The 233,077-nt window shown below is 37.0% G+C and overlaps 6 protein-coding genes across 7 annotated transcripts; 4 read left to right on the top strand and 2 right to left on the bottom strand.

Annotated features, from left to right (window-relative positions):
• The first annotated feature begins 9,368 nt into the window (after nucleotides 1-9,368).
• On the top strand, nucleotides 9,369-28,658 carry LOC100889261. Its single transcript, XM_003728037.3, has 6 exons — nucleotides 9,369-9,632; nucleotides 13,769-14,666; nucleotides 18,095-18,136; nucleotides 19,296-19,413; nucleotides 19,750-20,044; nucleotides 20,725-28,658. The coding sequence occupies exons 1-6, from the start codon at nucleotides 9,539-9,541 to the stop codon at nucleotides 22,398-22,400; spliced, it is 3,123 nt and encodes a 1,040-aa protein (XP_003728085.2). The 5' UTR covers nucleotides 9,369-9,538; the 3' UTR covers nucleotides 22,401-28,658.
• A 7,600-nt stretch (nucleotides 28,659-36,258) lies between these two features.
• Nucleotides 36,259-126,970, bottom strand: LOC583524 (small G protein signaling modulator 2). The gene is made up of 24 exons (XM_030991489.1): nucleotides 126,727-126,970; nucleotides 126,521-126,564; nucleotides 122,755-122,830; nucleotides 93,883-94,051; nucleotides 83,101-83,247; nucleotides 82,467-82,534; nucleotides 80,362-80,516; nucleotides 78,626-78,763; nucleotides 71,193-71,326; nucleotides 63,221-63,268; nucleotides 56,299-56,366; nucleotides 54,879-55,190; nucleotides 53,972-54,215; nucleotides 50,725-50,789; nucleotides 49,405-49,619; nucleotides 47,309-47,513; nucleotides 46,152-46,305; nucleotides 44,598-44,841; nucleotides 43,613-43,996; nucleotides 42,442-42,649; nucleotides 41,605-41,714; nucleotides 41,033-41,129; nucleotides 40,102-40,269; nucleotides 36,259-39,017 (listed from the first exon to the last, which is right to left on the bottom strand). The coding sequence occupies exons 1-24, from the start codon at nucleotides 126,740-126,742 to the stop codon at nucleotides 38,929-38,931; spliced, it is 3,558 nt and encodes a 1,185-aa protein (XP_030847349.1). The 5' UTR covers nucleotides 126,743-126,970; the 3' UTR covers nucleotides 36,259-38,928.
• LOC105441676 lies at nucleotides 116,173-120,475 on the bottom strand. The gene is made up of 2 exons (XM_011673044.2): nucleotides 119,444-120,475; nucleotides 116,173-118,778 (listed from the first exon to the last, which is right to left on the bottom strand). Exons 1-2 carry the CDS (start codon nucleotides 119,772-119,774, stop codon nucleotides 116,623-116,625), a joined length of 2,487 nt encoding a protein of 828 aa, XP_011671346.2. The 5' UTR covers nucleotides 119,775-120,475; the 3' UTR covers nucleotides 116,173-116,622.
• A 3,962-nt stretch (nucleotides 126,971-130,932) lies between the features above and the next one.
• On the top strand, nucleotides 130,933-167,280 carry LOC105441887 (tripartite motif-containing protein 5-like). 2 transcript variants are annotated; one of them, XR_004065166.1, is made up of 3 exons: nucleotides 130,933-131,050; nucleotides 142,841-144,906; nucleotides 166,335-167,280. XR_004065166.1 is itself a non-coding variant. In XM_030991488.1 (2 exons), exon 2 carries the CDS (start codon nucleotides 142,864-142,866, stop codon nucleotides 144,547-144,549), a length of 1,686 nt encoding a protein of 561 aa, XP_030847348.1. In that variant the 5' UTR covers nucleotides 130,933-131,050; nucleotides 142,841-142,863; the 3' UTR covers nucleotides 144,550-145,763. The 2 variants fall into 2 exon arrangements, 1 of the variants encoding a protein (XP_030847348.1); XM_030991488.1 differs by lacking the exon at nucleotides 166,335-167,280 and having other exon boundaries at nucleotides 142,841-145,763.
• A 17,849-nt stretch (nucleotides 167,281-185,129) lies between these two features.
• Nucleotides 185,130-208,325, top strand: LOC105441679 (tripartite motif-containing protein 3-like). Its single transcript, XM_030992534.1, has 2 exons — nucleotides 185,130-186,395; nucleotides 207,813-208,325. The coding sequence occupies exons 1-2, from the start codon at nucleotides 185,130-185,132 to the stop codon at nucleotides 208,230-208,232; spliced, it is 1,686 nt and encodes a 561-aa protein (XP_030848394.1). The 3' UTR covers nucleotides 208,233-208,325.
• Nucleotides 208,326-219,312: 10,987 nt separating this feature from the next.
• On the top strand, nucleotides 219,313-220,273 carry LOC115926914 (tripartite motif containing 13-like). Its single transcript, XM_030992533.1, has 2 exons — nucleotides 219,313-219,989; nucleotides 220,061-220,273. The coding sequence occupies exons 1-2, from the start codon at nucleotides 219,330-219,332 to the stop codon at nucleotides 220,271-220,273; spliced, it is 873 nt and encodes a 290-aa protein (XP_030848393.1). The 5' UTR covers nucleotides 219,313-219,329.
• The last annotated feature ends 12,804 nt before the right edge of the window (nucleotides 220,274-233,077 follow it).

The following is a 233,077-nucleotide window of genomic DNA, read 5'->3' as shown; positions in this document are numbered from 1 at the left end:
TGTTATTATTTGCCAAATCATGATACCATCAACCTGCCAAGCCTCAGTATGCGTTTAATGGTGCTTCCTTTTATTCTTCTGATGTTGTGCTAACTATATTGAATGGACCTTGTATTTTACCTTTAAAATGGTTTAAGATTGAATGACACACGTACGTCTTGGTCTTGGTGACGCCGCAATAAAGTTTTTGTTTCCCCACGACAGCTATAAATGAAGTCTTCTTTTTGTTTTCACTATTTTAAACTTTATATTATATAATACTGCTTTTCGGTCCGTTACCTGTATGGCTGTACGGACCTATCGAGAGTGCCAAGAGATAATCTGCCCATTCAAATTCTGCCTTCTCCAATAAACAATGAACCCTAAAAAATTGCTTCAGCATTGTACCATTTAGCTAATGATGAGCCCGATCATCTAAACATTATAGTAGGCCTATCAAAGTCACCATTATGAAGCTTTGATCTTTCCGGTTATCGGCACCCTTTGGTTGGCACGCCGGAAAAGCTATACGGATTAGCGAAGGTTTAGGGTATTGTTCTTCTCTCACACCGGAAGATAATCCGAGAGCGATCTGCTGGATGGATGAAAGGTGAAAGAAACGCCATTGTCTTGGAACATCCGCCATGATCATGTGACTTCGATAATTGACCAATCGGGTGAGACTGTTTCGCAGCCATCCAATGAGTACTCACGCTGAGGCCCTTTTTGGGTATCTTTGTGCGTTGTGTTTAAGCGGGTTTCGCGTGCGCGCGTGCCATCGGCTTTTACGGTTCATGATCTCGGATTATAAGAATGTTGATTTCGAGAGGGTAATCAGATCTGCGATTATCTTCTTCACTGAGAACAGAACTATTAATTCCTTAGTCTAATTACATCATGGCATCCGTGTCCCAAGAACTTTTGATATCGACTTGCTCTGCCACCGTTCCCAATGATCTCTGCTGCGATGGGGCGTGTGGGTCTGAAGGCTTATGCTATGATTGGACTGAAGGTCTCGATTGGCTCTTCGAGATGGTTTCCGACGTTTTAGGCGACACGGCACACTCAACTGCCATCGATGACAAACTTCAAGTTTATGACAACGAAGAGGGGGCTGACCAAATAACAACCGCTGATCCTGTCCCGATGGACTATGATCATCACACTGTGATTGACGTCAATGGCAATGTGTACCCTTCTGTGCTACCAGCTTCGTCACCAAGTCATGGTCCGTCCTCTATAGCGTCGCCAATAGCCGATATCGTCCCCGTCTTGTCGCCATTTAGCGACTCGCCGAGTTCCAATCACCGTTTGGTATCTACCCAGAAGACAGCTGACATTAATGACAACTGCATCACTGTTCCAGTACCATTGCCTACCCACCAATCATTGGCAACAGAACTCCCCGACAATCAGCCAATCTTGACTCGTGTCGAGCACATCCCAGCAGCATCAATTCCTCATCGCTTCAACAACGTCCTCGAGACGGAGAACTACAGCCCCCCTCGCACTAGAAGCATACGAAAGCACCCCAACGCCAGATTCGACTACAGAGCCAATAGCCATTCTCTTCGCCTACAGTTCCCCGACCTCAAAGCCTCCTTGATGGACTTCATCGCTAAGCTCATCCGGGACGCCAAATTTGGGAACGATGAGATCCAAAGCGTCGCTCAGAAGGACCTCCAGTTCATTACAACGAGTGTGATCCAGAGACGACTCATGGAGATCGTGCCAGGTTTGGCCGCCCGGGGTATCAGTCATACCAGCATCTATCGTTTTCTTCGGCCCCTTACCATCAGGAAAATTAGGAAATGCTTAAAGGACAGTTCAGCGTGGTGCGCAGTCAACGACGTACTTACCATCTAATTTGACATTCTGCTGTGCAACGTCGACGGCGAACTGATTTGGACTTTCAGACTTGCATAAACAATTGTTTTCTTGCAAAAACATTATCTTCAAATGCCTTCATTGCCTTCTATGTCAGATTTATGATGCTAAAACTTGTTTGATAAGGATCATGTGTTTGTAATGCATCATTTTTCAGTTTTTACCATTGACACGACTTCGTTTTCTTGCCATCACGTTATGATACACCAAGGGAGCAATACCTTTCTTCCTCTTTACTTTCATTGATAGTGCACTTTGTCTAGTATGTTTTGAATGTTATACAAGTCATGTACTCGATTGTGTAGTACTTATTATCTTTTTATAATTTGTTTTTATACTTGTATTTGTAATCTTTACTTTACATTGATACAACAAAATTAAGACTTTTGGTTGTACATGTATTTGAAGGTTTTTCTAAATATTTTATTACACCATCATTATAATTTTTCATCCTCTTGCCAATTCATTCAAATCGTCATTTTGTTCAGCTCTATATAGTTTACACCTTGCCTTCAAAAGCCTAAACCTAATGATTAGGTAAAACCAATAATCTTGAAGTTGAAGCAGACAAATATTTTCAGAGAAATATCCGTATCATACTTCAAATTTCAGTTTTGAATATCGTCAGGCTTTGTTCATTATACTTAGCCATTTCTCAAAGACTTGATTGATTTTTACGGAAATTATTATTTTAGTTTTTATGCATTATTTGAGTCATCGCTATTTTCTTTAAAAATATTTGTGTCTTGTGGCGTCTTACTTTGGATGGTTAACACGTATAGGCCTTTTTAAATGATCTTGTATTGTGTAGCATGATGTTTCATTTTTTATGGCTACATGTATCTGAAAACTGTTGTAAATATTGTTGTGGTATATAAATTATTTTTTAAATGACATCGGTTAGTACTTCGTGCATTCCTGTATTGTGTGACGACTTATAGATCTAGAGCGAGAAGGATATAATTTGAGAGGGAAAGGATTTATGTTATAAGAGAGAGAGAGAGAGAGAGAGAGAGAGAGAGAAAGAGAGAAGGCTGGGGGGGGGGGGGGGGGTTGCGGAAGAGAAGAGTGAGATAAGAGTAAGTGATATAAATAATTTATGAGTTATTAATTTTGTTCTCGTCCAATAATAAAATAATACGGTACATAATCAAGACAGAACAAGAGTAGGCCTAGGCCTAAAGACAAAGTTCTAATGAAATACTATAGGTCAAAGAGAGTTAGAAAGTGGCAGAGAGTGAGAATTAAAAATAGAAATACAGATAGGAAGGGAAAGTGATTTTAAAAAAGGAGGAAGAGACAGAGAGCGAGAAAGAGAAAGAGAGTAAGGGAGATAGAGAGAGTGTGAGAAGAGCGCCAGTGAGAGAGAGAGAGAGAAAGAGATCGTGATTCAGCAAATCCATCTTACTTTCGGTATAAACAGCGCCATCTCTAAACCAATATTTGAATGCTTCTCTTCCTGTTTTTTTTTTCATGTACAAATATCTACGAAAGAGAATAGAGATCAGTGGTTATAAATCGATCCACCCCCATAACTGACCCCCTCCCTCTTTTACCCAAGGGCGTCGATCCATTCTCCTCTTTCTTTTTTTGTGTTGGTGCGGGGGGGGGGGGGTAGGGGTGTACATTGATTCAAATTCAAATTCAAACTTTATTGATTTCAATCCAAACAGATATTTTATCACATGCAGGCGCGCCGGAAGCAGTTTGGGATGATGGGGGGGGGGGGGGGGGGGGGGGGGGGGGGGGACATTCCTGGGGCAATGGCGTAATGAGCAAAAAGCTTTTTTTGGGGGGGGGGCAGAAGAAAAATCTGAATCACCACCACTCTTACATGTAGGTCCCGCGGAATGTTTTTCAAAGTGGAGTAGTAACGATAACGATAACAGGTAGAGCGTATAACAAGCGTAAATTGCCGTAGGGTCCAGGGGCTGAGCCCCCCGAAGCTCAGGGTTTTTAGGCATTGAATTACGGTCAGATAAGCATATTTAGATACTTTAATAATTGTGACACTGGCAGGTCACTAATTTGCGTGGGGTTCAGGGGACAGACCCCCGGAAGCTCAGGGGATTTAGGCATTTAATTACGGCCAGATGAGCATATTTTGAGACCTCATTAATGTAACATTGGCCGAGGTCACTCATTTTTTTGCTCTCTCTCTCTTTTTCTTTTGCTCTTTAACATCCTTTTTCAAAAACGTGTGTGTGTGTGTGGGGGGGGGGGGGGGGGGGGCGCTGGAGCCCCTCCGAGTCCCGACGTTCTGCAGGCCATAACATGAAGGCTTCTATATTTTTTCGCCCGACTGTAAATTTGGGAATTTGTAATTTTCCAACAAACGCATAAAAAGGTATGATTTACAAAAAATTGAGAAAAAATACCGTTATTTAAAGCAACATTTGTATATCACTGGTATCGAATTAGAAAAACACCCCATCAGTAGGCCTATGCCAGTGTTCAAGGGCTCATCCCTGCTCACCTCTATGATAAAAAAACACACACGCTTTCCCATCCTCTCCCAATATTTCCACGATATGCGCGTATCGCTATTATAGGGCTAAAATAAAAACTTGTTGTATTGCCCTTTGGGTGCCAAAACATGGGTCGGTCGGCCGGTTTTTTTTTTTAAACTTTTTTTTGTAGCCCTCTTTGGCCGATATTTTTCAGATTTGAATGTTTTTTTGTTTTATCTTTTTCCCGCCCTCTTGGCTGATATGTCTCAGTTGTTAATGCTTTAAGACATGTGTTTCAACGTCATCATTCCATTGATATCTTTTTTCACCTAATAATCATCCGTGGTTTGCACGAGTAAGAATTTTGGAATAATTTAATTTTATGCATTTATATCCCATTTAAACAAACAAAATACATATTTTTTTATTCATTAATAACAAAAAATCTGATAAACGGTTAACAAAAAAAAAACTTTTTTAAAATGCCGACCGTAGATTTTCAGATTTTTGGGTCGGTCGCAAAGGGCAATACAACAAAATTTTATGTTAGGCCTTATAAAAAAACCTTATTAATACAGGGGCATGCGGAGTGAATAGGATTTTAATTCCTGTTAACTTTCCTTTTCTTTGAATGGAATATAAATGATTCAATTCAGGTTTTTATAATTTGTATGTTCTTTTTGGTTAAAAAATAAAAACCACCGTTACTCCTTTACTTTTTTTATTTTTAGGACGGGGGGGGGGGGGGCTTCTGGGGGCGAAATTGCGTTTTGCCCCTCCCCCCCCCCCCCACTTCCGGCGCCTATGTTCATGTATACACGTAAACCATTATGTAGTTATAATCCATTTGTTTTAAGAAATCAACTCTCCTTAATTCACCATGGATGCCTAAATGCAGGGACACAAACAAAACAAAAAACGCGCAAAGGGTAGGCCTTCTATAGCTGACATAGGCCAATCATTTTTACAAACGCACACAAGCCTTTACTAATCACAACAAGTTACCCTACAATATTTTAGATTTACATAAAATAATGAGGCATGTAACAAACATGAAGGTGCAACAGTTTCTTAACATCTGCTTAAATTGGACCGCTGGGGTTGCCGCGATCCCAAGTCACGGGCCTCTGGATCTATAGCAAGTTAGTATTATTTGCTAACAAAACTGACAAATTCGATAAAAAATGGATAAATTTTGAGAGGATTTTGATCCTTTAATAGGAGTATATTGAATTTCCCACATCATTTTCAGTCATGACGTTGCATTATTATTTAATTTTTGTTTTTCTTTCCCTAATCTACATGACTTATGGTTGATTCGTTATATATCTTATTATGAAATATTATATGATATTCATTGGAACATGTGTTCAAATATGTTATCTTGAGATTGATTTTCAATAAATGGCCTGTTGGAGGGTCCAAAAAATGGGGGAAAAAAATAACTATAGCCCCTATAATAATGCAGTACTTATTTAGGTATGCATATACATCTACTATTTGGGAATTAGGCTGGCCGAAAAATGGGATATATAGGCCTATCGTAATAGTCCACAGCAACGCTAGGCAAATTATATAAGAGAATGGTTTTTAGTGTGGAAGTCAATGGTCACAGAGGAAATGCAAAATCCGGATACAATTCCTAGAATTGTATAGAAATACTGAATGGGGCCGGCAAACGTATGATATGCATTAACACGTTAGTAGAGTGGAGTATCAAAGAGTGGGGCCGGCGTATTCCTTTGGAAAGCGGTAATATAGTTGGAGTGAAAATCTATATTTTAGGGGTCCCCCCTCCCCAGCTCTCCACGCCCCCGCTCAATTACGGGGTCTGGGAAAGGAATACTGTGCTACCCCTTGTTTATCAATATCTGAATAAATCCCTACATGACGGTATGTATAGGATGAGTCAGAAATATGGGACAACTACCCCACCCCAATATCACCGCCCAATATAATTGCCCATATTATGAATTCAGACAACTTTCCCAATATGTATCAACTTTAACTTCAACTTCTGATTAATCAACAACAAATATTATCCCTATAAACGAGACCTAAATATGAATAACTATTCATGGCAGTATGAAATGATAATATGAATACAAATGCAGTATATTATGACATGTGAGTATAAATGCAAAAGAGACTTTTCATTTCATTTTAGAAGAGATATCTATGATTATAAGAAATTAAATGTAATTGTCCTATAATAACTTTTTTGATTATTTCCTACAAATGAATATGAAAGGATATTATGAAAATCATACATTTTACATTTCATTCAACAGACGAATAGAGTACCGTTACGAAAAAAAGGGATATAGGCGGATCCAGACTGTCAAAAAGGGAGAGAGACAAATATGTTTGAAGAATTACGATCCCGAAGAAAACACGTAGACTACATACAAACTTGAATTGTTCTCTTATTTTGCCCCCTCCTGGGACCGGGAAGCTATGTCAAAAAAAAAAAAAAAATTTGCTCATTCGGACAAACGGATTCTCTCTGACCCCCTCCCCATCTCTCTCTCTCTCTCTCTCTCTCTCTCTCTCTCTCTCTCTCTCTCATTCACTTCTAGCAGGAGTCACCTCCCTGCTCCAAGTCAATCCCACCATGATTTCTTTTACCCCTATCCTTCTCTTATGAGGCAGTTCTTCCCTATCCTACTTCTCCTGTTACCCCCCCCCCCCCGCACTAATCAGAAATAGACGCGGATGTCATAACTCGATATGCAAATTAGTACAAATGATTACAAAAATACACCTTACACGTGTTTCCCCAATCACGTGTTGCATGACGCCAGGTCAAACTCATGTTTATTCATATGTACATTCATCCGACACGCCCCACCTCTTCTCTACTATAGAGCGCAATGCAGATAATGGTGACGGCATTGCTCGTGTCAAAAGCGCGCGGCCTGTCAGAATGATTGACAGGAAGCAAATTTGATTTTAGACTTTTCCCAAGTCGTTTTTTCTATAATCTTCGAACTATGCTTTGAAAAATTAGTTTAATTGGGGAAGGGGGAGGAGGGGATAATAGGGGGCTACATCTTCCCTACAAAGCCAAAGGAAAACAAAAACTATAGTGTTAACACACAAGATTTCCAATATTGGCAGATCCAGCTGGGGAAAACTTGATAAACATAATGCACCTTGTGGCTTTATTGTTCCCTATGAAAGGCACTTATTTATTAGGCTCATCTGTTTTGCTCCTTTGTTTTATTTTATTGTGTTAAATTGTATTTTGTTTGTTTATTCATTTGATGATAACGGTAGTAATTTCTACTTTCATATAGTGATTTACGTCTACTTAGCACTTTACAGTATACCTCAGTCATTGAGTTCACTTGCTTTTCTACACATGATATGGCACACGTTCCGTTCTCTGGGGAGTATTCCAACCAAGCATCATTTTACAAGCCCGCTCCCGGGTTAGAGAGAGAAGCCATGCCTTGCCTGAGGACAGTAAGTGTCGGCCAGGGATTGAACCCACAATCTTCACATCTCTGACCCATTCAAGTGTTTAAACCATTTTACTAACTTTACTGACTTGACTATACGACACCAATTTGTTTGTTTGTTTGCCATTGTTATTTTTATTTCTAAATGTTTGTTTTTATTTTTATTTTTATTATTATCATTATCAATATCCTGTGACCTTTCCTTCCACGGCAATTTTGGGGTATCTTGTAGGTTTCATTCTTAGGACGTGGCCGAAATATTTGAGTCTTTCAGTAGTGGAGACTTTGTCCATAGCATCTTGATCGAGGTTGAGGGATTCTTGATGTGTGTGTTACGGATCTTATCTAGTCTTGTCAGTTGTCACCCCCATTATGCGACGAAGGAAATCGACCCAGAGGCCGTCCACCCAAAAGATGGCTTGACTGCATCTCAGAGGACTGCAAAGCAAGATCCATACCAAGGCTGACAGATGCATCAAGACTGGCTGCGGACAGAAAAACTTGGCATACCATCACCATACAGAAGCCATCACGAGGCCCCTGGCCTGCGTGGACGGCATAAGTCAAGCCAGTCATTATCAATATTATCATTATCATTATCATTTGGGTTACTATTAGTATTAGTATTATTGTTGTTATTGCCTATAATTGTTATTATTATCATATTTATTATCATTATTATTATGAATATTATTATTTCTATTATAATTGTCTACTGGTTTAATGTAGTATGCCTACTCAGGAAGAAAAAGAGGAGGAGGTCGGGACTCTTGATGACGGACTTTATTAATCTCTTTACTTAGAAGACTTTGACTTCGTTATATACTGCCAACAAAATATTAATAATATGAAATAATTAGTCCGTTCAGATGTACGATTTCATGCAAATACTACTATTTACGATGATGTATAATCAAACGACTGGGAAAAAGACAAAGAGTTCGGGTATATGCAAATGAACAACGTGTTCGTCTAAACTCCAGAAAAAAATAAGCCCCCATGTGATTCTGTTTGCTAGTAAATATATTGGCTGTTCTGTCTATAAAAGATACTATATTTGTTCTGCAACTCAGTTCGTAATAGATCAATTTGCTTTCTTGATGAATCTTACTTTCAAATAAAAATTATTGAAAATGTATGATAATAACTCATTAGTATTTTTAACTAGATAAACTTAATAAAAACTTTGATATTAAATAAATAAAATGAAATAGGTTTTTTCCTACCTATTGTACAGAGGGGTGAGTAGAGTAATCTCAATCAGCTATGGAAAGCCGTAATGCACCACGTGATTATGCATGTGGCATAAACAAGCTGACATTTCTATCTTGATTGGTCAATTCTATTTCATATGTAAATTAGATAGAAAAGTCCATTATTTGTAGGGTGTGTATGAGATTAAATAGGTTTCTATTTCGTATTTTGATATAAATTATTATACTATACTAATAAATCAAGGAGAAAATATTTTTATAAATGTAATATTTGTGAAATTATGTATCACAAAGGTGCTTTAAAGTAACCTAAAAATGATCTGTATATGTCTCTACCCCTCATATATAATATGTAAATTAGTAATACGCCCGTCCTGAGTTTATGTTATTATAATCGTAGTGGGAAGATATGACGTACGTGAAAGATTCTCTCCTCGAATATGGTGTTATATCCCAGGAAAACAACGAGTTGTGATCTTTAAAAGGATATTACAGTTGCTTTGCTTTATTCTGTGTTGTGCTTTTCATATGTACATGAAAAATCATGAACATCGAAACCCTCTTAGAGGCTGCTAAATATGTGGAATCGGGTGGAGCACTGGCAATCGCTACCGCAGCAGAGCATTCATTTACACGTGGTAAGTATGCACATGTAGTTGGCCTTTGCAATGCGCTACGGGAATATGAATAGATGACGTACCTGTCTATGTATTGTTGTTTGTGTATAGAACACTACTCTGTGTGCGGTGTCGTTGTGTATTATTATGTGTGTATGTGTGTGCAGAAATGACTACACGCCTCGGCTTCAGTAAAGAAATTTCCTGAACATCCTGTATGATGGACCTCTTTTCCCCACATTTTTCGTGTTGTACATTATACCATCATATGAGGCATATGGAAATTTAGTATCAAGGCTTATACTTTCACAAGTTTGGCTGTATGTTATCTGTATATCATATGATTTTTTGTGAAAACAAGATGAAGAAGTGACAGATTTCCGTAATGATCGCCGCCTTACGCCCCGGCTTGACGGCGGCGGGGTTATGTTTGTCAGTGTTGTAACATCATGCATATTCAAATTAGCCGGCTAGCCGCCCCCGGGTCAACAAAATAGTGTCAGAGAACGTCGGTCTTATTCATTGTATCGTGCCGTGTGTATGGCTGGTATTGAGTGGTATGCACTGGCCGTAATATGCTTTTGTTGGGAATGAATGGGTAATCTTTGGTCAGTTTGGAAATTTGGATGAGTTCCAACTGCTGGATTTTCTCCTGTAACATCCTTGTGTTTGAGTGGGTTCTTATTTTGTGTAGGCCTAGAAAATATTATTGATCTTCTCCAGCTCCAGTGACCAGTGTAGATCTAGAATCTTCATTTGTGGAAGTCGTTATTTTTCAATGTGATCAATTTGCATATGATTTAGGGTTCAAATCAGATTCTGAAACATTTCTTCTAGAAGTGTAACACAGTAACAGACTAACGGAACAACGTCTGGTAATGTACATTGTAGTCTGTACATACATGTATGATATAGACCCAAGTCTTGAGAAATATCCATTAAAGGTGAAATTCAAAGAAAATCACAAATATGTCAACTAATGTGTGACTTGAAACTGGTTAGCTAACAGATGGCCATCGTACAAGCTTTAGGTCAACTACATATTGGGTGGTTTATAAAAAATACAAATACAACTACCTGCATTGCAGCTGGGATATACGAGAGATTCGCCGGAAAAATAACGATGTTTTAATGACGTCACTATATGGACCAATACTGCCTAAGCAGACGACATCCCATAAAGAATGAGCATAATTGCAAAGCTTTTATTTGTAAAATTATGAGTTTAGTGTATATAAATGTGATGGCATGTCTAACCATTCAAAAGGGGATAATGACCTGATTCCGATAACTAAAATCTTTTGCTTGTAAATACACAGGATAGGGGTTAAGTAACAATCAAAGAAACCAGACTTTCGAATTGAAACCCCCTGAATGATATTAAGGATGGCATTTGTTCCCTCTTGAAACGCCGAACAGGAATCTGTCGCTTGTAAACAAAATAAGACGCCGGTATTACCGGCGTCTCATTTTGTTTACAAGCGACAGATTCCTTTATTTTTGTATCGCTGCATTTGTCATCAAAATAAAACCATGTGTGGGGCTTAGAGAGAGGCAAAAGATTATACATTTAGCCTGACGGTAGTGAAGTAAGAGAAAGAACCCAAGAGAAGATGAAAACACAGGCACTGGAAATCTGTGAGATGTCATGGGACATCGTCAGTCATCGTCGTCATGTCCATACTGTGATCTCACACATCTCAGCAGCGTTCAGAGAGCTCTTCAGGTGCTATGCCGGGCTGTATTTAAGCGTTTTATAATTTATAATAATCATTACTTCGAATGTTTCCAAGCATTGAATTTTGATAACCTTGTCGAATCAAAGTTTCAACTTTGCAATAATGAAATGAAGTTAGTTTTTAAAATCAATGAATATCTACTTTAAAAAAAAACCTTCTGCAATTCTGCCAATATCTTGACTAGGGTCTTCGCATTTACATGTACAACTTTCATCAATAAATCAGAGAGTGACAGAAGAATTTATTAGGAGATTTATCAAGAGTAGAAAATTCAAATAAGTTAAAATCTGCTGTTTTGAAAAGTATTAATAACCTATTTGCTAATGCTAGGTAATCACATACACATGCTCTGCAGGTAGTGACCTCCCATTTAAATGTACAATCCAATCAAACAAATTACCATTGTGCCACCCAGTTGTAAAATTCATTTAGGATTTCTCAAGTCAATTGTAGATTCAAAGTTTTCCTTTCCAAAGAAAAAGTATTTGAAAAAGAAAAGTAAATTAGATAAATGGTCCAGTTGAGCCTAGATCTACCCCCCCCCCCATTAAAAAAAAAAAAAACCAGCAGAATAAGTTGTGGCTGACATTGAATTCAATTTAAGAATTTAAATTTCTTGTTGTTAAAGTACTATACCTTTAAAAAATGTTGCACACTTAACAAAAAAGACACTGAATCTTACAGATAATCATATTTCACGAAATATTTGTTTTATTTTTCGTTTGGAAAGTCTTGAGCACATACATTGCTTTGGTAGTGAGTTCACATTCATGAAACATTTTTGGAATAAAGTGGGGATGAATACTGTAAATTATAAAGTACTGTTAATTATAAATTAATTTGTGGAAATAAATGTAACATTAAACAAAGGTCATTATTAATTTACCTCATAACTGCTTTGTAGAACTTAACTGAAACTTATAAGAACACGAAGAGTCATATTATAACTGCGATATGATTGAATACATACAGTAATATTCTACAGCACATTGCACGACCTTGTGATTTTTTTCCTGCCTTTGCTGCAAAATTGTTGGATATTATTATCCTAATTTCAAATTTTCAGTTTTTGTGTAGGTGGCAGCACTAATAAGGCATTTCCTTTGTAGCTGTCTCCTCATTCTCATAAAAACTCACTTTTCCCGATATTTTGTCCAGATTACCTTTATTGTACGATTGTCTTTTGTAATGTATATTTATTTTGACTATATATCTTTGTGATTTTATATGTTATTGTATCTAAATGTTTTTTATTATGAATGAAATAAATTTGATTATCTATCTATTTATCTATCTATTATTAACTTTCACATTTTGTTTTACTATTAAAAATGGAGATGAGATGGGCAATGTCGTGCATATTGATATTGATCTAGAGGCATTTACGTGGGCGCCTTAATTTATGCAGATAGCCTTGGTAGCCTTTGTGGTGTGTGTTTCTTGTGCACGTGGACACTGACTTGTGGGTCGATGCCGAGGCAAGGGGAATATTTGCTCATATTGACGCAAGTTGTGATAAAAAGTATTCATATAAATATGGTTCATGTAAGCCAGGATTTGAGCATATATCCCAGTGATAAAGGGAAAGTTAAGTATTGGAATTAATTGTTTTTTGTGTGTTTGATCGAACTTGGTTTCTAAATGTTAATTGCTTGTTTTTACATGAAATAATTATACTTTGGAATCACAATTTCTTTTTTTTATAAATCTTTTAAAGAAGTTTTGCTGTTGTCATGTGAATATTTTCAGGATAATGTGTGTGTGTGTGTGTGTGTGTGTGTGTGTGTGTGTATTCTGGTTTTTACAGACGTGTATCAATCAGATATGATTATTTTAGTCTGGGAACCGACCCTTAACGATACAAAGATGTTGAGTGTAGACCTGTTTTAATTTAAATGATTTCTGAAGATGCTGTACAATTAAAAATGTTGTTAAATTATGAATAATAATAATTTAAAAAAAGAATCAGAGGGCCTTTATTTATTATTAATCAATATGATTTGATTGTTGTGTCTTGTTCATTCAATGTTTTCAGTGTACAGGGAACCACCAACAAAATATTACCATGCTCAATTTTACAGATTTATCACAATTGCTTTTGAAATTTTAACAAGATGATAACTCAATGTCATCGCTGATCTGTGATTCAAACGGAAGTATACCATTAACCCCCAAAATACGCCAAAAGGGAAGTGGGATATGACAGACAAGAAACACTGTCTTCTTTAATAGCAAATCTGTTTTTTTAGAAAGTCAAATAATTTCAATTTGTGCACAAAAAAAATATATATGTCAGACCTTTTAGTCATGTTAACCATAACCATCCAGTTTTATCTAAGATGTTACACAGCCATGATTCCATAAGGATGTTCTTTGTGTATATTTATTTACTTTTTTTCCTTTAATTTTCATTTATAGGGAAAGATGAGGTTGATAATGGAGATCCAAAGGGTGCCAGTTCTTACACACCATCTATTCTCGAGAAGCAATTGACCGGCTCGCCACCACCCCCTAAACGTGCTCGGACCAAGTCTCCAGGTCCAAGATACAGTGAGACACAGCATCTTCTACCACCGGCGTCACAACATGTGATACCACCACCAACCTCCCAAGCACCCATAACCATAGCTACTAGCATCCCGGTATCCTCCTCCTCTTCCATCATCCAGCATGCTCCACGTTATCCTGCCACAACCCCTCCAGTGTCCTACCACCTCTATACTCACATACCCCCGCAACACCTGCAGCAACACCATCCTGTTCACCAGCAGCAACAGCAACAGCAACACCATCCTCGTCCATCGCAGCAGCACCCGCAACTTTTGCCACAACATGTCCAACAGCATCATTTCCAAGCGCTGACTCACCACCAGCAAGCTGAGAACCAACAACCACAACGCTATGTTGCGGCCTCCGTGGCTAACGCCGTGCTCTCAACGCAGCCTCCTGCCCCTCCACCGACACATCCCCCACCAGTGCCACCTCATCCACTTCTATCACCACCACCGGCATCATCTGCAGGAACCTCCCCACGTGTGGTGGGGCCTAGTCAGGCTATGGACCTTCTCCAGCTGGCTGAATCCCAAGGACACAAGTACACAACACTTAACAACGTCACTAGCCCCAGGGCGAGGAGTAGCCCTGGAAGTCATCATGATAACATTAGCCCTAGACTAGTCCATCAAATCGTCAGTCATAACCAGTGGGTTGCTGGGGAGAGACCAGGTTCACCAAAGCAGTCACCGGGTCATCCAAAGGCATCTGGGGAAAGTGACTCAAACGATTCTGCAAATGATGGCAGTGGCAAAGATAAAAGGTTTGTAACGTTTTCGATTACTTCTCTGTTTTTTCACACACCATTTCATTTCATTCGTACCAAAATTAACAGGGTTGTTCTCAGATTTATGTTAAGTTACAGATGTACAGTAGCTCATTCTTGGGAAATATGTACCATTGTTTAAGCTGGCTCTTTTCTTCATTTTTTGTGTGTTAATGAAAAGTGGCAATGTTTTTTGTGTTAATTGAGAAGGTTTCTACACTGGAGAAAGTTCAGATACATGTACAATGATCTGATCATATCATACATGTACTTTGCAATTCCTGTAAGAAAACCCAAATTAGTACATTTCCTGTCAGTTAATATGTACACTGTAGGTTTATATACAATGCATATACATCTATTTCAAATATGACCCCCCCCAAAAAAAAAAAAAATAAAAAAAAAAAAAAAAAAATATATATATAATACAAACAAAATGAGAAAAGCTACATGTATGCGAACAGAAACAAACTGGACTTGGTGCATGAATCGGGCTTGGCCTAGCCTAATGGTGCAATTCCCGGTAGTATGCAGGTTTGTGGTTGCAGTGAATAATCAGAGGAAGTCACATTTCCTGTCAAGATCTATTCTCTCTGATGATGGAACTTCTGTTCGTTAGCTGCATGCACCTACACAATGTACCTATTAATAATCCTTGTCTCACCGAAGTCACCCAAGACCCTAGGTGCTTCGTCCGCTAATGTCGCAATATGTCAACGTTGGGACACAAGACGTGCGGTGCAGGACAGGAGGATGCTGAATGAATCCTATTCAGTGATTCGTTCACATCCTGTCTGTCATGATTACGGAAGGTAGCTTCTAGTAGCTTCTCATTGTAGAGTGGACATTGACCTTGCACAAATGTTAGCCATACAGTATGGCATATCCGTCCTCTACGTTTTAAGATTTACACAGGATTCACGACAGTCGACACTTCTCGATAATCAAGGGCATGCTATTAAGTTGTTTGTATAAAGTTCATTTTGTAATTCAAGGATATAATGCAATTCAAACTAAGGAACTTAGACATCAAACGGAGGGAGAGTTTTTTTTATATGTAGTGCATATGTAAAGTATGGTCAATTATGTTGCATAATGTTACATATTCTGTGACTTTGAAATTTATTCCCCCCCCCCATTGTTTACTTTACTATCATGGATGATTGAGCAACAGATTTTTCAAAATTGTTTATGGTACACTGATAAAAATGAATATGAGTCATATCAAAGCTATGTGCATGTTTCGTCAGTCTGATTTTTTTTACAGCTGTCAATTACCAGATTTATGGTTAATAAATACATTTTATGAAGTAACTCAGTTTAACTGAGCTTTCACAGGGCCATGGTTGATTTTGTTGGCTAATCTTAATATATTTCTAGCCACCAACGAACTCTTGTCTCATATTATTTTACCACAAAAACTCCCTTTTTGAGTTGTCAGTTGCACCATCTTGCTTACTCATGGTATTCATCTTGCGAAGCATGTGAACTTGATCCTGTAGTCAAACATTTAAATGTCCGGTACTCGACAGTCCATGGCACTATCCGTTTTCAATTGGACGGTTTTATTTTCCTGTTTTTTATAAATATTTTTTAAAAATAATTTTATTTTTCATAATAATTTTTTGTTTTATAGGAAAATCACAAGAAATCACATTATCAACAAATGTACATAAATTAGAAACAAAATCACTGAACAAAAACAAGTTTGGTCGACATTATAGTCATCATAGGTCAGCCCTGACTGAATTGCAGAGCAACGATCTACACTGTACATGTATTCTACATGATAACAATCAATTGCAAGATTGTAGATTGAGAAGTTGAGAAGTCTCTGTTTTTTTTTGTTCAGTGATTTTGTTTCTAATTATGTACATTATTTGTTGATAATGTGATTTCTTTTGATTTTCCAGTTAAAACACAAATTAAAAAATAAAAAATAAAATAAAATAAAATAAAATAAAATAAAATAGGTCTATTACCTATTTGCTAATGCTAGTCAATCATTTTTTTTTTTAAATTGTTTAACCGAAAACCGTCCAGTTTTGACTGGCAGTTAAACGGAATTGGAGATATCCGTGATGTCACTACACAGAAAGATAAACTTGATTAATGCACAAAATCATCAAGGGTAGACGTTTATGAAGAGGGTACATGTAGATTTACAAATAATTTTGACCATTGTGAATGACCCTGTGAAGAAAGATTTTCTGTCAATATGGGTTGCAGAGGAATCAAAAGTTGTTTCTTGAGATGAGACAGTTTTGTACATTTTGCTTCTATATTAAATATTTTCTTGAGATGGAATTGGCACTTTTGGTACTCAAATGGGCTAAAACAACTTTGCCATTTCATACTGAAATAAATCATGTATCTATGATTTTTGACACACAATTGTAATATTGTAATATTACAATTCCTCATATCCGATTCATATTATTTAATGAAGTGTACACATGTACGCTCACTTTGATCAAAACTACTTTTCTTATAAAAAAGGTAGACCTGTGAACAATTTTGAAAGAAAATGAACAACCATGATATACATCTATCCAGACAAAATAATGTTATGAAAATTAGACAGCTTGGAGGATTTATGAAAGCATACCATTAAATGTTTTATCAAGCCTACTTGTACCACAAGTACATTCATTTATGTCCTCTTTTAAAAAAACACATCATAATTATAAGAGTGAGTTTACCACTCAAAATTACATTAATTGAAGAATTTTTTTTTTTTTTTTACTGTCGGTCAAATGTCAGGAACAATTAGGTCAATCTCTTTCCATCTGACAAGAATACTAATCTTGGTTAGATTTGCTGTAGGCTTTATATAAATGAATTATGCAGCCCCCGAGATTTGCCTGTAAGACATTGTATGCCTCAAAGAATTATCCATGGATTTACTATGTAATTTAATAATTTGAATTTACATCTGAGACTCTCTCCATATTGTTATTTAATGGTAATTGCCAGTTATGACACCGTCTGAAAATTTTAGTTGCTTTTGTAAGCAACCAATTTTGACAGACTTTGATTTTTTATTGACCCATATAAAGATTTTGTTTCTGATTTTGTATTTGTTGATGTCAAAACTAAAAACTTTTGCTGATTGTTGCATAAATATCTCAAATATATTCTTTCTCTTTAACTTCACTCTCCTTTTCTCTCTTACAATCTCATTTTGTCTTTATATCTTTCTCTTTTTGTTGATTATTGCATAAATATTTCAAATATCTTCTTTCTCTTTATTAAATTAAACTTCACTCTTCTTTCTCTTTAACTTGATTCTTCTTTTCTCTCTCACAATATCACTTTGTCTTTCTATCTTTCTCTTCTTATACCCTCTCTGCTGTTTAGGCATGTCAACTTTAAAACTTAAATAAGTTTGCATTACTATTTTTTTCCCTCTTATATCTCTTCAGGGCTGGAATCAGAGAAGTACATAATAAACTGGAGAAAAACAGGTAAGTTATATACCGTATCTTTGCCGGTTCTTGTTCTGGACCTTTAATTTACACATGTATGTCATCAAGCATGATAACATTAAAGGTATTACAAAGTTTTGGTATGGGGTCATGAATTTGGTTCAAATGAACATATTTGAAGCATATGCGATCCTACAATATTCAGTGATCATTTTCGCGGTTGAAATCGAGTCTAAAGTGATGAAATTGTAAATAATAAACTCTTCATGTTGTATAGCTCCCTCTCAAGGTCAAAATATTAATTAAGCTATAAAACAATGTTTCTTGACTAAAATCGACCGATTAGCTATTCCCATTCGGAAATTATATATCACAACCTTATATCCTGAGATTTTCATGGTCGCAGCTACCATTGTACGGCCGTAGGTGCTTTTAGAAATGTATCAAAATTTACCGGGAGCACCGGTAAATTTTTAAATTCAATTTTTTTTTTAAAGCAGAAGTGTTTTAGGGGCCAAATGTTCTAGTGCTCGTAATACATCCACAGAGGCATTCAAAATTGGGTGGATAGTGATTCTTTACAGGTTTGATATATTTGAATTTCAAATATATCAAACCTGTAAAGAATCACTATCCACCCAATTTTCAAGATTTCCCAAAACTTTGTATTACCTTTAAAAGAGAATGCTGTAATTGATGCGGGACTTCTCTTTGATATTTCTTACCAAATAGTAATATTTGAATATTTTATCTCAGATATATTATACCGGTATCTAATGATTTACTATTTAAAATTTCAGATCGATAAATTATTTTGATTGGAAGAATGTTACTATTATTGAACATGAAACAATATGCAAACATGCATCATGGTTTAGGGTGAGATTTTCATGGACTAATTAAATGCCAGGACATGCTGGACTTCTCTGTTTTGCAGTTATATGCAAGGCAATGTATCACCTGTAAATGTTTTAGTATCTTTGTTTATTTCTTTGTATGTTGTTGTTATGTTTTTTAATTTTTTTTTAGAAGAGCGTCTTTTAAAAAAAACTGTAAAGTTTGAATGCATCATGCAATAGTGTGGCCAATTTGAAGGCAGAAAATACGATTAATTTAATGCATGTAAAAAGTTTTTTTCTTTTCTCTTTATTGGATTAATCTCTGACATGTTTTCCTTTCTGTGTTTGTCCATTTCCAGACGGGCGCATCTGAAGGATTGCTTCGAAAACTTAAGAAATACTGTTCCTAACATGGAGGATAAGAAGGCAAAGACATCCAACCTTAGCATCCTACGGGGCGCCCTCAGGTTCATCCAGGTATATAGTCTTTTGGCCCGTCTTATATTTGTTGCCTATTTATCTTATCGAGTTAGTTGAAATATACATTGTATTCCAGTTCATATTTGTTCTTTTAGCCTCTTATATATCTCTCTCACTCTGTAAGACTAAGCCCATGAGATTCGACCCCATCAATTCACCATCTGCAACATCATCACAATTTGTTGTCATTTTGCCTGAAGAAGTTACAGGTGTACATGTATGTGTAGACCTAAGACCCCCCTCCCCCCCCCCCCCCCTACTAAGAGACCCGCACTATGGGTTGATTTCATCCCGTTCTAGCTCATCCAATTTATGATATGTTTCCTGCTTCAGGTCTTGACACGCAAAGAGCGAGAGCTTGAACACGAGCTTGACCGACTGGTACGCCAGAAGATTGAGGCTCAGCAGAGACTGGACCTTCTCAAGATCAAGAACGGCTTGACCATCGGCAAACCCATCAAGCTACCAACACTTACAGGCAGGGAGGAGGAGGAGATTGAAGAGGATGATGATGACGATGAGGAGGAGAGACTGGTCGTTGTCGAGGATAAGGATGTGGATGTGACGGTGGATGATGAGATCAAGAATGAAGTTGAAGATGACCAAGTATCAACATCAACTGCGTCAGGTAGGATTCTACTTTGTCTTTATGTGGTATCCTTTAGTAGGAGTGCATGGCAACAGTAAAGCTCTGTCAGTAGTGTATATGGTCTTAGAGGGTGGTTTAAAAGGCATCCACATTACATTGACTTGCAATCTATGAGAGTGTTTCTGTTTCTTTAAACTTCATATTAATAACATTCAAATAACTGATATGAACAAATGAAAATATTACATCTGATAGGCTTTAATCATATTGTTAGCAAATTCTGTCAGTTGCTACTACTTACAAGTCTCTATGAAACTAAGTGTTGGTTGAAACATGAAAGAACTTGCTGTTCTTAGAGTCAGATCTTATAACAATATTTAATGATGTTGGGACAAAAACAAAAGATGTCCATACAGTGTCTGTTTTTTACTACAGCTTGTCACCATTACAAGACAAAACCCTACACATTTGCTCAATACTTGCTAGTAGAGTATAGATTCTCTTGGCTCTGTCGAAAGAACATTGGTAACTTTTTTGTAAATCTACAAAACTAAACTGGAAAAAGTATTTTAGAATAGGGAGATGATGATACCAAGCTTTCTGGATGATTTGACGTGTATAGAGGTTTTCTGATATTTTTGTTTTTTGGTAGAGGTTGCTAATTTGAAGATATGATCACAGTCTTATTTTTCAATGCTTTTATTCTGTTACTCTTGCAGAAGCGGAAGAAGAGGAGAGGAAATCTCGTGCTCAGTCCCGATCTCAGTCTCCTCTTCACCAACCTGTGTCATCATCTCATCTCTCTTACTCTCTTCCTGGAGTCTCCTATCAGCAAGCCTTCGCCAGCTTTCAAGGAGCCATAAAGGAGACCCCTCCGTACACCCACGCTGCCTCCCGTCCGGTGGGTCTCAGCCGCTCGGCCAACGAAGCCATGTTGAGGTTCACCACCATGAGAGACGCGCAACCCCCTCAGGGTTCGGATCCGTTAAGGCCGAAACAGAAACTCCCTGAGGCCATCCTGCCCAGGCATGGGTCAGCCCCATCCTTAGGAACCAGTGCCATTCCACCACAAAGGACCACATACATGCAAATGACTCAAGACAACGTATCCTCAGTGCTTCATAGTGTTGCCAATCAGATATCACCTGTCACAAGGATAGAGACACCCATTGTTGTCAGCCAGTCCTCTGGAGCACTGGCTGGAAGTGTGACTAGGCAGACAGTTAGCCAGCTCTTAGGGAAGCAGCCAGTGGTCAGGCAACCTGTTAGACGGCAGCTATCAGTGTCTCAGCTTCCTGTCATCCAGCATCCGCTTCAGACTCCTCATCATCTCCTTCCTCGGATCATGAACACCAACCCTTCACTCAGGTTAGGATTCAACCCAACCACTCAAGGTGTGATAGGACCTGCCAAGCCAGTAGTTACAGTGGGAATCAACTCGCTGCTTGCACAACCTTCAGTCATTCAAACAACCAGCACCCACAGGACTGTCATATCAAACGGATCAGGGACAACAGTTCCTGATCCAAGCACAGTGACATTCACTGCCAAGCCAACTACTCCATCAGTCATCACTGCCTCTCCCTTCACAACCCCTATTGATACTAGTCCTCTCATAACAAGTGTTCTGGGTACATCAACTGCAGGAGTGTCAAGGTCTACAAGTCTGATGACAGCGTCAGTCATCACTCAGACTCTCCCAGTCATGTCCCATACTGGACACAACCAGTTTATCCCTCCTATTGCCCTTCAGTCTCCTGCTAATGCCGGGGCTTCTCTTCTCTTTCACCCATCTAGCTACATTGGCCTGCCTCACTCCATGTTACCCCAGCCCTTCCTTGGATCCTTCGCAGCCACCAGACCATCTCACATACAACTAGCCACCTCTACACAGGTTAGCCCATCCTTTGCAGCGTCACAACCTCTTGTCCATCCGTCCACGCAACCCATTGATTCAGCCAATCTATTAGCTCTGGCACAAGCGCTCCCTAAACAAATGCCCCCTGCACAGTTTCCAAGTGCCCTGAGCATCGGTAGTCTTGCTTCTCCAGGAACTCTGCTCTCAACAAACCTATCAGCTGTCAATCATGGTTCCTTCACAACTGTGTCATCAACCCCAATAAGTGCAGCCCCTGCTGTCAAAAACGCAATGTCCGCAGCAGCCCCTGCGAGTAAAAAATCCAAATCCTCGGCCTCTGGTTCATCTGGGGGCAAGGGGTCAAGGAGCAAACATGGCAAAAGCCTTAACGGTAAGACTGAAATCCAGATTACAACCTCTAAGATTGCAGAGACAATGGCCACTCTGGCCAATACGCAGGTCATTGCCAACAATGGACATTCCACGTCAACGGTCAATAACAGGAGTAGCCAGCAGTCTGTGGTCGTCAAATTATAGCGCCTATATATGGGAAAGTGTCTCTGGTGTATACATGTAAACTGCCTTATGACTGTAGTTGTTGTGAGTTGGTGAGACTTCAGTGAAAGATACAATTTGCTGATAGCTACACACTGTGAGCTTGCTGCATGGTTAAGTCTTTGTTTGGGAAGCTCATGCTGTCACAGACTTGCAGCATGTCCAGATGACAAGATGTTTGTCCAAGATTTTGATTATAAGTGGGATGCTTTACATGAATTTTTTGAAAGGCCTGAGCTTGCAATGCAGAGTTACACACACACACAATTATTTTATTATCATGCATCTAATTCTTTCTTGTAAATCCACTCCAAATTAGCAATGTGTTGAGTTTGTGTAAGCCTCTACTCAAACAAGGCAGTAACTAATATTATTTTATGTTATGCTTAATAGTTCAAAGATGTAATAATTAACACTGATGATATTTTCACCTTATTCAATTGCAATGTATTTTCAAAGTGGTACTGTTTTAGTTTTTTCCCCATTTTTTCAAATATTTTCAAATATTGGCCATTGTAGGAAGATTCCTGGTAAATTGAAAACAAATCGTTAACTAAATTATCAAACACTTTCCAGAGTCTAAAACATATTCTGCGTTTACAAGCAGAAAAGATGTAATGTTTGACATGTTGATATTTATATTGTTTATTAACGAAGGGGTCAAACAAAGGGAAAGGTTTCACCAGAAAAAAAGTAGCTTACATTGATCCCAAAGTTCCTAATTTAATTCAAGTTTCCAAGCAGTCCACTTTTCACCTGATTTTTCATCAAGTTCAAAACACAAAGGCATTCATCTTAATGACTCTCTGTGGGCTTTTTTTATTAGTATATTGTTCTGTTTAACTATAACTATCATCACTATCTTTGTCATATTAGGACATTTCTGAAAATCTGATTTACATGAAATATCATGTCATTTTATTTTTATGCTTCCAGAGTCCTTTCATGGTCCATAAATGTTATGATGGGGTGCAAAATCTCTGCACATTCTTATTTAATATGGTTTGGTTCTCCTACAAATACTGTTGATGCAAATGTAGATATGTAAGAATACTTTCATACAATAGAGATATATATATATATTTAAAAAAAATTCTGTACATAGTGGATATATAAATGTGTAAATGGCATGTAAATTGGTCAGTGGAGTATGGCTCCATTCTATTGTGTGAATGAAACACTTATTTGTGTGTGAGAATTAATTTGCCAGAAACGATTGAATGCCTTGTGATCATAATGCACTGTGTAGATGAAATTCAACTTGAGACTTTCAATTCTTATTAGCTTCTTGAAATTCATATCTTTCATCTTGTCAAGAGTTTATTCAAATTAGTCAGGGACAGAAAGAGTAACACTCGCTAGAGTATGCATCAACTAAAAAAGACTTCATGGTCCAATTTATTATTTAATAAAAATACCTGAACATTTCCTTATGTTAAGGTGCTCTCTGATCCTTCTTATTTTTTACACACATTTTTTCCTTCTTTGATATGGTAAATGTCATTTGATCTACTCCAAGCCAAAAAGGTTTAAGGTCATGCCATTAAGACAGGGTTTCTGGCTCTCAATAGACAATTTAAATGGGTATGAATTATAATGACATGCATCTAATTGTCTACTAGAGCAAGAGCTAAAATAAAATAAAATAAACAGTACTCAAACTAATTTCTGCTGCCCTCTTAGAATCATCCCCTATTGTTTGTTACACAATGGCCCTTTCAAACTATGTAAACTCACTATGTAACACATGTTCTTGGTATCTGATTTGTTTACTACTTTGTTTTCCTATTAGCCTCTCTAGGAATTTCTTGGATGGTGTGGGGGCAAAATTAGTGTACTTTGTATTATTTTTTTTTTTGCGGAGGAATTTTCAGATTTCCCTTTTTTAAATCACTCTCACTGTTGGTATCAACTCTGTGTAACCATAGATTTTCCAGGTACTGTCAAACTATACTGATTATGCACACCATCTCATGGGTTAAAAGAAAATGGTGCCAGAGGGAGATTGAAAGCAGACATTGGAACTATAAAGGCTCGTTCAGATATGATAGGGTAACCGCACACAGACACCACTAAGTTTTTTTTCTTGGTGTAAGCGTAAATGAATAGTTACTGCGCGCAACAACGGTCTTGTGCCATGTCCACTGAGCTCCGTGTTATAAGATACAGATATATGACACGTATTACACTTAATGTCATCTTGAAAAGAAAACGCTTGGGTTTTGCTGGGTCATATCTGAATGAGGCCTGAGAAAGCATGTGGAAAGTCTTGTATTACTAAGGGTTCAGTTACTGGGCACGTGGTTACAGGCATGAGTTATGTTGGATAGTATGATCATGAATTAAATTCAAATATGTTTAATTTCCAGTTTGAATCTTATGAATAATTATTACCATGATTCTTTTTTGAAGATCGCATTATGTGACGCATCTGTATCAGAGAGATACATTGACCTGGCTAGTGGTAAAGGATATGCTAAGGTATGCTCATGATAATAAATCCCTTGATGTAGATTGCAATTAATTGCAATTTTGACATATGGTATATAGTTTTGTTTAGCAGAGATGATTTTAGAGGATTACCCATCCTGCCCACACCACCCACCTTTGTCTATGTTAATCTTATACCCTTTTCTACGACTAGCGTTTGTTTGCATTAAGGCTATACACTTTCTGTGACAATGTAAAACAAACGGCCATTTTTAACCTGTACATAGACATATGGTATACCACTGTGAAAGTTGACCTTCCACATGCCTTACAAGTCTAGAAGAGTATCTGCCTCATTCAAACTATTGATATGAAATAGTTCATTCTATTATTGTGTTATTTATTGGTTTCATTGCACACTTCATCCAAATGTTGAAATATCTAAACAATTTTATTGATAAGGCATTGCAATGGGATAGTCAGGAGAAACATAATGAATATGCCCAAACCAAAAAAAAAAAAAGGTAAAAGGAAAAATGGAACTCCAATTTCTTACTTGTAATCATGATTTTGTAATAAAAATGTGACTGAAGTTTGGTTTCAAGTTCATAGATATATGTATTTTCATCATGAGAGGAAGATTCAACCCTGATAGCTAATTGTTTTGAGTTACAACAGAGTATACCTAGGGAAACAGCTAAGAGAAATCCATAAATAATTATGAAATTGCGAAGCTTTAGATCCCTGGCATGGGAATTTCAATGAGGTAAATCTGTGATGTCAGGATTATGAAATGTAGGATAACTCTCCCATATCTTTCTGTTATTTTGTTGGCTAGAAATATAATTGTTCTCAATTTTATAACTGAGTAGGTTTTTGTATTTGAGAACATGTTAATACTAATGGATTTTTATAATATATTTTCGAGCCTGTCCCAAGGCATAATATAGTTTCAGATTACTTGTATTTCACTTTACTTTACAAACTAATGCAATAGTTAAACTATTGTCGAACAGGGTGAATTGGAATGAAATTGAATTCATGTTTTGACATTTTTCTGTTCATACCTTTTTGACCTTTTTTGTGTAATATTCCTGGGGAAAAGCAATGTCACAATCCCAAATTTGTTCCATTTACACAGGTGTTCCCATGAACCTCATTTTATAGTACATGTGTATTACCTCACAATAGCATGACAAATGGACTTGTTTAAGAGTCTCGTACATTCAAACTCATTTGTTGAACTTTCTTTTCGAATTTCAATCTTTTACTCTTATATGCTTTCATTTATCCAAATCAACTTATGATGAAAGATGGTTTCCCTTAAAGTTCCATATTGACCTTCTCTAAATTGTGTCTTGTATAATACTAACAAATTACTGGAAGTGTGGTATTTTGATGATAAGATGATGTAAAAGTAAAAAGAAGTTAGTATGCCGGACAATGCTTGAAATCTTCACAATTTTGCCAAAGAAAAGATTAATGAGTTGTTATGCACTTTAAGTAAAAACTAATCTTATGGCTTATCATTACGTTTATGAAGTTTTGCTAGAATTGAATTTATTTTTGAAAATTTAACAGGTAATGATGTAATGCCATTTACCTACCTCTCTTAAATGCGAGCAAGATACACAATGAATCATTTAGAGCAAATATTCTCTAACAAGAAGGAAAATTGAATGTATTGTGTGGTATAATACAGCTTGTTAGGATTAATACATTTTAAATGCGTGGACGTTCTGTAACTAGATCACCATTTTAGTACTGCCGAAAGATGTTTACACAAGTGTATAGATGTTTGGAAAAAAGCGTGTTGCGCATAAGGGTTAGCTAAGAATGAGGACAGCTAGTACACACTTGATCACACATATTATTCCTGAATTCTAGAAAGTTGAACAGAAATTGGGAAGCATATAGATCCTTTTTTGTGTAATGGGTGATATAGTCCATGATTTCCTTGTTATGCTGCAAATTGCACACTTATTCAAAATATCAATCTTTTAAAACAACAAAATGTTCTGTCTAGATGTTGGGGACAAAATCTGAAAGGTTTATTCAAGTCAAAACTAAATGAGTGGTGACACAAATGGGTTTTATTTATTTAGATTCTTAAAAAAAAAATATTAATCCTCTTGTTGAGCTGAAAACAATGATTTTGGAGTTATCTGTAATATGCAGGGCAAACAGAAGTCTCAATGATCATGTTTGGAAAATCATGGATCATTCTCATGATGCCAAATTTAAGTATTTTTTGTTTAATAGTTGGGATGTTTTCCTGTGAAGATATGTAAAATAATCCCACTTCTAGTACAATTTCATAGACATATGATGTTTGGAGAAAAAAAAAGATCTATTAACAGCTGGATTGCCTTTTTGAAGAGCGTCCTGCATGATCATATTTTGAGAACCATTGTTGCGAATGAGTTAAGGACCTTACATGTTAATTTAATGTGAAGGAGACCAAATAATAGGCATTATAGGCTGCGTATTAAAAAGAAATTCTGTACGGTTTCATATTGGGTAAATGTGCTATATACAATCTTAAATTTGATTCTGTAAGGTGGATTATTATTGTCCCTTTTATGAATAATATAGAATATTTAGAATTCATTCGGAACTGGTTTGCCACTCATATATTTCATTCAATTTGCTTTTCCTAATACAACTATACGTAATCTACAATTCTTCATTTCTCAAATGCTATTGAAAATTTAATGACACAATTTACTCTGAATATCTTCACTCATAAACTGGATTTCAGTAACATTTTAAAGTTTCTAGGTGTCAGATTTTCGTTAAATTACTGAATTTAATGTTTCCTCATTTAAAATTCATTATTTGTAAATCTCTTCCTGAAAAGATGGTTATTTTTAAATCTTGTAGGAGGTAAATCATGCTCTGTAAAATTCAACAAAGTTGTTTTCATTTTCTTATTACTTCATCACGATGATAATCATAGGAAATCACTACTTATTACCTTCCATACTTTTTTGTGTAAATTGGAAGAAATAGAATTGGATTGTGTAGGAGGTTTAATGAAGAAAGAGAATATTAACAGGGTTACTGAGTGCTTGCTGCAGTTTGTAAAGAAAGAATAAACAGAATATATACTTATAAAAATAGTCTTACATTACTTTTTTTTTTACCTAAATGTTATATACATTTTATTTCCAAGAGATGTTTTTTATAATGTAGTTTCTCTTTCAGTATAAAATCAAAGTCTTTGATTTTAATAACAACATTGTTGATCCTAACATCTTATTAATCCATTGTTTTATTTGCTGTACCACATTTCCCAAGCTCGCTCAAAATAGTTGCCATATTTCCTTATTTAAATACAATCTACAATTGTGATGATAGATAATAGAGTTGTCCAGCACTGGGAATTAATGTGCATAATAATTCAAGCCTTTACTGAGTTATAAACCATTTAGACAATTATTATCTCTTTGATTATAGTTGTATTTGGGAGTCTGAAAGACTGTCTGAGGTAAGCTTGACTATGTACCCAGCTTGCATCCTGTCAATTCGAATCCAATTAACTTGTTCAAAGAAATTAATGTAATATTTCATCATAAGTAATCTAGGGAAGCATCCATACATTTAAGGTCAAGTGAGAATACATATGTGAAGAGCTATTCTCTATTCAAGGATTTGTTATAAGAATGAAGTAGTCTCATTCCAGACTGATATGTACATTGCTGCATGATGATTACAGAGTGTAAGATTATCTTGTACAGTATCTATATTATGTGTATGTAATACACACATGAAAATAAAGAAAAAGATGTAATTTTTCTATCAAACAGAGACACTGTGTCGGGTATCATTTTTTTTTTTTTGTAGTTGGATATTTTCTGTTTTCCTTATTTAATTTGTAATACTTTTTTAAATGGACATATTCCCTCTGATACAAGTATTCAGAATTAGCAGGATAGAACAAGAAAATCAGAGAAACATACATGTGTAATATGGAATTTTTTAGAAAATCAGACAAAACAATATATGAATATAAGAAGGTCACAACAGTGTTTGCCAATGGCAGGCTTCCTGTTATTAGTGATCACAACAACTTACATTTTTTTTTACTTTCTCCTCCTTCCATTTATTTCTCTGATTTTTCTACTTAAGGTCGATTCCTGTGTAATTGCAAAATCTTCCTTCAAACAGAATTCCACCTTAAATCCTCATCATAAAATGTACTTTCCACATGCTCATCACAATATCATACTTATGGAACATTAGAAAAAAGTACAAGTCAAGTAGATACAAAAACAAACAGGACCTTCATTTTTTTTTGTCCACACAAATGGATTTTAATAGTATTGCACAAATTCACAGTCCATTTCAAACATATAATGGACGATAAAGTCTTCATTTTCATTCTGAAATCATATACACTACATGACTGTTTACAATGGAGACAGGCTCTGTTGTACACACGTACTATGGGTAGTTTTAGATACCAAATTGATTATATCAAGACAATTATGTACATTCCTCAAAAATATGAATCCGGTATTCTGATTGTGTGCATGGCTGTGTCTGTGGAAGTATGTAACATGGAATAAATTATTAATTGGGAAGAGCATCGAAATAGCTCAATGTATCGCTTAAGCTTCAAAATCTGTCGGGCTGCGATTAAGAAAGCCATGTTGGGAGATGAACTGAATATAAATGAGCTCCTTTTTCTTGGAGTAGATACAAGTTTAAAGAGAATAAAACTAATTTATTCCAGTTGAACTGAAGCCAAGCAACACCCAACTTTCAGAGAAAACCAATTAATGATAGTTCTACACATTGAACTAATTATTTTTACGCCCTTTCTGTTATTTTGAGAAGTGAAAGTTGTTGCATCATTACAGCACATGAAAGATATCGCATCAAGACTTGATTACATATTCACAAAATATGGGCAGAACAGATATGCCACATAAGGACTTGATTTCTATACTTCTTTAGAATAAAATCCTACACTTCTTAGTATTTTATTCTTTACAAACAGAAGCAACCATCCAAATACAGTAAATTTCATATATGTCATTAGAAAACACCCAAAATATATCCAACAACTTGATGCATTCTTTTAGTGTTCAACATAGACAGGCTTCTCTGAGAAAATGTCATTTTAGTTTTCTTAGCCATAGGTGAATTTGTAAATTGGTTTACAAACTGATCATCTTACACAGATATCATATTTCTTAATTTCCTGAAGTAGGGCATAAATGTTGAAAACCTGATGCTGGAGGGATAAGAATACAATGGATATTCAAACATTTGTAGTGCAGCAATTGAAATAATAATCACAAACCTACACAATTTGGTGATGTAAGTTTTTTTAATCTTTCGGGAATAGATGGTCTCCAATAATTCATCTCTGAATTGTAAGAATTTTATAATTTCACGTAAAAGTGGCTTCCTTTTGTAGAAGTAGGGCAGAAAGGTTAAAAACAGGAAACTGGCTAGATAAGAATAGAATTGAGTAATCATTGCAAACCTACAAAATTTAGTGATGTAAGCCTGTTTTTGAGTACACAGGTTCTCCACATATCGATGAATAATTCCATCTTACCAATTTTCCATTAGCGCCAAAGGGCGTGAAAACAATCAGTCATGACAAACGGGACCTTTCCTAGCTAATAATACAAGCTGTCTGATACCCATTGATTAATGGAGTATGGCTACAGCTGTTGCTATGGCAATTCATCAATCAAGGGAGGGGGAAGGGGGAAGGGGGTGAAATGACTTCCCCGTCCTTTTTTGTTACCAGTAAGTAACCTTTTGCTTGATTTGCACATTTTTTTCCTTCTCATTCCTGATATTTTCTTTGCAAAAAACCTCCTATTCTCTTTAAAACAAAATGACGAGATTTTTGTGTTTAAAGTGCATGGGGAAGGAGGGGGCAGGAAATATTTTCATGCACCTCCCCCCTGCCTTCACACCCCTTATAATCAGACCTGTGTACATATATACATGTACTCACCATTATTTGGCTTTATTGAAGCCTTATTTCAGAGAGGGGACAAATTCAGAAGGAAAAAAAGTGTGAGGGGGGGGGGGGGGGGGGGAGAGGAGAAAGATGATGTCGAAGATGAAATTATTATCATTTGCTTCTCCTTTACTACTTAAAGATGGGAAAAAGTGAAATTAATCATTTGGAGACCGATTGAACAATGTGCTTATGTTCAATATGGTGCGAGCATCATCCATACTATTAACACGCTGTCTGACAGGAATTCACAATGATTAATTACTTTGTTAACAAACAAAAATATTTGTCTCAACAAAACATTTATATGAGTACCATTTCAAATTCAATTTTAACAACAGTTTAGATAATACATTCATACTAAAGTGTAACATTTTCTTTGCACAGTGTCGACAAAATAATTTACTTCTTTATTGATATCATATAAATAAATGGAATAAAACTTAATTATGAACAAAAGGTGATGTCACGATACACTATCTTACACATATATATATTAATGGTATTCACATCAGATGAGAAGGTGATATTAATAAAAATGTTTATTGGTTGTAGTCTGATGACAACATTCCTGAATCGTGATTAAACTTCATTTCATTTTATTTCATTTTATTTCATTGGTTTTGAGCCACACATATGTCATTGTGAGTTTTATTTCCTCTCATTTTTTTTTTTTTAGGGGGGGGGGGGCTTAATACTGAAATGAATGCCCCTTCCTGAAATGCAACAGTACATGCGACTGAAAGAAAGAAAAAGTTCTTGTAATTTGTTATTAAATTTGAAACTTACATGCTGATATGGTGCATATTTCATGTGGGATTTTTATACTTATTTTAGCATTAATAAATAAATAAATAAGGAAACTTGTAAACTGTGCATCCTTAAACATAATTTTTCATGAAATTATGTTTTCATAGAACCCTCATCAATAACACGAGATAGTGAGTTCCTTGTATCTAAAAATAAATTCATCATCCAACTCTTATGTACTCATTATTTGTTTTTATACAGATATACACAGAATATCCACTCCACTCATAAGCATGAGACATACATAATATAGACTTAAGCTTTGCCTATGATACAAAATCATGCTAAAGATTCATATATGTCTTGACTCAATACACAAGAGATTAAACTTACATGTAGGTACACAGCGTGACTCGAAAATCTGTGTACCGGTAACTTTGATAAATTAATCCTTTTCTAATAATTCCACTTTCTTTATAACATATATGTACATACAACAGCTTAAGCAAATCACTTAGAACTCTATACACCAATAGTACTTTCAAGTTAATGATGCTATTTACAATCTTAGATTTTGAACTCCACTTGTTTACACAGAACTCTATTTCTATTTTACTATTTACAGCAAGATAATATGTTCTCTTATAATACACACAAAGGGGCATTCCACTGAATGGATGCACTTGTGCTACAAAAGATAAATAAATACTTAATGATATTTGGCTCTGCAAGTATATCGATAATAAACACTTCAAATTAAATAGACAAGGAATATAACTTTGAAATATACTTTGTTTGCACATACTTTTAAAGTTTGTCTCTAGATAAAGCTTTGACATTTATGGTCCTTCTATGACACATACCTTGTGAAAATAATACACACAAAAATAGGCCTTACCGTAAGTACAAGTTGCCATAATATTAGTAACTCAGAAATAATTCAAAAATCATGATATCTTTATACCAATAATCAGTAAAATAATATGAAAATCAGTAAAAAGACCAGTAAACCAATCTTTAGAATCATTATCTGCTGCGGGCTAGGGCCATGTAGTATTAAACCATCGTAACTCAAAGTTAATGGATATCCTGTTGAAACGCATGTTATGAAATTAGCACACATTTCAAAGGAATATTGGTGACCTATTACGATTACGCGAGATGCAGTTCAGAATATAAATTTATAGCCTTCAACAGCACCAAAAGAGCATAAACTCACCATTATCAAAAGCATATGGGTTACTGCCCATTGGGCTCCAAACAGATTATATAAGGTGTCCATATGGCTATATACATAATTTGTCATTTAAAAGATATATATTTCTCATCCTGCATCCTAAAAATAGAAACAGATTGGATGGAAATGGTGCTGGTTGCCATGGTAACAAGGATGCATATCGTGGTTCAAGTTACTAAGCCATTATGAGGGGCTAACATTAAGAGAGAGAGAGAGAGAGAGAGAGAGAGAGAGAGAGAGAGACCTAGAAGAAGTTTGTGGGAAAAAGGATACAGATATTGGTAATATTATAAGGGGAGAGAGGAGAGACTGAACCAGAAAAGTAAAGAAGTTAGAGGGAGAGGGGGGGGGGGGGGGTAAATAGAAATGAGAGACAGAAGCAGAGAGAGGAAGAGGGAAGGATTACGGAGAGATGAATGGGGAAGGGGAGTGAGTAGAGAACAGAGGGGAAAGAAAGTTAAAAAAAAGAGGAGAAAGGAAGATAGACACAAGGCAAGTAGCAGAATGGGATAGACAGATGGACAGAGAGAAGTGAGTAGAAAAGAAAAAGAGAGATAAAGAGAGAGAGAGAGGGAGGGAGGAAGAGAGGGAGAGACAGACAGAGATTTTGAGAGAGAGAGAGAGAGAGAGAGAGGGAGGGAGGAAGAGAGAGAGAGAGAGAGAGAGAGAGGGAGGGAGGAAGAGAGAGAGAGAGAGAGAGAAAGAGATAATTCAGGGTGAGTCGGATTAATATTCGCTCCATAATGGATTTTCAACAAAACATGCAAGGAAAATTATTCTGGATTAAGTGGATATTGAGCAGTCCCGATTCAACTGCCCCACAGTAATGATAATCATGCCTCTCTCGAGGTAAAGCCCCTGAGATTTCCATCGCATGAAAACAGTTGACACGTGTTTGCATCACCACGTGGAAGGGTCTAATGCTGCATGTAAGACGGGAGAAAATACACATAATTGCCCACTTGTGACAAACACAGATGCTCGTGTGAGTACTTTTGGTATGAAACAGCATGGTAAGATGGTATGTTTCAGTGAACGTGCTCTCCCATTGGTGCCTTAAAAACGTGCTCGCTCAATTCTGATTCATGAGTTCTATTCAATTTAATCTATCCCCTTTTTAGTGTTAGTGATAAGGAGAAAAGAGAATCTAAACTCGCTTTTCCCATGTAGTAGGTCCATGCTTTTCCATAACGGCATTGAGCAAAATAAGGAAAGACAGAAAGAGGGAGAGAGAGAGAGAGAGAGAGAGTAAGAGAAAGAGAGAGAGAGAGATAGAGAGGGAGAGAAGCAAATTAACATATAACCATTGACAGAGAAGAACTTTGGACAAAAATGAAGAAAAAATGAACACAGATTGACTGAAAGAGAGATAAAGAAAGAGATAAAGAGAGAGATAGAGAGAGAGAGAGAGAGAGAGAGAGAGAGAGAAAAAGAGAGAGAGAAAAACAAATGAGCAGAGTGAGACAGAGGGAGAGGGAAAGAAAGGGAGGGAGAGAAAGAGAGAAAGAGAGCGAAAAAAAGAGAGAGAGAGAGAGAGAGAGAGAGAGACAGACAGACAGACAATCAGACAGAGATTTCAATTAAACAATTTTCAAATGAAGACACTATACGGTCAAGAAACTATGTCAGACGACATGAGCTGTAGACTGGAAATGATATGAACTCACAATACACAGCATATCAAATTACCCTGATGCATGCACTACAGCATGTTCTATGGATAAAGAAGCTCTTCAAGGAATTCCTCTTATTTGAAATTCAACTTAGAGACAGAAATCTTGTTGTATAATAAGAGTACGTTCTAGCTCTCTCTTGTTGAAAATGAAATCAGAATGTATTTATGAACAATTTGGAAAACAATATCTGCAGAAATGTAGATTGGAAGAAAATCGTTGGCAAGGATTCAACACTCGGAGTGCTTTCTTTGTCTCTCTTTACAGAGATGGTTTGCCACATGTGCAATTTTGCACAAAACAATAGACACCAATCCACAAAAGAATACAAAGGCTTTGCAACTTTACCCATTCCTGGTGTTGATTAGCTCAATTTAATACATGCACAACCCTTTAGACACCAGTCTAGATTAATCTTGCATTGGTAAAGTTAAATCATCTGTAATCCTTTGGTATATCTATCCCATAATAAATATAATGTGGCACAGGGAGATCATTGGTGTGGCATATACATGTAAAGAGTTAATGGGGATTGTATAGAGGAGCAATATCATGCGTAGTACTATTGTACAGAGAACATGATGTCAGATGTTACCACTGATGGCAATTTTCTCATTCGCATGAGGCCCGTGTGAAATGTATTTCATCACAGAATTTTTTCGTCAGGTATAATGTGAAATATCTATACAGGGAAACATTTTTCTAACTGTAAATTTTGAGACCAACTATTTTTCAAGACAAAATATAAAGTCTTAAATATGTTCCATTGCAAGCTAAATATAATTAATGAATCTGATAAATCATACATTTAAACTAAAGATTATAATCATTCTATAATCATTGAACATCTGGTATTGCTAGCATTATTTACACAGTCCCCACATATGCATTATGTGTTTGCACTTCTACATTTTAAGTGATTTTCAAAAAGAGTTCACAACTTATATCCAATTTCGATAATAATCCTCACAAAATAAGAGAATTTTCAAACTTTAGTCGATCAACGATTCAGAATAAAATGTATCGCAACATTGCTGTGAGAGTGGGTGTGAGAGAGAGGGAGAGAGAGATAGAAAGAGAAAGAGAGATAGAAAGAGAGAGAGAGAGAGAGAGAGAGAGACAGAGAGAGATAGAAAGAGAGAGAGATAGAAAGAGAGAGCAAAAGAGAGAGAGAGAGAGCAAAAAACAGAGAGAGTGAGACAGAGAGAGAGAGATAGAGAGAGAGAGAGAGAGAGAGAGAGAGAGAGAGAGAGAGGTATTCCTCTTTCACACCATTCAAAGGTTTCGAGAGTCTCTGCGAAGAAAGGAGAGTAATGAGAAAGGTCACCTCAGAATGAGTTCACATCTTGGTAAGATTCATTAGCAAAAAAAGTCAGAATGTCTGGCAAGGCTTCCTATAAATACTTAATCTCACACTACCAGAAACTGAGGAAACAAACATCACAATTAGTGACAGTGGCTCTCACACAGTGGTAAAGTCAAACTAACTGCTCCATTTTTTAATTTTTTAATTTAAAAAAAAAAATAAATGTAATGCTTCCTGGGAGAAAGGCAGGTTCAAATCCCGCTGGTTCCAAGATTTTTTCTGACTTGTTTTTCAATTACAGATCGATCAATCGATCTTATTTAATGGGTGTAAGCCACAAATATGTTCAAACTATTAACTGCTCCATGTCTTTGAGATGAGTTCAGTGTGGCAGAACAAAAGGTGCACTAATTACAATCGCTGGTTCAAAGCAGCATTTTTGGGAGAAATTGTGATTTTTTTTTAGCCACCTCTGTGCAAAATCCATGTTTTCTGTTTATACAGACTGACAATAAATGCACAATCAATTCAGGGTATAGAGATGCACATGTGTATCCATGCACATTTTTAAAGACTTTTAAGAGATCAAAATTTTGCTACAGGTAAATAATTTCCTCAAGTGATTGTAAAATAACTGCAAATATAAATAAAACAATTTTGGAATACAAATATGGAATGTGGGATCTATATATGGAAAACATTAACAGTTCTGCAAAAGATTAGGATAAATGACAGTTATGACAATCTGAGAATTAAACTCTGACACTAGAATATTTAAGCTGTTTCCATGGAATTTTTGACTTTTAAAGAATGGTAGAACTAGGAATGTATCCCTCATTCACAGGACACGAGTGTCTCTTATTACATCAACAAGCAATGTAAAGATATAAGGTTGGTAATCAAATCAAACTTTTGAATGGAATAACTCTTTAAATATTCCTTTTAGCATAAATGAAACCGATCACACTCAGGTCTATTGCATTTATAAATAGAAAAATAAAATGAAATGCAGCATAGATTACAGCATTCAACTATCGTGATTCTTACAATTCTGCGATTACCACTGATTCCCTCTGAGTTCAAATGCACTAAATGTTTGCACTGTGTTTATATCAATCTCGCCAATACACCTCAGCTACATGTACTCAGGGTTCTATGAAGTGCACAAGACCTTTGATGGGTGACATGCTTTCGAGTAATAGCAATTTCAATTGCTTTTGTCACCCCTGACCAGCAGATTGTATCCTTTTCTCTCTCCGCTCCACTTTCCTCAAGCTGTTTGCACGTATGATGAAATTTCAATCTATTATCTGATTATTATACTCATTGGATGTTTTCTGATTGGTCAAATAAATAATAATAATAATGATCAACTGTGGGAGATTTTGAAACAAAACGACCAAGGGCAAAGCCTGAAATGACAAGCATAATAAAGCCTTAACCGGTCTATATGCTGATGCACACTTTCAATACTCTCTCTGTAACTGCTTTTCTCCTTTCACTGAATAATAAGACTAAAATTTGATTGATTTTCCATTTAAATCTGCACTTAAAATACAAATGCTCATTACAATTCAAGTTATATAAAATTGGAGCATGTGAGAATGAAATATGTGTATGGCAAACACATGCATTCATTTTCTATTCATATGAGGAATGTGTTGATGACTAGATCTTTCCCTACTTACAATAACTAATGTCTTTGCCACTGAAAAGCTCCAAATAGAAAACACTTCGATCATACTGTCAACCAAGTGGAATGAAATGATCTTGGAAATGTAATAGAGCCATTACATTAATGGCTCTGAATACAAGTCAGTCATATATTTTTGTTATAATAATTATTTGTTTATTTTCATATATATATATTTATTTATTTTAATATGGCAAACAAAATGGAACAAAACAAAACAAACCCAGGTTTCATTAAAAACTCTAACTTGAAAGTAACAGAATATATTGCCCTCAAGCATATTGCACATGCCCTTAATGAAATACAAGTGGAATTATATTATGGAATACATTGCATTCAATAATTTACACTATCCCTTTCATATTAGTTTGTACACAATTGCTAAACATGAGAAACTAGTACCGTATTTCAAATTAAATAATAAACAAAGAATCTGTTATTTTCCAAAGCCACAACTTCAAAACACAATATAAATAAATCTCAAGCTGAAGAATGTTATCACATCTTATAGCATAATCAACTGCTTTCACATGTTACATGCAATCATACTCACGGGGTCAACGCTATACAACAAGTTGACGATTATGGTGTATATTTTTTCCCCTCGTTATCTCTTCCCGCTTTTGCAGCCTGCATCAGATCTATTTAGGTAATATGCCTATTTTTGGTCTGTTAAACCGCACATCTTGTTAAACATATAATAATTTATATTCACTGATACTCTCTTGCAAGACTCTCCTCTGCAGTACTGCATATAAACACTAACAGAGGTCCTTTCATTCCTTGCCTTGTTAATAATGTGCATCTTGAAGATCTGATCTCAATGTGGAGTATTTTTTTGCAGCATCTCTCTGTTACTCAGACTCTGTTGCTATACCACATGTCAAAAACATTTTTTTTTAAATCCCCTCCTATCATTTCAATAACACAACACCTTAAATGGAACTTTAACAAATGAATTTGCATTGCCTGTTTTTACTTAGCCTCCCTTGATAAAAAAAAAGGAACAGTTGATGAATATTTTACAAATGAACAGAGGCCAATACAACAAATGACCGATTTGTGATTCAATAGCCACCCTACGCATTGGTTGCCATTTGTATGGTGGAACCAAGAAGTACCAAGAACTAAAAATGATTACAATTTCATTCAACTATGATACCATTTTCAATTTGCATTTCAGACTAGCACAGACACAAACAAACATCATGGACAAAAACAACAACAGGGATGTCTGGACAAGTATTTGGTTGTTTGTTTGGAGAGGACAACATCAAAACAAAAATACATAATGCTGGTTCAAACCCCTTGCCATCCTGGCTCCAGGAGACTGCTGCTATTGGTGGTGGTGGATGGCGCTGCTAGTGCTAATGATGACCATGGTGGGAACTGAGACTGGTGATCATTTCTCTGTAGCATATTCCAGCTCCATTCACTGGTTCTCAATGAGGCTCTGAACTCGGTGTACCAGCTCCCTGGCTATCTTCAGCACAGCTTTGGCATCGTGATGCTCAGCCATTTCTGTAAGAATGGATGGCGAAATATCATAAGAAATGTGAACGATAAAAAAACTAAAAACACCTATGGCAACAACAGTATTGTTCTACAGTAATCACACTTATCACAATATCCTTTTACAATATTACATGCCTAATGACACTAGACGTGAAACTTCTACTGTTTAATGATGATTGATGATGATTGTTTTACCTGACTGCCCAGAAAGCATGTGTATGCTTGTAATTAAACAACCAGGGGACTGATGGCTGTATATCATCTCTGAGGGACTTGGTAATGAGGATTAAAGCCTTACAAAAGGGCACGAGCGCATTTACTTGATTTCGAGCCTGGTGCCTCCCAGTTATGAGCCCACTGCCCTATGACCAAGCCATTGCGCCTCCTCTACAGGAACCGCTAATTGGCCTTACTAGCACAAATTGACTAACTTCGACCCCAACCTCAACATCATACCTCTCCCTACATCCTTATCTTAACTCTAAACCTAACCTTAAAAATCTATCGCAATCCAAACCCAAACCCACGACATAACCCTGTTTCACTGACGAAAGAAAGGCATAACCTAAAAGGTCACTGCTGCAAATGTCTGATCACGCATGACAGTGTACACGTGGTACAGGAAATAATGGAACGGGTGAGTCTGGACAGCTTAGAGACTGAAGAGTTCAACATGTCAGTCCAAACTCAAGATTGATGGAAAGAAGGTGGACTTTGCCAGAGATCACATATCACCTGCTCAAAGCAAGACGAGTATCACAATCATGCCAAGTGTTCAAACACTTTTATGAAGAGAGGTCCGATTTATCACAGCCAATCCACACAGTATTTGGTATAGCGCCTTCACCTTGCATTTACAGAGTGCTTCACAATCTTTCTCAGAAACATAGTACACTCCTGTCTATAAAGACCAACCAAGGGAGACAAGATAAGTCATTTTTATAGGCGGGTGGTCTTTATGAACAGGTTCCTGTAGTACATGTTTCAATGAGAACAAAAATGTGGTCTTTCTATATAGGTGGTCACTAAAGCAGGTTTGACTGTATAAGGACGCTTTAAACACTAAAAAATCACCAGATGAGCCACTTACCGTTGAAAAACTTGATGATATCAGTAAAGTCCATGTTGTTATCCAGGATGATATCCCTGTAGTACTCCACCAGGGCTAGGGCTATGAAGAGGACCATCTGACCTGAAGCACAGTGTTTGGCTGCCCAGATCGTCTCCCATACAGCAAACGTGTCATCATACACCAACTCTGTGAAGAGAGTAGATGAGGTCAAAGGTTAGGGTGAGTAATGAAAACAAATTTGCATTTCAGAGAATGGAAAGTATTGTCTAGTGGAGTTGTTTGAAGAAAAAAGTAATAACAAATTTAAAATTCAGATTCAGATTCAGATTAATTTTATTGGTCCATTTGGAAATTCAGTTTGTCGGCATTACATAGAGCACATGAACAAAATACAATAGAAAATATAATACACAGTAGCAAATTTACAATGGCGTAGTCAGATTGAAACACGGATATATATCATTTTTACATTGTGGAATAATATAAGAAAGTAAATGGATTTACAACAATTGAAATGTACGATTGCGTAGAATTTGGAAATATATTATTATTATTATTATTATTTTGTATTATTATTTCATATTATTTCATACTGTTCCTCACACAGAGATATGTATAGCTTGCAGTCATATCTAAAACCAATTATGGTTGGATAGAAACATTCTAGCCCTATTCTTCTTTGTATCCCTGTTAATCTTTTTTTCTTCACATCCCTCTATTTTTCTATTTCATTGTATTTTTTTTATGTCTCCCCTGACTATCTCTCAATAAAACTATCCTGCTCTGCCCCAAGGTGTTCCTCCCTATAATCTCTATATCTATCTATCTGTCTGTCTGTCTATTCATCTATCTCCATCTTTCCTTTACTCAATCTCTTCAAGCATCAATACAAACATGGTAATAAGAATTAAAAGAAGATAAGAGCGGTCTGTATAATAAGTGAACTGACCTCTCTTGAAGTCTAGTAGGAACCATCGATAGCAGAAGTAGAAGTGAGTGTAGTCACCGTTCTGATGCATCAGCTCAAACATCTCACAGTCCAAGATCTGAAATGTAAGGAGACAAACATCTTTAGCAAAGTTGTTTTCTCTTTACCCAAGAGGACACAAAATATGAGGTCAAACATTCAAACACTGAAACCAACTTTATAGTCTTGGTAAGCCATAAAAAGCTTTTCTTTAGTTTTCTTTCATTTGTAAAGATAAATAGCATGATAATTACAAATCTAATCTGATGTGAATTGTTTTCCCCTTGTATCATTGACAATCATAGAATTGAGAGGTGAACAGAAAAACTATTTCCTACCCAGGAATTTAAATAACCACATGCGTAAACCAATGTAGAAAGTGCACTTATTGTATGAAACTCTCTGGCATTAGTTTTGGAGGTTCTTTTGGGCACTCAGGTCGGTTAAGTATGTATCCATGGTACTACCATGGAAGTAGTTTTTAACCATGTTTAAGAAAAAGTTTTATTAAAACACCAGACAACATCACTTTTTCTGATTGAAATGTTTCTTACCTGAATAAGGGACCTCATGTTTGCAAAATGCGTGTCCATAGCACCACCATGAGGGAAGTTCTTTGACATGCGTTTCATCAGCTCACAGAAACAGCTGTAAGACTTCGCCTCTGTCATAAAGATGAAAAGGGCAATCATGATCAGACAGACGAAAGTTTTTATAAATGTAATGCTTCCTGGGAGAAATTTCAATTGTTTAAACATATTTGTGGCTTACACCCAGTAAATAAGATTGATTGATAGATCTGTATTGAAAAACAAGTCAGAAAAAAGCCACAAATATGTTTAAATAATTGAAGATGAAAGTTGTAAAGAATTATATGAGTGAGTGGAGGTGTTGTCAACTACTGGAAACTTCATTAATAAACCTACAATTACCAGATATGAAATTCACATTTACTTCTCAAGAGGCTATGTTGGCACAACTGCACCAAGTCCATTTGAGAATGTATGTAATAAGTTTTGAAGAAAGTCTCCACATCAGGCCTATACACCTACCTGGGCCCTGTTTCATAACACTATTTATTAATTATTAAACAAGTGTCACCTTTCTATAACAAATTTGCTCACAGCTAATCAAATATAATGATTGGATCTAGTTAGTATTAATAATTTTTATGAAGCACAGTCTTGGTCTACAGCATATAAATGATGAAATGAGTTACTGTAAAACAAGACATTTTGGGAGCAGTTCAGATTCCTAAAAGTTGATGCCACAAAATGACTGAATCACAACAGACACAACACTAAACTTTTGCAATGAAAGCTTCTCTCCATGAAAATGGGCATTGTAAACCATTCCTAAGAGTTTCTGGTTGGGTTTAACATTAGACTTACCATCATCAAGAATGACAAGAAGAGGAGCAACGAGGTCACACATGCCCTGGACATAGCCCACTTCTAGATGCTCCCACACATATGTGCACATGATGTTACGGAGCTTCTCTAGGTTTGTTGAGGTAAAGTAGTGGTAGTTACGATCGCAGCGTTGGACGTCTTTGTCAATGCGATGCAGGTTGAGACTGAAGGAATCAAGCAGCTCATTCTAGAGAAGAAAATAATACAAGTATTTAGAAAAAAAACACAAAGAGAATAATTAAACAAAAATATATTATCTTACAGTTTGCAATGTTAAAGCTATACACACACACCACTTGAGTAGAATTATCTGTATTATGAATTGGTGTTCATTTTTTGTTAGTTGTTTACAACTGAAAAAGTCAAGCAACACATACTAAGAGATAAGGCATGCTATCTACAGTAGCCATAATTAACCCTGGGGTAAAACTGGTATCTGACAGGATTTATTCCTTAGAATGCACTGTGGACTGACCAGTTGCTTGAGCTAAAAATCCTAAAGCATGTTGTGATGGTAACATCAAATAATGTGTTATGCACTATACAACGACCGATTATCATCATCATTATAATTTTTATTAAAGGATAAATTTCAGGAATTTGGTAACTCGTTTGTTTTATCCAAGGACACTGGGGCGAGGAATCATATTCCTGGTTCTAGGGCTACTCTCTCATCTAATAAATATACCATCTCTTTGACACCCATCCAGAGATGCCAACCTCTTGACACAAAAAAACAGACCGAGTATCCTAAAATATCAGATTTTGGAGAGAAAAATCAGATTTTCATGAAAAACTCGACACTAAGACTGGCCCGTCGGCCCCGTGCCACTAAAATTTCAGAATTTTTTTTGCTGGTCAAGTACGGTCAAGTAAATAAAATATTTGTTCTTTCATTAAAATTTAATGAGAAAATTGTAAAGCAAAGTTTTTGTTTTGTTTAGGTTGCGGGGGTTTACTTGTACATGTTTCTATGGGATTCTGCTGTTTTTATGGGGTTTTAGGTTTATTTTTTAATATTTTTTTTAAAGATGAAAAATCGTATTTTAAGAGGTGATATCATATTATTGTATTTTACTCTTATTATCATACTAAATCTGGTTGGCATCTCTACCCATCTACAGATAATTTGATCCTAAAAGGTACTCACAGAGTAGACTCCTCCATTAGAGGATGCGGGTGATGCGGTTGCCATGTCAGCCATGAGATGACAGGAAGAATCCGGTATGTTGAGCCCCTTCATCCCTAGGACTGGATCCGCACTGCTCCTGCTAGAGCTGACCGTCCCCTCTCCATCCTCGTCCTCTTCCTCCTCATCCTCCTTTCCTTCCTCTCCTGCCTTCTCATCCTCCTCCGCATCGTCGTGGGACTTCCCGTTGACAAGCTCGACGGTGATGGCCTTTCCGTCTCCGTTCCTAGCGATGACCTCAGGTCCACTCCCCTCCTCGTCTGCTTCGTTGATGTGAGATTTCTTGAGGACATCGATGTCTTCTGCGTCGCTGCAGATGTCACCGTTTTGACCTTCATGAATGACCTTGGCAAAAAAGATTACATGATGTGATTTACTTATTTTGATATCATATTTACTGAAATATGTTTGCTTAACTTACAATATCCCTTAATACCTATAAACACACAAATTTGCTATATCAGGACAATTTTCTTATTCCTTGTTTTGAAAATGATGGATTTCGTCCAATCAATTGGGCCTATTAAACTGCTTATCTATACCAGAAACCTTCAACAACTCCTTATTATAAAAATGTAGTCCCACTTGACAGAACTGCAGTAAATGGGTGCCTAGTTGATAGATATTCTTTGAATGTTCTAAGAACCAAGTATGGCCACTTTGCTAATGCTATAGTCATGGTAATAGGTGCTTGCTTTACAGGGGACCAGCTGTTAAGTTAAAACTGAGTTAACTTCTGTGTGGACCTCGATGTAATTTCCCCCCTCTCATGCTCTTTAATCCTGAACAACGTGAATATCTGATGTATAGGTTTACTTAGATGGGGGTGATTCAGTGCCTTCTAACGATATAAACTCTATTTATTTGTTTTCATGATTGCTTCTCACTTTTTCCTCTGGACTAATGGAGCAATCATCTTCATTATCAATATCATCAAGAATATTACCTCTCTAGAGTCATATGAGTAGGATGACGATGCCAATCTTGAACTGTGTCTGCTTGTACTGTCCGTGATACTGGATGCATCTCCAAATCCTTCATCACTGCCGGGAGGTGACATCTTACCACCGGTGATGACCTCACACGGCACGTCTCCACTGACCTCGCATGGCACATCTCCGCTGACCTCGCTACCAAGGCTCCGCCCAGTCTCTGTCTCTAACGTGTCCTGGCGCGGACTCCTACATCGACTGTAGGAAAATGAAATGAGAAAGAAACTTGTTATAGAATAAGGCAAGATATTCATAGTTGTGGCAAGGAGACTAAATGTGAATTCAAAAGAATGCACTGAGCCGGCCAGTATTTTTCAGGTAATTACCTCAATCATTTTCACAGCCCTGAAGACTACCCCACATTTGATCCGTCTCACATGGGGGACTACATAGTTCTCTTAAAAAAACAAAATTCCTTCTATGAGTCTTACTAGGACCAACCATACTCAGAAACCTCTACATTCTGCTAGTCTACCTTAGGTCTAAAAAGTCCACCCTCTGTACAACATACTGTTCTAAACTCTATCCAGGAACAGCAGTGCTTAGAGACTTTTATGCTCTGCTAGCCTACCTTGGGACAAAATAGTCCTACTAGACCGCATAGTCCTTTTGACCTACGTCTGACTTTTATTTAGACTAAACAGATACATTCTATCTTAACTCAGGAACAATTAGTGATCATCCTGAAAAAAATAATCCTGGTCTAAAATCTATTTAGGACCAGCCAACAGTCTTTAAAATATTTATGTTTTTTATACCTGAATCTACCTTAGGACCACATAGATCCTCTCCTACATAATGCCTGTTTGAAACTTTAGAACAAACAGCTCTCATATACCTTTATTCTCTGCCAACCTACTCTAGGACCACAAAGTCCTCTTTCTAAACAAAGTCCTGTCCTAAACTCACAGACCTACATAGTCCACTAACCTACCTTAGGACCACATAGTCCTTTTTCTGAAAATATTCCTGTTCTTAACTAACAGACCTCCATCCTTCACTAGCCTACCTTAGGACCACATAGTCCCTTTTCTGATCAGTCCTTTTTCCGAACATATTCCTGTTCTTAACTAACAGACCTCCATCCTTCACTAGCCTACCTTAGGACCACATAGTCCTTTTTCTGACCAGTCCTTTTTCTGAACATAGTCCTGTTCTTAACTAACAGACCTACATAGTCTACTAGCCTACCTTAGGACCACATAGTCTCTTTCTAAACACAGTCCTCTTTCTATACAAAGTCCTGTTCTTAACTAACAGACCTCCATTCATCATAAGCCTACCTTTGGACCACATAGTCCTCCTTCTGAACAAAGTCCTGTCCTTAAATCACAGACCTAAATAGTCCACTAACCTATATTAGGACCACATAGTCCTCCTTCTGAACAAAGTCCTGTCCTAAAATCACAGACCTAAATAGTCCACTAAGCTATTTTAGGACCACGTAGTCCTCTTTCTAAACAAAGTCCTGTCCTAAACTCACAGACCTCCACCCTTCACTAGCCTACCTTAGGACCACGTAGTCCTCCTTCTGCACAAAGTCCTGCTGCTCCTTGGTGAGATCAGCCTGGTCTACCTCCTGGATCACCTCTCCGCTCTCAACATACTCATCGTTATCGTCGTCGATCTCGAACACCTCGCTGTCCAAGCTAGGATCATGGCCTAAATAGACAGGAGAAAAGTTGATTTAAATACTGTCATATTTCAATACAAGACTATCCAAGTAAGGTGTTTTATACAGTAATGAGATAATCATGAAGAGCTTTCAGTAGCACATCTGTGAAACAATCTAGATATTTTTTTATCCTATAAAACACTGTATTTGATATTGCATTCTTATGGCAGGCAGAATTTCATTTTTTTTCTCTTTCTTAAATGTTGATTTAACTAGAAATTTCCATTAACATTTAATACCTAGAATGGATTCTAGGTCCATCCATCAGTCCATCCCCACATTGTTTTGACTCATCCCCATGACTCAAATAAACCTGTAAATTCCACTGCAGAATAAGGATACCAGTAAGTAACACTTTGTACCAGCATAATGTGTCACGCATAGTTCACTTGCACTATAGCATTCATAAGGCTTCTCCCAGTGACTGGCTACACATGAAATTTGAGTGACAAGATTCATCACCTCGTTTCTATAGGTCTACCATCAGATGTGCTTCCTTTTATAAGTCGCATAGTCTGATCCTCATCTGCACTTAAAGCTGAAATATTGACCCTGTCTGGTGCTCGATCGACAGCTCACCCATGATATAAACCTTTTCACTTTACATGGTCAAAAATGTTATGACATTCTTGAATCTTAACCAGTTGCCTTCTGAATTCTTTAATTCCCAGAGACCGATTCCCATACATCTGAGTGTAAGCACCAAGAAAATCAGTGAGAAAATCTTTTCTATGACATTCATATGTTGCAAGCCTGAACTTCTTATAGCCAGGGCCCTGTCTTACAAAGAGTTGCGATTGATCCAAATCAATCACCAGTCATCCAATCGATCACAAGTTTTCAGCCTCCTATCTCTTATGTACATAGTCACGATTAATATCAATCACAAATAAGTTGCGATTGATATCAACTCTTTGTAAGACGGGGCCCAGATCAGACAAATCATACTTCTCGTGAAATAAGATTTTTCATTCAGTCCCACCTACTTACCTGTGAGTGGTATCTGCCCCTCTGAACTATTTTCCGATGACAGTTTTGCCTGCTGGTTATCCTTATCTCTTTGTCTTATGATAGCTTCAACAGCCATCCACTCAGCCAAGATCTGCTCGTAATTCAACCTGACGCCCTCATCAACGCCGCTAAGCTCCTCTTCTGTTGAGTTAAACTTGTAGTGACCCAGTAGGTATGGCCAGACCTGAAAACAAATACAGACCAAAATGAGAGATTTGAAAAAGAAGTCGCACAAACAGCCTCATCAACCGCGCTACACTCTTCGTAAAGCTAGACCTAAACACAATTTGAACCAAACAAAGAGATATGAGATAGAAACCACACTCTCTTCTGTCGAGTTAAACTTGTAGTGACCTAGTAGGTACAGCCAGACCTTAAATCAGAGACAAACATTTAAGGAAGGAACTATACTACAACATGCATCTTTCCTCATTGTCGTAATAAGTGATGTTTACAATTACAGATCAACGAAGTGCAAAATTTTCCTTCATCACTGTTCACGAGTAAGATAATACTGTACTACCATAATTCCACAATAATGCAGTATTGTGTGTCTCTTTTCATCTCCACATCAGCAGCAATATGGTATTCCATTTCATCAGCAACATTTGGGTCATCCAGCATGCAATGCACATTTCAGCCGAGAGGCAAATACTCGGACTCAAACCTCAGCTTCATTGCAAAGCTGAAGTTGTAAGGTATTTTGCACACACTGTTGATATCTGCCAGGTATGAGCCAGTAGGTGATCAGTAGATGGTACAAATGTCTCAAATTTGTGAATACGTGTGTACCTGTTTTGATGGACGCGCTACCTGTTAAACAACTAATATCATACTGACGTGTTCACCATGGTGAGAACACTACGACAGCATATAGAGTTTATTCTTACTTGGTATAAATTCAAATTGTTGAGTGTTTTTTGTGACCAAAATTTATATTATGTCCCAGCAGGTATAAAAGCTGCAAAATAGCCATGAAACAGCAGGAGGCAAAATACCATATTATTTGGTTATACACGTTTATATCTGCGATTATATACCTCACTTAAGAAATCCAGCCATCTGATTGGTCGAATTGCATTCATAAACTTCAACTGTTCCTGTAAAATTCTCGGTAACCATGCATAAAACATTTCAATATTTTTAATAACCATGGTTATTAAAAAAAGTTGGTCAGCGTCCATGGTTACCCCATAGGTTTACATGTTAAAAAATGGTTTGAGCGATGGAGGATGCCGTATGTGTGCGAAGGATTGGTCGGTAATTTCAATACAATTGAATCTCGATCGATCTTACCGACAATTTTATCTTGCATTGTTGACATGAAGACGAAAATAAACTTCCAAAAACAAAAAAACAACATCTGCGGATAGATCTTGATCTAAGTTCGTGCCAATATGCATTGCAAAAGTAAAAGAAGAGTCCGTATATGGAGCTTTTGCGAAGCATTCATCACACGCGAAGCCGGTTTCAATCCATTTTAATGTATATATTGGAGAAAACTGCCAAGCATGTTAACGGCGGGCCATAGCCGAGTGGTCTAAGCGTTGGTTTTAGGTACACCTCTTGTTGTACGCAAGAGTTCGAACCCCGTCTTCGACGAAATTGATAAATATTTTTAATTTTTAATTTTTTAGTCTATTTTTTTTCGGCATATAAAAGTATTAATGACTGCTTTAATATTCGAGAAATAGTTGTTTTCATACGCTCTCGGGAAGGTTAGAATTGGGCTATTCCCCTCGGCAAGCCTCGGGGAATAGCACAATTCTAACCTTCCCTTGAGCGTAATAAAACAACTATTTCTCTCAAAGCAGTCATTAATACTATACTACTGGTAGAATAACCTTAAAATAGCAGCTACATTTGCAGCTTATGAATGGACAGGTGGCACATACATGTAGAGGTATGAACAGTCCTTATGCAATAAAACCAAGCAGAGAAGAAAATCTAAGCAAGAACTCACCTCTCTCCTTATCTCATAGTCATATGTTTTATTTGTTTTATGACGTGAGTTTACTAATGACCGGTCATTATCAATACAGAGAAGACAATGTAAGCAAGTGCTTAGAACTCACCTCTCTCCTAATCTCGTGGTCCATACCGCCAAAATATATCAACCTCATCACCTCCCCCTCATCGATATCCTCCTCCATGGTGCAGAGCTCCGCCCACTTCTCGCAGGTCAGCCCCGAAGAGGCCTTCTCTGTCAACTCGTTGGAGATGATGACTGGGTGAACCAAGCCAGACAAATGGGTTCGGACGGTGCGGAGGTGTCTGCAATGGGCCAACCCTAAAAGGAAGAAAAATATTGAGGACAAAATACAGTCAAACCTACATATTAAGGTCAACCAAGGGAAAAATGACCACTGTAGACAGATGGTCTTTCTGAACAGGTTTTACAATACACATTCCTTTCTCGAGGAATACAAAACATGGCCACTATAGAGAGGTGGCATTTATAGCGCAGTAGACACAGAGACAGATTAGATAGTACATGTATAAATCATGGTATGTGAGCCAGACATGTATCAATCAAACCTGCACATTTAGGTTAGGTTGCTTTGGAAATTCCATGGAAATGAAATGACATAAAAAACTTTTCTCTAACATTAAAGATGAAGTTGAGTTCTGGTCATGCGATTGCATTATGAAAGAAACGGTGTGGAATCGACCAGAAAAGGTTGATCATCTAGCATACAAGAATTTATTTGTATTGCAAGGTTCTGGAATCATCAAAATGATAAGAAATGTGGCCAAGTCTTGGTAAAGTTACAAACACTTGCACAGAAAGATGTATATGGGACTACATGAACACGTTGCGTAAAAAGCCGCCCCCCCCCCCCCCCCCCCCCCCGATTTTTACGATGTTACATGCATATTTAGAATATGAAGGCATTTGAAGAGCCATGCTTTTCAGGGAACATGTCTTAACTGATGTTCTTCCACACTTGCATAATAAGAATGAGTAATGCTCACAAATTATTTTTCACCTCTTCCCAGAACTCAACCTTCTTTTTAACATTAATTATCAGAACTACCAAAAAGATAAATTTTTATCAAGATTAATTAGACAATTAGTTGTAGAAATGTCCATAAAACATTTTATCTTCATAGCTGACATATTTTCCAAGTACTGAGGATTTAACTTGTGGTAATGGAATACATGGTCAAGTTAGTCTGTTACAAGATAAAAATTATCTCAACATGCAGCATAAAAATATGGTAGCTACAGTATGAAAAACGTTATTTCTATGGACACCTGGACTACTGATGGCTATTCGATCATAATGAAAATTTGTGTGAGTGATCTTTTATTTCTGTTAGACAAACTGAAATGTTGAGAAAGAATGTCTTTGTGCAATTCTTTTACTATAGAAATGTCCTGGATTACTTACAACCATAGAATGCTCTAGATATGATCTGTCGTCTCATCGTATCACAAAGAATTCTGATCGATGATCTGCACGTTCAAAAGGAAATAAAAAAAGATGAAAAACACAAAATTAGACAATTTCAATATCAATAAACACTTAACTTTTCTCACCTAACTGTTCTCTTTTATTTCATCTTTGGAGTTTGGGCATTAAATTGATCTCTGTAATATATACTTCCATGCATCTACTTGCATTGTTTTAGATTATTTATCAATTTTTCACTCTAACCCTTTTCAGAATTTGAATTAATACTTGAAATCCTAGGTCTTTATCTTGCTCATAATAAAAAGAAAATTTCGAAGACTACTAACTCAAAAAAGATATACAGAGAGCAAAGAAAACACAAAATAAAAATGTTAAATTGTTCACTTTACAGATCAAATGGAGCTTAACAAAATGTAGAGGCCTGTAAAACCATGATTTTGAATTTAAAAAACGCATCTGGCCATTCAAGGCACTAATATCTTTCAGCAAGACATTAAATCTACATTTGCCACTCTCCGTACAGGTGTAGTATCTGAGTACCTGGTAGGAATTCACCCTTCATTGCTTTTAGCACCTTGGGGCAGCTGGGCTAAAGCCATGTTAAAGATATTACTCTGTTTGCGCTTTGAGCATGTACTGGGACATGGATACGTGTGCAATGAGTAGCTATTATTATTATTGTCATTATTTTTCTAACCAGGACAAGCATACCTGTACCTCTACCTGTGAGTACAGAAATCCTACATAGATGAAAAATGGTTGTGAACTAATCAGATATGGTTAATAAAAAGCTATGGTTTTACTTCCTACTACATCTTACTAAGCAATCTAATAATATGACACTTTCTTAAAAGCAAAATCAAAGTGATATCTGAAGCAACTTAAATTCTAAGAAAGCACAACAAGTGTATATACCAAAGACAGGACTGTTCACAGCACAAACTACCATCAACTTGTTTTCATTACAATTGTGACCTGCTCTGAAAGGATCCATGAAGATAAATTATGTATTTTACAATTTTTTTTCTCAATGAATTATCCACTTTTGGTGGTAAAGTCGGCTTTTGTCAAAGAATCAAGAAGGAACATGTTTTCTTTTTGAAAACTTTGAATAAAGATTTGTATTCCTGTAAAATCGTGAACTCAATTTCATTTTTACTTCTCTTGCAACAAAAGTCATCCCAGACAGAGCATGTCAACTATAGTCGTATTGGAAAAGAACATGCTCAGTGAATAAAAAAAAAACACACATCTAAGTATAATAAGATAAACATACATACAAAATCACGACAAACATACACTTTGTTTTCTAAAAAAGATGGATTAATTATTCAATTTTTGTTGTTGTTGTTGTTTATTTGGTTTATGTGAATTACTCTTTGTAAACATGTAGAGTGTGAACGATTGAATAGCTATTAGCTTCCTTGGATATTTGAAAAGTATATGGTATGTATTCCTTCAGGATGATTGAGTGTTTATGATACTCCTTGAAATGAACCGTTTAAATTTGACTATTTGCTAAGATATCAATTACTAAGTTTTAGCAAGAAACTTATATAAAGTAGCAATGATGTGAAAGAAGATTATACAAGAAATATACAAATAACTTACAAAATACAAAGCATTTAAGTTATGGTAATTCTAACTAAGAGCAAACTTTTAACACAAACAGTTAACAAGATCACGCTGCTGCTGCAGAGTTAAATAAAAGAATATTTCAAAGATTACAAATATCACTCCATGCAGTTACACTCATAAGTGAGACTACTTTAAAAAAAGGCATTACTGGAAGTTAAAACTGCTAACTATACAAATAACGTATTTATGACATGTTATGATTTTGTTCAGAATTGTTAACAAAATTAATGGAAGATAATGTGCCCCCCCCCCCTTCCTCATGACCGTTTTTGTTCTTGTTTGTATCTTCAGTTGGTGTGATATACTTGCTTGTTTAACTGTAACAGATATCAGCAACACAATGCTATAACATAAAATGCACTGACTTTAAGTGTGTTTATTATCATGTGAATAGTGAACTGCATTACAGTGAAGCTTATCATCTCTGACATGAACTGTGAATGTGTGTGTGCAGGACTGTTGTAAGAACACTAGAGATCAAGTGCAAGATACAATTAAATGCATCATCATCATCATCATCTGAGTGATAGGTTCCTATAGGCATTGGGTAACTATTCAATTTCAAAGCAGATTCATGTCAGTGATTGGATGATCACACATCTGGAATTGCAAATAATCTGGTAACCATCAAAGTGTGGTGAAGGTTAAACAGATAAAAGGAACTCAGTAACCTTTTTTCTCTTTACTTTTCTTTTCTTTTTCTTCCCAAGCGTATGTTCTATGCGCTATACTAGAATGGTTTATTATCATTATCATTATCATTATGAAAGTGAACCAACTGCATTAGATTGCAAACTGCTTTCAATCATGATGCTACATAATACAACAGTCCTATGACTTACATGTTTATGTCAGTACGCTAATGAAGACTAATGGCACTCTTCTTTTATAGACAAATGTAACCTTTGACTTCATGCCTGCTAGCTGCGTGCTAAGGTGCATATCAATCTTATAACAGTCCCGTTTAGGTTCTGTTATGACTAAAGGATGCACACAAAAACCAGGTTCTTGGAAAATACTTGACAGACCTTGGTAAAACTTCCCCCTGCTGCATCAAAGAAAAATGGTTTAAAGCCGTACTGTACTACTTGTAGCTATTTGCTCCCTCTATATAGAAAACAATGCCTAAGCGGTGCCCATTGGTCCCCCATGAGCCTCTTTTTCTTATGTTAATTGAGAGCTGAGTTGATGAGAAAGCCACCTGTCAGTGACCTTGCTGGGTAGTCTAATCCCTCCTGGCCAAACTAGTACAGACGGCCTTTAAGAGAACCAAAACTTTTTACCTGGTTGGAAGCATACATTGACTTATTCATTACCCTCATCAGGAACCTTGGCAGGGAAGATTCACCCTTTGGTACTATCTTTTTTAAATCCCTCACACCCAGTATTGACACTAAGTGCGTTATGCACTGACGACACTGCAGGCAAATGGCAGGCATGTCTGTAAACAAAGGTCACACTATCTCTACCACACGAAACAAAACTACACACAATATAAAAATAAACAGATTCTGAGCATGCTATCTTCACGGTGACGACAAACAAAGTAAGTGGTAGTCGGTGCATGGTGTGGACCGGTCCTAACCCTTGATACTGGTCCCACCTGCTGGTGATGGCCGCCAGCTCGGCCGAGGTGGGTGAGACCGGTGAGTAAGGGATGGCAGGGGGGAGCGGGACCGGGGAAGGGGACGAGCCGGTGGGACTATGGACCACCTCCTGCTGTCGGATTAGGGCGTGGCGGGGCCCGATGTCCCGGGCGGACCAGGGGAACGCGGTGTGGTGCCGGCTGCCTCCGTTGCGGACGGGTAGGATGCTCGCCTCTTCAGGGACTGTGAGGGGTGGAATGCAGAAGGGGAGTTGTAGAAGAGAATTCTACTTATTTGTCTAAGTTATGATGGTAAATGCATTGATATTGGAGACTTAGAACTTAGTCCCTAAACTTCTTTTCTACTAAATCTGAAGTTTACAATAAAACTTTCACATGATACAGCTACAAAAGTATGGATTCTTGCGCCATCTTGTGGGCATATTTTTCCAGTTTCATTCAGGTATAGCAAAGATGGGAAATTTCTGCAAGTTTTTAATGTATATTTAAAAAAGCACCAACAACAAATAAAAGTTACAAAATGGAGAATACATGTACTGTTTACTTGAGGAAGTAAAGAAGCTGGTGAAGAGATCAATGCAATGGGATTACATGATCCCTAAGTCACATCATGAAAATTAGCACCTTGAGTTTAAGATCTCCTCAAATTAATTAATTCTAACTAGGTATGGCTTGTTTCAGCTTAGGTAGAGTGCGGTTGTCATGACATATCATAAATTAATTTGTAACGCTCTGGGTACATAAAGTAATGATTGTGAAATCTAACGTCTTAGGAAATTCACATTAAGGGCCAGTTTAAGAAGTTATACTTTCTCTGGTTATTTATCCAAGTATGTATTTTTGTTTAAGATTATTTATTCCACACTGTAGAATCGAGGGTACTCACTGAACTCTGGCCTGAAACTTGTGATGATTCTGAAGACGTAGTCTGTGGCCTCGTCCCCCTCAAAGATCTGGGTGCCATCCTGCGAAGCGGCCATGCCTAATCCTGAGCTCTTGGAGCTCTTCCTCCTCAGCTTGGGGAGGACCTTACCTTTACCCCTCTGGGACCAGAGAGGGGGGTCAAGCTGGCCCCGGGGTAGGAGACCGTTCTCGAGACAGGTGAGGAACGCAAGGAGGTGGCCTCCCTTGGGGAAGTGGATGGGAGGGTACTGGACCCCATCCTGCCCCACTAGGACTAGGGTGCCCCCGCTGTCCGCTGCACCGAAGGAAGGGGAGGAAGAGCGGAGGGGAGGAAAAGAGAGGGATAGGGAGGAAGAGAGAGGGAAGGGGAGGAAGAGAGAGGGAAAGAAAGACAGTGAGAAAGAGAAAGTGAGATAGAATGAAAGTAAAAATGAGAGAGATGGCGAGTGAGGAAGGAGAGGGGGAGGAGAATAGAGGAGAATGGAGAAGGAGGGGGAGAGCGAGAGATGAAGGAGGAAAAGAAAAAATGGGAAGAAGAAGGGAAGAGAAAGAGATAAACGAGAAGGAAAGAGAGAGGAGAGGGAAGAGAGAGAGAAAGGTAGGAGAGGGAAAGAAGAAAGTTAAAAGAGGGATTGATAAGAAGAGAGAAAAGCAGGAAAGGGGGAAAGAAAGAGAGAGGAATAGAAGATAACAGAAAGAAAGCAGGAGACAAAGAAAGGGAGAGAAATGAGAGAAAGACAGAGATGGAAATTAGACAAACACTACATAAATTGGAATGCGAGACAACTTGGGTTTACCTAATGAGCCTGAAAATAGATCTAGACATGTAGGAGCCTCACAAGTGACAACATTAACATGAACTATGCAAATGTGAAACATAGATGTAGCAGAGCCTGATATAAGATAATTAACCTGAAACTGACACATCTGCTACATTTCATACTGAAGCAGAACAAAAATTCCTAACATTTCTTCTTTTAACTTTCTAAAATATCAATGGCTCATGGCACAGAAATCCCACAGAGGTTAACTTTATTAAGTGACACACAACTTTACATTTGATTAATGCGATTGCATCAATCGCTAATTTACATTAAGACGAGGTTCTAAAATTATTTTTCACTTCTCATTTGTTTAAGAGCCCCAACAATTAGATGGCAAATTTCACTTAAATTGTATCATAATGTGAAAGAAGATAAAAATCATTTAAGACACATTTCTGCAAGGATTTCCAAAAGAAATGTGTTTGAAGTCGAATATGATGTAAGAATACAAAATATAGACATTTTGCCATCAAATTTGGGGCAAATTTGGGGCAAATTTGGGGCTCCCAACAATTTAGAGGGGCTTTAAAAATATAGATGGGCTTTACAAATATAGATGGGCTTTTATACAGTACTCACGTTGCTGGTGACAATGAAGGTAAACTATGTCCTCCACATTCACCATAACAGCATAATCCCAATAGATACTGTACAGAAAAGGAAGAAAAGAAGAAAAATAGGTTTTTCGATTAGCTAAAATCATGTTAAAATGAAGAATCATATACCTAACAGTTTCTAAGGAAAATGGTGACATTATATATAAAAGAAATGATATTCATTGGTCCAGGACATTACTTCTGAATTAAATAACCACAACATTCACAGAATTTACAGAATTTGTATAATTACTCATCATTCAAAGTTTGGTAATAGATATATGTATCAGATCATATGAAATCAATCACAGTCACATCCATGCTGCTTTCTTCAGAACAATTTGCAAAAGATGAAGAATTTTGTAAAGACTTTTAAAACTTTTCCTTCTGTTTACCAGTTCTGAAATTAAGTAGAGCAAACTTACATGCCATGGGTAAATATCGTTTTTTGCAAATTATCAAATATTTATTTGGTTTAGCTCTATTCGATAGTCATATATTCACTTCTCTAAGAAATGTCATACTTCAAGAAGGAACGATTTCATGTCCTCCATTAATTATGACCAATAAATCAAATGTTATTATTGCTGCATTATCCTGGAGTAATTGTGAAATGCATTACCAATTTAATTAAAACAATTCATTCTATATGAGCACTCTCAAAGTCCACTCTTCACTCTAAAAAAAGAAAGATAAGTGCTTGATTGTTTTAGGGCTACTCTGAATGAAGATCATGGGTTATTGGAAAGGTCAAAGCCATAAAATTAGGAAGTAATGATGATGATGGGGATGGAAATATGAGAAGTTTTTAGCATGCATTTCACTTTGATATGATAAAGGTCAACTTTGTGTACATGGATGAAATGCAAAGTGGTGGTGAAACTCAGAGACCAGAATACATGAAGAAGGTATATTCTAACCCGTTGTCTAAATCAAGGTTTAAACATCCACCATCTACTGATATAAGTCTAAATTTCATTGCCCATCCATTGGATACAAGAACATGGATGTTTAAACTACGGGTTGAAATAAAACTCTTTTTGTGAATTCAGGCCAAAAAGGTGAAAAGCCTACATTTGTCATTTGTTCAGATACATCTAAAATGTATACACTGGTCACCATGGCAAATAGATAAAGGAATAGGAGAAAAAGAACATACTGCATGAAGTCATAACAAAAAAGCCCTTACAGTTTTGTTTTGGAATGCCTGCATTTACCAGGTACAATAAATCTCTTATAAAGGGGTGACTTTGTTATATGGTTTATCTGCTACTTATTTCCATAGCCTAATAATATCACATTGCCTGTGGATTCACTGTTTATTCATATCTTGTCTGTTAAAAGCCAGTAAGGCATTAACTATGTGTTGAAGTATATGAGATAACGTCCTTCTGGCACTCAACAGATGTCTGTCTGCACTATTCACACAATTTAAGTTAATAATGCTAATGTTAAGAATTCATATCAGTGTATATAAGTGAATAAATGTACTAGGGAAAATATGTCCATTTCAGACATGCAACCACGCTGTTTAGTTCAATCATTTAAGCTTTTTTTATGACAATCAATAATTTTAGTATTCACTGAATCCACAGCTTACACAAAAAGCTGTGTACCACCTTTAAATCTCTCTTGGAAGAAGTCATTTACCAAGATGTCTATCACCATCCAAAGAGAATCAATTGATTTTAAATTGGAAAGTGGTTAGTGAGGTTAGAAATGAATAATTTACCATTTTCGATGAGGCTATGGGAATTACACATCCAATCACCAGGAAAATGAAAATCTTTGGTGATGGTGGAATAGGTAATTTCATGCATATTTCATTTATATAGTCTGCGAGAACTGAAAGCGTGTTAACCCAAACATTTTACATTGACTAAACACCCTTCTGGCTCTCAACAGACATTAATTATAGAAGAATTTGAAGGAATGCTTGCAAACAAACCAAAGAGAAAATATGAAATGGGGAATTTCAATAAGTGTATTTCAAAGAGGGGTTTTAATTTTTAGTTGCAATTGAACAGAAAATGAAATCAAGATGATGTACAGCAAAACGAATGTTATCATTTCTTCATGAGCAAAAGAGAATGATAAATCTAATAACTACTACCCATGAGGTCCTTGTTCACTGTGTTTAAAAAAATGCAAGCTTAGAATTATTCAAGATTCCTACAAGAAAATGAAGGAAAAAAAGATCAGAAAGCAAAATCTGATGCTACAAAAAAGTGTACACATGATAATAACTGATTAATGAATAAAGGAAAGATGAAAAATACAACAACAAAGTTATACAAAGTTGCTATTATTCAGCTAAGTTTGCCTTTTCAAGGCTTCTTCTCTTCGCAGAAGTCACATCCCTCAGAGCAGTATAATAAAATATAATGTCAGAGAGCATATGTTGCTATATCTGGAATGCCTCAGGCAAAAGTCTGAAGTCCATTATAATATAATTCATTCAGAGAGGCCTGAAGTGACCTTTGATGCACACAAACTACAGACATGAAAATAAATGTACATGTACATACTTTTTTTCCCTTCTCACTAGGGTAGGCAAAACAGTATGAAGATTTTTTTTTTTTTAATTCATGAAACAATGAAGTTGTGCAAGTATATGACAACCATACAAGTCTTAATTCAAAGACTCATTTCATTGACTTGCTTCCTAGTTGTTATGCCAGTCATTGAAGCAACGTGTCCGACACAGGTTGATTCTGATGCAATGAAGAACGGGCCTTAAAGGGATCCAAGAACTTTGTCTCATATTCTGAAACAAAATCCTGGATTTAGCTCATGCTGCAATGATAATTATAAACCTTTAGGTCAGTCAGGAACCCCATGACTTTTACAAGCCCATCGCCTCTCTCATTATTAAGATATTTATGATTTGAAATAAAAAACCAAATTTTGCGTTTTCCTAACGGTTTTCATTACACTACAGTCTATTGGGGAAAATAAGTATGGTAAAACTGGTCACTCAAAGATTTTTTACTTTTTTGAGGCCCTTCTTGATCGTTTTGAAGCGCAATTTTTTAAGGACTTTGATATTACACCATATCACAGACACTGATATTAAACACGTAGGGCTGTGCAACTCAGATTTAACATTGTTAAACGATGCCTTTAATGAACAAGTATGCCTCCCTTCTCCTTTGCGAAGCCATGTTGTTGAGATGATTCTGCAGTGCTATAATTTGGTAACAACTCTCTGCTATGTGTGAAAACTCCCAACACCGTTTTCTAGACAGAATCAAAGGAGGCAATACCCGAGGATGATGAATACCAGATATCTTTGCAGAGACAATCAAATGTGGTTAGAAAGGAACAGGCAGTCCCTGGCAGTTTAGTGAGTAATGGGAAGGACGACCGGTCCCAGGGAAGCGAATAATTAATGCGATTGCTCAAATCCTCTCAATTAATACTGTAAATGCCCTTAGCTCTCAGCAGCCAAGCAAGTGGAATATAATGGATAATTCAGTAATTATTATTCTAAAAATGAGATTGATCAACATTTTGCATTGAGGTAGAAACAATATATAGAAGACTTTTCATTAAGTGTAGATTATTGTATTATTGTATATAATCCCTCAACAATAATATATTTAAATAAAATTGACTAGATCTGACAAAATATAGCACTCATTTGAGGCATTTGAATTTCTAAATAGAAATCTCTAGGGAACAGATATTAGAATGAACTGGAGGCACATACATATATTGTTCATGTCTTTGATGTCTTATTGTCTATATTGGTCTATTTGTTTATGTTTGCCAGTTCTTTTCCTGAATGTTACTGTGTGTATGTATGTTTTCAAAGGAGACTAACTATAAGTTATTTAAAAAATCTGAATATACTTTCAATTGTGTTGATTACGGTATAAAACATTACCGGGTAATGGGTATCTCTAATCAATAAATATGATCTACATTTTTCACAATATTATCACAAAAGGTCATCAATTTTTTATCAGCACATCTTAATCAGCATCAGTAATGATTGTAGCGCAGCAGACAACAGTACATGACGTAACCATAGACGTCACAATGTGGTATGCATCATTTTGAAGCGTCATAGTACGTGTTATTGTTCTCACCATTCCATGTTGTGTAACGATGGTTAGGTATGATAAAAGAGAAGCATAATTAAGTGAAAAAGCAATCAAAATGTAAACATACTGCATGGAAGGTTCATTAGTGGTTTTTGTCATCAAAAGAACAATCTCTATTTGTACATTGCAGACTTGTAGGGGAAAAGGCCATCAGGCTACAGGCAGATAGCAGAGAAATAAATCTTGTCAAATACATTCATAGAAATCAGAATGTGTACTATTGTATAACATTTGATGAGGTTGACATTTAAAATCCAGACAGACCATAAAAACATACACTGGGTAAAATGTGTGTGTGTGGGTGGGTGCGTGTATGTGTATTTTTCTGTCTCTCTCCCTCTCCTTCTCTCTTTTTCTCTTCCTCTCCCCGCCCCCTCTCTTTTTCACTATATATACATGTATATCTCCCTCTCTCTTTCACTATATATACATGTATATATCTCTCTCTCTCTCTCCCTCTCTTTAAAAAAAAAAGGCTAAAAAACAAAGACATGAATTAGGGGCAAATCTTTCTTATACCACTGAACAAGCTTTTAGGCTGAAGGCTTTCTATGTATTTTCAAACAGTTTAAGATAGTTGTATATACAATTCAATCACCTTTCTTCTTTTTTTGGTGAAAATAACATTATTTACTTCCTTTAACTAGGTATAAGCATAACAAATTCATTGTTGTATCATTCTGATATCATGAATCCTCGTTTCATATAAGTTGTTCTTGAAACCTCTCAAGATTACCCAAAGCTTACCCTGACAAACTAATTATGTAAATAACCTGCATTCTGATGTTTGAAGTGCTGTGACTCGCATCATGCAGGCTAAATGATTTTCCATTACTTTACTATAGTACCCACATATATAAGAACCACAATGGCATTACATCATATGAGAACGGTGAGATCGCACCCCTCTGGCTTTCAGCAATGATATATCCAGCAACATTTAGCAGATAAGGCCAAACCAAAGAATGAATTAGTAAGTAATGCATCTACTTTCATAACTTGATGTGGATATGAAAACATAAAGGTACGTTGGCAAGCGGATAAAGCTTCTACCGTATATCGTGTTTCGCATCCTCTTCTACAAGAAATTACATCTATATTATCTAATATCTATAGAAACCATGCAAGAATATTTGTTGCTTTACAGTTAGGCAAATACAGTTAGCAAGCATGTATTCTGAAATGTTCATAACATTGCCTTATTTTGTATATATGCAGCACCGATTCATTTAGCATTTAGCTTGCATCAGAGTATAATTGAATGCATTTTGCCTGCATCAAGGTGCAATTGAATGCATTTGCCTGCATCAGAGTACAATTGAATTGATTCTGTTTGCATCATAGTACAATTGAATGCATTTTGCCTGCATCAGAGTACAATTGAATGGATTCTGTATGCATCAGAATGTAATTGAATGCATTTGCAGGTATTTGAGTATAACTACTTGAAGTTTGTATTACGCTTTAAAAAAAAATATATACATGTATTTTATAGCATTAGATTCATAAATGACTAGATCCACAGTTGTCTTGCAAATTTCCTAAACCAGCAGATTATTAAAATTTTAAATCAGCATGGCTAATCCTACAACTAAGATTTCTTTTATTGCAAAGTTCAGAATCTCAGTGAAATCATGCATAACTACGCTTCAAATGTACTGATCAAAAAGATATAGAGGTTAGTATTTGGCACGATAATTCAAGCAAACCAACACACACAACTAAATACAACAGACTAAAGGTGCAGTTAGTAAATGCAATATAAGGTGTAATACGATTAGTGCACTATAGTTGCGGCAATATAACTAGACTAGTGACTAGTGAGTATTTGTTTTGCACTGGGTGTAAGTGTTAGCAAAAGTGAAAACAAACATACGTGTGGTCAATTGTTAGGGCTGTGCAAGTGTATAGCTAGGAATATTGTCAGAGGAAAGCCAGAAAGGGGTTAACTCGCACTCCTAACCCTTTCGCGACAAGCGTTCCACATTTTGTGGTTTGGCTCAATATACTAGATGCATGATTACAAAGAGCAAAATATCTGCACATACTACATCCATTTTTGTTTTATAACTATCTTGTGTTTGATGTCAGGAATTTTAAAAAGGAAAATAAGCTTTAAAATGGTTAAATTGGCAACTCGTTGAGATATTCAAAATCATCCCCATTCATGTATATTGCTTTCAGAGACATTTCATTGCAACAATGTATCAATAAAATAAAAATATTATTGTTGCCAATTTGAAGGACAAATTGTGATCAGTTTTGCCCTAAAATTAAATCCTGTCCTGAAAGGGTTACAGTAACATAAACTAATAACCTTCTGACTCTCAGCTGACAACCTGTTCTACACTATGCAAAGAAATAATATGTGCTACTACTACTTTTAAAAAGAAAGCTATAGGCCTATCATCTAAAGGGTTTTCAGAGAAAAATGTAATTGAGCTATAAAGTTACCGGTATTCAACATGATTACATGAGTTTAGAACTCCCTTTACCAAATTCTCTCAATCCGATATTACATTCCAACAAATTTAATTCGTAAAATGTAAAAGAGAGTGCTTGAAAAGTTTATACCCATCACCTTTTTTCATCTTTCATGCAATGAGCTAAACCAGGAAAGTGCAGGAGACAATATTCTCAAAGTAGTTAATAACATTTACCCAAAACCACCATCTTCCAACTTCAAGAAAGAGTCAGGATACCTCCACCAAAGTATAATTTTAAAAATCCAGAATATTATAAAATTCATAATCCCCAAACCTTTATCATTTCTTTCAAAAGTTGTGATATACTCACGGTTTCCTTCTTCCATTCTTTAATCTCGTGATGATAGAATCAGAACGCCTAAACATTGAGGAAGCAGGGGTTGAAGGGACATATATATAGAGATATAGCACATTTAAAACAACAACAACGGGTTACCATAGAAACACTAATGGCATTGGTACATTCTATATGACATGCATGAGGTTCAGGTGGGGGTAAGGTGGGGATAACATACTGAATCTTTTTGCCAAGCCCAAATTTTATACTTTTGGATCTCAGCAGTATCGGGTGTTACATAAAATGATTTGAATGTTGTTTAAACACAATTTTATTGAGTTATAAAGAATAATATTCCAGTCACACCAACGAGTTTGACATCAGATCCAAAATAGCCCAAACAAAATTACACTATCCTGGATGACAAAGGGTAAGTTGTTTGGGGTCAGTGTACAGTGTGACTGAGGCATGGGGGAGGGGGGGGGGGGGGGGTTGTTGATAAATATCCCCAGATATAAAAGGTTTTCCCTGCTTAAGATCAATGCCAGGTCTGCCATGCATAATCAAACAGGCACAGCAAAATGAAAATAAAACAAAGCAATTAAAAACAGATACACCGCTGCTCACTGCATAAATTCACAAATATTTCAAAATGAAGCTGCATATCTCATTTTCAGCACCCCCCCCCCCCAATTCAGAAATTACAAAGTTCCTTCAGCACATCCATGAGTTAGATCTTCATTGAAACATACAGAGAGACTACGGATTTAGAAATAGCTCTCTGTTCGTATATCTATAATTCATATCTTTAAAATCACATCTGAAAAGACTATTGTTATAAATCATGATGCTGTATAAATGGATTACACTTACATGCATAAACATTTCTATATACTTTTGTTTACTTCACACAACATTCTAGGCTTGTGAACAGGACAATCAGATATGATACTTAAAGAATGAAGCAAAATGCTGCAAACGCATTTAGCATCATACCACTAGCATTTTGAGATACATGTATCTACAACTCCATAATTTTTTGGCATCTGAGCTACAGTTTTCAAGGGTTAGAAATAATCTATAAGGTAAAAATTGAATTTATGTTGACAATTCAGCAGAGGCGATTATGCAATAGCCTAAACATGCAAGCACCTTCAATACATTTGTGAACTGGTCTACCATCTAGTATTAAAGCAAGTCATATCACAGCAAAATAATAGGGAGAGGGAAATGCACACAAAAATAAAAATCACATTTCAACAATTTAAAGTCACACATCAAACATAAAATAAAATAATTTTGTAAATCAAAACAAAGTAGGAAACCTAAAGGATAAACTTATAAAACGGCACAAGTGTTATCGCGCAGTAATATAGATCATGCAAAAATTGCAGAATTTGTATTCAGACAAATTTTCCCCTTTTTGTTTGAACATTAAACTGTATACTCTGTAGACAAGCAACAACAACAAAAATGACGTTTTTATTACATTCTGGAGTTTTGTCAGAAGTGACTACCAGTAGGCAACTACCGATAAAATGACGATAAAGCCAAATAAAAAACCCACCTCTGGAGAGTGGGTTTGTTTTAATGCTGGCCGAAAATCCAACGGTTTTCGCAGTGTAAAAGCTCACTCTCAAAACACCGGTAAATTATTCATATTTTTTTCGCTTCCATGCTCTCTCATGCAGAGCAGCAACAAGTGGCACATGCGCACAACTCACCATAAACCAGAATTATCAATCACTGATGTTTTTACGAAAGGGTTTTCCAGTAAAGCAAATGGAAGTTCCCCCTAAAATCCCCCAAATAATGTCTTTTCAAACTGGTTTTTCTCCGGTGTAAATGGCTCTTGTATGTGACTTTGCCCTGATACAAACAGAAATGAGACATATGATACGTAGCTCATTAAGCTGTCCTAATTTTCTCCTTGGGGCCACTCTGTATATATGGAGCAATCATTACCGACACATGAAAGGCTCCCTGGTGGCTGCCAGATTGGTGAAATGTTACCCAGCCAAGCTGCATCATGACTTTCTTCCATGCCTTTTTTGCCCTTTAGTTTTCAATTTGAACATTTCAAATAAAAATCAAGGAAGAGTATGGACTGCCAGACATAAAGGAAAACATCACCAAGTGATATATATTTCTCAAAAAAATTAGAGTATAACAAAAATCAGTATATAGTTTCAAGTCTTTTCAGTTATGTTGAGCAAAGGCACAAAAGCCTGTTGAGGCAAAAATAGATGGATTTCTCTTTAAACCCATTGAACATTTCTCATTTCCCTTTAAACTTATTTGTTTCTACTATATGCTAGTGCTAGTAGATACTGAATGCATGTCAACATGAGTATGAAGAAACCATCAAGAGGAAATCATCTGTTGAGAGACAGAAGGGCATCAACCTGTATGCTTTCTGGCTCTACACGTACAGATTGGTAATCAAAATCTTCTTTTTCTGCTGAGATATTCAAACATTTTCAGTTAAATTAAAAAGAGCAGTGTTGTGCTCTACATTACTCCATCTGGTAATGTCTAGTAACAAATGTCTATTTTGTCACATATATTAAAAGGTCTACAGAAGTACAGCTTCAATCAAATGAATTCCTCTAGGGTTTATCACTCTAGCGCTGCTTTTACCGAGATTGCTTCTCCAACATTTACAAAACATGGTGCACGCTTATACGCCACAATCCATTAGAGATTAAGTTAGATATAGCTGCATGATACAGAATCTTTCAATTCGGAATGCTAAAACCTAGTCATTTCATAGACAATACAAACAATTCCTGTAAAATCTGAGTTAATTATCTTTGAAGTAGGGAATATGGCTTCCAGATGCTTTTTTACAACAGAAAGTGAGTGTTTCAATTCTAAATATAGCACCACTTATTCAAATGAAGAATTTGTATTTCTATTTTCATACACATATCATCTACAATATACAAATGCCCCTAAGATAAATATACAAAGTATGTATCATCATTCCCATATTTCCATATTAATTTGTCCGTTTTGAGCCAGAAGGGCGTTATCTCCTTTTATACAGAATTAATACCCTTCTAGCTCTGCACAGGGGATACATTCATTTTGTTGGAATTATGAAGGAATCCTTGTCTTGCTACTTTAAAGTTTAAGAATGTTAAAGGTTTATTCTCGTCCTTGACCATTTCAGAAATTCATGTTCAGACATGTTCAGTAAACAATCTACACCCAGGTAAAGTAAATGGGTACCTGGTAGGAAGAGATTCCTTGATTGGTTAATTTAGCGCCCTATTATGGCAGCTCAGCTACAGCTAGGGTAATAGTATGGTACTTAGAATTAAGCGCCTTTAGAGTATATTCCTATAGTAGCTGCACAATATAAATGGACCTATTATCATTACTTGTGGATTTATGTAAATGTGGAGGGCCCCCCCCCATGTGTCTAGCCAGTTAATCAGGGCCTATCAAGAGAAATCATGTGAAATATGAGAGACATTCTCAAATCATGTTGATATCATTCATCCTGATATTGTGATTTATTATTCAATTCTCTTTTTGGACAAACAAATCAAAATATTGTTCTAAACTGAAATGAATTATCCAGATGTAGGGACTTTATATCCCATTTTCTTCTTTGCCCAAATTAGATACATTGTCCTAAACCCTGTTACCTTGTCATATGACATATAATCTCAATGATTTCGATTCTTTTCTTCTTCCTAGAATAGAAATATTCTCTTTCGTTCATCAATGGATACAATTAATAATTCAGAATTGATTTATGAGAAAAACACATGACACACTTTTCTTTGAATTTAGCATGTTACAAAGTGAACCTCTCAATTTCTTTCAGAGTATAATTTTTTTTTTAAAGAAGATAATTTTAAATAATAACGATATGTTTCTTTGATACAAAATGAACAAATATTGCTTCAATATGTAAGCAGTAGGACAAAAATAGCCTGAACATATGGTGAAATATGAATAACTCTCATATGCGCAGACAAGAAAAATATTGACAGCATTCAATGTGCTCGTGTCTAAATATAGGTACTTTTATGGCTCACTTCATACCTCCATAAATAAATTCTCCATTTTCGCCAAATGTCAGAGTTTTTTTCTCCTTTCATTCCATCACGCACAAGCCTTCCTCCTCCTCCCACTCTATACCCTATAGCCAGTTTAATAAGGTTGAAATGAAAATCATTGAATGTTTCTCATGTGATATTTTCCCTAACATTTTGTTGGTTTTTATGTCATAAGGAATTAAAACCCTTCAATTTTGAACAATTTTCAGGTTTTACATGCACTAATATTGGAGAGTGCGATTTCAATGTAAAGGCATCTTGAATGATCAATATTCAATGTTTCATATTTCATTCTTTCCGACAATTTTTTGTTTGTATTTCTTTCACTCTCTCTCTCTCTCTCTCTCACGTATGTAGCACTCTTTCTCTCATTTTCCATTCCTACCTGTGCCTCTCAGGTTTCAGCTACTGAAGAGAAAATGTACAAGAAAGTCACGAATGAATTGTTTTTAATACCACAATATTTCATTTCCAAGGTCTCTCTCCGTCTCTTGCACAAATGTTCTGAATGTCACGCACAAACAATTTGTCACATCAATTGCTTGCTCACAGAATCGCGAAAATAATAGTAAAAAGTCACGACTTTATGTCACCCTTTCAATTCATCTAAAACACATATGGCAGCTTCAATCATGAACAAATATTTACTTAAAATATATCGGCTTGAAGTCTGAAATTTACTGGTATTTAAAATGGTCAATATCAAATTTAGGCTAATCATCATCAATAGTGATCTGTCAGTTCATGACAGGTTCAGTGACCCATTAAAAATTCCATATCAAGTGTCTCTCCAAGCCCCTCTCCAGGTTCCTCGGTCTTGAGCCAACCGTTTCATCGTCTCATACCCCGTCGCTCCACATTGTGTGACTATATTAAATGAAATTTTTAAATCTTTTACATTGTGATGTTACAGACCATAAAATAGCTGCTTGTTACCCCCCCCCCCCCTTTCCCCCTCCCTCTCTCCCTCTCTCTCTCTCTCTCTCTCTCCCTCCCTCTCTCTCTCTCTCTCTCTCTCCCTCTCTCTCTCTCCCTCCCCCTCTCTCTCTCTCCCTCCCCCTCTCTCTCTCCCTCCCTCCCTCTCTCTCTCTCTCTCTCTCCCTCCCTCTCTCTCTCTCTCCCTCCCCCTCTCTCTCTCTCCCTCCCCCTCTCTCTCTCTCTCTCTCTCTCTCTCCCTCCCCCTCTCTCTCTCTCCCTCCCCCTCTCTCTCTCTCTCTCCCTCTCTCTCTCTCTCCCCCTCTCTCTCTCTCCCTCCCCCTCTCTCTCTCTCTCTCTCTCTCTCTCTCTCTCTCTCTCATACAAATCCATTCTGACATTGTCAAGCAAGAGGAGGGATATTATTCATAATTCTTAGTACAAAACAAATGGAATTTGGGTTTGATATAAAACTGTACAAATACATAGTTTTCTGTTCTTTATCACACTATTAAGAAAAACTTACTAATAAGTTTCCCTTATTCTGCTTTTAATTAATGCCAGGTGAGCTGCCCCTTTAATACTGGGGGAGTATGGTTGTATAGTGCTTTTGGTTTATTCACTAGTAGAAGTCACTTACTGAAGTCAAGATGTTCTAGATTTAGATTCATGTCTAATGGATATAACATGGGACATGTAATTTTATCTACAGTTGCCTCTCTTGACCCAGGTTTATAACAGCTACCTGGAAAGATCCTATCCTCAACAAGCATTGTTGATCGAGCTTAAAGATAAAGTTGAGTTCTGGTCATGCGATTAAATTGTGAAAGAAACGTTGTGGAATCGATCAGAAAAGGTTGATTATCTAGCATATAAGTATTGGTGTGTACTGCAAGGTTCTGGAATCATCAAAATAATAAGAAATCTGGCCCAGTCTTGGTAGAGTTAGAAAGATGTATATGGGACTACATGAGATCTGTCCCGATTTATATGATGTTACATACATGCCATATTTAGAATAGTAAGGCAATTGAAGAGTCATGCTTTAAAAGGGAACATTTTTTATTGATGTTCTTCCACACTTGCATAATACAAGGATAATGCTCACAAATTATGTTTCACTTCTTACCAGAACTCAACCTTTTCTTTAAGCCAGGAAAATAATTTCTAAAGCACTATGAAAGCACATACACGTATGTCATAGCGTGATATAGGTTTTTATAGAAAAACAAATTTTGTTTAAAAAAAATGCTGGTACATGTATATGACACTCACGATTTAGTTTATTAATTTATGAGCTGTACTTGGATGATCATTTTCATATTTTACATGTATTCTCTTTTAACACGAGCGCATTTTAATCTAATAAAATGTGCTGGTAATAATCAATATCATTTATGCTTTAAAAATGACAATGAAAGTGTAATGATGAATGACCCTTGAATCACTTTTAAAAAAACCTTCAGGGATTAGTCTATCTACTCCAGACTCCGTAAGCAAAAATACCATTCAGAACAGGGACAATAACACACCTTTAAAATTCAAATCAGGAAAATTCCCATTCCAGGCTAAAGCGGCATAGCATCATAAATTATCATGCCATTTCTTCTAAGAAAGTGTGGATAATAACACCTGTATTTCCCAGTAATTCCCTCATATGTTCCCATATTCGGACAAAACTCTTTGGGCCATTTGAACATGTTCAAAACAATATTCAAATATAGAACCTGACATTATAAATCTCTCCTATCCAATTCCAAAAGCTAAACATAAATTTTGACCGCATTTGCCATGTTACCCTTGGAACCATTTAGATAGCAAACACGAGCCGTCGGGCAACCCACGACAGTCCATTGGTGCTAGGATATCTAGTTGACTTATTTTTAGAAAATTCCATAGGTTCCTAAATCCAGCAAACAACAATTCCCTGAATTTTGGATTTTCTCAAATAACAAAAAAGCAAAGAAAAGGAAAACACTCAATGTGCCATGATATATTGCTTTACAATGGAGCAATGGTTTATGCTCTAAAAGTCTCATTAAAATCTATGTACCGGTATATATCCTTCATAAAATCAGATCTATAGCAGAAAATATCACCCATATGTGTACAATTATACATGTACATGTGTTAAAGAAAACAGCTTGATTGTTTCAAACTCTTCATGAAACATTGCTATAAGTGCCATGGGGGGGGGGGGGGGGTGACATGCTTTCGAGTAATAGTAATTTCAATTGCTTTTGTCACCCCTGACCAGCAGACTGTATCCTTCTCTCTCTCTCCTCTCCACTTTCCTAACACTGTTTGCATATATTATGAAATTTCTATACTCATTGTGTGTTTGCTGATTGGTCAAATACATAATAATAATAATGATTAATGTAAATGTCACATAAATTTGCTATTTTTTCCCCACTTTCCATAATTGTTCACTTTCCATCTCCACCAGACCACCACAGTTTAATACACAATCACGCTTCTTGAGAAGATAATTTAGATCCCTGTTGTCTAAGATGAGGCATTAAACCTCTGTGAATGAAATGAATTAATGCCTTTCTGGCTCTCAGGCACAATATTTCTCTAAACACGTTGCAGATAGGCAGTATCACACATAAGGTATTAAAAGGGAGACTCACAAGGAGAAAGTTCATACCTATTTTTTTCACGCTTCATCTCTGAAACATAGCTTCCCACAGTAGCACAAACACACTTTTATTAAGAGGATAAACTAAGTTCTTAGTCGTGTATCTGCTGATAGCCAAAAGGGCGTTAACTCTGTAAAATGATGAATTAACGTCTTTCGGGCTCTCTTCTGGCAAGGTATTTCTCTAAAGAGGTAGACAGACATTATCAGACAGTGAGATATAAAAGGAAGACATACGTCAAGTATTGTAGGATGGACAAATAAATTCATACCTTTTTTCACTCCATGTCTCCATCCTACAATTTTCCACAATTAAGTAATTACACTTATTAAAAATATCAAAAGATGGAAGGATAGAGAAATATATTGATACCTTTTTTCACCCTCCGTCTCCGTCTCCTCCGCTCCTCCTCCATTCATGAGCTGGTTAGGAGTCCACTTGATGGTGAGATGGAGAGCCGTCTGATGTAATGACAGATAGCCTGGGATCAATGCAATGTCTTCTTTCTGTAAAAGAGCGATAGAAAGAAGAGGAGGAAGAAGAAAAAAAAGATGAAGAAAGATGATACATTTTTAATTTGCTTGATCGTTGGGGGTGAAAAGATTTTTAAATGTCATTACAAACCGTTCAAAATTAGGTAAAAAAAAGACGAAAAACAATTTAAACACCACTGCAAGAAAGGTGCGCAGTAAAAGTGATATACCGGTATCGTTATGACTTACGAGAGAGGGGGAAGAATAAAGAGAAATTGAGGGAAAAAAACAGAAAATATAGGAGATTGGCAAAAAGAGAGATATAGATATAGAGAGGGGTAGGAGCAGATGGAGATAATAAGAATGACATAGATAGAGAGAGAGAGAGAGAGAGAGAGAGAGAGAGAGAGAGAAGACTTGAGAGAAAAGATACAGAACCACAAAAGGAGACAGAGACACATGCAGAAAGAGGGAAAGGGAGGGATAACAGAGAGATATAACTAGAAAATGAGATAGGAAAAGGAAAAATATAAAGTCAGATATAGATACAATCTATTTGGAGCCTAGCACTCAAAGGATTTAGCTTTGAGTCTGACAAGCCGACAAAACATCGTCAAAATATTGACAAGCAAACAAAACCACTTGTGTTGGGAAAAGGAAATTGAATACCTGTCAAAGGGAAGTTCTTATCCAATACCAATTTACAACAAAATTACTTGAAAGTTCCAAGTATTTCATTTATCCTTTTCACTGCAAGTATATATATCATGTTCTCATTTTCAGTATATAAAACTGTAGTTGATGGCAAAGGATCTGAGACTTTAAGTCTATTTCATCTCTAAGCATTCATTTTTCACACAAATGATAATCAAAGAGGGATCAAGAACTGTGCAAGATTCCACATACAGTAGAATATATTAAGAGATGAGGAATCTTCGTAACACCATCCTGAAAGCAAACATATGGTATGGTCGTCTTCACATTGAGAGTCTCTCTCTCTCTCTCTGCATCTACCATTGAACAGGGACCAAGTGATGTCATCCCGTTGCCTAGCAACGATTAAGGATCAGATCAGACAAACACTGGCTTTTTATCTCTCCCTATGTTTGTTCTCTGACGATTCCTTGAAATATGCTTCTTCAATGGGAATATTATTTTCTTCTGGATATATGAAAAGCACAAGGAGGCACATCGATATGAACTTCAATTTCAAAGGTGCTTTTGAGACTCATTTCAACATACATGTACAGTCAAACCTGCTTGAGCGATCACCTGTATAGAAAAACCACCTGTCTACAGAGACCATATTTTTGGTTTCCCTTGAAAATGGTTTCTCATGAAACATGTACTAAAGGAACATGTACATAAAGACCACCTGCCTATAAAGACCACAATTCTTGTTCTCTTTGGTGGGCTTTGTAGACAGGTTTCACTGTACATTGTGCTGGTCCTCTGCAATGTAAAAGAAAGGGATGTTGAATTTAAAACTAACAAATGACAAACTTTAATATTCATGGGGATTAGGAGGGAAGATGGCGAAAGCAAAATGTTCACCACTAAAACATGACTGTCAACACAAAAGCAATTTCAATCCAATCTTGTGTTATTTGCTTTTAGAAATTGGTCTTGGATTGTGTGAGATGTCGGTGTGATGTTTGCATACAATAAGTGATGCACTCCGTAATATCTCATGTTTGGCAATGTGCAAGAAATGTTTGCAAAGAGTGTTGTATTCCATATCACGTTCACTAATGACATGAATGGTGAGGAACGATGGATGGAGATGCTGATGATAATGAGCATCATATTTATAGTGATGATTATGATAATAATGGGGAAAACAATGGTGATGCTGGTAATGATTGATGATAGTGATGATAATATGAAATAATGATACTAATGATAAGAGTAAAAATTGTAATGTATCATTTTTGTCAGAACCGGTACAGCTAACTGATGAATAATGCAAGTTTTCAGACATGTTTCTTAATGCTATGATAATGTTCAGGAAATTGATTTTCATTTCAACCTCAGGTGCTGAGGAAAGATGTCCACAGACGAGCAACCTGGGGATGTATACAGCTTTGAAGTATGGAGCTTGATAATCAGGACTGATGCCTTAGCAGCCAAATGCACAAGTCCTTCTATGACTTAAGAACTTGGGATCCCCTAGATGCAAAACGATTGAAACACTATACGTGAGAAGCTTGCAAATGTAGTACTCCTCAGAGACAGAAGAGACTGGAGGAAGAGAAAATGAAAGAGATAGAGAAGAGACAAACAGATAGAAGAATAGAAAGAGACAGATGGACATACATACAGAGACAGAGAGGGGGGAAGAGAATGGAGGAGAGAGAGAGAGAGAAAGAGAGAGAGAGAGAAGAGAGAGAGAGAGAAGAAGAGAGAGAGAGAAAGAGAGAGAGGGAGAGAGAGAAGAAGAGAGAGGGAGAGAGAGAAGAGAGAGAGGGAGAGAGAGAGAGAGAGAGAGAGAGAGAGAAGAGAGAGAGAAAGAGAGAGAGAGAGAGAGAGACAGAAGAGAGAGAGAGAGAGAAGAGAGAGAGGGAGAGAGAGAGAGAGAGAGAGAGAGAGAAGAGAGAGAGAGAGAGAGAGTCAGGGGGGGAGAGGGAGTAAAGAAGAGACAGCGAGACAAACAGACAATCAGACAGAGAAATAGACAGAGAAACAGAAAATGAAGCAAAGAGACGGAACGGCAGAGACAGGGAATTAAACTACACATTGCAACAAGGATGACCCACTAGTCTCCGATTCAGTTTCAAGTGTGTTTACTTTGTGGTCATGATGTGGGACGATGATCGCTATGTAGGCTATAATTGCAAACCCCAAAACTAGTTAGCAACATCTAAACACCTTCTGTACGAGCAATAGATCTAAAAACTGCCTGAACAGGTAGATACATGTATGATGTGGTAAAAGATCTATCAATGTGTTTATGGCAATTGTAAAGATCTCTTTCTAAAATAGCGACAATGAGAACCTCAATTTGGCAACTTGGTCATGTGATTGTGATGTCATCAAGATACAACTCTCTGCTTATACACTTATTTTCTGACTCCTTTTCCTGTAGGAGGTTGTGTACATTTGGAGCATTAGTACATGTATGTCATTTGTATCTAAAAAATCCTAGTGCAGAAAATGGAGAAATAGACATAATATCATTGTCACAAAATATACTAAATTTCCCCTATATTTGTTAGGATATACATTTGTGTAATAACTTATTATGTACATAAGTTTGTTAAGGAATATTTTACAATACAGCCAAAGGGCTGGAATACATATTTTGGAATGAATTAATCATAATCATCATATGAGATATATTTAATAGCCTCTAAAGACGGTGAAAAGAATTTTCCTAACTACTTTCACTTATCAGCTTTTCTGATTAGTTCTGATTATTATGCTTTCACTAAAAGCACCTTACTATCAACAATGTGTTTTCCTTTAAGCCTTGCAAGAGCTCCATATTACAATAGGGGCAATAGAACTATGAGTAAATCATTTGGTCTCTAAAATTGGACATTCTCTGTAGCAGAAAATCGCAAGGTAACTGAGACGCTTTCTAACATGCTGAACACATCAGAGCAGACGAATTGGAGATGGATCGACAACGAGTTTGGTAGTTACGGCTCGTTGCCTGTAAGTATTTTCTCTCGCGCGGAGGATCGTATGACGTCCAATCCCGTTCTTTGCCTCGTTCCAGAAGCAAATGAGGCATCGAATCCGCACAGAAAACATTCAAATGGATAAATCAGTCTGACAAGAGAGGGGTGTTACCACGACCTAGATGCCGAGGAAGATACCATGTAAGCAGTGCGAGGTTGATAAAAGTAGGTCCTGCTTAATTTCAGAGCAAATCAATTCAGACGGAAAGACAAGGTAGCGGTTTTGGTTCATTGCCTGCAAGGATTATCTCTCACATCAAAGATCAAGTAGAGCAATCACATTCTACCTCTTACTTCCAGTTCATTCCCAAAGCATTAAGACATTTAAATCCCAAACAGAAAAAAGGAAAATGGATAAAATGAGAGAGATCTGTACCCACTGCCACACTAACATTATAAAAAGCAATATAATAGAGAGATTGGCAATGTGTGATTGATTTCAATTGATTTTAAAATTTCATAAGGAAAAATTCAATACCTTATTTAAAAATCACAGTTAAAGAAAACTGACAGAATGGCTTAAATCAAATGCGACAATGGACATGTGTGCATCAATAAGACAATGTCAAAATTGCCCTTTTGTTTGTTCAAGTGAGCTTTTTTTGGAGGAAATAATATATGAAGACATTTTAGAATTCTTTTAAAACAAGATTTCTTTCGAAACTTCAAAAAAAAAGTAGTGAACAATTCAGTCAGTGGTAACAATTGATTCCCGCATACATAATTCAGTGATAAAAAAGAAAAAAAAAATCATCAACATGTATTTTCTGAGATACAATTTTTGTGTGGAAATGTCAAAAATTGTCCTGAAAATATCAAAGATTACCTAAAACTACTGTGGAACCTCATTAAAGAGAAGGTTGAGTTCTGGGAAGAGGTGAAAAATAATTTGTGTGCATTACTCATTCTAATTATGCAAGTGTGGAAGAACATCAGTTAAGACATGTTCCCTGAAAAGCATGGCTCTTCAAATGCCTTCATATTCGAAATATGCATGTAACATCGTATACAAATCAGGGGGGGGGGGCGACTTTTTACGCCACGTCTTCGTGTAGTCCCATATACATCTTTCTGTGCAAGTGTTTGTAACTTTACCAAGACTTGGCCAAATTTCTTATCATTTTGATGATTTCAGAACCTTGAAATACACACAAATTCTTATATGCTAGATGATCAACCTTTTCTGGTTGGTTCCACACCGTTTCTTTCACAATGCAATCGTATGACCAGAACTCAACTTCATCTTTTACTCTGATATAACAAGGTGAAATTGCTGGATCCCACTCTTTATATTCTTTTAATTTTTTTTTTAACCCTGATATTATATAACAGGATTCCTGAGATGACAAGGTAATCTCCATGGTTCCAAGGACCTCATTATAACAAGGTTCCACTGTATATTAGTTTACAATAATGTTTACAGAGGAATTGCATTGCTGCTCAGTCAGGCCAATATTCTAAATGGGATCAGTATAGTGTCCACCAGGGCCAAATATACATACACAATATCTCTAAGATGAATTCTTTTGACTAATCCTGAGTAAACAAAATATTTTCAAGATTTGGAGATTCTCCTCAAAATCTCACTTCTACTCATATTTATAAGGAAAAAGCACTGCCCATGACTCAAAATAATATTATGATTATAATCGGGATACAAAACATCTACCCAACATCATCTCTAGATTATCAAGATATTTTGCAAAATGTTGAAAGTCATTTTTGAAAGATCTAAAGCCGAGGTTGTTTTTCTTAGAAACATATCCGCAGTAATTTCTTGTCACAGCGAGACATCCCAGTAGAATAACACTTAACAGACAATGCAATGTCATAACAGATGCCTCTTGGCAACAAAATGTGATGTAAATATCTGGATTCATCCCCAAATATCTCACCATCGCTCTTGGTTTTTTTCTATAAGCTAAAATTTGAGCCAACATTGTCCAGTCAAAACAAGATTTCTCATGAGGATAAACAGTATAGCTGAATATTTTCTTGAAGATGCGTGGAGACATCTTGAGCAAAACAACTTCCATTCTCGCATCTTCCTCGCTCCCTCATATTTGAATTCACCCATGGGCAAGGCAGAAGCAGGAATTAATTAAAATTCAGATGCTGAACACGGAATGCCCATCTCCAGCTACATCTTCTAAATAAAAAAATAAAAAAGTGGGGATGCGATGATCACGATCTTGGCTGCATCTCTAGCATCTTCTTTGTGTGTTCATGTCCCCCTGGCAATCCAGTGGTAATTGGTTTCAAGACTCCAGACATGCAAGCGATGGAGCGATGGGGTTGTAACAATTTCATTTTGACATGCTTCTCCTCGCCATTTCTCAGAAAACATGGACGACAATAGATTGGCGTTGTTACACGCAGTACCCACATGGGTATGTTAAAGTTAAAGGCCTATCCAAAACAATGGCATAAATATCTGAATTCAGCATCCCTACTAAAAACTTAGCGAGCTGATCTGTGATTAAAATCATCCTCAAGGGCATGTTAAACCTGCCTTTGATACTAACAACATATAAAAACAGAAACATCCAAAGTAAGAGATAGATTGCCATCTGTTTGACAGGACAAAAACAACCTATGGGTAGCACATGAACTGCTGGTACAATTCATCCTTATTTCTGATATATGAAGAGTTCAACAAAGTTAGATGATGTTGGTGTTTTATGATATTAATGCAGCATTTGAATTTAGCCTACACTTTCAGAGTTTTTAATTATTGAAAAATACATCTTCAAGTTTCCAGCAAATTAAAAAATAGCCATCTTACAGAGTTACTATCACATTCAATTCAACAGAAACTCTGAACGGTTAAAGAAGAAAATAATGAAACGATTGCCATATATATTGGCCTTGCCCTCAAAGCATGGACTTTAATTTGATTTAGTGAATTAAAATTAGATTAAGCTAAATACTGACAGAACTGACCTTCTTGTATGAAATAATAGAAACTACTTCATCGATCATTATTGTCACACTTTCCTTTTCGTATTGCAAATAGATGTAAATCGGCTTTTTCTATCTGGACGACAATGTTTGTAGATGGGCATTGTGCAAGTATTCAAATCAGAAAATATTGAAAAACTTAAAAGAGGATTATTCTACCCCAAAATCAAGTTGTATATTGCTAGACAACAAATTTAACCTGACAATTCTCAACAAACTATTTAAAGACATGTAGTTCAACATTAAAAAACAAAAACTACCCAAAATAAATCATGTCATATAAATGCCACTTCAGTATGTGTCAAATTTTATAGATGTGTGTATTACATGTAACTAGCGAATTTACAAAACGGTTTTCCTTATGTTTGCAGTGCATTTTTAGATTTCATATAAAATGTTCAATTGATTATTTTGAACTTAAAAGATTCAACTAATTAAGTAAAAATTGTTTCCCCCAAAAGTTCTAAAAAGACATTGTTCTTGCCATATAAAGCACACATGTAATTGAATAGAATTGAATTAAAGAAGATGGGTCAACTTACAGGTTAAACCAAGACGTTGTTCTTGCCATATAGCAGCGTACTCCTAGAGTTCTAATTTATAAAATGTCTAAAAAGATATTGTTCTTACCATATAAAGCACACATGCAATTGAATAGAATTGAAGGAAAGAAGATGGGTCAACTTACAGGTTGTACCAAGACGTTGTTCTTGCCATATAGCAGCGTACTTCTAGAGTTCTGATGTAATGATTCCACATAGTCCCTAGCTGAGACCGGTGTCCTACAGTGCTCTTCTGGCGTCGTACCCGTAGCTGTTTTCTTGACCTAAAAAATGAGTTGAAAAACATTGAATAATGATAATAATAAGACCATGTACAGTGATTTTACCACACTAGACATTAATGTATAGGGGAAGGCAACACATCATATATTTTTGCAAAGCTTGAACAAATAGGCAACCAAAATGAAATCAGCAATACCAGCTTTATAAGAATAGCATTTACTAGACAGCAATGGAGGGCCATGAGCGCCGATGTCTGTAACAGACCTGGCGTTTGATGATGATGATGATGATATAGAGGAACAAGAGAAAATTGTATTCATTCCATTTCAAATTTATGAACTAGGTTGGCTTTAAATTCGTTCACCCCCCCCCCCCTCATTAAAGATGACAGCTGTGATTATCATTTCACAGGTCAAGTTGACCTTTGACATGGATGACAACAGAAGTACCTGTCTTTGGCTAATTAAGATTAAACAAGTATAGTGCATAATCAAACTGCACTGTAATTTAATACTACATAAACCAAATAAATGTACATTAGCCTATGTCATACAAAAAAAAAAAAAAAAAAAAAAATAGCAAGGAAAGATTTGTTCCCAGTAAGGCCTACAAAATAAGGTTTTCAATTGCCCTTTGCGACCAACCCAAAAGTCTTGCAATGTACGGTCGGCTTAAAAAAAAAAATATTACTATTTTTTAGAGAAACAAAATATTAAATCATTCAAAACTGAAAAATATCAGCCCAAAGAGGGGAAGAAAAAAAGAAAAAAGATTTTCGACCGACCGACCCATGTTTTGACACCTAAATGGCAATACAAAATTTAAAAAAAAAAGGCCTAATACCAAGAAGTTACTTCTTGCTAATACAAAGGATGGCATTTTGGCATAGGCCCCATGGCAATGATGATGATCATCATCATCAGATTCATCATCATGGTTCTCATACACCCTTTCACTACCTGGATGCCTTTGTTGACACCAATCCCTTACTTATCGTCTCCCCAGACATTGGCAGGGATACGCTGAACCTGTTTTAAACCAGGGCACACACCTTAGATTAACCTCCATAAGGAATTAGAAATTTGCTAGTCCAATTCACGGCACTTACTGGCGTTTGTATGAAGCATTCTATGGAAAATATTCTCATGTCATTACTGCACATTGATGTAATAGTACAAGTGAACTGTATTTTTCACTGTACAGGTGCAGAAACAGGTGTTTTATGAAGGGCATATAACCCTTCCCCTCCATTCTTGATACATCCACATGGCCAATCCCCTCCCTGGGCCTCGTATTATAAAGAGTTATGATTGATCTTAAGTTTGATCAATACACGGTGGGCCGTAGACTTACGCTCAATATCAACCTTACAATCAATCAAAAGGCTTTATAATACATGGCCCTGATTAGACATATGCCCCAAATCCCCCTATAACTGAAAACATTGTTGTAATGTCTTTTTTTTAAATAAATAATGTATTAATATGATTAGAACATCTCTATTTAAAAGAAAAAACATAGCTCTTCATAAAGCCTCACATCTTTGCTTATCACCTAAAAAATGTTTCAATGTAGCAATGAGACTAACAGTTCAATACCATAAGGTGACTAGAGAGAACATAAAGGTCATTTTACACACCTGTAGACCAGGTCTTCTTGGTGAATTGTTGCCCGAGGTGACCCCAGGTCCAGCGCTGTGTATCCGATGCCTCTGGACAAGCTCATCTGCAGGGGGGTCTGTCCAGTAGTGGTCAGCAGTCTTCATCTTAGAGTAGTCCAGTGCACAGGGTCCGACTGTAGTATGGCAAGAAACATCATTATGACTTTTGTTTTTATGTGTATTAAGAATATTCCACGGCATATGGGCAAACTTTAGTTTTCGAAAACAAAAACAAGAGAGCCATTAAAATGTAGTTTAAGAAGCTTCTACCAATCTTGAATTTTGTTGCGCAAGCTTTCGTCCACTCCTGTGGACTTTCTCAAGCTAAGTGATCAGTTTTCTTAGCTGAACTGCCTGGTGTCCTCACTGGACCACTAAACAGGGACAATGGGTACCTGTTGTCACCTATCTTTGGTCCAGTGATCACAGGGACACCAGGCAGTGCAGCTAACAAAACGTGACTGATCACTTACATGTAGCTTGCGCAGCAAAATTCAAGGTTGGTAGAAGGCTAGAAGCTTCAAAAACTACATTTTATCATTATCTCCAACCGATGAAAGTTTTCTGTATCAATAAAGTCATTGTTTCCCATTTAAAGTTACCCAGGACTCTCTTTTTTTTGGTCAGTCATCTTCATAGCATACCAGTAGAAAAACATTTTTTTTTGTTTTTGAGGAATTCCGTCAATAAATCTTAGACTAATAGATTTCTTTATAAAACAGAAGGAGGTAATAAATTATATCAGAAAAAAATTTGAATACAAAACTAATGCTTCAGATGTAAGCTACCATATTTTATAAGCCTAACCATTCCTTATCTGTACCCGATCTTCAACTTGCTTCTGACCCTGTTCCCAACGCATCCCTACCGATTCCAACATCTAATAAAGACATGAACATCACTAGGTCACTGCTTAAGAGGAAAACCCTCAAGGCTAGGCCTAATTCACATTCATGCACCAAAAAAGAAAACAAACATTCTGTCTGGCAGCTGCTGTGTCATTAAACTGTCATGGCGGACACATGGCCGACCGGTGATCAATATTTCCCATCGACCCCATGCCTTTTATCAAAACACGAGTACGAGGAAATCCAAATCCGGAGATGCCTCCTCCGAACACAGATGTATTGGAGCGGCGCTAATGTGATTGGCGCTCTAGTGTAATACCCCTCCCCCTCCCCAACAGCCACTGCCTTGTGCAGGGATGCCAGTTAGAATTGATCAGAGGGCCTGAAAATTACCTAGAATGAGCTATTTTGTACACAAAAAAGCCTAACTATGGTCTGAAAATAACTCGCCAGGGGCTGAATTCAGGCTATTGCCTGAAAACTGGCATCCCTGCTTGTGGTGAGGGTATAGAAGGAGCAAGCAATCCCCCCAACCCCAGTTCTAATTCTCATATCCTGCCCCTCCCATTCCCCCTCCCATCCCCAGCCACTGCATTATCATGTGTAGAATAGATGGTAGGGGTGAAGAAGCAAGCAACCCCTCCCCTACCCTTCCCCCAGTTATAATATCTTGCCCTGTCCACTGCCCTCCCGGTCCAGCTACTACCTTGCAGTAATGGTACACTGTATGGTATGGGATAAAGGAGCAACCACCCCACCCCAACAATTCCTTTGAATGAGAATGCAAACTGTTCCACTTTAATAGAAATAAAATAAAGTAAATAAGAAGTCCAGTCTCATACGGTTAAAATATGACTCTGAAGTCTTATGAGACATATTAAGCTGTCAGGAAGTTATCTGAAATTAAGATATGGAGGCGTGATTGCTCAGTGGTAGAGCAGTGGTCTTCGTAACTGGGAGGTCCTGGGTTTGTAACCAAATCGATGTTCTAGTGTCCTTATAGGCAAGGGACTAATCCTCATTACCAAGTCCTCAGAGAGGACTTAAATCTACCGGTCCCCTGGTTGCTAACTTACAATCATACACATGCTTTCTTTAATAGCAGTCAGGTAAAACAAACAAACCAATATAGGAACCAATAAAGATAGTTTAAATATCAACTTGAAAAATAAACCAAACAACAAACAAAGGACGTAGTACAAAATACACATCAATGTGTTAATGACTTTTACTTACCAAGAAGGGATGCAAGTATAGGGCCATCAACAGGGTCTGCCATAAGACAATCTTTGTCATAGTATTTACTGTCATGAAAACAAATAGGAAAGAAAAATGCTACAATCACAAGGGCGCCTCTCTAAATATCTACAACTCGCAGACAATATAAAGATAGGACTGCAAAAACCACCGTACCTTTATAATAAAAGACTACAAACCAGTCACAGATAAAGAGTTTTTTGTAAGATAAGTTGAGAATAAGTTGAATAATGTAATATCACTGCTGCCCTTGTGTTAAACGAGAATATTTTTTTCCTTCAAATTTCAAGGTAAAATTCAAAGTTGGCAAAGCAGGCTACAGGCTAGAAGTTGTATGGGTGATGATAATCTAATTACTTTGAAATTACCCATTTCTAATTATGATACTTTCTGATAGTCGAGATACCGTAGTTGTACTGCAGCAAGAATAAAATTCTGATTGAAAATCTTGTTTACAAACGTTCAGAGACTCATTCGTTAAAAAAAACTTATCTCATGACTATGTCACATTAATAATTGGCACTTTATCATGTCATCAAGTATGAACTGAAGTGTAAGATCTGAAAAAGTGCTCAGATTAAAAATTAAAACATACTGAAATAGAGAAACTCACCTTCCGGTCTGCGATACATTCTCACATATTTTGGCAAGATATTTCTCAAAGAGTGCGACCCTTATCCAGAGATGTCTCTGCTGGAGAGCTGTTCTGATGTTCTGTTGAGGTGTGTGGTTACTCGGACTCTCACCATTCGAATGTTTCCTGAGCAGAAAGAAAGGAAGGAGAGTTGAGAATCAGTCTACAATAATTGGATTCAAGTTCAATCAACGTTCTGCTAATATCAGGGGGAAAATGCAATTTTTTTTAAGGAAAGTAAACACCAAGTACTGCTGATACATATACATGTATGAGGCAGTTCCAAATACTTATGGCATTTTTTATTAACAGGTAAATTTCTTGATGATACACGTCTTCCTGATAGGAACAGGGCTTTTGAATATTTAGGAACTCGTCTGTTTGGAGTCAGAGGGCATTAACTCGTACGCCTTAACCACAGAGTTAACGCCCTTCTGACTCTCTACATGCAAAGCTTCATGTTTGTACAAGTGTGTAAATTTGATTCTTCCACCATTTCATTTCAGTGGTTTTATCATCAGGGTCTAACATGTTTGTGTACAATACCAAGCATGGGGAATTGCAGGGGGGGGGGGGGAATATGCCACAGATAAGTTCTCTCTGATAACGATACCAACAAGGGTAATAAATATTTAATTAATAATTAAATGTGTACTCTCATTAAACCTAGACAATAGCTTTTGATCGTCCAAAATCGCTTTGCTACAAGGCCATATTTCATTCAGGTTTAGACCGAGAAAAATTAATTGCTTGCTTTTAAAAGAAGCCCGGTCTTCAAGGAAATCTGAACGACCTTCAGTTTGGACTTGGACATATTCAATGATTCTCACAATCTACAGCTGACGTGCAACTGAATTCATAACGGACAAACAGACTGTTATTACCCAGTGCAGGCATACACCCATGAATATTTCACCAGAAATAGAACTGATTGCATACAACATGATGGTAATTCACTTGCTTGGAGAGTAGTTTTGCAAGTCAAATGTTCGGCAATCAATGGGCATGCACAGGGCCTTGCCGGCATGGAACTCTAAAAGTCTCAATACCCTCTACATGTGGTTCAACAATTTTAGGGTAACGGCCTAGTCCCAACGAACCAATGATGATCATGACGATGAATACATGTTCATTAAAGGTATGCATCACGGTACGATTCTTGCATGACAAAATGTTTAGGGTTATCCAGATAACACATACATATAAGTATTAAAGGTAAAGACCAGTATTGGAAACGCCCCAATTTCAAAAAATGAAATGGAAGCTCTCATTACCAATCATGTGAAAGAATATGTTTTAACTAATACATGGTGATAAAAAATTTGCCGGGAAACCACCTACTAATTCATATATTTGGTAAATTTGTTTCTCTCATGGTCTGTGAGAGATATAGGGTAGTCCCATATACATCTTTCTGTGTATAGTGCTTGTAACTTTACGAAGAATGGGCCAAATTTCTTATCATTTTGATGATTCCAGAACCTTGCAGATGCTAGATGCTAGATGATCAACCTTTTCTGATCGATTCCACAATGTTTCTTTCACAATGCAATCGCATGACCATAACTGGTCTTTACCTTTAATAATTGATTGGTTTCTCTGAAAATCAAATGTTCAGGAGATTACTATGAGGTATTATCCACAACATTTCAAATATAAAGCACCCTCAGAATATATATCTAAACACATCTAGAGAAAGATAACTTGGGCAGAATCTTTCCATGTTTACGCTTTTAAAGATATATACTGGAAGTAGATGATTAAAAAACATTAATTTTTACTAAAAGAATAGAAGAGCATACTTTTAAACCTTTAATTATAAGAAATAGGTCTAATTCACTATCAGTAAGGTACAACTAGGCTTGTACAAGATTCAAATCCATGCATGATCAGCTTACCGGTCTGGAATGGACAGGTCTTTAGTTTATATTCAAAGTGACTACTGCTTTGATATCCAGGTACATGTTTACTCCTATAAATTCATGGAAAACTAGGTTTTCACAACCGAGTATCACTTGTTAAAATCAATGCACAACAGGTGACACAAGACGGTGAGAATGTCTAAGTGCAGAGAAAGCTGTAATCAATGCAAAGTATTGATGCGACCTGAAATTAAAATCCCGAAGTATCATCAAATTACACGCTGATATCTTGAAGGTACAGTAATCATTCTCTGTCTCTCTCTCTCTTGATCTATCCTCTATCCTCCCTCTCTCTCTCTCTCTCTCTCTCTCTCTCCTCTCTCTCTATCTTTTCTGTCTGTCTGTCTCTCCCTCTTTGCCCCCCCCCATCTCATGCATCTGTTCTTGTCATTATTTGTTGTAAGTCCATGTCTTTCTATCTCTTTGTTCCTGCCACACTTTTATCCTCCTAATTAATCTCCCCTCCCTCGCTCCCTCCCTCCCTCCCTCCTTCCTTCCTTGGTACAGGCATTCTAAATTTCCAATCATGAGAGATCGATGAGAGATACACAGATATAATAGTACATTTGTGCCTACCTAAATTTGAATGAAGCAACTCAAGAATTATCATACCCAAGTAGCCCAAGGGAGATCAAATTATCATGAAACTAGAACCAGAAATAAACAACAGTGTATGTTCAGTACATGATGTATAAATGGTGCATACATGTAGTTCCCTTCCCAATGTATTTGCACTTATAATGACTTACAGTAATTTAAACAGACACCCTAACAATACACTGTCATTCATAGAAAAGCATCAAGTCATTTTGAATGTAGAGGCAGTCACGATTGGCTAATGCCCGTAATAAGGTCATTGAGCCATTTATCTTCCAATGAAAGTCGAGCCTTCTTACAGGAAACCCACAATAACACTATCGCAAAGACTCTCAAAAAAAAAATACCTAAAGCCACTTCAATACCTTTTACCATCACAACCTAAAATACGAAAACAAGACAATGGTATAATATCACGTTACACACGCATGACTTTATATATCAAAGGATAAATTGAAATTGCTAGTGAATCGAATGTCAAAAGTCTTGCGATCATGCAACGTCGGGGATTAGTTTAGACGATCGTGACAATGTCAATGAGGAACCTCATGTTTTGATCAGATTCAACTACTACATTGCCTTCAATATGGAGTATGTAACACGAGGTATGTGAGATCTAGAATTGAGGTGCATGTATGTACCTTTCTCTTTAGGCAGGAAATTGCTTTTTGTCATAGATAATTTGCTCTTTACATGATAATACGTGCCAAGCATACTGACATGAACAGTCCTGCCAAAGTGCTAGCATTAAACATGTAACATATTTGCACTTTGCAATTCAAAGATGTGGACAAGCTAGGAATGTTTATGAGATTGGATGCTTGTGAATTGAAATCTAATGTATTGAAACTAGACCATTCACATGCATTCATGAAAGTTGGCCTAACTGAGAATCGATCACACTTCTTTTGATCCTCTCACATATATCTATGATGTACGGTACATGTATTTTTACTACTTTACTTTCTACCTCCCTCGCTTCTTTCCCTCCTTCTTCCCCCCTCCATCTCCATTCCTCCTACCTATTTCAATTGAAGGGACCTGATTATTCATTCATGGTATTGGTAATGATCATCCCTGTGTCTAAATAGTAAGCAATTCCCAATGGACTTTACAGTACTACAAAAGTCACTGTACAATACATTCGTGTTCTTGTCCAGGAAATTCAGCACACATGTACACTCAATATCATCAGTTCAGAACTAGAAGGGCATTAGGTTTGTGTGTTAAAGCATATGCATTACTGCCCTTATGGCTCTAAACAGAACACCTTCCCCCAAACTATCACATTAAACACTAAGGCCGAGGGGCGCCCCTCTAAACAGAGGGAGTTGCTCTCAAACCTTCTACATCATTCAATAAAATTATTGATTCTCAAAAGCAGCAACTTGTTTTCAAACCTCTTGAACCATGCGATAGATTTTCATTTCTTTTATCCCTGCTAGATAATCACACAGTATGTTATCCCTGCTACATGTAGATAATCACAGTATTTTTCTCAGACACTGTGTTGGAGTCAATATACATGTATCATGGACAAAGGGATAAAATAACTGGACAGCAGACAATGCAAAGGCAAAAGAAGCTAACAATGTCTAGACTTTCTCTTTGAATTTCTGCTCTAAGCACTGATAATAGCCAAAAATTACAAGGAACAGGCCACATGAATAGAACTACTTAAGTACTATTACAATGTTGATTTTCTTGTCAACATTGATTAATACTTTACAGGATCTATGACTCTTAAAGGAAACCAAAACCTTTATACTAAGTTACTTTTATTGTAAAGTTTAAAAGATTTGAATAAAATCAGTGAAAATTTGAACAAAATCGGGCAAGGAATAAGAAAGTTAGAGCATTTTAAAATGACTAGTCACTAGAGGACGGTATTCAATTTGATGACATCATCTGTGAACAACTCTCTATGCCTTTTGTACATAAAATTTCACAATTTTTTTGTTTTCTTCGTATTTATTTGTGTTCTTGATCCGACTTCATAACATGTGAAGTAGAATATTATTTTGCATTCTATATCTTGCTTTCAGGGGAGTACATTATCTCAATCACAAGAAAGAAGGAAAAACATGAAATTTGATGTACAAAAGCAGAGCTGCCAACATTTGATTTGGGTAATCAGGGAGATTTCTGAGAGAGCAGCATCGAACGACTTCATGTTGGCGGGAACCAAGAATGGCCTTTTAGTGCCCCTGGTGGGGGGGGGGGGGGGGCAGGGGGCAGGCCCCCCAAAAGCTCTTGGTTTTAAGCCTCTTTGAAACCCTTTTAGAACACATTTTTTCAATGATTTCTCAAAATGGAAGGCTTTGATATGGCACATTTTATTTGCATACAATTGATAACATATGAACTTCACATCATATTTCAGACTATGAACTCCTGTTACCTCTATTGTGAAATGGGGGATGTACTTGTGGAAGGCAAGGACTGGGGTGTGCTTGAGGGTTTTCCTTGAAGTGACTGGTAGGTTGCTTGCTTGAGTTTGCTAAGGAGGTCCTTGCTATACTCCCTTTGGTAGCATGGGACATCTGTGTTGGCAATTTTCTCTGTTAGGAGTGCTTGAAGTGTTTTCAAATTCATTGATCCCCTGAAATCAGTTTTGTTCTTCCTAACAATGCTAAAAACTCTTTCACATGAAGCATTGGAATGTGGTATCACAAGCAAAGATTTCATCACTTTGCTCAGAAGTGTGTATTTCTTTGAGCCATTGCCATCCTCCATCTTTGAAATTGCAGACCATTTCTTGTCTATTCTCAAGTTTTTGTTCAGGATCTCTGGTTCCCCTGAAAAGTCTTCAACCTTCAGAATTTATCTTTTTTATCATTCTGTGGTCAAATCTTTTAAATAACCTTGCATATGCCAGATAATTAACAAAACATCATTGTCACCGAGAGAGGGCGCTAAATACGATTTAACGGTCAAATTCGAATTTTCAAAACTAAGGATCGAAGCAATTCATAAAAATGATGCTATTGTCTTGCAATGTGTGTAACCTAACAAACTATTAAAGTTCATGATACTGGCATAAAACAGTCAACGTGCAGATTAGTATTTCAAATAAAAACATAAAATCGTGAGAAAATCCACCCTTCAAGTCCCGCACACGTGTTTATGAGTAAGTCAAATTTTTAGGGAGATTAATGAGGTCCCCAACTACTGACGAAATGAACGCAGGTCTATGGTATGGAGGGGTAGACTATTTCTCGATTTTACAAATCTAAGAACTGTTCATACTAACCTGAAAAAGCTCTGTATTCCTTTTGTATTGCCCCTTGATTTCGCGGTTTGCTTGTGTTTGTCAGATGTGATGTGGCGAAATACATCATTTCTTCCCCCACTCTTGATGGAGATATCTGCGCCGCAAACTGTACAAAATGCGTAGTATTCGCCTTTCGTAGATTTCCCAACACAAGGCCATTCCAAGTGGTAGTCATCTTTATATTTCTGATAATATTTCGACTTCGACATTGTCCTGGATGATATTTTAATAGTCAAACAAAATACAGCCTTGTTTTGGACAAAGTTGACTTACGCCTTCGGAAGATGCAAGTTATATCGATGCGTTCCCAACGGCAAAGGAGATCAGAAAAAAAAAGTCGGCTTCAAAATCCACTCTGCAGTAACACTGCCATGTTGGTATCAAATGATAATCCACTTAAAAATCACATCGCAAAAGTCCCCAAATCAATCCAAAAACTGATGTTCAAATGTGCAGTTTTTTGGGCCGATCGCAGCAGACAAAGTCTGCTTGTTGTATCAGTGCAACTTCTGGCTGCTCTGACGCGACCGATTGGAAACCGGCACCAACGTACCGGGACGCTACGGGGGCCGGCGAGGAAGCCGCCCGGCAGAGCAAGCAGGCGAATTGCTATCACACAAACACCACTCACATTATCACATGTTCCCAATGGTTTGTTAGACTAGCCCGCCAGTCGTTCGGCGTAACTCTCATTTATTACGCTGTTAAATAAAGTACGATATCACGGTAAATTTATATTCGACGACTGGATAACAGGAAAATTCATATTACAGAATTGCCATGTGTTGACCTGTTTGTATACGTACGTACGAACTCAACATGCTAGTCTTGTGAAACAGTCGTTTGTGAAAATAATACAACTTAAAATCTGGAAATCCGGGAGATTTTTGCATGGGGTCGGGAAAACGGGATATTGGGTCAAAATCCGGGAGTCTCCCGCAGGATCCGGGAGGCGTTATTTTTTTATGCGGCACAGATTGGGGCATGGCGCGTGTTAAACCTATGGGAAGTACGTTCTTTCCCTTCTGAATAGTGTCTGCACGTACGTGAGACTAGTCATGTTTATAGCTAGCGCATTAGCGCTGCGAAGAAGTTTGTATATCTATCGCGAACTATGTGTTTAGATAACATTCCTCTTCGTTTAAATTAGTTAAGTTTTATTGACTAATTATTGTGATGTTCTCCTTATTGACGTGCTGCCTCCTCTTCAGATTTCCAATTTGATTTTAATTGTTGATGTAATGATTTTCCATGCGGTAGTGGATTAAATATAACACTATTAAAAACTGACCTCTACTTATACTGTCTAGTACGCACACGACCAGTATTAGTCTGTAAATCAAGACCCCTTTTTAAAAAAAGCCCCAATCTGTGCCGCATAAAAAAATAACGCATCCGGGAGACTTGGCAGCTCTGCAAAAGGCATGGAGAGTTGATGTCATCAAATTGAATACCGCCCTCTAGTGACTAGTCATTTTAAAAAGCTCTTACTTCCTTATTCCTTGCCCGATTTTGTTCAAATTTTCACTGATATTTTTCAAATATCTTAAACTTTACAATAAAAGTAACTTAGTATGAAGGTTTTGGTTTCCTTTAACACTATAAATATTTCAAAATCTTCTCTGGTGCTATATTTTATTTTTTTGCATAAAACTAACAAGAAATTTGCAAGGATTGCGTCATTGCGTGCCCATACAGGATACAAGTGCACCTGACACAAACATCAAAACAAAATTTACTCACAAAATTTCATGAGGTAAAAAATGTTAAAGGTAAAGATCAGTTTTGGAAACGCCTCTCTCTCAAAAAATGAAATGGAAGCTCTTATTATATGTTTTGACTAATACGTGATCATACAAATTTTGCTGAAAAACCGCCTACTAATTTGGTAAATTATTATATCTATTTGGACCTGATAGATATCCTGCATGTGTCACGCATGTGTCGTGCACGTGTCGCGTAGTCCCATATACATCTTTCTGTGTACAGTGCTTGTAACTTTACCAAGACTGGGCCAAATTTCTTATCATTTGGATGATTCCAGAACCTTGCAGTACACACCAATACTTATATGCTAGATGATTAACCTTTTCTGATCGATTCCACAACGTTTCTTTCACAATGCAATCGCATGACCACAACTGGTCTTTATTTTTAAAATTAAAAGTCTATTTATTGCCATTAAACTTTCTGAATCTACTGTATTTTAGTTGCCGTTTGTTTTATTTCCTTGATCTCCAACCCACACAATAGTGGTTAAGTTATATAAAGGCGTTATAGCCTTTTAGACTCTGAGCGGAGTTAACTCTTTCTTCTTATCTCTTCATCTGTCTGACCTCATCCCATCTCCAATTTGACCGTATTGTGTTAGACCTGGGAAATGTCAAGTGGTAGTAATCGTCATGGCAGCCCATCAATGAGCCATGCTCGATCGGCTTCCATGCTGCATTATAATCGCCTTTACAACATCATCCTCTTCAATTTGCTATAAATAGACTCAATGATGAATGCAATCTCCCAGCCCCATCATCAATCTCCTCCCCCCCCCCCCTGCCTCCACAATCCACATAAACAATAGTCACAGGGGTATAGGTATATGCACCCACATGTATGTATTAGACTTTTTTGTGCATGAAACCCATTCAACCAAGAAATCAAGGTCAAAGGTTAAAATTTGGGGACCCACATGCACCAGCACTTTATGTGTTGAGTCTAAATTTAATTGAATTAAACAATCACAGCAAAAACTCATCAGTTTTATTAAAAACTTGTAAATGCACATACTGATATACAGTGCAACACTGCCTCTCTCCTCACCCCCCCCCCCCCATCTCTCCTCCTTGCACCAGAGATCTAATGCTGATGTGAACATAGCACATGTTCCCATTAAGAAAGCAGCTGCTACTGTATACTGTGTATGAACAACCCATAAGCACTGTTCACACTTGATTTGATCTCTGATTTTAACACTTTTTTTTTAATGCTGCAAAAACTGCACTTCACACGGCACATGCCTACTTGAAAAAACATATTTTTAGGTGAAAAGACATATTTTGCCTGTTTTACGGTTTGTGTTATTTTCCATAAAAAATGCTGTTGAATGGTATTGTAACTACGTTTCTTTGAATAAAAACGTGTTCAATCATTGAGAGCTGCCAACATGTCACTTTTAAAGAAAGGGATTGTTCAGTTTATAAAAACATATTTTGTAAGGAAACAGGGCAACGGTGCAATATACAAATAACTTGCTTTAGCGACCACTTTTGATTCAAGACCATCTTGCTTCGATCTGAAAATAAAATCAATCTTAAGAAACAACTCACTAGAATAGATTATAAGCTATAACTACTTTGGCGATAACAATTATTTAAAAAATCAATTTCAACATTGATGAAACACCCCCGGTACTAGAGTAACCTGCCCAAAATTTAACCGCTGAAGTTAAGCTTATGTGCAGTGTTTATTGTTTATTCAACAATCCTAACTTTCTTCAGAGTTTTCCCAGAACTTTTCTGTATTTTGTATTTGCATTTCGCCCTCTTTGCTTCTGCATACTTTCTTTCAATGATCACTTCACACCCCTCCCCTCTCCCCTCAATCCATTATGTTACATGGATGGGGTCTACGACCGGAGACAATATTCATAGTTTGCTCATCCACCCAGTCTATCAGTGGAAAGGGGATTAAGATTTGATTAATTTCCCGGGAAGGTTTTACAAGAGATTTACACAGTAATACCATTTTTTACTCATTTTATTCAAAAATTCCATGATTTATCATGTTATCTCATCTAACGCATTCTCTCTCTCTCTCTCCCTCTCCTCTTCTCTTTCAAAGAACGATGAATGTATTGTCTCTGTAAACACATTTCCTCTACCTCATCTCTCTCATGTCCATTTCCGTCTCTGTAGATGTTTGTCCCTCTGTCTGCCTCTCTCTCTCTGTTTCACATCTCTCTCTCTCATCTCTCTCTTATGTCCATTCCCGTCTCTGTAGACGTTTGTCCCTCTGTCTGCCTCTCTCTCTCTGTTTCACATCTCTCTCTCTCTCTCTCTCTCTCTCTCTCTCTCTCTCTCTCTCTCTCTCTCATCTCTCTCTTATGTCCATTCCTGTATCTGTCTGTTGTCTCTCTTTGTTTGCCCCCTTCTCTCTCTCTCTCTCTCTCTCTCCGTTTTACATCTCTCTTGATCCCCATCTCTCACTTTCTTTTCTAACATATTCTCCCAAACCCCAAATTCCCAATCTCCCTATAACATTGCTGACTGAAGCACCTGGAGTTATACAACAGCATAATCATTGGTACATTACGTATCCAATCACCTTGTCTAGATATGAACTTAGCACAAATCAATTTCTCACTTTTAATCCATCACATGAGAATCACTTAATGAGAGTGCATGGCGTGATTGAACCCTCACAGTGAGCACACACTCCTCATGTACCTCCTTCTGAAATACATTGAAAAGAGTTTAACCCAATGACTACTGAATTCTCCATTTCCCACAGGCTCAATACAGGGGACATTCGGTTCATGTGGCCAATGGGTTGAGGAAAAGTCAAAGTGGGGTTAGGACAAGAGCTAAAAGTAGCAAAGACAATCATGTAGTAGGCTAGCCTATCACCGACGATTCCTTGTGATTAGATGAACATCATGGAGTCGTATTGTATATCCATTTCTGAACATATTTCTAATCCACATTGTAAATGGACAGCCTTTTTTGTAACTCTCTCTCTCTTTCTCTCTCTTTCTCTGTCTCTCGCTGTCTCTCTATCTGTCTCTCTGTCTCTCTCTATGTCTGTATGTCTCTCTGTCTCTGTCTCTCTCTCTGTGTGTCTTTCTTACCCTTTCCCTCACCCCTTCTCTTTCTCTCTCTCTTCCCTCTTTCCCTATCATTTTTCTTTTCATCCTCAATTCCCAACGAGAAAATGACATGATAAGTGAAGGAAAAATAGAAGGAAGTGACTTACTTGTTGGCTTCTAATCTGAGTTCAATTTCATGAACCTTCTGGAGGACTTCTTGAGCGGGTGCATAGTTCTTGGACAGCTGTTTCAGGAGTGAGAAGGTGTAGTTGTTTCCCTTGAAGAGACCCACTGCTCGTCGCTTCAGTCCCTGAGACAGGCATGCATCCACAGCAGCTGTAGGCACGAAAAGGGGAGAGATATAAGTTTTAGATATTAGGCATATATAATAATGATAATAATAATAGTGGCTACTTGTATAGCACACAGGTCCACCTTTACAAATCTAGCTGCTTTAAGGCCCCTCTTAAGTGTTGGGAGCCCCAAAAATTTGATAGCAAAATGTCACTTAAATTGTATCATAATGTGAAGGAGGACACATTTTTGCAAGGATTTTCAAAACAAATGTGTTTGAAGTCGAATATTGAAGAAAGAATTATTTAAAAAATAAAAAAAAATTGAAGAAAGAAAAAAAAGAAAAAAAATAATTATAACAAAAAAAAAACAATTAAAAAAAAAAAAGGTTTTCTGTGTACAACAGAAAATTGAAATTATGTAATTATGTAGAATACACATTCTTCACATGGCATGTGTTTTGTATGTAGCCCTGCCCCCCTCCTTTTGCAATACAGTAATTATATGTTTCTTTATTGATAATAGTTCCCCTCATATGAAGAGGCTTTGATTCTTGATGTGACAGTGGTTTCTCTTCTCTCTCGTTAATCAAAACCCACTGAAATCAGTACACAGTAAGGCTCACTACTCCTTTAGACGTAGGAAACTCAGATCAATTCTCCAGTATATTCATTTGTTGAGATTCACTTCAGGGATTGCTTATCGTCTCGCAATGTCGCTGGTGATGGATTAATCCTTATACCACATTGCATGTCTCTCGACATTATACATGTATCAACATGGATATAAATCACTGAAGAAGGTTCCAATCTCAACCCTTTCCTTTCAAATCAGAGCTTAGAAGGAAAAAGAACACATGAAGAGACAATTCAAACTGCACCTTGTATGAGTGCTTCACACAAATTTGTTTTTCTCCTTTTTTTTTTCTTTGATGTACATGCATCTCCTGTACATATGTACATGTAAATGTTTGAAAAACCAGGGATGAAGTTCTCATATTCTTTAAAAAAAATTAGTGCCATCAATGTTTTAAAATTTATTTCAAAGGATCCATCTGCAGGTAAATACAGGTAAGTGCATGTACAATACGAGTACGACAAAGAACAATATAAAGTAATCAGGAAAGACGTTTTATGACGGACTTCTTGAAAGTTATGAGAGATTGGCATTTCTGTAATTCAAGAGGTATGGTCTTGGGGACAGTCAATGTCATATGTCATGTTCTCAGGAAACATAAATTGGGACAAATTAATTTTTCACATACTTTAAAAAATTAAAGAATTGGTAAGTGTGTGAATAATTTAGTTGGTAACTGTATATGCTGTAGTGGCAGACTCACATTGTACCTACATGTACGTGGAACCTTCTTTCAATAGCCCAAATCAAACATTTGTCAGGCTTGGCAAATATTGCTTGGAAAAGCCAACACTGATTTGCCTAAACTTTATTAAACTTCTCCTTTCATGACGCAAAGGGTGCAAGATCAACAGGCCTGCACTCAAGCTGTTATACCCTGTTACAAACTTTTAAAAAAGGACTCATGGTATAACTACACATACATGTACAATGGATTCTTATATAAAACTCATATCTTCCAAATCATATTGTTCGAGACACTTCAATATATTAAAAACTCTATACATGTAAGTACAATGCTCCAAGAAGGGAAAGAGAACAGGATAGAGAGGGGGAAAGAGATAAAGGAATACAAGCACTAAGAAATATGAAGAAATGAATGAGAAATGAAAATTATAGAAGGGGGAGGGGGTACAGGAATTAGAAGCAACTAAAAAATGTATAATTATAAGACGTATGGATGGAAATAAATGAAAGAGAAGAAGCAACATCATGGCAAATTGATATGATCCTACCCCCCAAAAAATAAAAAATCACGAGATGGGCAGGATAGTCGTAACCATTTCATGTCCGCCAGCTCTACGTGTATGTCCATAAACCTCCCGTCTCATTAGAATGTCAAGCGGGCATATGGCCTGGGTTTGTCCACGCCAGCAGTCGCCAAGGCAACCAGACCAGTTACCATGGCAACACCAGGACGTTTGTAGGATGGATGTGAAAGAGGATACCGGATGAGGTTACACCCCCTCAGGGGGGCTGTGATGGGGGTTAAGGAGGTGGCTGTGGGAGGGCAGGATGGCACATTAATCCATCTGCCTCTAAGTCATAGATTATTCAGGATTAAGCGGGTAATCAATATCCAATCATCTTGGCCCACCTTTGGATTGGGTGTGCTAGCTGTGGCCTCAGTATCACCTTGGGGTATCATACCACCTGATATATCACTTACGATGGGATGATACAATATCTTATCTCGCTTCTACCTCATCTCATACTATATTATAGATTCAATGGAAGAAAAAAAAATCCACTGAATAAATATCATACATTTACTACCGGACCGCTACATATGCATACCGGTAATTCAAAGAAGACTACAACATTGGAATTAAATCTCATTAATCTCATATGTCATGCATGTAGTGTTATGAGCAAAGAAAAACTAAATAATAATGGTATTAAAAATTATCTACAAGTAGTCAATTAACAGGTACAGGAAAGGAGGTCATAGACTGAAAGGTGCAATGTTACCAAACAAAAGACACTAAAAACCAGGAGGTGCCTATTTTTTTTTCTTCACTGAAATTTGTATGATACATGTTTGTCAAGGAAATAAACAATTATTGTCAGCATTGTCAGCTCATCAGCATACTTCCACAGACCTGCACAATGCAGGTTGATTTGATCTTTCCTACAAATATACATCTGTGCTTACTTTGATTTAGAAACTTTTTGGCAATAAAATATCTTTCTCTTTCCCATCCAAATGCATGACCTTTATCATCGAGCATCACGTTTCCACTTAAAACAAAAATCAATTTCCATGCCTTTGCACTTGCTGTGAAAATGGAGACGCTAATAAAGATACTAATTTCATGGATTTTGGGAAAAGCCTAAAAATCAATGGAAAACTTTTCACCGACGGCAAGACGATCCCTGGTGAGCATCGACCAATTTCATTCCTTCTATGCTCACTCGATTTTTCTCATATTATCCAAATCCTCTAGAAGACTGTAATTTCTGATGACAATTTGATAAACTATGACTATAGCTTCGATGCAGGGGGGTGGATCTAACTTGCATACTGTAAAAAATATTAACAAATAAACAATGGGGGCAGGGGGAGAGTCAGGGATGGTGCAGGTGCAACTGACCAGACATTTCCAGGAGTGGGAGCCAACGAAACCAAATACCCAGCAATTTCAATTTATATGACTATTCTGAACATTAACTACATGTAGAAATAAAATCATACTCTAAAGTTGTAATATACCGTAATTTGTATGCGATTTTTCTCCTATTTAGGGTAGGGACTCGTTGGATTTAAAGACAGGCGGTGGCCTATACAAATGGCAAGTTCTTGTTAATTAAATTGTATGATTTCTTTTACCTGGTATACAGAATTACATATCTACTCACCTTTCATATACGTGGGACTAAACATGAGGTTAAGTACTATATGATGTCTGAGGAAATGTTCACTATGGTGTATTTGCTCAACAAACAATGAAGGAATGTCAATGAGGTGACTAGACTTCTCTCTAAATGTTTACCTAGCTTTCTTGCTTCGCTGGCTTTTATAAACAATGACTAACTTATTTACGAAATGCATGCTCTGATAATTTTTGTAAGTCACAGAATATTCATTAAGATTGATATTAAATATAGGCATTGCATTATCATGGTAGATTTCACATCCTGTACTACTTTATATAATTCATGAAAGTGTATCAATGTCCTTCAAATATGAAAGAAAGAAAGAAAATATTTAAACACCTACAGAAATGTGTTTCCACAACGAGTCCTGTCTTTATATTGTTTGCTTGCTAAAGGAATGAATTGCAGAACTTCATTGCAGTGCTTCTGCTATATCATGTTCACCTACAATCTCATAACAGTTTTATACAATCAATGATGGAGTGATATTCCTCAGTACTGTTCTGATTTCAATCATTCGGCTCATATCAAAACCTTATTTTATTTTGTGGGATTTTTCCCAAAATGAACTCACATTGAGAAACACTATTACATGTTGTACTTAAACCCTTTCTTACTCTTCACTTCAGAAAACCATCATGAAAGTTTGAGCTTTTGAGGGAATAAATACATATTCCTTCCATCTTAAATCTGATGACAATTTAGAAGGTTTCAGTGTATGAAATAGTCATACTTATGAAGTAAAGTGCATTTATATTTCAACAAATGAAATCTTCTTTTTCTAATCTATTCATCTTTAAGTCAATGACAAGTAATAAGGCTTGAATCTATCAAGTGGAGATAGGATTATGTTACATTGCATGCTTTCTTTATTGTGATAAAGCACTTTTATATTTCCACAAATAGAGCGCGTTTATCTAGGCTTGCTACTAGATATGTACATATCGTACCCCACTATCGAACCCCACTATCGTACCCCACTATACGATCGTGATTTGCGGGATGTCGCGTTTATCGACCCTTCACGATTCAAAATAAAGGCCTTGTGTCTGCCCAGCTGTTTTGACCCGGGACGCGTTATTTTTTTATGCGGCACAGATTGGGGCTTTTTTTAAAAAGGGGTCTTGATTTACAGACTAATAGTGGTCGTGTGCGTACTAGACAGTATAGTAGTCGAGGTCTGTTTTTAATAGTGTTAACATGTAATCCACTACCGTATGGAAAATCATTACATCAACAATTAAAATGAAATTGGAAATCTGAAGAGGAGGCAGCACGTCAATAAGGAGAACATCACAATAATTAGTCAATGAAACTTAGCTAACTTAAACGAAGAGGAATGTTATCTAAACACATAGTTCGCGATGGATATTCAAACTTCTTCGCAGCGCTAATGCGCTAGCGAACATGACTAGTCTCACGTACGTGCAGACACTATTCAGAAGGGAAAGAACGTACTTCCCATAGGCTCAACACGCGCCATGCCCCAATCTGTGCCGCATAAAAAAATAACGCTGCCGTTATTTTTTTATGCGGCACAGATTGGGGCTTTTTTTAAAAAGGGGTCTTGATTTACAGACTAATAGTGGTCGTGTGCGTACTAGACAGTATAGTAGTCGAGGTCTGTTTTTAATAGTGTTAACATGTAATCCACTACCGTATGGAAAATCATTACATCAACAATTAAAATGAAATTGGAAATCTGAAGAGGAGGCAGCACGTCAATAAGGAGAACATCACAATAATTAGTCAATGAAACTTAGCTAACTTAAACGAAGAGGAATGTTATCTAAACACATAGTTCGCGATGGATATTCAAACTTCTTCGCAGCGCTAATGCGCTAGCGAACATGACTAGTCTCACGTACGTGCAGACACTATTCAGAAGGGAAAGAACGTACTTCCCATAGGCTCAACACGCGCCATGCCCCAATCTGTGCCGCATAAAAAAATAACGCACCCGGGACGCAGACAGTTTCTCGGGGGTCAACTTCACACGTATGCTTGTACACAACACATGGGCGGTCTTATTTGTATGTGAGGTACAAAACAGCTTTGCGTTTATCGATCATTTTGAAACGTGATTCTGGCTGTATGTGACATACAAAACGCACCTTTTTGCGTCTTTAGATATGCCCATACCTAAAGACGTTTGAAAAAGGCTTTGCGTTTATCTACTTCTAAATTTGCCTGAAAGACGTTTGAGAAACCTGATTCTAGCCAAAAATTTCCTAGATAAACGCAACCTTAGACTCTTCTTTTTTCCCTTTTCCCCCCAATTGGAGTCTTCTCAAAGTCAGTCTGTATCTTCAAAGACCTACATCACTCTATTGGGAAACTGTAACTCTATTTGTCATCTTCCCAAAACACTGGACTCAAGAATGTCTGATTTCCGTTCCATCAACCGATTGCCACTTTGCCACGGCTAAGACAACAGTTGATGTATCCTCTTCAAAAGAGCATCAGATCTCCCCTCCTTCCTCTAACCTCATTCCTCGAAACAAAAGCCTCCGTCATTCTGCATTTCCATGGAATTGTGACGTCAGGAGGTAAAATGTGACTGCATGCCGATTTTATTTTCTTTTGTTAATGAAGCCACAGGTTTGAAGGCAAAGTAGTACACAATTAGAGCAAGCAGTGTATGGACAAGACTGCGCTCCCATCCTCAAACAGCTGACATCATCGCTGCCATGACAACAAGCATCTCTCCTCCGCAAGAGATCCACGACCAGGATGACAGATTTTTTACCAATATTCTCTTGTCCCTCCATCTCTCTCTTTCCCGATTCTCTCTCTCTCTCTCTCTGTCTCTCATCTTTCTTTCACTCTCCTCTCTCCTTTTTTTTCTCACCATTACTCTCACTCCCCCCCCCCCCCTACATGTACTTCTCTCCCCCCCCCCCCCCTCTCTCTCTCTCCCTCTATCTCTCCCTGTGACAGGAGGATGGTCTTTTCTTGGATGTTTTGTTGCTAAGGATGGAAATATGACCCTCTAGTGGTACTTGCTCCATTAGCAGCTCTCCCCCTTCGATCTCTTTTGTCAGTACCCTTACTTCATGTCGTCTTTTTTTTCTTTCCCTTTCCCTCAACAAATTCTCTCTCTCTTCATCTGGATCATATCTTAGGAACCAATCTGGAGACTGGCTAGAAAAAAAATCACGTTGGAGAGCTGAAACTCTTTGTTTTCATGAATTCAAAAGGTATCAGGTGTTACGGTAAGAGTTGTAAAATATCAGGTGGAGAAGGTCTAAATGGTCTATAACATCCATTTTGCAAATTCTCAAAGGATCACAAAATTTAGTTTAGATTAACAACCTTAACATAAAGAACTGATATCTTACTGTCCTAAATACTGGAACAGTCAACATCATTATTAAAACCATCTTTGAAGAGAGCAGCCGATCTGGCACTTCAAGGGCCTTTACATTTTACCAATTTGCAATAACTGTAGCAATCTATGAGATAAGACAATGGGCCCGTTGCACAAAACTGGGCCCTGTAGCATAAAACTTACAGTTGATGGTAACTTTGCCATCAAAGGCAACTACCATGGTAACAGGGCACAACAGCCAATCAAAATCAAGGTTTCCATGGTAGTTACCATTGATGGCAAAGTTACCACCAATGGTAAGTTTTGTGCAACGGGCCCAGATCTATGTGAATGGGTCTGATCAACATACACAAAATAACCTGTTGCAAACTGAGTTGAAATTTAAATTTAAAATGTACTGATGCATACAGTACCGGTACATCATTAAATGTTGCAAACCGAGTTGGAGAAATTACTGATGCCAGTTAACAGCCCAACGTCGTTACTGGTTCATTAATTTGCTCTATCTTACATTGTCTTTAGATAATATTTTAGGACTGCAAAAGCTTCTACACCACCTTTAAGTTTCCAATCAGTGCAGCATACAGACTGATCTAACCCTGAAGCACCCAGTTTCCATCTCACTGCTGCCTGTACCAGATGTCTGATTGCACACAGAACAAGCTGGAAGTCTATGAAAATTGAATTCAACAAAATTTCCCTGCGCTATTCCAACATTACCAGCTCACTTTACCGGTGTCAGGTGACTTTCATCCTGCATTAGCAGCCTACAACCCTGTTTGTACACCAACTCATTATGATAACCTGAGGGACCTTCAGTCTGGGCCTTTTGATGACTGAATAACATGAAAGCAGAGTCTTGGGGAATCAAATCAAATTTTCATCCTGGTTCCTGCTAGCATGCATATTTTGATTTTGATCTATAATGAAGAAAAAAATGAACCTTGATTGCCACCTTTCTCTACAGTTATAAAATGAAATACATGTACTTTATCTTTAATTCCTTGTGGTACATATTTCAAGTATTCAATTTTTTTTTTAAATTTCACATCACTTTAATGATATTTCAATGTCATATGAATGATCAGACATTTCCCAAAATGAATTATTTCTTCTAAATACTCAAATAAATTTTTATAATCGAGCAACAAGGTTTGAAGTATGACTACCAACACATATTTTGTTATAAAAATATAAACAGTAAAGAGGAGATAGAGAGGGGGCAAAGGGGATTTTTGTAGCGTTGCTCAGAGATATGACTTTGTACCGACAGTTATAGACCGACTGTTAAACAGATACAGATGTTCTGCTATATTTTTCTAGGCACTCTTGCACTGCCATCCATCTTGTATCACCTTCAGTTAATATCTGCTTTATATCATATCCCTTTATTAGCTCCAAACTCAAATCCTTCTTCTACTTTTCATTTTATCTCAAATTTTGTGTTTCCCAAATATCCCTCTTAATCCTAGCCATTTTTTCCACCATATTGGTCAGATGCTCGATTAATCTTCATCTTTTATGTGCGGGTTTCTTCACACTGTCATCCATCTTTGAATCTAGAGCATATAACACCAGGGAGAAGGGTTTATTCCCTTTACACATCTTTTGATCAAATGTCATTACACAGATGAGAGAATGTGACATTTAAAGGCAAAGGTCATGTCTTCAACACTCTTCGGTGCTATACTTCATTTCCATTGACGGTGACCGAGCAAACAATGTCTAAAAATAGACTACATGTATAAACATGAATGCATGTTTACCCAAATCATGGACCTATTACGGATGGAAATTCAACGTGATTCTTTCTTTGATCCGATGATGGTCGCCGCCTTCTGATTATGTGCATTTTAATTAGTGCTGTAGTCAAACGTTTAACCGTCCGGTATCCGACCGCCCATGGCGGATTCCGTTTTCAATTGGACGGTTTCGTTTTCCCGTTTTAAAAAAAAAATAAAATGATAATAATATTTTTTTTTTTTTTTTTTTTTTTTTTTTTTTTTTTTTAAAGTTTCGATTTATGCCCCTCCACCTGGCACTATGCCTGGCAATGTCTCCCAGCTCAGTAATCGGTGTGATGACTTACCACTTGGAAACTAGAACAACACTCCAATTTGTCTGTCATCTTGGTTTGAACTTTGAAAGTAATCTTTGTAATAGATCTCAATATATGTTCATCCAAGTTTAACACATGGTGTACCACAAGGTTCTATCCTAGGTCCTCTACTGTTTTTAATTTACATTAATGATCTTACACATTATTCTAAAACGACATTGTTACTATTATCAGGTGGGCTGTATCTATACAGACCACCTTATAATTTTGTTAAAATTGCCTTTATTATTATTTATTTATTTTATTTCTAACCACTTTTTTGTTAACAAGATAACTTAAAAATGGCTCAATCAAATGCCTTGAAATTTAGCACACATATGTATAGGCATATGGACAAAACACAGTAAAGTTTTCAACCTTGACCTTGACTGATGACGTCACCTAGGCGCAATTTTGTGAAATTTTCTGAAAATCAAATCATGATCATATCTTCATAACCAAAAGGCATTTTTCATTCATATTTGTCATGATCAAGGTCAATATCTGTCCAGTCAATTTCAGGTCAAAAAACGCGCGCGTGCGCGTACGTCCGCGCGTCAATGCGCGCGCAAAATTTTTAAATGCTCAAAATCGTCTCAAATTTATTTTGCATACGTTTCAGGTCATTTTAAGCATTTTATAAAAAATCGCGCGTACGAGCATGCGCGCGCGTTTTCGCGCGTAACACCATTAAAAAACAGAGAATCGCCATTTTTTTTTCTTTCATGATATTTGTCATATTTTTTCAAGGAATTTGATTCCATGTTTATCTCTTTATGACCATTATTAACAAGATGAGCGTAAATTCAAGATAAATGTCAGTGCGCGCGAGGTCTTTTAATACATAGCATATATGGGCAAAAACATGCCTATACAAAATCCGTTATAGCTCTTTGGAATGCACCGGGATCCTCAATTTGTTTTCATATTAAGATAGAGTATGAGTCGGAAATATGATTCCATGTCTCATTTGGCCATTAAGTGTATCGTGACATCATCACAATGGCCTTGGAACTCAAAATACGAATTTGCATATTATGACGTCAGCATATTTATGTAAAATTGATTGTATCTCTGTAAATATTGATCAATTTTCTTCAAAATTTCGATATGTTGTAGCTAAGACAATTCTCTACAAGCGCAGTAATAACCATTTTTCATTTTGATGACGTCATCATAGTGAAAATTTTGATTAAAGGCCTCATGTCAAAAACTTCATAATTTGCGTGTTATGCCTATAGAAGGTGAATTTAGTTCACGTTATGAATCTACATGATATTGTCTTTTAAGAATTTGTAAGCAGTATGTCGCTTATTTTTGCTCTATTTTGTCTCAAATGTTAGTTGACCAGCCCACCTATACTTGTTCCAAACAAGTATTATATGTCTAGTTTGTGACTAGTTCACAAGCACAAATCGGCGCCTTCAGTTAAATCACCTCGCAGTCCTTCCCACTTTTTCACACGGCCAAAAAAAAACCAAAAAAAAAACGATTTTTTTTTTTTTTTTTTTTTTTTTTTTTTTTTTTTTTTTAATTTTTTTTTTTTTTTTTAATTTTTTTTTTTATAAATCGTTTAACCGAAAACCGTCCGGTTTTGACTGGCGGTTAAACGGAATTGGAGATATCCGTGATGTTACAGCACTAATTTTAATGAGAACATTCAGCTGTTTTAACAATAACGACTGCGTAAGCATTTTCAGTCATTGACAAAGGAGCAGTTTCCCTCTCTTGAGTTTTGTTCGGATGGTGTGCTCTGTAAGAGTGTGTCCTAAATAAAAACATCACCAAGGAGGAGCAGCAAAGTTGAAAAGCAGACAATATTGGTGATATGAAATGTATTATTACTGATTTGCACACTTTCGCACACACCCATGACCTTATAAAACAATTAGAAGGTCATGATCTTTATAAGCTCTGTGCGTTGTTACTCTGGAATATTATGAGGAAATAGGGGGAAACAGGATTTTAAATCACAACCAATCCAAATATAACCTCTATCTAGTATATCAGCATGTTTTTCAATATAAAATACAGTACATGAAACAACAATTTCTGATTATAAGCCAGAACTGCACATCGATTTTCCATGATTCAGGCGAGTAATTATCTTCTGCGCATGTAGATTAACATGTGTAAAATCACTATCTTCATTCTGTCCCGGCTTTTTGGCGGTGACCATCATAAGATCAAAGTGAATAAACATGTACGGAATGTTATTGAGACGACATTGACGGAGACAATCACAATGAATTTGTTAAGAAAACAATGAATGTCCATCCTTAATAGGTCCATGCCCAAATATAAGTGACAGAGATCTGCAAATTGCCAAATATGACATATAATCATCTCATCTACCGAACAATACATTAGCCTTATTGAGCATACTCCATAATCAAGGCCATACAACCTGGCATTATAATTAAACTATAAATAATTAACCTGCCAACATTACATGCAAGGAAAATACAAACAGAACTTTATTACAAGCTTGCCCTACAATATACATGACTCACTCTACAAGAAAAGGCAGGCTATAGTACCTAATGTCAGTATTGTATCTTAAAGGTAAAGACCACCGGCTAGTGGTAAAATTGCGGTTCAAGGGTTTTGGGTGCAAAATATCCATTCAATATGCCTTCAGAGGTTTAGATGGCAATACTTCAGCCTAAATTCGCAAAAAAGTAAAAATTTATGCCCGAATGTTCAATGTCCAAGTGCATTTGCGATATTTATCCAGACGGGATCGATATGATAGTTTACCAAATATATATGTCTCAGTAGACGGTCTCCCGGCAAAATTTGTATCATCACGTATTAGTCCAAACATATTCTTTCACATGATTGGTAATAAGAGGGGGGCGTTTCCAAAACTGGTCTATACCTTTAATGCAAGCAGAGGCTACATATGATTCAATTCATCTCCATGAATTGCACAAGCAATTCAACAAATTACTCCAGGAAATTTAATCTTTTACATGCAATAAAAATCAATTTAACAAAAATCACAGTCTGTATTCTTTTCAGCCAACAACTAATGGGGCTAATGATCGTGCTAAGGCCTTGAGAAAGAGCTATAGAGGAGACAATAATGAATATGACACCTCGTTATTCTATCTACGTGTAGCATGGATGACAATCATAATTCATTCACTTTGGGTGCTCACATCATACAACTATCATTAGCAGCAGCCACAATGCAATTTAATACATCAGAAGTGACAGACTATTATCACTAGGGAGAGATGACACTTTTGTCATTATTATTATGTACAGTATGTATACAGCAGTATTCACTGCATGCACACACATGCACCATACATGGACTAGATTGAAACACTGTTCCGAGGCCCACATGATGTATTTGTGGTCGGTCCAATTACAATATCACTGCTTTTTCTTACGACACAAACTGTGCCATGTACATGTACATGTATAGTAAATGATTTTCTATACAACTGGACTCTCTCAAAATGAAATCAACATTGTCCATATTTTATTTTTGTACATGTACAAGTAGATCTTAAACAGCATTTCGAAGAAAAACTTATATTCTTGCACAAGAGTTGAAATAAATGGAAGATATACCGTTTCATCATAGAAGATTACAAATACAAGAGGACACAGATTATCCATGCAGGACCATGCTATCTGGATATATACATGTACATGTAGTATGTGGCTTTGGAAAGCTCTAAATAAGATCTTGGAAATAGAAGGAGAAAAAAAAAGACCTATGGGCTATATTAAAATTAAATTCAAGGTGTTATGTTACATGGGCAATACAAGAACGGCATATTATTAATATTATTATTATGTGTTGTGCAAGCTGGTCTCTCATATCTTGCCCTTTTTTATCATCTTGTTCCAAAACGGTACTGTCCGCATTATTCCTTCAAATTTGAGAACCAAATGTCTGGAGACTGAAAAGTCCAAACTTTCAGCACCCAGCAAAGTGAAGCAGCTACATGTATGACGTCAGAAAAAGAGAGAGAGAGAGACAGAGAGAGAGAGAGAGAGAGAGACAGACAGACAGACTGACAGACAGAGACTGAATAGAGGGGAAATAGCATTGGTGAATGATGTATTAGCTCAGCTTTGTTTAGTGAATCCACAATGCAATTCTCTCACTCACTACATGCTCAGATGGGATGGATAATGACAACTTCTATTAAACCAATCACCATCACAAGGGATAAAAAAATGTGATCTGAATAAAACTATGTACAGTGTTCCATACACGTATATACATGTACTAGCAGGACCCGCGGAAATCCGCGGGATCCTAGAGGGGGGCAGGGGGTGTAAATAGATATATAGAGACTGTCTAAATTAAAACCACCAAGAACTTTATTTGCCATTCAGGCCATTAAGAAATATACATGTTAAGCGTCCCCGCCCGCTTCCTTTTTGGGGGCCGCCTCCTATTTTTTTTTTTGAAATTTTTTGAAAAGTTTTTTTTTTTTTTTTTTTTTTTTTTTGAAAGAAAAAAAAACAGCGTCCCTGCCTGCTTCCTTTTTGGGGGCCGCCTCCTATTTTTTTTAATTTTTTTTATTTATTTATTTTTTTTGAAAGAAAAAAAACATGAAAAGCAGTGCTAAAATGTATTTCTGATTTTAAAAAAGAAAAAAAAAAATTGTCGGCCGCCATCTTGAAAAATAGCCTGAATGTCAGGAAAAATGTACGGAGCGGCCATTTTTAAAGAAAAAAAAAAAAAAAAGGGCCTCCTCCTTCTCATTTTTCGAAAAAACAGGAAGCTAAACATGTTTTTTTTTAAATTTGGCCTTATATAAAAATTAAAAAAACGATCCAACTGTACCGGTAGTTATTCTTTAAGCCACTGGAACTGCGTAGAGTTCCGTAGTGTGGCGTACCGACTACGCAGAAATTAGGCTGCGTATTAATGGGGAAATAGTCCCTGCGTAGGTTATGCGTAGGCTGGCGAAAAAAATTAAACAGTTTGAATTGTTTTCGTTCATCTTGCGTACCCCTTTCCGTCTCTCAGCATATAGTAACGTAGGCCAGCGTAGTTGTTACGCAACACTACGCAACTCTACGTATTGACCCCACGCCAATTAGTGACCCGCAAGTGTCACAAATAAAGTATTAAAAATATGCTCATCTGACCCTATACGCCTAAAACCCCCGAGCTTTCGGGGGTTTATGGCCCCTTGAAACCCGTGGACCCCACGCCTATATTATATATACACTCAACTCGCTGCGATCTGATCTCTCCCCCCCCCCCCCAACTTTGAAAAACGTAACCCCCGAGCTTTTGGGGGTTTATGGCCCCTTGAAACCCGTGGACCCCACGCCTATATTATATATACACTCAACTCAGGACCCGCGGAAATCCGCGGGATTCTAGAGGGGGTGCGCAGGCAAAAAAAAAATTCTGTAGTGTGGCGTACCGACTACGCAGAAATTAGGCTGCGTATTAATGGGGAAATAGTCCCTGCGTAGGTTATGCGTAGGCTGGCGAAAAAAAAGTTTTTCATTTCGGGGGCTCCATTTCAAATTTTAGGGAAATTTTCGGGGGCTCTTTTTTCTGGGGCTACTTTTTCATTAATTCATATAAGGATAGGTCTACACTTTGTTGAGATTTGTTTAGTAGGCTATTAGGTTTCAGGCTTCCTAGGGTCTACTTCATAATTGCCTATTTAAAAAAAAAAACATTTTTCTAGTTCAATAACTAAGTTTTCATGCATTGATTTGATGCAAGAACTGTAACATAATAGACCCTAGATTGTGATTATTTCTGACCATGAATTTCGATAATCATTTTTCAAAGTAAAATTTTCACAGGAAAATCAAACAGTCTTTTAAAAACGTAGACATTAGAGTCTAGTAATACTTTTACTAATTCTAAGCTCAGGTTTCGTACATCTATTCACGAAACTATATTGAAATCGCGGCAATAATGATGCAAACCAACAATTTCAAAGTGTCAAATCTCTTCGACTCGAATTCAACTCACACACTTTCAACTGCAACTCAGCTCATCTCACACACACTACACAGTGGCAATGCACTGTATTGTATGGTGTCAGTTACGGTGATTTTGTCTGATTTTCTTTACTTTGAAGAAATGATTATCAAAATTACGTAAACATGGCGAGAACATCACAAAATAGGCTTTAATTTCATACCTCTATTTATGGAAACTTTATAATATTGCAGCAATCGTGAATTCGCGATGGAAATTGATTGCAGTTTCGCGATGTTTAGTGGTTCATGGTCTAGATTCAGCTTCTACCGAAACAAAATCGACCGCCAAAAACTCGAGCCCTACGCTCCGTCTCGATCTCGCAACTGCGAAAATGTACGTGTTTTGGCGTACTAATTGCGTGCGACATGGTAAGCCAGGTAAGGTATGGAATATGGTTCGAGTTTTTTTTACGACCGATTTTTGTGTATACAATTTTATACGGATAGTCATCGGTCGTGTGTCTACGAATGCAATGTTGAATATCCATGAGGTATCTCTGTCGTCACGCATATCCTGCATTATGCATGTCGCGTCTGTTTTCGCCCTGGACGTCGACACGGAGGAGGACCTCGGGCGGAGTATAGCCAATTCCACAGAGTAGACTCTCCCGCGGACGATGGCACCGGGCACGGGTACCCCGAGGGGAGGGTTCAGGAGGAGATAGCCGCACCAACTTGGGTCGGCGATCTCATTAAAAAACAATAGAATACAAAGGCTCGCGGAGACGTCGCGCCCCCCGCGGAGCCTTAGCGTATTATTGTTATAGATGTCCTATTTCAGCCCCCGCCCCCCCCCCCCCCCCCCCCATTAAACTTTATTGTACATGTTCTGGTATGAATTTTCAGGGTCCTTACGCATTTGAAAGCCAAATATTAACATTTCATTTCATTTGAGTGTGCATGTTTGTTTGTTTTTGTTTTTTGTTCCAAAATAATGAACACATATCTCTTTTCCAAACCTATGAAGTACATGTTCTTTATCAAATACAATTCTCATTACACAAGTTTGATCAGAGAAATGTCAGTCAAGTAAATTTAACAATTGACTATAAATATAAATGCAAATTACATTCCTGTAATACAAATGGTAAAGTCTGACCCAATTTGTCAAAACTAATGTATATTTTTAGAAAATCATACGGCATGTCGAAGGAATATCTCTTTTTATATCCTTCAGTACCCCCTTTTCAACTATTTTCCAATTCTCATTATAACAGTTGTCCCCATATCCATTTTTTTCTTCACTACCATTTGAGAAACAAAACAGTCAGTTCCCATCTTGTTTGTGTTTTTTTTATCTACATCCATGCGTGCAAAGAGTTCATTCATTACACGATGTTTGTAAGCAATGTTGACGAAATTTCATTATGATCATTCTGTACAGCACCCCTTCAAGTGCATATCTCTATCTCTCCCCCCCCCCCCCCCTCTCTCTCTCTCTCTCCTCTCTCTCTCTCTCTCTCTCTCTCTCTCTCTCTCTCTCTTTCCTCCTAATAGATTTGTCTCTATTTATTCTTCCTCTCCTATTTATCGTGTATACTTTGTTGTACTCTTTCCTCCGTTGTTTTGTATCTTGAACCATTCATTCCATTTTCATTTTTATCCCCCTGTCTCTCTTTCTCTCTCTCTCTTCCTGCGTGGATGCAATTTAAAAACCATCTTTGCATGCCTATTTAGAGCTATCTGCACAGCGTATTAAAATGATAGAAGAACCACCATGCAGAAATCTTCCATACACAGGAACACACACACATGTCAATGAGCCGGTCTTACATGTACGTGTAGGTGGGTTTCATTTGAGAGAGCGTATATGATGTGAGTTAGCATTGGAAAGCTATGGGGGGATGCATGCGAGTGTGTTTGTGTGGGCGACACAATTTGGACGGGGAGGAGAGAGAGAGAGAGAATGGAGGAAAGAGAAGGAGAGAAGGCGGAAAAAATGCAGAAGCAATGGCATGTTTATGGACAGGACATGTGTGTAAACTGTACCATATGGCACCATCAAAATACCATCAAATATATCCCCAAACCTATAATATGGTTACAAATGAAAGCACAAATGGTGTTGGAGTTCGATTATTTGGAGTTGTTTGGATATTCATGCACTGTGTGTTTTTCAATCATTATTCAAATATACATTATAGATAATATGTAGAGGAAATGAGCTCTACTGTCAGCTATTTTTAGACTCAAATAGGAGGCAAGCTCGCTGAAAGGTGTGTGAAGTGTTCTTAAACACCTGCAAACCTAATCACTAAGAATAAGAACTATAGTTTAGGTTTTGTTTATTTTTATTCGAGGTTAGAGGTACATGTACATGCTATATATTTATACAAGCCTTTTTTTTCTTCAAATCTGAAATTTGTATGCATTTGAAACAACCTGCAATCCCCCGCTCTCAGTAATAAATTGAATATTGACATTTCTATGTTACTGAGTTATTGTGGTTCTTTTTTTTTCTTAGTGCATTCATTCAAAACCAAAAATTGCAAAAATGAATACATACTGTAACTTAATAGTTGTATTGTCATTAGTGTTAGTTGTATTGTAAACTGTTAGCTACATGATGGATCTATAATATATAAAAACATGTTAGCTGTACATAGAACATACCAATACTACCGATATCAGTAATTAATATTATTTACATCAAATCAATTGCCCATAATTTGTAGTTTGGCTCAAATTAAAATTTAAAAGCTTAGTTCAAAAGTCTTTGATAAATAAATGTAACATAAATCCCCCCAAAATTGATTTCAATTTGTGTTTCTATATTCTGTATTCGATACAACACTTCTAGACAAATAAAATAAAGTACCATTGTTGCCAATTTGAACAGAAAGTGTTGATCAATTTAGCACTTTATCTAAATGGGTTCATTTCTTTCATGCATGTACAGAGTACTTGACAACGCATGTGCATTGATCTGCATTAGATATGAACGTAGAAGGATTCATGGACCAGCCTAAAAACCTAAAATATGTAGAATTATTCATTACAAAATTTGCCCCAACCTGTCATTTTTAAATCAAAATAAGGTTTATGCAGTTATATGCAGTATGTTTGCATTTCTATGGTTTATGTTGAAATATGTACCGGTACCTGTAGATGTATCATACTGCGTTGACCAATGGGTTGTGTCAAATATCATGTAAACGCATTAAGGCACGTAGATCTAATGATATATACATGTAACTTTCATGTTCAGTCAAGATAATTGAAATGATTACACGCTCTCCAAATTTCATCAGATTACAACAAATACCTGTAATTTTGTATCAGATACACTGTACATTACAAACCATTGACATACAAAATGAACACCTGTTTATAAACAGGTACAGGTACTGTACATGTGCACGTATATTTTCTTCCTAATACCTGCTGCCTATAAACCAATTATATTAATTCCAATTTCACAAAACGACATCTGATAATTAGATTTCTTTGAAAGTATAAGTAGCAATTAATAACTATCAAGAAAATACAAATAAAAACAAAATCAACCTCTTATTCCAGAGGGCCTATTTTACCCCTTTATACCGATGGTAATCATCCTATAATGAAATCATGGGGTGCAATCGATCACCTCTCTCTCTTATTTGCTCTAGTCGGACACAGCAATCCTGAGTCAACAGGGCCAGCTTCCAATCAGTAGTTGTTGTTTTGATCCAAAACTGGAGTACTTTGCCAGGTATGAAGTATAATTGCTGATATTGTTCTTCTCCATCTGGGTTGTTGAGATTTCATTTGATGAGAAGCAGGCTTACAAGCAGGCTTTGTATTTCCCAGGACACCATGCCCCTTAAGAATCCATCAAAGACACAGATTCCTCTTGAGGATCTTGCTTTTGTTCTTCTCCTTACACGTATATCATCCAACCCCTCCTCAATTAGACATGCCTCCTCAATTAACATCTCCAAGACTCTCTAATATGACTCAATCGTTGTAAGACCAAAAAAAAAAAAATCTCTCTATTATCCTATCTTATGATGACGTTTTTCTAATACTCCCAGTTACCCATACTGCACATTAAATCATATGACCTGTTTTAATAGCTCCTTTTCTGTATAACTGAAATTGTAAGGTTTGGTCTCCCTTATCATTCTTATTGTGTTGTAATGCACAAGCGAGTGTATTTCCTGAACAAAAATGTGCAACATACAATCCTGAGTTGTGATCAATTACAACTTTGCAATTAATCCAAGACTTACAGTGTACGCTTGATTTTGGGGATTGGCAATTGATTGCAACTTTCTAGCAACACCCTAGTGTACTTGGTAGTATAAATTTAAAGCCGGTCCATTGAGAGAATTAGAAAGAGAAGGCGGCCATGAAATGGAAGTGTGAGCTGCATATTCAATTAAACCTTGACCCAGAGTCCCGGACTGCTCTATAAACATTTTGCTCCAGTTTGTACAGGTTTTGAGCGTCACAGTTTCTATACTTCACCGGATTTTCAATATTTATTTTTTTCCAGCTGCAAGGGGCCTGTTATCTACATACATGTACACTCGACCCATGCATCTCTAATTGCTACAATAGAAAAGAAAAGTGATGAGGTAAACAGAGAAATCAATCTGCATCAGCTCTACTTGTTAATAGTCACCAAAAAAACAAAACAAACAAATAGCACAAAGGATTGTACGAGGGCAGTCAATCATAGAAACATTTAATCTACATGAGCTGCATTTATTTTCGCCGGTAAAAAATCAAAATCAAACCCACCTCTGGAGTGTGGTTTTTTTAAACGGCCGCTGAAGTTTCACCAATTTTTTTTGAGGTGTAAAAGAAAACTTCAGTAAAAACTCCTCGCTTCTGCACCAGGGAAAAAAATACTTCAAAAATTTTGGGGGCTACTTTTCAAGCTTGCTTGCATGAAAATAACACTTTTTAATATGTTTTGCATTGAACTCTATGAAAATTTTGGGGGGCTCTTTTATGACTTTCAGGGGCTCTTTGGGGCATTTCAGGGGCTACTTCGCCCCGAGCCCCTGTGAATTTTTTTCACTGTTCTGCACTAGGGCATGCAGGGCACTGACGAGTAGCGCTTCTCACCCCAAAAACGGTAATAGCAAACTTCTATGGTTTCTCATGTGTTTTTTTAGTAGTGTAAATGGTCATCCAAATAATTGATGATTTTACAAAAAGGTCTTTTTGGATGTGTAAATGGGCCTAGTACATGTACACTGTACATGTACATACCGGTGTATGGTGGACATTTGAATTATCAAATAAAGTTATTACTTAACACTTGTAGTGTAACAACAGCAAAAAACAACAGAAACAAAATTATTATTATTTCTCATAAAGGCTACTTATTGTTTGCCAAATAGTAATAAACAAATTTAAGAAAGTGAGACTTGAATTTTCCTTTCAATACAATCAGATAAAATTTCTTTTAACTTACAGTGTAATTCAAAATATGTTTTTCAAGCACCTTAGAAGTGCATGCAATCATACACAATTGTAACACTTAATTTCTACTTGACAAGTAGTACTACAGTAGATAGAGTACAGAGAGGCAAACAATGGTATTATCTAAAGATAAGTATTTATGAAGCACTGATGATTATTAACAAGGCAAATGCCAAGTGTTGTCTTGCCTCTCGAGATATGAGTAAGAATGTAAGATTTCAGCCGTGTAAGATGTGAATTTTGGTTCCGGCAGTTTATACTACTGGTTGAAGCAATAATGGTAATGTTGGAACACTTTTATCCCTGAAAAAGAAAGAGAACATTGCTTAAGAATGCTGGTAATAGTATCTCACCCTTTATTATTGGTATGAATTTTGTTAACCTAACTCAAAGATATTAGAAAGTTATTATGTAAAAGTTCATTGACCTTTGACATTTAATTTTGGTCGGATTGGAGCCGTTTTCGAACTTGACCTGCACCTTCAAGAGATATACATTCTGTACAGGTACATGAACCTGTGGTATGAATTTGAAAATCCTAATGACAGGGTTAAACATGAGAGGCAAAACAAAAACAACAAAAATAAGTGAGGAGAGAGATTAAAGCGTATCTGCCATAGTTTACAGGAGGGATTAGACTGCCCTGCAAGGTCACTGGACAGGTGGTTATCTCATCAACTCAGCTCTCAGTTAACATAAGAAAAAGAGGATTATTGGGGACGAATGGTCACCGATTAGGCATGGTTTGTTATATAGAGGGCGCAAGTAGCTACAAGTAGTGTAGTGGACCTTTAATAGTGAAAAGAAAGAAAGGAAATACAAAAGCATTATAAAAAAATATAGATATCTACATGTACATGTACATGTACGTGAAAGAAGAGAGTCTGAGAGGCAAAGAGTGAAAAACTTCCAGAACAAGAAAAGATTGTGTACAAAGGGGGAGTGGGGGAGAGAAGGGGGAGCAGGGAAAAGAGAGGGGGTTGCCAGTATGTAGAGAGAGATTTTCAGAGAGAGAGAGAAAGTGAGGAGGAGAGAGAGAGAAAGAGAAAGGGGGTTAACATGAACAGAGAGTACTGTACATGCGATATTTCGAATGCAGGTAGCAGACAGGGTGAAAAGTGATCTTCGAATTTTAAAGTGAACGGTTCCCTCAGGAAAACAACAAGAACTGCACGCACAAATAGAGTTTGTGTCCCATAGCATCCATCGATTTTACCTCCTTCAACCATATGGTTAGGTTTACCAAGTCTTCATCTTTTACTTAAACTTCCTATTTCGCTCTCTCTTTCCCTCTTTCTCCCTCTCTGATTGTCGGTGTCTCTTTCTCTCTTCTCCCCTCACTCCCTCTTCCCCCTCTCCCTTCCTTTTCTATTCTCTCTCACACTCAATCCGCCAAATATCGAATGTACCATAGTATTTTGTTTACTGTTATGTTTTACTGATCATTTTTTGTACTCCACTGAATTCTCCCCACTGTTTGCCCTATTTTCGTTTTAAAAGAGTTGATATGTGTCTCCTTTCAATTTGGATTGAAAGTTTAAATACGCCCTTCAATCCATGTCTACCGGTACATGTACATGTACAGTATACAGGGTTCATACTCTTTCTCATAAATTTAATTCCATGACTTTCCATGACTTTTCTAGCCAGAATTCCATGACCTTTCCATGACTTTTACACATTTTTTTTACACGGTAGACTGAAAATTTGATCTCAAATCAAAGCGAAGCAAAGTGCATGTTTCAAGTCTACTAATAGAAAGGCAGCTTTTGTTATCTAGTTATTCATCTGTTACAATTACATGTTATTTTTTCATCATATTCGATATGCACTGCTATATAATATTCTTACAATTACACATACATGTATTCATATCAACAATTGTCCATTTTTTAATGGCAATTTTCACTTCTAAAGAATACAAATTGCCTGTTCCTGGTTTCATGGACCACCATGATTCCTTCAATAGCTCTCCTTTGCATGTACAAGGTAACTACCCCCCCCCCCCCCAAAAAAAAAAGAAAACAAAACAACACCAACACACAAACTCACACACATACCATCACCAATTTTGATTTCACCAACAAAACACAGTAGGCCTACTCACATCAGCTGATGAATTCTTGTTTCGCTAGCATTAAGCTGGTCAATAATTTCTGAATGAGTTTTTTCTTGAGACATCTTCATGTAGCTGTTTGAAAGAAATCCCTCTACACATTGCACCTGTCTGAATATTTGGTGGCATTGGTAACAAACTGTCCAAGTTCTTTAATAATTCTTAATGGCATTCAGCTGTTCATCAATCTGTTTCTGAATTACTTGTAACTGGGATGCCTTCTCCTTTGCTGTACGTCGGAGGCTGTTTGATTTGGAAATACAAGTCAATCTTCCTTGTGACTCTGCTTCCTCAGCATACTTGTCTGCTGAGGTGTGAAGACTTTTCACATCTGCTTGCAGTCTCATTTGTTTGGCCTTTAGTTCTTCCAAACCATCCATCAGTCCTTTTCTCTTTCCTTCTTTCTTTTCCTTTTCCTTTTTACGCCTCTGTTCATCGAGATAGATGTGGTATTTCTGCCTGCCTGCAGACGCAGCCAACATGATTGATTTGTCAATAGTCACATTCTTGATTCCTCCAACATACTTGATATGGTCATAAATGGCCCTCAATGATATCAGTGAGTGTCCCAGGAGATTGTCCTCTTCAACTTCGTTGTTGATTGAGAAACCTCTCTCAATGGAGGCTTGTCCATGGGACAAGACAAGCAACATGCGGACCAACTTTAAGAGGGTCGAATAGCGAGACTCGGACAGAAATTTGCACATTACAGAGTCCAATCTCTCTTTCTTTGGATCAAAGTCTCTCATCTCTGCACTTCTTGATGCCTCATCACATGCTTCTGAGTATTCTCTTAGGATATCGTCACATGAATCCTTAAGTCTGTGGGCATCACTAAGGGTGTTAAGCACCCTCTTCAGCTTTGCAGTGGAGTTTTCTTTGTCTTTTGCCATGTTCTTTGGACTCAAGCATCCTATATTTCTCACAAGTGCATACTTAAGCGGACATCGCTCAATGAGCTTCCGGGTCATTGCAGCAAGAAACTTCTTTGCTTGAGTGCGAAATTCCAGAACTTTCAGCTCACTGATGATATTTTTCGCCTTCAGATCTTTCAGCTTCTTCTCAGTGTAGAATCCAATGTCCAACTTGGCCAAGGGCAGCTGAATGGCCTCACTGCTAACATCTACCTGCATTATCTTGTAAGGAGAAGTAATGGTACTCCTGTCCAGCTTTAAAAATCGCTGCATAAGGGATGCAAGCATTCTAGTAAGGTCTTCAGCTAAAAAGGGCAGCATTGGTGCATCAGTCTGATAGTCTGTTAGGAAAGGATTGACCAGCTTTGCAACAGATATGAAGAAGTACAGTCTTGCTAAGAAATCAGTTATATGAGTACATTTTGAAACAGTTTCAAAGGACTTGTTCTTTGGGTGAGGGATTTTCTTCTCTTCTACTGCTTTAACATACGCACATACACTCTCCCAGATGCTGATTGCTCTCTCTGCAACAGGAAGGTTTTCCAGCCATCGGGTCTTGCAAAACTTAAGTGGCATGGTATGATCTCCAGTTATCTTCTGATAATCCTCTCTTCTGGCAGGGGAATCAGAAAACAGGTAATACAAGGATGATAGAAAGCTTTCCACCTCCCAGTCAGCAGCCTTGGCACCTGTCAGAAAAGCACCATTAACTATATGGAGCCCGCATGAGCCTATATTCAGTATGGATTTGGTCAGGTCAGCAGTGTACTCTCGCGTAAAGTCATCATACATCTTCCAATTAACGTTGGGACCATCCATTGATATTTGCAGTAATTTTTCCAAGCCAACTGTGTGCAGAACTTTATTCAGTTCTTCCTTGAGGTGAACAGCTGAACCATGTCCGATGAACACAGACGTCAAGTAGCGAGTGCAAACTTCATTGTGTTGCCATGTTCTTATGAGGAAGTCCATCTGCTTTTTCTGGAGCTTCTTGTTGAGGCTTTCATCAAACAGTATCACATAGTGGTTTGATTGTTTTATGTTGTCATAAAGGAGGTCTTGCACATATGGGCCCAAACCAAACACCGTCATATACCGACATTTTGTTTCTGACAACGTGAAACCCTTAGCAATAGCTGAGTCCGGAAACATTCTTTGAAAGAGCTCACTGTTGTGCTGGCAAGAATGAAATGATAAATGATCCTCCACCACTTTCAGACACCAGAGTATTTCAGCTTTTAAAGTTTCCTCTCTTGCAGCAACAGGAATGGGAGTTGTCACTTTAGAGGTTGATGGCGCACAAGTACTGGTTGTTGCATCTGTAGACGTGATAGATACTGATGAACTTTCTGCACCTTTTGCCTTGAAGAAGCTCTTGAGTGAGAGAGTAGAATCTAGGAGAAAAGAAAAAAATGTCTATTAAAATAAATAAAATATAAATATCATCATTTGGTAAGATTTAGGGCCGAGTCAAAACGTTTAACTGCCGTTCAAACGACCATTAAAAGCATAAACGTTTTCCTATTTTGACAACCGTTTGACAGTATGGGGAAGGAAAAAAAAAAAAAATTCACGGCAACTTTTGGCCAATTGATGTAAGTCACTAAGACAAGTGGACTAATTTTTGACTCATTCCTTAAAAACATATTTTAAAGAAATAGAAAGGAGGAAATACTTCTCAAGGCAAGCAAACTGTTGGACCCAATTGTAAGTACAAAATTTAGTTTTATGATTTTTGGGGTCAATTTTAAGGTAAATTATTATTATTTTTTTTTTCTGCAGTCCACATACAGTGCCCGGTACAACACTGGCGTGTGAGTGCGGAGCCCCCTGGGTTAGCGTTCGGGCTGTTGCATGCAGTAACCTAGCCGGCCCGGCCCGGGGCCGGGGACGCTCCCGAACGGGCTGGTCGCAGTAAGCAGTAACCAATGCCTGCGAGGTGACATCGCATCGCTAAATAATCTCAAATCTTTCATTTTTATATAATTATTATCAGTCATTATTTGGATTCATGCTCAATAAAGGATCGGTAAAATTCACATTAAAAATGCTCACTTACGACGTTGTTGCTGTTGGAGGTTTGCTGTGTGTTTTTCACTCTTCTTGTGGCTCTTGACGGCTGCTTCGCCCATATTACGGACACTGAATTTACACATACAAACAGCACATCTAGCAGTCCCCAGATCGGAACTTTCTTTCAAAATCCAGCCACGGTAATCCGGGTGTTCTAACCAAGCATCCTTAAAATGACAATTTCCAGGCATTTTGAATATCACTTCCACAAAATTTGTAATGGTGAAAATATCCACGTGACGAGTTCCAAGGTCTGTGAAAATAAACAACTCCGTTTCATGAAGAATCAACACATGCACAAAAGTTTCAAAACACATGCCGTCGCGTCGATATATAGATCGTCAACGAGCTAGCGCTGCCAATTTGCCTTGTTGACACGTCAGTATTGTTCCTTTTTTATTTAAATAATGAAAATTAAAAAACAAATATTACTAATTTACTTTTTCCTCATTTATTGGAGAAGTGTAAAAATTGTAGTAGTCTAAGTGGTCGCAATTTAATGCAAAGCCAAAGTGCAATCGAGGCATTACATTCGTTCTTGGAGTGTCACATGTCGCGTTGGCACCATCATCATATGCACACACACACTGCACACGTACACGTGCGCTAGCTTGCTGAACTGAGCTAGCGCTAGCGAGCTCGCTCGCAAGCTAGCCATGTGCGCACGATGTGGACCGTACCGCCATACACTGACCATACACACGTAGTTCGTATCGTACACGTACACACCCACGTACACAGCGCTTATCCATCGATCATAGTGAACACATTCACAAGTACAATCAGTCGGTATGTTACGAATGAAAGAAAATACGAGAAGAAAATGGTTGAAATATCTCCATTTATTCACTTGTATAGTGAGAAAATACTATAGTTGTCCATAATTTTGATATTCCATGACTTTCCATGACTTTCCAATGGAAAAAATAATTTTCCATGACTTTCAAGGCCTTAAAAGCAATAAAGTAAAATTCCATGACTTTCCAGGTTTTCCATGACCCGTACGAACCCTGGTATAAGTTACTTTCTGTTATAATGTATGGAATGTAGATCTTGTTGAAAATTTCCTTTTCTCTCTCATTTCTCATGTTTTACTTATCATTTTTTGTACTCCACTGACTTCTCCACAGTTTGCCCTATTTTCGTTTTAAAAGAGTTGATATGTGTCTCCTTTTAATTTGGATTGAAAGTTTAAATACGCCCTTCAATCCATGTCTACCGGTACATGTACATGTACAGTATAAGTTACTTTCTGTTATAATGTATTGAATGTAGAACTTGTTGAAAATTTCCTTTTCTCTCTCATTTCGTCAATGCACTATCTCTCTCTCTCTCTCTCTCTTTCCCTCTTTCCCTCAAGCACTCATCGTTCTCTCTCTTTCTCTCTTCCTCTATATACATGTATCTTTCTCTATCTCTCTTTTCGGAAAAAAAATACTTAACAAATTTTGGGGGCTACTTTTCAAGCTTGCTTGCATGAAAATAACACTCTTTATTTTGTTTTGCATTGAACTCTATGCAATTTTATGGGGCTGTTTTATGCCTTTCGGTGGCTCTTTTGGGCATTTTAGGGGCTAATTCACCCTGAGCCCCCATGTATTTTTTTCCTGACCAATTCAGTGTTGCATAACAACATCACCAGGATGATTCATCTACTGATTTGAAATATATTTCAAATTGTTAAGATTAATGTACAGTGAAAATTTTTGTAAGTTCAAATGTGATTTTACTGCTATTTCATTGTCAACCGATATAAAACTTATGCAATTCAGCTTTTGAGCTGCTATGTGTCTTTGTTAATAAACCAATTTCAATTCAATTCACAAAATTTCCATGTTTTGATGTTTGGCATGTGACTTTTCATATCTCAGTCTCTTGACTCATCTTTTCCCCTTACAGGGTCAGGGTGTATGTCTCTGGCTCTCTATTACAAGTTTCTCTTTTACCCTTCCCATTCTATTTTTTCTCTGTACCAATCCTCTCTCTCTCTCTTCTCTTCATCCTATTACCATCAGGGATGCCAGTTAGAGTTGATCAGAGGACCTGAAAATAACCTAGAAAGAGCTATTTTGTACACAAGAAAGCCTAAACTATGGTCAGAAAATAACTTGTCAGGGCCTGGAAATTGGCATCCCTGTACCACCTCCCCTCCCCTCCCCCTCCACCTCTCTCTCTCTCTCTCTCTCTCTCTCTATCCCTCTCCTCCTCCTCATCTTTCTTTCTCTCTTTTCCTCTCTGACACATATCCTCTTCCCATCTCCTTCTTTCTCTCACACAGTATGTAACGGATAATAATCACGACTTAAATCCATTTAGACACAACCTTGCATCTAAATTGTACACAAGATTACTGCAGATCAATTAAATCAATGCATTCAATAGAGCTTATTGTGACATCACAATAAAGGTCTCTATAGTACATTCCCTCTATAACCCCATTTAGCTGTATAGGAAACATGTAGAATGTAAATAATTTGGCACTATTATAATAGCCTTTAAAGAATTGATCTACATTGTACGTGTAGGCCTACCTACAGACATGTATGTAAAACGTGTCGTGTACACATGGTACATGTTTTGAGAATCGTTAATTGGTAGTGCAAATTTATTTTTCCACTTGCCCTTAATACATGTACATGTAGTTATGTCCGGCTCATTAGCCATGTGTGTGAATGCTATACATTACAAAATGAATAAAGCCTCACTCAGAAAAAACATGGTAATTAGCCCCATCAAGTTTTTTATGGTGACAATACAATAAAGTCATTTCTATAGCGCTCTTACAAACTAACTGTTGTTTATCGAAGAAGTTCTTGATCATGGTCAAAGAGGAGAGTTTCCGTAAGTGTTATTGAAAATATGCCTCACATTTCTGTATCTTTTAATACAGAGGTCTTCGATGACGCGTCGCGGGCAGTTGCCATTTATTCACATGAATAAAGAAACCACAGTCGTTTACACACATCAACAAACAAGCCCTACAATGTAGTGTAAACAAGAGTTTGTTGTTGTTATTTTCTTAACCAGTACTTTTGGCAAGTACTGTTTGTGAAGCACTTTTTATTCCAGAAACCGAAATGTATCACACTAAATTTACATATTTTTTTATTAGTTGATTTTTTTTAAAGCACCATACACCATTGGTCTTTTTGGTTCTCTAATAAGAACAATGATTTCTATCTTCATCAAAAATCTTCTCCCTTTAAAATCGGCAACTACACAACTCATGATGGGCACCATCTGTCTCCCTGAATGGAGTCATCGGTTACCATGGCAACCCGGAAGATGTACACTTACCACAAAGAGAGATGATGCTTCCGCTTTCCTCATGAACAAACTTCCTTGTGACAGCTTCCTCCATTATCTGCTTCACCTGAGAGACGAAGAAAGAAAGAAAGAAGAGGGATCAATGGAGATAATTATGGCAGAAATGTGGAGGTGTGGTGGATAAGGGTGTGATGTCAAGACCACAAGCGGCTTGCCATAATACCGAAAGGAGGACATGTATAATTGTTTATTTATCTGATTGTGAAGATGCTGTCAAATCAACGCTGAATGAAGATACTTATCATTAAAAGGCAATGTAAGTATGCTCATTTGGGTTAAACTCATGACAGAAATGAAGAGTCAAAGACGAATTCTGAAAACTTTCAGTTTATTTTATTTTTTAAATTTGTGATAACTACATGCATGCCACTATAAGCTTGCCATAACACTGAAAGGTGAGGGTCAGGGGGCAGGCTATCAATCTGAGTGTAAAGTTGAGTGATTGACAAATTAGATGAACTAAAAATATTCAATAAAGGGCACTATTCATTTTTGTGCATTTTTGTAAGATTTTAATTTTGTCATTAAAACAGTTTCATTCATTTGGTTTCTAAAACAATCTCCTAACAACTAAAACCAAGTCTATCGATTTATTATATTTAAAGAATATTTAGCATCAATGAACATGGGCTCATGTTTCATACACGTACCTTCCATGAGATTTTGGATGTTTTGCTTAACATTGCAGTTCTTTGTTAAACAAAGGAAACAATCACACAATACATCTACTACTCGAGTACAACTGGAATTATACAGACAAAGTCGTGTACAGTGTATTTGATCATGCCAATTAAGATTACGCAAACAGTGTTAATCCCAACTTATACAAACAATCTACATGTATCTAGTCGCTTGGAAATTGCATATAACATTTTATCATGTGGGACCGTCATAGTTTTAAACTTTAAGTTTGAGGTAACTTCAGAGTTATGAATAGCGAACACTAACAACGACAATGTTTCACATGGGACGAAAACAAAAAGTATTCCATTTAATTCAAAGATAACTAAAGGCCAGGGAAATCGATCATTTCAACTAACTGGCATAATCTTGAAGTTAATGGCATCCACAGGGCACAATATTACTTTGAGTTTGAGTGAGAATCGTTGCTGCTCGTAGTTATCGCGCTAACCTTATGATCTGTCATGGTATGTAACTTTGAGTTATAACTTGAAAGTTTTATAATGAATGCGTTCACACAGTCCCTAACTACAAGATTACTTTGAAGTTTAAAACCATGACCCATCCATCAGGTTAACAGACTGTCTTGTGAACCTCAAGTAAGATGCCAATCTGCCCTTCCATTGTACAAATAGAAGTAAAAACATTTTACAATCCTACTCACACAGCGTCTATTATGTTTCCCAAAGTACAAACACTCACTAGTTTCAAGATATTAAACTTATTAAGAGATAAATTTCTAGAGTGTGTGAATAGAATCATATCCCCAATACACTGTAGTATAAATATATTTATGACCTGCTTTGGAAAAACCCAACACTTCACAGTAAAAATGAAATTGAGTTCTTGGTATCACTGGAAAAAGTAAGAAATTACCTTTAAAGGGATTGGGTATCTTTGTCTCAGATTCTAAACAAAATCCTTATAAACCTAGTCAGTCAGGAATCCCATGACGTTTACAAGCTGATCGCCCGTCTGATAATCAAGATATTTATGATTGAAATTCGAAATTTAAAAAACCGTTGGGAAGGTTTTCAAAACACTAGTCTATTGGGGAAAATGAGTACATGTACCTATCGTAAAACCGGTCACTCAAAGAAATTTACTTTTTTGAGGCACTTCATGATCATTTTGAAGCGCAATGTTTTTAGGGCTTCCATATCACACCATATCACAGACGCTGATAACACGTAGGGCCACACATCTCAGATTTGGCATTGTTAAACAATTCCTTTAATAAGATACCCCAAAGAAATTGATTGAAATGTGATATTTTTGTGATTTTATTTTTAATTCTGAAAGTTAATTACAAGATATTAGAGTTTAAGTTCTTTGACATTGTTTCAACTAATTTCGAGAAGGGGGTGCATTTATAGAACTTTACAAAAAAATAATTACAAATATTTCTAGATCATGTTTTGACTTCATTTTTTTCTTTAAAAAAAGTAGTGTTTTGGTGTCTCCTACTACAGCACAATGGGATTTGCCGAGAAGCATAGGGATTTGCCATGTATGTACATGTAGGTCATCTCTGTGTAGTGTATGCATGCTGTAGAGTGTAGGGTAGATAGTATACCCAAAAGTTGTGTATCCAGACAACTTGATAAACAATTTTATTACTTGTGTAACACAATATTATAAAGGATAAATATTTATGATGGTAAGTGCAATTTCATATATACATTTTGTAAATTAAAGGGCAAAAGTGGTGGCTTGATTTTTGTTTAGCATCCGGACATACAGTACATGTCCATCCCCCCCCCCCCCCCCCCCCCGCCTTTCTAAATTAGTATCTTTTGAATTCCTGGATCAGCTCCCTCAAATTTGTTATAATCATTATCATTGACATTATGCCTCTGACACCCGATCTTGTGTTTAGTAATTACTATTAGTAGGACATTTTGTTTTCGGTACATTCCAGTATTTAGAAGATCAATTAATACAGGTAATCACTGTACACTAATCAGTAGTTCAAGAACCCATTTAACTGAACATGCTGAAGGATTTAAAACTAAAGGGATCCGGTAACTTTGTCTATTAGATCCTTTTAAAAAATCCTTGATTTAGCTCATGGTGCAATGATAATTATAAACCTTTAGGTTAGTCAGGAGCCCTGTGACTTTTACAAACCGATCGCCTTTCTGATTATCAAGATATTTATGATTGAAAATCGAAATCAAATTTTGCGTTTGCCAAACGGTTTTCAATTCAATTCAATTTAGTTTATTCATTTCCAAAAAAATTACATTACATTAAACACATTCATGCAAAATATTTCACTAAAATGTACATAGACCTAGTCTACATGTAAGTAGAGTCTACAATAAAATATTAAACAATAATGGAAAAAGGGGAGTTATAAAAACTCAAATAAATGAGTTTGCCATGATATCTCCCCCAAAGTTTTCATAACACTAGTCTATTGGGGAAAACGAGTATGGTAAAACCGGTCACTCAAAGCAAAGGTTTTTACTTAATAATAATAAGGCACTTCTTGATCATTTTGAAGCACAACTTTTTTAGGGCTTCTATATAACACCATATCACAGTCTCTGATAACACGTAGGACCATGCATTTCAGATTTAACATTGTTAAATGATCCCTTTAATCACGTCTCGATGACATGTATTCAATTTGTTGTGTCTAGCATGATGTAGATATATGACCTGAAGCAGGCCAAATTAAATTACAGGTTTTTATCCGCACATTTTCATTATCATTTCATCAGACTGAAGAAAAAGAGAAAAAAGGTCTCATAATCCGACGAGAAACTAACTTTTTTAGCATGAACTTGAAGTCATAATTCTTCATACTTCATAGTCTAATTCAAAATCATGAGAATGACATTATGAATTATGAATATGATGAGAATTTTCTAATTCAAAATCATGAGAATGACATTATGAATTATGAATATGATGAGAATTTTCTAATTCTTAATCTTATTGCCTGCTTATGCTAGCTCACGACACATGTATAAATTGCAGACCTTGGTAGATTACCACCAACTTCATCAAAAATCATGATAAATTAATAATAATTTTGAAATCTCACCTCCTTTTTGACCGTCTTCAGGAGCTTGTCCCGAGACTCCTCATCTGTCGCGTCGAAAAAAACGAAAAGGAAAGATAAACAAGGTCAAAAAACGTCTAAAAATTCCAGATAATGTGATCATGAATTGTTGTCAGAGGTATCTACGAACTGAGTACAAATACACTCATATCATCAAATCGTCATTTAAACAAAAATATGAAACTTACCGCTCATATTCGACATTTTGAGCCGAGGAATTGACTAGTCCTAAATATTCAAACCAACATCGAAAGCCGGCTAGCAGCTGGCAAACGGGTGCGACAAGGAGTCGCCTGCCTTTACTCCGCGGGGCGATGGGGTTGAGAATACGTATGGTCGATTATGGCAGCAGAAGCAAGCTACCCACACACTACATCCACGGTGTGCAGTGACGTTTTGAAGCAATCATCATAAAACTGTGATAAAGGGCACCGGTAGATGGCGTTAGACGTTTACATTTTCGGAGGGCATTGGACCCATCGAAATCCAAGTTCGTTGATTGGACCACAGCCTTGCCAGTTTATTGTGATCGTTGTAATCATTATGATTAGAAATAATCAATTGGTAAAAGGAATTTGTTTTGGAAATACAGAAATAAAGCAATATTGTATGCTGATGATATAACACTCTTCATCAAAGATATGAGTTCAGTTAAGGAAATAGAACACGTTTTAGAAGGTTTTTATAAAATATCAGGATTAAAGTTAAACAAAGATAAGACATATATTCTGGCCCTGGGCCCACAGGTGTCTAATAATACATTTCCGTTTGGGAAGCTTGTAGATGCTGTTAAAATATTAGGTGTTTATTTTTCAGTACATGTAGATATCAAGGAAAAAATGAATTATAAGGAAATATTGAGCAAAATTAATAAACTACTGACGTGGTGGAAACAGCGTAACCTAACTTTAATGGGTAAAATTCAATTGATGAAAGTATATGGATATTCTAAATTGACATAACTTATGTAACATCACTAATGCCAGTTTAAGAGTGGGTATACAAAAAAATGGAAGTAATATGTTTTGATTTCTTGTGGAGAGGTAAAGATAAAAATTAAGAGAAGTACAATGATTTTAGACTATCAGCAGGGTGGGCTCAAAATGATGAATTTTAGGTTGTTTGTAAAAGCACACAGAATAATGTGGATAAAAAGGCTTGTAACAGGAACTCATGATATCAAATGGAAACAATACTTTAATTATTTAATGAGACCGATAGGAGGTAATTTTATATTTTATTGCAATTATTGGAGAGATACAGTGAAACTGATGTTACCTTCCTTTTATCAGAATCTTCTGAAAGCATGGATAGATATGAAAGAATATGTTAAAACAGAAGAGAGATACAAAGGGAATGAAATATTGTAAAATAATAATTTTATTCAACTAGAAGGTCAAACCTTATTTAAGGAAACTTTGTTTTTAAAAAATATATATCGACTTCATCACATTTGTGATGAAAATGGAGAATTGAAACCTGAAGCTCATTTTATAATGTTAGGTTTGAGCAGAGTGGAAATTGATAAAGTAAACAAAATTTATAAAGTAGCCCCTTATGAATGGAAACAAAATGTTCAACCTTTAAGAAAGTCAATTCACACTGGCTTTAGTTTAGAATTTATTTTTCCAAAGAAAGTGTTTACATTTGAAGATTTAACTGCAAAAATGGTATATAAGAGTCAAATTAAAAAGATGTTCAACCAAGGATGTGTACCTTAAGTAGTAAACTGCAAGAATTTCAGTTCAAACTATTGCATAATATTTTATATACAAATCATCATTTACATAGATTCAGGTTCCATGAAATGAGTTGTGCTCATTTTGCAAAAATTTTGAAGAAACTTATCAACATGTATTCTTTGAATGTAATACAATAAAGGAAGTCTGGGGGAAATGTGGAGATAGACTTAATTTACCAATTCTGAAGAAATTATCCTGGAAAGAAATTCATATAGGAATAGATGACACTACTTTTAAAACAGAGGAATTATTGAACCACATTTTGATTTTGATTAAATATATGATTTTCCACAGTAGAGAAAAGGGAAACCTCCAAAAGCAAAAAAAATAGAATATAGATTGTTGGAAACAGGGGCGTAAATCCGTACCGAGGAGTGGGGGGGGGGGGGGGGGGGGGATGATCGGCGATAGCCATCACATACTACACGCCAGGCGCGTACGCAGGATTTTAACATTTATAAATCGGGCCGAAAATTTCGCAACGACTCAGCCGACCGCAGAATAAGGGGGGGGGGGGGGGGGGGGGGGGGGGGGGGGTAAGAGGACACTTTTTTTTTTTGGTCTCCAAAAAATCGCAACGACTCAGCCGACCGCTGAATAAGCATTTTTTTTCAGGGGGGATGCAGGGGGGGGGGGGGGGATGATATCAGGGGGGATGTTTGTACAGGCCACCCCCCTACTTCAAGCCAGGGGGGGGGGGATGCAGCCCCCCACCCCCCGGGATTTACGCCCCTGGTTGGAAAATAGAAATGAAGAGAAAAAAACTTTCATTGGAAAGAGACACACTTTCAATTCATTTAAGGAAATGGGAAGCTTTGGAAAGTTTAGAATAAATGTTTTCAGTTTTTAATTTTCTCAATATACAACTTCCAGACCCTCCTCTCTTCTTTGTTTCTTCTTCTTTTTTTCCCCTCCTCTCTTTACTTTTTTGTTTCTTCTTCTTTTTTCTCTTCTTTTCTTTTTCTTTTACTTTTGTTTGTTTGTTCGTTCTATGTTGGTGTGTGTTTTGTATACTGTTGTACTTGTTATGTGTTTAAATGTTGGGTGGGGCGGGGGTAGTAGGTGTTTTCTAGCTCTTTCTCTTTTTATATATACAATTTTTATTTTGTCTCTAAAGGAAATTGAAGAGGAATATAGGTTAACAGAATATTGTGGAAAAGAAATAATTTGAGATTTATGATCAAACTGGTCGAGAAAATAGTGTTTTTTTTGGTGAAAATATAATTTTGTTTATGTGAATATTTTTCATCTGTAAATGTGTAACTTTTGTATGTAAATGTAAAAGTTCATTGGCAAATTTATTAAGACCTATTTTAAATTATTTTGTTATTTTGTATAGGCCTACAATGTTATAAATAATGTACAATTTTTCTTTATGAGAGAAATGAATGAAAACCTATGAAAACAAAATACAAGGGGCAAATATCTATTTTAAAAATATGTATTAAACAACTGCCAATTTCATGCACCTCCCTAGCTGTTATTCCTCCTCCACATCAAGCATCGTGTAAGTAGCACGCAAAGCAAGCGAAGAGAATAAGAATGAATTTTAATAGAGACAGTTTGTTTATATAATTCATGCTTTTCACGGGGTGTTTTGATTTACTGATTATGCTGATGGTTTTTATGTTTTACTTTTCTCTTACAAAGAGAAATCGATCGTTTTACTCAAGTATTTGTAATTGTATTACGACCTGTACATCCAGTCTAGCCGGTTCTCCTAATCCTACTCAAATGTTCTATTGGCAATTTCTAATTGTTCTCGTCAAATGTTTATTTTTGACTAAAAAAAATTGAAGTCCCATATTAATCAACATTTTCTAAAGGGGAGAGGGGATTCCTCCATTTCATTATCAATCCGGCTTGGTGTATAATACGCAGCGTCTCATCCATTGGTTTTATTTTAAATGTGAGAAGATTTTCTCTTCTTTTGCATGATCTTGTCCATGAAGTTCACAAGTCTACTTTTGATTTTCCACACTACGTCTTATATGCTTATACTTGCTTTTCTTTAGTAGTCTCCGTAGACACAACACTTGTTCTTTGAAAATAAAAAAATAAATCAAATTTTATTATTGTATTAATTTGTTACATGTATACCATTATTTGTTGAGGGCTTCATCGGCACTATTTCAAGCCATGCGTTTTTAATGCCATTGGGTCCCTCCATTTTCACTTGACATATATAAATATACAGCAACATTTATATCTTATCTTCTTGATTTAGAATTTTAGATTGTATGATATGATTATCTTATAATTCCTTGTAACTTAATTTAGAATGATATGAATAATGTTTTTCGTTATGCAAAGAAAAATAACATGTACACTTGTTTAGTTACTTTTGTATACTTTGTAAAATGTTGTTTGTAATTTTATTTATTGTATATAATTTGTATTTTTCTTGTTGAAGATGGAAATGAAAATCTGAACTTCAAGCTTCGCGCATTAAACAGAGTTTGCCCTAACTTGCATTAGAAAAGATAAGAGAGCACTTAATGTATTTTAATAAAATGATCTCTTATAATCTCTCGTTATTTATTAGTAATTTTTGTGTATCTTTGACTTAGTCTAGACGAATAACATGAGTATTTCTAGCCCCCACATTCCCTCCCGTTAGCTGATAAGGTATCCCCTCCTGCGAGAGTGGCCTCACCAAACAACTAAATCCAACTACACCAGCGCAGCTCGGACACCAAAACTTGTTCTTCACTCTGCTTAGCCACGCTTCCCAATAATCACCTATCTTCATCATGTTCTTCCTTAAATGGTGAGAAAGAAACTTGTATATTCCTGTTCTTCGTAAAATGTGTATTTCTAAACTATGAGCTTCACTATTCACATATCTTGTAGTACTGTGTAAAAAAGATATAATAATGGTCTTACTCTTTGTTTTGATCATCATCATCATCATATTCAGGTGGCGTTGTAAAGCGCTGGTGTGGTCTTCATGAGAGCACGCCATGCAACTTAACTCCGGGAAGCTCCGACGCCAATGCCGCGCAGCGCATGCCGCTCCGATGCCCGCGGCGCCGGTGTTGGAGCTTCCCTGAGTTACTTTCACCTGTGTGTTGCGCCTTTCATTCCTTGTCCAGACACTTTCTTGATATCATCATGATCATCAGTCCAAGATATTAGTGGACGACCTCTAGCTCTACCCCGTTTTCCTTAGACTGCTCCTTCTCAACACCTTCAGATCTCGATCCTAACAATGTGCCCCAAAAAAGTTTTCTGATGATGGTCAAGTCTGTTCCAATCTTTGTATTGATATGTTGGATTATATAATATTTTGACCACTGAGCATGCTGAGGAGAGAATATACTTTGTTGCTGTACTATTTGTCTTGACTATACATGTGTTTATAAATATATTCTTAGCCAAGGACAGGTGCCACTTGCTATAATTCTTATGCCAAGGCACATTGTTACATATTCTAAATAGTCAGACTGTCAGATACAGTTTGAATAGCGAATTAATGAATGGTTCAAGTCCAGTATCATGTATGAATGAGCGCGCGTGGACACACCATGTGTACAATACTAGAGGGTTATCAGGATGTGGCAGTGTGGCAGTGTGAACAACAACTTCTTATCAAGGTTTATAATCCCCTCTCCCCCAAGCTTGACTGTCCACTGACCACGTGTGTAGTAGGACGCATTAACTAGCACATCGTGGATAGAGTGTATGCCATACACGAATGCTAAAGTGTTAGGGATAGAATGTGTTTGCCCTTTGACCAATGCTGTTTTAGACGGGAATGAAAGTTTGAGAAGACAAAGAAGTTGTGTTGGGAATGCACTTGTTGAAAAACAAATGGTCACACTGTCTAGTAGTTAGCTAATGTTGGATTGGTTGATGTAATATTGTAATTGAAGACTTGCATAATCACAGTATGAAACTCATTGTATTATATTGTCAGAAATGACAATTCAGGCTGAATGTTATTGGGAATTACACACACTTTCTCTCTCTCTCTCTGTCTTTCTCCCTCTCTCTCTCTGGCTTTCATCGAAAGGGTGCGGTGTGGTGCGGCGCGGTGTGGTGTGCTCCACGCACCCATTCGATAAAAGAGGGGGGGGGGGCTTTTCTCGAAAGGGTGCGTTGAGAGCGGAGTACCGTTTTAACACACCCTTTCGATAAAAGCGGGGGGCTTTTCTCGAAAGGGTGCGTCGACTAGTCTTTTGCATCAGTCGTTTAAAATGAGGATCTTGGTCAGAAGGTAATAGTTGCCAATTTAAGTATATCGAAAATGTATTAAATAAAATGGAATGGTCTTGATTATGTACAGAGCGGTCTCTTTCGTTATTACTATGTTGATGGGGGAGACAGAGAGAAGGAAAAAAGGGAAAGGGAAAGGGAAGATAAAAGGAAAGAAAGAAGAATAAGAAGAAAAGAGGTTAACGGGGGAGGGGGGGGGGCGAAGGGCTCTTGCCTCCTCCTCACCCCCCCCCCCCCCCCCCCCAAAAAAAATAAATAAGAGAGATAGAGGGAAAGGGAAAGGGAAAGGGAAAGAGAAGATAAAAGGAAAGAGAGAAGAGGAAGAAGAAGAAAAGAGGGAAACGGGGAAGGGCGAAGGACTCTTGCCCCCCCCCCCCCAGTTTCCCTCTTTTCTTCTTATTCTTCTTTCTTTCCTTTTATCTTCCCTTTCCCTTTCCCTTTTTTCCTTCTGTCTGTCTCCCCCATCAACATAGTAATAACGAAAGAGACCACTCTGTAATCAAGACCATTCCATTTTATTTAATACATTTTCAATATATACTCTCTCTCTCTCTCTCCCATCCTACCTCCGCATTGTTTACCCTCCTCTTTTACTCCCAAAGTACTTTGTATGTAACAATAAAATGAATATAATACACATGTACTTTAGTGCGAGTACGCTGGACCTATAGTCGTAGTAGCCGTACTTTAAATGTAGGCTTTACTACTGCAGCTAGAAGGGATTAGACCACACAGCGAGCCAGCGAGGTCACTGTGACAGGTGGCTATCTTATTAACTCAGCTCTCATTTAACATAAGAAAAAGAGGATCATGGGGGACCAACAGGCACCGATTTGGGAAGTTTTCTATATAGAGGGAGCAAGTAGCTACAAGTAGGACAGTGTGCCTTTAATAGTAAACTATTATGTGTTGATTAATTAGGATTAGAATATGAACTTATATATGTGTGTAGATCAGATTCTAGTAAGAGGAAATCGTAATATCGGTTGTAAATTTGCTAATGCTATATGGTTAGTGCAGACTATTAGTCTATTTGCCAGTTCTGTGAATAAGGAGTTTAGAATATAACTAGTTGTTGAAGATTTATCTTTTCAAGCTCAGTTTCTCGCTGAAAATGCAGTATTGGATCAAATTGATGCAGATGAATATTGGCAAATACATAAGTGGTTATTATAAGTGTTGTGAGTTTATTCAGTATTAATGTGAATACCCGAGACAAGAAGTGACTAGTTAATTTAGGCAGGGGCGGCCGAGCGACTTAAAAAGTGGGAGGGCATCAAGAAAAAGGGCACCTTCTGGAGAAAAAAAAAAGGGCGCCTTCATTGTGATTACATTGTCAGGGATGATTTCAATATTGTTTCACTTTATACACCATACAAGATATTGCTTAGCATCATGCTTTGCAGTTGGGTGTGATGGTCTGAAGTTTATTTGCAAGTGAGCGAGCGAGGATTTTTTAAAAAAGATTTGTGAGGTCGCAGTGCGAACAATTCCATCTTATAAAGAGGAAAAAACCAATCCTGAGGGGGTATGAGGGACTATGAGCACATTCTCATAACAGAAGACTGAAAAGTAACATAAGCGAGCGAGCTTTGGGGGAAATTGCTCTCAGGGCGTGTTTATGCTTAACTTTTTCTGGCCAGAATCAGGCATCTGTTACGCGTTTAGTTTAAAACACGGTTGCGTCCTTTCTCACTTTTGTAGAATCACCGAAAAACGGCGAACACGATCGCCGATCGTAAACTCCCAAAAAGGTGCGTTTACGATTTGTAAACACATTTAAATGGGGTCAACGCACTGACCTCTAGTGGTCTACGTAGCATGCGCACTGCAGGTTTGCGAGGCCATCCAAGGAGAATTGCCTGGAGGAGCCAGAGAAGTGAGCATAAACAGTACACCGTGGAACTGCGATTACGATGAGCGTTACAAATCGCTCATTCTACCTTCAAAATCAAGCATAAACGCACTCTTAGTCGCTTGAAATTAGGGACGCGTTTAATGAAGAGACGAAAAGGGGACAATTATCAGTAAAGAAAAGGAGCATGTGTACAAAGAGTAATTTTCAAAGGTGTAAACGGGGCACTTCTTACACCCTCAAAAAGAGGCACTCACCAGGAATGAAAAAAGTCAGTCATGAGGATAGGAAATGGGCATTTGTCGACGGAAAAGGGGCCCCCATCAGATTTTGATAGGGTCATTTAAAAGAGGTGAAAAAGGGGCACGTATCATTGTTAAAAGGGAAATTATCAAAGGTAAAAACTGAGCACTTCGGCACCCTCAAAAAGAGGCACTCACCAGGGATGGAAAAGTAAGTCATGAAAATAGGAAATGGGCACTTTTAATAAAAGAAGATGTGCATTAGTTGAAAGAAAATGGGCACCGATCAGATTTTAAGGGGCAATTATCAGAGGTGAAGGGGGCACTTATCTGAATTGAAAATGAATAACTTCTTGTACCTGAAAAGGGTCATTTACCAGAGAAGGGGCACTTATGAAATGGGCACTTATCATTAGCTCAAGGGGTACATGTGAAAATATAGGGTGCGCTTATCCGAGTTAAAATGTGGGTAGTTATTAAAAGGGGAAGGGGCACTTCTTTCAAAGGAAAAGGGGGAACATTTCAAAAGTGAAAAGAGGGACTTCAAATACCTGAAAAGGGGCACTTATAAGAATGGATAATTGACACTTATTGCAAATGCAAATGGGAACTTGTCGAAGTAAAAGAGGCCCGTACCCAAATAAAGGGGGCACTTATCAGAGTTGAAAAGGGAAAAGGACACTTTTACAAATTAATAGGGGCACTTCTTACAAAGTTAAAGGGGCACTTTTCCTATGTAAAAAGGGGCACCTTTCGAGTGCTTGAAAAAGTCTGGGGTTACTGTGCCCCCCCCCCCCCTGGAGGGCCGCCTTTGAATTTATAGATTAGTGAAAGCTGAGAGTAGAATAGCATTTTAAGGGCCTATGTGCACACAAGATCCTCAGTCTGGAGCGTAAAGTAGGAAGCTCATTAGAATAGAATAGAATAGAATTTTATCGTCTTTTTTCTAAAAGAAGAAAATTTCCTTTTAGGTGATCATACAAAAAAAAAAAAAAATGCATAAAAAGTATGAATAAATGAATAATACAAACATATAATACAAATTACATAGAACATAAGGATAAAGGGAAGAAGACAAACAGAAAGAAATAGAGAAGAATATAGAATGAGGGGATTTATGGAGAATGTAGCCCCGGGGTAAGTAACTTAAAAATTGCCCCCCCCCCCTCCACCCCCACCACCACCACCACCACCACCACCTCCAGGGCCTCACTCTCCTCCAAACAAGTACGAAGAGACAGAGAGGCTAGGGAGAGAATGGACAAAAGGAAAGGAAAGTAACAGAAAGAAAAGGAGAGAGAGGGAGAGAAGGAGATGAATTGGAGGAAGATAAGAGAGAATTGGGAGAGAAAGGAAAGAGAATGAAAAATTAATCTGTCGCTTGTAAACAAAATAAGACGCCATATTCAGCTGCACACACCGCGGTATGTTCTGCGTTTCAAGAGGAAACAAATGCCGTCCTTAATATCATTCCGGGGGGTTTTCAATTTGAAAGTCTGGTTTCTTTGATTGTTAATTAACCCCTATCCTGTGTATTTATTTACAAACAAAATATTTTAGTTATCAGAATCGGTTTCATATCCCCTTTTGAATGGTTTGAAATGCCATCACATTTATATACACTAAACTAATCATAATTTGAGAAATAATAGCTTTGCAATTATGTTCATTCTTTATGGGAAGTCGTCTGCTTGGGCAGTATTGGTCCATTATATGACGTCATTAAACATCGTTATTTTTCTGGCGAATCTCTCGTATATCCTATTTTTATAAATCTCCCGATATGTAATCAACAGTTTCTAGTGATACATTAGTTGACATATTTGGGATTTTCTTTGAATTTCCACTTTAAGAAGAGCGCAAATTTTGGTGTTGAGCCAATAGTATAGGAATGGTTATGCCAGCATTTTTGTATCATGTCTATATGGAGACGCTAAGTGATAAGTTATATTTAAAAGCTATATAGTAGATTGACCGATTTCTCAATGTTATAGACATTCGTTGGTTAAGTTATTTATTAAAAGCCAAGTTATTCTTATGAGATCGATGAAGAGTGATATTGCCCTTGTAAATAAAGCATGGAAGTAACTATGGAAGGTTTCTTTAATTTAGAGATAGTAATGTAATGAAACTTCCCAGATGATATTCTTAGTGATATATTTAAGAAAGAGGACACCAGAGAGCTTACAAATTCAATGTATGCGAACAGGTATATTTATTTTTTGCCTAATTAAAATATGCCTAAAAACCGTGAGCTTTCTAGGATTTATGGCCCCTTGAAACCTGTGGACCCCACGCCTTTATACACTCAACTCGCTGCGATTTAACTGATCCCCCCCCCCCCCCCACTTTGAAAAACGTTTCTTGGAGCCTGCATGTAACATGTAAGAATGGTGCATGGTGATGCAGATTTTTTTCTGCACCCCCCCCCTTACAAAAAAGTTGTATAGAATTCTATAGAACGCTTTATAGAGTTCTATAGAACTCTATAACATTCCAGATTCTCTATAGAACTTTAAGGATTCTCTATAGAAAGCAGTTTCTTCTATAGAATTCTATAGAATAAGTTTTCTATAGATTTAGATTTCTATAGAAAAGTTAATTCTCTATAGAATTTGTAAGGTTGTCTATAGAAATCAGTTTCCTCTATAGAATTCTATAGAATAAGTTTTCTATAGATTTAAATTTCTATAGAAAAGTTAATTCTCTAAAGAATTTTTTAGGTTGTCTATAGAAATCCGTTTCCTCTATAGAATTCTATAGAATAAGTTTTCTATAGATTGAAATTTCTATAGAAAAGTTAATTCTCTATAGAATTTTAAGGTTGTCTATAGAAATGAGTTTCCTCTATAGAATTCTTTAGAATAAGTTTTCTATAGATTTAAATATCTATAGAAAATTTAATATAAAAAAATGGCGTCCCCACTTCTCTATACAATTTTTAAGGATGTCTATAGAAACTTTTTTCTCAATAGAATTCTAAGTTTCCTATAGATCTAAATTTCTACAGAATTCTATAGAATTTTTTTCTATATGAAGATATGTATCTCATGCATATTCATGATAATTTGCATGTTTTCACAGAAAATGTAATTATCATGATCTGTCAAGCAAATGTGACAATTAACATCAATTTTGTGATTTATATTTCCTTAGTCAATTATTGTCAAATATAATATATATGTCCGATTTTTTTTGGACGTAAAATAGATATATTAATATATGTCATTTACTAACCAGTAAAAACATGTATAATTTTGTATATATGTAAGATCTCCGCACTACTTAATTAACAATATATACTCAACTGTATTTTGCTTCAAATGATCTTTGTGATGGAGCAATCGCAGGAGTCTATATATATATATGGTTAAGTCGGTGGCCAGATGTCATGCTATATTGATTATTAATTATCAATTGATTGCTGGTCGCTACTGAGTAATAAACTGGTTTTCAACTGGTAAAAAATGGTCTATAGAATTATTTACAAAAAAACTTCTATAGAATTCTATTAAAAAAATCTATAGAATTTCTATAGGCCATTCTATAGAATGTTTTATAGAGATTCTATAGAGGTCCGTTATAAATTTCTATAGAATTTGTATAGAAAAGTGGCCCACTTTTCTATAGAATCTCTATAAAACATTTCTATAGAATTCTTTACAAAAAAATTCTATAGAATTCTATAAAAAAATTCTATAGAATTTCTATAGGCCATTCTATAGAATGTTTTATAGAGATTCTATAGAGGTCCGTTAAAGATTTCTATAGAATTCGTATAGAAAAGTGGCCCACTTTTCTATAGAATCTCTATAAAACATTTCTATAGAAATGCGTATAGAAATTCTATATGATGATATCACGCAGTAAGTAATACGCTAAGGCTCCGCAGGGGGCATGACGTCTCCGCCAGCCTTTGTATTCTATTGTTTTTTAATGAGATCGCCGACCGAAGTTGGTGCAGCTATCTCCTCCTGAACCCTCCCCTCGGGGTCCCGGTGACCGGTGCCATCGTCCGCGGGAGAGTCTACTCTGTGAAATTGGCTATACACCGCCCCAGGTCCTCCTCCTTGTCGACGTCCAGGGCGAAAACAGACGCGACATGCATAATGCAGGATATGCGTGACGACAGAGATACCTCATGGATATTCAACATAACAACGGTAGACACACGACCGATGACCAATCCACTCACATTAAGTTGCGTATTAAATGCACGATGCACAGGGTCGGGATTACCCGAGTAAAGCATCTTTCTATAGGATATCCTTTATGCACAAGCCACAGACATACACGGCTTCCCGTCCACGTCCAAACTTAGAGACCTATTTCCATCATGATTGCCGCGATTTTTATATAGTTTTCGTGAATGGAGGTATGAAATCAAAGCTTATTTTGTGATTATTACGGCCGTGTTTACTAAATTTTAATTATCATTTCTTAAAGGAAAGTTTTGACAAGAAAATCATTGGACTGACAGTTCAGTCGCAAGCTGCCTTCAATCAACACACATACATTACACACAGTGCAGTGTAACTCCGGGAAGCTCCAACACCGGCGCGGCACGCCTGCGGCGCCGGTGAAGCTTCCCGGAGTTAAGTGCAGTGCTGCTGCTGTCGCGCGGCGTGGACTTTGACTGATTGTAGAGTCGAAAAGTATGGGGGGCCAAGCAGGCCAATATTTGTACCACTATACAACTAAAAATATAGGCGTAGGGTCCACGGGTTTCAAGGGGCCATAAACCCCCAAAAGCCCTGGGGGTTACGTTCTTCAAAGTTGCGGGGGGGGGGGGGGGGGGGGAGAGGGGGGTTTTAGGCGTTTAATTAGGGTCAGATGAGCATATTTTTAATACTTTATTTGTGACACTTGCGGGTCACTAATTGGCGTGGGGTCAATACGTAGAGTTGCGTAGTGTTGCGTACCAACTACGCTGGCCTACATTACTATATGCTGAGGGACGGAAAGGGGTACGCAAGATGAACGAAAACAATTCAACATGTTTAATTTTTTTCACGTACTTTTGGCGTAGAAACTTGACGCAGAAAGTACGCCTTTTTACGCAACACTATGCAACAGTACGCTACCCTACGCCAGATCGACAAAGCAGTAAAAAGCTTTCCACACAGTAAGCAACCATAAGCAAACCTGTACGCCAGCCTACACATAACCTACGCAGGGACTATTTTCCCATTAATACGCAGCCTAATTTCTGCGTAGTCGGTACGCCACACTACGGAACTCTACGCAGTTCCAGTGGCTTAAAGAATAACTACCGGTACAGTTGGATCGTTTTTTAATTTTTTTTATATAAGGCCAAATTTTAAAAAAAACATGTTTAGCGTCCTATTTTTTTGAAAAATGGGAAGGAGGAGGCCCTTTTTTTTTTTTTTTTTTTCTTTCAAAATGGCCGCTCCGTACATTTTCCCTGACATTCGGGCTATTTTTCAAGATGGCGGCCGACAATTTTTTTTTTCTTTTTTAAAATCAGAAATACATTTTAGCAGTGCTTTTCATTTTTTTTTCTTTCAAAAAATAAAAATAAATAAATAAAACATAAAAAATAAAAAAAATAAAAAATAGGAGGCGGCCCCCAAAAAGGAAGCAGGTGGGGACGCTGTTTTTTTTTTCTTTCAAAAAAAAAAATATTCAAAAAAATTCAAAAAAAAAAAAATAGGAGGCGGCCCCCAGAAAGGAAGCGGGCGGGGACGCTAAACATGTATATTTTTTTAATGGCCTGAATGGCAAATAAAGTTCTTGGTGGTTTTAATTTAGACAGTCTCTATATATCTATTTACACCCCCCCCCCCCTGCCCCCCTCTAGAATCCCGCGGATTTCCGCGGGTCCTGCTAGTCTATAATAATAATAATAATACGAGAAGCTCCATGGGTCCGATTGTGGGCGGTCCGATGACGTATTTCGCGTTGAAACGCGTCGATCTGCGTCACTTAACGAGGGTCCGGGCTCGATGTCGGGAGAGCCATCTCCTCCCGGACGACGGGTCGAGGGGGGACGGGACCCGACCCGAGGGACGAGGAATTCTTTTCTACATGGAAACGGCCGGGTTTTTACCCATTCTGTCCCGCCATCGACCAGGAAATCGTAAAAAAACGATGTGACACGCTCATGAATATTATGCATGACCTGTTGCATGCATGCATGAGCCTCAAACTGTTTCAATCCATTGCCCCTAAAAAATTGTTTTTATTCTAATTTGATATTATTCTAACAAAAAATATTCAACAAATTTCGAATGTGTTTTTATTCTGTTCATACAGTCAATAACAATTTGATAAAATGGAGATATACAATCACGCAAAAGCAACGACCTAGCTTATACTTTTGAGCAGCACAGTCCGACCTCGATCTATGAATTATTGTCTGCCAAAATCAGAAATAAACATTTTGTGTTTGATTTTTTAGCAAATACATGATATGATAATAAAAAAAATTGGTAATATATTTTTACAATCCTGATTAGATTTATATTGAATATACGCAAAAAGTAACAAAAAAAGTTTCAATAGTGTAAATGGCAACCGATCAAAGGTAGGTACGTACGTACCATCTCTATGGTACGTACGTAGTACATGCATGGACTTCGGCTGTTCTGTACATGCATTGTTCTAATTAATAACAAGTGTGTGCGGGGTACGTACATGATAATGCTCAACATGACACACAAAAAGCGCTATTCATCTTCGCGTGTATGTACTCAACGTGTGTGCACGTGTGTACATGTTCTACATTGCATTGTGCATGTGTACTATATATAGCGACTTTCGCCAACAATCAAATATAAACAAACCTCTTCTCGATTAAATAAAAGCACCTTAGACTACTCATTAATTGTTCGATAACACAAGTTTATTTTCTGCTTCAAACGCCCGCTTGCAGCTGATTTAAATAAGTAAAATTGTCTTATTACATTACATAACAGATTTCAGATTTCATGCAGCACCTAGACCTACATAATATATTTATAACTAACTCCAAGGAGCTCTAGCTGCCGCCTCAAGCGTCGGCGAAGCTACCTGGGGTTACTGTATAACGTAATCATAAGATCATCAACGTGACAAAAGCGAAAAAAAAAAAAGGGTCGGGTAGGGCAAAACATCGGGGCAAGCCAAATTTTGCCACCCAAATCTAATATGCATCTACATCAGTCTGCAGACTACAATGTATGCATTAAGAAACTGAAGAGGAATAAAAAAAATTAAATGCCCTTGGCCTTGGTATTTGGTTAACTCTGATTATTAATAGAAACATAACTTCTCATGAGTTTAACTTCCGAGTCTAATTCTAACGTTAAAGAAGAAGAGATCTACTTTTATTTTAATTAACCTAATTGATTCCACAATAATTAATCTAGACTATTCTAAGTAAACTAGAACTACATTTCCATTAATATAGTTGGATCTAAGTATGTAATGTAAACTTATGCATATTCACTTTTTACATAATAGCAGTGAAGGGATGTTCCTTTGTCTACCTGAGGAACTGTATATTTTGTCCGCTTTCTTTGTCTGTCATGTTCATAGTGTCTGTTTTTTAATGACATCTGCAGCCGAAATTTGTGCGCCTAGCTCCTTCTAAACCATCCCCTTGGGGTACCGGTGCACGGTGCCATCAGCCGCCGGAGAGTCTACTCTATATCAAATTGGCTATGCTCCGCCCGATGTCCACCTCCGTGTCGACGTCCAGAGCGAGTTGCGGCTTGATATTTACTCCCAAATTTGGCCCCCTCCCTCGCTGCCTTTTGGATCCGCCCCTGCCCCACCCGCGCGCTCTAGAATCCCGCGGATTTCCGCGGGTCCTGCTAGTCTTGTTATAATGAGAGGAATTACTGACATGTGCGTGGGTGAATGGTTCGGTCAAGCGGAACGATCACAAGTGCAAAGGTTAAACATAATGCTTCCTGAATGTCAATGGGAATTCCCACTCCCTAAAAAACATAGGCCTACTCATACAACTGCATTGCTGAATGAAACATTAGCATACGCCCCAGATGACTGAAATCAAATAGGCGCCGTTAGAAATACTTCATAACATAAGTTATAAAGAAGAAGTGTAAAGTAATTTCATAATGTTGTACCGGTAGGCTCTATTTACCATGAAATGCATTATGTTTCACATTTTTCAGTGCAATACTAGATCGGTACTAGATCCACATAAATATTTACAAAACATACAATACTTTTGAATGAGGAGGCCAATTAACTCACCGATGTGACTTTTTCTTCACAGGTCGTGTGCTTGAGTTGTCAACGATGGCTACTTCCTTGCAGCAGGCTGTCGATAAGAACCTCGAGTGTCCTGTCTGCCTGAGCTTCTTCAAGGACCCCAAGATCCTGACCTGCTCCCATACCTTCTGCAAGGGTTGTCTTGAGACTGTCCTAGAGTCTCATCGGAAGCTGTTATGTCCTACGTGCAGGGAGGAGACTTTGGTTCCCGGTGGAGACGTGGGTAGATTGCAATCAAACATAACAGTCAGATCTCTTGTTGAAGATGTGGAGACCCAGGGCCCTTCTAATCAAGAAGACAAATGTAAAAAACATCCGAACCAAGATGAAGACTGTTTTTGTTTTAACTGTCAAAAGTATGTCTGCTGCAAGTGTGCAATATCAGAGCATGCAAAGGATGCTCACACTATCCTTGAAGCAGGCGCCCATGAAAAGAATAACATTGAGGAACTTGCATCTAAAGCGAATGCAAAGATACGCAACGTTGACAACTATGTTAAATTCGTTGTAGACAAGCGTAAAAGGGTGCATAATGTACATGAAAAACTCAATGATGAAATAGACGATACTTTTGAGGAATCAGTACAGAAGTTGAGGAAAATAAGGACGGTGTTGAAAAATGAAGTCGGGCAAAAGCTAGGTAAACTTGAGACTTCATTGGGAGACATGGAGGAGTCAGGTCGTAAACAGATAGACGAGATTACAACAGCTCGGGACTTGGTTAAGAATGGTCTTCATATTCCTCTCCAGACAGAGGCTCTGACCTCACATAAAGCGAAGTGCCAAACACTGGAAGAACTTCTAAGCCGGATTGGGCCAGATGTGGAGCTGCCCAGAAGAACTGCTGAGGAAGGTGAAAGAATTGGCTTCAGGAGTCTGGGATTGGATGGACTCCAAATGGGCCAGCTAAGACAAAAGAAGTTCAAATGGGTTCTGCGCACAGAAGACCCCTTCCCTGATGGAAATATCACCATGACCGGAATGGCAATATCACCAAACAATGGGATGGCTGTTGGTTGTAGAAGGGGAGGAATAGTCATATATTCTTCTGAGGCCATCATACAAGATACCGTTCTGAAATCTGTTCAAGTTAATGCACTACACTTCATGCCTGATGGTGGATACGTCATACGAGACTCAAAGAACAAAATTGTCTTGTACACCGAGCTTCGTGAACAGGTTGATGTAACGTTTGAGACAATTGATGTTACGAAAGATGGATGGCTTGGTGGTCTCACTGTAGACAAGGATGGGCTGATCTTCATAGCTTACAATAGATGCAAGAAAATACAGGTATTTAAGCCAGAAGGTGGGAAGGCAATTAGAGAGATAAAGTGTAACGGATTTGAACCATGGCAAATGTCTGCGATGAAATCAAGTCAAGCCATTGTCGTTAAGAGTAGTTTTTCTACTGTACACGTGATCAACGATGTGTCTGGTGCTATCATTCATAGCATCAGCAAAGATGGTTATAGCTCTTACCCTGCTGTGTATCAGGATAGTTCAGTCATCATTGCATGGGTTCGGCGCGATCAGGGTCTGCTGAGCATCGTTCGATACACAAAAGATCTCAAATACATCAAAACCATTCTCACTGATTTCAAGATAATCAAACCAAATCGAGATTGGTTCTATTTACGGGCATTCAAGACGGGAGAGATTGCTTTCTGCACATCTAATAGAATGTACATCTTCCATGAGACGTGGGAGTAAATTTCAGTTTGCATTTGAAACTTGATGTTTCATCGAATTTTGGAACTTTAAAACTCCCGGATGCAATCCTTTCAGTACTCCTGCTTCGTAAACAAGCCTGCATTGTGAAAAGGTTGAGCAATATTTTCCAACACTTTGCCCAACGTTGTGCCAATAGTCAACCCAACCATCTATTGGGCAATATTTTGCCCAGTGGTATTGGTAAACGTAGGTATGTGCATAATTGTTCATATTTTGCCCAACAAGTGGTCTACCGTAGTCGGGCAGTTGAAGGGTCATATCTTTGCCCACAAATACGAAACAATTATGCAACCTTTTCACAGTGTGTACCTAAATGTAATGTAAATCAAAGAGTAGGTCTAGACTCCACTCTATTATAATGCTATCATAATGTTGGCCAATTTCATTATGCTGTTGGCAGTAGACAATGTAACGTTTACTCTTACGAAGTATCAAGATGTTGCTCTCATTATTGCAAATGGCGGTTATTTTATAGACTGATGTAGTTAGATAATCGAGGAGAAGAGGGTAGTACACCTTCTAATCCACGGAAAGCATACGTTGCAAATATAATAAACAGTCATACATTCCCGCTATTATGGGGGATGAGCAGCTTCTTCCAATTATATTTGTAATACTCATAAGATTCCCTAAGAGTTCATGGTAGTGGCAACGTAAGCAAAATATTGTTTTCAAAATACAATGTATCTGAAAATGTTTGTTTTTAAAATATGCAAGATACGTGGCAATCAATTCAATTTATATGTTGGTAATGATGGAGAAGGCATAATTCTATATACATATGTTTTTTGTTCTTTGTTTCAAGAACATTTTTGATAATGTAGGACATCATTTATTTTTGTCATAGTTGTTTACTGGAAAAATGCGTAAAAATTGTGAATTGTGTAAACGTTCTAAATGGCCTTTCTTTGTACAATCCCTAATTCCCGTACATTCCTCTATCTCTTTTTGCTTCATGTGCATTTATAATTCAGTCATTCATTCGGCTAGGTTTATTTAAAGAAAATTCCTTGTAAATCAGTCCAAAGACTGATGCATACACAATTTTCATAGTTTTATTGTTCAAAATTATACAAAGAATACAATATATTTAACCAAATTTGACTAGGAACAAAAAGATTGGGATAAGAAATTTTAAAAAAATTGTTAAACATGTTGCACCTCAAATTGAAAATAAAAACACCCCCCCCCCCCCCAAAAAAAAGGGATTTTAAAGACAGAGAAAGAAAAATGAGAATTGACTAGCTTGGAAAAACAACAGAGAGAAGAGAGGGAGACAGATGAGGGATCTGTTGAGAAAAGGTAAAAATTGAAGAGTGCCATTTCATTAGCTCATGTCTTGCATTTGAATCCTAATACAAGCAACAGAATATTTGAAATCCTTGAAATATTGGTTATGTATATATAGTTACGACTACATATATAAATACCTATACTATGTTCATAGGTTAACAGACTGAACATGACGGTAAAATAGAAACCAATGATTTAGCTTAAAACTATCATGTCTTAGGCCATTAAAAAAAATATACATGATTAGCGTCCCCGCCCGCTTCCTTTTTGGGGGCCGCCTCATATTTTTTTTTTATTTATTAGTTTTTATTTTTATTTTTATTTTTTTTTTTTAAATTTTTTTTTGAATTTTTTTTTTGAAAGAAAAAAAAACATGAAAAACACTGCTAAAATGGCTCTATTTCTGATTTAAAAAAAAAAAAAATTGTCGGCGGCCATCTTGAAAAAAAATAGCCCCGACTGTCAGGGAAAATGTACCGAGCGGCCATTTTGAGCGGCCATTTTGAAATAAAAATTAAAAAATAAAAAGGGACCCCTCCTTCCTATTTTTCGAAAAAACAGGACGCTAAACATGTTTTTTTTTTTTTTGGCCTTACATCGTCACACTATTCTGGCACCAAGGAATCAACCGCTTTATAAAGGGGAAAAAGAAATGTAATTTTAGTTTATAGTCCAAAGATGTGAAACTAACACAGATGTATGTTGAATTTCTTGCTCAATTTAAATTCAAATTACCCATTTAAGTATTAATTGTGTTAATGTTACATTGATATGCTTTATGTTTGACTAAGAAGTTTAGTGTAAATGTAAATTATTTGTCACATAATATAATGTATACAATGAACGAGATCTAGTGTACTTATTAAGAACTCATTTGTATCCTTTAACTGGAAAGGAAATCAATGTATTATATACTTTAGTTTCTAATGCAAGCTGTAGTTTATCTTATTAGTATGCATTAAAGTCTGTTCCCCCTTACTAGGTTTATGATTCTTTCATAGTAGAGTAATTAACTTTCTTTATTATATTTGTTAAGAGTATAGATACATCCCAATGTTATTCGCTATAAAAGCATGATGATTATTATGGAATTATGTCAGTTATCATCTTCCATTCAAATTATGTTACAAATTTCATGTTCGATGTCATTATATTTTCTTAAAGGGGATAGAAGAAATAAACTAGAGTTATGAATTTGATCACTGAAATGTCCGGTGTCATGATGTGAGGAAAAAAATCCAAAAGAAGTGAAAGAGCGAGTCATCAAAAGTATTGATTTTAGAGAATCCATGCAGGAGGTATATAGAAGCTTTTGTTGATGATATTCTTATAATATAATGCAGGCGCGGATCCAGGATTTTCCAATAGGGGGGGGGGGGGGGGGGCCGAAAATTTGAAAATTGCACAGACCGTTTTTTCAAGGTCATATTAGGAGCACCATACCGGTACAATTTTTGACATTTTCATCGGAGGGGGGGGGGGGGGGGGGGGGGGGGGGGGTGGGGGGGGGGGGGGCTATAGCCTCTTGCCCGCGGAAGCTTCGACCTTTTATTAATTATTAGAGAAAGAAGATTTGTTGTACCATTCTCGACTCTTATTACTTGACTGAATTCAGCCCCCCCCTCCCGCGCGAAGCACGGAAGCTTTGGCTTTTCATAGTTTCTTTCATTTCATCAGAAAGAAGATGATTCGTTCTATCGTCATCGACTCTTTATCCTTGTCTGAATTGAGTTTCCCCCGCGCGAAGCGCGGAAGCCTCGACGTTTCATTAAATTATTAGAGAAAGAAGACGATTCGTTGTACCGTTCTCGACTCTTAATCCTTGTCTGAATTCAGTTTTCCCCTGCCCGCGCGAAGCGCGGAAGCTTTGACGTTTCAATAAATTAAAAGGGAAAGGAGACGATTCTTTGTACCATTCTTGACTCTTAATCCTTGTTTGAATTCAGTTTCCCCTGCCCGCGCGTAGCGCGTAAACTTTGACGGTTTATTAAATTATTAGAGGAAGAAGACGAATCGTTTTACCGTTCTCGTCTCTTAATCCTTGTTTGAATTAAGTTTTCCCCCTCCCGAGCGATGCGCGGAAGCTTTGACATTTCATTAAATTATTAGAGAAAGAAGACGATTCGTAATTGTACCGTTCTCGACTTGTCAGAATTTTCAAAAATGTTTCTTTGTCTGTTTTTTTTTTCTCGTCCTATGTCCACTTACTGCCCCTACCGCCCCTGGCTACGCGCCTGCTTTAAAGGAAAATGAAACAATCATGATTGTGATAGCACACAATCAGGTTATTAGAAATGAAAGGGAAAAAAGATCTTTTACACCAACCATGGATAAATCACGGCCGGGAGCGTCATAGTTTTGTGTTATCGGGCGAGGGCCGGGGCGTAGCGACCAAGCGAGATTTTGCAATGTTGAATGCTGAAATTATGCATTCTAGAAAATCCCTAAGCGTAATATGTACGTTCTTTCCGCTATATTTCTTTCTAGCTATTTTTCTAAATTTCCTGGAGGACGTGTCCCCTATCGGGCCAGGATTGCCGCCCCTGTCCATGATTACTACCAACATGAGTTCAAATAGAAGTACCAGCGAGTTGGTATGAGCTTAATCCAAAATAATGAAGGGCAAAATAAGTGTCGTGAAGCGGCCCTACCGTTAATTTAAAATTTGACTGTTGAGTATATAACTTCTATTTTAAAAGACATCCATAACTTTTTGATTGTGCCCTTTTCAAATTTCTCACTAAAGAGGGAATGACCGCAGGGGCTGTTCTATTCAATAACGTTTGCCAAGCCTTCTGGAATGACCCCAAATCTCCCGATTACAGTTTCCCCCATTCGTCGTTACTGTCACTTAGCGCCATTCATAGTCTTTCCCCCTTTCTCACCCGACTTTTCTTTCCCCCCCCCCCCCACCCCACCCACTCAGTGTTATCTAGGGTACGCACATGTATGTTCCCTCTCTTTGAAAGCACCCCTCTATCTCCGGTGTGTAAAGTCAGTGCGGGCCGGATCTTTGTGTATTACGTGCCGGACTTTGTTGTGTGAAAAGTAACTCTTTATCGGAATTTTGGGAACATAAATTCGGTCCCTCCGTCCCCGGAGTGGGAGGGAGGGGGGGGGGGGGGGGGGGGGGAGCTTTCTTCTTTATCTTTTCTCTTCTTTCCTTTCTCTTCTCCTTTCTTTTCTCTTCTCCTTTTTTTTCCTCCTCTTCTCCTTTCCCTTTTTCTCTTCTTTTCTTCCTTTTTTTCCTCCTTTTTTGCGCCGCCAATAGGGGGGGGGGGGGGGGCGCGGCCGTTTCGGCCCCCCTGGATCCGCCACTGATAATGTCAGCGGGTATAACGGCAAGCGTGAATGTCAGCCATCAGGAAGAAGAGGGGAGAGGGTAGGGGATAAGTCCAAAGAGTTAGAGAGGAGGGAGGAAAGGAAGGGCGAGGGTTAGAGGTATATTGTGTGTTTTAATAAAATAAAAACTCATGATTTCAATCCTGTATAATAATATGTTAAAAATATTATTTTGTTGTTGTTGAAGTATTCAGTTTTGTTCTGGAAAAAAAGCGATGCTGAATTTAGATTTTGGGATGAAAATAACTGGAGTTTTGAGAAGCAAATTCAATAAATACAAAAAGTAAAGACTCTCCTTCAAATTATCTGTCAAACTCTCTTCAGCATTATTTGCATATAACGACATACAGTCTCGTTTCTGACTTTTCATCAAATATGGAGGGCCTTTAAACTCAATCTACTTGCTTTTCGTTCGTCATTGACAAAAGGATATTTACTTTTTCTACTCTCGCCAAAATTTTACAGGGAGTCGCTTATTTTGATATCAGATATTAAACTCATCTAATACTAACAGAAAGCAGAAAATTCACAGAAGCACACTTTGAAACTTTGAACGAAATCGGACAAAAAAGTTATGCATTAGTAAAAGTTGCATAGTAAGGGAACTTCAAATTGGCTAAATAGGTTATATCACTGTGATGTAGTGCCGGACGACTTCCCATTTTGCTCCAACAAACGAACTATCTAAAATGTTATGTGGGTTTTTTTGTTTTCACAATGTAGGACTCGGGAGTCATTTTTCTTTCTAGAGGACATATGATATTATGCTATCCATAATATATTGTGTGGAGTGTCCACGTAGGGAGAAGGGACTTTCAGGTTTGGAAGGAAAAAACATCCAGAAGTTCATGATATTTATTGCACGACAAACGGAGGAGTTGTCCATGAATACGTCACAATCCACTGACCAAATCTCATTTGTCAAACAATCACACCTGCCTTATCAGTTGTCCGCGGTTGATTCAACCTTTCGCCGATCTGATTCTGAACTTATTATAAAGATTGGATTACCTTTCAATACCATGTTTCTAAGCGCATAATACTCCTGTATGGATCCTAAACACAAATATTATTTTTTTGTATTGAAATTGTCTTTTTCATTTTTAGTCACTTCAAGGTACATTGATATATTTGAAAGTGAACATTTGTTTTGTGATCCCTGCAAAAGAATAATTTTGTAGAAATTTGTACCCCCTTCTTTTTTATATATATATACTTGTATCAATACTGTATCTTTTACTTTTGGGTAGAGACTCTATGGCCCGAATTCACAAAGCAAGGTTTGAGCTCAGACCAAGGTTTGAGCTCAAACCTCCTTTTGTTTCGCCAAACCTCCCTTTGTTATTTACAAAAGGAGGTTTGGCGAAACAAAAGGAGGTTTGAGGTCAAACCTTGGTCTGAGCTCAAACCTTGCTTTGTGAATTCGGGCCTTTGTCTCTGATACAAAGCTACCATACATACAGTGTAGATTAGTCAGTATATTATGCAATCAAAGTGGGAAAGCCTTTGCCCCTTCCCAGCTTAGAGGACACACGAACCCCGCCCAAAGAATGGAAGAGTCCAGGGCACCATGTGAGGAGGGACTAAATGAGTGATTGTATGTGTATGGTGGCCCTGAAGGACATCGCGAATAGACTAAATCGTGAAAAATATGCGATAAAATTCACGATATCGTCAATTTTATCGCATATTTTTCACGAAGAAATTCACGAAATTGACGATATCGTGAACTTTATCGTGAACTTTTCACGATGAAATTGACGATATCGTGAATTTTATCGTGAAAAGTTCACGATATAAAGTTCACAATATCGTCAATTTTATCGTGTACTCTATCGTGTACTCTATCGTGTACTCTCCTGACGGGCGCTTCGTAAACAAAACCAGCCCTAGCTGGGGGAGACAGAGAGAAGGAAAAAGGGAAAGGGAAAGAGAAGATAAAAGGAAAGAAAGAATAAGAAGAAGAAAAGAGGGAAACGGGGGGGGGGGGGCGAAGGGCTCTTGCCTCCTCCTCACTCCCCCCCCTCCCTCCCCGCCAAAAAATAAATCAGAGAGAGAGAGAGAGAAGGGAAAGGGAAAGGGAAAGAGAAGATAAAAGGAAAGAAAGAAGAGGAAGAAGAAGAAAAGAGGAAAACGGGGGAAGGGCGAAGGACTCTTGCCCCCCCCTCCCCCCCCCCGCCAAAAAATAAATCAGAGAGAGAGAGAGAAGGGAAAGGGAAAGGAAAGAGAAGATAAAAGGAAAGAAAGAAGAGGAAGAAGAAGAAAAGAGGGAAACGGGGGCAAAGGGCTTTTGCCTCGTCCCCCCGCCCCCCGCCAAAAAATAAATAAGAGAGAGAGAGAGAAGGAAAGGGAAAGAGAAGAAAGAAAGAGAAAAACGAAAAAGAGGGAGAATAGGAAAGAAAGGAAAAGAAAGAAAAGAAAGGAGGCAAGAGCCCCTGCCCCTGTTTCCCTCTTTTCTTATTCTTTTTCCTCTTCTTTCTTTCCTTTTATATTTTCTTTCCCTCTCCCTTCTCTTTCCCTTTATGGCGGGAGGGGGGGGGGGAGGGGGAGGTAAGAGCCTTTCGCCCTTCCCCCGTTTCCCTCTTTCCGTCTTCTTCTTTCTTTCCTTTTATATTTTCTTTCCCTTTCCCTTCCCTTCTCTCTCTATCTCTCTCTTTCCTATTTATTTGTTGGCGCGGGAGGGGGGAGGAGGCAAGAGCCCCTCTTTTCTTCTTATTCTTCTTCCTTTCCTTTTTTATTCTCTTTCCCTTTCCCTTCTCTCTCTCTCTCTCTCTCTCTCTTATTTATTTTTGGGGCGGGGGGATGCAAGAGCCCTTCGCCCCCGTTTCCCTCTTTTCTTCTTCTTCTTCCTCTTCTTTCTTTCCTTTTATCTTCTCTTTCCCTTTCCCTTCTCTCTCTTATTTATTTTTGGGGGGGGGGGGGGGGGGGGGAGGAGGCAGGAGCCCTTCGCCCTTCCCCTGTTTCCCTCTTATTCCTCTTCTTTCTTTCCCTTCCCTTCTCTCTCTCTCTCTCTCTCTCTCTCTTATTTATTTTTTTTGGCGGGGGGGGGGGGGGAGGTAAGAGCCTTTCGCCCTTCCCCCGTTTCCCTCTTTCCTTCTTCCTCTTCTTTCTTTCCTTTTATATTTTCTTTCCCTTCCCTTTCCCTTCTCTCTCTCCTTATTTATTTTTGGGCGGGGGGGGGGGGGAGTGAGGAGGAGGCAAGAGCCCTTCGCCCCCCCCCGTTTCCCTCTTTTCTTCTTCTTATTCTTTCTTTCCTTTTATCTTCTCTTTCCCTTTCCCTTTTTTCCTTCTCTCTGTCTCCCCCAGCTAGGGCTGGTTTTGTTTACGAAGCGCCCGTCAGGAGAGTACACGATAGAGTACACGATAGAGTACACGATAAAATTGACGATATCGTGAACTTTATATCGTGAACTTTTCACGATAAAATTCACGATATCGTCAATTTCATCGTGAAAAGTTCACGATAAAGTTCACGATATCGTCAATTTCGTGAATTTCTTCGTGAAAAATATGCGATAAAATTGACGATATCGTGAATTTTATCGCATATTTTTCACGATTTAGTCTATTCGCGATGTCCCTTCAGGGCCACCATATAATGTGCCATTCCACGTCTTGACACTATATAGCTGCATCACAACCAACCACGTTTCTCCTCGTGTTCTTTTATTATTGGTAAGACAATTTATTCCTACCTTTTATCATATGTTACTCTGTATACAATTATGATATTACACTGATTTAAATACAATCATTTGAATACAAGTTGTTCATATACCATGCATGTAATTCTTGATAATAGGATGCGTTTTGGGAGATGGATATGTGAGAGTTGGATGAGTGCTTTACTTCAGTTGGTATTTCGGATATAGAATCGATTACACCGGGCTATTACATCTGTATCAAAATCACTGTTATTACAACCCAAAGCTTGCTGTTAATCATTTAGATAATGAAGTATAGAAATAATTTGTTTTGAGTAGTTTGGATACATTAATGCTGGAAATGTACATATCGATAAACTGCTATATAAGTGTAGGCAAACTTCAAGCGGATAATGATTTAGTGTGAATAGATCCTGGACCCTAATATGATAGGGTGTGTTGTGTCACTAAGTTGACATTGAATGTGAAAGTAGCTATAGTCATTTGGAGGTATATGTGAACAACCCATAGTTATTGTCATGAGTAGTAGTGAGTATGTCAGTGTGTTAAAGATGTAAACATTTCAGATGTAAAGTGGACATAGGCCTAAGTAAAATCCCGCGCTGGCAGAGAGAGAGATAACGACCATGTGGTTGGACAGCGGGGAGACCATTAATCTCCTTCTAGTAGGGTTAGTCTGATTAATCAGACCCGCTAAGTATTTATAGATTCTTTTTACACTAATGCGATAGGTTCAGCCATAAAGAGGCTGAGAAGTAGAATAGTCACTGAAGAGAGTAATAACTTTGTTTTTGGAGAGGTGTTCTTTGTTTTCCCAAGGAGGGTATCTCTTTGGTTTTACCCTGGTTATAAAATGCATGTACTGTATGGCATAGGGAGAGAATTCCTTTTTCACCCTCCCTTTTAGTCCAGCCTCTGTACCGTTTTCGTGTAGCGCACTCAATCAGCTGATAAAAATAACACACTCTCAACGTTGAAATTATAGCCATTCCTCTCAATCTGGACCTCGAATATTATCATTATCATTATTATTGATATTATCATTATTTCGTTTCTGCATCCGCTTCTGTAACCGAGTCAAAATACATATAATGATCATATCATAATATAGTCAATTGAATAATATTTATATACCTTTATTCAATTCAATTCAATATACCTTAGTTGACAAAATCATTTCAACTTAATTGACAAATGCAGGAGACAAGGCGCTTACGCAGGATTTTTTCAAGGGGGGGGGGGGGGAGTAGAAATTTGTAGAATTTTATTGACTCTTTGACCCCCTCTCGGGGTATGAGAGTACAAACAAAAATAAAAGTATAAATAACAATGCCATGGCTTATGAATACAATTCACATACATTATACATAGATAATGACACAAGATAAAAACGATAATAGGTATATAGTGTATGAAAGTACAAACATGAACAATGAACCAACTAGTAAACACATATTATTATACATGTACATGTACAATGAATGTAGATAGTGACAGACTGACAATAATAAAAGGATAAGTATAATGCAAGTCTATTTACAAGCTAAATAGTAAACAAAGTAGGCTGTTTCACTATCCTACCGCTACGAGTAAGTGTAGGTTCAGCTCTAATTGTACTTCTTGAAATGCTTGAACTATCTTCTTTCTCTGTTTTTTGATTAAATTTCAACATAATAAGGCGGGTAAATCTCGCTAAAATCTTCAACTGAGAAGGGCTTCTAGTATTAAAAAGTTCTGCCATGTGCAATTGTGCATAGCACTTGGGAGCTTAGACTTACAACACTTTTTTGATAAATATAAACATCTCTCTCTTTGAAAAAACGGACAAACAAAAATATAGTGAAATTCATCTCCTATAAAACAGTGGACAGGCAGAGTGTCCACTGCATATCACAATGTGTGGTGTGTTCGCATCAAACCGACCGGTAATTTATGTGATCTACACCGAAACTTACAGAGAGTAAAAGCATCAGTTTTATTTAGGGTGAGTAAATAGCTTTCAAATATATGGTTGCCTTGTGCAAATGCGATTTGACCATACTGCATCTCTCCATTCCTGACCAAAAATATCATTTAGTCTCAGTTTTAGCAAAGAATTAATATTTAAGCCAAATCCACTATTTTGGCCTAGCCAAAATATTGGATAGACCAGCTTGATTAAATGTGTCTTCAATAAATTTAACCATGAGGAAGTAATTCCAAATGTTCATCTTTATGAATGGTAGAAATGAATTTTAAAAGGACATATGAATATTTGCTATATTTACCTCTCAAAATTCTTGACCAAAAATTAACCATTCTACCCTTCACATGATTCAAAATCAAACCTCGTCCAGTTTCTCAATAAACCACACAGTCTGGAGTATATGAACTTACAGATAATAACGTTCTGAGGAATTTCCTATGGAAAACTTCAATCTGCTTTATATCTTCATGTCCCCAGACTTCACTACCATACATACAATGAGATAGGCAAAATCAAATGGTCAAATAAATGACATTGAATATCAACTGACAACTGCAATTTCTTCGCTTTAGTCAACATACTGTATAACGCTTTTCTAGCCTGCACTATCTGCTTTGCCATTGCCTTTTTGAAAGTACCATTATAATTAAACTGTACTCCGAGATAAGCAAAATCATATACCACATCTATTTTTGCATGACCATACGTACAATTTGGTATCTTCCTAACTTTCCCTCTGGAAAAAAAAATCATTATTTTAGTTTTACTCGCATTGACTGTATTCAGCGCTACTTGTAATTCGTCAGGGCTTTCTGCCAAAATGATCGTGTCATCAGCGTACAATAAACAAGACAACTTTGAAAAAAGCTCTAATTCGTCACCCTGTAAGGTATTTTGTATTTCTTCATTTAACATTTTCAAGCCAGGATACATTTTGGCAATATGCTCTTGAAAGTCATTTAAATAAACAGCAAACAGCAAAGGCGAAAGGTTTTCTCCTTGCCTAACTCCTACGTTACACGAGAAAAATTCAGACATTGCGCCGTTGACAGAAATACAGGACTTCGCACATTTGTACAAGCTTTTAACAACATTTAGGACTTTGCCATTTACATCTATTTTTAAACAATTTAAACCACAAAAACTTTCTATCAATTAAATCAAACGCTTTGTTATAATCTATAAAAGCACAATATAAGCGTTTCCTTTTCTGTAGGTAAAAATCGATAATAGTCTTCAAAACAAACACATGATCAATGGTTGAATATGTTGAACGAAACCCAGCTTGTTCTCACCTAACATACGATTACTATCAAGAAAGCTAGAAATTCTTTTATTCAAGACTGAGGTAAACAGTTACCAAGGCAACTTAACAAGGTAATTCCACGATAATTATCTGGATTTGTGTTTTCACCTTTATTCTTAAAAATTGGGATAATCACTCCTATACACCATTCAGAGGGAACGATTCCACTACCTAAAACAATATTGAACAAATCAACAATAACCCTACGCATTTCTAAGGGGCAACTTTTCAAAAATTCATTTCTGATCAAATCTTTACCGCAAGCTTGGCATTTATAACTTTTTTTAAACCATTAATTCAACCTCTTCTAATGTGATTGGTTCATTCAAAACCATCATTTTGTATCGTCACATTATCAGCATCCAAAGGCATTCTTTCTCTAAATTATCCTTGATTTACATACATTTCTAGAGATTTAAAATGCTGTACAAGATCACCCAAAGAAACGTTGACTGCATTTTAGTTCGACGACCATTACTGTTTAATAAATCCCAAAAGGCTCTAGGGTTTCCTTGTTTTTTCAAGGACCGTAAAGAGGCACTAAAGTCTTTACCATACTTCCTCCTTTTGTACCTTAGCAATTTTTGTCTCGCCTGCGCAGCAAAAAAGCGAGACATAGGCGCCGCTTTTCCGGTGACGGCGGCGACTGATTGATTGATTGATTTTATTCGTCAAGTATAGTACAATGAATGCATACATAAAGCAAAATGAAACGAGAAGATACATTGACAGGATAACCCATGAAAGCCGGAAAAGGCTTATTTCCAACGGGGTCCTATAAAGTACGTGTACAATACGGCATGAGAAAAAATATCACAACTAATAACTACTACGAATATTACGAATAAATAATATAACATAAACAACAACAAAAAATTTCTAGAACTTATAGCAAACAATGTTCTACGGTATATTATGCAAGATTAAACTTAAAAACATGCGCTACACATAATGAACTGTGATTTAAGATAACTGATATTACTGTTCTTGAAGGGATTCAAGCTTTAGGTATTGTTTTAATACACTTTTAAAGTGTGAAAAATTCTTAACTATTTTGACATGTTTTGGGAGAGAATTCCAAAATTGGATACCATTAAAATAAAAAGAGTTTCCAATTTGTCCTTTTCGCTTGGGTAAAACAAAATTAAAATGACTATTTCTTGTATCGTATCCATGGATATTTGAGACACGAGTAAAATTATTAGTAATATAATGATCTACACCTGAGTAGTATATTTATGGACATGGTGTAACACGAGTTGTTTAGACCTTTGACCTACATAGAGTATACCTGCTTCTTCAAGTTCATTTTTCCCGACGTGTGTTCTTGGGCCTAAGCAATTAATAAATCTTACCATCTTATTCTGAATTATTCTTAACTTTTTCTTATCCATCTTGCCCAGACTACTGTACCAAGCAGCATTAGCATAATCAAATAAACATTGTATCAAAGCAAAACACAAAATACGTCTCGACTTCATGTTCATACAAGTTTGGTATCTATACAAAAAATTTAAGCGAGAATTAGCCTTTTTGGCAATTGAATCTACCAAACCTGTCCATGACAGATCACTAGTTAAATTTATTCCTAAATATTTTACTGAATCTTTACTCTCAATCACTTGATTATTATAGGTAACCTTGAAGTCACGTGTATATTTAAACTTTCCCTTCGAACAAAATAAAATACTTTCTGTTTTTCCAATATGTAAACTAAGCTTGTTGTCTGTCATCCATTCGATGCATTTTGCCAATTCTGCACTTAGTTTTTCTTCAATTGACTTAGGATTTGTATCTGAATATAGTAACACACTATCGTCAGCATATAAAAGTAATATAGAATCATTAACACAAGTACACATATCATTAATATAACACATAAAGAGAATGGGGCCTAAAATGCTCCCTTGTGGAACCCCGCATTTAATAGGCTGGGAATCAGATATTACCTTCTGCATAGTTACCACTTGATGACGATTAGTTAAATATGATCTAAACCATTTAACACATGCCGAATCCGAACCCATCACTTCCAATTTCTTTAACAGTATGTTATGATTTACAGTATCAAAGGCTTTTTGTAAGTCCAGAAGAACCATTCCAACAAAGCGCCCTTGAGAAACTTCATTCCTAACAAAATCCGATAAATGTATTAAACATGTTTCAGTGGAATATCCGTTACGAAAGCCGGACTGAAATTCATATATTGAACTTTTTTTCTTGAAAATATTTCTCTATTTGAGCATGAACCGATTTTTCCAAAATTTTTGAAACTACGCTTAAAACACTGATAGGCCTATAATTACCAACGTCAGTTTTGTCTTTCTTTTATGTAGCGGTGTTACTTTTGCAATTTTCATGTCGTCAGGAAAGGTAGAAGACATAAGAGATAAATTGATTATATAATTCAAAGGTTCATACAAATTTCTCGCCCCATCTTTTAAAAATCTGGCTGGTATCATATCTAGTCCAGTACTTTTCGATACTTTCAACTTGTTTAACTCATCTAAAACAAACGTTTCTGTAACTGGAGAAAAGTGAAAACTATCTTTTGAGATGTCTTTCTCGTCATAAAACTTTTGAAATCTTTCACTGTCGGCATGGAATTTGTTCGTGTTTACTGGTAATTTACACGCTAACTTGTCAGCCACAGTTGTAAAATAATTATTGAACTTATTTGCTATTCTTGATTTATCATGACATAATTCTCCCTGGACATTAATAACTGTCTCTTGAGCACTTTTCCCTTTGCCTTTTAGACCTAAACCCTTCAAATTTTTCCATAACTTCCTGGAGTCATGTTTATTTCTTCAATTTGATCTTGAAAATATTCGACTTTAGCTCTTTTAACCTTTCTTTGTACTAGATTCCTTAATGCTTTATATTTTCTTGCGAGATCCAAATTACTAATATCCCTTTTCATATTTTTGTAAGCTACATTTCTCTCTTTAATTATCGCAATAATTTCATTGTTCATCCATTTTTCTGTTCTTTGCTTGATTCTTACTTGTTTAAGAGGTGCACTCATATTAACTATTGATAAAAAAATAGTTTTAAAATATGCCCACGCCATATTTACTTCGTTACATTCTGTTATTTTAGACCAATCGGCTAGAGATAAATTAAATTGAAATCATCTACATTATAACTTTTCATTCTTCTAATGGATATAGTTTTGTGGTGCCCAAACACGGGCCTAATAAGCTTCCTTGAGCAATAAGTTAGTGAATGATCACTTATGCCAAGGTCAATAACGCCACTTTGACATAAATGCTCTTCCTTACTACATAATACGTGATCTATTAATGAGGAAGTCGTCTGTGATGTACGAGTGGGCAGATTTATAAGTTGGTTCAAACCATTTAAATTCAATATATTTTCACATTTTCTGGATAATGGAGACTTTCGCAAAAGGCAAATATTTATGTCTCCTAAAACTATGACCTCATCGTCTTTTGTTAATTTATCAAAAGTTTCGGAGAGTCTTTCAATAAAAGTATGATCTTTAGGGGGTCTGTAGTAGACGCCAAATGTAATTGGTTTGGTTCGTGGTAAAAGGACATCGACCCACAATGATTCAACGTTTTCTAACATGAGATCGGCTCTTAAATTGAAGGCAATATCGTTTCTAATAAAGAGGCAAACACCACCTCCTTGCCCAGATGTTCTGTCTCGTCGTAAAATGCAATATCCATCTATACAGACTTCTTCATCATTTACAGACGAGTTTAACCACGTTTCAGAAATTGCGATAATGGAAATTTTATTCTTAGAAAAAAGTAATCGAAGTTCAGAAATTTTATACAAAATGGATCTAACATTTAAATGGACGAAAATTTAAGGCTGCGACGGGTAGTCGAATGCTCGAGTACCCGCACGGTTGACAACTACTCGGGTACGATTTCTTGTACCCGAATATTCGGCCGCAAAAAAAAAAAATTAAAAAAAAAAAAAAAAAAAAAAAAAAAATGTCCAGGCCCACGCTTACCCGTGCCAGGGAGAGCGGCGTCCGCTGGCATGGTACCGTCGGTAAAAATGTTTCCCAACTCAAGCACTGTCAAACTCACCTTTCAGAAACTGGGACCAAATGTCCAGATTTCTGTTTGGACTTGGAGGAAAATGGATTATTCTGCCATCTTTGGTTTTTAAAACAGCATTGTTTACTGTTATTATTCTTATTAAATCGGCGACTTCAACTGCAACTCAAAGTAAAGTTGCATGCGTTTTCAGCGAGGGACCTGAGAAACTGCCGAGTGGTATGGTAGTGGCAAAAAAGAAAAAAAAGAAGAAAAAAATCCAAAAATCAAAAAATTAAAAAAAAATCAAAAAAATTCAAAAAAAATCAAAAAAATTCAAAAAAAAATCAAAAAAATTCAAAAAAATTATAAAAAAACATGGCGTCCGAATACTCGAGTATTCGCCTGTGAGCCTGGGAGTGTACTCGGGTACCTCATTACACTGTTGTGCACAGCAGGCCTTTTGCCTCGAATTTATCATTAAAGCATTCATAAAGTGTTGTGTTATCGACATTGGTTGGGGTACTTAATTCAGATTCACTTATACGTCGAGTACGTGCAACATTTGCAATGGAGGTTGTGAATAGCGAGTCGCAAAAAGAGGGTAAAGAACATGTTAAACAAGTCCATTTTTCATTTGGGTATTGGTATAATCTAGTATACTCGTGTATACTTATATCTTGGCATTTGGTATGATGCCATTTTTGACATATGGAACACAAAAGACCGTTTTGATTATTCTTAACTGGTTTTTCACATGTTCTACATGGAAATTTATAGTTTGGACCGGGATTGGTTTCCACATCACCACTAAGAAGTATGAGATTAAAAATACAATTCTCTACTCGATATATTTCCGTTTGAAAGGTGGCTGATGAATTATGATAATATAAAATTCGTGATCGGAAATATTTCAAACGTTTTAGTGATTGAAATCGAACATGTCTAAAACTTGTGTGGACATTGTGTGAACATAATAAAAAGATAGACATATAAAATACTAAGACATTCATTTTCAAATACAACGACTAATACTTAAAAAAAAGAGAATATGATTTTAAATACATGTACACAGTTCACTACTAGGAAGTAAAATCCTTGCTCCTCAGCTCGAGTAAGATCATCAACGAAAATTCCGGACAGTCTACTCACTGCATGGCTCCTTCCTGACGCCGCTGTAAACTGGACCTCCGTCGATGATCACCACGCCCATCAAGCCCGGTGGTAGAATCTCGTTCCCCCGCTCTCCTCACCACTGCCTCCCGATGAGTCACACTTGTCCTTGGGTATCCCCACAGCAAACTTTGCTGACAATAAATGATGTTGTCCAGCTGCTCCCCGGGATAAGCCATGTCTACTTTCACTTCCAATGGTATAACACTCTGGACAGTCTGACACAAAAAGTGTGTACTAACGGTGATTGTGTGTGCGTAGATGTTGCACTGTATATGAAGAGAGACTGTATGCAAGACCCATGACGACAAATACTATTTTGCAGGCAACAGATGAAAAGTGATAAGTTTATGAATGCAGGATAATTATGCAGAAAAATGTTTCTGAAGATGTCCTGGCGGATCCTGAAGTCATGAAGAAAACCTTGATAATGTTGGTAAAGTTGATTACAGTACATAGCATGTACAAACTTGAGGAAGGCAGCCTAGACAGGCACCTCCCCCTTCCTAACATCAAAAACTTAACCTAAGGTTAAAAACTTAACCTAAGGTTAAGTTTTTGAATTTTTGATATAATTTTGAAAGTATAAGTTCTTAGTCAATGAAACTTTGACTATAGGGTAATCAAGTATCCCCAATCATGTGAGTAGAATTTCAGATCACAAAGTCAAGGTCAAAGGTCATTTCAGGTCAACAGACTTGGACTATGTTGTAGCATCATCATTGAAAACTTAACCTAAGGTTAAGTTTTTGAATTTTTGATATAATTTTGAAAGTATAAGTTCTTAGTCAATGAAACTTGGACTATAGGGTTCTCAAGTCTCCCCAATCATGTTAGTAGAATTTCAGGTCACTAAGTTAAGGTCAAAGGTCATTTAAGGTCAACAAACTTAGACTTTGTTGTGGCATCAACATCAAAATTTTCAAAATGCTTCTTCTTCGTTATTTTTCAACCGATTTTGATTCTGATTGTTTCATATGATAGGACTAGGAGGGGGATTTAAAATTTCTACACAGAATCGTGAAATTCATTATCTATGCTAATTTATGCAAATTTATTCGAAATCACAAAAAAGGCTTCTTCTCCTTCATTTCTAGACCGATTTTGATTTGGTTTGCTTTATATCGTAGAGCTAACTTTGGTACACTAAACATCTACACAGAATTGTGAACTTGTTCTCCATTAATTAATTATGGTAATTTATGCAAAATTTATTCCAAAAATAACAAAAATTGCTTCTTTTCCCTCATTTCTTGACCGATTTTGATTTGGTTTGCCTTATCTGGTAGTGCTAAATTTGGAACACTAAACTTCTACACAGAATTGTGAGATTTTGCTCCATTGATTATTTATGGTACTTTATGCAAATGAAATGAAATTATGTACCTTCCAGGGCATCAAATTTTTATTTTTTGACCAGTTCAAAAGTGTACCACATAAAATTTACGATATTTGTTGTTGCGAGATGCGGATGAGCGCTACGTCATTGACGTTCTGGTTTATCATATTGAATTGCGTTATGCAGGCGAGACCGCCGAGAGCGTTTCCCTTGTTTATATTTCTTACTTGCCAAAAGAAAGTCACTTTGTAAAACATCAATATCTGTTACTTGAACATCTAATCTTCTACCTAGCTGAATTTTCCTGCTTAGCCTATTCCTTAAATTAAGATACTCTTTACGGGCAGCTTCACAACCATAATTGTGATGCCGAATTCACATTATGTTGTTCTTTATGACTCCTTGTTGTCTTTGACTGTTTCCACTTACACACACACCAATATCTTGTGCAGCCTGTAAAAAAGAGTTACAGATCTCAGAGTAGCAATGATATACTAATTCCTGACTTACATTTCCATGAATATTTTCCATAATTCCTGACAATTGTAAGGTTAATCTGTGCAGCCTATCAGAGTATTCATTTGCATTTTCACGATCCCACTTAAAAGACATGTACCTGGGCTAAGACGAGTCACAAATGGTATTAACATCATGAATTTCTTGGTTGTGTGTATGATTTGATTGCAAAGTCATAACAATAGGACAATGAACGTCCGATAAACACTTATCAAATAAGTAAACCTGGAAGTTTTGTATGTTATAAAACAATTCATGAGAAACAATAGCATAATCAATTGTGCTACAACCCCCATTCTTATTGAAACATGTGAAATTTCCAATACCATTATCATCACCGAGCCGTCCATTGACGATAGCAAGACCTAAAGTTTTACATATGTCAATTACATGACTACCATTGTTATATCCATATTTTTACGCCTGATGGGCATATATGACTTATCCATAAGAGGACACATTTTTTATTTTTTTGTGGTCTCGAAATTTGAAAATTTGAAATTTTGCTCCGTTGGGGGGGGGGGGGGGGGGTAAGGTCAGCTTTTTTAGGTCAACCTTGGGAATTCTTTTTTTTTTTTTTTTTTAATTTTTTTTTTAGAGAAATTTAGGGGGGGTTTACACACACAAAATTACCAAGGGGGGGGGGGGTTAACCCCCCAAACCCCCCCCCCCCCCCTGTGTACGCGCCTGGTACGAATACGGACGACGCGACCGCAGCATTCACGTGCGTGCAACATAGGCTAAACCGAAGCGTGATGAGAACTTCGGTCTGTTTCGCGAACGCTAGCGTGCTGACCCAGTTAATCAAGTCCATTCGTTTACGTGCAGTTGTCTAAAAGAAGACGTAGATGGCGTTAACCAGTATTTCCCATGATACACTCCCTTTAATGGAGACGTTAAGTGATGAGTTATATTATTAGAAGCTATATAGTAGATTGACTGATATCTCAATGTTATAGACATTCGTTGGTTATGTTATTAAGTTGTATTAGAAGCCAAGTTATTATTATGATATCGATGAAGAGTGATATTGCCCTTGTAAATAAAGCACGGATGTAAGGGAAGTTTCTTTGATTTACAGATAGTAACGTAATGAACTTCCCAGATGATATTCCTAGTGATATATTTCAGAAAGAGGACACCGGAGAGTTACGAATTCAATGTATGCGAACAGGTATATTATTTGCGTTTAGTACTTGAAGAGTATTGCTATGCAGCGCAATACTAGATCCACATAATTATTTACAAAAAATAAAACACTTTTGAATGAGGAGGCCAATTAATTCACCGATATGACTTTTTCTTCACAGGTCGTGTGCTCGAGTTGTCAACGATGGCTACTTCCTTGCAGCAGGCTGTCGATAAGAACCTCGAGTGTCCTGTCTGCCTGAGCTTCTTCAAGGACCCCAAGATCCTGACCTGCTCCCATACCTTCTGCAAGGGTTGTCTTGAGACTGTCATAGAGTCTCATCGGAAGCTGTTATGTCCTACGTGCAGGGAGGAGACTTCAGTTCCTGGTGGAGACGTGGGTAGATTGCAGCCAAACATAACAGTCAGATCACTTGTTGAAGATGTGGAGACCCAGGGCCATTCCAATTATAATCAAGAAGACAAATGTAAAAAACATCCGAACCAAGATGAAGACTGTTTTTGTCTTAGCTGTAAAAGGTATGTCTGCTGCAAGTGTGCCATATCAGAGCATGCAAAGGATGCTCACACAATCCTGGAAGCAGGTGTACATGAAACTGCGCAAAATAATACCATTGAGGAACTTGCATCTAAAGCGGATACAAAGATACGCAACGTTGACAACTATGTTACATTCGTTGTAGACAAGCGTAAAAGGGTGCACAACGTACATGAACAACTCAATGATGAAATAGATAATACTTTTGAGGAATCTGTTCAGAAGTTGAGGAAATTAAGGACGGTGTTAAAAAACGAAGTCGGGCAAAAGCTAGGTAAACTTGAGAGTTCATTGGGAGACATGGAGGAGTCAGGTCGTAAACAGCTAGACCAGATTAAGACAGCTCGGGACTTGGTTAAGAATGGTCTTCATATTCCTCTCCAGACAGAGGCTTTTACCTCACATAAAGCGAAGTGTCAAACGCTGGAAGAGCTTCTAAGCCAGATTGGGCCAGATGTGGAGCTGCCCAGGAGAACTGCTGAGGAAGGTGAAAGAGTTGGCTTCAGGAGTCTTGGATCGGATGGACTCCAAATGGGCCAGTTAAGACAAAAGGAGTCCAACTGGATGTTCAGGGAAGATTCGCTGCCTCTTAGAAATGCCATGGGCGGAATGGCAATATCACCAAACAATAAGATGGCTGTCGGTTGTTACGGGGGAGGAATAGTCATGTATTGTCCTGAGTGCAACATGCAAGATATCGTTCTGAAATCTGTTCGAGTTAATGCACTACACGTTATGCCTGATGGTGGATACGTCATACGCGACTCGAATAACAAAATTGTCTTGTACACCGAGCTTCGTGAAAAGCTTGATGTAACGTTTGAGACAATTGATGTTGCGAAAGGTGGATGGCTTGGTGGTCTCACTGTAGACAAGGATGGGCTGATCTTCGTAGGTTACGATACATGCAAGAAAATACAGGTATTTAAGCCAGAAGGTGGCAAGGCAATTAGAAAGATAAAGTGTAACGGATTTGAACCATGGCAGATGTTTGCGATGACATCCAGTCAAACGATTGTCGTTAAGGATTGTTGTTCCGACGTACACGTGATCAACGATGTGTCTGGTGCTATCATTCATAGCATCAGCAAGGATGATGAAGACTCTTACCCTGCTGTGTATCAGGATGATTCAGTTATCATTGCATGGGTTAAGCACGATCAGGGTCTGCTGAGCATCGTTCACTACACAAAGGAGCTCAAATACATCAAAAACATTCTCACTGACTTCGAGATAATCAAACCAAATCGAAATTGGTACTCTTTACATGCATTCAAGACGGGAGAGATTGCTTTCTGCACTTCTAATAGAATTTACATCTTCCATGAGACGTGGGAGTAAATTTCAGTTTTGAATTTGAAACTTGATGTTTCATCGAATATTGGAACTTTAAAAATCCCGGATGCAATCCTTTCAGTGCTCCTGCTTTGTAAATAAGCCTCTATGTAAATCAAAGAGCAGGTCTAGACTCCACTCTATTATAATGCTATCATAATGTTGGCGAATTTCATTATGCTGTCGGCAGTAGATAATGTAACGTTTACTCTTATGAAGTATCAAGATCTTGCTCTCATTATTGCAAATGGTGGTTATTTTATAGACTGATGTAGTTAGATAATCGAGGAGAAGAGGGGGTAGTACACCTTCTAAACGACTGAAAGCATATTGCACATGTAATACACAGTCATGCATTCGGCATTCCTGCTATTATGGTGGATGAGCAGCTGCCTTCTTCCAATGATATTTGTAATACTCATAAGATTCCCTTAGTGTTCATGCTTCATGGTAGTCCAACGTAATCAAATTATTGTTTTCAAAATACAATGTATTACTATGTATCTGAAAATGTTTGTTTTTAAAATATGCAAGATACTTGGCAATCAATTAATGTATAATGTCGGTAATGATGGAGAAGGCGTAATTCTATATACATATGTTTTTTGTTCTTTGTTTCAAGAACATTTTTGATAATTTAGGACATCATTTATTTTTGTCATAGTTGTTTACTGGAAAAATGTGTAAAAATTGTGAATTGTGTAAACGTTCTAAATGGCCTTTCTTTGTACAATCCCTAATTCCCGTACATTCCTCTATCTCTCTTTGCTTCATGAGCATTTATAATTCAGTCATTCATTCATTCATTCAGTCATTCAATCGGCTAGGTTTATTGAAAGAAAAATCCTTGTAAATCAGTCCAAAGACTGATGCATACACACGTTTCATAGTTTTATTGTTCAAAATTATACAAAGACTACATTACATTCACCAAAATTGACTAGGAACAAAAAAATTGGGATAAGAAATGAAGACAAAAAATTGTTAAACATGTTGCACCTTAAATTGATAATAAAAATACCCCCCCCCCAAAAAAAAAAGGGATTATAAAGACAGAGAACGAAAATGATAATTGACAAGCTGGGGAAAACGACAGAGAGAAGAGAGGGAGAAAGATGAGATTGAGGGATCTGTTGAGAAAAGGTAAAAATTGAAGAGTGCCATTTCATTCGTTCATGTTTTACATTTGAATCCTAATACGAGCAACAGAATCTTTGAAATCTTTAAAATATTGGGTATGTATATATAGTTACGAATACATTTATATAAATACCTATACTATGTTCATAGGTTAGCAGACTCATGACAGCAAAATAGAAACCAATGATTTAGCTTAAAACTATCATGTCTTACATCGTCACACTATTCTGGCAGCAAGGAATCAACCGCTGTATAAAGGGGAAAACAAATGTCATTTTAGTTTATAGTCCAAAGATGTGAAAATAACACAGCTATGTGTTGAATTTCTTGCTCAATTTAAATTCAAACTACCCATTTAAGTACTAATTGTGTTAATGTTACATTGATATGCTTTATAGTTGACTAAGAAGTTTAGTGTAAATGTACAAAATGTATTTGTCACATAATATAATGTATACAATCAACGAGATCTAGTGCACTTATTAAGAACTCATTTGTATCCTTTAATTGGAAAGGAAATCAATGTATTATATACTTTAGTTTCTAATGCAAGCTGTAGTTTATCTTATTAGTAATAGTATGCATTAAAGATAAAGACCAGTTATGGTCATGCGATTGATTGTGGAATCGATCAGAAAAGGTTGATCATCTAGCATATAAGTATTGGTGTGTACTGCAAGGTTCTGGAATCATCAAAATGATAAGAAATTTTGCCCAGTCTTCGTAAAGTTACAAGCACTTTACACAGAAAGACGTATATGGGACTATACGCACACGTGCGCGACACGTGCGTTTATCTCTCACAGACCATTAGATAAACTAATTTACCAAATATATCAATTAGTAGGCGGTTTCCCGGCAAATTTGTTATCATCGTGTATTAGTCAAAACATATTCTTTCACATGATTGGTAATAAGAGCTTCCATTTCATTTTTTGAAATTGGGGCGTTTCCAATACTGGTCTTTACCTTTAAAGTCAATTCCCCCTTACTTGGTTTATGATAATTCATAGTAGATTAATTAACTTTCTTTATTATATTTGTTAAGAGTAAAGAGACATCTCAATGTTAGTCGCTATAAAAGCATGCTTATTGTTATTATTATGGAATTATGTTAGTTATCATCTTCCATTAAAATTATGTTACGAATTTCATGTTCGATATCATTATATTTTCTTAAAGGGGATAGAAGAAATAAACTGGAGTTATGAATTTGATCACTGAAATTTCCAGAAAGCTGTTCTTTGTCCTGTGTCATTGGTGTGAGAAAAAAAATCCAGAAGAAGTGAAAGACCGAGAAATAAAAAGTATTGATTTTAAAGAATCCACGCAGGAGCCAGGAGGTATATAGAAGCTTTTGTTGATGATATTCTTATGATATTATGTCAGCGGTTATAACTTATAACGGCAAGCGTGAATGTCAGCCATCAGGAAGAAGAGGGGAGAGGGTAGGGGGATAAGTCCAAGGAGTTAGAGAGGAGGAAAGGAAGGGTGAGGGTTAGACGTATATTGTGTGTTTAATAAAATAAAAACTCATAATTTCAATCCTGTATAATAATATGTTAAAAATATATTGATTTGTTGTTGTTGAAGTATTTAGTTTTATTCTGGAAAAAAAGCAATGCTGATTTTAGATTTTGGGATGAAAATAACTGGAGTTTTAGGAAATAAATTCAATAAATACAAAAAGTAAAGACTCTCCTTCTGAGTCTGCCAAACTTTCTTCAGCTTTCTTTGTATCTAAGGAAATACAGTCTCCGTTTCTGACTTTTCATCAAATACTGAGAGCCTTTAAACTCAATCTACTTGCCTTTAGTTCGTCATTGACAAAAGGATATTAACTTTTCCTACTCTCGCCAAAATTGTACAGGGAGTCGCTTATTCTGATATCAGATATCAAACTCATCTAATACTAATAGAAAGCAGAAAATTCAGAGAAGCACACTTTTGGAACTTTGAACGAAATCGGACAAATAAGTTATGAAGTTTTAAAAGTTGTATAGTAAGGGAACTTCAAATTGGCTAAATAGGTTATATCACTGTGATGTAGTGCCGGACGACTTCCCATTTGCTCCAACAAACGAACTATCTAAAAAAATTATTTTTTTAAACATTTTTTTCACAATGTAGGACTCGGGAGTTATTTTTCTTTCTAGAGGACATATGATATAATGCTATCCATTATATATTTTGAGGAGTGTCTCCGAAGGGAGAAGGGACTTTCAGGTTTGATGGAAACAAATTTAGAAATTAATGATATTTTATTACACGACAAACGGAAGAGTTGTCCATGAAAACGTCACCATCCACTGACCAAATAGCCAGTTTGAGATTTGCAAAGCTTTAGTGATCTCATTTGTCAAACAATCACACCTGCCTTATCAGTTGTTCGTTTGATTCAACCTTTCGCCAATCTGATTCTGAACTTATTATAAAGATTGGATTACCTTTTAATACCATGTTTCTAAGCGCATAATAAACCTGTATGGATCCTAACACAAATAGTTTTCTTTTGTATTGAATTTTTTTTAATTTATTTTTAGTCACTTCAAGGTACATTGATATATTTAACAAATGATTCACACACCAGTGAAAATGAACATTCGATTTGTGATCCCTGCAAAAGAATAATTTTGTAGAATTTTTTAGGCCTACCCCCTCCTTTTTTTGTATATACTTGTATCAATACTGTATCTTTTACTTTTGGGTAGAGACTCTATGTCTCTGATACAAAGCTACCATACGTACAGTATAGATCAGTCAGTATATTATGCAATCAAAGTGGGAAAGCCTTTGTCCCTTCCCAGCTTTAATAGAGGACACACAAACCCCGCCCAAAGAATGGAAGAGTCCAGGACACCATGAGGAGGGACTAAATAAAATGATTGATTGTAAAGCCCATGTGCCATTCCACGTCTTGACACTATAGCTGCATCACAACCAACCACCGTTTCTCCTCGTGTTCTTTTATTATTGGTAAGACAATTTATTCCTACCTTTTATCATATGTTACTTTGTATACAATTATGATATTACACTAATTTAAATACAATCATTTGAATACAAGTTGTTCATATACCATGCATGTAATTCTTGATGATAGGATGCGTTTTGGGAGATGGATATGTGAGAGTTGGATGAGTGCTTCACTTCAGTTGGTATATCGGATAGAGTCTTTTACATCTGTAATCACTGTTAGTACAACCCAAAGCTTGTCGGTAATCATTTAGATAATGAAGTATAGAATATGAAATTATTTGAGTAGTTTGGATACATTAATGCTGGAAATGTACATATCGATATACAGCTATAAGGCAAACTTCAAGCGGATAATGATTTAGATGTGAATAGGTCCATCCTGGACCATATGATAGGGTGTGTTGTGTCACCAAGTTGACATTGAATGTGAAAGTAGCTATAGTAATTTGGAGGTATATGTGAACAAACCCATAGTTATTGTCATGAGTAGTAGTTAGCATGTCAGTGTGTTAAAGATGTAAACATTTCAGATGTAAAGTGGGCATAGGCCTACACAAACTCCCGCGCTGGCAGAGAGAGAGAGAGAGAGAGAGAGAGAGATAACGACCATGTGGTTGGACAGCGGGGAGACCAGTAATCTCCTTCTAGTAGGGTTAGTCTGATTAATCAGACCCGCTAAGTATTTATAGATTCTTTTGTACAGTAGCTATTTACTTCTAATGCAATGTGTCATGCAGAAAAAAGGGGAATGTGATAGGTAATGCGCTGTTAAGACTAGGGTTCAGCCATAAAGAGGCTGAGAAGTAGAATAGTCACTGAAGAGAGTGATAACTTTGTTTTGGGAGAAGGTGTTCTTTGTTTCCCCCTGGTTATAAAATGCATGTACTGTATGGCATAGGGAGAGATTTCCTTTTTCACCCTCCCTTTTGGAGAGGATCGTTGTTTAATTATGCTGACTATTAACTTTTTTAGAATCAGGGTAGCCATCTTGTTTTCACGTGTGAGACTTCACCCCAAGATTGAGTTAACTTTAATCAGACCCGGCCCCCCCCCCCCACTCTGTGTTATTTAGGGTACGCATTGCTCGTTCCCTCTTTTTGAAAGCATCCCTTTTTTAAGACTGCAACATTTCCGGACCCCCCTTTCGCGGGCTTTTCCTGCCTTGGAGACCCCCGGTGGAGACCCCCCTAAATCAGGAAAAATGCTCAATGTACCCACCTAAATTCGGAATAGCTTCTCAGGAGTCCAAAGAAAAACACCCCCTTTTTAAAGAAATCTCCGGGTGAAAAGTCAAATACACCCCTTTTTTTTTTTACAATTCTCGGGCCGGACATTTTGGCAACACGCATGCGGTCATTCCGACCCCTGAGTTGGGGGGGGGGGGGGGGGGGGCCCGGGAATCAGAGCATTAAACAGTCTGAACCATGTTTGATTTTTTCCCTATATAATATTCCATTATCTAACCTGTGCTTTACACCGCTTTTAAATAGAAAAGGAAAGAAAAAAGTCCTTTTATTAGACTGATGTTGCTTCACCAAATCAATTATGTAATTATGATATGTGTTGGACAGTGGCGGATCCAGGGGGGGGGGGGGGGGAAGGCCCCCTGGCAGTGTTCCTTCCCCCCCTCAAGCCACCGAACGAAATATCTGACGACGTAATTTTCCAATTTCCGGACCCCCCCCCAAAAAAAAAAAAAAAAAAATATACATATATATCTTCATCTGACCGTGATTAAATGCCTTAGAACCCCAGAGCTTCCGGGGGCTCTGCCCCTTGGATTTCACCATTCACCTAGGGCCCAAAGTCAGACACCTTGATGCTCATCTGACGGTAATTTAATGCTTAAAAGAAAACCCCTGACCTTCCGAGGGCTCTACCCCCTTGATTTCACCTAGGGCCCTAAGGCGGACGGCTGGATGCTAATCTGACGGTAATTTAATGCCTAAAACCCTTGAGCTCCTGGGGGCTCCGCCTCCTTGACCCCACACCAATTAGCGACCTACCAGTGCCACAAATAAGGTATCAAAATATGCTCATCTGGCCGTAATTCATTGCCTAAAAACCCTGAGCTTCAGGGGGCTCCGCCCCTTGACCCCCGCCGAGAAACGTTCAGCAGGGCCTGCATGTAAGAGTGGGGGGGATGGGGATTTTTATTTTGTCTTAACCCCCCCCCCCCCAAAAAAAAAAAAGAAAAAAGAAGAAGCAATCCTGGATCCGCGCCTGGTGTTGGAATTGTGAGTAAGTTGATTTTAGATTCATAAGAAAGACTTCGTTATGAATGATACTGTAAATACATGTAGTTATTCAGCGGTTTAGTCATTTTGATTATAATAATGGACATGAATGATGAAAGCGATTTAGAGGCGAATGTCTAATAGTTACAAAATGAGTTATTACGATTACCTTGTATTACCTAGATAGTGATTGGAGGAGGCAATGTTATCATGGGTAAAGATTATTTGCGTTGATGAATACAGTATGTTGTTTATTATTGTTGTTTCTGTGTTTATTATTATTGATAAATGGCCATTCAACGTCTTGGCACTATAACATCACAACCAACTGTTGTTTCTCCTCGTGTTCTTTTATTTTAGCACCCTATACCACTAAAGGGGCCTTACAATACATTTTTCACACTTCACTCTGCTACAATATTTACTTGACAATTAAGTAAATATGTACACTTTGAAGGATATTATGTGAGCTGGGCGTAGCTACCGAGCGACTAGATTTTTGCATTTTTATATGTCTAAACGCTGCACTCTTGGGCGCTCCAAAGCCGAACAGTTGTTGCAGCCTTTAGTCAGTATTTGCTATACAGTTTTGTTTTGCTCGGGATCGCCGCCCCTGGTTGTACTTGTACCGGTATAGCGTCCCCGGGGGGGGGGGGGGGGGGGGTACTCACATATTAGGACATATGTGGTGTGCAGCTCTAATGTGTCAGTTTTTCACAAAAAATCCCTAAGCATGGGTTCTACTTTTAACTAAAATACCATTACAAATTGGTCCATTTGGTGCAAACACCCGAAAAAACACCTAAATATAGTGCAAAATGGGTCTTTTTTCAAGAAAAATGCACCAAAATTATCCCTATTAATGGGTAGGGGTTTCGAGGCGTGAGCGGCACACCCCCGTCCAAACCAAATATAGGTAGGGGAGACTTAGGTTAGTTAAGCTGGTTGGTTAGGAGCCACCCCCTCTAAAATAAACCATGACCATTTAAAAAATGAAATGCTTTCATGTGGTCTTACCTTATGGTACGGGAACACATGTGCTAAATTTGACACAGGGACGCAGACTACAAGCTTGGTGTAAATCAACAAAATTTTGCTGTTCAGAGTGAATTCCGTGAAAAGTGGACATGTCCTCATTATCTACACCTTATAGAATTAACTGACTATCATGGTACAGTTAAAAGGAGTATCAATGTATATCATTTTAATCTTATTATTTGATTTGTGTCTAGTAAGACTTTCACTTTTCACCACGATGAATTCAAAACGGTGGGTGTGGTCAGGGGCGTACGCAGGATTTTTTCAAGGGGGGGGGGGTTTAAACAAAACAAAGGGGGATTTTAGGGGGGTTTTCTTAAAAATACACACATAAAAAATGCCAGGGGGGGGGTTTAACCCACAAAACACCCCCCCCCCCCCTGCGTACGCGCCTGGGTGTGGTGTTAGTTGAGCCGATGTGTGTGTGGTTAGTTGAGCCAGTATTTGCAAGTGTGTTTGTGTATGATTGTGTATGTGTGTTTGTGTGAAATTGTGCGTTGTGTGTGTGTATGTTTGCAAGTGGGTGTACTTATTTTATTCAATTGTATGTTTTTGTTTGTATTATACTTTTTGAGGAATAAAATAAAATGTACGCCATTGATCTACATGCATGGCTCAACTATCCTGACACCCTGGCGTGTTGGTGTTAATTGAGCCACTTGACCACTTTTTTAAAATCTCCCCTGCCTCTAAAACATAAAGTGTTTTTTTCGTAATATACAGATATAATATGCCTAACAAACTGCTCTTTCGATCCCACCCCCAAACAGCCTTAAAAAACATTACCCAAGGGCACCAGGTGACCTTGAGTAAAAAGTGCCTCAACTAACCTGAGTCTCCCCTACCCCCTAGTATTAATCATGGACATTGGAAAATGTATTTTATGTTTCACATTTTTCAGTGCACTACCAGTCAGCTAAGTATTGACAGAATATTTAACATTAACATTTTTTATTGAGTTGGCCAATTTATTTAATTCATCGATGTTTTTTTTTCAGGTCGTGTGCTTACTGCTTGAGTAGGAGCAATGGCTGTAACAGTCTACACTCCATGATCAAAGCCGCTAGCGAAATGGTGTGCATAAATGTTTGATGATTCAAGAACATTGCTCATCATCAGGCATCAACCCTTGTGCATTTCATCAGTTTAATGATGTAAGTAAAATTTAGAGTAAAGCATCTTGAAATTAATGGTATTTTCATCAGACTTAAGTCGTTTGAGGTTGATTATGATAACATATATATTTATATTCCTTTATGTTAACTTAGAGGGATAGTTGAGTTCTGTTTTCAGACCGAAATTGCCTTCAAAGTGCATGGTTATTGCTCTTATTCTTATCTATGACATTTATAGTGCCCTTTTAAAACCTAAAATGGCTATGAACGTAATTTAAAACCCAAAATATGTGAAATTTAGCCAATACGATCATACCAATTCAGCTCCACTTTAAAAAAAACATGGTGACCGTTAATAAATTATTTAATTAAAATTAACAATACATGAGCCGGCTAATTGTGGGTAATATAAGCAACACGAAAATACCAACAAAAAAGCCAACATCGGCATTGGCTGAAATACGACGTTATAGGCGTTATTTCGTTTTTTTTTCAACGTTTTTTCAAATTGTTCAAAATATCTAATATTTGTGGTGGTACACAGTATTAGAAATCGTTATATTTAAACCGTCTCTAAACCGATTTTGATCAAACAAAGATGATTTTGTCATTTAAATATTACGTTCATTTTAAATTTTACACTCGGGATGGTTGAGTTCTGTTGCAGAGGGCGATACACAAAAGAATTTTTTTGTGAGATAATAAAAAAGTGAGTGTCGAATTTGAAAGAACATAAAATTTAAATGACAAAATCATCTTTGTTTTATCAAAATCGGTTCAGAGACGGCTGAAATATCCATAAATATAACGTTTTCTAATACTTGTGTACCACCACAAATATTAGATAATTTAAAAAAGCCGTTGAAAAAAACGAAATAGCGCCTTTTGCGTCGTATTTCAGCCAATGCCGATGTTGGCTTTTTTGTTGGCATTTTCGTGTTGCTTATATTACCCACAATTAGCCGGCTCATGTATTGTTATTTTTAATTAAATAATTAATTAACGGTCACCATGTTTTTTTTAAAGTGGAGCTGAATTGGTATGATCGTATTGGCTAAATTTCACATATTTGGGGGTCTAAAATTATTTTTAATTAAATAACTAATTAATGGTCACCATATTTTTTGAAAGTGGAGCTGAATTGGTATGACTCGTCCGTCGCCCCCGTGTATTTTGAGCCTTAATTACTAGTTACTGTAAGTTAATTGTAACAAGATGTGCATCAAGTTGAAAGTAAACTGGTCCATCTTTGATGTCAGCACTCAGCAGGCACAGTGGTTAGCATTTAGAAGTGCATCAAGTTGAAAGTAAACTGGTCCATCTTTGATGTCAGCACTCAGCAGGCACAGTGGTTAGCATTTAGAAGTGTCTCACTGAAATAAGTTTATCTCATTATGATGTGTAGTTCATATTTTGGGCTGTGTTAAATCAACCCTAATGTAAACCACAAACTTGTTATTCTTAGTGTATAATTTAGCATACTTGTGGAGTTACTTAATAATAATGAGTTGGTACACAATGTGCATGAAGGTTATTCCTAAGAAACAAGACACTATTGAGTGAATGACTGGCTTCTTTTTTCTTTGGTAACAACAAACATAAAATGAACTGTAACAGGTACATGTGCATTTGTCTACATCAATCACCCACTACTTGTACTGGCCAAAATTAAACTGATTGAATCTTTGTGCAGCACAAAACGTACGACCATTCGGTAAACGGGTCTGAAAATCAGACTATTACTTGGGTTATTGCAATCACTTAAATCAATTTCACTTTCGTTTTGAGGGAAGTTCTAAATGAAACATGTATTGTCTTTCAAATGCTGTTGGAATTTAACCTTTTCATTTTTTGGCCTGCAAATGGGACATACATGTATTACCTTTAGCTCACTTAACTGTTACATTCTTAGAAGACTGATACCCAATGTACAAATGTAATGCTGTTATACTTATTTTTCGAATGTTTTGACTTTGTCATTTACAGTTCTTACGGCTTTTGGCAAGAATAAACGTCGACAAGAAGCATAGACTGTTCAAGCCCGTACAAGAAAACATGTGCATTGTTTTTTCGTTCTTCATCTAAGTTAATACATCAAGGCAGGCACAATGGCTACTTCTTTGAAGCAGGCTGTCCATAAGAACCTAGAGTGTCCTGTCTGCCTGAGCTTCTTCAAGGACCCCAAGAACCTGACCTGCTCCCATACCTTCTGCAAGGGTTGTCTTGAGACTGTCCTAGAGTCTCATCGGAAGCTGTTATGTCCTACTTGCAGGGAGGAGACTTCGGTTCCTGGTGGGGACGTGGGTAGACTGAAACCAAACATAATAGTCAGGTCACTTGTTGAAGATGTGGAGACCCAGGGCCATTCCAACTGTAATCAAGAAGACAAATCATTGCCCAAAAAATGGAGCAAATGTCAAAAGCATCCAACCGACGATGAAGAATGCTTTTGTCTTAACTGTAAGAAGTACGTCTGCTTCAAGTGTGGCATATTAGAGCATGCAAAGGATGCTCACACTATCCTGGAAGCAGGCGTACATGAAACTGCGCAAAATAATACCATTGAGGAACTTGCATTTAAAGCAGATGCAAAGATACGCAACGTTGACAAGTATGTTACATTCGTCGTAGACCAGCGTAAAAGGGTGCATAACGTACAGAAACAACTTAATGGTGAAATAGATGAGACTTTCGAGGAATCGGTTCAGAAGTTGAAGAGAAGAAAGACGGTGTTGAAAAATGAAGTTGGGCACGAACTAGGTAAACTTGAGACTTCATTGGGAGACATGGAGAAGTCGAGTCGTGAGCAGATAGATCAGATTAAGAAGGTTCGGAACGTGGTTAAGAATGGTCTTGATATTCCTCTCCAGACAGAGGATCTGACCTCACATAAGGCGACGTGTCAACAGCTGGAAGAGCTTCTAAGCCAGATTGGGCCAGATGAGGAGCTGCCCAGAAGAACTGCTGAGGAAGGTGAACGAATTAGCTTCAGGCGTCACGGATCGGATGGACTAATGCAGTTGGGTCAGCTAAGACAAAAGAAGTCCAAATGGGTTCTGCGCACGGGAGACCCCCTCCCTGGTGGAAATATCACCATGACCGGAATGGCAATATCACCAAACAATGGGATGGCTGTTGGTTGTAGCAGGGGAGGAATAGTCATATATTCTTCTGAGGGCATCGTACAAGATACCGTTCTGAAATATGTTAAGATTGTGGCATTACACTTCATGCCTGATGGTGGATACGTCATACGCGACAGGAACAATAAAATTGTCTTGTACACTGAGCTTTGTGAAAAGCTTGATGTAACGTTTGAGACAATGGATGTTGCGAAAGGTGGGCTTGGTGGTCTCACTGTAGGGAAGGATGGGCTAATCTTCGTAGGTCACAGAACAGTTGACAAAATACAGGTATTTAAGCCAGAAGGTGGGAAGGCAATTAGAGAGATAACGTGTAACGGATTTCTTCCATGGCAGATGTTTGCATTGACATCCAGTCAAGCGATTGTCGTTAAGAGTAGTTGGGATAAGGTACAAGTGATCAACGATGTGTCTGGTGCTATCATTCATAGCATTAGCAAAGTTAACGTCAACGCTAACCCTGCTGTGTATCAGGATGATTCAGTTATCATTGCATGGGTTAAGCACTATCAGGGTCTGGGTCTGCTGAGCATCGATCAGTACACAAAAGAGCTCAAATACATCAAAAACATTCTCACTGATTTCAAGATAATCAAACCTATTCGAGCTTGGTACTATTTGCACGCATTTAAGACGGGGGAGATTGCTTTCTGCACTTCTGATAGGCTTTACATCTTCCATGAGACATGGGAGTAAATTTCAGTTTTGCAGATGAAAATAATGTGGACTGTGGAGTTTAACAAACTTACAAAACCCAAACATTTAAGATTGTTACTAGGTCAAGTGGGAAAAAATGCACCATATCACTACTATCTTCTCTTGCGTGCCATGGTCCCCCGTTGTCACAGCTAAAAGTCGTCACCAACATACACAAATTCACCATTCACTCTGACTGCGCTGCTTGATTGTTGGTAGAGTGCTTGAAGTATAATTTAGGTGTATTTATTTTGACGAATATCCAAAGAAGTTCATTGCTTTCCACAGACCTTGCTGCCAGACTGAGTCGAATGCCTTTTCGTAATCGATGGAGCAGCATAGGAGACTCTGATTTCTTTCAAGGCGTGTTTTAATCATTTGTCTCAGGGTGAACAATTGGTCCATGGTGGAGCGTCCTGGACAGAATCGAGTTTGTGCTTCGGACAGCACTTCTTCTGTTTTCTTCATGATTCTTTGCTGGAGGATGATACTGAACTTTTTCCCTGCATGGCTAAAGAGGCTAATAACCCGGTAGTTTCCACAATTGAGTTTGTATTTTTCTTGTAGATTGGAGTTATTATGGCCTTTCCCCAGTCAGCCGGAAAAGTTTCTTCCCGCCATATTTTATTGCACAATGTGTGGAGTATGGCGGTTCCTGTTGACCCAGCAGCTTTGAGTTCCTCTCCTGTGATGCTGTCAAATCCAGGTGCTTTCTCTTCTGCGAGTTTCCGAACAGCGTATTCTACTTCATCTCGCAGAATGTCTGGAACTGGGTCGAGGCTGGCCATCTGAGGTATGTTAGTAGCTTCTCCATTTGTTTGTTTCTGGTTATTGTACAGTTCTTCAAAGCTTACTTTCCATCTCTCTTTCATGTGTTTCATCTCGGTAAGGATTTTCTCCATCTTTTCTTTCCACTACCTGCTTTCCGATGTTAGATTTCTTGGTGATTTGTTTAATTGTTGTATAGACTGCGTTGGATTTGGTAGCCTGACGTGAGCTTCCCACTTTTTTGCATAGATCTCGTATCCATTTGTTTTTGCAGCCTTTTGTTTTCCTTCGTATTTCTCTGATAAGAAAGTTGTATCTCAGTATTTTGTTTGGGTCTCTTTATTCATCTTATTTACCTTCCTTTCTCTCCTAACTTCATTCCTCTCCTAGCCACTCTGGTCTATTTGTCCCTGTTGTACGGGTCATTAGGTTAACAGTCCCCGCCACGAGAAGGTTGACCAGAACGATTACCCGTACTCTCACAAGTCGGTCATATAACCCTCGCGTTTTGCTTGTTACAGCAGTTTGCTACCGGGGATGTCTCATACTTGTATGGTCCACCACATGTGTTACAAAAATTGTAAGAGAACAGGCCCTTCAGACTTTCAGGGGGGGGGGGGGACTCTGTTTATACTATTAAATTATTTTTTCTCAAAATATTACAATGTATCTGGAAATGTTGGCTTTAAGATATGCAAGGCACTATAGATATGCAAATTGTCTACTTTGTTTACTTAACTCATGTATTGGTAATGGTTATGAAGGCATAATTCTGTTTTTATTTCTTTGTGTATTTGTTTCAAGAACAGTTTTTATAGTTTAGGACATCATTTAATTGTATATATCCATAGTTGTTCACTGGGACGATGCGTAACAATTGTGAACTGAGTGAACGTACTTAAGGTCCTTTCTCTAAATAATCCCTAATTTTTGTACCTAATATCTTTTTGCTTATAATGCATCTTTAATTCATTTATTCGTTAATTCATTTTTTCATTCATTTGTTTAGGTTCCTTGAATGAAATTTCTTTGTAAATCAGTCCATAGACTGATGCATTCAACAATTTACATAGTTGCATATCTAAAAATTATCTAAAGATGACAATACATTCTCCAAAGGAATGCAAGGTACAACAAATTAGAAATGAAAAAGAATTGTTAAACATGTTGCACCTCGAATTGATAATAAACATAAACAAATATGTTTCAATGATAAAGACAGAAAAAGAGAAATGAGAATTGAAAAACTGAGGAAGACGACAGAGAGAAGAGAAGGGATCTATTGAGAAAAGTTAAAATTGGAGTGTGCCATTTCATTTGCTCGTGTCTTATATTTGAATCATAATGCAAGCGACAAAATGATTATTTTTGAAATATTGGGTATGTATATAGTTAAGAATACATATATAAATACCTGAACTATGGTAAACAGACTGAACATGACAATGAAATAGAAACCAATGATTTAGCTTCAACTATACATCCAGTCTAACATCGTCACACTATTCTGGAAGCAAGGAATCACCCGCTGTATAAAGGGGGAAAAGAAATATTATTTTAGTCTATAATCCAAAGATGTTAAAATAACACAGATATGTGTTGAATTTCATGATCAATTTAAACTCAAATCACTCATTTAAGTACTAATTGTGTTAATGTTACATTGATGTGCTTTATAGTTGACTAAGAAGTTTAGTGTAAATGTACAAAATGTTTGAGCAAATATTTGTCACCTTATGTACAATGAAGTTTACAAACTTTGATATGCTTTATGTTTGACTAAGAAGTTTAGTGTAAATGTACAAAATGTTTGAACAATTATTTTGTCACATATAATGTATACAATGAACGAGATTTAAGTGTACTTATTAAGAACTCATTTGTATCCTTTAATTGGAAAGGAAATCAATGTATTATATACTTTAGTTTCTAATGCATGCTGTAGTTTATCTTATTAGTATGCATTGAAGTTAATTCCCCTTACTAGGTTTAAGATTCTTTCATAGTAGATTAATTAACTTTCTTTATTATATTTGTTAAAAGTATAGATGCATCCCAATGTTATTCGCTATAAAAGCATGATTATTATTATGGAATTATGTCAGTTATCATATTCCATTCAAATTATGTTACGAATTTCATGTTCAATTTCATTATATTTTCTTAAAGGGGATAGAATAAATAAACTGATATATGAATTTGATCACTGAAATTTCCAGAAAGCTGTTCTTTGTCCTGTGTCATTAGTGTGAGAAAAAAAATCTAGAAGAAGTGAAAGACCGAGAAATAAAAAGTATTGATTTTAGAGAATCCATGTAGGAGGTATATAGAAGCTTTAGTTGATGATATTCTTATGATATTATGTGAGCGGTTATAACGACAAGCGTGAATGTCAGCCATCAGGAAGAAGAGGGGAGAGGGTAGGGGGTTAAGTTCAAGGAGTTAGAGAGGAGGAAAGGAAGGGAGAGGTTAGACGTATATTGTGTGTTTTAATAAAAACTCATAATTTCAATCATGTATAATAAAATGTTAAAATATTAATTTTTGTTGTTAAAGTATTTAGTTTTATTCTGGAAAAAAAAGCGATGCTGATTCAGATTTTGGAATGAAAATAACTGGAGTTTTGAGAAATAAATTCAATAAATACAAAAAGTAAAGACTCTCCTTCAAATTATTTGTCGAACTGTCTTCAGCATTATTTGCATCTAACGACATACAGTCTCGTTTATGACTTTTCATCAAATACTGAGGGCCTTTAAACTCAATCTACTTGCCTTTTCTTCGTCATTGACAAAAGGATATTAACTTTTCCTACTCTGGCCAAAATTTTCCAGTAAGTTGCTGATTTTGTTATCAATCTCGTCTAATAAAAAGCAGAAAATTCAGAGAAGCATACTTTTGGAACTTTGAACAAAATCGGACAAATAAGTTATGAATTTTTAAAAGTTGTATATAAAAGGAATTTCAAATGGGCTTAATCGGTAATCTCACTGTGATGCCTCCCCATTTGTTCTAACAACCAAACTATCTAAAATATTTATGCGTTTATTTTTTTTTTTTCTTCAAAATGTAGGACTCGAGAGGGTCTCTTCTCTCTAGAGGACATACGATATTATGCTATATTTTGAGGAGTGCCCCAAGGGAGAAGGGACTTTCACGTTGGGAGAAAAATTCTAGAAATTGATATTTTATTACACGACAAACGGAAGAGTTGTCCATGAAAACGTCACAATCCACTGACCAAATAGCCCGTTTGAGATTCGCATAGCTTTAGGGATCTCATTTGTCAAACATTCACAACTGTCTCATTATTGGTCCGTTTTTATTTCAAATTTCGTCAATCTGATTCTGAACTTATTACAAAAAGATTGGAGTGCCCTTTAATACTGTAACTAATCGCATAATAGTCTCGTATGGATCCTCACAAAGAGCTACCAATTAAGAGAGGAAGCTGAAATTAGATCAGTGTTTTTCAACCTGTTTCTTTTTTGTCACGGCACCCTTTTAAAAAATCAAAAAATTCGGGCCACCCCGATCCCAAATTCATCACAGGACATTCACTGTAAGTATCTGAAGAGCATTCTCGAGCAAACTATCTCCTTATAATTTGATATCTCACGTTCATCTTTCTAGGGAACCTACGCCCTCAAGTCATAAATGACAGTAATGAGGATTAATGCCCCACAAAAGGGCACCAATATAGCACATCGACACGGTTTTGATCCTGGGGCCTCACAGTTACGAGGCCATTGTTTTGTCACTGAACTATGACTGTACGCAGCGGGGGCTAGGGTAGGGGCAGTTTACAAAAAAAAAAACCCCAAAACAGAAAATGCAATAAATTGTCAATAATTTATTGCCTTTTACCCCGGTCCCCAACATAAAAAAATCCTCTGGACGGCCATGCATTATGGCTCAAGGCATGGGCGCACAGAAGATTTTTTTATGTTGGGAATCGGGGTTGCATTTTCTGTTTTGTTTTTTTAATTTATGGAAACTGCCCCCTACCCTAGCCCCCGCTGCGCACAGTCATGGTTCAGTGACAAAACAATGGCCTCGTAACTGTGAGGCCCCAGGATCAAAACCGTGTCGATGTGCTATATTAGTGCCCTTTTGTGGGGCATTAATCCTCATTACTGTCATTTGTGACTTTAGGGCATAGGTCCCCTAATTAATAAGCATTGTAGCATACACATGCTTTAGCAGTCACGCAAAACACACATTGGAAAATTATTATTCAATAAAATCTGAGAATGTATTCTATTATCTAGATCTATTATTTTTAAATTATTTTAAAAATGATTCCATAAATTGGGATAAAAAAAATATTCCACCTTTATGAGCGACAGTGTATATCAGATAAATGTTCTATTATAATCTTGAGTTATTTATTTTTGTTTTGTTTATTTAGATCTTACGCCTTCTCAAGTCTGGCAAGAAAATTGCCAAACAAATTGGAAAGAAGAATTCATAATACAGCGGCGGGTGAGCCTGCATGTCTTAATTGAAAGGGGGGGGGGGGCGAAATTTAACTTAATTTGTCGAACTCGACATTATTTCTTAAATTTCGTCATCCCTTCCAATCCCAAGGTCTCTCAGTCAGGGAAGGGGGGGGGGGGGGTACGTAACATTCTATTGGGGGCGGCGGACCCCAACAATCTCCAGACTATTTAGTACACACTTAGCAGACAGACAGAGTAGGAGTTATTTGAACAATAGCTAACACAATGCGTTCACATTCCTCGATCATGAGTATCAGTTTCAGTTTCGATTTATTGGTCATGCACGAAATCAAAAGTACAATTGGCATACAAATCGTTCGCTGGCTGTTCCATAAAAATACAACGTGTCAAACAAACATAATTTTAACATAGAATCACATAAGAGAATGAAAAATAACAAATACATACATATAAGACATAAATGATTTAACATAGCAATACATGTACATGACATGGTAAAAAGGAAATAGAAAACACACCGCAGCTATAGAGACAACAAACCCCAGTAGAATACATTACATGGACAGGGCAACCAGAAAACAAAGCAGATATTTAGAAAAATGGAGAAGCAAAGGAAATAGGAAAAAGGAAATTGTAAGTAAAGGAAATAGGAACAAGGAAATTGTAGGGAGAATGAGAGAAAGTCGAAGGGAGCAAGAATTTAGCAGAGATGAGGTAAAAATGAAAACATGGAGAAAGATTAGGATGTGAGAGATCAGAATGGAAGAAAAAGAGATGAAGGAAAGGAAAAGAGAAGTGAGATGAGAATTGCAAGATATACGTGATACAGCATTTTGACATTTCTTACAAAATACTTAGAAATTTCACCAGCTTGAGTTTCAATGTGCACATCCCACATTGAATAACAGATAAGTTGGAACGCGTAACTGGCATAATTAAGCGAATTATACAAATAGATATGACCGTAATCAAGCAGTACAAAGGTTAAATCATTTATACTTCTTCCTGTTATGAATGCCAGTGGGAATTCCCACACGATAACACAACATCATACTCATAAAAGCAGCTTTGCTGAATGAAGCATTACCATACGCCTCTTACTGAAAGCATATATTCGCCGTTCGAAATAATTCGTAAGGTAAGTTCTAAAGTAGAAGTGTAAAGTAATTTCATGATGTTGGACCGGGTAAGCCCTATTAATCATGTATCGCATTATATTGTTTACATCTTCTTCGCAATGCTAGTCATGTTTACAAAACATACGCCACTTTCTATTGAGTTTTAACATTTAATTCACCAATGCGCTTTTTTCACAGGTCGTGTGTTTGAGTAGTCAACAATGATGGCTACTTCCTTGAAGCAGGCTGTCGATAAGAACTTGGAATGTCCTGTCTGTCTGAGCTTCTTCAAGGACCCCAAGATCCTGACCTGCTCCCATACCTTTTGCAAGGACTGTCTTGAGACTCTTCTAGAGTCTCATCGGAAGCTGTTGTGTCCTACGTGCAGGGAGGAGACTTCGGTTCCTGGCGGAGACGTGGGTAGACTGCAGTCAAACATAACAGTCAGATCACTTGTTGAAGATGTGGAGACCCAGGGCCAATCCAACTATAATCAAGAAGACAAATGTAAAAAACATCCGAACCAAGATGAAGACTGTTTTTGTCTTAACTGTAAAAAGTATGTCTGCTGCAAGTGTGCCATATCAGAGCATGTAAAGAATGCTCACACTATCCTGGAAGCATGCGAACATGAAAAGAATAACATCGAGAAACTTGCATCTAAAGCGAATGCAAAGATACGCAACGTTGAAAAGTATGTTACATTCGTTGCAGACAAGCGTAAAAGGGTGCATAACGTACACGAACAACTCAATGATGAAATAGATGATACGTATAAGGAATCGGTTCAGAAGTTAAAGAAAATAAGGACGGTGTTGAAAAATGAAGTCGGGCAAAAGCTAGGTCAACTTGAGACTTCATTGGGAGACATGGAGGAGTCAGGTCGTAAACAGCTAGACCAGATTAAGACAGCTCGGGACTTGGTTAAGAATGGTCTTCATATTCCTCTCCAGACAGAGGCTTTGACCTCACATAAAGCGAAGTGTCAAACGCTGGAAGAGCTTCTAAGCCAGATTGGGCCAGATGTGGAGCTGCCCAGAAGAACTGCTGAGGAAGGTGAAAGAATCGGGTTCAGGAGTCTGGGATCGGATGGACTCCAGTTGGGCCAGCTAAGACAAAAGGAGTCCAAATTGATGTACAGGGAAGCTCCGCTGCCTGCTGGAAATACCATGGACGGAATGGCAATATCACCAAATAATGAGATGGCCGTTGGTTGTAAAACGGGAGGAATAGTCTTGTATTCTTCTGAGGGCATCATACAAAATACCGTTCTGAAATCTGTTCAAGTTAATGCACTACACTTCATGCCTGATGGTGGATACGTCATACGCGACTCTAATAACAAAATTGTCTTGCACACCGAGCTTCGTGAAAAGCTTGATGTAACGTTTGAGACAATTGATGTTGCGAAAGGTGGATGGCTTGGTGGTCTCACTGTAGACAAGGATGGGCTGATCTTCATAGCTTACAATACATGCAAGAAAATACAGGTATTTAAGCCAGAAGGTGGGAAGGCAATTAGAGAGATAAAGTGTAACAGATTTGAACCATGGCAAATGTCTGCGATGAAATCAAGTCAAGCGATTGTCGTTAAGAATGGTTGGGATACGGTACATGTGATCAACGATGTGTCTGGTGCTATCATTCATAGTATCAGCAAGGATGATGATGATGAAGACTCTTACCCTGCTGTGTGTCAGGATGATTCAGTTATCATTGCATGGGTTAAGCACGATCAGGGTCTGTTGAACATCATTCAGTACACAAATGAGCTCAAATACATCAAAAACATTCTCACTGACTTCAAGATAATCAAACCAAATCGAGATTGGTACTATTTACATGCATTCAAGACGGGAGAGATTGCTTTCTGCACTTCTAATAGATTTTACATCTTCCATGAGACGTGGAAGTAAATTTCAGTTTGCATTCGAAACTTGATGTTTCATCGAATATCGGAACTTTAAAACTCCCGGATGCAATCATTTCAGTGCTTTGTAAACAAGTCTGTGCAGAAATGTGATTTAAATCAAAGAGTAGGTCTAGACTCCACTCTATAATAATGCTATCATAATGTTGGCCAATTTCATTATGCTGTACGTTGGCTGTAGGTAGATAATCAAGATCAAAGACGGGGAGGGGAGGGGGTAGCACACCTTCTAATCTACGGAAAGCATACATTGCAAATATAATACACAGTCATGCATTCCCCCTAATATGGAGCAGCTGCCTCCTTCCAATGCTATTTGTAATACTCATAAGATTCTCTAATACATGTATAAGTGTTCATGGTCGTGACATCGTAAGCAAATTATTGTTTTCAAAATACAATGTATTACAATGTATCTGAAAATGTTTGTTTTTAAAATATATGCAAGATACTTTACTAGGCAATCAATTAATTTATAAGTTGGTAATGATGGAGAAGGCATAATTCTATATACATTTATTTTTTGTTCTTTGTTTCAAAGACATTTTTGATAATGTAGGACATCATTTATTTTTGTCATAGTTGTTTACTGGAAAAATGCGTAAAAATTGTGAATTGTGTAAACGTTCTAAATGGCCTTTCTTTGTACAATCCCTAATTCCCGTACATTCCTCTATCTCTTTTTGCTTCATGTGCATTTATAATTTAGTCATTCATTCGGCTAGGTTTATTGAAAGAAAGTTCCTTGTAAATCAGTCCAAAGACTGATGCATACACAATTTTCATAGTTTTATTGTTCAAAATTATACAAAGAATACATTACATTCACCAACATTGACTAGGAACAAAAAAAATTGGATAAGAAATGAAAAAAAAGTTGTTAAACATGTTGCACCTCAAATTGATAATAAAAACACCCCCCCCCTCCCAAAAATTTAAAAAAAATAAATAAAATGGGATTATAAAGACAGAGAATGGAAAAAGAGAATTGACAAGTTGGGGAAAACGACAGAGAGAAGAGAGGGAGAAAGATGAGGGATCTGTTGAGAAAAGGTAAAAATTGAAGAGTGCCATTTCATTCGTTCATGTTTTACATTTGAATCCTAATACAAGAAACAGCATTTTTTAATCTTTGAAATATTGGGTTATGAATACATATATAAATACCTATACTATGTTCATAGGTAAGCAGACTGAACATGACAGTAAAATAGAAACCAATAATTTAGCTTTAACTATCATGTCTTACATCGTCACACTATTCTGGCAGCAAGGAATCAACCGCTGTATAAAGGGGGAAAAGAAATATTGTTTTAGTCTATAGTCCAAAGATGTGAAAAAACACACATATGTGTTGAATTTCATGATCAATTTCAATTCAAATTACTCATTTAAAGGTAAAGACCAGTATTGGAAACGCCCCAATTTAAAAAAAAAATGAAATGGAAGCTCTTATTACCAATCATGTGAAAGAATATGTTTTGAATATTACATGATGATAAAATTTGTGACGGGCAACCGCCTGCCTACTAATTTATATATTTGGTAAATTAGTGTATCTCTCGCCTGTTGAGAGATATGAAATGCACGTGTCGCGCACGTGTGTGTAGTCCCAAATACATCTTTCTGTGTACAGTGCTTCTAACTTCATGAAGACTTGGCCAAATTTCTTATCATTTTAATGATTCCAGAACCTTGCAGTACATCTATGCTATAGATGATCAACCTTTTCTGATCGATTTCACAACGTTTCTTTCACAATGCAATCGCATGACCATAACTGGTCTTAAGCTTTAAGTATTAAATGTGTTAATGTTATATTGATATGCTTTATGTTTGACTAAGAAGTTAAGTGTAAAAACTGTAAATGTACAAAATGTTTGAACAATTATTTGTCACATATAATGTATACAATGAAGTTAACAAACGAGATCTAGTGTACTTATTTAGAAATCATTTGTATCCTTTAATTGGAAAGGAAATCAATGTATTAAATACTTAGTTTCTAATGCATGCTGTAGTTTATCTTATTAGTGTGTATTAAAGTCAATTCCCCCTTACTAGGTTTATGATTCTTTCATAGTAGATTAATTAACTTTCTTTATTATATATTTTAAGAGTATAGATACATCCCAATGTTATTCGCTATAAAAGCATGATTATTATTATGGAATTATGTCAGATATCATCTTTCATTCAAATTATGTTACGAATTTCATGTTCAATTTCATTATATTTTCTTGAAGGGAATAGAAGAAATAAACTGGAGTTATGAATTTGATCACTGAAATGTCCAGAAAGTTGTTCTTTGTCCTGTGTCATTGGTGTGAGAAAAAAAATCCAAAAGTAGTGAAAGACCGAGTCATCAAAAGTATTGATTTTAAATAATCCACTCAGGAGCCAGAAGGTATATAGAAGCTTTTGTTGATGATATTCTTATGATAGTATGTGAGCGGTTATAACGGCAAGCGTGAATGTCAGCCATCAGGAAGAAGAGGGGAGAGGGTAGGGGGATAAGTTCAAGGAGTTAGAGAGAAGGAAAGGAAGGGTGAGGGTTAGAGGTATATTGGGTGTTTTAATAAAATAAAAACTCATGATTTCAATCATGTACGTTAAAAAATATTAATTTTTTGTTGTTGAAGTATTTAGTTTTATTCTGGAAAAAAAAGCAATGCTGACTTTAGATTTTGGAATGAAAATTACTGGATTTTTAAGAAATAAATTCAATAACTACAAAAATTAAGGACTCTTCTTCTGAGTCTGCTAAACTGTCTTCAGCATTCTTTGTTTCTAAGGACATACAGTCTCGCTTCTAACTTTTCATCAAATACTGAGGGCCTTTAAACTCAATCTACTTGCCTTTCGTTCGTCATTGACAAAAGGATATTAACTTTTCCTACTCTCGCCAAAATTTTACAGGGACTAAATTCAGAGAAGCACACTTTTGAAACCGTCTTTGAACAAAATCGGACAAAAAAGTTATGAATTTTTAAAAGTTGTATAGTAAACTTCAAATTGGCTAAATAGGTTATTTCACTGTGATGTAGTGCCGGACGACTTTCTTTTTGTTCCAACAAAAATCTATCTAAAATGTTTATGTTTTTTTTTCTTTTTCTTCACAATGTAGGATTCGGGAGTTATTTTTCTTTCTAGAGGACATATGATATTATGCTATCCATAATATATTTGAGGAGTGCCCCGAGGGAGAAGGGTATTTCAGGTTTGGAGGGAAAAAATCCAGAAGTTAATGATATTTATTGCACGACAAACGGAGGAGTTGTCCATGAATACGTCACAATCCATTGACCAAATAGCCAGTTTGAGATTCGCAAAGCTTCAGAGATCTCATTTGTCAAACAATCACACCTGCCTTATCAGTTGTCCGTTTGATTCTACCTTTCGCCAATCTGATTCTGAATTTATTATAAAGATTGGATTAACCTTTAATACCACGTTTCTAAGCGCATAATAGTCCTGTATGGATCCTAACACAAATATAATTAGAACAAAATTGTATTGAAATTGTCTTTTTTAAATATTTTAGTCACTTCAAGGTACATTGATATATTTGTCAAATGATTCACGCACCAGTGAAGATGAACATTTGATTTGTGATCCCTGCAAAAGAATAATTTTGTAGAAATTTGTACCCCCTCCTTTTTTGATATATACTTGTATCAATACTTTATCTTTTACTTTTGGGTAGAGACTCTATGTCTCTGATACAAAGCTACCATACGTACATAGATCAGTCAGTATATTATGCAATCAAAGTGGGAAAGCCTTTGCCCCTTCCCAGTTTAGAGGACACACAAACCCCGCCCAAAGAATGGAAGAGTCCATGCAGGACACCATGTGAGGAGGGACTAAATGAGTGATTGTTATGACCATGTGCCATTCCGTCTTGACACTATAGCTGCTTCACAATCAACCACTTCTCCTCGTGTTATTTTATTGTAGGTAAGACAGTTTATTACTACCTTTTATATTATGTTAGTTTGTATACAATTATGATATTACACTCATTTAAATACAATCATTTAAATACAAGTTGTTCATATACCATGCATGTAATTCTTTATAATATGATGCGTTTTGGGAGATGGATATGTGAGAGTTGGATGAGCATGGCCATGAGTGTTCACTTCAGTTGGTATTTCGGATAGAATCTATTACATCTGTAATCACTGTTATTGCAACCCAAAGCTTGTTGGTATCATTTAGATAATGAAGTATAGAATATAAATTGATTTTAGTAGTTTGGATACATTAATGCTGGAAATGTACATATCGATAAACAGCTATATAAGTGTAGGCAAAGTTAAAGCGAATAATGATTTAGATGTGAATAGATCGTGGATCATAATTTATGATAGAGTGTGTTGTCTGCCAGGAACTCTCTTCTCCCTGGTGTCACCAAGTTGACATCGAATGTGAAAGTAGCTATAGTCATTTTGAGGTATATGTGAAGTTTGTGAACAAACCCATGCCATAGTTTTTGTCATGAGTAGTAGTGAGCGTGTCAGTGTGTTAAAGATGTAAACATTTCAGATGTAAAGTGGGCATAGGCCTACATAAACTCCCGAGCTGGGCAGAGAGAGAGAGAGAGAGAGAGAGAGAGATTATATAGAGATAACGACCATGTGCGGGGAGACCAGTAATCTCCTTTTAGTAGGGTTAGTCTGATTAATCAGACCTGCTAAGTATTTATAGATTCTTTTGTACAGTAGCTATTTACTTTTAATGCAGTGTGTCAGAAAGGGGAAGGTTATGCGCTGTTAAGACTAGGGTTCAGCCATAAAGAGGCTGAGAAGTAGAATAGTCACTAGTCCAGCCTCTGTACCGTTTTCGTTTAGCGCACCCAATCAGCTGATAAAATAACACACCCTCAACGTTGAAAGTAGACCTAGCCATTCCTCTAAATCTGGGTCCTGAATACGGTCCAGACGAATCTGCCATTCTCCCCCGGAATTCCGGGGGAGATTAACTCCGCCCACAAAGCTATACACGTTCGATGTACGCTGATTGGACGAAAAACCTGACAATCACTTTGGCGCATTACGTAATGTTCCGCCGCCGTCACGAAGCTACTATTCTCATTATAAGGATTCCATACTTATTTTAAAAAATTAGGGTGGAGTGTTTATTACGTTAATGCATTTCAAATGTTTCTATAAATAAAAATCCTCTGTTTGTTGAAAGAAATTAAAGTTTGAAGATTGTGGAGCAAAACATGAACTGACTATTGCAAATTGAAAACAAACTGAACTATAAATACTGACGTCCAGACGCCTGATATCGAGTTTACACAAACTGTGCTCTTCGGGTTGGCTTTATCGAGTTGGTTTTCTGAGATTTACATTTACATTTCATGATTTTTGGAACTGTTGTTATCATCGTTTGTTAACCATAATCTGTAAGAACGTCTGTGGATAATCATCATCGTTTTACGGAGGAGAAGATTGCCGAAGCTTTGAAATATGGAGCTATACGAAACTGGGGCTGAATGACTCTCGAATCTAACATTTATTTATGTTTTATTTATTACAATGGATAAAACAGTGAAGGGTATTCCGATTCAGTTAAAAGAACTGCTTTCCAACGGAGCCCTCCCTCACCACATGATACAATCAAAATCAGTCAACATAAAAACAAAACATGAATGCATGAAAACATCAATACAATTCAATATATAAAAAAAACAACATTTGTACATTTTGATTAAACTATATATGGAGCGCACATAAGATGCACGGCGAGAACCCCCCCCCCCCCCCCCACAGTAGTCAGATTGTCGTGTTTTTTTAAAGCATGTTAGAGAAATGTTTACATTGTTTCTTGAAATTGTGATTTGCAATTCTGGACGGACAATGGCAATTTCCGGTGAATAAAAAGGATCAATTTTTTGTATTCTGTTTTAGGAAATGGTATTTGTCGAAGGTTTTGGGTGCATGGTATATATGGCGAGCATTATATACGATAGGTCGCATAACAGACAATGGTCATCATATTACAATTAAAGTCACCAAAAACAATAGTGACAGAATTTTTGACAGAAAATACATCATTAATATTTTGTTATAGTATATTAAAGAAAATTGAAGAGTTGCATCACTGGATGGATCTATATCTACAAAATAGGACTGCTTTGGTGCCTTTTTACTTCTAAACACATCAGTTCAATCTTGTGACATTCAGTCCAAATCCGTTCTTCTTAAGTAAGATATATTTTCCTTTATGTGGCAAGCCACTCCTCCTCCAACTAACCGGCCTCTATGTTTAACCACACTTATCCAGGCACATAATTGATTTGATTCATACAATGTCATCGTTTAACTATGTTTCGGACTAACTGAACAAATCGTATGTTTTATTTTGTCAAAAAATCCTGAACATCGTTTACCTAAGTTAAGCTTCTGATATTAACATGGGTAATTTCCATCCCTTTTCAATATGGAAATTTACCATTTCTTGTTTCTCCTACCCTTTACCTATATTTTGACCATATTTATCACAATTATTGTTTCCTGCATAATTATGTAGATGACTCATCATTTTAATTTTGGATCGGCGTGCGCTCTGCAACTAAAAACGTTATAAAAACAACGAGACCTTACTTCGCGCACGGGGCTTTACAGCTGATTTATCAAAAACGCAATTAATAAAATAAAAAAAAAATAATATCGTAATTTGCAAGGCAAGATATCATACAACCAGTATGGGAGCACTTTTTACTCACAATTTTGAGGATATCTGCTCTCAAAATGTAGATTTCCAGACCCTTATCGGTAAGTTGATAATTTTTCGGAACGGACACAAAATAATGACTGCAAAATTTACCGATCTTTTGTCAATATTTTCTCAATTTCGCACCCAATTCCAAAGAAAATTTCATCTCTGGTTAATTTATGTTCCTCTTTCCACTATAGGCCTATATATTAGATTTTCGAAATCTTACCGATTTTTGAGATAGCGAATTACTGAGGGCACACGCGAACTATGGTCACACGTCCATACCGGCCTGTAAGGATTTTTATCAAGGGGGTGTTTAGAAATTGGATGGCATCGTTAATGTGACCCCGCGAGGTAGCGAAGCAACCGAACAGGAAAGTGGTCGGAGGGGGTAATTCCATCCAACGTCGTGAATTTCGATATCCTTGCTTTAAAAAACCTGTGGTTTTCCTGCATTTCAAGTTTTCAAGTTTGTTTGTTGTTGCTCTCTCCACATTTTACAGTATAGAGACAGACATATGAAATAGAAATCATATAGCTATGGTAATGGTATATAATCAAGTTACAAAGAAACTCAATTCACATGTCCGATTAAGTACGGGAGCCTATTCACATACAAGCTATGCTTTTTATTTAGGCTCCCCACATTTTACATTGTTCTACCTTGCCCGTTATATCTACATATTTTGAAATTTCGTACTTATTTTCCGTACATTATATTTGATTTGAAATCTTTAATTGTTTTTCTTCTTGTGTGAAATCTACTCTTATAAAATATACGCCTGTATAAAAATAAGAAATTGAAAGAATATAAACTGTTTTTCTGTAAAATGTGGAATAAATAAAACTTCAAGTAAAATGTGAGGAACCTATATTAAAAAATGGTGCTTGTGGATTATAGGTTCCTAATAAAAATAGACATTGTAGATTATAGGCGTAGGAAGCTTTCTTGAAGTTGGGGAAGGAGCGTTGACTCGGAAGCTCTCACCCTGAAATCACATCACCAGCGCGATGTGTGAAGTCCCTTTATGCTGGGGTCCAGGGGCCTTGGAACCTCTGGGATCCTAGATTCTCTCCGGTGCAATATAAGCCTTATTTTAGTGCATTTTATGACATTTTTTCAGAGCAATTTACAACCAATTTATGAATTTAAAAATACCAAATGGAAATTGTAGACATTATATGGGGAGTATAGCCATGTGAGATTATATAGTTTTTGTTCTTCGAGATTTAACAGTTTCCTCTTACCGTGGACAAGTGCCTTGCGGAGCAACTTCCAAAGTAGGGGGGCACCAACAAAAAGGGTACTTTACGGAAAAAGGGCACCTACAAAGGGAAACCTCAAAGCACAAATATACAATTATTGCCATATTGTACCCCTACATTGTGATTAGATTATTAGGGATGATTTCATCGTTTGTTTCTCTCTTTAAATTGCCCAAGATACTGCTTAATCATCATGCTTTGCAGTTGGGTGTGATGGTATGAACATGACTTTTTATTCGTGGAATTCTGTCACACTTAATGTGAACCCATTCCCCATACTTTGAACATACCGAAGAGCTTTTTGATTTCGTTTCACTGGCTTACTACAACAAACACATGGATACTTGATGCCCATATCGAAACATGCAAATCAACATTGATTAAATAAAGAACAATATTACACCATTAAGATAAATGATGAACATCTATCATTATCATTGTTATTACTATCATTACTTTTTTTTAATCGTTTTTTGTTGTTGATGTCATTATTATCATTATTATTAATAATCCTATTATTATTCGCAATTTAGGTTTATTCCACCTTTTAATTGGAACATGAACTATGCTCTACGAACGTCAAAATAAACATGTCCAAGATAGATATGATTTACATTTTCTTCCTTCTCCATCCGTCTCTTTCGTCCGGAGATATCTGTTCGTTCCTATTTTCACCACTTCCCACTCAATATATTGCCTCATAAAAGTCTAAGTGAATGAAACAAGGCAACACTTACAATACTGTTCACAGACTAGGTTTTCCGTTATAATATTAACATGAATAATGCTCTACAAAATAAGACTTATTTCTAAGCGCGAATGGTTTATTATTTTAAGTCGAAGAGATTTTTCAACCGGGCACAAACCTTTCAGATTTAATAACGAATATCATGAGGCTCAATATTTCAGTATCGCATACTCTCTTAAGTTCTAAATCCTTCTTCAGACTTAAACTGTTTTAAGTATTTAAAGCTTCATTTAATCGAATATACGGTTAAAAGTTTTAATGAAAGTAACTTTTGCAAATAAATCATTTTGGACTTAAAAACTTCTCATACAATCTGATTGATGTCACTTGCGCGCTCACAGCCAAAAGTAAATCGTATTGGACCATCCATTAGACTTTTTGCCGCTCTTTGCACTCTCTATAGATGGAAATAAAATAATAAGCCAAACGAATTGGGAATAGGCCCACTCTTTTTCTTCTTAAACCACGAATATCTTTCGTCCACTGATGTTCGTTCTTATTTCCCTCCCGACACCTAAAGTATTCCGACCCCCTGTTCAGATCATCATGTTCTCAAACAAGATTTCCCCTTTTCCCGTCCTTCGGGAAAAAAAAACACGTAAGAATGGTCCAAATTCCTAATACTAGCTCAATATACCCCAAAGAAAATATGAAAGTTTGCCCCGTATAACAAATACATATAAATAAAATTTGTCTGTGGCTCATCATTCCAACGAGTACGAGTCATGAACTATTTATGTGCCGTGTCAAATGCCTGAGCGTTTTTATGTTGAATTAAGTGACCTTCATATCATTATAATTGATAGTATCATTATTTCGTTAAACGAGGTACTTTAATAAAAGTCAAAATATATATAGGCCTATGATCATATAATATAATCAAAAATTATATAATAATTCTACCTTTATTCAACGGTTTACAAATCATTTCAACTTAATTGACAAATGCAGGAGACCACCATCTTAAATTTACTGCTGATTTATTCATGCAACGAGAGATAATGGCAGTGATTGCAAGTCAGAATCTTATTGAATTCAGACAAGAATACAGTTTGCATGCATGTGAAGAGATCAGGGAGTTGGGCTCCCTGGTAGTAGGCCAAACACCAGTAAGTGGCTAAAACCATGGACTTCCACCCAATGTGTTTTCCACTGCATCGGGGCAGTGCGTGTAGAGTTTCAGCATGGTCCAAGGTTTCAGGCAGGGCTGACCTAATCCTAATACAAACAAAGCTCGACGATGTTACTAATGCATATTCATTGGGGCATAAGCGAAGGCACTACGTCAGCATACATTAGCGCGAACTTTTGACCCCCGACACTGGCAGATTCGTCTGGACGTTCGTGTGGACGGAAATTTGGGGATTGCGCGATCAGTGGAGAGACCGCGATGTGTGTGGGGGATAAAAAGAACGAACGGACTGAATCTGGACTAAATAGTCACTGAAGAGAATGATAACTTTGTTTTGCAGAAGGTGATCTTTGTTTTTCCCCTGGTTATAAAATACATGTAATGTACTGTATGTCCTCCCACCCACCTCCCTGGGAGAGAATTCCCTTTTCACCCTCCCTTTTGGAGAGGATCGTTGCAGGTTGTTTAATTATGCTGACTATTAACTTTTTTAGAATCAGGGTAGTATGGTGGCCCTGAAGGGACATCGCGAATAGACTAAATCGTGAAAAATATGCGATAAAATTCACGATAGAGTACACGATAAAATTGACGATATCGTGAACTTTATATCGTGAACTTTTCACGATAAAATTCACGATATCGTCAATTTCATCGTGAAAAGTTCACGATAAAGTTCACGATATCGTCAATTTCGTGAATTTCTTCGTGAAAAATATGCGATAAAATTGACGATATCGTGAATTTTATCGCATATTTTTCACGATTTAGTCTATTCGCGATGTCCCTTCAGGGCCACCATAGGGTAGCCATCTTGTTTTCACTTGTGAGACTTTACCCCAAGTTAGTTAACTTTAATCAGTGTGAACCATGTTTGATATTTTCCCTATATTATCTATTGCTTTTAAATAGAAAAGGAAAGAAAAAAAGTCCTTTAATTAGACTGATGTTGCTTCACCAATTCAAGTATAGATAATTATGATATGTGTCGGAATTGATTAGTAAGTTGATTTTAAATTCATAAGAAAGACTGTTATGAATGGTACTGTAAATACATGTAGATATTCAGCGGTTAGTCATTTTGATTACAAACCATGACCATTTTTAAAATTAAATGCTGCCATCACTGGCGTACCTATGGGGGGGGCAGGGGGGGCAGAGTGCCCCCCCTGACGGGCTCCAGGGGGGAAAAAAAGAAAAAGGGGAAAGAAAAGAAAAGAAAGGAAAGGAAAGAAAAAGAAAAAAGGAAAAGGGAAGAAAAAAGGAAAGGAAAACAAATGGGGAAATTAAAAAAAAAAGACAATGGCCGTACGCACCAGGGGGGGGGGGGGGGGCAGTTGACCCCAGATATTTTGAAAAAGGTACAGTTTTTTTCCTGAAAATGTAGTGTAGGCCTATACCAAATCCTTCAATTCTACTTTTGAAAATGCAAAAGTACCCTCATGACCAGTTCGGTCGCTCGAGCTCCCTTCACTCCTTTTGCTTTTGAGATTCTTCGAAAACTTTTAACGCATCTTTCCCCCTCCCCCACCAGAAAAATATTCCGCATACGGCCCTGAAAAATTAAGACAAATGAAAATAGGAAAATATAAGTGATAGCTGGCGCGAACTGCTTACTAGCCTATTTTGTATTAAATGTTTTCACTTGCTCGTCCCCCTGAAAAAAGAAAAGGATTAGTATTGCCTAGAATACAATTGTGCCTGCCCCGACGGGCCCCGACCTGCAACCATGGCAACAATAACACACAATGTATGTACCAAATGTTACTAAAAGAGACTAATTCATTTTTATCGCTCGCTACACTCGCTCGCGAATAAAATGAATAGACATTGCTTTGGAAACAATTGTGCCCACCCTTGACCTGCAACAATATCATTAAAAATGGAAGAGTTTTTTCGCCCTCTCGCCAAAAAGGAATTGAATCGCGTTAAACGCGATTGTGTCCATCCTGACCTGCACCAATAAAAACAAGTTTATTTATTAATTTCTATTAAAAGAGAATTTTTTTTTTTTTGCTTGCTCGTTATGCTCGCTCGTCAAAATGGAATTGACACCGCTAACGTGCCCGCCCCAACCTGCAACAACCAGTTAATAATTATGTACCAAACGTTATTCAAAGAAGTTTTGGTGTGCTCGTGCTCGCCAAAACGGAATTAACATCACCTTAGACATGATTGTGTAAGCCCTGCCCTGCAACAAAAAAATCTGAAATTTATGAACCAATTATCATTACAAAAACTTTGCTCGCTCGCTACGCTCGCTCGCCAAAATAGAAATAACACCGCTATTAATAATCACGTCCCTGACATGGAACAATGAACCCAAGTTTATATACCATATTTTCCCTATAAAAGAGAAGTGATTTTTTTTTTGCTCGCTCGCTACGCTCGCTCGCCAAAATAGAAATAACACCGCTTTTAATAATCACGTCTCTGACATGGAACAATGAACCCAAGTTTTATGTACCATATTTTCCCTATAAAAGAGGAGTGATTTTTTTTTTCGCTCGCTACGCTCGCTAGCTCGTGGAATTATGTGCCCACCACTAACCTGCTACAATATCATTAAAAAGAGAAATGTAGGGGGTTGCCTGCCCGCCAAAATGGGATTGACATTGCCTGAAACACGATTGTGCCCGCCCCCTTCCTGCAACAATGAAACAAATTTTATATAGCAATTCATTGAGAGAAAGATGTATTTTCGCTCGCTAGCTAAAATGGGTATAAAATCACCCTAAACACAATATTGTTCCCGCGCCCTGCATGGGACAATTGAACAAAGTTTAAGTGGCAATTATTAAAAAAGAAGTGATTTTTTCTTGCTCGCTACACTCGTTTGCAAAAAAATGAAATTAACGTCGCTAACAAGTGAATGTTCCCACCCCCAACTTGCAACAATACCAGTTTATATACCAAACGTTACTTAAAGATTTTTTTTTGCTCGCTCGCTCGCCAGAAGTGAAAATTAGCATCGCCTTTTTTGTTTGTTTCGGTCGCTTGCCCCCCCTGACGGAGTACCCCAGGTACGCCACTGGCTGCCATAGTGTTACCCTATGGTACGGGATCACATGTGCTAAATTTGACACAGGGATGCAGACTACAAGCTTGTGTAAATCAACAAAATTTTGCTGTTCAGAGTGAATTCCGTTAAAAGTGGACATGTCCTCATACTTTCTACACCTTACAGAATTAACTAGGCGCGTACGCAGGATTTTTTAAAGGGGGGGGGGGGGAGGGGGCTAAAGAGGACACTTTTGGTTTTTTTTTAGTCTCGAAATTGGAAAATTTGAGGGAGAGGTATTGACAAGGAGACATGGAGTGAGATAGATCATGACCTTTTTAGGTCAGCCATGGGAATTTTTTTTTTAATTTCCAAAGGGGGGTTTTAGGGGGGTTATAGGGGGGGGGGGTTTACACAAAAAAAATACCAAAGGGGGGGGGTTTAACCCCCCCCCCTCCCCCCCGTGTACGCGCCTGGAATTAACTGACTATCATGGTACAGTTGAAAGGAGTATCATTGTATATCATTTTTTACCTTATTATTTGATTTGTGTCTAGTATGATTTTCACTTTTCACTTTTCTTCACGATGAATTCAAAATGGTGAATTTGGTTAGTTGAGCCGATATGTGTGTGTGGTTAGTTGAGCCAGTATTTGCAAGTGTGTTTGTGTGAAATTGTGCGTTGTGTGTGCATGTTTGCATGTGGGTGTATTTATTTTACTCAATTGTATGTTTTTGTTTGTATTACACTTTTGGAGGAAGTAAAAAAAATATTAAAAAGTGTCACAAACATGGATCTATGCCATTGATCTACATGCATGGCTCAACTACCCTGAAATCCTGGCTCAACTAACCTGCGTGTTGGTGTTAATTGAGCCACTTGATCGCTTTTTAAAATCTCCCCTGGCTCTACAATCAAAAGTTGTTTTTTTTCTCTCATAATATACAGATATAATATGCCTAACAAACTGCTCTTTCAATCCCACCCAAACAGCCTTAAAAAACATTACCCAAGGGCAGCAGGTGACCTTGAGTAAAAAATGGCTCAACTAACCTGAGTCTCCCCCACCCCCCCCCCCCCCCCCCCCAGTATTAATCATGGAAAATGTATTTTATGTTTCACATTTTACAGTGCAATACTAGCCAGTTAAGTATTTACAAAATATTTAACATTTTTGATAGAGTTGATAGAGATTTATTTAATTCATCGATGTTTTTTTCTTCGCAGGTCGTGTGCTTACCGCTTGAGTAGGAGAAATGGCTGTAACAGTCTATACTCCATGGTCAAAGCCGCTAGCGAAATGGTGTGCATAAATGTTTGATGATTCAAGAACATTGCTGACCATCAGGCATCAACCCTTGTGTGTATTTCATCGGTTAAATGATGTAAGTAAAATTTAGAGTAAAGCATCTTGAAATTAATGGTATTCTGCTCAGACTTAAGTCGTTTGAGGTTGATTATGATAACATATATATCTCTATTCCCTTATGTTAACTTAAAGGGATAGTTAAGTTCTGTTGCAGAGGGCGATACTCGAAATAAATTTTTGTGAGTTAATGAAGAAGTGAGTGTCGAATTTGGAAGAACTTAAAATTTAAATGACAAAATCGGTTTAGAGACGGCTGAAATATCCATAAATATAACGTTTTCTAATACTAACATTAACGAAATGGCGCCTTTTACGTCGTATTTCAGACAATGCCGATGTTGGCTTTTTTGTTTAAGCATTTTCGTGTGGGTTATATTACGCACAACCATGCAGCCGGCCCATGTATTGTTGTTTTTAATTAAATAATTAATTAACGGTCACCATATTTTTTTGAAAGTGGAGCTGAATTGGTATGATCGTATTAGCTAAATTTCACACATTTTGCTCAATTGCTCAGATTGCTCAAGGGGGCGATTGCAAAATTAAAAATTGCCTCTGTGGAATTATAAAATAACGATTATCTTTTCTGTTATAATTTTACACAATATAGAGTTTCAATTTTCAAACCTTAAAAAAATGAAATGGAAGTATGGAAGTCAGATTAGTATGCAGGATTTCTTGCTCGAACTTTACGGTTTCTAGAGGCCGCCATATTGTAAGATGACACTTTATTTTCTTTTTTTTTGGTCTCGAAATTTGAAAATTTGACATTTAGCTCCGTTGGGGGGGGGGGGGGGGGGGGTAAGGTCACCTTTTTAGGTCAGCCATTGGCCTTGTTTTTTTATTTTTTTATTTTGCTCCAAAATACACACATAAAAAAACTGAAGGGAGGGTTCGACCCCAAACCCCCCCCCCCCCCCCTGTGCGTAGGCGCCTGAGCCTCGCGTTGAACGCGACCATTCGCCCATAGCCCCCCTCCCCCCGGTTGTGCCGAAAAGGTGCGTTGGAAGTGTCGCGTTGACTGGAACACGACCATTCGTCCAAAGCCCCCCCCCCCCCCGGTTTTGCCGAAAAGGTGCGTTGACTAGTCTTCCACATCAGTCGTTTATAATATAATTTAAGGAATAGAAATTTAAGTTGTATAAATTCAAATAATCAAAATAGAAACAGATAAAAATTAAATAAAAGTAGGATTTACGTAGTCTTGCAGATCAGGCGTTATAAAAATCAATTCAATAAATAACAACAAACACAATCAAATCATTTACTTTGATATTTAAAAATGTCAAATAAAGGTGGTTAACAAGTCTTGCATATCAGTCATTTATTTATTTTAAAAAAAGTGAATTCTATACATATAGAAAGAAATATAGATTTTTTTTATTTGGCATTTTTGAATATGTATTGAATTTGTTAATTGGTATAATTCTTATAAGCACCTGATTTGCAAGACTACCTATAAACTAGTTTAATTTAATTTTTAATCTGTTTCTATTTTGATTATTTCAATTTAAACAACGAAAATTCTATTAAAACTGATGTGGAAGACTAGTCAACGCACCCTTTCGAGAAAAGCCCCTTACGTAAAAATTAGTTTTTACCTAGCTTTAAAAATGACGACTCAGAAGTCTTACTTAATACGTTCAGAAAAAAGCCCAGTTTCGGCGATGATGACGCATTTGACGTCACTGCAGGCGCCTCTCCGGTGAAAAGGAGGGTGATTCAGGCATTACAATGTCTTTAAGAAGGCAACCTTTGATATTAATTGGAGAAAAAAAAAGAGACATTTATCCGAAAAATAATATGCACTTGATAATCCCAATACGTTTCTGGCAATTTCGTCATTCCTAATGCAAGATCCTTAGTTGTAGAACAAATCGGATATGCCCGCAATGACGTCAAATGCGTCATCAAGGCCACGTGACCGTATTACCTTTTTTCGAGGGGCGTAGCCCAGCAAGCGTGAGAACTGTGAAAAATGGATAGTTATCATCTTTTGTCAATTTAGAGATTTTCTGAAAAATCAGAGGTTGGAATATTAATAAGTAGAGGTGTATTCATGTTTTGAAAGATTATGTTGTGTTAGAGTGTGTTATCTATTATCTAATAGTACGTATTGGCCTTGCCATTGCACTTAAGTTGCACTTAAGTTAAGTAGGCCCTCTCTCACCTTGCAGTACACACCAATACTAATATGCTAGATGATCAACCTTTTCTGATCGTTTCCACAACGTTTCTTTCACATTGCAATCACATGACCAGAACTTAACTTTATCTTTATTGAAAGTTTAACAAAAAAGATAATCTTTATTTTATAATTCTACAGGGGCGATTTTTAATTTTGCAATCGCCCCCAAGAGCAATCTGACGGAGGCGATTATTTAGCTCATGGGGCGAATCGTCCGTCGCCCCCGTGTATTTTGAGCCTTAATTACTAGTTACTGTAAGTTAATTGTAACAAGATGTGCATCAAGTTGAAAGTAAACTGGTCCATCTTTGATGTCAGCACTCAGCAGGCACAGTGGTTAAGCATTTATAAGTGCCTCACTGAAATAAGTTTATCTCATTAAGATTTGTAGTTCATATTTTGGGCTGTGTTAAATCAACCCTTACAATGTAAACCACAAACTTGTTATTCATAGTGTATAATTTAGCATACTTGTGGAGTCACTTAATAATAATGAGTTGGTACACAATGTGCATGAAGGTAATATTCATAAGAAACAAGACACTATTGAGTGAATGACTGGCTTCTTTTTTCTTTGGTAACAACAAACATAAAATGAACTGTAACAGGTACATGTGCATTTGTCTACATCAATCACCCACTACTTGTACTGGCCAAAATTAAACTGATTGAATCTTTGTGCAGCACAAAACGTACGACCATTCGGTAAACGGGTCTGAAAGTCAGACTATTACTTGAGTTATTGCAATCACTGAAATAAATTTCACTTTCGTTTTGAGGGAAGTTCTAAATGAAACATGTATTGTCTTTCAAACGCTGTTGGAATTTAACCTTTTCATTTTTTGGCCTGCAAATGGGACATACATGTATTACCTTTAGCTCACTTAACTGTTACATTCTTAGAAGGCTGACTGGATAAACTCCCACTTTGCGAATGTCTGTTCCTCCCTACCACCCCTGGATCGCAGGTCTCTTCCGGCGTACTTGCCAGCTGATTCACCACCGGAAATCCAACCTTACCAAGTGTACAATAAATTGAAGAAACTGAAGATCTCAAAGTCATCTCATACTAATGATATTCCTTAGAGACTTGTTCGTGAGTTTGCTGTCGAATTATCTGTACCATTATCTATCATTTTCAATTCCTGTCTACAATCGGGTTTGTTTCCAGAGTATTGGAAAATCGGTAACATCATTCCGATTCCTAAAGTAAACCCATGCAATTCTCTGGATCAGTTACGTCCTATCTCTGTAACACCAGTCTTTGCTCGTGTCTTAGAGGAGTTTCTTGTGGAGTGGATTAGACGTGATATTGCCGATCATATAGACCCCCGACAGTTTGGCAGTGTCAGAGGCTCTTCCACTGTACATTACCTCCTCAGCCTGGTTGATTGTATTTTGCGTGAAACTGACAAATCGGGAACGATTGCATCAATTTGCACAGTTGACTATGCCAAAGCATTTGATGCTATCGATCATACCGTTTTAGTAACTAAGATGATAAATATGGGTGTCAATCAATCTATCATTTCCGTTGTGTGTGACTTCCTGAGTAACAGATCCCAAACTGTCCGCCTTGGTGGCATTACCTCTCAAGTTCAATCCATAACATGTGGTGTCCCACAGGGCACCAAGCTTGGCCCAATCCTATTTCTGATCATGATCAATGATGCTGCAGATTTCACCCCAAATAGATGGAAATATGTTGACGACCTTACCCTAGCAGAATTCAGAAAACATACTCAGCAATCACAATTGCAAGATCAGGTCTCCCAGCTAACCCAATGGTCGAGCACAAATCACATGACGCCTAAACCGTCAAAATGTAAGATCCTTAATATATGCTTCATGCGAAACCCTCCACCTTTCCCTGAAATCAAGATCGGCGATTCTGTTCTTCAGGAAGTCACACACCTGTCACTGTTAGGAGTTACCTTGCAATGTAATATGAAGTGGGGTCAACAAATTGATCTCGTCGTTCAAAAAGCTTCGAGACGATTGTTTATGTTGTGTATCTTGAAGAAATACAATGCATCCTGTAGTGATCTAGTTACCATTTACGCATCCCATATCCGTCCCATTCTAGAGTATGCCTCACCTGTCTGGTCTTCTTCAATCACTTGTCAACAGTCTGAGAAAGTTGAGAGAGTTCAGAGACGTGTGACCAAGATCATTCTCGGTTTCACCCCTCTCACCTATGATGAAAGGCTAGAGAGTCTAAATCTGCCCTCCCTTCAAGCAAGAAGATTAGAGCTTGATGCTAAGTTTGCCCACTCGTTACTGACGTCCCGACACAGAGACTTACTTCCACCATCTAAAGATTCCTTGCCCAATTTTCGCCCCCTCCGTAATAATCATGGTTTGGTCATTCCTAGGTGCAGGACTAGCCGATATCAAAATTCTGCTGTTCCTTCTCTTGTTCGTGCAATTAATAAGCCTTGATCCTCTCTCTCTCTCTCTCTCTCTCTCTCTCTCTCTCTATCTCTATCTCTATCATCTTTCTCTCTCTCTCTCTCTCTCTCTATCTCTCTCTCCCTCTTGCCTTATTCCTCAGAATCTTTTAATTGACACATACACAATTTGGTGTACGTTATATTTTAATAATGGCATTGTATAACTAATTTCTGTGTGGTTATCTTATCAACTCAAACGTAATTATGTTAATTCAGGTTTTAAGGCTTTTATCGTTGCCTATCTTCAAAATATTTTCCCCCCTTTTTTCTTTGAATGTTTGGTTGCTCAACATTATTTTTGTCTGTTTATCTGCTACCATTACCATATATCAGTTTAGTAATTTTATGATCTTGACCCTACTCTCTCTTAGTTTATTTTGGTATTGTATTGATGGAATTGTATTATTTTTGTCATCTTTATTTCGTATTGTACTTGTCATACCTTTCGTTTGGCTCACTATTGTATATTTACTGTATTTATAACCGTATTGTATAATTTGTAAACATGAACAGTTTTGGTCCTTGGACCTTTGAATCATGTATATTTATATGTCTTTTTAAACCGAAATAAATAAATAAATAAATAAAAAAATACCCAATGTACAAAATAATGTAATGCTGTTATACTTATTTTTCGAATGTTTTGACTTTGTCATTTACAGTTCTTACGGCTTTTGGCAGGAATAAACGTCGACAAGAAGCATAGACTGTTCAAGCCCGTACAAGAAAACATGTGCATTGTTTTTTTCGTTCTTCATCTAAGTTGATACATCGAGGCAGACACAATGGCTACTTCCTTGCAGGAGGCTGTCGATAAGAACCTAGAGTGTCCTGTCTGCCTGAGCTTCTTCAAGGACTCCAAGAACCTGACCTGCTCCCATACCTTCTGCAAGGGTTGTCTTGAGACTGTCCTAGTGTCTCATCGGAAGCTGTTATGTCCTACGTGCAGGGAGGAGACTTCGGTTCCTGGTGGAGACGTGGGTAGACTGAAACCAAACATAATAGTCCGATCACTTGTTGAAGATGTGGAGACCCAGGGCCATTCTAACTGTAATCAAGAAGACAAATCATTGCCAAAAAAATGGAGCAAATGTGAAAAGCATCCAACCGACGATGAAGAATGCTTTTGTCTTAACTGTAAGAAGTACGTCTGCTTCAAGTGTGGCATATTAGAGCATGCAAAGGATGCTCACACTATCCTGGAAGCAGGCGTACATGAAACTGCGCAAAATAATACCATTGAGGAACTTGCATTTAAAGCAGATGCAAAGATACGCAACGTTGACAAGTATGTTACATTCGTCGTAGACCAGCGTAAAAGGGTGCATAACGTACAGAAACAACTTAATGGTGAAATAGATGAGACTTTCGAGGAATCGGTTCAGAAGTTGAAGAGAAGAAAGACGGTGTTGGAAAATGAAGTTGGGCACAAACTAGGTAAACTTGAGACTTCATTGGTAAACATGGAGAAGTCGGGTCGTAAGCAGATAGATCAGATTAAGAAGGTTCGGGACGTGGTTAAGAATGGTCTTGATATTCCTCTCCAGACAGAGGCTCTGACCTCACATAAAGCGACATGTCAACAGCTGGAAGAGCTTCTAAGCCGAATTAGGCCAGATGAGGTGCTGCCTAGAAGAACTGCTGATGAAGGTGAACGAATTCGCTTCAGGAGTCACGGATCGGATGGACTAATGCAGTTGGGTCAGCTAAGACAAAAGAAGTCCAAATGGGTTCTGCACGCGGAAGATCTGCTGCCTGTTAAAAATAGTATGAGCATGATGGTAATATCACCAAACAATAAGATGGCTGTTGGTTGTTGGTGCGGAGGAATATTCATATATTCCTCTGAGGGCATCATACAAGGTACGGTTCTGGGATCTGTTGAAGTTCGTGCCTTACACGTTATGCCTGATGGTGGATACGTCATACGTGACACTATTAACAGAATTTCATTGTACACAGAGCTTTTTGAAAAGCTTGATGTTACGTTTGAGACAATGGATGTTGCGAAAGGTGGGCTTGGTGGTCTCACTGTAGGGAAGGATGGGCTAATCTCCGTAGGTTACAGAAAAGTTGACACAATACAGGTATTTAAGCCAGAAGGTGGGAAGGCAATTAGAGAGATAAAGTGTAACGGATTTAAACCATGGCAAATGTTTGCGATGAAATCAAGTCAAGCGATTGTCGTTCAGAATGGTTCGAATGGGGTACAAGTGATCAACGATGTGTCTGGTGCTATCATTCATAGCCTCAGCAAGGATGGTGAATGCCCTTACCCTGCTGCGTATCAGGATAATTCAGTTATCATTGCATGGGTTAAGCACAAGCAAAGTCTGCTGAGCATCGTTCAGTACACAAAAGAGCTCAAATTCATCAAAATCATTCTCACTGACTTCGAGATAATCAAACCCAATCGAGCATGGTACTATTTGCAAGTATTCAAGACGGGAGAGATTGCCTTCTGCACTCATGATAGGCTTTACATCTTTCATGAGACATGGGAGTAAATTTCAGTTTTGCATTTGAAACTTGATGTTTCATCGAATATCGGAACTTTAAAACTCCAGGATGCAATCCAATTTCAGTATTCCTGCTTTGTAAACAAGCCCATGGGCGTAAATCTGTAATTGATACCTATTGTTCAGGGGTGATGATCTATTCATTCATCCCCCTGAACAATAGGTATTACGTAAGGATTTATGCCCATGAACAAGCAAGTACCGAAATATGATGTAAATCAAAGAGTAGGTCTAGACTTCACTCTATTATAATGCTATCATAATGTTGGCCAATTTCATTATGATGTCGGCAGTAGACAATGTAACGTTTACTCTTATGAAGTATCAAGATGTTGCTCTCATTATAACAAATGGTGGTTATTTTATAGACTGATGTAGTTAGATAAACGAGGAAAAGAGGGGATAGTACACCTTCTAATCGACTGAAAGCATGCATTGCTAATTTAATGCACGGTCATGCATTCCCGCTATTACGGGGGATGAGCAGCGCCCTCTTCCAATGCTATTTGTAATACTCATAAGATTCCCTAAGTGTTCATGTTAGTGGCAACGTAAGCAAATTATTGTTTTCAAAATACAATGTATTACAATGTATCTAAAAATGTTTGTTTTTAAAATATGCAAGATACTTGGCAATCAATTAATTTATATGTGTTGGTAATGATGGAGAAGGCATAATTATATATACATATGTTTTTTGTTCTTTGTTTCAAGAACATTTTTGATAATGTAGGACACCATTTATTTTTGTCATAGTTGTTTACTGGAAAAATGCGTAAAAATTGTGAATTGTGTAAACGTTCTAAATGGTCTTTCTTTATACAATCCCTAATTCCCGTACATTCCTCTATCTCTTTTTGCTTCATGTGCATTTGTAATTCATTCATTCATTCGGCTAGGTTTATTGAAAGAAAATTCCTTGTAAGTCAGTCCAACGACTTATACATTCAAAATGTACAAACTTGCATTGTTAACAATTATATAAAAGAAGACGATACATTCACCAAAATTGACTAGGAACAAAAAAAAATGGGATAAGAAATGAACAAAAAATGGTTCAACATGTTGCGCCTCAAATTGATAATAAAATCCCCCCCCCCCCCCCTCCACAAAAAAAGGGATTATAAAGACAGAGAAAGAAAAATGAGAATTGACAAGCTGGGGAAAACGACAGAGAGAAGAGAGGGAGAAAGATGAGGGATCTTTTGAGAAAAGGTAAAAATTAAAGAGTGCCATTTTTTACATTTGAATCCTAATACAAGCAACAGAATCTTTGTAATCTTTGAAATATTGGGTATGTATACATAGTTACGAATATATACATAAATACCTATACTATGTTCATAGCTTAGCAGACTGAATATGACAGTAAAATAGAAACCAATGATTTAGCTTCAAACTATCATGTCTTACATCGTCACACTATTCTGGCAGCAAGGAATCATCCGCTGTATAAAGGGGAAAAGAAATGTTATTTTAGTCTATGTGTGTTGAATTTCATGGTCAATTTAAATTCAAATTAATTGTGTTAATGTTACATTGATATGTTTTATGTTTGACTAAGAAGTTCAGTGTAAATGTACAAAATGTTTAAACAATTATTTTGTCACATATAATGTATACAATGAACGAGATCTACTGTACGTATTAAGAACTCATTTGTATCCTTTAATTGGAAAGGAAATCAATGTTTTATATCATCAGGTGGGCTGTATAACGTACAGACCACCTTATAATTTCGTTAGAATTGCCTTTATTTATTTATATCTTTTTCTTATTTCTAACCACTTTTTTGTAAGCACGATTACTTGAAAATGACTCTATCAAATGCCTTCAAATTTGGCACACATATGTATAGGCATATGTACAAAGCACAATAACATTTTCAACATTGACCTTGACTGATGACGTCATTTAGGAGCCATTTTGTAAAATTTTCGGAAAATCAACTCATGATCATATCTTCATAACCAAAAGCATTTTCTCATTCATATTCATCGTGATCAAGGTCAATATCCGTCCGGTCAATTTCAGGTCAAATAACGCGCGCGTGCGCGTACGTCCGCGCGTCAATGCGCGCGCAAAATTTTAAAATGCTCAAAATCATTTTGCATACGTTTAAGGCCATTCTAAGCATTTTATAAAAAATCGCGCACACGCGCATGCGTGCGCGTTTTTGCGCGTAAAACTATTACACAACATAGAATCGCCATTTTTTTTTTCTTTCATAATATTCCACATATTTTTACAAAAAAAATGATTCCATGTTTATCTCTTTATGACTATTAATGACGGAATGATCGACCGTTAAAGATAAATTTCCGTGCGCGCGAGCTCTTGTAATACAAAGCATATATGGGCAAAAACATGCCTATGCACAATCCATTGTAGCTCTTTAGGATGCAAGGTGACCCTAATTTTTTTCATTTTGGCAAATGCATCATGGCGTATTTTTTGCGATTAAAGGAGGCATGTCAATTTTTCACATTCTGCGTGTATTCTCTAACGGACATTTTTTTTTTCCTCAAAACTCGATTCTACATTCCCGTCTTTCGCGAGCAATATCTCCGTCGTTTTAGCTTCGTTTACCCTGAACTTCGAGTATGTTGTAGCTGAGATAAGCAATCTCAAATGTGCCCTTTATTTTGTCTCAAATTTTAGTTCGACCAGCCCACCTATACTTGTTCCAAACAAGTATTACAAATCTAGTTTAGTTTCTAATGCATGCTGTAGTTTATCTTATTAGTATGCATTAAAGTTAATTCCCCCTTACTAGGTTTATGATTCTTTCATAGTAGATTAATTAACTTTCTCTATTATATTTGTTAAGAGTAAAGAGACATCTCAATGTTATTCGCTATAAAAGTATGCGTTTATTATTATTATAGAATCATGTCAGTTATCATCTTCCATTCAAATTATGTTACAAATTTCATGTTCAATTTCATTATATTTTCTTAAAGGGGATATAGAAGAAATAAACTGATATATGAATTGATCACTGAAATTTCCAGGAAGCTGTTCTTTGTCCTGTGTCATTGATGTGAGAAAAAAAAATCCAAAAGATGTGAAAGACCGAGTCATCAAAAGTATTGAGTTTAGAGAATCCATGCAGGAGGTATATAGAAGCTTTTGTTGATGATATTCTTATGATAGTATGTGAGCGGTTATAACGGCAAGCGTGAATGTCAGCCATCAGGAAGAAGAGGGGAGAGGGTAGGGGGATAAGTTCAAGGAGTTAGAGAGGAGGAAAGGAAGGGAGAGGGTTAGATGTATATTGTGTGTTTTAATAAAATCTCATAATTTCAATCAAGTATGATAAAATGTTAAAATATTAATTTTTGTTGTTAAAGTATTTAGTTTTATTCTGGAAAAAAAGCGATGCTGATTTTAGATTTTGGGATGAAAATAACTGGAGTTTTGAGAAATAAATTCAATAAATACAAAAAATAAAGACTCTCCTTCAAATTTTTTGTCGAACTGTCTTCAGCATTATTTGCATCTAACGACATACAGTCTCGTTTATGACTTTTCATCAAATACTGAGGGCCTTTAAACTCAATCTACTTGCCTTTTCTTCGTCATTGACAAAAGGATATTAACTTTTCCTACTCTGGCCAAAATTTTCCAGTAAGTTGCTGATTTTGTTATCAATCTCGTCTAATAAAAAGCAGAAAATTCAGAGAAGCATACTTTTGGAACTTTGAACAAAATCGGACAAATAAGTTATGAATTTTTAAAAGTTGTATATAAAAGGAACTTCAAATGGGCTTAATCGGTAATCTCACTGTGATGACTACCCATTTGTTCTAAGAACCAAACTATCTAAAATATATATTTTGTTTTTCTTCTTCAAAATGTAGGACTCGAGAGGGTCTTTTCTCTCTAGGGGACATACGGTATTATGCTATCAATAATATATATTTGAGGAGTGCCCCAAGGGAGACGGGACTTTCACGTTGGGAGAAAAATTCTAGAAATTGATATTTTATTACACGACAAACGGAAGAGTTGTCCATGAAAACGTCACACTCCACTGACCGAATAGCCAGTTTGAAATTCGCATAGCTTTAGGGATCTCAAATTTCAAAAATGCCCAACTTTCTTATTATTGGGCGGTTCTATTTCAAACTTCGCCATTTTTATTCTGAACTTATTACAAAAAGGTTGCAGTGCCCGTTAATACTGTTACTAATCGCATAACAGTCATGTATGGATCCTAACAAAGACTTACCGAAGAGAGGAAGCTGAAATTAGATCAGTGTTTTTCAACCTGTTTTTTTTTTTTATCACGGCACCCTTTTAACAAATTAAAAAATTCGCGCCACTCCGAACCCAAATTTATCACAGGACATTCACTTTGCATCTGTTGTTAAATGTGCGTTCACATAAAAGTTTAATGTTTGAAGAGCATTCTCTAGCAAACTATCTCCTTATTTATTTATTTATTTATTTATTTCTAATCTTTTGACAGGGTAGCCCATTCACCAACAAGTAGTGGTCTTCCATGGGGCCAAGGGTGTCGATTTGTATCCGTGGTTGGGGGGGATGATAGTTGCCAAAATATTTTCGGCAATGGATCAAAGCAACCAAGAGGTAGAAGCGTGTGGCAGGTTGCACCCCTCCCCAACTGCGTAGCCAGGATTTAGAGAAAGAAGACGATTTGTTGGACCGTTCTCGACTCTTAATCTTTGTTCGAATCAAGTTCCCCTTCCTCCGCGCGTAGCGCGGAAGCTCTGACGTTTCAATCGATTAATAAAGAAAGAAGACGATTCGATGTGCCATTCTCGACTCTTAATTTTTGTCTGAATGCAGTTTCCCCCTCTCGCGCGAAGCGCGGAAGCTCTGACATTTCATTAAATTATTAGAGAAAGAAGACGATTCGTTGTATCGTGTCCTTGTCTGATTGCAATTCGCCCCCGCCCTATCGCGCGAAGCGCGGAAGCTTTGACGTTTCAATGAATTATTACTCTTAATCCTTTTCTGTATTCATTTTCGCCCATCCAGCGCCAAGCGCGGAAGTTTTACCGTTTCATTAAATTATTAGAGAAGGAAGACGATTTATTGTATCGTGTCCTTGTCTGAATTCAGTTTTTTCTCCTCCCGCGCGAAGCGCGAAAGCTTTGAAGTTACATTTGATTATAACTCTTAATCCTAGTCTGAATTCAGTTGACCCCCTCCCGCGCAAAGCGGGGAATCTTTGCCGTTTCATTAAATTATTAGAAAGAGAAGATGATACGTTGTATCGTGTATTTTGACGTTTCATTTAATTATAACTCTTAATCCTAGTCTGAATTCAGTTGACCCCCTCCCGCGCAAAGCGCGGAATCTTTGCCGTTTCACTAAATTCTTAGAGAAAGAAGACGATTCGTTGTACTGTTCTCTATATTAATCCTTGTTTAAATTCAGTTTCCTCACATGATGTATGTATGGAACGTTCGTTCGCAAATATTTGCATGCACAGCCCAAGACAGTGGTGGGTAGCATCTCCCGGCAGTGCTTGTCGCAATAGCTTCTGGAAAGGAATTGTATACTACTGTTAGTGTTAACGGCCACTAATTTGGCCCATTAGTGACTATACAAAATATATGCTCTTCCTGGCTATTTGGGAATGTGACAGTTTGCAACAGAAATGAAGAAACGCGAATTTTGTTGAAAATCATGTGATATCACGAACATTTATTAATCACTTGTATGAAATTGAGAATAATTCATGGATTGATTTCATTGGAGGGTTGAACCAACCAGTACGCCAGTGACATAGACCTACATTAGCTTTTCAATAAAACAAAAATAAGTTGTGACATAATAATCTTTCTCCAAAAATGAAAAATGTTTTAGGAAATATCAGGAAATAAAATAAAAATAAAGATACAATGACGTGAATTTTAAAAAGGGTGAACGGAAACAACATAACAACTAGTGAACTATCTTGTAAGTCATACTAATGTCCGAAAATCTTTCTCCTTGTCTCTGTTCTCATCACGAATTCGTCACAGAGTTCATCTATGTTTACATTGTCCAGGATGGTCTGATGTTGCAGATTGCTACTTTTGCGCTTCGCGCTTAACATTTAGCTCGTTGCTTTTTGGCGCACTGCATTTCTATGCTGCTGTCAATTTAACAAAGTGAATTAATTCATCAATTCCTAATGAAGCCGTATGATCGAGAATTCAATTTATTCTTGTCTCATATACAGTTGTCTCATTTACTTAGTATATGTATGTATTATGAAAATGAGATAGCAAAATGTGTATATTGATGGTCATCTTGCGAGCAATAACCATTAACTACTCTCATCAGGCTCTCATCATTAATTTTTCTCTTATTTATTTTTTTATTTTTTAGGGTGAATTATTGGGGGGGATGATTGTACAGGCCATCCCCCCCCACCTGAAATATTGGGGGGGGGGGGAGGGATATATCCCCCCATCCCCCCGGGATCGACACCCATGCATGGGGCCCTGAATGAACATATTTACATCGTTTATAACATTTATAATTTGTTATCTCACGTTCATCTTCCTTGCCTTGATATTTCCCCTCGGTCTCACCTTCCTTTTTCTTTTGTTTTGCCATTCGTGTCCCCCCCCCCCCCGTAGCTACGCCACAACTCATTACTCTAAAGGCAGTCTTTACTGAAAAGGGAGCAATCTTTGGACTCTCTTCTGTAGTGAACAATATGTAAACAGCGCCCTCTGGGTTGGTCAACGTGTTTGACTTGCATTATATGAATTGTAATTGCAAAATACCGTGTGAGTCAAAAAAAGTTTATACACCTAGAAAATTGCTAATTATTTTCAAAATCATCTATAAACAGTAAAATATTATACATCTCATGAAAGAGTGTTTTTTCCAAAATTTGGTGCCATTTTTGTGTGGTATGTGTTCACGCTTGGATGAACAGGTGGCATTGTTTGCGGGAGTGCAAAAATCGACTTGCGCCAAGTGATGCCTACAGTATGTATTATGTTGGGATAAGCGGAGTGAGAGAATGAATTGAATTGAATGTATGAAATGAAATGTATTGCATATGTTTTTTTGCAAAGGGCAAAGTCACACACATGCGCACAAATGTTCGTTGATATTTGATATTTGATATGTGTGGCATGATTAATTTGGTTAGGGATGTTATTTGGATCTGCAAAGACCGAATTAATACCCAAATCCCAATTGTTTTATTCAAACATCACATAAGCAATTTTGGCGCAAGTCGATTTTTGCACTCTCGCAAACAATGTCTCCTGTTCATCCAAGCGTGAACACATACCACACAAAAATGGTACCAACAGATTTGGGATAAAACACTCTTTCATAAGACATATAACAATTTAATGTTCATCGATTATTTTTTAAATAATTAGCAATTTTCTAGGTGTAAACTTTTTTATGACTCACACTGTATATTCAATAGTTTTGTGAATATCTAAAAAATACTTTTGATGACATTTTTTAACCGCAGGTCAGATGAGTAGGTTGAGTATTTTATAATATATCTAAAAGAAAATAAATATTACTTTGAACTGGTTATCTTAAAAATTTGTCTCACTCAAAACCTTAGCCTAAACCTAAAACTCTAAACGCAGCGATTTAGCAGTTGGTGAACGGGTACGACATGGTATACTCCGGGGCGATGGCGTTGAGAGTACGAATACGTAGGGCGAAATTTTGAAGAAATCATCATTAAACTGTGATACAGGGCGCCATTAGATGGCACTAGACCATTATATTTTCGTAGGGCAATGAACGTTTCACAAAGCCTTGCAGTTTTGAAATAGGTTTGGTGATTCTCTTGTTCAACTCAAAATTATTGTAATTAAATGAGGAACTCAATCAAATAATTGTGATCAGAAGCCGCTAGGGCAGAAGATCGTTTTTTTCCTCCAGATTATGGGGGGGGGGGGGGGGGGGGGGGAGTCCTCCATTTCATTATCCATCGACATTGGTGTATAACCCGCAACGTCTTGTCCATCGTTTTTATTTAAAATGGGAGAATATCAAAGACATGTTCACATTTCAAATATCAAACTTCGCGCGCTGATAAGAGTTTGCCCTGAATAGCGAGCATTTAGTTTTTCTATCATAATCTTGAGTTATTTAGTATATTAATTTATTAATTTCCTAATTTATTTGTTTCTTTAAGATTCTACGCCCTCTTAGGTATAATAATAATCTTACCAAACCAATCGGAAAATGCAGCGACGGGTGAGCCCGCATGTCTGAATTGGAGGGGGGGGGGCAAAAATTACTTTGATTTTGTCGAACTTGACATCATGGGTGTCGATCCCGGGGGGATGGGTTTATCCCCCCAAAAAAAATATTTCAGGTGGGGGAGGGGGGGGGGGGGTTGGCCTATAAAATATCCCCCCTCCCTCCAATAATTCACCATCAAAAAAATTTAGAGAAAAATTAATGATGAGAGCTCGATGAGAGTAGTTAATGGTTATTACTCGCAAGATGACTATCAATATACACATTTTGCTATCTCATTTTCATAACACATACATATATTAATAGAAAACGTAGTAAATGAGACAACCGTATATGAGACAAGAATAAATCGAATTCTCACTCATACGGCTTCATCAGGAATTGATGAATTTATTCATTTTATTCAATCAAAAGCATCATAGAAATGCAATGCGCCAAATGCAAAGCCGCAACGTAAAAAAGCAACGAGATAAATGTAAAGCGCGAAGCGCAAAAATGTAAAAAAGAAAAAGAGAGTGGGAGAAAGAGATAATGAGAGACAGAGAGGATAATAACACAGGTGGCAGGCCAGTTCAATCTGAAGTGATTGTTAAAGCTATGTGGGGTTGATGATGCGTTTTTTTTTCATAATGCAAGTAAAGTAATAAAATATTGAAGAGAAAGACGGTTTTGTCCGAATGGCAGCATGTAGGAGACGAAACTTTCAGTTTGTTCCCTGATTTATACTCAGTATCTATTTTGTTTTATTGATTTCATCCATTTCTTTGTTTATTTATATCTCTACATGTAAAACATTTGAAGAGCTTTTTTCCTAGAGGAGCAAAATCTTTTGATAGCAAATGGAGATAATGATATACATTTCCCTCTATTGACCTTGAACAAAATTATTAACCTAAATTACGAGAGAAATTATGAACGTATGTATCTTTTAATATCAATTTTCCATAGACACCTGAACAAAATCGGGTAAACAAAGAGTTCTTTCTTAAGTTACACACATGGATCTAGTGCCTCTTGAAAATAAGCTCTTTGTATGTACATTAACAAGCAATACAACAGAATACTCCAGTTCGATATTTTGGAGAAAGATTATTATGTCACAAATTTTGTTTGTTTCATTGAAAAGCTGATGTGGGCCTATGTTATTGTATTCAAACGTAACAGGCATAAGATAGTTAAGGTGTTTTTGAGGGTAAGAATGTTATTAGGTTTGAAGTTTTGTTTATAACACCCTTCCAATAATAATGCACCTTCTAAGACTGGTTATAGTTTTTGAAGAAAAAAATAGTGCTCTGGTCAGGGCCTTAGGGGAATATTATGCTTATATTTTAGAGCGTATATCTGGTATGATAAGTATATCTGGGTGAAGAAGGAGATAATAGAAGTTTGTTGTTTGGTAGTTGGAACGTAAGTTTTATATTATGTTTTTAAGAAACAGACAGTTTGTATGAGATCAGGAGTGGACATTTTCTGTCATTTTGAGAACCAAATTTTGCATCAGTGATATTCTGTTTCATTGAATTGGGTTTCCCGCAAAGAGGATTCAATTGGTTTAATTAAAGAAGGAAGAGAGTCAAATGGGGAACCAAAAGCAATATGTTTTTCATTTACAAATGAGAACTATGTTTTTTGAGATCTCCGTACACAGAATATTGGAATGGGTTTTTCACGATGAATGTTGTTTGGAGACATCAATATTCATAAAAATGTATGTTTCTATCATCAGGAAATATAGAATTTTCTGTCTATATACCTGAACCTTTCCTGGCTGCTTATTAACGCATTTTCTCACTGGTAACAAAATACTTTCACAAGTTGATATCCCTCACCATTGGAATTTTTGTTGGTAATGTCTAAATTTCGTTTAAAAATAGATGATATCAATCTGGTAGGCCTACACTGCAGACAAGAGTCAGGACTAACATTCAGCATGTTATTAATTTATAAACACTCTTATATTGTCTGAAATGTTATCTCTATAGAGGGTGACTTGAAAAAGTTAATAACTTGGAAGGGAGGGGTGCAACCTGCCACACGCTTCTACCTCTTGGTTGCTTTGATCCATTGCCGATTTTTTTTTGGCACTTATCACCCCCCCCCCCCAACCACGGATACAAATCGACACCACTGCTTGACATGATTTCAAGAATCTGGTTCTCCCTTCCCATCCTAGGGTCTCTCAGTCTATTTTTCGGGGGGGGGGGGATCGAGTCCCGCCGATAATCTCCAGACTATTAAGGATACACTAAGCAGATAGAGAGAAGGAGATATCTGAGCAATATCTAACACAAGCAAGCAAGCAAGGCTCGTGGCTCCGGCTAGCGGCAAACTAAAAATATTCCTAAGTAGCTTCTCGCTACTGACGTCATCTGACATATCGTACAAAAAAGAAATACATAATCTATCATGACAATTTACACCCAACCCTAAGGGAAAAAAAATCATAGTCATTTAACTTGTAATAATGAGAAGGATTGCTGACATGTGCGCGGGTGAACGGTTCGGTTAAGCGGAAGGATCACAAGTGCAAAGGTTCAACCTGGTTAAACATTCTACTTCCTGTTATGAATGTCAGTGGGAATTCCCTCTCAATAAAAAAAATCATACTCATACAACTGCATTGCTGAATGAATCATTATCATATGCCTCTTACTGAAAGCATAGTCGCCGCTCGAAATACTTCGTAACGTAAGTTCTAAAGTAGTAGTGTAAGTAATTTCATAATTTTGTACTGGTAGGCCCTATTTATAATGGAATGTATTATATTTTTCACATTTTCATCGCAATACAAAACATACGCCACTTTCTATTGAGTTTTAACATTTAATTCACCAATGCGCTTTTTTCACAGGTCGTGTGTTTGAGTAGTCAACAATGATGGCAACTTCCTTGAAGCAGGCTGTCGATAAGAACCTGGAGTGTCCTGTCTGCCTGAGCTTCTTCAAGGACCCCAAGATCCTGACCTGCTCCCATACCTTCTGCAAGGGCTGTCTTGAGACTCTCCTAGAGTCTCATCGGAAGCTGTTGTGTCCTACGTGCAGGAAGGAGACTTCGGTTCCCGGTGGAGACGTAGGTAGATTGCAATCAAACATAACAGTCAGATCACTTGTTGAAGATGTGGAGACCCAGGGCCATTCCAACTATAATCAAGAAGACAAATGTAAAAAACATCCGAACGAAGATGAAGACTGTTTTTGTCTTAACTGTAAAAAGTATGTCTGCTGCAAGTGTGCCATATCAGAGCATGCAAAGGACGCTCACACTATCCTGGAAGCAGGCGCCCATGAAAAGAATAACATCGAGGAACTTGCATCTAAAGCGAATGCAAAGATACGCAACGTTGACAACTATGTTACATTCGTTGTAGACAAGCGTAAAAGGGTGCATAACGTACATGAACAACTCAATGATGAAATAGATGATACGTATGAGGAATCAGTTCAGAAGTTAAAGAAAATAAGGACGGTGTTGAAAAATGAAGTCGGACAAAAGCTAGGTAAACTTGAGAGTTCATGGGAGACATGGAGGAGTCAGGTCGTAAACAGATAGACCAGATTAAGACAGCTCGGGACTTGGTTAAGAATGGTCTTCATATTCCTCTCCAGACAGAGGCTCTGACCTCACATAAAGCGAAGTGCCAAACGCTGGAAGATCTTCTAAGCCGGATTGAGCCCGATGAGAAGCTGCCCAGAAGAACTGCTGAGGAAGGTGAAAGAGTTGGCTTCAGGAGTCTGGGATCGGATGGACTCCAAATGGGCCAGTTAAGACAAAAGAAGTCCAAATGGGTTCTGCGCATGCACGGGAGACCTCCTCCCTGATGGAAATATGACCGGAATGGCAATAACACCAAACAATGGGATGGCTGTTGGTTGTAGCACGGGAGGGATAGTCATATATTCTTCTGAGGGCATCATTCAAGATACCGTTCTGAAATCTGTTCAGGTTAATGCACTACACGTTATGCCTGATGGTGGATACGTCATACGCGACTCGAATAACAAAATTGTCTTGTACACCGAGCTTTGTGAAAAGCTTGATGTAACGTTTGAGACAATTGATATTGCGAAAGGTGGATGGCTTGGTGGTCTCACTGTAGACAAGGATGGGCTGATCTTCATAGCTTACAATACATGCAGGAAAATACAGGTTTTTAAGCCAGAAGGTGGGAAGGCAATTAGAGAGATAAAGTGTAACGGATTTGAACCATGGTAAATGTCTGCGATGAAATCAAGTCAAGCGATTGTCGTTAAGAATGGTTGGGATACGGTACACGTGATCAACGATGTGTCTGGTGCTATCATTCATAGCATCAGCAAGGATGATGAAGACTCTTACCCTGCTGTGTATCAGGATAGTTCAGTTATCATTGCATGGGTTCGGCGCGATCAGGGTCTGCTGAGCATCGTTCTATACACAAAAGAGCTCAAATACATCAAAACCATTCTCACTGATTTCAAGATAATCAAACCAGATCGAGATTGGTACTATTTACGGGCATTCAAGACGGGAGAGATTGCTTTTTGCACTTCTAAAAGATTTTACATCTTCAATGAAACGTGGGAGTAAATTTCAGTTTTGCAATTGAAACTTGATGTTTCATCGAATATCGGAACTTTAAAACTCCCGGATACAATCCTTTCAGTACTCCTGTTTTGTAAACAAGCCTGCACTGTGAAAAGGTTGGGCAATATTTTCCAACACTTTGCCCAACGTTGTGCCAATAGTCAACCCAACCATAATGGGCAATATTTTGCCCAGTGGTATTGGTAAACGTAGGTATGTGCATAATTGTTTCGCATTTTGCCCAACAGCTGGTCAAGATTTTCCAAACAAGTGGGCTACCGTAGTCGGAAGTTGAATATCATATCTTTGCCAACATATACGAAACAATAAATTATGCAACTTGTTCACAGTGTGTACCTAAATGTAATGTAAATCAAAGAGTAAGTAGACTCCACTCTATTATAATGCTATCATAATGTTGGCCAATTTCATTATGCTGTTGGCAGTAGACAATGTAACGTTTACTCTTACGAAGTATCAAGATATTGCTCTCATTATTGCAAATGGAGGTTATTTTATAGACTGATGTAGGTAGATAATCAAAATCAAAGACGAGGGGGGTAGCACACCTTCTAATATGGAGGAAGAGCAGCTGCCTTTTTCCAATGATATTTGTAATACTGAAAAGATTCCCTAAGTGTTCATGGTAGTGGCAACGTAAGCAAATTATTGTTTTCAAAATACAATGTATTACTATGTATCTGAAAATGTTTGTTTTTAAAATATGCAAGATACTTGGCAATCAATTAAATTTATATGTTGGTAATGATGGAGAAGGCATTATTCTATATATATATATTTTTTGTTCTTTGTTTCAAGAACATTTTTGATAATGTAGGACATCATTTATTATTTTTCATAGTTGTTTACTGGATAAATGCGTAAAAATTGTGAATTGTGTAAAGGTTCTAAATGGCCTTTCTTTGTACAATCCCTAATTCCCGTACATTCCTCTATCTCTGTTTGCTTCATGTGGATTTATAATTCAGTCATTCATTCGGCTAGGTTTCACGAGATCTAGTGTACTTATTAAGAACTCATTTGTATCCTTTAATTGGAAAGGAAATCAATGTATTATATACTTTAGTTTCTAATGCATGCTGTAGTTTATCGTATTAGTATGCATTAAAGTTAATTCCCCCTTACGAGGTTTATGATTCTTTCATAGTAGATTAATTAACTTTCTTTATTATATTTGTTAAGAATATAGATACATCCCATTGCTACTCGCTATAAAAGCATGATTATTATTATGGAATTATGTCAGTTATCATCTTCCATTCAAATTATGTTACAAATTTCATGTTCGATTTCATCATATTTTCTTAAAGGGGATAAAAGAAATAAACTGGAGTTATAAATTTGATCACTGAAATTTCCGGAAAGCTGTTCTTTGTCCTGTGTCATTGGTGTGAGAAAAAAAATCCAAAAGAAGTGAAAGACCGAGTCATCAAAAGTATTGAATTTAGAGAATCCATGCAGGAGGTATATAGAAGCTTTTGTTGATGATATTCTTATGATATTATGTGAGCGGTTATAACGGCAAGCGTGAATGTCAGCCACCAGGAAGAAGAGGGGAGAGGGTAGGGGGTTAAGTCCAAGGAGTTAGAGAGGAGGAAAGGAAGGGTGAGGGTTAGAGGTATATTGTGTGTTTTAATAAAACAAAAACTCTTGATTTAAATCCTGTATGTTAAAAGATATAATTTTGTTGTTGTTGAAGTATGTAGTTTTATTCTGGAAAAAAAGCAATGCTGATTTTAGATTTTTGGATGAAGTAACTGGAGATTTAAGAAATAAATTCAAGAAATACAAAAAGTAAAGACTCTCCTTCAAATTATCTGTCAAACTGTCTTCAGCATTATTTGCATTTAAGGACATACAGTCTCGAAATATTACAATGTATCTGGAAATGTTGGCTTTAAGATATGCAAGGCACTATAGATATGCAAATTGTCTACTTTTTTTACTTAACTCATGTATTGGTAATGGTTATGAAGGCATAATTCTGTTTTTATTTCTTTGTGTATTTGTTTCAAGGACAGTTTTTATAGTTTAGGACATCATTTAATTGTATATATCCATAGTTGTTCACTGGGACGATGCGTAACAACTGTGAACTGAGTGAACGTACTTAAGGTCCTTTCTCTCCATAATCCCTAATTTTTGTACCTAATATCTTTTTGCTTATAATGCATCTTTAATTCATTTATTCGTTAATTCATTTTTTCATTCATTTGTTTAGGTTCCTTGAATGAAGTTTCTTTGTAAATCAGTCCATAGACTGATGCATTCAACAATTTACATAGTTGCATATTTAAAAATTATCTAAAGATGACAATACATTCTCCAAAGGAATGCAAGGTACAACAAATTAGAAATGAAAAAGAATTGTTAAACATGTTGCACCTCGAATTGATAATAAACATAAACAAATATGTTTCAATGATAAAGACAGAAAAAGAGATATGAGAATTGAAAAACTGAGGAAGACGACAGAGAGAAGAGAAGGGATCTATTGAGAAAAGTTAAAATTGGAGTGTGCCATTTCATTTGCTCGTGTCTTATATTTGAATCATAATGCAAGCGACAAAATGATTATTTTTTGAAATATTGGGTATGTATATAGTTAAGAATACATATATAAATACCTGAACTATGGTAAACAGACTGAACATGACAATGAAATAGAAACCAATGATTTAGCTTCAACTATACATCCAGTCTAACATCGTCACACTATTCTGGAAGCAAGGAATCACCCGCTGTATAAAGGGGGAAAAGAAATATTATTTTAGTCTATAATCCAAAGATGTTAAAATAACACAGATATGTGTTGAATTTCATGATCAATTTAAACTCAAATCACTCATTTAAGTACTAATTGTGTTAATGTTACATTGATGTGCTTTATAGTTGACTAAGAAGTTTAGTGTAAATGTACAAAATGTTTGAGCAAATATTTGCACCTTATGTACAATGAAGTTTACAAACTTTGATATGCTTTATGTTTGACTAAGAAGTTTAGTGTAAATGTACAAAATGTTTGAACAATTATTTTGTCACATATAATGTATACAATGAACGAGATTTAAGTGTACTTATTAAGAACTCATTTGTATCCTTTAATTGGAAAGGAAATCAATGTATTATATACTTTAGTTTCTAATGCATGCTGTAGTTTATCTTATTAGTATGCATTGAAGTTAATTCCCCTTACTAGGTTTAAGATTCTTTCATAGTAGATTAATTAACTTTCTTTATTATATTTGTTAAAAGTATAGATGCATCCCAATGTTATTCGCTATAAAAGCATGATTATTATTATGGAATTATGTCAGTTATCATATTCCATTCAAATGATTTGGGATAAAATACTCTTTCATAAGATGTATAATAATTTACTGTTCATAGATGATTCTTAAAATAATTAGCAATTTTCTAGGTGTAAACTTTTTTTTTACTCACACTGTAGAAGCAAATCTGTTTCCATAGTCCTAGTTTATTTATAAAACAGCGTTTTTATCATTTGATAAACTAACATAAATAAACGAACTCCTTTGTTCATAAATGCACACAAGAATTTGACTAAAATATACCACAATTACATGATAGGAAAATATCACCGCACTACACAGTTATTTCTTCCCAGAACTAGAACAAGCATTGCTTTTTTTCAAAATAATGTTGAACATTTTGAGTTTAATATTTCTTAACATATTATTATACAGAATTGAAGTTATGATTAAAACACACAATCTACTCCGAACCCTTTCCTGCCCTCCCCTCTTCTCTAACTTCTCGGACCCCCCCCCCTCCCACTCCTTTCTACTTGTAAATTTTCTTTTACAAAGAGAAATCGATCGTTTTACTCCATTATTTATAAAACCAAGATGTCAATGATAAGGTTTGTATTACGACTAGCACACCCTGTCTAGCTGTATCAGAATATTATTATTATTACTATTAAAATTATCTTCTTTTTTGTGGGGGGGGGGGGGGCTCCCGCTGATAATCCGTGTACTACATTTTTTTCCTGTTCAGGACCATGATGTAAAACAGATTTTGTATTTACAATACATATCTGATCTTGTTATCCTGAATAAATATATTTCAATAAATACTATTAAGGGGCACACTAATCAGATAAAGAGAGGGTGTTATCTGAACAATAGCTTACACAATGCAAACACATTCCTCGATCATCAGATTCAGTATCAGTTTGATTTATCGGGCATGCACAATACAAAGTACAATTGGTATAAAAAGCATTCTCTAGCTGTTCCATAAAGATATGACATGTCAAACAAACATCATACGGTGTATTAACATAGAATCACAAAAGAGAATAACAAATTACAAAACAGACATGTATAGACATGAATATGATTGATTTAAGCAAAACAGAACAAGGAAATTGTCGTGAGAATGAGAGAAAGTCGAAGGGAGTAAGAATCGAGCAGAGATGAGGTAAAGATGAAAACATGAGGGAGTGAGAGGTTGAAGAGAGGAGAAACAAGCTTAGTGTACAAGAGGAAGATTAGGATGTGAGAGATCAGAATGGAAGAAAAAGAGATGGAGGGAGAGGTGGTAGAGAGGAGAAACAAGCTTAGTGTACAAGAGGGAGATTAGGATGTGAGAGATCAGAATGGAAGAAAAGAGATGGAGGAAATGAAAAGAGAAGTGGGATGAGAGTGGCAACATATATGCGGGATACATATGATGATGTTCCAAACAATGTGCTTAGATATTTCACCAAGTTGAGTTTCAAAGTACACATCGCACATTGAATAACAGATAATTAGGTACGCGTAACACGATTATGGCACAAGTGAATTGTACAAATACATATGACCGTAATCAAACAGTATAAATGTTAAACATACTACTTCCTGTTATGAATGTCAGTGGAAATTCCCACATGATAACACAAAATAATACTCATAAAAAGCGGCTTTGCTGAATGAAGCATTACCATACGCCTCTTACTGAAAGCGTAGTCGCCGCTCGAAATAATTCGTAAGGTAAGTTCCAAAGTAGTAGTGTAAAGTAATTTCATGATGATGGACCGAATAAGCCCTATTAATCATGTATTCCATTATGTTTTTCACATTTTCACTGTATAACTCTATATTATTATTATTAATTACAACATTTAAGCCATTTTAATTGAGTTGGCCAATTAATTCACCGATGTGTCTTTTTTCACAGGTCGTCTGCTTGCGTTGTCAACGATGGCTACTTCATCGACGCAGGCTGCAGATAACCTGGAGTGTCCTGTCTGTCTGAGCTTCTTCAAGGACCCCAAGATCCTGACCTGCTCCCATACATTCTGCAAGGGTTGTCTTGAGTCTCTACTGGAGTCCCATGGGGACATAGACGTTCTGTTGTGTCCTGCGTGCAGAGGGGAGACTTCGGTTCCTGGTGGAGACGTGGGTAGACTGCAATCAAATATAACAGCCAGATCAATTGTTGAAGATATGGTGACTAAGAGTCATTCCCACCGTAACAAGGAAAGCAATCCAATGCAAATAAAATGGAGCCAATGTAGACAACATCCGAACTACCTTGAAGAATGTTTTTGCATCGACTGTAACAAGTACGTGTGCTGCAAGTGTGGTTTGTTCGAACATGCAAAGGATGCTCACAATATCCTGGACGTAGGTGAACATGAAACTGAGCTAACGAATAACGTTGAGGAACTTGCATCTAAAGCGGATGCAAAGATACGCGAGGTTGACAACTATGCTTTATTCGTTGTAGACCAGCGTAAAAGGGTGCACAACGTACAGGAACAACGCAAGGATGAAATAGATGAGAGTTTTAAGGAATCAGTTCAGAAATTGAAGGAAAGAAAGACGGTATTAGAAGAGGAAGTTGAGCATGGTCAGCTAGAAAAGCTTGAGACTTCATTGGGAGACATGGAGAAATCGAGTCGTGAACAGATAGACAAGATTAAGAAGGATCTGGAGTTGATTAAGAATGGTCTAAATTTTCCTCTCGAGACAGAGGCTCTGGACTCACATAAAGCGCAGTTTCAACAGCTTGAAGAGCTTCTTCACCAGATTGAGCCCAATGAGGAGCTGCCAAGACGAATTGCTGATGAAGGTGAAGGAATTTGTTTCAGGCCTCAGGGATCGGATGGACTCCAGTTGGGCCAGCTAAGACAACAGGAGTCCAAATGGGTGCTGCGCACCGAAGAACCGCTGCCTGTTGATGATTGCATGACTGGAATGGCAATCTCACCGAACAATGAGATTGCTGTTGGTTTTTACATGGGAGGAATAGTCCTATATTCTTCTGAGGGCATCGTACAAGACACCGTTCTGAAAGCTGTTCAGGTTCATGCCTTAGACTTCATGCCTGATGGTGGATACGTTATAAGCGACAATGATAACAGGGGGAGGGGGAGTTGGAGGGGTGGTTGGAAGGGGAAAGGGAAAGGGAGAGGCAGGGGGAGAGGGAGAAGAATGTTCTTGTACACAGAGCGTTGTGAAAAGCTTGATGCAATGTTTGAGACAATAAATGATGAGTATAGTGGGGATGGCGGTCTCACTGTAGGCAAGGATGGGCTCATCTTCGTAGGGTACAATGTATGTAAACAAATACAGGTATTTAAGCCAGAAGGTGGGAAGGCAATTAGAGAGATAACGTGTGACGGATTTGAACCAGGGCAGATGTTTGCGATGACATCCAGTCACGCGATTGTGGTTAAGGGTGGCTGTAGAAAGGTACACGTGATCGACGACGAGTCTGGTGCTATCAATCATAGCATCAGCAAGGTTGATGAAAACCCTTATCCCGCTGTGTATCAAGATGATTCTGTTATCATTGCATGGGTTAAGCACGATCAGGGTCTGCTGAGCATCGTTCAGTACACAAAAGAGCTCAAGTACATCAAAAACATTCTCACTGATTTCAGGATAAAGAGAGAATTGAATCCCATGTACTATTTGCAAGAATTCAAGACGGGAGAGATTGCTTTCTGCACTCTTAATAGGCTTTACATCTTCCATGAGACATGGGAGTAAATTTCAGTTTTGCAGACGCAACGTGCATGGAGTATAACACACTTTCAAAACCCAAACATTTAAGATTGTTATTCTGTCAAATGGAAAGAATTCCCCATGTAAACATTATTTATTCTCGCCTGGTCTCTCTTGTCGCAGCTCATTATAGTCACCAAACATACACAAATAAAAATATATATTCAGGCACCTCGTTGTTGAATAGGCGGATATTTGGGTACCTAGCTGTCCAATAATTAGGATATATGGGGCACCTCTTTGCCCGAATAATTATGAGATGGTGGTTCACCGAATGGAGGAACTTAAAAAAAAAAAAAAATGTAAAGACCCTTCAGTAACCCACCACTGTAAAACTGTACCGAAATGTAATTTAAATCTAACAGTATAGGCCTACACTCCGCTCTATTATAATGCAATTAAAATGTTGACCGATTTCTGTAGGCTGTCGACATTAAGGTTTACGTCCATGAAGAATTAAGGCGTTGCTCTCATTATTGCAAATGGCGATTATTGTATAGACAAATGTAGGTAGAAAATCAAAAAGAAAGACGAAGAGGCGGAGGGGTACCACACCTTCTAATCGACTGAAAGCATAAATACGATACACAGTCATTTCCGCATTATGGGGAATGAGCAGCTGCCTCCTTCCAATGTTATGTCTAATACTGGAAAGATTCCATATGTTAGTGTTCATATGTTCATGATAGTGGCAACGTAAGCAAATTATTGTTCTCAAAATATTACAATGTATCTGGAAATGTTTGCTTAAAGTATGCAAGATACTATACATCAATTAATTCATATGTTGGTAATGATGGTGAAGGCATAATTCTATATACATATATTTTGTGTTCTTTGTTTAAAGGACATTTGTTATAATTTAGGACATCATTTATTTGTATATACCCATTATAGTTGTTTACTGGAAAATGCGTAAAAATTGTGAATTGTGTAAACATTCTAAATGGCCCTTTTCTGTACAATCCCTAATTCCCTTACCTTCCTCTATCTCTTTTTTTCTTCATGTACATTTATAATCAATTAATTCGTTCATTCATTCATTTTGCTTGAATTGTTGAAAGAAAATTCTTTGTAAGTCAGTCCAACGACTTATACATTCAAAATGTACATAGTTGCAATGTTAACAATTATATAAAAGAAGACAATACATTCACAAAAATTGACTAGAAACAAAACATTGGGATAAGAAATGAAGAACATTGTTAAACATGTTGCACCTCAAATTGATAATAAACACCACAAAAAAAGCGATTATAAAGACAGAGACAGAAATATGAAACTTGACAAGTTGGGGAAGACAACAGTGAGAAGATAGAGTGAGAGAAGGGATCTAGTGAGAATAAGGTAAAATATTGAAGAGTGCCATTTCATTTGTACATGGTTTATATTTGAATCCTAATGCAAGCGGCTAAATGATTAGCTTTGAAATATTGGGTATGTATATATGTATATAGTTACGAATACATACATAAATACCTGAACTGGTAAACAGACTGAACATGACAGTGAATGATTTAGCTTGAAACGATACATCCTGTCTTACATCGTTATACTATTCCGGCGCTGTATAAAGAGGAAAAGGGACAATTTTATTTTAGTCTACAGCCCAAAGATGTGAAAATAAGACACATATGTTTTGAATTTCATGATCAATTTAAATTCAAATTAGTCATTCAAGTGTTAATTATGTTAATGTTACATTGATATGCTTTATGTTCGACAAAGAAGTTTAGTGAAAATGTACAAAATGTTAGAGCAATTATTCATTCGCACATACTGTATATAATGAAATTCACAAACGAGATCTACTGTACTTATTAAGAACTCATTTGTATCCTTTAATTGGAAAGGAAATCAATGAATTATATAATTTAGTTTCTAATGCATGCTGTAGTTTATCTTATTAGTATGCATTGAAGTTAATTCCCCTTACTAGGTTTAAGATTTTTTCATAGTAGATTAATTAACTTTCTTAATTATATTTGTATTTTGTAAATAGATAGTCTCTATGAGTCTTATTTGCCATACGACTTCTATCTTTCACCTCTATCTCAATTTCTTTTTCTTTTCTGCAAGGACGTAAATCTGATCACCCAAAAGCATTTTGTCGATAACTCGACCAAAAATTAGGTATTAGCAGGGAGTTTTTACAGCTAATATCTAATTTTCATTCCTGAACTGTTGAATACTTTGTCAATTATTTATGTTAGTAGTGATCGGATAGGCCCTATTGTGTCTTGACTGAACTTTATATAGACCATTTATGTTTAGTCTGATGTTTGAAACTATTAATAGAAACGCTTATCCATGGGTTTGCAGCATATTTGAATATAATATGCATTACTCGAATACAATGTATCTAATGACACCCCTCCAACAGAACTAGAGCATGTATAGAGCTCCATTACATATTAATTTGAAATATGTCATACGCTTTGAAATAATCGCTAATATTCAGTATCTGTGATTTCAACCTTAAAACATTTGCGATCAACACAATACTCAACGCTATTATCCCAGGCAAAACAAAACAAAATATAGGCAGAATAGCTAGCCTTTAGTATTTGCAAGCACTAAACCTGGACATTTATAACAATTTTGTTGATACTATCGCAAGTAAAACTGTTTCATGGCTGTTACTTCATCGATCCAGAAGTTATTATTACTATTGATATTGATATCACTTTAAAGTGACTTGGTAAGTTGAAGGTTGATGAAAAAAATTGCTTAATTTTTGTAAAAAATGTTACTTACTATATTCCTTCTACTGTACTAACCCTCTGACAGGCAAAAATTCCTGAAAAAAATCTCAAACCACGAAGATATCTATGGTTTTCTTTGAAGGCGTCGATGTGAGGCACCCTCTAACAGTGGTTAACAGTAAATTCTCCCAACCATTTTTGAATTTTCCCAACCGTTTTTCCAATGAAAAAAAGACATAAAACAGGCTATAAAAAAATCTGTCAACACTTAAATGTCTGGAATGGAATGTAGAGCCATTTTATTGCTTGTGAGATTTCCATTCACCTAAAGTGTAACTAAATTGTTCTATAGATCTAGATCTAGACCTAGTTGGGAGAATTAAGGAATCGATCAGATCAGTTTTTCCCAATTTGTACCATGAATAATGGTCCGTTTTCACTCAAATTTTCAGATTATCTTTAATTGTACATCTAGCATTGAAGTCACTACCTTAGAACCACTATCTCTCATCTGAACAATGTTACCAAGTCCCTTTAAACATATTTACTATCACTATTGCTTTAACTATAAATTTTTAGAGCGTATAAGAAAAGAGCTTGAAACTGTTATCATTTCTCAACTCTGTTTGTTAAAAAGACTAAAATTCACTAAACAAATGACCCCAAACTTGTCACTGCTTGGTTTTTAACGACTTAAGCGAGAATAATCATTTATTTTATTCAATACTCAATAAGATTATGAAAAGAGGATCAAAGTAACCTATATGCTAGCGAGCATTTTTTTTTTGCAGGTATTTAGGAAAATTAAATTTCAAGGTATCATATATGATGTCGATGCTCTTTTCACCTTTATGTTTTCTTATACTGATACCATTTTACATTAAATAATTAAGAAAAAGAATATCGAGTGTCTTGTGTTAAAGGTAACGAGATTATATATAGCCACTTTAAAAGGGATGTTTACAGACAATAAACACTAGGAGTCAGTTTCTGTTTACAGGTTTAAACTCAATATGAAATCAAATCGTGACTTTGCCTTATCATAATCTGTTGTTAGAGGTGCATACAATTTTAACATACAATTTTAATATTTGAAGAGTATTCTCGATCAAAGTATCTCCTGATGTTATCTCATGTTGATCTCCCTTGCCTATAATCTTCCCCCTCGGTTTAACTTCTTTTTTCTTCTTTTTTGCCATTCGTGCCCCCCCCCCCCCCTTACTGAAAAGGGAGTGATCTTTGGACTCTCTTCAGGAGCAATGGTTATCTTGATCCCTATAGGAGAGGGGGAGGGGCACACCAACAATTCATTCTGCAGGGATACTTTAAAAGGGGCTCTATGCAAAGGGAAAATGTACATTAACAACAAAAGAGAAACTGCCAATAACATGGACGTCTCTGATTAATGCATGTTTTATTCCTCCACACCAAGCATCATGTATATATCACACAAAGCAAACAGAGAGAATGATAATCAATTGTGAGACAGTTTGGTGATGTAATTTACGGCGGTATTAATTTACTGATCAGGCTGATAGTGTTTATGATTTTATCTTCTCTTTTTTGTAGTCATTTAATTTAATTCTCAAAACTGCAATTCTTGTTCTTACATAACATATAGAAGCAAATCTTTTTCCATAGTCCTAGTTTATACCAACTGAAACATAATATAAAACAGCTTTTTTATCATTTGATAAACTAACATAAATAAACATACTCCTTTGTTCATTAATTCAAACGAGAATTTGACCAAAATATACAAAAATTACATGATAGGAAAATATCACCGCACTACACGGTTATTTCATCCCAGAACTAGAACAAGCATTGCTTTTATCAAAGTAATGTTGAACATTTTGAGTTTTATATTTCTCAACATATTATTATACTATACCATACTAAATATTCTCTAACTTCTCGGACTTACCCCCCCCCCCCTCCACTTCTTTCTACTTGTGTGGATAGGGAATGCATTTTGGGATATGTTTCTGGGTCGTTTTACTCCATTATTTATAAAATCAAGATGTCAATGATAAGGTTTGTATTACGACTAGCACACCCTGTCTAGCTGTATCAGAATATCATTATTATCATTATTAAAATTATCTTATATTTTTGTGGGGAGGGGCTCCCGCTGATAATCTCCAGACTATTGGGGGCACACTAATCAGATAAAGAGAGGGAGTTATCTGAACAAACGCTTACACAATGTATACACATTCCTTGATCATCAGTTTCAGTATCAGTTTGATTTATCGGTCATGCACAATACAAAGTACAATTATAAAAAAGCATTCTGTAGCTGTTCCAT

This window comes from Strongylocentrotus purpuratus, unplaced genomic scaffold (genome assembly GCF_000002235.5).
Source record: "Strongylocentrotus purpuratus isolate Spur 01 unplaced genomic scaffold, Spur_5.0 spur5_scaffold_2, whole genome shotgun sequence".
Lineage (NCBI taxonomy): Eukaryota > Metazoa > Echinodermata > Echinoidea > Camarodonta > Strongylocentrotidae > Strongylocentrotus > Strongylocentrotus purpuratus.
The sequence above is the reverse complement of the archived record's forward strand: the minus strand, read 5'-3'. Positions and strand labels throughout refer to the sequence as shown.

What these genes read in the sequence shown, in the direction of transcription:
- LOC100889261 (XM_003728037.3), top strand. Translation starts at nt 9,539, where the DNA reads ATGAACATCGAAACCCTCTTAGAGGCTGCTAAATATGTGGAATCGGGT. An exon ending in AGAGCATTCATTTACACGTG is followed by an intron (nt 9,633 to 13,768) that starts GTAAGTATGCAC and finishes TTTCATTTATAG; the next exon opens with GGAAAGATGAGGTTGATAAT. An exon ending in GCGCCCTCAGGTTCATCCAG is followed by an intron (nt 19,414 to 19,749) that starts GTATATAGTCTT and finishes TTCCTGCTTCAG; the next exon opens with GTCTTGACACGCAAAGAGCG.
- LOC105441676 (XM_011673044.2), bottom strand. Translation starts at nt 119,774, where the DNA reads ATGTGTTTTGAAACTTTTGTGCATGTGTTGATTCTTCATGAAACGGAG. An exon ending in CCTCCAACAGCAACAACGTC is followed by an intron (nt 118,779 to 119,443) that starts GTAAGTGAGCAT and finishes CTTTTCTCCTAG; the next exon opens with ATTCTACTCTCTCACTCAAG.
- LOC583524 (XM_030991489.1), bottom strand. An exon ending in TGAAGACGGTCAAAAAGGAG is followed by an intron (nt 122,831 to 126,520) that starts GTGAGATTTCAA and finishes TTCGTCTCTCAG; the next exon opens with GTGAAGCAGATAATGGAGGA. An exon ending in CTCAGATTAGAAGCCAACAA is followed by an intron (nt 83,248 to 93,882) that starts GTAAGTCACTTC and finishes CTTTCTGCTCAG; the next exon opens with GAAACATTCGAATGGTGAGA.
- LOC105441887 (XM_030991488.1), top strand. Translation starts at nt 142,864, where the DNA reads ATGGCTACTTCCTTGCAGCAGGCTGTCGATAAGAACCTCGAGTGTCCT.
- LOC105441679 (XM_030992534.1), top strand. Translation starts at nt 185,130, where the DNA reads ATGGCTACTTCCTTGAAGCAGGCTGTCGATAAGAACTTGGAATGTCCT. An exon ending in ATACATGCAAGAAAATACAG is followed by an intron (nt 186,396 to 207,812) that starts GTATTTAAGCCA and finishes GACACAATACAG; the next exon opens with GTATTTAAGCCAGAAGGTGG.
- LOC115926914 (XM_030992533.1), top strand. Translation starts at nt 219,330, where the DNA reads ATGATGGCAACTTCCTTGAAGCAGGCTGTCGATAAGAACCTGGAGTGT. An exon ending in GGGAGACATGGAGGAGTCAG is followed by an intron (nt 219,990 to 220,060) that starts GTCGTAAACAGA and finishes ATTCCTCTCCAG; the next exon opens with ACAGAGGCTCTGACCTCACA.